This window comes from Anomalospiza imberbis, chromosome 9 (assembly GCF_031753505.1).
Source record: "Anomalospiza imberbis isolate Cuckoo-Finch-1a 21T00152 chromosome 9, ASM3175350v1, whole genome shotgun sequence".
Lineage (NCBI taxonomy): Eukaryota > Metazoa > Chordata > Aves > Passeriformes > Viduidae > Anomalospiza > Anomalospiza imberbis.
In genome coordinates, this window is record NC_089689.1 from 7,229,563 (window position 1) to 7,467,416 (window position 237,854).

General features: G+C 44.6%; 3 protein-coding genes and 1 long non-coding RNA gene across 10 annotated transcripts; 3 read left to right on the forward strand and 1 right to left on the reverse strand.

The window, feature by feature from the left end:
* The first annotated feature begins 262 nt into the window (after positions 1 to 262).
* NIBAN1 (niban apoptosis regulator 1) lies at positions 263 to 54,114 on the forward strand. Of its 2 annotated transcripts, XM_068199499.1 has the most exons (14): positions 263 to 406; positions 26,413 to 26,543; positions 27,602 to 27,733; positions 28,477 to 28,591; positions 30,004 to 30,168; positions 41,904 to 42,019; positions 44,222 to 44,326; positions 44,421 to 44,583; positions 45,387 to 45,574; positions 45,810 to 45,971; positions 47,954 to 48,064; positions 48,629 to 48,736; positions 49,625 to 49,736; positions 50,766 to 54,114. In XM_068199499.1, exons 1-14 carry the CDS (start codon positions 352 to 354, stop codon positions 52,430 to 52,432), a joined length of 3,330 nt encoding a protein of 1,109 aa, XP_068055600.1. In that variant the 5' UTR covers positions 263 to 351; the 3' UTR covers positions 52,433 to 54,114. The 2 variants fall into 2 exon arrangements, with proteins under 2 accessions (XP_068055600.1, XP_068055601.1); XM_068199500.1 differs by lacking the exons at positions 263 to 406; positions 26,413 to 26,543; positions 27,602 to 27,733; positions 28,477 to 28,591; positions 30,004 to 30,168 and adding an exon at positions 33,236 to 33,317.
* LOC137479196 (uncharacterized) lies at positions 5,926 to 17,696 on the forward strand. The gene is made up of 2 exons (XR_011002032.1): positions 5,926 to 6,048; positions 15,211 to 17,696. It is a non-coding gene; the product is annotated as an uncharacterized lncRNA (long non-coding RNA).
* Positions 54,115 to 55,610: 1,496 nt separating the features above from the next.
* EDEM3 (ER degradation enhancing alpha-mannosidase like protein 3) lies at positions 55,611 to 80,921 on the forward strand. 4 transcript variants are annotated; one of them, XR_011002034.1, is made up of 22 exons: positions 55,611 to 55,858; positions 57,501 to 57,546; positions 60,723 to 60,823; positions 63,137 to 63,176; positions 63,627 to 63,739; positions 64,371 to 64,524; positions 65,005 to 65,139; positions 65,531 to 65,636; positions 66,170 to 66,267; positions 67,507 to 67,632; positions 68,342 to 68,425; positions 69,386 to 69,469; positions 69,649 to 69,773; positions 70,291 to 70,456; positions 72,657 to 72,811; positions 73,553 to 73,706; positions 74,255 to 74,449; positions 75,181 to 75,346; positions 75,733 to 75,918; positions 76,723 to 76,770; positions 77,397 to 78,366; positions 78,422 to 80,921. XR_011002034.1 is itself a non-coding variant. In XM_068199501.1 (21 exons), the coding sequence occupies exons 1-21, from the start codon at positions 55,698 to 55,700 to the stop codon at positions 77,804 to 77,806; spliced, it is 2,853 nt and encodes a 950-aa protein (XP_068055602.1). In that variant the 5' UTR covers positions 55,611 to 55,697; the 3' UTR covers positions 77,807 to 80,921. The 4 variants fall into 4 exon arrangements, 3 of the variants coding, with proteins under 3 accessions (XP_068055602.1, XP_068055603.1, XP_068055604.1); XM_068199501.1 differs by having other exon boundaries at positions 77,397 to 80,921; XM_068199502.1 differs by lacking the exon at positions 76,723 to 76,770 and having other exon boundaries at positions 55,612 to 55,858; positions 77,397 to 80,921.
* C9H1orf21 (chromosome 9 C1orf21 homolog) lies at positions 79,410 to 194,540 on the reverse strand. 3 transcript variants are annotated; one of them, XM_068199504.1, is made up of 7 exons: positions 194,411 to 194,540; positions 149,758 to 149,963; positions 131,379 to 131,473; positions 100,329 to 100,405; positions 96,611 to 96,671; positions 83,459 to 87,904; positions 79,410 to 83,298 (listed from the first exon to the last, which is right to left on the reverse strand). In XM_068199504.1, the coding sequence occupies exons 2-6, from the start codon at positions 149,849 to 149,851 to the stop codon at positions 87,866 to 87,868; spliced, it is 366 nt and encodes a 121-aa protein (XP_068055605.1). In that variant the 5' UTR covers positions 149,852 to 149,963; positions 194,411 to 194,540; the 3' UTR covers positions 79,410 to 83,298; positions 83,459 to 87,865. The 3 variants fall into 3 exon arrangements, with proteins under 3 accessions (XP_068055605.1, XP_068055607.1, XP_068055606.1); XM_068199506.1 differs by lacking the exon at positions 194,411 to 194,540 and adding an exon at positions 193,651 to 193,734; XM_068199505.1 differs by lacking the exon at positions 194,411 to 194,540 and adding an exon at positions 178,710 to 178,840.
* Positions 194,541 to 237,854: the final 43,314 nt, after the last annotated feature.

Below are 237,854 nucleotides of genomic sequence, written 5' to 3' on the forward strand. Positions count from 1 at the left end.
CCGGAGGCTCTAACCGCGTCTCCAAGGGGATGTGGATTTTGCGGTGACGAGTGACAGTGGGGCAGAGCGGAGTGGGGGCACAAGGAGCAGCCGGGACAAGCGTGCCCGCAGCGCAGAGCCGCCGCAGGGCACCGCGGCTCCCCGCCGGCTCCCTGCCCGCTCCCTGCCGGCTCCCTGCCCGCTCCCTGCCGGCTCCCTGCCCGCTCCCTGCCCGCTCCCTGCCCGCTCCCTGCCGGGCCCGGCGGGGCGGGGCCGGGCCGGGCCGGGCCGGGGGCGGCGCCTGCGGAGGAAGCGGCGGGAGCGGTCCGGGCTCGGCGGGTCCGCGGTGCTGCCGCAGCTCCGCACCGAGCCATGGGCGCCTCTGCCTCCGCGCCGCTGGACGACAGCAAGTGCGCCTACATCCGAGGTACGGGGAGCCCCGGGGCTGGGGAAAGCCGCCGGCAGCGCTCCGGGAGCCCCGGGGCTGGGGAAAGCCGGCGGCAGCGCTCCGGGAGCCCCGGGGCTGGGGAAAGCCGCCGGCAGCGCTCCGGGAGCCCCGGGGCTGGGGAAAGCCGCCGGCAGCGCTCCGGGAGCCCCGGGGCTGGGGAAAGCCGCCGGCAGCGCTCCGGGAGCCCCGGGGCTGGGGAAAGCCGCCGGCAGCGCTCCGGGAGCCCCGGGGCTCGGGAAAGCCGCCGGCAGCGCTCCGGGAGCCCCGCGCATCCCGGGCAGCGCTCGGCAGCCGGCGGGACAGCGCGGGTTGAGCTGATTCTCAGCGTCCGATGGAGTTGGGAGCACTTTCTTAAGGGCGATGCTTTCGAAGTTTCCACTGCGGGAGTTAGTTATGGGTAGAGGGTGAAACTTGAGAGAGTGTGGAGCGCTGCGGCTGAGTCTGCCCGTGTGACAGATCCCGGGTCTCCAGACCAGGCGGCTCCTGAGGCACCGGGCTTTGCCGCTGTGACCCCAGCCAGCACCATACGGGCTGATGCCTTGCCAAGCCCCTTGGAGGCAGTGGCAACGCTGCTGGGTGGGTACCTCACACAGTCTGACTGTGTAAGGGCAGTTCTTTATCCCTGTAAAATGTTAGGAGAGAGAGAGCAAACAAAAAAAAATAGGCTTTAAGTTATGTATATTGCTATTAAACTATGAAGGAAAAGACTGTAATTCTGGGGTTTAGGGTGTCTTTTTGTTATCTGAGTACTTCACTATGAAACACAGCTGACTCTTACCTGTGCTGCTTATTGCTCAGCCAGCAGGTAGAGTATTTGCAAAGCAAATTTTAAGGCTGAATATTTACAAGTGCGATAAAAGTTTGCATGAGAAAAGGAAGCCCAGTTTTAGCACTTGATGTATGATGCATGTGGAGCCTGCGAGAGCCCTCTCTTGGAGATCAAACTCAGTGCTGAGGATTTGGCTGGAGGGGGACTCCTGGGTGATGCCCACAACCCAGCTTGTCCTTGGATTTCTTTGCTTTGGGATGTTTTTGTGGTGCAGAGGGAGTGCAAACACTGAGCCACTCCTCTGTTAGGACTCCTTTGAAATTACAGTGGGTCTTTCAAGAGATTCCCATATTGGGAAGGATGCCCAGTTATTAAATGTCTTTTACCCAGAAAGCAGTCAGCAGAGCTACTGGCCTCACACACCGAGATTTTTCAACAGAGTCCTGTTAGTACTGTCAGTTTTTCCTGCCCCATTGAGGGTGGCTTCAAGTCCCATCAGAGCCACGAGGGTGCAGTCTCCATGGATTTCTATTTTTGTTTACATTCATCCCTACACTGCAGCCAAAATTGCATTTTCATAGTTCAGCATTTAATTTGCCTGCAGCTCACAGGGAGGGTACCTTGGTCATGCTGAGAGCTCTGCAGACACAGTTCTTGTTTGTCCATCACATCTTTGCACAGGCAAGAACCAGAGGGAAGTCACTGTGGAAGAAGGAATTAAAATCCTTCATCCCCTGGCTCACGTCTGCTGTTCGTGGTGTCAGGATCCCCCATTCAAAGCTCTTGATTGGAAAAATAATTAATAAGACACTTTATACAGAGGCTTCCTGTGAATTAGCACTTCCAAGGAGGAAAAAGAATTGTGAAGAGCATCTGAAATGCAAACAGAGTGCGATCGAGCCAGCTCACCAAACCTACTGCTGATGTTAGGCTGGAGCCTGTGAGAGTCAGGCCTTGCTGTCTGCCCTGCACACCTGGGTGTGATTTATTTGCAGAGGAGCTCTGTGGTGGGCTCCCCTCATTCCAGGAAGGACCATGTGCAAGCACTGAGTCTGTAGCTTGATTAAGCAGTGTGGTTTTTAGCTGGCTTTGTGAAGCTTAGGTGGGTTTTTCTAGTGGGATGGCAGCTTTTGGGGTTCTTTTCCTCCACAGGTGATGCAGGGGTGTCCTCAGTAAAAAGGAAAGGGAAAGACTTGCTTTTTGTCAGCAGAATTGTCTGCTGGAATGGGACAGCACTGGTGAGGGAGGAGCTGGGGAGACAGCAAGCCAAAGGAACCAGCAACACTCTCCAAACTTTGTGCATTTTGGGATGCTCCCTCATATTGGCCCAAATACCAGTAGCCTCAAGACAGGAAATCCTGAGTATTAATTCAAGTGAGAGCTTGGTGTAGTTCATAGTTGTTTTCATGATGATGCAATTTAATTTCTTGTTGCTGTAATGATAATCTAATTTGTCTTTAGTTAAATGGATTGTAAAGCCTTCTGGTTTACTTAGACAACACTGAAGCTAAATGTAATGAATGGAAATGAGGGGCTGAGCATTAAAGGCAGTGGATGTCCTGTGCAGGGCAGGAGTTGAACTTGATGATTCTTGTGGGTCTGCTGCAACTCTGGATATTCCACAAGTCCGTGTTACAGCTTCTACATCAACACAGGTACAGTTCTGCAGGTTTTCTGACTTCTGAAGGTCTGTCTGCTCACGTAGTTTGTGGGATGAGAGGAGAACCAAATGAAGACAAGAATTATGTGAGATGTAAAATTATGTTGGAAATATGCAAACCCAGTCAGACAGGTGCCTCTATAAGAACCTGCCCTCAGCAGGGGCACCCCCGGGTAGAGCCTGGGAGCTGCTCTGCTGTCAGTGGTTTCCCGTGGTGAATGGGGGTGAGCCTTGTTAGACCAGCTGGAGAAATGAATTCCGGAGAAAAGCAGAAGGCATCCCACACAGCATCTCGGTTACTGAATGCAAAGCCTGGGATTTCCACCTAAAACTGCTTCCAGCTTCCATGCTCTTGGGGAAAATGGGGTAGGACTGAACCAGCCAACTCGCAGAGCTGTGTATGGTTGTACCTGGGGCAATACTTGGCCAACATCATGACCTGAAAGGCAGCAGTTGTAATTATTGACCTGGTAATGTGCAGCCCCTGCCTCAAACAATGCCTAAGAAGAGAACGGACAATGCCAGTGTGTGATCTTCACAGGGAAATTGAGGCTGTGTTTGAAACTCCAAAGGCAGGGATCTTCCTTGTGAAGTTTGAATCAACTGCCTAAATACTTAGTTGGGGGATGAAAATGCTTTGCAAAACAATTTTTACACTCAGAAAATCTCCGTATGTGTTTATATCTCGTGAAGTTACATTTTGCAAGCCATTGCAACATCTTTTGTCTTTGTTGAGTAGAAATTAATGAAAATTGGTCACTGTTGGGGGATGAAATCATGAATAAAAGATCAGGACTTGATATTCCTTACTCCTACCTGACGGAAATGAATGTCATAGTGAAATAATGGAAAAATGAGACAGCAGGGACTCCTGTGAGCAGTGGGGACAGTTTGTGTCCTCTGAGAGAAGGACTGGGGAGGATATTTAGAGGAAAGTGGGAGAAAGCCAGACCACATGCACGGCAGCATTACTAGTCTGGAAACCTTAGCAGTTTCAAAGGTGTCTTTCTGTGCTGTGCAGCACAAGTCTGTTTTTCTAACCAGACTTATTGAAAAATACATTTTTCCACCTATTTAAATCCATATGATATTTTAAATACACACACATTGTAAGCAGTAAAATGATTTAAAGCCCTTCAAAATGAAAATAAAATTTTATAGTAATTCCTCTAGGTTTTGGACTGGGGCCTTGAAAAAGACGACTTGTGGCAGAGATAATCCTGCTTTGTGGGCTTTTGGTGGGACTATGTGGGGATTATTCAGGATGTGAGTAAAATGGAGTTTAAAACATAGCAGTAATAATTAGGAGACTGGGACTTGGTCATGTGAAAAGAGTTTTTTAAAAAAATTGTGTTCTCAGTTTGCTGAGGCATGGGCTACATTATGATGGGAGTTGTTTGTTGGGTGAATTGTTTAATGATGCTTAAGGAGTGCTACACCCAAGAGGGAGCGGTCCAGGGCAGTGGTGGGGAGTTACGGGCTCGGGGTTCAATCATGAAATTCAGGAATCAGCTGAAAGTGCCTGCTAGAGCAGCTCAGTGGTATGTCCTGAGAGATTGTGCCGGAGGTATCATGGTTGCTGATGGAAAGGTGTTGCTTAGTGTCCCTACTAGCAGACAGGAAGCAATCAAGGATGATGATCTTACAGCTGGCAAAGATGGAAATGCCCTTAAAGTCTTGATGAGTTTTCATTTCTGCAATCTCAGCAGCAGAAGTAGTAGGTGACCAAGCTCTGCTCTGTCACAAATTGTGTGTCAGGACTAATTTTTTTTTAATTTGCAGAAGTGGAAAGATTTCAAGCACCTAACAGCAGTAATTTCAACAGGTGCATCTCCAAAACAGTCCAGCATATGAAAAATTGAACTTCCCTGAAGGCTGTTTTTTCTTATAGATATTTTGTATGCTTGACCATATCCTGGCTACCCATTTCTATAAACAGACATCTGTCCAGAGGCTTTGTAGTCATTTGCTTTGGATTTCTTTGTTTAAATGCAGTTTCTTCCTTCCCTTCTTTTCCATCTCTTTCCTCTCCCAGGCAGGTGGGACCCCCAGCGCAGGGCACCAGTGGCTGTGACCCTGTGGCACCCAGGATGCACCCTGTGGATTTCCTCATTAATTAGGAAGTTTTTCCAGGCAGATCTTCATTGTTCTTTTGAGGTGACAGTGAAAGCTATTACTTGATGTCTGTAAGAAACTTCTTTCTAGCCACTTGTTTTACTTAGGAATTTCAGTGTGGTGGTAATTAAGTCAGGATTTTGCACAACGATCACACGCTGTAGGTGTATTCCTACAAGATGCAGGGTACTTGAAAAAACAGAGAGACTCCTGTCCCAGTTTAGAGGCTGAAGAGGAGCCTGCTGTACCCTTTACTTGAAAGACAAGATAGGAAATGGGTTGTTAGCTTTCCAGGAAACCAGGTGAATAAATTCCAGCGGTGGTACGGAGACGAGTCCCACCAACTCCAGGGGCAGAACCCAAGAGCCTGATACAGCTCTGGAGTGAAAGTCTCAGCCAGCGTGCACAGAGCTGGCAGGAGGAGTGCTGCAGGATGGAGGAATGACTTGGAATTCATTGTGGAAAAGCTGGCCTTTTTTTTGGACAGGCACTCGGACTGGATGTTGGATTTTCTGCTTTAAACTGTCACTTATCCTTCTGGTTTTAATTTGGTGTGTGACTGCAAGTACAGCAGCCTTCTGTACAAGTCTTGCTGCACTCCCTGCCTTTGCTTCCAGCCTGTTCCAAGCTGGTTGCTCCGTGTCCCAGAAATTCTCTTTTCCATTTTCTGTAGGTGAGCATGGCTGTGACATCATGCAGAGCAGGAGTGCTCCATCCCTGGAAGTGTCCAAGGCCAAGTAGCACAGGGCCTGGAGCACCTTGGTCTAGTGGAAGAGGTGCCTGTTCCTGGCAGGGGGTGGAATGAGATGGGCTTTAAGGTCATTCCAAACAAATTCTACAAGTGTGGGGTCTCTCTGGACTTAACAACATCTAGTTTGTAGCTTTAGAGGCTGCTTTTCCTTTTCACCTGCTGAGGTTTATGGCAAAAGCTGATTGGATTTGTCTGCAACTCCCAAAACCTAAGGAAGAGGCAGAATAATATTTTCATTCAGAAGCATGTATTAAATCCAGAATTCACGATAGTACCATCTAGTCCAATCCAAACAGGGATAAATACCCACGGAAGGAAGAAGTGAGGTAAAGCACACAGGAAATTCAGATTTCAATAAGCATGTAAGATTCTATTATATGCACCTTGCAAAGTTTCCAAGTTCTTGAAGACTGTAAGAAATGAGATTTTTAAAGGAAAATGCTTTTGGCTTTACTTGTTTTCTGAGAAGTTTTAGTGCTCAGAGAGGTTGTTGCTTTTGGAACTAGTAGCAGATTTTCATCCCATAGTTTTGATAAATGGTACCTGCCTGTGCTGGAAAGGAGAGAAGCTTCTCTTTGGGTTTTATGGCCTTTAATTCAAGGGGCCGAGTGCTTTTTCTTACCTTTCAACAGAATGCAAGCAAAAGGCATCCAGGGATGTGATTGATGGAAAAGGTATTGTCACCCACACGAATGGAATTTACTGTCCTTGGTAACTTTCAGATTCAGCTTTGGGTGACTTAAGGAAGGATATACCTTCTCTGTTCCATTTCTCAAATTGTCCATTATTAACTTTTCTCAAAAGCTCCACAAGTGATTTTGGAAGTTTTCAGCCATGTTATCTTGCAATGGGCACGGTCAAGATTTCCCCAATCAAAGCAGAAGTTGAAATTTTTCAGTTTTCCTTCGTTAGTTTGTCAGTAGAAGTATTGTCTGTAATCACACCCCATTTGCCTTCTGTATATGGCTTGAGGTTTTCCTAAACCCAGAAATCCCAGTTACCCAGTTTGTGTCCCAGAGCTGCATTAGGCTCCCTGCCTGTTCAGCAGGATCATCTCAAGCCCCTACACCAAAGCAACCCATATACAGGAGCTACCCTCAAAGATGATGTGCTGCAGCACTGGGTCTGAAAAACAAAAGGTGGTTTTCTCTGGTCTTTTTCTGGGTTGTGTGAGGGAAGGGAAACCACAGGGTTGTAGGGGAAGGCATGTGGTATTTTTCATGCCTTTCTTGTCACTGTAGAAGAAATATGTAGAGTGTTGAATTAGGCACAGGGGTCAGTGGAAAGAATATCTCAATAGAAAAAGTGAGAAACAGGCTCATCCTGGCCCCAAATCTGTAATTGAGAGGCACACTTCAAGTGTGCTGTGCCTTTGTACTTGATGTTTTCCAAAATCTTGAATACTGGAAGTTCTTAAATTAGAGCAGCTTGGGCACAAATTGTAAGACAACCTTTGCATCTGATAGATGTTTTATTGATATGAAAGGGAGAAAAAGCAAGCTTTGAGATGATGAAAGCAGCTTTGTTAGTGGTGCCTTTGGGCAGTGGCAGCTGCAGAGCCAGTGTCTAGGTGGGGAAGGATGATATTCATAAGGAATGTGCTTTTAAAGCACAGCTTTTTCCTTTGCATGGAATAACCACGCTGTTCTCTTCACTCTTGGAGAACAATAAAAAGTTGTTTCAAGTTTTTGATCATACTTGCAAGCATTTTACTTGCTTTTGCAGTTAAACAGTAATGAAACAAGGCCAACTCTTACATCAAAGCAAGATTAAAGCTTGTGCAAATGGCTCAAACTTCTGTGAAAAAAGGGTTCTTCTGCCTGGGTCTCCTAAAATCTTTGTCCTGTGTCTTTCTAGTAGTCTTATATATATTAAAAAAAAAGGTTTGTTGCTGATTCTGCACTGAAATTTATTTTGGTATGGATAACTTGAGATTTTAGTGACTTTGTTTCTCTGAATATTTAATTAAATGTATATCTTGAATTCATAAGCCTTTAGTTTTCATGTTTCTGTGATAATTTTTAATAGGTATGACCAAGTAGTTGCTGTTACACTTTGGCTAGTACTGAAGCTTTAAGCCAAAATATTTAGGTCATTGTAGTACTACCAAAGTTGTTATGTATGTTTTTTATTGTTATGCATCATTTTTATTGCATGTTTTTTAAAGCTAGGGATTTGTCTTAGCTGCAGTGCAGGAAGCAGAAAACAAAAGTGAGGCTGACTCTTGGGCTTTTCTGAATACATGAGTAAGAGGTTAAAAGCAGTATACTTTTCAAAAGTATGTAGATCATTTTTGTATGGTTGAAATTCTTTTAGGAAACAAGTCAGAGTAGTTATTTTCTAAGTAAATATTTTAAGCCAAAACTAGCAATTCAAGTGACCTTTTGGGTGCTGTTTGTGATGAGATTGGTTCTAAGCCTGTAGCTGTGCCATGCCCTGCACGCTGTGGCTCCTGAGGAGTGGGCAGTGCCAGGGATGAGCCCAGGCTGTTGCACGACACCATCAGAGCTTTTGTGCACTCCTTGTTGGGAGCCTGCCCGCCCAGTGTCTCCCAGGTGGTTTTTGGGGTGTGACCAGGGCAGGCACCCCTACAGCCATCAGAGTGAGGTGGGTGCCTGGTCACCCTCCAGGGGCTCAGAGGGACCTGGGCTGTGCCACCCGTGGGTGGGAGCAGCGTGTGTGGCTGTAGGACACCTCAAGCCAAGCTGCTCCAGGGCTGTCACGGGCTGCAGCAGCCCACTCTGGTGGAAAAGAGCAGCAGGGTTTTGGCTTGCTGCACGCTTTCTGTACCTTCCCAGGAGCAAGCCGTGCTCTGTCCTCCAGGAGGAACTGTGCTTTGGAGCTTTTTGCAAAGTGAACGTATCAGCTGATCTCCAGGTTGGGCTTTTTGCACTGAAGGAGCGAGCGTGGAGCATCCTCCTGTGAGTGGTGTCTGCCGAGAAGAGCCTCCCACGGCAGTGCCTGGCAGGCTGTGGGCTCTCCCCAGCACCTCAGCACCAGTGATGCCTGTTCAAACCACAGAGAGCTTGTAAGGAGATCTTTGGTAATGCTCTAAGACGGTCTTCATAGCTCCCCAAAATGCTGATGTTTTCCCAGGTTCATTCCGTGTTGTGCTCCGAGGGTCAGGGCATGTTTTGGGTGTGGCTCTCATGCATTGCAACAGGTAACCTGCAGGAAAGGTCATTTGCAGCTCAGTTCCGTGTGGGCTGTTGTGTGGGGGTGTGTTGGTCCTCACAAGGAGTGTGGCACAGACATCATAAGGTAGTGCTTGTTCCTGGATCTTTACTGTGTGAGCAGGCAGAGCTAAAGCAGAGGTCCAGGGAACTGAAGACACAGGACCAGGTAGTGGCAGGATCAGGAGATCTGCCTGTGCCAGCCCTTGGAGCAGGGACAGCCCCTGCAGCAGCTCCAGCTGCACCCTCCTGATGGATCCCAGCAGGCAGTCGATGACTGACACACCACACGTGCTGGGGACCAGCTGGACCCTTAAGCACCCACGACCATGGGATCACAGAATCATGGAATGGCTTGGGTGGGAAGGGAATTTAAAGCCCAGTGTCACCCCCTGCCACGACAGGACACCTCCCACTAGCCCAGGTTGCTCCAAGCCCTGTCCAACCTGGCCTGCGACACTGCCAGGAATGTGGCAGCCACAGCTTCTCTGGGCACCCTGTGCCAGGGCCCCACCACCCTCACAAGGAAGAATTTATTCCAAACATCCTATCTAACCCTGACCTCTGGCAGTTTAAAATCACTCCTCCTTGTTCTGTCACTATCGACCCAGTCCTTCGTTTTTTATAAGTTCTGAAAGGCCTCAGCAAGGTCTCTCTGAAGCCTTCTCTTCTCCAGGCTGAACAATCCCAGTTCTCTCAGCCTGTCCCTAAAAGCAAATCACATCCAACCTTAGAAAGAAATACCTGCAGCTTCTGTATGTTATAAAACATCTGGGGTTTCCCCTGGAGAGCCACGTTCCTTGTGAAGGGAGCTGCAGGTTTTGCAGGGCTCAGAGGCCACCTCTGGCCATGCATACCAGATCCCGGTTCCTTTCCTGGGACAGCCCATTTACTACTGGTTTTTTGTTCGTTGTGCTTGCCACCTCAGCTAGAAAAATTACCCTCGTGCTGTATCTGGAAATTTGCTGTCTGCCAAGGAGCTTTTCCTTGCTCTTTAGAGACGTACACGGGTGTTGGTGCTCCACATTTACAGAAGATGCCAGCTCCATCCCACCACTCAGAATCCATCTCACTCAGCCCCTCTCATCTCCTTTCTCAGGAAGGCATTTCTAAAGCTTTACATGGTACTTCCCTTCCTCTGTATGAAACCACAGTTGCTGTTTGTGCTGTGATTCTCTGCAGGGCATTGTTGTGACGTTGGTAACCGGAGACACCAGGCTTGGGGCAGGATTTGGGATGTTAAATACCTTGGGTAAACATTGTCTAAAGACCAGCTTGCTTTACTGAGCATGATGCAGAGGATCTTTATGTATTTTCACTTGATATTCCAATATTGCAGTGGTCACATCAGAGGAAAGGCAAGTTTTCATCATCCCCAGGCAAGGATTTAATGGCCAGGTCTATGCAAAAGAAAGGACAAAAAGAAAGGGCAAAAAGGCTTTTTAAAGGATATTCTGTAAAGTAATATCACTGTAATGTAGTCTGCCAGACACTTTCCAGTGTTTGCCACCATTGCAGATGAGGCTTTGCCAGCCTTCAGCTGTCCAGACTGAAGTTTCCATGCTGAGCATCTGCCTCAAATTGCCATTTTGAGAAAACTGCAGCTTAAATGGATGGGGGTTTTTTTGTTTTTGTAGGTTTTTTTGGGTTTTTTGTTTGGTTTTTTTTTGTTTTGTTTTTTTGATTTTTTTGTTTGGTTTTTTTTTTGGCTTTGCTTTTGGTTTGTTGGGGTTTGGGGGTGGGTGTTGGTTTTTTTTTTTTGGGTTTTTTTTGGGTTTTTTTTTTTTTTTTTGTGACTTAAACTACAGAAAACATGCTTTCCTCGCTTTGGGTGCTCTTTTGAGCAGGTCAGGCATGGCCTGCAGGCAAGGGAAGGCTTTGGGGGCCATAGAGGTAGAATAAGGGAAACTGGAGTGAGTGGGAGAGGAGGTTTCCAGCCACTGCCCATGTTCTCCTGCTGGACTAAACCCTGCTGTTTCCACGTTTGCCCTCAGTGCAGGCTAGAAAAAGCTGCAAAGCCCACGGCTACCAGCAGCTCTTCACAGCCACGGGCAAAGGAAACACAGCTTTGTACCTTATAGGCTTAAGTGGGAGTGGAAAAGCTCCATGGTTCTGAAGCCCTGAACTCATTGCTGATGCTTGAAGGAGAGGGTGCAAAGACTTACCTTTGGTGTGTTTTTCTACTGCTTCATTCAGTAGGAAGCCCCAGATTCATTGCTTGGGTTTTTTTTCTTTCCTTCTGGGATTTCCTGAACACCTGCCAAGCTACAAAGTGCTGTGCAGCCATTGCTTGGTGCTGTTTGATTTCACGCACGAGGAGCTATGGCTGTTAATTTGGGGCTTTAGAAACCTAGTGCCTAATTTTTTGGGGAACTGATGATTTTGATGCTCTCCCCGAGTTTCCAGCCAGGTTCTTGCTGTGCTCAGGCACTCAGCACTTCTCTAAATCAGGAAAAGGTGGCAGGAGCCATGTATGAGCTCCTCCTGTAAGTGCCATGTGTTTTGTCCAGCTTTACATTCTGCAGTAGGCATAGATCTGCTTCTCTGGGGTGGTGGTTACCTGCTTTTAAATATCAATCAGGTTCCTGCTATTTCCACCTCACTGTGCCACAAACGTTCAGAGTTCTGCAATGAATAGGACAGGTACATATGAGGTAGAAGGTGGTGTTTTTAGGTGTGATTGTAAAGGAAAATAACTTTAATTACTGCTGCTTGTGCTCCATCTGTGTGGACATGTCTCACAGTGCTCTGGGCTGGTGACATGGTGGGCATTGGGCACAGGTTGGACTCAGTGGTCTGGGAGGGTTTTCCAACCTGAATGATTCTAGTATTCTGTGTTTCCATGATGTCCTACCAAACCCAAGGGAAGCAGTGGGGAGGAAGAGTGCCCAGAACAACACTGAGGCTGTATTTGGTGTGATACACACCCGAGCGACAAAAGAAGCTTCTGGGGAAGACTTTGGAGCCTGGGCTTGGTGTGTTTGTGGTGATCCCTTAGGAGCTGTGGCCACGTAGTGGTGACATCAAAAACTGAGGCAGCACTGGGTTTGTTCAAGGCAGGAGCTGAGTTCCGAGCGAATGAAGGAGGAAGGCCCCATCTGAAAACAGCACCAACTTCCCTTACAACTGGAAAAAACACGAAGCAGCTCAGCCTATCCCACACCAGAATAGGGGTGACTAAAGCTGATACTACACTAGGAGACAGAGGAGTTACCAGCATAAACAAACGTCCCACACCAATGTGTTGCTAAGAGTGTAAAATACTACGTGGTAATTTTGAGCAAGAGCTTGTGGTTTGTGAGTTACTCATCTCTTGCTACACAGCTTTTTCTTTGCGTGCCTTAAATATTCAGGCAGCAGGAAGTGTGGTCAACTGAAAAGTTGCTCTTTCTCTAGCATTTGGCATTGGCAGGTGTTACTTTTGTGACCATAAACCAAATTCACGCTAGCCTTGGGGGCTGCTCCTAAACCTGGATCTCACAGGGTGTTGGGGCTGAGCAGTGAAGGGAAGCAATGTCTGGGTTTGATTGTTACCATCTGCTAAAGAGCTGCTTTTAAATAAAATCCAACCTCTCTGACAGCTGAGTGTCTGGAGTGCTGCTGTTGGGCGGGATGAGGGGCTACCCCAAAACTCGGGCTGACGTTGAGGATGCTGCACAGTGCTGAGTTTCTGGCCGTTGTGTTTGGTCGCCTTGGCTGAATCGGTGCCAAGGGTGTGAGTGTGCACAGCCTTGGGAGGATGTGAGAGCTGCATTTCAGATGGGGCCCATCTCTCTATTCAGAGATTTAACTCTGTTTGGATGATGAGAATGGAGACATCTGTGAAAAGTAACAGTCCCCCTTCCTTCCAGAATAAGGCTATGAGCTTTCCAGCTGTTGGCTAAGACAGGTTTTCCTGTTGAAATAGCTTTTGTCTGAAGTAAGTCTAAAACAATATGGTTATACTAACTGAAAATATTTCTTTGTCAATTCTAGTTGTAAATCCAAGTGTTTTGATTCATTGCTGCTTCTTGTAGCAGCTGTTTGATACAGAAAACCTTACGGAATCTTCCAGTGCCCGCTGCTGGTAAAATGCAGTTTTGCTTATTTTGTGTATTTTCTTTACCATATTGTGTGTGACTAATTTTCTTTTATCTTCACAGTCTCACACTTCCAGAACACACTCTTGCTTTCCTTCAGAAGTCCTATCATCCTGAATAATGCAAAGACAAGCCCATAACATTCATTCATGTGGTTCTTGTTTGCAACCACAATAAAATGGGTTGTGCCATAGATTTGTCAGCTGATGCCATCCTATATTCATAAAATATGCTTGGGATCTTTTTTTAGTTCTGCAGAGTTTAAAGATGAGCTTATTAGGCATCTCTCTGATATGTAATTATTCTGGGCTGAATAATGTTAATCAGAATATATGCAATGTATATACAGTAGACAAGCAAAGAAGAGTGTATGTTTAAAAAATGAGTTTGCCAGAGCAGATTTGCAAAAAAAGTGGATCTAATGCACTTAAGAAATTTCTATTTTCTTTTGAATACCTTTTAAAAAAAAATAAGTCATGTTTGCTGGCTCAGGAAAGTTTTACTTCTGTATCATGGGTGTCTTGACTACATTTCTGTGTTTTATTTCAATTTCAAATATGCTATTTTGCAAATCAGAGGAACTCTCAGAGATTTGGAGTTTAAAAAGCATGTCAGGGTATCTGCTCAGTCTGGAAGCCAGGGCTGCATGATCTCCTCTGACTTTGTTGGTGTTGCTCTATACTAGTCATTCTTGAATGAGATAAGACCTGATGCTTTCGTGTTTCTCTCAGCAGGTTCTTCTTAAGCAAACTAAGCAGATATTTTTAATACACCCAAACAAAAATTGTGATTTTTAGAACGCCAGCTGGCATTTAGAGCTTCGGCTTTGCTTCAGAGGTGCTGAGCACCCCCCTGGCAACTGGTGGTTGGTGCCAGCTGTTCTGGAAACAGGAGGAGTTGTCTCACACTAGTGGCAGCAAAAGTAACTTTGGAAAGATGCCTTTGAATTTTCAGTGTGTGTATCTTCTTAGTGTCTGGGGTGCTTCTAAAGGGGAAGTAATTACAGCAGAAGGACCTGACCTCATTTCTTGTTCAGAAGGGGTTGTAAGAAGACTGTCATCTCCTGACCTAGGGACTTGTGGCTGTTGGCTAAGGCACATGCCCCTCAGAGGGACCTGCCTGCAAGCAGAATTGGAAACCAGGATGTTAAATCTGTGTTTTGTTGTCCTGACCTCGGCATTTCTGAGACTGGTGAAGAAAAAGTCCTGACTCCATTTATGCCCAAACCTTTGGAGCCAGAAGGTTCAGTCTGACTGATTTGTTTATGAAGGTTTGATGCACTTTTGCTAGTAAAGCTCAGAGTAGAGCAGAGACCATAAGGTCCATTTTTTCAATGCTGTCTATGTATTTTTTCCTGGAAATTACAAAAACCCAATGAATCATATTGGTGGGTTTTGTGAATACACTTTTCCAGAATTCTTGTTCTGTTGCACTTTTCACTGCTCTGCTTTTTCCTTGATCAAGAGCCTGCCTGTTTGTGTGAAGCTGCTGGGTTTATGCAAAAGCTGTGGTGAAACAGTTGGTGAAACGGTTGGCTCAGATGCTTGAAAGGGCAAATAGCAGAGAAACAGTGTCCAGGGTCGCAAAAGGTTCTGCTGCTGCATGGGTAGCATCTCATTGGCAGGGATGATTCATTGTGTAGTAAAGGTCTTTGGGAGTAGTAATATGGGGTGGAAAAGTCTCTGAAAGGTTGTTGTGGATTCAGGAGCTCTTTGGGGTGTTTTGAAGCCACACTGGATGCTGTTAAGTGAGAAAATATTTCATAGAATTCAGCTCTCATCTTTCACCTCATCAGGCTGGTGAAGTCCCATCAACCCAAATGGAGACAGAAAATGGATTTATGTGGTTTTCCCTGCATTTGTTTCTCAGAAAGCCACAGGCTACCTTTAAGGCACCCTTGAAGAATGCAAACATGGCTTGAAATGTAGCTCTAGCGAGGAAATGCAGGGAGCCTTTGGAGGAATTCAGGTTTGGATGAGACTCAGAATGAGCATTGTTAGACAGGGGCTAAATATGTTTAAAGTCACATTACTGGTGATTACTTCTGCTTTCACAAAGTGAAAACGTGATCTGATATACATAAATTTGCCAAATAAAACCCTTATCACACAGCTCTTGCATATTGCATTCTTAGGACTGCTTTTTTCTCGGTGTCATAAATAAAGCATTTTGCAAAACACAGAAAGATGAAGAATATAAGTTTTGATATAGACAAGTGAAACATACTCTTCTCCAGAAAGAGAGAATATATCAGCATCCACAGTGGCAGGAGCTCAGATTGGGTTGATGGGGAGAACTTCATAGAGACCTTTGATGGAAGAGCTTGAGACTTAGAAAACTGGAGCTGCATAACCAGTCATACAGAGGTATGAGAGATGAAAGCAAATTGTTGAATGCACTGACTGAAGCATTGCCACCATGGATATAAACCCAAGCCTTGAACATCTTCTGTTTGGTTATGTGTTGCCACAGGTCCTGGTGTACAGGCAGGTGAGTTTGGTGTGTTTGTACATGGAGGGCCATGAAGGCCTCCAGAGGCACAGGGTCACTGTGAACCAGCAGGAGAGCTCTGACCAACCCATTTCCCAATAAATTCTCAGGAACAAATTTCCTTTTCTTAATAATAACCTGCCCAGCTGCCTTTCTGAGCCCAGACCTCACGTGGTCCCACTGTACAAACACAGCACAGGGAGAAGGTGGTTTGGATTTGTTTTTTCTTTTCAAGTCATGTTGTCACAAGTCCTTTTGAGCGTGAAAGATAAATGGAGAGGAAATGAGGCAACTTATCTCCTTTTTTTTTTTTTTTCCCCAAGAAGGAAGGAGCATTGAAACATTGGGGCGGAAGAGCAGAGCAGCCAAGGAGCCTCAAGCACAGGCTTAGTGAGAGGGACAATAGCTGAGTGGAGCTTCTTCCTGGGAAGTCCTCTTAGAAATGGAGAAAACAAACACCAGTGGTAACTAATGTCCTCCCAGTGATGCTTTCATGACTGTTTGAGGATCTGAAAGTGGTCTAGGAGGAAGAAGAATAATGCACAGCACTTACCATGCCAGGTGGCTGGATGGAACCCCTCTGAGCTGATTTCACTGAATAAAAGTGGGCTTTGGTGAAAGCAGCCCCAGGGAGGAAACAAGGCAACTGGGACCTACTGAGCTGTGTCACCATGTTCCTGTCACAGCAAGTGACACTGTGGCTGTGCCTGTCTGGGAGCTGCAGTCAGACACTGGCCTTTCTCTGAGTTACGGTTAAAAATAGCCTGAAAAAGAAAATAAATACTTCTGAACACTGTGCCGGAACAAAGAGGCCTTAAACCTCTAAGAGGAGTGCTCCTTTGTGTGTGTCCTCTGTGGCATTTACATCAAGTTCTTTCTGGACTCAGTTTTTGGTTTCCTTTTTTCCTTAAATTCCCCTAAGCTATGCCCTTGTCACCTGGGAGTATTTCCGCCTCTGGTGATGTGTTGCTGGCACTGGTGGGTTGTAGGAACAGCAAACCTGGGGAATGTAAAGGTAATCCTTCATCTTTGATACTGCTGCAGCTGCAGAAAGTTAGGGATTGTTTGCATTTTTACTTGCCCTCTTTTCAGGATAAAATTTTGGGAATTATTCTCTATTTGGTAGCAGAAGGTGTATTTTTATTTGTAAGGTCCCATCTTTAATTTAGAAGGAATCAAAGGCATGAACTCTGTCAAGTAAAGAATGATTAATGAAGTTTAATGGGTCCTTTTAGCTTTGCCAAAGAAAAACCCCAAAATGTTTAGATCATTTTTTTATTGTTTTACAGTGCTTTGGAAATACTGAGATCTTGATTATGGCCTTGTTCAACTTTGAATGGGAAAAAAGAGGGAAAAGGAGGCCACTGCCAGGTCTCCAATGTTGAGAAGCCCCAGGCAGCCAGAGGGCCATCTCCCATCTTCTGTTTGTTCTTTCCTATTCATTTTGTTTTCATTTGCCTCATTTTCTCTGCCTCTTCCCTTGAATTGTCCCTGGACCAGATATAGTAGGGGTTTTTGGAGTGGTTTCATTGGTTTCACAGGGAAAGGGGCCAATTCTATTCCTTTTGCACCCATTTCACAGCTGGAAGAGAGCAAAAGGCTGTGACCTATCCTGAAGTGGGACTTTGGGGCGGCAGCAGCTGCTTTGTGAGTGTCAGAATAAAGTGGGAGCGAGAGAACCAGACCAAGATTGAGGAGTGAGAGGAGATGTGGTTAAGGTCCCTCTTTCCAGCAGCCTCAGTGCATCTTGCTCCATTCATGCCACCCTTTCTTGAAGGAGCCTGGATCAGGGGCTGATGCTCTGGTGCCACTTCCCAGTGTTTCTGCACTAATTTGAATTCTAAAGCTGATCTGTTGCATCACAGAGCTGTAGTTTCCCTTCCCCATCTGTAATAAGCACAGAAAGAACTGTCTTACACAGCGTTGGGTGAGCAGCTTCATGTAATAATTATACACTTGTCTTCTAAATTCTACCTTAATTGATGCTTTTTAGCATCAATTAGTCGTGTGAAGAAACCTTTCCCACAGGATGAGGTGCCAACGCTTCCTCCTGTCTCTCCTGCAGAGTGAAAAGTGAACAGTGTGATTTCCTGAGGGACATTACCATCCATGGAGAGGTAGAGAAGGGTTTGTTTGTGAAAGGGGAGACCTTCAGTCGCATGAGTATAGACCCTTTTAATGCCTGGCAGTATTCCTTGCAAAGGAACGAATGCAATCCTTTTTTAAAATCAATTTATTTCTAAAGATTTAGCAAACGCTTTTAGAGCTATTATGTTATTTTTCTGAACATGAGAACAGACTACCAGCAAGGAGAGTTTGTCTTAGCTAAGGCTTTGAGGGATTGACCATAGTGTAGTGCTGTGGAACATTTTTGTCTTGTAGGTTGTGTCAGCCTTGAACAATTCCTGCTGTAGCATCTACATGGCCGACAAAGTCCATGTGATGTCAGAAAGTGATCCCATTGTAGCACCCTGCTGTGTAACAATAAAATATACAACAGATCAAAGAATTTTATAAGCTTTGCAACAACAAAATATATGACACAATAAAGAGATTTTATAAGCTTCACTCGAACTTCTAAGTTTTATAAAGTAAGTTCTCCCATCCTCTGCCCAATTGTTTTGCTCTGACAAGTTACATTTTCTTGCAGTCATATTTCCAGTATTATAACCTGAAACTAGTGAGAGCCTGAACAAATGACTAAATATGCACTGCAAAGGAAAAACGTGTCCATTTTTGTTGTTCAAGCTGAATGTAAAGTGGGAAGTCAGGTAGAAAATTTAAAAATTCTTTGGAATGTGAATTGCATTTTGCATACTCCTCTTCCTGTATTATAAAGTTTTATCAGAAGCTTAATATTTATATATATATATATATATGTATGTATAGATGTTTGTCCTTTTTCAAAAAGGGGGAAGAGGAATAAAACCAACTATTGATTTTTACAACAAGTTGGCTCTTTGTCCCCCTCAGAATGCCCTTTCACAGTTGCTGCCCTAAAGAGGACCAAGGCGAGGAGGTGTTGGCACAAGCAAAGCAAACCAGGTGAAATTGGAAAATGGTCCCAATTGGCACAACTGTGACATGAGTATGGCCTTGGGCTTCAAAGATCTGAATGGTGCTTGTTTGGGTTAAAATCTGTGTATTCACCCCGGTGTTGTTGTGGGGTTCAGAGTAGCAAGAAGGGGCTCTGAGGCTGGAATTATTTCCTGTGATAAAATCAAGTGGTGTGGTTGTGTTGGGAGATCATCAAAGTAAATGTCCTTGCTTTGAGACCTCTCTTTAGTTCAGAGATTAGTCTTGGTTTTACCCTTCTTATGCATAGGCTTAGCTGAAAGTCCTTTCAAATACCAAAATCATGGTATTTACTCATTTTCAGTGTATACAGGAGCCAAAAGTGAAGCAAACGCCTTAGAATTACTGAGGAAAATTGTAAGAAATGAGGCTCCAATGTTACCATTATTTTCGTTTTGTTACTCTGTTTTGTACAGTTTCTGTGTTTGTTGAAGAGGAATGGAATAAAATCCTGCCATGGAATAATGGCCTTCTGCTACAGTGCTTAAAAAGTGATTACTTTGTGGGAAATAGGGTACTCTGAGGAGTCCATCTGGGCTGATGGTGACAGCATTTGGAACAGTGAGGGAATAAAGGGAATTCATGACTAAGGTAAGGAAACCTCAGCGTAAATGATGCCCCTCATGGAAAGATGTGTACTCATAGCTTTGGCCAATGTCATGTACTCCCTGGAGTAATTTTGTGATAGAGCCATGTACTGTGGTATAATTTGGCAAAGTAATGAAGAAAAAAGAAATTAGTAAAAATATCTCCTAGATTTGTGTGAGCATATGCCAAGCATTGCATGGAAATAATCTTTTGAAGGTGTGTGTGTGTCTGTATAAATATCAATATATATATATTCAGAAAAAAGCTTCAACTAATGTCATGAAGGTGGTTATTTTTGTTATCTATGTCTCTGTGTCTTTTTGTCATTTTGTCTTGTGGATGGCTGGGCAGTGAGGTAGCTGTCACCCAAAGGGGAGGGAAGGGGGAATACATCATCCTGATTTAAAGGGTGATGCAGCATTGGCTTACATTTTTGGAATGCTGTTTGAATGTTCCCAAGAAGCATTTTTGTGTGACCTCCAGTGACGTGTAATGGGGTGCTGAGATGTGGATTGGAGAAAGCTGCTCAAGACATGCCTGGTGTCTGTGTCACCAGGCTAAACTTGTGGCTCAAGGAGTTGAAAAACACCCCAAAACTTGAAAACCACTGACCTTCACCAAATTTATTTATCACAGATCATAGTTTAGTTTCATGTGACCGCCCACCGTCCCTGCCCCGGGAATTAGATTGGGTTCATTTGGTTATTAAATCCCAAGTCCTCCTGGTGCTGTGAAAGAAGCTTATAAATAAAGTCTTGTCAGGCCTTATTCTAGTTGAATCTGACCATGAGTAACTGTTTCTAGACAGAGCGTTGCTGCTTCTAACCCCATTACCAAGAATGAGTAGATTTTAGCAGCCTTTGAGATAAGCTTATCTGACACAGTGTTAATCAAACCCTTGGCTTGCTTCAGCCTAATCAAGCACAAGCACTGGCCTTTCTGTAATTCATGATTATTAGGATTTTTTAGCCTGACAGAAGTGCAAAGGCAATTTGTGAAATCTTCCTTCTCCCATAAATAAGGATTGGGCAGTGGGAGCAGGGGGAGGGAAAGCCAGCTGCAGGAATGAGTCTCTGGGTTTGACCCACGAGCCACTCCGTGTTTGTGCAGGATCTGTGCTCTGCTGTTTGTTCTTCATTTTTCATAATCAGACAGCATTCAGAATTAACTTAAACCAGCAAGCTCCTTTAGTTAGATCACAAGCTACTCTTCACAAAACAGGCATTTTTATAGAGTGCATGAGGTCTCACTGAGCTCAATCTGCCCCCTCTGAATGCAAGATGCTCCCAAAGCTGCCTGGGAACAACGTAAGTATGTAAACCTTTGGAAATCTGTGGGATAATTGTCTGAGTCAGTACAGAATTCAGCCTTGTGTAGCACAGCACTTGAGGAAGAGCAAAGTATAGGGGTAAAACTGTAGAAAGGGTGATCTGCAAGGTTGGAATGGAGCCTGTTACTTTTGGCACCTCTTTTGCCAGGGATCATGTCTGGATGAACTTACAAATGTCTTTGTTTAGCTTGCTGTGAAACAAAAGCTTTGCTTCTGATGGAGCACAAATTTCACACCCACAGTCTCAGCTGCCTAACTTGTGAAAAAAATCTGATTTTTTCACAAGACTGCATCAGTTTTTTCCTATAGAGAAGATGGACTAAGCACCCGAGGAGTGCTATACGCTGAGACTGGAGGAGAGGCTGGTCTGAAGTGCGATGGGTGTTGCCCACTCCTCTGCACTGAGTTTTGGGTGACTAACAGGGATTTTGCCAGCATGGCAAACAGGTGATTTGAGGGTGTGTGCCCACCACTGGAGTCACAGAATTGTAAGGTTTTATTGAGAGCAGTCTCCATTAATATAAACCAAGGCTGGGGTAAATAATTGGTTTCAGTATTTTACCAGGTGCAAACCACATGTTCCTGCGTGGGAAAGAGGAGTGGCTCCACCAGCCAGAGCTGCTGGGTTTGGCTGAGTGCAAACAAACCTGTGAGAGGTGATCCACCCAAATCAGAACCTGGGATTTGTGTCTGCCATCCCTTTTTGTCATAGCAGGTATTAAGTCCTGACTCAGATTAATTGAAATACTATTTCTACAAATAAAGATGAGTTCTGCTTTCAACATCAAGAGTAGTTTAGATTGCCTTCCTAGATAAAGCCTGGGAGCACTTGAACTTAAACACTTCTTGGGTGGTATTGTAAGTACTGCACAAGGAAGAAGACTGTAGGAAAGAGGGAATCACTTGTAAATCCCACTACGCTGTTCTATACCCCAGAGCACTGGAAGGTGGTGGGCACTGTCAGGATATGCCAAACAGAATCACTTTCACAGGTTTTCTAGCTACCAAATACATTTAGCAACTGATAATGACGTTTGCAGTGAATGGGTGATCTGAGGAAAAGCAGTTTTTATGGTGAATGACTGCTGCCTTCCCTTCCTGTTGAGCATCCAGCCCATTTCAGAGCTGCCAGTACTGACATCCAGCTTCAAGGGCTTACATAGAGCATCTGCAATTTCAGATGTTTACCTTAATCAGAGTTGTGCTTTTCTTGGACTTGGGATGAAGTTGGCCCAGGAGCTGAATACTGGAGTTATTTTGTTAACTCATTTTGCTGCTACCGTGATGGGCTGTGAGAATAAGACTGTGTTTATGGATAGAAAAGTGGATGGATGGATGGATGGATGGATGGACAGATGGACAGATGGACAGTAGTAATTTTAAAGCTCAATTTGCATGAAGTACATTTTATGTACTGTATGCATTTGCATAGAGTTTATAATTTAAAAGGATGCCCCCAGTTGTGGGTTACATCCTGGCTTGTGGAGCACTGTGTGGGTATGATCAGCTGAGCATTTTAGATTGTTTTCTGACAGCTTTGCTTATGGCCTGTTGGAGGAAATAAGACAAGGTTCCTGTTCAGTCTCACTGCTTCACTTGTTTGAAGTGCTGGGTGTACTGACATTCAGCACACACACTGCCTATTTCTTTTAGGTTTTATTTTGTCCAGGGTTTGTTTTAATGCAGCAAATAATCTACTTCCTTTACATCTATGTCCCCCGGGGCTTAAATGGTGTAAGAAGATACGTCAGCCCCCAGACCTCCAAAGAGATTCATATCACTGGTCGTGGTAAATTTGGAAAATCCTTTCCAAAAGGTGCTGAGAAAGGCAAGGCAATTGTGCTGTGAAGGGGAAGGATTGTGAACATTTTCCTACTCTTGGAAGGGTCACCTTACTGCCAAACACCAGTATTTAAGTGAAATAGCTTTTATGGCAAGTCCTTCCCTCTTTCCATTCTTAACTTCCAAATGGCTGAAGTTCTGGGAGTGTGAGCACTCTCTTGTATGCCAGCCAAGAAGTTATTGTTTTCTGACCTTTTTTCCAGAGTTTTCCTGACCTGCACTTGGACTGGCCATGTAGCAACGTTGTTGAGAGCAGGGAGATGTGGCAGGGTGAGCTGGATAGGCTGCACTGGGAGCCAGTGGCTAGACCAGTAGGAATTCAGTCCTGGGAGAACTTGCTGAAGAGTGTCCTTGTTTGAAAAAGCTGTATGTCAGTTATTTCAATAAAAGCAGTGAAACCCCTACTATAAAGTTGGGTATTTGAGGCCATTCTGTGGGCCCGATGACTTGGAGTTGCATACAAGTGTCCACCATGGGTGACAAAATTAAGGTCAAAGGCAGGGGAAAAGCAAGGAAAAAAAAATCTGGCGTTGATTACTGATTTCCAGGGGGGCAACAGGTAGATGTTTCTTGTTTCTCAGTGCAGTGACATTTGGTTTTAATCTTAAAAAAGGTATCATAACTCATGCTAAAGTTTTGTGGTCATGTGCAGGGGCAGTTCTGCAGAGCGGGAGGTGCATCATTAGCAAAATTTATTCTGGAGCAGGATCTAAACCCTCAGCAAAGGAGGAATAGACCCTTGCCATGTTAATTGGATGGAAATCCTTCCACCTCCATCTTGTTGTCTTTTCCTGTTAGCAATTTTGGTTCAGGGAATCACAGAATATCCCAAGTTGGAGGGAACCCACAGGGACCAATCATTGAGTCCAACTCCTGGCCCAGCACAGGAGCAGGAGGTTGCATGCTGGCTTCTCCTGGAGCTGGTCAGATTCCTCATTCTCCCAGGATAAACATACCAGCTGCTGGCCTTCAAGTCTCATTTATATGGGCTGGAGCTCTGCCATTGCCAGACCAGCCAAGTGGGAACGTTGGCCGTGCTCCATATAAACAGCTCTGACTAAGCCAGCCACACTAAATTTGGAAAAGAATTAGGGGAACTCATTTTTCAATTGCCCTGGAGTATTTTATCTCCAGTTGCCCCATGTTATCGTTTCATGGGAAGAGTTTCTGTTACTCTGGACTGTTTCCATCATGTTTATTTTCAGATAGCATATTTTTATTTTCTGTAAACCAAAAGAGTTGAGGAACAATGGATCAAGGGTCTGTCTGCTTCTCTTCCCACCTTTAGGTAGCACTGAAATTCCTGTTCAACCGAGCCGTGCAAGGTCAGGTCCTCGTATGGTGCCACTCACAATCTCTTTAAATAAACTTTTCTTCTAATTTTAAGAGGGAGGAGTATTTTTAATGCAAAGCTTCTTTGCAACATGTAGTGTGAAGATTGGAAGAAACAACCAGAAACATTTTCTTCTTGATTCTTGCTTTGGTTTGTCATAAATATTGTCTGCACATAAAAATTACATCATCAATGTCCTATTTCTGACGTATATGTTGTGAATTGCAGAGTTTCTTTCTCTTCAGTCATTGTGCTTTAAGCTGATCTAAGCAGTACTGACAGTGAAGAATGACACTTCTGAGGCCATTTAGCCTTAATTGAGAATCTTTGCCAAAATTACAGGTATTTCCTGTGATTGTTGCAAGTTTTTCCCCAACACCAGAATTTTATTCTTTGTCCCACTTCCTCTACAAACTTTTACTGCAGGATGCAGGCAGTAGCCAAGTGAGGTGCAGTGTCCCAGAGCCCTCTCTAACAAATTGAGAGGATGATGTGAGTTGGAAAAGAAAAAACCACAGTGCAAAACAGGGGCAAACCCTAAGCAGGAAACTCTGCCGGGGCTGGGGCCAACAACATCCTACTGCTGGCTGGGACCAGGAGGAAAAAAAATGCTGTAAAGAAAGTTTTGGGAAACTTTGTCCTTATTTGGAGAATAAGTCTATGCCTCTGCCCAAAGCAGGCTAGTTTTTATACGGTTGGGATATTCTGCTTTAGCAGCACCATATCCTGCTATTATACCCAAGCACATCCTATAATCAGTATGTCTCTAAAAATCCATCTCAAAGCTGGAGATTTGGAGTCCAGATTGTCACCGGGTGCTGTCCCACAAGTAACTCTGTGAAAGCCTTACATGAGTGATGAATTGACTCTGCTTCTGACATCCCTCCAGCTGAGTGGGATGGCTGTGCCAATGCTGAGCCGGCTTCTCCATGTGCCTGGAGAGGGTTCCAGGGTGTCAGATCTCCCAGTGCTGGTGTGGGATTGGAATGGGGCAGCAGTGGGGCAAAAGGGGCTTCCAGTTGAGTGGAAGGCAGCAATCACATTGGTGCTTATGAAGGAGAAGGCTCCAGCTCACCCCTCTGAGCTGGTGACACAGGGGTGGCTGGAATGAAAGGTGGTGTTATGGAATGGAAGCATCGGCATTGCCCCTGAACTTGAGGGGTGCATCTTGTTCTGCATCTCACTGGAAATTCACCTGCAGAAGCAGAGGAGCTGGTATGTAGGTTTGTCTTCTCATGCACATCCATGTTAGGAACTTAGGGAATAATTCCAAGAATCCCACAATGGTTTGAGTTGGGAAGGATCTTCAAACCCATTCAGTCCCACGCCCTGCCATGGGCAGTGACACCTTCCACTAAACCAGATTGCTCCTTTCTCCTGGCCTTGAACACTTCAATGAATTCCATTTCAGGAATGCTGTGTGCCAATCCTGGTCTAGGAGTCCATCTAAAGGCATTAATAAGTCTTAGTTTGAGAATTATCACTTTTTTTCTCATACAGAAAATATGATGTTTTTTTTCCCCCAAGCAGAACAAAATGAAATTTTGGAAGCATCAAAGTTGCTTGAGATGTGAAATTGCATTTCTTTGTTGTATGCTCAGAAATGTCCTTTGGCGTGGAGCTCCTTAATACCAACAAGAAAGGGATCTCTCCAGGATGTTTGGGATGCTCTGTAGGTCATAGGCCAGGTTCTGGTTCTTGCATTGCTACAGACTTTCAGTCACATATATGCATATGCCTTTAATTTTAGCTTCACTTCCCTGTCTGCAAAACACGATTATTTCTTTGGTAGGGTTAATAGTTAATTGCTTGTAAATTGTTTTAAGATTCTCAGAAGTGAGACCTCAGTGTGTTTATTGCTGTTGCTGTTACCCATGAGATCTTGATCACAGTGAGACAATACCAGATTAGTGTTTATTGCAGCATGACTGAGGATATGTTTACACTAAAACAAAGATGAGACTGTAGTGCCCAAGCCTAGAAAAATCCTTTGTAGAGCTTTGAGTCATCTTTAGAATCTCAGTAAGTGATAAAATTGGCTCCTATGGCTGAATGTTAGCCAGTGTCACTGGTTGTCTTTGAAAACCCTTTCACCCCTTGACCACCCTTGGCTCTGGGGCAGCATGTCCCAGGGAGAGGCAGAGAGCATCTTTCCTTAGAGAAAGGGATTTGGGGAGTCTTTTCTTGATCTTAGAAGAAAAAACAAAGTCCCAAACCCAGTATTTTCCTGGACAAATTCCCTCTGAATGCATCTCCAAGGATTTCCTGATCCATGCAGCAAGTGGCCCTTGGTACATTAAGGAAGTTTTCTCATGGAATCATGGAATGGTTTGGGTTAGATGGACCTTAAAGCCCATCCAGTTCCACTCGCTGCTCTGGGGAGGGACACCTTTCACTATCTCAGCTTGCTCCAAGCCCCCATCCAGCCTGGCCTTGGATACTTCCAGGGATCCAGGGGCAGCCACAGCTTCTCTGGGCACCCTGTGCCAGGGCCTCACCAGCCTCACAGGGAACAATTCTTTCCCAATATCCCATCTAAACCTACTGTCAGTGGGAAGCCATTCCTCCTCATCCTGTCACTCCATCCCTTGTCCAGAGTCTCTCTCCATCTTTCTTGTGGGCTCCCTTCAGGTCCTGGAAGATCATTGTTAGGTGACCCTGGAACTGCCTTTTCTCCAAAGAGAAGAATTCGGGGCACTGTTGAGAAGTGCCTTGGTTCTGTGTTGCAGGTTGTGAAGCCATGTACATTAAATACCTTTTAAATCTCTGTTCCACCTCAGGGAAAACCGAGGCCACCATCAAGAACTTCAGCCCCCACTACCGCCGCCAGTACGCCGTGGCTTTCTGCAGGCACGTGCAAGAGGAGCTGGAGCAGCACCGCCACTCCCAGTCCCGCTTCCTGAAAACCAGGGTAGGAGGACACTCATTTCCCTCTCTGTGACCCAAGTGCATGTGCAGATGTTGGATTTCGGTCATTCTGGTTTGGGATGGAAAAGTTGCATCTGGGTGCAGGTTTTACTTCTGAAAATTCATCTATATTTTGGTCTTGTTTAGTTGTTTATCATGGCATGAGGAGAACCATGACATGAGGTTCTGGTACAAGGAGTTGGACATTTGGACAAAACTGGTTCCTCCTTGCTGGTTGCAAGATTTTGCAAAATCTAGGGACAGATATCATACTTCCAGGGAAGAGATTATGTAGGAAATGTAATTAATCCTGTCATCTGTGGCTCAGGGTTCCTTAAAGAACATGGCAATAATTTCCTCTGTGGAGTGAACTATGGAAAGCTGGTTTTTATTAGAGGGGAGACAAATAGAGAGACACAAGTGTCTTTACAAGAGGAAAATGCAGAGAACTAGCCTTCAATATTAAGAAGATAAAAATTTAAATGTTCTGAACATACTGGAAATAATGGATTTCCAGTGCTCTTGAAATGTGTAGGTAAAGCAGTGCGGTGGGATAATATAAGATCTGTGTCTTTCAGAAAGGTGCATACCACTTGGTACAGCACAGATGCAAAAGAGTTACAAAGAAATGGGAAACAATTTACTATATTATAATAAAACCCTGCTTTTCATATCAATGAAATATTTATATTATGTAGTGGAAAATGGGAGGTGGTGAACTCCAAGTCATCCTGCAGGGGTTGGAATTAGATGATCTTTCAGGTCTCTTCCAACCCAAACCACTGTAGGATTCTCTGATCTTGCATTCAGCCTGTCAGCTGAAAGTAAATAAATGTCTCAGAAATCTGGCAATGTTTTGGAAGGCAGAGCTCTTCTGCTGCCTCCTCATCTTGGCTACAAGAATTTGCTTGTGTCTGTAGAACCTTCTGAAATCAGAGATGTTTATGACTCCAAATTGCATTTGAAGGCTCAAAAGCCCTCAGAGCAGCATTATGGAAATGTAGAAATAAAAGATGGTCAATGGTGCAGAGGGGTCTCAAATGTCACCAATTGTCCCTGTAGCCTGCGGGGGAAGCTGGGACAGTTCTGTATGAAGCAGAGCTGCTGCATTTCAGTGAGGACCTGAAGAAGTGGAAGGACAGATACGTCGTGATCAAAAATGACTACACTGTGGATTGCTTTGAGACCAAAGAGGTGAGTGCTGCTTCCGTGGATCTGCTTGTACACTCCAGAGAAACCAATGGCAAGTGGATTTGCTGCTGCTGCCTTGCCTTCAGCAATAGGAGGTGAAACTTTGTCCTTATCAGCGTGGCTCCAGTAGAAGCCTCACAGGGATGGCTGAAGGTACAGTCAAGTGCCCTGCCTTGGCCAGAACTAACATATGGGACATTCCTTGGCCAGATACGTCAGCAAGAACTAACAAATCCTTTTAACAGCACTTGAACCTTCCTGTGCCTGTCCCAGAGCACTTCTCTTCTCTACATCCCTGTAATACATCCCTGTGCTTCTGCAGTTGGATCTGAAGTAGCAGGGTTTGGGTGGCTCCAGGCTGGCTACAGTGGAGGTTTTTGCCTGGAAGCTGCCATAGTCAAGCTAGTCCAGGCTGAAAAATCCAACAGATTGGGCTCAGGAGAAAATCCCATCCTTTTTCCCTCCCTTCTATCCCTGACTCCTCACCACAGCAGATAAGCACTGAGAGATTAGATTTGTTTTAGATTTGACATGCCTAGGGAACATTTCCAAAATTTAGCCTGACAAAAAGATTCTCCCTTTGGGCAATATCCCCATGGATTAGAATCATAGAATAGCCTGAGCTGGAAGGGGACCCACAAGGATCATGAAGTCAGCTCCTGGCTTTGTCAGTGAATTGTGTATTTTATGTTTTCTCTCTCCTTAAATCTCTATTTGACAGTACTTCCTCTCTGTTGATTTTCCAGGCCTACCAGAAAGGAGCCAGCCCTAAATATCACATTATTCCTGCAGGAGGCAAAGTCCTGACTTCAGAAGAAGATTACAATTTGCTGTCTGATAAACATTTTCCAGACCCTATTGGTAAGTCCTGTTCAAAGCTGAACTGCCAAAGCCCAGGCTCTGATCCTTACTCTGTTCTGGAAAGGCTTTTAGGCTCCAGTTTAAAATGGGGTAGCAGAAGATGCCCACAGCCCTTTTCCCAAGTTCAAGCACAGCTCCAGAATGGATGAAGCAGATGCTGTAAGCTAACATTCAGAGAAATGCTGGCTCTCTTTCTTCCCAGCATACCGGCACAAAGCTGCTGGAAGCTGTGCAGAAGCAGGGCAGGAACCACAGCACCATTGTTCCTGGGCTTTGTTAATATTCCTGGTTTATTTGTTTCCATTTTTAGATGCCAGCTGTCTGTGTTGACTCACAGCTGATAATAAGTCCCACAGAGAGGGCGGGAAGGTGGCTGCTTCTGAGTTTGTTGTTGCTGGGTCGGGAACTGCTGTGGTCCTGCCTGCCCCCACTGCACCAAGATGGAGAAAATTCAGGCTTTATGGAAGAGGATCTCACATTGCAGTCAGATTTGGAGAATGGGATGCCACATAATGAAAGGGATAAAGGCAACTTGAAGACAAGGATTTATTTTTTGAGTCCTTTAAATCCCTAGGATTTAAAAGTTAGGTGCCCTCTCACACTCTTTCCCAAGGCACAGGGTGGTCAGAGGCGTCCTGTCTGTGTCAGCACAGCTCTGCAGCAGTTGGGGTTGAGCGATGTGGAACACCCCAAGGGCTCATGGGCTTCCCATGGCTGTCCCTTCAAAAAGATCATCACTTCATCTTTATGGCACTACTCTCTGTCTGTGTGGTGCTGAAGACCCTCCAAGGTGAACCTCATGTGTCTGGGCTCTCAGTCCATGTCAGTGACTCCAGACTGGGCTTGGTCATCCCTAAATGTGCTGTCCAGCATCCCCTGTGTGCAGGGACCCAGGGCAGGTGGGAGCTGGAGGTAGAAAGCTGGTGCTTTCTTTATATCACCTGCAAGGACTTGAAGTGACAATTTTTAAGGGTAGTTGTGTGTGGAAATTCTGGAACCAGGGAAAGCACTGCTGTTCCAACATGGTTTATTTAATGCAGCTTGTTTCTGTAGGAAAGTCCATATGCTCCTAAATGGTCATTATATGGAACAGACCAGGGCTCCCCACTAATTTACTTATCTGCCATGAAAAACATTTCCCTAGCAGCTGCAAGCCAGTGAAAGTTTCTTTGAAATTTTACCAAAACTAGATTTTTGCCACCTTGAAGACAAAGCAAGAGGCCATCAAGTTGCTGTGGTGTAACACAGAGAGGTGGTTGATGCCAGCTGAGTGTACCCATCCCAGTTGTGTCCCCCTGCCCTCTGTGCCCAATCTCCTGGACTGGGAAGGAGATTGACCTGCTGGCAAAGGTCTGGCACAGAGCCAACCCCCAGGAAATCTGCATCTCTCAAACGGAGGTGTTTTTGTGCAGGCTCAAGTGAGGAGGCAGCTGCAGCCTTCATCCCGCTCCCGAAGGAGTTCCCGGTCTACCTGTGGCAGCCCTTCTCCCGGCACAGCTCCTTCTGCTTCCCGGAGCCAGGGGCACAGCGGCGCTTCAGCGCCGTGCTGGGAGACTGCGTGAGGCATTCCAACCACGGTGAGTGCGGGAAGGGACCATGTGGGACATTCTAACCACGGTAAGTGCGGGAAGGGACCGTGTGGGACATTCCAACCACGGTGAGTGCGGGAAGGGACCGTGTGGGACATTCCAACCACGGTGAGTGAGGGAAGGGACCGTGTGGGACATTCCAACCACGGTGAGTGCGGGAAGGGACCGTGTGGGACATTCCAACCATGGTGAGTGCGGGAAGGGACCGTGTGGGACATTCCAACCACGGTGAGTGAGGGAAGGGACCGTGTGGGACATTCCAACCATGGTGAGTGAGGGAAGGGACCACGTGGGACATTCCAACCACGGTGAGTGCGGGAAGGGACCGTGTGGGACATTCCAACCACGGTGAGTGCGGGAAGGGACCGTGTGGGACATTCCAACCACGGTGAGTGCGGGAAGGGACCGTGTGGGACATTCCAACCACGGTGAGTGAGGGAAGGGACTACGTGAGGCATTCCAACCACGGTGAGTGTGGGAAGGGACCGTGTGGGACATTCCAACCATGGTGAGTGAGGGAAGGGACCACGTGGGACATTCCAACCACGGTGAGTGCAGGAAGGGCTCAGCCTGGGACAGGAATGCCTGAACGGCTGTGGGATAATGCAAGTCACTCACAAAAGTTGCTTGGCTTCAGCACCCTGAGGAATGAATCAACACATCCCTGCTTCTTGCAGTGCTGGGAACGCAGTTAGGTGGGGTTTGGGGTGCAGTAGGTGTGAGCTTGGGGACGAAACATGGGAATTGCTTTGGAAGTTGTGTAATGATCCAAAATCCCTAAGAGGTGTTTATTACTAAGACACAACAAATCCTCACCTGTGTTTGCAAGCTGGCTAATGCATCACATCTATCGAGTCAGCAATAATGGAATATACTGAATTAGAAGGGAGTCACAAGGATCATGGAGTCCAGCTCGTGGCCCTGCACAGACAATCTCAAGAATCCCACCCTATGCCGCACAGGAGACCAGGTGTGTACAACATGGATGGAGTGTATTCCCCCAGTACATTCCCATGTTGTTACACACACACACCTCTCCTGATCAAACATTTGACCTTTCTGCAGATGTTTCAATGGCACCCCAGCCATGGTTAAGCCTTGTAACTGGTCCATGAATGGTGTGTAGGACACAGTATTGATTGTCTGCACAAAGACAAATTATGAATATCACTTTCTGAGTTGGTTAGACTAGAGAACTTTAAAAAAACCCTAATTTGTGACTTGTTAGGGTTGTAAAAACAGCTTTGCTGCCAAGAAATTGGAAGATCATTTATGAATTGGACCCTTCAGAAAAATAAATGCTTTCCTGATTTTCAGATTACGTTTTTTCCATCAAGATGCCCTCAGTTCCCCGCTGGTCTCTAGGGTTTTCCATGCCTTTAGTGTCACTTTGGAGTCCCATCTGCTCCTGCTGCCCTTAGTGGGAGATGGGAACACTCAGCAACTTCTCCACTAAACTCAGCTGCTTGTCTGAAGCCCAGGCTTGTGGGTAAATGAATTGTGAGTGCAGGGTGTGAACAGTCCCTTTTATTTACAGAAGTGGCTCCTGGTGAATGTTTTTTTAGCTGTCACCTGGTCATCAGCTTCATCCCATTGCCCTCAGACAGCTTTCTCCTGCTGTCCTCCCTGGATCATTCTCGACTACCATCTCTTTTCCCTTGTCTCCACTGCTAAAGATATTCTTGGTTTCCTTTAGGACTCCATTCCCACGAGGAAAACACACACGACTGCATTTCTAGGCAGTTTCCTAAGATGTGCAGTTACTTGTGTGGGGGTCAGGACTGGTTGGTTTGAGGGGCCTTCTTCACAGGAAACATGGGATTCCCTATCTCAATGCTATCCAGGTGGTGTACACTCCCCATTCCTGATCCCAATGCCGTCCAGGTGCTGTACAATCCCTAATTGCATTCCCAGGTGGTGTACAGTGCCCTGACACTCTGGACTTGGCTCCTCACTGAGGTTTGGTAGGGAGATGAGGACACAATCAAGTTTTCCTGGCACTTCATGACTTGAAACCTGTTCATGAGGTTTGGGGATTTTAATTTCTCTCCTGGAACAAGTGTAATGGGTTTGACAAAGCTTTTGGCAGCCTGTTTTTTTCTTAAAGTTCAGCACATCACTCTAGGGGCCAGTCCTGAACTGGCTGAAGCTGGGTTTAGATGACCTAAGAGGTCTTTCCCGTCTCCAAAGCCTGTGAGTCTGCACTTCATTATATTTCATATGGCTTAGCTAGTGCTCATTTATGCATCTGTTCCAGGATTTATCCCTCTCAGCTTTTCCTGTGGTCCAGTTTTTATCTGACAGACAATGCCTCAAGGCTCATCCTTACTTCTGCCCAACAGGGTGAGAAGCAGATAAAGACAGTCTGGATTAGGATCTACTGTTGAACCAGGAACAGAGTTTCAACAGCTATCAAGGAAGCAGGAGCCCCTTTTGTGTGGATTTCCTGGAGTTATGTTACCCCATGGAGATCTAGGTGCTTCAAGTGGAAAAAGGATCACTGACAAGCACCTCAGTAAATTAAACTCTGCTCTTGGAGAGAATTTTTTTCCCAAGGGCTTCATATTGATTCCTATTCATTGACACATCACTGAAAAATATTAGTTTATTAATTCTTCTTAAGTCTTTTTTGCAAACAATTCTGCTGACAAAAACAGGTGTATGAGCAATCTTACAAAGTTACAGCTATGTGCAGCAAAACAATGGGTTAAGTAGGGACTGCAGTAGAAAATTTGACTGTGCTCTTTTATTAAAAAATAGTTGAAAAGGGAAAAGAACTGTGAAAAATCCTTCTTCTTTGATTGTGAAATATAATTTAGTGGGATAAGGAGCACGGACCAGGGCAATACTCACTCCACCTCTTCCCAAAGTGCCGAGTTCCCATTTACCAGGGCAGATTTGGCAAGAGCAGGACAAAGACGAATGTCATGTCTGATCAGAAGTAGCCTTTCTGTCCCTGATGTGATCTGCCACTCCTGGAAAGGAATGTATTGCACTGGGCTTTAGCCAAGGACTTGGAGGAGCTCATGGCTACAATGTGTTTCCTTTCTCCCAGGAAGCAGAGTTAAACATGGAAAGCTGGAGTGAATCAGCGCTGGGAGCCGCCCTGGCATTCAGCTGCTTCCTGTCTCCCTCTGGTATAAATACCAGCCCAGCCTGTGTTTCTGGGACTTTTGGGCAGAGCAAAAGCATTAGGATTTAGTGAGCACCACTGGGAAATGGCATTCAGATGTTTGGAGTGTGGGTTGTTGTGTTGTTCCCCTCTCAATTTTCCTCTTGTCTTTGCTCTTTATACTCATTTATGAGGGCTCGGTGGTTTGAGGAGACAATGATCTCCTTCACCAGCAATGGAACATGAAGATCAAATGCTTTTTGGGTTTTAATTTGTGAGGTGGTGTGATTAAGGCTAATCAGTGAGAAGACAAGTACCCAGGGAGCAGCAGAGGAACCCCAGCAGCCTGGTGGGGGCAGGGGGTCCCTGGAGAGGACTGCTGACTGTTGTCTGCTGCTTCTGGGGAGTCCGTGCTTCCCAAGTGTCTCTGCCGGTCAGACCTACAGCAGTGGAGGATTTTTAACACTCCTCAGCTTTTTAAAGAAGCTGTGCTTGAGTTCAGGTGGAGTGTGGAGGAAGCAGTTTAGCATTCTCCTCCAATTTTCCAAGCTGCTCCTGCCAGGTTAGATGGGGGTGGCAGCATGGGATCCTTTGGTTTGCCTTAGCCCCATGATCCACTTTGATCCACATCCTGGACTTACCTGGTTCCATCTTGTTCCCTGTTTCCTTAGTGAAATGTGACAAGTGCACACCTCAAATTTGGGGGAAATCTGCTGCTAAAATGGCCACCTAGCCCCTAATGGGGATGTTTTATCAGTCCCACAATGGTAACAGTGAGGGAAAGGCTCAGAATATTCACAGGGCTCTAATATTAGTTATTCCCCAGGTTTTAATCCTTTATGTTTGCATGCCTTGAAAATCAGACTGAAGTTTCTTCTGAGTACTTCTTAAATTACTTGGTTTTTTAAGTCTTCTTGCTTCCTATATGAGTTTCATTCAGTATTTGCTGTTGAAAGTGGGGAATCCTGACCACTTGATGCTGGGATAGAGGGAAGTCTGCATGAAGAGAAGGAAGTGACAACTAGCTCATTCTGGGAGACACAGAGTTTCACTTCGTGATTTTTTTTTTTTTTTGGTCTGGTTTGATTTCACATCCACATCTTGACAATCACCCTCCTGACACAGGAAGCTGAGGGACTTTCAAAACCATATCCTGTCATCTCCATTTCAACAGAAACAACAACAAAAATTATTTTGAGCAATAAATATATTAAAGAAGTATAATAAAGAAATATATTAAGCAAGAGAGAAAGGCAAAATCTTGTGGAGGGCAGGTTTTTTTTCTCCATCGCTGACTTTCAGGGTTGCCATTATCAGTGTCTGCATTTCCTTTTTCAGCTCTGAATTTATCTGACAGATGTTTTCCTCATAGTTATTTCTAAATTTCCTATGTTACATGTCTATAGTACTTGTATAGGACTTACCAACTCTTGGACCAGAATTCAGAATAATTCTGGGAGCACTGATAAAGGCTGAGAAGGTGACATGAAATCCTTGAGCCGAGGGATGAATGTGTCTATATATCTCTATATAGAGAGCAGCTGTCAGGAGTCCACATACCACTTTGGAAGGGTTTCTGAGACTTCACGCCACAAACAGGGTGGCCTTTCCTCCCCAGAGAGGGAGATGAAGGGAAGGATTTTCTTTTTGCCCGTTTCCAGTGGATGTGGAGGGAGCAATTAAAGGAGAACTGAGGAGGAAATTGCTTTTTATGACATTAAAGAAAAATGTCTTTGTGCAGTGGGATGAAAGTGAGGCCTTTTGGAAAGCTTGTGTGGTAAATTGGGGTGCGAAAAAGTACAAATGGAGATAATATTTACCCTTTAATCTACCAAGACTTGTGTCTTGGCTCCTCTCAAGCAGCTGCTGTGCTTGGGTTAATTAAACCCCTTTTTGGTTAATAAGAGAAGAACACCTGTGATCCACATGAGTGGCTGAGACCGTAGCTGTTCTTTCACCAGTCACATGAGTTCCAAATAGACTTTTCAAACTGATGTGTAAACATCCATAGGGATATTAATGTAGTCATAACAGACAAAGCCATTTCACTAGAAATACCTTTGATGAGGCTTGTGGGGTGATAAAAGAAACTCACTAAAACTTTTAGGACATGATATAGATAATATTTGTATAGAGTATTTTGCTTGAAATAAGACTATTTCTGCTCTTTCTAGGATGTTTTTGCTCTACAGCATGACATTCAGTCAGTGTGGCTTTTGCCTTTCCTGCCAGCCAGGTTTCCTACACTGTGGTGAGGATTTTCAGTCTGTAGGAGTGACATTCATTCTGAAACAGAAAGATGATTAATGTGCTAAAATCATAATTGCCATTACGTTCTTCATATCCCTCTCACCTCGGGCTGATTTTCATCTTCTTGCATACTGCCAAACGTGGGGTGGTGCAGGGGAGCCACTGCCCTGAGCCCTCCACCCCAGCCTGTTTTAGGAGCTGTGAAGACTCATTTGTGCAGAGTAAGGTGATGGTCAGGCTCCAGCTTCAAAGTTCTGCAGCAGAGAAATCACAGAATCATGGAATGGTTTGGGTGGGAAGGAACCTCCTACCATGGGCAGGGACACCTTCCACTAGCCCAAGTTACTCCATGCCCCATCCAGCCTGGCCTTGGACACTTCCAGGGATCCAGGGGCAGCCACAGCTTCTCTGGGCACCCTGTGCCAGGGCCTGCCCACCCTCACAGGGAAGAATTCCTTCCCAATATCCCATCTAATCCTGCCCTCTGGCACTGGGAAGCCATTCCCCCTTGTCTTGTCATTCCATCCCTTGTCCAGAGTCCCTCTCCATCTCTCTTGGAGCCACTGAAAGGCCACAATAAATAGAACATTTACTTCTCCAAATTCCCACCTGCTTCAGGAATACAGTAGCTGGTTTGGAAAGCACCTGGAAAATGTCAGAAATAAGTGATACTGTGATCCTTTGTGTGTTTATGCAGTGTTCATTAATTTTTTTAGAGTATGAATCCCACACCTGCTGGGCTTCCCACTGGAGGTTCATTGTGCCCTGTCTGGTGCTGCTTTGAACAGCTTCAGTCTGGGTGCTGTGTGCCGATGAGCAAACAGTTAACCCTGCTCAGTGTTGGTTTGGTGGCCATGGAAGGAAGCTCTATTTGCTATAAGTACAGCGTATTCTTTCAGAGCTGTATCATGTTTGGAAGTGACCTCATCTAGCTTCTGTTGGTGGTTAGCAGCTTCACACCACACGCTCTGTGGATAATGTGATAGCACACTGCTCGCAGGAAATCCCCAGAGCTGGGAGGTTGATGCCTCTCAGGCCCAGAGCACCATATATATTTCACTTTGTTCTCAGTTTGGATGCTAGCAACACAGGACAGCATTTTGTGAGGGTAAAATGTGTGTCCTTTTATTTTGAGGGTCATTTTCAGCTGTGCTTGAGCCATGTCCCAAGCCCCAGGTAACCTCCCTTTTCCTGAGGTGCACTTCCTGAGCTTTCCTCATCTCCCCAGGTTCAAAGCATGTTCCTTTTCCTACCTGCCATCCCGGTGGGTTGGGACCATTGCTTATTTTTTGGAGACAGAATTTCCACAGTTTAATTTTGTGGGGGTTGATGGCCATGTCTTTTTTACCAGCTGTCTTTGGTATCTAAATGCAGCAGCTCTTAAAACATGCTGAGCTCACGTGAGCTCTTAGAAAGGGAAATAATTTTTTATTGTGCTCATTTATTTTTATTTGAAGGGTGTTCCCTAATTGTGGTGCTGGAAGACTGGCAGAGTGATTCCTTCCCTGCAGGATTGTCTCTTCTTCCCTGATGGTCTCCAGCTGCCTCCACCCCAAATCCTTGGGGGCTGTCGGAGTGAGAGCACTGTCTTTGAACTGTCAGTACCACTATCTTGTCTCTTTAGTTGATTTGGGGCTGTGTATTTTCCTTTTTTTTTACCAGCTTTTGTTTTAAAATAACTAAATTTAAAAACCAGAAACTGATTATTTTTTAAATTACAGAGTGTGTATAGTGGAAAGCAGGGGAAAAGCAACTCTAAATATATACGAAATAAACAGATGCCATGGTGAGGGAGGAATGACTTGGAAGGATGAGAAAATTGGGAAAACATAATTTACACTTCTTAGCATGAAATCTATTCTCTTGAGGGCAGCAGTGTCTAGTGGAAATAAGAAGGGGTGGAATCACCAGTTTTTGAGACTGCACTTCAAATTCCAAATACTTCTTTATCTGCCTCTTACTGTCTATTTGTAACATCACAAGAAGGAAGGCCCTGCACTAATATCTATACTGAGATTTTTGTGTCCCAGGAAAAGGCTCTATAAAGTGACCAACAAGGAGGAGTTATGAGAGATGCTTTGGCACTGCCTTCACCAGAGTCATCTCTCCATCAAATGGATGAGGAAGCAAGGAAATAATATTGTGAGATCACCTAAAATCAAATGCAGTTTTTTACTCATTTATCATATTCCAAAAATTATTAGTAAGTGACATTCTCCTCCTCAGTGAAAGGTCATCAGACTGGGCTTCTTGGTCATTTTCATCTCCTTCCAGTGATTGTTCTCCTGCCTTCTCCAGTCTTTGTCCAAAGCCTATCACTTTGAATGATTTGAAAGCATATTCATGGGCCCTGCTGTCTTGTAGGAGGGAACTAAAAAGTCATGGGTTTTTTTTTTGGTTGTGAATGTCTTGTGTTGGGAAGAGTTAGCTGCAGTTCCTGAGGCTGCTGGGCCTGAGCCCAGCAAGGCCTGTGGGCCCTGACATGATAATCTCCTACAAAACAGCCATCACTGGGTGCCACATTGCTAATATCAAATAGTTACCTGCAGGAAGAATTCCAGGATCATATAAATGATATTCCCTGCATGCAGAATCTGGCTGGGATGCTGCAGGAAGCAGATGATGGCAGGGTGGATTGCTCCTGAGTTTTGGTGGTCAGATGAAGGGCGTTATGTCCAAGTCAGCATTTCTTTAATTAAAAGAGCTCTGTGAGCTCAGGCTTCTGGATTCTGGCTTAACACTTGTTCAGCTATGTATTTGGGCCTCAGCCTTGTGTGAAATGTCAGCCAAAAGGCTGAGGCTGTTCTTCATGGTGGAGCTCACTTTGGTAAAGCACTTTATCCACAGTCAGTAGACCCCTTCACTGTTACTGGATTGCAGCTGAGTTCAACCATTAACCCAGCCACGGTTTCACCACTAAACCATGTCCCCAAGTGCCATTAGTGACAGCTACTCTTCAGAGGGACAGTTTAAATGGGATGTTGAAATAATCACTTTATAACATGCCAGTGTTATAAAGGCATCTTCCTTTGCTTGTAATTAAGAAAAATCATCATTTGAGTGATTAAACCTCCTCACCAGCAGCCCCAAGGCAGAGGTGTGCAGTACAGGCAGATGCACAGTTTGAACTGAAATGTTCAAATGCAGATTTCATATTGTCTGGATTTGCTGGAAATCCAGTTTGAGCCAGAGGCAGCTGGAACACTCATCCTCTCTGGTAAGGAGGTCCATCTGCAGAAGTTCTTGCACAGACCTCTCCAGTGTTCTGACTGGTGTAAGACCAGCTGATCCGTGGCTGTGGATGAGACCAAATCCATGAGAGCAGTTAATTCCTGCTGCTGTTGTTGGATGCACAGGAAGTGTTATTGAGTCACAAATGGACACAGCCTGTCCTGAGGGGCTGTAGCCATGTCCGTATCCAAGGGTGCAGCTGTCCTGCCATGGATAGGGCTGGGAGAGCCCACAGGACCTTGGGAATGGGAATTGCTCATCACTCCCCAAACATTCACCTGCCAAGGGACAGAAGAGTAGCTCATAGCCCCGGGCACCCCGTTAGAAGGCTGCCATTCCCAGGACAGCCCAAGCACGGGAGACAGCTGAGACTGGGAACAGGACCCTCTGCACCACATGCAGGTGCTCTCAGAGGGTGTCCAGTAGCCTGGTCTTCTGGGTGTCATTTTGATGAGTTAAGGTTGGACATAATTATGTTTTTTAAAAGAGAAATTATTCACTGCATGGAAGCTACTTCCTTCCCAGAAAGCTTTCTGCAGTCCTGAACAAACTGAGCCATACCATTGAGACATGTGCAAGTTTGGGAAGATTTATAAAGTCGTGGTGCTTCCAGTTGTCCTTCCATCTCCCCAAGTCAAAGGGAGCTTTATAGCAGTTACTCTTGCACTTATAAAAGAAATCTGTTACTGAAATTGGGCTCTATGCTTGGATATGTAGAGTCTCTAGGCACGTTTTCTTTTTTTTTTTTTTAATTAAACAGAACAAGCAGAAATTTGTTTTAATCTCCACACATAAGGGATGTTATGTTAATTGGCAGTGAGAGAAGATGCTTGGGTGATTTTCCAAGTGCAAAGTATCCTGGATTAAGCACACAGTATCAGTCTGGGTACCTGTAAAGCCTCACTGGCCTTTTGCTGGAGAACACTCAGTAACCTTCCTGGCTTGGTGTGAGATTTGGGTAAGGAATACTGCAGCCAAGCACTGCACCAAGCTGTCCTCAGCTGCTCCCCTCCGTACGACCAGCAGGACACGTGGATCATTCAGGACAGGGGCCAGGATGGCCGAGGGGAAGCCCCTGTGAGGGCTTCAGGAGAGGGGAGCACCCATCGTGCTTCCCCCTGGTGAACACTCGTCCCTGGCACCACTGGGCTTTGCCAGCTGCCCCGTTTGCAGCTGCAGCTCTGCTGCCATGGCCCACGGCCCAGCTGCTCCCTCGCACACCAGCGGGGCTCCCCCAACAGCCCAGCCCTTGTTTCCCTGGCCTTGCTGTGGCTGCCAAGCCACCACCCTCCTGCGGCCTTTCCATGGACTGCTGGGTGGGATGGGCAGAACGCTGGCTCTGCCCCGCGGAGGTCGTGCAGAATGTGCGTGGCAGCTCCTTTCAGCTGGGTACAATTCCCTTTTCTTGAGTCCTGTCCATGAATGTACTTCTGTCTCGTGTGCCTCGCCAGCAGCTTCTGCACAGCCCAGCACTGGATGGATCTACTTGTTCAAAGCCTTATCACTGAGGCAATCTTTTCCTCCTATGGAAAGTGAGAATGAAATTGCCTAAATTAAGCAATTGTAGCAGCCTTGAAGGATAACGCTTTCTTTCTGCTTGGAGTTGTTTTTGTAGCGAGACTGCCATGACTGTGTTTGTGTCCTGTGTTTACTGGCATAGGAAAGAATGTGGGATTGGGATTTTATGGCACTTACAGTTTAATGTTTTTCCCATGAGCTATTCAAATGAATCACTCTTGGATTTTTAGCACCTTCTTCCCACTACAGTGCAGGCTTGGGGACAGTCAGAACAGAGAGAGAATACTCCCTTGAGCATGGATTTAAAACTTGATGATTGTAGAGGGCAGACTCCTGTCAGCACTGATGCGTCACTATCTCAGCAGCTCCAAGATCCAGCCTCTTGGATGGTCTGTTGTCCCTTTGGGTTAGGAGGGAGCGCAGCTGTGAAGGAGGAAAACATGTGAGTCATGATTGGAGGGCTGTGTGACCTGCAGTTTTCCCTCCCTGCTGCCAAACCTTTTGTTTTTGTTCAAGTGCATGGAGGAGATATTTCAGGTATTACTGTGGTGTTAATCTTCCATGTTTCCCATAATTTCTCTAATCCCTGCATTGCCCTTGGCATTTATGCAAGGCTCCTGTAAAGCTTCTCTCTTGAGCAGTTTCATGAGCAAGCCCAAAAAAGTGTTGCTTGACAAGCAAGGCTTGAGGACTTACTCCTGACTCTTCTCATCACAATTGTTTGTATGTATCAGTACCTTCTAAAGCAGCATAATTCCCTTTGAGAGAATCAGCATTCTTGTTCTTCCCTCCTTTGTTCTCAGAGTGCACAACAGGACTTCATCTGCTCAAGGCTGCAGTAGATAATCTTGGAGAGGGGACAGTGAACCATTGTGGCTTTGTTTTCCCACAAGATAGTAATCCTGATGGTCTGATAGTGAAGACACAGCACTTCAAGCACTGAAGTGTTTTTTCACTCAGCTTTGCCAAGCAGCCACTCTGCTTCACTCTGTTTTGAGGCCAAGGTGTCCCCAGGCCACCACACTGTTCTCAGGAAGAGCTCGCATCTGGCAGAAGTGGCCTTGCACAATAACCAGATATTCCAGAGCTGTGGTTGAACATTCCTGAAATATTTAGGGAAATCAGCATGATCTTGTCAGGAGTTTTTGTTCTTAACTGGTACAAGCATGTTGCTTTCTTTGTTGCGGTCTTTTTTGTTGTATATCCTTGAAAAACCATCTTGATCCTCAGTTTCTTAACAAAACAAAGGAACGAAAACTTTATTGGGGAGTGTTATCTCGGGATTTAGCAATTTATCCAATGAGCTGCCTGCCATTATTGTAAACTAAAGAGGAAGAATTCCCAACTGTTGGCCCTTCCGCACACAGTCAGAGTCTTCCTACGTGCCACCTTACATTGCTCGCAGGTGTAAAGGCAAGGAATGAGCTTTCCTATGTTAATGCACTTCTAAATCTTAGTGAACGCCCAAGGTCTCCAGGCATCCAGGCTTAGTAAATGATTTAAAAATATTACTGCTAGGTGCATGTGGAGTGGGAAATGGCTCAGAAAAGGACAGTTATTTTTAAATATTATTTCTGGGTAAATAGTTTATGTTACTTTTTGTTTTCTCCAGACTTCCTCAAACAGACCACGTATGAAGTGGAGGCGTTCTTAGAGGCCATTCAGTTCTTTCGTCAGGAGAAGGGCCACTATGGCACATGGGAAATGATTACTGGCAATGAAAAAGAGGTAAAAGAATATATCCCTGGTGGGGTTCTTGGCTTTGGGTATGGCAGCTGAGGGTAGTGGAGATTATAAATTCTTTTCGCTAAAAGGGCATCTTAAAAAAGAAAATTTCGTAGATAGAAGTACCTGAGATTTTAAGACATCTCTTACTCATAAGTAAGTGATAATCTTTTTTAATAAAAACTTCTGAAACAGAGTCTTGTAGAGTAACAGTTACACTTAAACACCAGAAACCTGTGTACTTCAGTTCTGCAGAAGAGAAATGCTAAGCCCAGGGTTGGAGTCCATACTTGGGCACCTGGCTTTGGAGCACTCATGGTAGCTGAGATTACCCCACAACCCCACTGGCATGACTCCACATGACTCCTAGGGCATTATTTGCACCCTGATTTATATTTTTTTTCCAAACACTGAGCACTCAGCAGCAAATGTTTACTTGTTTACTTTAGTGCCAACTGCCGGCTGTTTTCCTTGATGAAATCTGGCTTCCCTTTGGGAAAACGGAAAAAACCTTAAGGAGAGTGGTTTGTTTTAAGGAACCAGATTATTGTTTTAGAAGAAGCCTACCTTTGAAATGCGAGAAATGTGAAATCTGGAGAAAAATCTATAAACAGTGTATTTCCCACTGCCATCGTGTCAGTGATTGAAATTCCGTGCTAACATCTGATAATAAATTCTTACTTCAAGGAGTTACATGAGGGTTTTTCTCTTCTCCCCTCCTCCTTCATGTTATGGAGCTATTATAGTGCTAGTTTCATTTTATGTTTTATTTTTCCTATTGCTTGCCAACATCTTACTCATAACCTATATATCTCAAGAGAGCTGTAATCAGAAGACATCCAGCCTAGTTCCACTATTATCTTCTTAGCAATAATTCATTCTGTAAGTATAGTGTGTTCTCATGGCCTGCTTGGACCAAACATAATAATTGTTTTAGGCAAATAGCCAAGCTAAGTGAGTGGTTTGGAGCAAGCAGGCTGAAATTTGTTGCTGTAAAAGTCCTTGCAGAATGCAAAGAAATGTATTTGCTGACACTCCTTTGTGGTGGCAGGAGTCCCTGCAGTGTCAGCTCACACTGGGGCTGCAGCATGGCTGGAGTGGGAGCATGAGCCAGGGCACCTGAGGGAAGATCCACCAATGCCTTAAAAATGTTCCCAGAGAACTCAAGATTCTTCACAATATAAAGCTGTGGAATCACAGAATACCCTGAACTGAAAGGGACTCACAGGGACCATTCAGTCCAGTTCCTGGAGCTCTGTCAGCCTTGGGGTCATGCCCGTTCCCTGGGGAGCCTGGGCAGTGCCCAGCACCCTCTGGGGAAGAGCCTTTCCTTGACAGCCAACCTAACCCTCCCCTGACACAGCTTCATGCCTTTCCCTTGGCTTTTAAATCTGTCTGATCTGCTGTCACATTTATTATTTGTGATAGTTTGGGTTATTCACGAGATTTTTTTCAAGGGAGCCATTAGGACCTGAATTAGTGAATTGCTTTTGACAGATATTTGAGTCAGCAGTGCTGAAGTGCTGCTGTGGCATTATCTCTAAGTACTTAAATGAAACTACAATAAAAGTGTATTGCATATTTGAGGTATATTAGAGGTATATTACAGCAGGTATTAAGTGTTGTATTTCCATAGGGGCTGTTTATGCCCTGTTTTACACTGGGCTGCAGAGTCCTTTACTTGTGCTGCTTTAGTTCCTGCCTGTTCCCTCTGCTGGTGTTGGTGCATGCCTCAGATCCTTCTGGCAGTTGTAATACACGAAGTGCAGTGTCTGGGAGCACGGACATGAATAAAAAAGCCCTGGCATGATGAAAATGGAAAGTTGAGGGGTGTTTTTGCACTCTGTATTGGCTCAGCCAGCAGCTGGGTACAGCAGGGATGTGATCCTGAATGTGGACTGTGCTGGGCTGTTGGTGCAGCTTTCTCAGGCCAGAGACAGTGTCCATAAATAAAAACATGGAGAGGGAGGCCTAGACTCCCAAAATGCGATGTATATTAAGTCTTGCGTATTTATTTGGTGCATTTGAGTGGGACAGGTAAGGAAGGAGTTGCAGTTCAAATCTAGGCTCTGTGGGTAATTCCTGGCAGCTGGGAGGGAGGGACAGCTGAACCACTGCCTGCACACATCACTCTGTGCTGCAGTGCTGAGCCTTCAAGCAAAGAACAGCGTGTGAACTTGTCATTTTCATCTCCTGACCATACAGATCCTGAGCAACCTGGTGATGGAGGAACTGCTGCCTAACCTCCAGACAATGATCCTGCCTAAAATGAAGGGAAAGAGGAATGACAGGAAACGGGCCTGGTTTGGGGTAAGGACTGAGCCTTGCAGAGTAGCTGTTGCTCGTAGCAGCTCTCTGTGGATGCTGATTCTGATCTCTGCTTCTCAATTTGATTTGGGTCCAGATCGTAGAGGAAACCTATGGCTTAGTCCAGCAGCAGGTGGCAGAAGGATTAAGTACCTTGAAAGAAGAATGTAGAGAATTTGCAAAAACTCTTGAAGGGACCATTCGTTCAGACATGGATCAGATTCTGAACTCCAAGAACTTCTTAGCTGGAAAAATCAAAGGTTAGTGGAGGAACAGCTGTGCTTTGGAGCAATTCTCCAATGTTTCCCATTGTGTTGCTCAAAATACTATATGTGCTTATTTTGAAATCCTTGTGTGTTTTGAGAAATCCAACTGGAGACACCAATTTTCAGAACACAAATGAGCCTCTGCTGCCTTTGATGGGAACTGATACCTGCGGCCACTGTGTCTGTGAAAATATCAGGCCTTCTTAAATTGAAGCTGACAGGTTTTGAGTATCCTGATCAGAGTTGTTCCTTCTGCTTTCATTTTCACTTGCACAGTCTTAGGTAGTGAAGATACAGGTCACATGAGCATCATTAAAAGACCTGATCTCTAGGAATGTACCACAAAACCAGGTTCTGGTTATGTGACAAGTCCATGGGCTTTCAAAGAATATTTAAGCCAAAGGGCTCCTTAGGTGGATTTTATTTAATGTGAAGTAATCATAATTTTGTTATGAATATAAAAAGGAATGTAAAGATCAGGCAAAATGTTGTTGGTGTTGCTTAAGCTGGCAAATAAATAAATAAATAAATAAATAGCTGGTAATCATACTGAGAGCTGCCCTTTCCTCCCCACTCACAGTCCCCCCAGTTGCCAGTGTTTGCTTAGGTGAGGCTTGGGACAAGAGTTTTCAGTGTCACCCATAAAGCTGTGAACTCCTTTCACACCCTCATCCCCTCTGTGGTGGTGTGACTCCAGGGAAAAGTACAAAACCATTGAATTCACTGTAAAGAGGTAAGTTCCAGTTACTTCTTCCACTGTCTCTAAATGCAACTGTTGTCCTGTGTGACCCCCCCAGCCAGTGTTTCTGAGCCTGCCCAGAAGTGCTGCACAGAGAATATCCAGCCATTCCTCGCCTCCATCCTGGAGGAGCTCATGGGCCCCGTCAGCTCCGGATTCACGGAAGTGCGCGCGCTTTTTGATAAGGAAGTGAATGAAATCATCCAGGACTTTCAGAAGACCAATGACATGACCAGGCTAAAGGAGGTAAGACAAAACAAAGCTGGAGCCTTTGTATCAGCACAAGGATGTTCTTGGCTGGCAGCAGGATTTGCTTTCCCAGGTGGAAGCGCGTGAGCACCTGGTTTTGTCATTTAGAAAGTCTTGTGGTATTTGTGCAAATGGAGTGCAGATACCAGAATTTGGGTTAAAGCCAAATTGTTACATTCTCTATTAAAAATTCACCTCTGGTTACTTTCTCTCAACCTGCGTGGGAATGCAGAATGTGGATCAGCTCATGACCCTGCCCTTCAACTCGGTGAAAATGGAGCCCTGCTATCTGAAAGTGAACCTGCTCCAGGAGCTCCTGCAGGACCTCAAGAGTCGCTTCAAGGTCTATCACATCGATTTTGTGATTCAGAGGACACAGAACTTCATGCAAGAGGTACTGTAGGATCCAGTTTTTCCTCCTGCGAGAACAGGTCAGGTTTGTCCTGCTAATCGGCTTCAAAGTAATCTTGATAAAAGCTGTGAAAGAGCCCCGGAGTGTCTCTCAGGCAAGGTACAGGTAACAAAACCTGAGAAAACCAGCTAGGAGCTGCTTGACACTTATATTTGTGAGACTCTATGTGTGTGAGTCGTTCAGCAAGGCATGAAAATTTTGGATGGATCATCTGTTCCCCTGAACTTTCAGGTTCTGAATTCCCAGTGTCTCAGCACCCAAGAAAGTTGTGTGTGTAACTAGTGGGGTGGCTAAAATTCACCTGATTCCTTTTCTCAAGGCTCGATTTTTCAGGGAGGGTATTAAATGTGTTTTGCCAAAATGGAATGTCTCCTCCTTGGTAGTTGATTTTCTCACTAATATAAAGTAAAGCAATTAATGTTAGAAACTCGGAGACAGACAACCTTTCAAGGTGTAGGTGCTTTATCCAGCCTCACTTTTCAGGGCAGTGGTGGAGGTGACAGTATCATTCCAGATGAAAACTGAGCTCCCCCTCTTTGTCCCCTCTTATGTGTGTTGGTATAGTCTATAACTCTGCTTTGCCTGGATTCCTCCTGGATGCCTGGCCAGAGGTCTCTGAGGAGCTGGCCAGCAGACTGATTTCAGTTGCCGGATCACAAGGCAGATGTGGCCTTGGAGCTCTACATTGAACCCTTTGATTTTAATCTGTATTTGGGAAATTTACAAATCTGCTCAGTAATCTTGAGAAATGGAGCTGGTCCAGATCTATGGAGTGGAAGTTATGAATATGGAAAACAAGTGTCTAGGACAGGGCTAGGATAAAAGCAGCTCTTCTGAGTACAGCCAGAACCAGCAGCCAAGGAATTACTCAGAAATAAAATTCTGATTTCATGTCTGGGTTTTTCAGGGGGAACCATTCCAAAATGCTGCCAAATAAAGTGTCTTTCACTGAGTGAAGACCATGAGTCAAGACAAAGAAGTAGACAGAAAATAAATCCCATATAAACTAAGAGGTCGTTTTTTTCTGAACAGAACACGAGTCAAAATTAACAAGAAATAAATTATAGCAGGAATTGTTCTAAACATGCTGTTATTGCATCTTCCTCTTTAAGAGGATGGTATTTTCCTCATAAAAATATTATGTGGTTTCCCTTTTTGTCCGTGGACATTATTTATTTCATAAATAAGTGAAATCAGACATGTCTATGTTGGTGTAGTATTGGGCTAAAATGTACCTCGGGTGGAGGGTGTAGCAGGATTCCTTGCCTTAGGAGCTTGGCATCCTCTAGTGGCCAATTTCAGGAAATCTGGGAGCACGGTGCTCAACTGGCTGAAGGAAGGGCCCCCCTGCATATCTCCCTGTACTTCTCCAATAAGAAAATGTTAAAATTTGAATGGGAACAGCTAAAGAAAATGCAAAGCCTCATTAAATAGACTCAATTACCACTTGCAGAACTGTTTGTCTGAAATATCTTCAGAGTAGGGGCATAATATTCTTAATGATAAACTGAAAATACTGTAAATGCCAGCTTAGCGTAATTCTGAGAGAAATTATTGCACTCTATGTGATTTTTGCTGATTATTTATTTGTATTATAATGAAAGCTACTGAAAATGATGTGCAGTATGATTAAATACTGTTTATTAACGATAGAAGTCTATGGGAGTCTTCTTATTAGGGATAATGAGTTTTGACTTTGGTCTGTATACACAGATAATCAATTCTGCATTTTGGCTCTGCCACCATCAGTTTGGGTGGTGACATGAGATCACATCTGTACAAGAAAGCTGGGACAGCATGATAATGATACCACAGCTTTAATTTTATTTATTTATTGCAGCATTTCAGTGCTCTTCAGAGCACCTTCTCATAAACACAATTTAAGTTAACAGTTGCACTTACCATGTTTGCAGGAATTTGATGTTACTGATATTTAACAGATTTTTTCTAATTACTATTTTTAGCTGATGGAAAATGCAGTTTATACTTTTGAGCAGTTGTTTTCTCCAAGCCACCAGGCAGACTCGGCCAAAGTTGCAACAACCATTGAAAAAGTCAAGCTGAGAGTGCTGAAGGTAAATGTCATGTAGCACATTTGCAGGCTGCCTTTCTGGAAACAGAGAATATATTTTATATGAATGTACCTCAGTATTTGAAAGAGGATAAGCTTTTACCATCCAGCTGAAAATATTGATTTAGTGGCACTTAGCAAAGCTGCCCATTTGGGGGATAAAACCTAGTTCTGGGCAGACACTTATAAAAGTATTTGCATGTACAGTCCCTTTAATTGTAGGTAAATCAGATTATTAATATGCTGTGGATCTGCATAAATAATTTTTAATTAACTTTATAATTAGCCTGCCACTAGGATTCGTTACTCTCAGAAAGGGCAGTGCTGAAACACCTGGGGAGGGCAATCGGGGGCTGGTTTTAGCCTAAGAGTTAAAAGAAACAAAAGAGATCCCAGAACAGTAGATTTTAGAGTGATTTTGTAGAAGCTGGACTAACCTGTGTGGCCATTCCAACCCCTGTGCACCTGTGATGCAGCAGCTACAGGCTGACAGGAAGCAGTTCCCTGTGGGAGTGGTGAATAACCCCAGGCATGCGTGGGCTTGTTTCTTTCTGGTGTGTTTTGGCAGCAATATGACTACGACAGCAGCACCATCCGCAAGAAGATATTCCAGGAGGCACTGGTGCAGATCACCTTGCCCACAATGCAGAAGACACTGGCTTCAACATGCAAACCAGTAGGTGTCTGTGACTAAAAACCTCAAAAACCAAAAAGGGAAGGCAGGGGAGGAACAGCACCTTGGTAGTAATTCCTTAACACTGTCAGGCTGTTTGCTCTCAGAGAACTGTGCAGATCTCCTGCATGCTCAGTGCTTAGATTTGCCACGTCATGGGTTGGGTAGGTGTGGAGCACAGGGACGAGCATTTTATCACCTAGAATATGTGTGCAGACACCTCATGTCTGTCACAGAGGAAGCAGTGGTGGAGCAAACTTCCACAAGCCCTTTCTGTTTAGTTTCCCACCGGCCTTTTGTATTTGTGCCTCTGCAGAAATGAGCAGCCAGCTCTAGAAGCCAAAGTGTGGCACAGCTGAAAAGACCTGCCAAGTCCTGACCTTTAACTTGAAAACCTCCAGGTGATTTATGTAGGTGCCTGTTCTAGAAGTGGTCAGAGGTCACTTAATTTACTTTTTATAGACCACCAAGCAGCTGCTTGATGATAGTGATTCAGTTAGACAGCCTGATGTGTATAAATCAATGAGCTCAAAGTGTTACACACCTATTAGAAAAACAAAACCAACCCCACATCTCCCGTGCACTGTGGATTTTGCCTCCTTGGACAAACAAGTTGCGAGGCATTTCCTCAGCAGCTGTTTGTTTCAGCAGGCAGTGATGTGTAGTGCTTTTAACTGTGGTTGTACTGCAGGTAACTAATTGTGTTTGGTAAGTACATCATTGATTGTGGACACACGTAGCTCATGGAGTCATAGTTCAAACAGTGCACCTCAGGAGCTGTAACGGGGTGTTGCAAGACCTGCTCCATGGCATCTCTGAGCTGTCTGGCTGCAGTAGGACTCAGAATCCCTCGGTTTTCTCCATCTGTTCCTTTCTTCCCTACCTGCACAGGAGCTGCAGAGATACGAGCAGTACATTTTTGCTGATTACACAAGTGTGATCCAAGTAGAGAACGTGTACGAAGAGATTTTACATCAGACACTGCTTGAAGAGGCCCTGAAAGGTGAGAACATTTCTGAGGTGACAGGAATAACATTTTGCAGCCTGGGGCCCATGAGCTGTTCCTTCAGAGCTTCCCAGAGCCTCACCTGGCTGTTCCTGTCCTGCTTTCTCCAACACTGGTGGTTACATCCCTACAGTGTTTTTTCATTTGGCTCACTGAAGATGTGTTGCAAGCCTTAAAATCTGAGTTATGGGGCAGCTTTACTAAATCCATGGAAGTTAAGAGCGATGGCTTGGCACAAGCCTTTTTCTAACAAAATGTAATTATGGCAACTTCACTTGATCTCAATTCCCTGGGCCAAGGAGGGAAATTCTATCCTTACTTGTACATATTTGGTGATGACTAAATGGCAAGACTATGCCAATTGCAAGTCTAAGAGAATTTCAAAGACTAATGGTAACAGAGATTCATTTCCTCAAATGAAATGAACTGCTGGATGCAGTTTCCAGTTCTCACTGATGCCAGGGCAGTACTCCTTGCAGATCTCTCTGCTTCTGTGTCAGAAAATGAGACTATTCTTAATAAATGCGACATACATACATATATATATATATATATATACATATATATATATATATATATATATATATATATAAATACTTGTATCTCTCTATATGTGCTTGTCTGTCTATACCCTGGATAAAAGACAAGCAAATGTACTACACAGGATGTTTTCACAGACCACAGGCACTCCTCTTCCAAAACAGCAGTATAATAATTGTAACCAGCATACTTTTATTGGCATATTCAATGTAAATCCTTCTGCACTGAAGCATTAACCTTGTGCATTGTGAGTCCTCTGCTTCATAAATAATTGGGTCAATAATAAAGTGCCATTATTCAAAAAATAAAATCCCCATCCCCAGGAAAGAAATGTGAACTAAAAGGAAGCTGAAAATTAGGAAGCTAAACATTAGTGTTGTCTTTAATATCAAACTGTACAACATAAACTTGGGAAAGCACTGTTATGTTCTTCCCTGTGTCTCTGTCAGTGTCCCCAAAGCAGTTTGGTGTTTCTGTTTTATTCAGTGATCAACGAAGCTGCCGTCCTGAGGAAGCACAACCTGTTTGAGGATAACCTGAACGTGCCCTGCGAGAGCGTGTCCAGCCTGACGGAGCTGAGGACCCCCGTGGGATCAGCACAGGGTACTCCCGCCAAGGCACCCGCGGCTCCCCGAGCCGAGGGGTCGGACACCGAGAGCCACGGGGACGAAACACTCGTTGTGACAGGGAAAATCGTGTGGGAGAAGGATGCTGATGAGGGAAAGTCACCAGACAAAGAGGCAGGCACATCTGTTAGTGCAGCTGGTGATCAGGCCAGCAGGAGGGAAGCAGTGGCTGTTACAGACATTGGTGACAAACAGGAGTGCCCTTCGGCTGGCCTCACTAAACATGGAGTTGCAGAGGCAAAAAGTGCGTTGGAAAATGTATCAGAGTGTGTAGTGAGCACTGAGAGAGAACTCAAGACACAACAAACAGCTGTGGAGGAAAAAGAAGCTTCTGGGACTAACACTGCAGTAAAAAATTATGAAGCCAGCCCTAAAAAAGATCTGAAGGTACCTGAAGGAGCAGTGGAGGAAGAGGTGACTTCAGCGAGTCAAACAGTAACAGCTGCTGTGTCTGTCAGCGGCACTGAGAAAGCAAGCAGAGCACAGGAAAAAGTTTCTGAGATAAAGCTCACTTTCCCACCTAAGAGTGTAACAGATGCAGAGATTTTAGGGAGTGCGGAAAAGAAAAGCAAGGTAGAAAAAGAAGTTATGGGAAAATTATCTCAGAGTGAAAATGCGGTAGGAACAGGGTTGGAAGGGGATAGTAAAAAAGAAAGTGGTGAGAGTACTGAGAAAAAGATTGTTTCCCAGGATGAAAAGACAGGGAAAGCAGGGTTTGGGGATAGTCCTGAAAAAGAAAGCCAGTCAGAAGAAAAGAGTTGTAAATCCCCCGATGATGTGAATGAGATAAGGAGTTTGCTGATGCTGACAGTTGAGATCCCAGCAGATACTCCAGCTGAGAACATAAAGGAGGTCTGTGAGGGCGAGCTGCTGAAGTTGCAGGAGCACCATAATGGGAACTACGAGTTGAGCGAAGTGGCTGTGGCAGAAATTCAGGTGAGCCAGAAGATGAAGAGTGAAGATGCAGCAGAATGTGTGGAGTTCAAGGAGGAGCGACCGTCCTCAGCCAGCCTGGGGACAGATGGTACGAGGGTAGAGAGCATGCCCAGGGGGGCACAAGCTCCGTGGCTGGTGGAGAGCTGGGCTCTGCCTCAGGAGGCAAAGGCAGAGGTGGAGAGCAAACCAAGTGTGTGGTACGCAGGTGCGGAAGGTGAGAGGCTGCAGCCAGAGGAACACACGGGAATTGCGGTGGATGGGGAGGAAGGAACAGGGAACAGCCACGCTGTCCTGGAGGACGGTGGGACACAGAGCCCCTTTCCGAGCCCTGCTGCAGATGCAGCCACGAGGGACGTGCCCATCCTGGATCGAGCAAACCCGGGCCCAGGACTGCTGGAGCCGGTGTCCCTGGAGCCGCAGCAGCAGCGCCTGGGGCAGCCCAGGGCAGAGCGCCCGGCAGACACAGAGCCTGGGCGGCGAGAGGGGGAGCCAGGAGATCAGTCCTCTTCACACGCAGGAATTCCAAGCACCGCAGGAAAAGCGATTCTCACCCGAGGAGATGGTCCTGCACAGCAAAACTCTGAGGAGTAGAAAGCAGCTGTCAGGCAGCCCTGCAGGACCTGTTTACTCCAGTAATCCCTGTTCAGTTTTGAATACTTGTTCAGGTCGGGGCTGGAGGAAATGCGCTTTGTTGTGGTGTCCCCAGCTCCTGCAGGTTTCCCACGAATCCCTTCCTGAGGGATGGGTGATGGGTTTCCTTTTGGTTAAAACCAGGTTACTGCTGAGGAATCTCAGCTGTCACTTCAAATCTGCTCCCTTTTAAAGCTAGAGAAAAAGTCTGGAAATGTGACCACTGAATGCTTCAAACGCCCAACTTATTTTAACAACTTAGCTGTTCTTAGGGATCCTCTTGATTTTTAAATGCATGGTTTTGACAAGTACCTCTCTGATTCTGGTGATTGGTACATACATACCCGAGGATGCTTTTAGTATTTGCATGCAGTATACAGGAAATAAAACCACTTTTTAGTAGTAAACAGAACCAAATAGTTGATTTAGTCGATTGCTGAAAAGCCACACGGTGCAAACTCTGCATACTGATTACTTAATTATTTTCAAGTTTTGGCAGATATCAAAGACAAACAAATATTCTGTTGTTTTTTTTTTTTTTTTTTTTTTTTTTTCTTATTGCTGTATTTAAAAAGGGGAAGGTATGGGAGCAGGTTTCTCAGTCCCACTCTGCACTTCGGGGTTATTTAGCCTTCCAGAGCACTTTATGGCTATTTTGTTTTGTTTTGTTTTATGGAAGGGAGAGAAGAGAATGTTTACAATAACTATAACCATTAGGCAGCATTTCTCTGGTTGAAATCCCACCATAAAATAGATTCACTTACAGAATTTTCATACAGAATATTGAGTTCTGCCATTCCTATTCCCACTGAGTTACTCAGGTCTGTAGACCTTTTTGGGTGTGGAAATCATGTAATAAGTGGCAACAATTGTGAAATACCAGAATCATTGCATCTAATTTCTAATGCAGATATTAACTGGAGTGACAGGCAGCCAGAGGTTGTTTTTCATGTGCTTAGATTTCGGAATCACATTACAAAAGCAGTTATTAAAATGAGACAGTTGCTTTCATACACACGATCTGTATCAAGCCATGATCTTGGCGTAGAATTGTTTAAATGTGTTCTCTGCATCTCAGTTTGCACAGAAAAGCTTGGAGATGAAACCCAGTATTTTAGTAAATTGGCCTTTCAAATGTAAGACCTCACTTTAGAGGTCAGTTTAAGGCACCTTGAAATTCTGGCCCGGTGTTTTCAGCCTGTTTTTGAATGTCATACAGTGCAGGACAGCAAAGATTAATTATAATTGCAGCAAGGACTGCAGGATTTATGCCCATAAAGACACAGGAAGAAATAACAAAGTCCCAGGAGCATAATATGTGTTAGCATTTAACTTCAGCAAACTGTGCAAAGTCTTTTAATGTATCAAAATATCCTTTAATACTAACAGAAAATTGACACTAGAGGAACAGGCAAATATTACTGTGTGTGGAAGGAGCCTTGTTGAGTAACTGGATTAACTACTCTGTCACTGCAGTAAAATAAATGCAGTTCCTATTTCTTCTAGAAGCTGTACTGTGGTATGGAAACATGAAGGTCACAGACATTTTCCTTGCAGAAGTACTTTGACTCATTTCCTCCTTATATTTCATGCAAAAATACTAATTTGGAAACATACAAACCACTGCCAGCCAATTTTTTTTTTTTTACAAATCATTGGTTATTTCACTGTCAGCTGCTTCACTTTTACAAATCATTAACTATTTTTAATTGGTACTGAGTGTTAAATGACTTCAAATTTATAAAGTGCTCCAGAGTTAAGCAGCAAGCAGCCTTTTTAAGCTAAAATTAGGGGACATGATGGGGTTTTAGTACTTTTGGCATGAAAGACAATTAGCATGGCAGCAAAAAGGACTGCAGCCTCCTGCAAAAGGAAATTAATTCATTCTAATATGAATTAGATGCATCTGTACAGAGAGCATTTCGCATAAGTATTTCCAGAATGGTAATTTTGGAGTTATTTCTGTGGCGGGCCTAGATCTGGATAATATTTTCCTGTGATACGTGTTGCGTTGCTGAACGCAGGTGCTCAGACGTTTTTCACCAGAGAGATGGGTAAGGATGGGGAAGATTCCGCTTGTATAATTGAAATTGCAGCTCCTGGTGGCCATGGGCCTTTTTTCCCGGTTTGGGGCATTTTCTGCCCGTTTGCAAATGGATATAGTGCTTTTCTGGTCGTTGTTTAGAAGAGCTCAGCAATCTGCAGGGCTACGTGGGACCGCTGCTCAGAAATGGTAATAATGCACCCATTCCGTCGTTCTTGTTGCTTTCTCGCAGCTTCCTTCCCAAGCCGTGAGCTGTAATAAATCACCTCTCGCGGCCGCGAGCCGGCTGCCCTGAGGGGAGCGGGCTGGGGCAGGTCCGTGGGGTCTCCGCTGGCAAGGGCCAGGACACGAAACACATCGCATTGCTTGGCACTTTGTACAAACGCTTCTCATGGAAATAAAGACGCTCTGCTCTTCCGTTGCTGGCAGGCTGCTTTTGTGAGGGTCCGGTAATTTGGGGGATTTTACTAAAGAAACGTTCCTCAAGCAGCTGGGAGCGACGGCGGTGTTTCCAACACGGGGAGGGGAGTTTTCAGGGCAGCACGGAGTGACAGCGTGAGGGGGAACGGCCTCAAACTGAGTGTTAGACCGGGTATTTAGGAGGCAGTTCTTCGCCGTGGGGGTGGTGAGGCCCTGCCACAGGGAGCCCAGAGAAGCCGTGGCCGCCCCATCCCTGGGAGCGTGCAAGGCCAGGCTGCACAGAGCTCGGTAACCACGTCCCTGCCCACGATGAGCCGGTCCGTGCGGCCCCTTCCGTGCGAGCCACCCCGCGCCTTCCCGGTACACTGCGCGCTCGGGGCCGCAGCGGGCAGCGCCTCAGGGAGCGCGGGGCACGCCGGGAGCTGTGTGCGGGCGGGGCGCGGGGCACGCCGGGAGCTGTGTGCGGGCGGGGCGCGGGGCACGCCGGGAGCTGTGGTTCCCCGCCCTTTGTCCACGTCGACCCTCTCGTCACGCGTTCCCTGCCGGCTCACGTGGCCCCCGCGCCGCGCTCCCCCATTGGCCCGGCGGCGCGCGCTGGGGGGGGGCGGTGCCGGAAGCGGCGGCGGCGCGAGCCCGTTTCCTTGGCTACGCCCCCGCGGGCGCGCGCGGAGGGGCCGGGCCGGGCCGGGCCCTTCCTGCCCCGGGAGCCGCGGGAGCGGCGATGGGCCCGCAGCGGGACTAGCGGGCACCCGGCCGGCCGCCATGGCCGTCAGCGGAGCTCCGGGCTGCCGCGCCGGGGAGCGGGGGCCCCGCTGGAGGAGGCCCTGGAAGCTCCTGGCCCTTGGCCTGCTCTCCGCCTCCTCCGTGCTGGCGGCCGCCCCGGGCGCCGGGGCCATGAGCCGGGAGGAGAAGCGCCGGCTGGGGTGAGCGCAGGGACGGAGGGAGGGAAGGACGGCGGGCCGGGCCGGGCCGGGCCCCGCCGTGCTGGGCAGGGGGCGTGCGCTGCCCCCGGGCTTGGGGTGGGCTGGGTGGCCGCAGGCGCAGAGCTTCGGGACGGCGTCCCCTGTCCGGCCGTCCCGCTGCCCCCAGCACTCCGGGGACGCGTGGCATCGGCGCCCCGCCGCGCCGGGGCTGCGTGTGCCCGACCCTGGCGGGTCTTGGGCCAGGTCACCCGGCTGCTGGGGACGCGCGGCCCCTTCTCCCGTGTGCGATCGAGCCATGTGCTGTGTGAACTTGTAGCTCGCCTTGGAGGTTTCAGCCAGGGCTTGCCTGGAGCTCGGGGTGAAAGTGGGCAAAGGTAAGTGCAGATCCCCACTCGGTCGGTTTAATTATGGCCGTGCCTCTGTGAGAGTGCGGGAGTCATAAAAAAGGTGAATGTTTACGTGTATTCTGCCTAGTTCCTGTATGCAGCCTAACTGCTTCGGTCCCCCCTGCATGTACGTGGAAGAGGCTGATTCTTTTACTGTAATTTTTAGGTGAAGGGTAAATATTGCAACGTATGTGGAAATACATTTTCCTGCATGGAGTGGGACTTTTTAAACAAATCTGCAATAATGCAGAAAGTCTGCTGGAGAAGCAGTGTGGATACTCTCACATTTGTTAATCATGGAGTTATTAAGGTTGGAAAAGGCCTCCAAGATCATCAAGTCCAGCTGACATGTATAAGTTGATATTTAACTCCAGTGTTTACAGTTACTGGGGTTTTCCATCATGGGTTCTCAGGATAATTTGTGTGTGCAGTCTTTTACATGTTTTCTTCATGAGGCTACACAAGGAGTTGAAATTTCATTCCCCAATTTGTTTTAAAATTTTTGCATTGCACTTAAAATATCATCTGATGATCCAGGCATGTGCAAGGCCGTGTCCTGCTGTGGTTTGTGTTTGGCTGTAAGTTTGAAGCAATTTTCTGTGTGCTGCATCACCCAGCAGCTCTGTGTTTATCTGGGGTTTTGCCTGCTGCAACCTGAGAGGCACCTGGGGAAAGCACCATCCCCTGCTCTTTTGATGCCTTAATGCACTTGATGAGTTAAAACTACTTCTTGAATTTCCAAGTCATTGAACTAAATTGGATATTTACCATATAATTGTGGTGTTCCTGGCTCCTTTGTGTTCTGTCTTATCAGCAGAGATTGTGAATTATGTTGATGGTAGAAATTAGCATCCTTTTTTCCTTGGAGGGCTCCTTAGTGAAACAGTTAGGAATGATCAGAAGTAGTGCAGTATCTTAAAAAAACAATGCAGTTTTTGGGGAGTTTTTATATGTAGATGCATTTCTGTCCTTTCAAACTTATGAAACAAATGTAAGGGTTTTCTTTAGTATTTCCTTGCCAAGAGATCCCCAAATAATTTAATGTTTGGTGAAGAAAGAGTCTTTCCTTTCTGGAGTGGACAAGAGCAGTTGAATCAAGAAAAAATATTATTCTATATTTCATTGACTTGAGTAGAGTATGTTAGTAGAGGACCTGTGCCTGACATTCAGATATTAACGTGTGATACAGATAAGATGGTGTTTTAAAGGCTGTTGGGAGACAGACCACTAATGCTTTTTCTTTTTTCTTTTTTTAGAAATCAAGTGCTTGAAATGTTTGATCATGCATATAGCAATTATATGGTAAGTCAAATACTTGTTTGGAGTTTTTCAGAGGAGTTGTTGCTGACCTGGGGCAGAAAGCAACTTACAGTATATGACATTCTGTAGAAATATCTGGGAAGGAGGGGTGAAAATGGAGCTAAAATAAACAACAGCACCTATAAAGCCTTTAAAAAGACCACAAGTATTACTTTCAGGAGGGTTGTGATGACTTTTAGGGTGATAACTAAGAATTGCTTGTGGTAACTCCTAATCCATGCCTGACCTTTCCCAAACCAGTTTCTCTCATATCAGGCTGTCAACAGTAAAGTATTTGGTTGGAAATTCCAGGAAAAGGAAGTTTGGAAGAGCTGTCTGTAGACGTTAGATTCTGGACATCACAAATTGATCTTACTTATTTTGTAGGTAAAAATGGCATTTAATATTTCTTCAGTGGTAAGCCATGGCAGATGCAATTGGGGCGTTCTTCTACAAACTGTTTGTAGAAGAGAAAGGGAATCTGGTGCCATATCCAGGCATTCCAGGCTGTGCCCAGGGTGTGACTGTCATATGACCATGGGACATGCTGGCTGTGGTTTCTTTTGCTCTGACTTGTGGTTCCTGTGCAAGTGTCCTTCTGTTCTGGTTCTCTGAGCCATTCCACACACCCTGGTCTGACTCTGTTTACAAAAGCTTAACAATAAATAGTTTCTTGAAGTGGACTTCCTCAAGTAAAAATTGCTTTCAAATATTCTATAAGTAACGCACTTCTGAGGAGAAGGTGTGGATATGACTAAGATAAATATAAAAGATTAATTCTTACTGGCTTTCTGTGGACATTCTTGCACATTCTTCGTGGCTGTTACAGAAACCCCTCTCAAGTTGCATCAGTTCCTGCAGCACAAACTGCTGTTTCCTGGCAGCATCTTGCCACATGTCCCAGGTTGTGTGTTACGGTTTAAAGTTTAATAAGTAATTCAAACGTAAAATCTCAGGAGTCAAAACTTCATACAGCATGGGAGAGATACAGGACTGTAGAGTGGACAGAAAGCCAAACCAAGAGGATTTTCAAAGGGGTGCAGTTTCTCCTTTTAACTTAAGCTCTGCGCTTTTGAAACCTTTAGCAGTTAAACATCAAGGCTTTTTGGTCGTAATTTTTGTAATCTGGTTCCATGAGAAACGCTTGGCTTGGATTTCCTCAATGGAAAACCTATTTGTTTGGCAAAACTGTATAAAATATTACAAGGATCTGTGCTTATACTGTTAATTGTGTGATAAATTGGCAGCTGGTAGGGGTCTTGCCACATCTGAAGCAAGAAAATTCTGTTTGAAGGAGAGGGAAAACTTCAGCTGTCCTGGAAACTTTGAAGCCAAAAGGATATTTATTTGCCACGTATGCTGGAGCACTAAACAAACAGAGAAATGTGAAATGCTTGTTTAAAGTTGAAGAAAAGATTTGAGTATCAGACTTGATCCTGGCAACAGGAGAATGAAGTATTTTTGCAGGTGTTTTTGAAACAGCCAGCTGAAAAGTTTTGATTTTCTGTTTCTATTAATACATATTTTAGACATGCGTATTTAGAAGACTGAAAATTCATGTTTGATTGCAGGGGAAATTCCCTTGCCTTTTTTTTTTTTTTTAAGTTGTTAACAGAAGCTTTGAGAAAAAGCTGCTGATTTTTTTCACTCCTTCAACATTTGTAATAATGGGGATATTTTTCTTTTTGGCTGTCAGAACATGTGAAAATGTCAGTCACTTGAGGCCAGTGACAAGTTGGGAAATAATTCAATCCAATAGTTGCTTATTCTCACCTGCAGGCAGAGAATGAGTGAACTTTTATTTTTCAAAATGCTTCAAGTTCTTTATTTGTAAAGCTAAAAGTTTATTTTTCTAGATTTTTTTATCACTTCTCTTATCCAAAATTTAAGCCAGAGATCTCAGTTTTGACATTGCTTTTGTTGTGTACTTCTTTAATCTGTTTTCTGAATACTTTGCAGAGATATTCAGAAACATCTAAGCTGTATTAAAATGATCTAGATTCTGCCTTTTGTAGTTAAACTTGAGGAGAACAAAGACGAGCAAAGACCAAAACACTCAGGAGGGTGGTATACAGGGAAACAAACCATCAGTTTCAAAAGAAGTTGCTGTAAGAGCTGTTTATTTATAGAGGAACGTTCCTTTTTTATTTTTATTTTATGCTAGATTATTTTTGTGCCATATATTTGGAAAGATTTTGAATGTGTTTACTTGCAGATTCAGTGCAGCAATTGAAGTTTCTTATCCTGCCACATGTTAGTTCCCCACTAGAAGTCAAACTGGAGACCTCAGTACAGCAGCCAGTTTCCTGCTGAAATCAAGAGAAGAGGTCTATCCCAAACCACTTGTGTTAAGCTTCTAAAGGAGGCAGTTTCATGTTGGTTGGAATTAGACAAGTTTAAGATTCGTTGTCATTGATGTCAGTCTTACATTTGTTACATTTGTGTCAGTTATATTTGTAAAAGGCTCAGTCTTGTTAGGGATTTTTTTTTTGTGAATGTTATCTTTTGTCTTATGTAGTAATTCACCAATTTTTGTTTGAACTTCTGAGTTCTCTTACCTGTCACTGATTGTCACCCTCAGCCAGGTGAGCTCATTGTGCAGAGTCCAATGAAGGGCCATCAAGGTGATGGAGAGGCTGGAGCATCTTCCCTGTAAAGAAAGGCTGAGGGAGCTGGGGCTCTTCAGCCTGGAGAAGGGAAGGCTCCAGGGAATTTAACAAGGGAGAGATCTGGGGCTGTTCAGCCTGGGGAGGAGAAAGCTCCAGGGAATTTAACAAGGGAGGCTGTCAAGAAGACAGAGCCAGGCTCTTCTCAGCAGTGCTCAGAGGAAATGGGCATAAACTGAACCAAAGAAGGTTCCCTCTGAACAGGAGGAAACACTTTTACACTGTGGAGTTGACCAGGCACTGACACAGGGTGCCCAGAGAGGCCATGGAGTCTCCCTCCTTGGAGATGCTCAGGAGTTGTCTGGACCTGGTACTGGGCAGCTGGGTCCAGGTGGCCCTGCTCAGGCAGAGGGCTTGGACAAGATGAACTTTAGAGGTCTCTTCCCACTTGTAAGGCTCTGTGATGGCCATGCAGTTTTTCTGAAGAGCAGCATGATGAGGGTTCCTTTTATTACACGCTCCCAGGGGTGGCTGTGAGCACTGTAACTGATTCCCCTGTTTTGTTCCCAACAGGAGCATGCGTATCCAGCTGATGAACTCATGCCTTTAACTTGTCGTGGACGAGTGCGGGGTCAGGAGCCAAGTCGAGGGGATGTGGATGATGCCTTGGGAAAGTTAGTGTCTGAAATGGTCACTGTAAACATCTAGGAATAGAAGTACAATTGGCAGCCCATAAAACTTGTTTGTTCTGTTGATATGGCCAGAAACTTACTCTTGTAAGAAGTGTTTTTATTATTGTGAAGTTAACTGATGTGAAATTGTACCTTAATTAGAAGAATTGACCAGTGAATGAGATCCGAAGATAATTTTTTTAACCATTCTCCCAAGTATTTTCCATAGGAAAATCTTCCAAATGTGGGCTGACATTTATGGTATGAGTAGTACAGGTTATGAACAAAACAGTAAACTCTCATCCATGATGCTGGCCTAATGAGTGATATTTAAAGTGCTTTTTCAAAGTAGAAAGTTTTCTGAAAACAAGCAGTCAAATGATTATCATGTGTATGATAGCCTGAGGCCTTTGCTGAAGTATAAAACATTATTTCAGACATGGAAATATTTTCTGTTCTTTCTTTTAAGGGAGCTGGTAGTACAAAATACTGATCCTTTGGCTAGCAAAATGTAGATTTAAGGACTGTTTTTGTCCATGTGAAATGGAATAATCAAAGACAAAATTCACCTACTCTAAATACATGTGTAACTGATACCTTTGAATATGTGCAATTTATAGATCAAATTCTTTAATAACAGCTGATTTTTTAAAATATCACTGTTTCATGTCTGTAAGCTCAGTAGTGTTAATCAAACCTGAGATCCTTCTCTTAAATACTGCTTTTAATTGTCTCTAGGATATTGAGCATGTTATTTTGGCTGTGTTTTGTTATATACAAATGTTCTTTAGTCTAGAGATTTCCGTATAATCCTGCTGCCTTGGAGATATCCAAAGATACAGCAGGTGAAAAGTATCAAGAAAATGTATTTTTAATCCATTCTTTTTAATTACCTTTTTTTAAAGTAACATACTAGCATTTGAGTAAAAATACCTCCCCCCTACCATCTACCCTTAGATGCATTAAATTATTGTGTGTATTTATTGTTTTTCTCTATACAGGCTTTATTCTGTACTTTATAATTAGTTACATTATTATGTGGCAGATTTCTTATCTAATCCTTTTTCTTGCCAGCTGCCTCATCAGTTGTGTTCTCTGCCAGTCTTTGCAATCACAGAATGACAGGGTGAGGCAGCTGGGTCAGTTCCGTTTCCCTGGAGAACTTAGGAGCCTTCCATATAGATGTGAAATGCATCATTTCCCTCCTTTTGTACTGAAAAAGTTGTGAATTCGTTAGGCAGTTGTGCATAGTCATTAGTTAATTTCTGTCTCCTGTAAAACAGCACTCACAGAATGCCCTTATGTCTTTACAAATTAAAGAGAATTATAATATGGGAACACTTAGAATTTTGGTTGTCACATATTGCCTACAAGGTTTCAGACATTGGGCACTTACTGAAATCCTTGGTGTGTGCTCCTCACTAGGCAGTTTTAACTGTTCTGAAGTGTTCAGTTTTAACACCATCGTGTTCTGTAAGTTCTATTCTGTGTTGTGGGTGTGTCTTAGCATAGGAGCAGCAGTTAGAATTAGACATATTTAAGATACATTTATGGATATAATTCCTGGGATGGGGAAAGGCCCCCTCAGCTTGGGATGCACTAGAACAGCCCTGGAGAAAACCTCTGATCCTCTTTGGGATCTTCTTGTTTCAGACACTGTGGAGCTGACTTGATGCTCTCTTTTCATGGAATAATCACGGAATCCCAACCTGGTTTGGGTTGGAAGAGCCTTTAAAGCCCATCCAATGCCATAGGCAGGAACACCTTCCACTAGCCCAGGTTGCTCCAAGCCCTCTCCAGCCTGGCCTTGGACACTGCTAAAATGGTTCTTTACTTTAGAATAAATAAAGTCATTCTTTATTTTAAGCCTACCACTTGGTAGTGTTGGAACAGTTTCTGGTATGAGAAATTTAGCAAGGAATGGCTTTTGATCTCAACATTTTCCCTTTTTTTTTTGAAAAAACAAGTGAAACAGAGGCTGGAAAACGAATTAAACTTTTATGCTGGGTTTCTTAATAGATCTGATTGGAGACAAGAAATAAAAATTAAATTTGCTTACCAGAAGTTAGAAAGCTTAGCAGTAAATAAATGTATCTGTAATCATAGCTTCTTTGTCAGCTCCTATTCTGGTCAATAGCAAAGAGGAGAAACTTAGAAAGAGGTTTTGATACTAAACATGTTGAGTACAACTGAATGTTTTGCAGCTGGTGGTCTGTGAGAATTTAGTTTCTTCCCTGGTATCAGTTACTATTAAAAATCACTTAATTCCTACACATGCAGATCTACACTAAATCTGTTTTAAATTTTCTTTCATAGGTTTTCACTGACCTTAATTGATACCTTGGACACTCTTGTGGTAAGCTTAATCTGTTGATAAGCTTTGATAAAACAAAGAGATTGTCTTCTGATGCTCAGATTTATTTTTAGATTTGTTTTCATGACCGTTGATCTCTGGCTCTGTTTGAAGTGACTGTTGCTTGTGGGAACTTCGAAGTGCTGTGAGGATGGAGTTTGGAGTTGGCTGAAATAACTACAGCAGTTCCTTCACATTTCATTGATACTTTTTTATATTGGTTTTTTTTTGGCTCTAACTTAATACAAAAGGGTTTGCTTTCCCTTATAGTCTAGAGCAAGAGGCTCAGTTATTGGTGGGCACCTCTTAATAACCACTGATATATTTCTGGTTTAAATTGTATGTTCAAATTTCTTGGGTAACTTTGTGTACACTGAAATATCCTGTATGCAAATACACTGTGACTGCATTAGCTATACTGGAACTGAACACCTGCTCACTGTTGTATTCCAGGTGTTAAATAAAACCAAAGAGTTTGAAGAGGCTGTAAAAAAAGTAATAAAGGATGTTAATTTAGATAATGACATAGTTGTGTCTGTCTTTGAAACCAACATAAGAGTCCTTGGGTGAGTAACTTTGTTTTCAAAACTCCTAAAAATGTGGATTTTAGGCAGTGTCTTTAAGACACCTTTCTGTGCTGTTCCACCTATTGGAAATAGTTGTGCCTTTGTCAGTTTGCCTGAGAGTGGTTTTAAAATGCAAGGCAGGACTTGCTGCAGTGGTATTGGATCAAGCTGCCCCCATCTCACTGCTGCAGGCACAGCTTTGCTGATTAAGAGCCCCATGTGATGCTGAGGGAGCAGTGGGTTTGTTTAAGGGAAACAGGTTTGCAAATGGCTCTGTTCCATACTTGATTTACCAAGAGTTTGATACCTGGGGTCACAGATCATTTCAGCTTGGAAGGGACCTCTGGGGCTCAATGCAGGATCAGAGCATGTAATTTTAAGTTATTTTATGCCATTTTGGAGGTCTTGGTTGCTATTCCTGTCTAATATTGATGAATCTATGATGCCAGTGATAAACAAGAAGAATTGCTTCCAAAATACTGGTAGCTAACATTGATTATAATGGGAGTTGGATCAGCAGTCTAAAAACTAGGGCCACAGTTATGCACATGTCATCTAAACTGTAGAGAGTTGTCCTTGCTGTTCAGATGAATGTACCTTTTGAGATGTGGATAATTTCTCTTGTGTTTAGAGGTCTCCTAGGCGGGCACTCAGTGGCAATTATGCTGAAAGAAAAAGGTGAATATATGCAGTGGTACAATGGTGAACTCCTGCACATGGCAAAGGAACTGGGCTACAAGCTTTTACCTGCTTTTAACACCACTAGTGGTCTCCCTTATCCAAGAGTAAGTTCTGTTTCTGTAATGCAGGATTACAGTGGTAATCAAGACTTCTGTTGTTTTGATTTTATATCTGTTTCCAAAATCATTTCTAAGTGGCCAGAAAATAGAAAGCTGGTAAGTTGCAGGTACTCTCAGGAGCCAGGAGGAGTTAGATATTTACAAAATTAAATTTCCAGGAGTGCTTGTGATATTCTCAGTTTCTGATTTGTTGTTATAAAAATTGCTTGGATTAGATTTTTAGAGTGTATTCTCTCATTCAAATGTCTGGTGAACCAGGCAACAGGTTCTTATTGGGGAGGGTTGAGATTTTGAGTATTTGTGGATCGTTCTCTGTGCATGTCTAAGTTGGCAGAGCAAACCCAAAGAGATCTGTTTTTTCTTGTCTTTAGAAACAGCATAGATTATATAGTTGCTATACAATCCTAGGAGTTTAAATTCTTTCAGCTAGGAAAAATAAAGATGTTACTCTCTATTTTTCTCTAGGTTAACTTAAAATTTGGTGTAAGACATCCAGAGGCACGAACAGGAACAGAAACTGATACCTGTACAGCTTGTGCTGGTACCTTGATCCTTGAGTTTGCAGCTTTAAGCAGATTCACAGGAACATCTATCTTTGAGGTTTGCTTTCTACGATATCTTATTTTTTGCCTTAGGCCTTTAGCGTTGTGTCTACATTTTGTAATTTTGGAAAAACAATTCTGAGTTCATGAAACTGATATCTTAGCTGTGCTGCACAAAAAACATTTGTATATGTTGAGATTTGTAGTGTTTGTGGGCTTCTAAGGTTTGTTTTTTTAAATTAATTTTTTAAATCACAGGAAATCATTTTGATTGAAGGTAGTTAGAGTAATACAGAAGTAAACAAAACAAATAATCAGAAGATCAGAAGGAGTTCTGAAATTGTTAGACATGAAACATCCTATTCCTTTCCTAGCATCTTAATTGAAATAGCCAGAAGAATCAGAGAGTTTAGTGTCTGTGTTTCCCTAATTCCCTGTTGTTGTTGCAGGAATATGCCCGGAAGGCGCTGGATTTTATCTGGGAGAAGAGGCAGCGCAGCAGCAACTTAGTGGGGGTCACCATTAACATCCACACTGGAGACTGGGTCCGCAAAGGTGGGGCTGACCCCCAGCCAGGGGGATCTCACCCACCCCCAGCATGCTTACCTGGGCTGCTGAAAGATATTAATGGCATAGGCAGTGGAGAAACCTGCTGCCCCAAAGTCTGGCTCTGCTCTGAGAGAGCAAAGCCCTTTCTGGTAGAGAAACTGGTTTTATTCATGGCAAAATGTTCCCTGATCCTCTTTAACACCAAGAGGGAAATGCCTTGGGATGAATTTTAAGAGACTTGGCTATAAATACATGGGAAAAATATAAATAGGATAGGAGAAGTGATGTCCTGTGAAATAAGTGTCTTCAATGAGTGTCTGTCCATTTTATTATGTGCACTGGTAGTGCAAAGCCTTTGGAATAGACACACAGCATTGTGTGTCTGCTTCCATCTGTGCCTTAATTCCAGTGAAAAGAGGCTTTTCTTTCACTGGAAGAGCCTTCAAAATTAAAAGTGGGAAAATGTGGAAAATACCCATATCACTACATAAACCCATAATCACACATAAACCCACCTTTTTATTTTCGCCTGTTCCTAGATAGTGGAGTTGGAGCAGGAATAGATTCATACTATGAATATTTATTAAAAGCCTATGTCTTGCTGGGAGATGACAGTTTCCTGGAAAGATTTAACACGGTAAGTTAACACCTTGCTCAGGTTTGTGCCTTCTGCAATACAAATTTCAGAGTAATTGTGTTGTCAACTGTTAGCCTGAGAAGGGATCTTTAGCTGAATTTCTGTGAGTTCTGCTGTGTTTAGGGCCAGCTCTTTATACTGAGGGTTTTTGCTAATCTTGGGTGATTAGCTGTCACCTGAGCAGTTATTTTAACTCCATCCAGTAAAAGTCAGAACCTTCTAGGCCTTTATCCATGTTCCCAGTATGGGAGAAGCTGTATTTCCATTCCAGTACTGCAAATGTTTCTGTAAAATAATGTAAGGCCCTCTTCTTCCAAGCCATTGTACAATTTCATTCTGTCCTGGAGCAGCACAAGAAATTAACATGTGGATCTTGCTTTGCACTGCAGATCTTCAGGCCCAGGATGCATTTAAGTATACAAGCTGAAAACCACGCTTAAATTTTTTTAATTCATAAATTACTGAGCAACTTGGTCAGCATCATATTTCATTAAAGTATTATTTCTTTTGAAAATAGCAATATCCATGGAAAGCATCTTCAATCATAAAATGATTTTATATCATATAGCATGATTTTTTAAATTAGAAGTGGAATAATTCCATAGTTCAAGTTGTAATACTTTAGGTGTAAAGATGATTTCATGGTCCTAAGGGGCAGCCCCAGTGTTACATTTTCCTTGAGCAGGATCTGTTAAGTGTTTCCTGTAGGTTTGGCTCATGTGCTCAGGATTGCACCTTCTGAAAACAAAGTTTAGGATTGGAAGTCAGCAACGTAGCAAGTGACCTAGCGGGTTTAGAAGTTCTTCTGATCCATCTGGTTCAGCTGCTTTGGGTTTTTTAACCTCCTTTTCCTCCTGAGATCCATATGCTTTGGAATTCTGTTGTTCAGAGAAAGCAATTTCCGCTTTCTTTAGAGTGTGCTTTAAAATTCAGCCAAAACAAATGTGCCTTAACTGTGATAGTTCCTGGTTTATCACATAACTGCTGGATATACTTTGTGTGTGTGCATTCCTTGGAAATGTGCTAAGTTCTGCAAGTGTAATACTGTGGAGCTTTTCAGTATTTACTACACTTGGTTTTAGTTTGCAAAACTAGAGATTAGAGGCACTGCCAAACATAGCAATGATTGGGAATGTAGTAATGGCTTTTCCATTCAGATACAATGCCAGTCTGGTGATCTGTCTCTCTTTTGGGGAGTAAATTGATACACAAATTCCTGCTTTTCCTGATGTTTGACAGCACTATGATGCCATAATGAGATACATCAGCCAGCCACCTCTTCTCCTTGATGTTCACATTCATAAACCAATGCTAAATGCTCGGACCTGGATGGATTCTCTGCTTGCTTTCTTCCCTGGATTGCAGGTAAGTTGTAAAACCCGTGTAGAGATGGTTGTAATAACAAAGAAATTATTAACTGGGTTGGATATGTGATTTTCAAGGCAAGCGTAGTAATTTGATTTTCAGAAATACTGAGGGAGCATCCCTGGAAGTGCCCAAGGCCAGGCTGGTCAGGGCTTGGAGGGACCTGATCTAGTGGAAGGTGTCCCTGCCTATGGCAGGGGGTGGCACTGGATGGGCTTTAAGGTCCCTTCCAACCTAAACCGTTCTGGTTCATGATTTCTGTACTTAGTCTTCCAGTCACTTCAGTGCTATAATGCAAGTTAATGTGCTTTTCTGGCTGTGTTGAGTATCAGGACAAGTATGTTCCTGTAATTTGCTTCCTTCACTCCTAGTCATGAAAGTACTCCAATTAAGCTGCCTTTTTACTAGTGACTGGTTTTCTACTTTGTGTGCCATTGACATCTTTAAGATGAACTAGATGACATTTTCACCCCAGTTCTCTGTAAATGTCAGAGGTCCTTGTTCTACATAGGCAATAATTTTAATGAGTTCACTGATTTTGCTTAAAAAAGTCTTAAGGAGTAGCTGTGACTTGAACTGGTGGGGATTAATAATGACAATACGTAGTGAGTGCTCTGTAGCTTTACATGAACACACCATGACTGTTTTTAACCTTGAGTATTATTCCTATGCTTGGTGAATTAGTGTTACTTTTGTTATTTAATTTCAGGTGTTGAAGGGTGATATTAGACCTGCTATTGAAACACATGAGATGCTGTATCAGGTTATAAAAAAGCATAACTTTCTTCCAGAGGTAAGGTAGTAGTTTTTTGTTTTTGTAAATCAAAAATTTGTATTTTTGATTGTGTAAAATGTTTCTTACCTCAGTTTGAGCAGTTGCAGATGCCCATTTGAAAAACCAGCAGGTATATATATTATTATAATCAAAGGCTCATTTCCACAGCATTCTTACATGATTTGCAGTTCTGCTTGTGTGACAGCTGAGAGGATGTTCTGAAATTTTGTATAATGTCTTTGAAAGTCAGCACACAAACTTACTGCAGATGCTGCAAGTCTTTGAGCAAGTCCATTGTGCACAGAAAAGCTTGTTTACCTGCTGAAGTGTATGTCTTTAATCTGTGATGACTCAGATTATATTTGAAAGCTTCTGACTCTGGGTTTAATTTTGATTTTCCTCTAGTGTAAGCTTATTTCTGTTAGAGAACATTTTAATTTACATCACATTCACCTAGTGTGGTTATTGAGAGCAAAGAATGCTGAGCACTGGAATGACTTTTTTTTTTTTTTGAGGGCTGTTAAAATGGTGTAACTTGTCTCTTCGTTGGTTTTTTTTTTTTTTTTTTTTTTTTTTGTGTTTTGTACTTATGAAGGAAACTTTAAAAGGTCAGGTAGTTGTATTTAAGCCAACAGACCATCCCCTAAGCAAAGACTTGGTTTAAACCTTGGTATGAAATAGTAGTGAATATACGGCAGAAGTGGCTTTTCCCAGTGGACATTAAGAGTGAGTAGATAGACTAGGAAATTTTTAGATATCTGACTGCTAGCCTGTGGTATTAATTTAGAAACAGCTGCTTAACCATCTGTCAGTGTGCAGTGACACTTGACTGCACTGGAGGTGTCAGGTGGTAGGTATGTTTGCAAAAATGGTGTTTATTAAAGCTGGGCTGGTTATACAGTAAACATAGAATTCAAATAAACCTGTGTTTGGTTTGCAATTCTGCATTTCTTTTTGTCTGTTCTTTTTCATCCTCAGGCATTCACAACAGACTTCAGAGTTCACTGGGCTCAGCATCCTCTGAGGCCTGAATTTGCTGAAAGCACCTACTTCTTGTATAAGGTACATTCACTCCTCTGACCTTTGAGCACTTTTTCTTGCACCTAGAGTTTTGTTGCTGTTTTATTTCAATACAGAATTGAGTAGCATATCTCCAGCTTAACTTATCCACTGGAGCCACTTTGGGATATAAACAAGATGTAATTGGTATAAATTTTTTTTTGTTTTGTTTTGTTTCATAGGCTACAGGAGACCCTTACTACCTAGAAGTAGGAAAAACCCTCATTGAAAACTTGAACAAGTATGCCAGAGTTCCCTGTGGGTTTGCTGCAATGAAGGATGTTCGGACAGGAAGTCATGAAGACAGGTAAAGTTTGCACGATTATTTTTTAAAATAGAAAAATATAGAAAAAAATCGAATTTCCCTGTGTAATTGAATTCATTGAGATTTGAGGAGCTGTCTGTCTTCGGTCTGATAACCAAGTGTTGAATTTCCTGTTTGTATTTGTATTGAACTGTAAGTGCATTGAAACAATCTGTGCACTGTTTCAGTAGGGTTATAGGGTGCTCTAGAAGAATCATTTCAGTTTAATAACCTTGCATTTGTCTGAAAGCAATAGATGAATTACGTTCAAGCTAAATATGCTTCAAATCTGTAAGTTTATCAGGAGGTTCATTTGCTTTTTCTGTAATACTCTTTTGTACTGAATATGCTGAATCATTTCCCTCCAAACATAGCTTCTTCCAAGCAGAAGGAATGCTAATGGAATTATGTCCACCAGTAATAGTCATTAAGTCTTCAGAGATGGAGAACTAGCAGTATTTATTTTACTGTTGTTCTAGAAATGAGATCTCCCTAAAGGACAGCTCCTTTTTCTCCACAGGATGGACTCTTTCTTCCTGGCCGAGATGTTTAAATATCTGTACCTGCTGTTTGCTGATAAGGAGGACATGATTTTTGACATTGAAGATTATATCTTCACTACAGAAGCTCATCTGTTGCCACTCTGGCTCTCCACTACAAACCAAACCATCTCTAAAAAAAATTCAGTATGTAACAGCTGCAGTCTAAATCAGTTTCTGTGGTACACTTGCTTTTTTTGAGGGGAAATGGAAATAAAATCAGGAAAGATCATAGTTTGAGGAAGTGCACCAGTTGAACACATTGTTTAATAGACACTATTTCATCATATTAACAGTGCAGTCACAAGAGTAGGGATAATGACTTTATTCTGCACTGCTGAACCTTGAGATAAAAGATAGGAATTATTAGCAAGATTTAAAAAGAAAATCATTCTCCACTTTTGTATAAACTGGAAGATAACACAGTAGGATATTTTGTCCCCATCTTTATTTTTTATTATTTTTTCTAAAACCTAATTTGTTCTTGTGAACAAATTTTGAGAGGTTTTTTGAGACATCTGTGGAGTTAATTTGATAAGATACAGCTGCAGACAGATTAGGGATGTTCAATCACTTTAGTCCATGCAGTAGGCACCTATTGCATAAATATGAGAACAGTTGTAGGTTTATCTATTACTTAACTTTCCAGAATAACCTGGAGTAATGGAGCTCTGCCATGAAGCATCAGAAATGCTCACTTTTTTTTGATTTTTGTGGTCAATAAGGTGACATCATTTGTCTGTAAGGCAGTATGAAGAAGGAAGAAGAGAAAGAGAAAACATCAAGGACACAAATTCCCTTATTTGTGCCTCTATTTTTAACATTTTCTAAGAGTTTTAGAATAATGCCTGGATCAGAGGAAAAGGCTTCTATTGTGTGTCAAGCCATGTATCCTGAAAAAATCACTGTTTGATGGACTTTAGCGTAGGTAGTGACAAAATTTTAGTTATTTGATCTTAATGTCAAACACTGGTTATGTTTTAATGGGTCATGGGTTTGGTGTTAAATGTTCCTTCAGGGTGGAAATCCCACACCCTCTCTGAAATGTTCCTTCCCTGAGAATTTACCTTTCCTCTTTGAGTTTTGGAAACAGGCTGTTTTCTGAACTAAGCAAGAAGTTTTCTGAAGGGTCTGAAGGAGCATTTTATGTATCTTTTGTTCCCAATATAAGAATTTAACACCTTTGAGACAGGCAGGGTTCCCACAGCTGGTGCTGTTTTAAGTGCTGGCCTAACTTGGTTTGTTCTATTGAGAGCTGCAAATGTTAGTGAAAGGCCAGTAGAGAGGATAGAATAAATTGCTCAAATGCAGTTCTTTAAGATCTTTGAGTCAAAGCTGCAAATGGGCATAATCCAAGTTAGCAAAACCCATTGAAAATGGTGTCAGGTGGCTGAAAGGCTGTGACGTTGGGTGTTCCTCTTTTATGGAATTTTATCTGAACAGATGGAATGTGTAAATGATTTTTAACATAAATACAGTGCTGTTAAAACAAACTGTGAGAGAGATGCTTGGTACTATCAACCCAACATCCTGTTTGTGTTTGCTCTCATAAATGAGAAAGGTCATGTCTTAGTTACAGCCCTTTAGCCCTTGGGTTTTAGGGAGCCTTTAAATACTTGATTTTTCATTGGCCAATATGTTGCAAAAGGAGGGATGAGTCTTTTTAGGTGGATAAATACTACATTAATTTTTATGGGTTATGAAATGAGCTTGCCAGTTATCTATAGCCAGTTATTTGCTAAGCTAAGGACATGCTAAATGTGGCTCCAAACCACCAGACATGTTTCACATGTTACAAACCAGCAATTTGTGCAGATGTTCACTCTGCCATCTTTCCTGAAAATAGAAATTGTTTGAGTTATATAGAGATTCATCCTTGCTCGTCCAGACTTGCAAGTCTGTGTGGCTCCTGAGGAAGAGAATCTTTTGTTCACATGAAAAGATGTGAAATTTTTAGTAAGAATGACCTAAAGCCTGCAGCTGGTCTCTCGCTGTAAAGCCGATATCCGGTGAAACCAGAACTACTCCCTTTACTTGTCCAGCACATAAAATACAGGGCACTGGCTTTGTCATGAGCAGGCTTAAGAAGTACTGTCTGCCAGCAGAGGATTAGCTGTTTCTGAAAAAAAAAAAATCTAGAAACTGTATATAAATTTATTAAATGATAAATTAGAATGAGTTTTGTATTCATCTGTCCAAGGGGTTGCAGTGCACTGACTCCCCTCTTTTGCACTCAGCTGCCACATGTCCCCAGAACACAGATTACTTAAGTTAGGATTATCTGTTGATGTTCTTTATGTAAAAATAAAACCTGCATTTTCTTTTTACTCTGTGTCTTTGATTTTAGAGCACAGAGTACACCGAGTTGGACGACAGCAACTTTGACTGGACCTGTCCCAACACCCAGATCCTCTTCCCAAATGACCCCATGTTTGCCCAAAGCATCCGGGAGCCTCTGAAGAATGTGGTGGATAAGAGCTGTCCCCGGGGCATTTCCAGAACGTAAGATGGATATTTCCTCTTTTTGTTAGCACAGGGCTGACTGGAACTGGGTCTGCTCTGCAGGGAAGAAGCATGAGGTGTGCTGGAGCTGGCAGTCTTTTTGGGATGGGCCAAAGGGATAATTCCTGGTCACAGGAAAAATCGCTTTGGATTTCTCTCAGCAAGACTTAGTTTGTTTCCAGCTGGAATTTGCAAGTCTTTCAAAGCAAAAAGAGCTGAATGAGCTGCATAGCTTGGCTGCAGCTCCCACTTGGAGTTATTGTAGGAAGTGTGTGTCTCTGATTTGTAAAATTAATTTCTGCAGTCTCCTGAACAATTCTGAAAGTCTTCTTTGTAGTAAGGAAATCAGGCTGCCACACATAACTGCACCCATTTTGAGGAATTTAGGGCAGTGTTAAGGCTGAAGAAGTTTGTCCTCCTGACCACCTCTTCTATATTTGTATTTAATGAATAAAACTGAGTTGGAACTGTATGGGGCAAACTGGTCAGTGTTGCAATAATGCAGAGAAAGTATATGGCAGTTTTGTTATCAATACTTGGGAGGGAGGTTTTGCACTATAAAATTATTGATTATATAGACAACTTTTTTAAAAAGATAACTTGATTGGGAAGTTGCATTCCACTAAAGGTTGCACTCAGTGTACCAAGAATTCCAATCTTGTGATGGCAGGAATAACATCAGAGTTCTGTTTCAAAGATAATCTGATTTTTAAAGTTTTCATCTCTGATGTCTTTTGGCAGAGAAGAGAGTTTGGGAAGTGGACCAAAACCACCACTGAGAGCCAGAGATTTCATGGCCAGTAATCCTGAGCACTTGGAGATCCTGAAGAAGATGGGAGTCAGTTTGATCCATCTGAAAGATGGACGAGTACAACTAGTGCAGCACGCAGTGCAAGTAAGACAACCTGGCAGGATTTTGTTTTTTAGAGCTCTCAGTAAAGTCCTCCTAGCAATGATACTTGACACCTGGAGCTTCAGGAGGGACACCACCCTGTGGAAGGAGGCACATGAGCTGGATATTGTAGCTATATTTAGCAGGCTGATGCTTGTTAATCTTTTGCCTCAGCAACACTTCTAACTAATCTTCCACCAAATTAGGTAGAGGCTGCAACCTGCACATCAGGTTGAAGTGATGTAGCCAACAGCATCTTGGCTGAAAACACTGCTTTCAGTGTGAGATAGTTCCATCTCTTTATGAAGTGTATATATTTCTGTGAGATAGTTCCATCTCTTTATGAAGTGTATATATTTGTATATTTTCAGTTTCCTGGGTGGTGCAGGTGCTAAACCTTTTGTGAAATGATGCATGAGTGGAAGTGAGCATCCACCCTGTGTGTTAAAGTCTTTGTAGCAGTGGTCCAAGCAAACACAACTTGAGTTTCTTTTCCCCCAAATTCCTCAAACATTTAAGATAAAATTGCTTACTTATTCTTTTCTCTGCAGGCAGCAAGTTCCCTGGATGCTGAGGATGGCTTGCGGTTCATGCAGGAAATGATTGAACTCTCCAGCCAGCAGCAGAAGGAGCAGCAGCTCCCTCCTCGTGCTGTCCAGATTGTTTCCCATCCCTTCTTTGGCAGGGTAGTCTTGACTGCTGGGCCAGCACAGTTTGGGATGGACTTGTCCAAACACAAAGCAGGGGTATGTGAGATGTGGGTGTGTCTGTTCCTTTCCCTGTTGCACAAGCCTCAGCTTTACAGTACTGCTGTTGTTTGAGGGCATCCAGCTGATCCTCCAGGTGATCAGTTAATTACAGTGGTTAAAATGACAGGGCCCAGTGGTGACAGTGACAGTCGTGGGGATGAGTGACTTATCTGTCTGTGCTCCTGAGTCATCAGCCATGGTTTGGGATTTAAAACACATGCACAGCATGAGTTGCAAAGCAAGCTTATCCAGTCTGCAGTGCACAGCTAAGGAGATGGTGATTTAGGGGAAGTTTCCCTCCCATGTCATCCAGGAGCTGGCAGAAGCTTTTTAGAGTTAGAGCAAGTTGTTCTAACAAAAGCTTTTCTAGAAGGTTCTATGTAGATGGAAGAGGGCAGTCCTCAGAGGTGGGGGTCTCTATGGGAAGCATGAGGAAAACCCATGTTGCAGCCCCAAAGAGGAGTTCCAGACTAGCAGTTCACAGGAGAAAAATTTCCAGAAACATCACTTCCCAGGTGTAGACAAACCACACTGATCATGAGAATTAGGTTTTCATTCAGTCATTCTTTGCTTCTAGAGCTCCAGGTGCAGGGCACAGATTGTCTGCACTGACACAAGACCACACTAAATGCAGTAGAATGACTGAAGGAACAAAAATACGTGGGAATCTTTCACAAGCATGACCACAGTGCTCTAATTCTCTCTTTATTTTTGTTTTTTCCAAACAGACAAGAGGATTCGTTGCAACCATTAAGCCATATAATGGATGCTCAGAGATCACTAATCCTGAGGCAGTGAAAGAGAAAATTGCTTTGATGCAAAGAGGCCAGTGCATGTTTGCTGAAAAGGCACGAAACATTCAGAAAGCGGGAGCAATAGGAGGCATTGTCATTGGTAATTACAATTCCAAGTTCTTAATTTGTGTAAATGTAACCTAATTTTACAGATTTGAAGATACAGGAAAGCTGACAAGTTTTAAGCTGAGAAGCACAGCAAATGTGCTTTCAGAAGATGAAGAGATGTTTGGGGGTTGTCTGGTTCTGTGCAGACACAAATTGGGATGAGGGGTTGTCAGTGTTTTTGCAGACTACAAGTTGTTACTTTAAGGACTGCAGGGTGCTGTCAGTACTAAGTGCTGAGGAAGAATGGGGATAGAAATGAAAAGTGGAGGAAAACACACCAAGTTGGGGTTTGCTGTGAAGTGACTGGGCAGGGGAGGCTGTTCCGAGTTCAGCTGATCTAATGGGAAGTTTGCCCTTCCTCTGGTATGCTCTGCCTAGATGACAACGAGGGCAGCAGCAGTGACACAGCCCCTCTCTTCCAAATGGCTGGGGATGGCAAGAACACAGATGACATCACCATTCCCATGCTCTTCCTCTTCAACAAGGAAGGGAACATCATCCTGGATGCCATTCGGGAGTATGAGGCTGTGGAGGTGCTTCTTTCTGATAAAGCAAAAGACAGAGGTACGGTTTGAGGTGATTTATGTAAATCTAGCTCCCATCTATGCTATGGCACCGTGGAAAATGGACAGGAATGATTTGCACTGCAGCCCGGAGGTGCTGTGGTTTTCTGTTTGACACTGGAATTAGTTTTTTATTAAGCAAGACATTATCTGAGAGATATCATTGATTTTCACTCCCCCCACAAGGTAATATCCCGAAATGCTGTTCCTAAATGTCACTTTGGCTTATGAGAAAATCCAGTCTTTTGGATTCCTTTTGAACCCTTTTTGTCATCAGCTGCTTTGAAGTAGCATCAGGAACAGCGTGTTTCCAGTGCCCTACATTGTGAGCATCTCTCCCTCACCAAGATCCCCAGTGACATTCCTGGGACTCAAAAGGAGAGAGACAAGTGCTAGAACTGTTTTGCCTATCTAAGGAGAAGTGGTTAACATGAGAAATAAGGCTGCTGACCTCAGATGTTCCGTGGGTGTTCTTGTATAAAGCAAGAAAATTGCAAGCTAATACACTCCCAGTTGAAATGTTTGAATGCAGCAGAAAATTCCAGATTTTCCTCTTGTAAGCCTTCCTTGTAGCACTGCTGTGTCCAAGCAGAGTAGGTAAGAACAAGTATCTAAAAAATCAGCCTATTTGCAAAGGGAATATGCCAAAATCTTGTTTTGTTTGCTCCTAACTTATGAATCCCTCCTGTTTATAACCATGCTAAGTGCTCTGACAAAATGCTAGATACAGGATAGCTCTGCCTTTGAGAGTTTGTAATCCATATCTGCTTCTTCCCCCTCCTCATGCTTCCGTTTGGAATCCCAGCAACAATCTTTAAAGGTAAAATGATTCCAAACTACATTATTGATAGCAGTAAGTATCCCATGTCAACAGTGGCATGTGCAGTTAAATTCCCTAAAAACCCTGAAATATCAGTGTCCTGCTTATAGCTGTAAACATCAAACCCAGAGAAATCTGCATGATTAAATTGGGCAGTTGTTGGGAGCTAAGCCAGGACGTGGGAGACGGGTGTTACTTGCTTTGAGTGGGGAAGCTCTGGCTTTGGCTCTCTCAAATGCACAGTTCAGTAAACTTAGGAAACTCTGTCCAACTCCTGTGTGCTCAGATGTGGGATCCTGGTGGATCTGGGAGTGCTTTAAAATCCAGCATTGAAGTTCAGTGCACGCAGTGGATATTTGCTTAAGGCTGAAGGAGGGTAACTGGCACTGACCCACAAGTCACTCCTGAAGTTTGAGGAACCAAAATGAGCCTCAATTGTATTGTTTGCCCTCATTTAAAATGTGTTTAAAAGGCTTCCCTCCTATCCCTCTGTAAAATACATTCCTCAGTGCCATTAAGTTTTCATATCATTGGAAAGTCTGCTCTTCCTTGAAGAAATAAGGTCAAGGGAAGTGACCTTGATTTTAGAATACATAATAAAATGTTGCATTCCTGCAGTTGTTTTAACTTTTTTTTTCTTTTTTCCTTCCCTTTCAAAGACTTGGAAATGGAGAATATGGACCAGAAATCATCTGAAAATGATTCACACAAACCAAATTCAGAGGAAGCTCCTTCAGAATCTCAGGATGCTGGAGCAGTCAGTGAGGAGCCCGAAGGAGGAGGAGAGAGCTCTGCTGTTGGTGACCCTGACCCTTTGTCTCCTGCCAGTGCAGCCAGTGCCAGTGTTTCCATGGCAGATCAGGATCCCCACGCCTCTGGACCTGCAGAGGCCGGTGCTCCGGAGCCAGCATGTACACCAGGGGACAGCCAGCCTCAGGAACAAAACACCCAGACAGAGGCCAGTTCCAAAGCTCACTGGGATAGTAAAGTGCAGCCTATGGAATCCATATTAGCAGACTGGAATGAAGATATAGAAGCATTTGAAATGATGGAAAAGGATGAGCTATGACTTGTAATAATAACTTATTTGTTAATAAACAAGTGGAGACCTCTTTGGGTAGAAGTGAGGCCCTGATATCCAAGAAAACATATACAGTATTGGGATGAGAAACCAGGTGTCACCTGGAAAACAACACAGAATTCCAGCACAGGCTCTTTGTATGTTTTAATTTTTCCTGTTTAAAAATGGGAACGTGCAATCGAAGTATTTGTGTGGCCCCCTGGCTGGTGCTGTGCCTCAGGTAGGGACAAGCCTGACTCATGCCTTCCAGGCTCTGAGGGGCCTCCTGGGGCTCTGGGAAGCAGTTGAGTAGGGTGGGGTGACAGACCATGGACTGGTTCTTGATGGGGCACCCACCCCTCCCCAGCTGAAAGCCTTCCTTACAGCAGCAGGGGAATTGTTTCCAGGTGTTTGCACAGCTGGAAGCAGTCTGGTTTTGTCTGACATATCACAGTGCTGCTCATCACTCCTTGCACCCCTTACCAAGAGGAACCACAGGGGGATCTGCGAGTTCCCCTCCTGCTCTCCAGCTGGAGGAATTGTACAAACCAAAGGCAGAGTTTGAGCAGGTCCTGTCAGGGAGGCTGGGCCAGCCATGGGGCCACTAGGAGAAGGTGTGGGAAGGTCCTGCTGGAGGCTGAGGGGAAGCAGAAAAGGCAGGTGTTGAGTCCCAGGTGTTTCCCTTGGCCTCCCAGGTGGAAAAACTCCAGTCTGCCCAAAATCTGAAACAGTCTCTGAAAGGACACAGCTCCATCAGCTGTAACAAACCTATTTCAACGAGTTTGACTTCAACAGCTTGACTCCATTGTTCTTTTTATATACAGCTTGTGTATGTGGTGTTTCAGCAGGGAGGCCAGGGCCAGTGAGGAAGAGCAACAATTCTGGCTGTTGGGTTGATAGTTCAGAGTCCAGGGGTGTTAAGCCAGGCTCTGGAGTTTGTTACAGGTAAGTGGGAGTCCAGATTTGTTATCCACATTATATCTAAGTAAAAAATGAGGAAGTTTAAACAACATAGAGTTATTTTGACTGTGTCCAAAGAAACTGCCAAAAACCAATTAACTTGATTTATATAAACTGCTTTTAGTGAATTGTGGTTCCAAAAATGGTTTTATATTAAAGACTAAATGAACACTGCCTATATGCTGCACCAGGCTAAAAATGCAGGTTTATGTTCATCATTGCAATGGAGTAAATAAACAGGAAGCCCCACTCTGGACTGCACCTTTGATTTAGCTGGTAAAATGACACGTGCTGAATATGCAACTGTTAATTAGCACAGCCATACTCTGTATTTATACTCTGTACAGTGAGCAGAGCAATCCCAGGCATGTTGGATCCATGTACTCAGCCACACTTGCTTTCAAAAGTCTCAGAATGCACAGGCACCTTTTGAGAGCATGGCAGTCCATCTAAATGTCATCCAGAACTTTAAATCACCAGGGTAGGAGGGAATTTGAGGAGGAATAGTCAATAAGTGTCCTTTGAAAGAAATTAGCTTTTAAATGGAGTTGTCATTCCTTTGCACACGTAACTGTTTGGAGGCTTGGACTTGAAGCAGCTGAGAGTTTTCAGTTGGGAATGTTTTTATTCATGGGTTTTGTTACATGAGTTCACGTGAGTTCATAGAAGGCATTTGACCAGGGGAGCCTTGTAAGTGTCCTTGGTTCCTTGGAGCCCTGGGAGTGCCAGGACAGGGCCAAGTGCAGGATCAAACCATGAGGTGCAGATCAAACGGTTTCACTCAGAGAATTGCGTTGATCTGACAGTGCTCAGTGCCACAAAAGGAGCATCTTTGTTCCCATGCTTTTTGTCATGGACATAATCTTCCTTCTTGGTAGCTCTTTTGGTGGAAATAGAGTTATTTTTATATCCTAGAGGCCTCTGGTCATTACTATCTCAATATAGCAGCTAAAGGTTTTCTTTTTTTTTTTACTTGCCGATTTAGGTGTAGATGTCAAATTTTATTAAAAGGTTAACTTTCCTTGCCATCACCAGCTCATTTTTAGTAACTGCTTTCTCCACCTGTTATTAGAGCAGCAGGCATTACCTTTCAGGGATCCCAGAACTCCATATGGATTTAGGGGGCAGCATTTTGGTGGTGGCCTACCTCAGATTACTGTTTCCTCCTTCCTTTTGAAGTGGTTTTTGTTTCATTTAGTTCTGCTTCACCTTTGAAACCATCACCAGAGCCATAGCTTTGTTTACAGAATTGAATCAGGCAAGGTTGACCTTTTGGGCAAGAGGATTAAATTGGGGGGACGGTGTTATTCAGGTTATTTTCACTTTGTATTTCCTTATGAGGACATAGGCTTTAGTTTAACGTGTTTATATCATTCTGGAAAAAGTTAAGTTTTCTGTTACTATCATCTTAAAAAGCAAAAAGAATGTATTCATCAAAAAGAAAAACCCTTTTGGAAAGGGGAAAGAGTGTTCTTCCCAAATGTTTGGAAGTCTGCTCCCTGCATATGGAATATTGCTCATCATTAATCAGGAATCACCCTTAGTGTATAGCATTGTACATTTCTTTGTATGGTATTGAACACCGAAGAATTCAGGAATCCCAGCTGCAACTAGCACTTATTCCATGCCATGTAATTCAGATCAGCCAATTAATTTCTCATTTGATCTTAAAGGAATCTTAATTGTTTACATTTATTGTTTCTTAATGAAGTTTGAGAATGAGCCCAGCTCTGGTTCTCCTCTTCCTGCCAATGTCCCTGAGTAGGCACCAATGAGTGTGTGTTGAGAGTGAAAAACAGGACATCTTATGCAACAGGCATCAGTCAGAACATAGACAACAAACCATTCTGTGAATGAAAATTGTATGTTCAGATTTTATAAGACTTTTGGTTTTTTTGGTTTTTTTTTTTTTGGTTTTTTTTTTTTTTAGCCAGACCAATTTACAGCCGTATATTTTCTTATGGAAGATGTCTAATAACAGGTGCTGTAATACTATTGTTGGGTTTTACTCTCTGGTGACAAGTGTACCCAATATTTCTAAGGGCAACTATGTACTGTGATGTAAAAGTCTGGGCTAAAATGTACATAATCCATGTACATAATTGTGTACTTGATTATAACTGCTGATTGTAAAGATTTAATAAAATGTAAATATTCTGGTCAAGCTGTGCTGAACCGATGCTCATTTCTGCATTGCTGTTGGCTGTCACTTACAGCTAGGCAGTCACACCAGTCCTTCATTGGCAGCCTCGGTGCTGGAGCCACCCTGGAGAAGCCTGGAGTTTTTCCCTGGGAAGTTGGCTGAACCCAGAGGTATTGTAATAACCAAAACACCACCTTTTCAGTCTAGAACTGAAACTGGACAGGCTCTCAGCAACCAGATCTAATGGGACTATTTTAACCTCTCTTTTCTGACTTGGGCATTATTGTTTTACGTTTAAAATCCAGAAGCTAGACCCTCAAAAGTTCATTTTGACTGCTGCATCTGTTTTATTTAGAATGAAAAAACCAGGTCTCACTGGGGCCTGACGAGGTGGGTCTTAGAGGCGTGTATCCCTCATCCTCTGTTAGGAGCTCTCCTCCACCACCTCTATTCCTGTAAATTTTTCCTCTCTGAAAGTTAGGATTAAGATGCAGGAGTCCTAAATCCAAGTCCTTGTTCAAGTGCTGAGCAGTGTTTATGAAATGAAGTAGAAAGCACTGCCAGCCTTGCTAGGGAAGTGCTAAATTCCTTCAGCCTCCTGTTTCTGGGCTTAACATCAGGGCTTAGGGACTGGAGTATTTTGGAGCAAAGGCCCTTTCTGCCCCCTTTGAGAAACAAGGCACACCCAAGTCCTCACCCCTATTAAAACTATATTTATTAATTTATGCCAGTGGTTGTATTGAGGGCCTGTAGCTCAATTTTCACATTTCCATTTTCCATGCAGGTCACCCAGAGGTGTGACACCCTTCACCCAAAGGGTGAAGCTGCTCTGACTGAAATTCAGCCACAGCTGCTGCTCATCCCATCAGTCACACTGGCTCAAGGCTGCTGTGGCAGGAGTTCCATTTTCTCCCCAAGTGCTCCGTGAAAAGGTAACTGTTAACAAACATTTCAGCTGGAATGGAGCCTATAAAACACTACTGACCTGCAAAAGTTCACCCAGGCTATTCATGCCCAGCACAGGCAAATTCATCTTTCCTAATGCTTTGGGTGGAGAGTGCAGAGTGATGGGCTGGGGCTCCTGCAGAGGAATTTTAGCCAGATTGTGCCAAAAAAAAAGCCTGTGTGGCACCCACAGGTGTTTTTGGGGAGCAGCAGGGCCACCCCAGGATATCTCAGATGCTCCACTGACTGCCACTCCAGGACAGACCTGATGGCAGCAGTGCAGGGCAGAGAATGAGAAGCCATCCAGAAATCCAGATCCATCCTTAAAAACCCAGCCCAAACCCTACCCCAGCGCTTCTCTGCCCTTTGCCTGGGGCTGCCATCAGTCGGGAACACGGGGCTGGGAAGGAGCTGGTGGATTTTGGGCACAGGCCTTGGCCCAGGGGACGCTCAGGGGTTCAGGAAGGGACACAGAGCAGCAATGTGGGTGAGAAAAAGGATGAGCCGGTGATGCTGAATTCGATGCATTTCAAGATTTCCCTATGGACGTCCTGGCAGTAGGTTGATGGTTTGAGACGTGCTTGAGGCTCCTCCCTGCAGCAAAAGCCATTTCCTCATCATCCTCTGCCCCGTGCTCTTCATGATTGAAGAAAATGAGCAGAGAATGCTTAGAAAGACCTAAAAATGGGGGAAAATCTGGGGAAAAGATGCTCAGGTGAGGACAGAAAAGGCATCTCCGCCCCGTGCTGGCTCTCCGGTGCTTTTATGTAATGGAGCACGTGGCTCTCCACGTTCCTTGTGGGGCCGGACACGGGTTCTCTGCCTGCCAGGCTGGAGCATCTCCCTCAAATGATGTCAATCTTCACTGCGCTGGCATTACAGCATCATAAAAAATTACAGAGCTGCTATTTTGGGTAGCAGCTCTCTCCGAGTCAGTGAATAAATGCAGCTCCATATGACTCACTCCGGGGGATTATTAATAGACACAAAAGCAGAATGCCAAAACCCCAGGAATATGCTCTGTTCCCACACGGAGCTTTCTAGCTTCTCACAGCAACTGCTCTTGAGAACTTTTTGTCTCAAAATTTAATATACAGATTTATTAGAAGAATTAAATATATACATTTTCTGTTGAACTCGCACCTGGAAGGCTTTAGCAGGGGCTGTTCTGCAGGGATGAAGGACGGTTGTTCCAGGGCCAGGCTCCATCTGGGATGTCAGAGCAGTGGGATGGAGAAAGGGAGTCATTTCAAGAGGGAAGAATCACAGGCTTCTCCATTTGCTGCCATGGGTGTCCATGATGCTGGTGTTGGAGTTGGCTTCTATGAAGGAGATTCACAGTCCCACACGTGTTGATGACAAAGATGATGATCCTGAGGATGATGATGGTGACTCTCCCATCTTCAAACTCAAAGTGAGCATTTCCCTGGATGTTATGGGTAGATGTTAGCAGCTAAATTGAAAGAAAATAATATGATTTTTTTATAAAGCAAAGACATGAACATCTTTGAATTCTGTCAACTTTCTCATCCTGAAGTACCCTGAGCTTGGGGCTTCTTTCCCTTTGCCACAACAGCACAGTAACAATAATAGGAATTTCACTCGGGGCTTACCCAGCTTTTTGGATGTCTGATCTCCCCAACAACAAGCAAATAAGGTGCCCTTCCAAAGCCATCCCTGCATTTCTTGTCTCCTCTTCCCCGAACTCCTACAGAATTAAACTAAACAGAGAGAGATTTCAGCCTGAAAAAGGAGAGGTGCCCAGCAGCACCAGGACCCAAAGCAGGGTCTTGAAGTGTTCAGTTCTCCCAAAAGCATCTTCCATAAAACTACACTGGCGTAAGTGCCACAAATCTGTGCTTTCTCAGTGAACACCCTAAAAACTGCTGGTACCACACAGTGACCTTGGCTGAAATCAAAGCTTTTGATTTTCCAGAGTGCAAGTGCCATTACTTCAGTACTTACCCCCTGGGCTGGGGCTGCCCCAGACAGGTAAAAGCTTCTTTAGCACAGGGATGTTGCTTAGACTCCCTAGCAGCCAAAAAGGACCTGAGCCAGGGCACTGCTTTTATAGCCATGGAATCCCAGAATGGTTTGGACTGGAAAGGACCTTAAGAATCATCTTGTTCCATGGGCAACCTGGAACAATGTTCCCTCCTGCCATGGGCCTTCCACTAGCCCAGCTGGCTCCAAGCCCTGTCCAGCCTGGCCTTGGACACTTCCAGGGATCCAGGGGCAGTCACAGCTTCTCTGAGCACCCTGTGCCAGGGTCCCACCACCACGGTGGAACTGGAAACCACCCTTTTTGTGCAAAGCCCACATGACATTTGCTCTTTGACAGACACACACATCACCCAGCCTCTCCTATCCTGAAGGTCTGGAGTGTCAGCCAGGCTGATCTGGAGTTGAGTCATTGCTAACTCCAAATGAAAGTGACAGGAAATTACTGTTTTACAGACCTGGTAAAACTGAAATAGCTGAGAACAGGATATTTATCTCCAGGCCCGTTCCCATGCGATGACAGCGATGTCTTCCGAGCTCAAACACATCTCCCTGGTGCTTCATGGGCCCCTTCGCTCCCGTCCCATCACCCAGAGTTTAAATCCTCTTGTACTCTGGGGCCAGTCATCAGCCGGGGTGTTCTTACACCAAGAAAGAGGCACACCACAAAAAATCCTGGGATTGTTAAAGCACTGCTGCTCCTGCTGTTTACAAGAGCATGGAGAGGTGAGCCAGCCTGGAGCTGTGTGGCCCATCCGTGGCCACAAAGGCCTTGTGGCAGGGGAGGACACAGAGATCCTGCTGGATCCTGGCAGGGAGACCTAATTCAAAAGAACCAAACCTCTGACTGAATGCAAGGGAAGAAATCAATGTTAACTGGGGGGTGGAAGGGGCTGGGAGGGGGCACAGGTGAAGTAGAACTCCCAGTAAGTAAAGAGATACAACCCAGCCCAAGGCTGGGCCTGGGGTGGGCAGCAGCTCCCCAGTTCCCCTCCCAATGCTTGGGGCAGGCTCCAAGGAGGAAAACCAGCACCACTCAAAGGGCTCTGGACAAAGGAGAAAGCACTTCAAGGGAAGAAGGTTGATTACAAAACCCCTTCACCACAGTTTTCCCCAAGATCCCAGAATATGATGTGGAGCTCAGGAAATACTGAATCAGCTTCCTAAAGAGAAGCTTGGGCATCAAATCACTTCCCTGGCACTTTGAAATGAACCTTGAAAATCCCATTTACAGGCAAGCACAGCATACCAGATAGGAGCAAGTTCTCCTCTTCCCAGCCTCCTCTTTTCCACACTGCTGAATGTATTTGAGCAGAGCAAAGCAATGGGGAGGTAGAGCTCCAAGGAGAGATGCATTTTCAGCCAGAGTAATCTGCTTGTATTATTACAGACCTTCAGCTGCCATATATATTTAGACTTCTAACAAAATCTGCCAGGATTTTGCAAAGGTGGAAGAATCCCAGCAGGTTCCAAACCTCCTGCCCACCCTAGTGCCTCCCAGCCAGCAGCACCACAGCCTACCCAGGCCTTCACAGATATTGCCATCTACAGGTCCAGCAGGGAGGCTGGAACTCATCCAGAAGTCAAGCACCTGCTGCTGGTTGGAATACAAGCACAGGTAAGATGGGAATCGCTTCTCCTCTCTCACAAAAGGTCCACTGAAGCACAGGTCTCCAGTACCAACAGCAGCAGCAAGGAAAATATTAAATACAAGAATTATTAAAACTAAGAGGTAGCTGAAAGAAAGACCACCATGTGTCTAGCACAGTGTTAGCGTGGGACATTTACACACAAGATGCTCAGCACCTGGATAAGGAAGCATTTCAAAACAACAGACCCAACCCCATCACTCCTGCACTACTGTGAAAGCTTTCCAAAGTGCTTTGCAGAGAAGGGTTTGTGGGAACAAGCCCCAGGACTCTTTATTAATTAAAGTGTTTTAAATAATTGAAATGCACAGTCTCTCGACTCTCTTAAGCGTAGTCACCTGCTCAAGAGCTGGCATAAATTATGGAAAAAAATCATATCCAGGAGGAGAGAGACATCACCTTGAAGAATTCATCACAAAACCCAATGGCTCCGTAGCACTGAGAGGTGCCACAGCCCCAGGAGCAGCAATGTGATGGGAAGGAGGCAGAGAAACTTTGTCTCCAGGGAGGTCAGGATATTTGGGAGGGGCTGCCTGCCCAATGCAGCTGCTCAAATGAGCAAGGATTTAGGGAAATCAGAGATGGCTGGTGGGTTTTGACCATTAATAGGATACAGCTGAATATGCTGGACCCTGACACTGAGCTTTTAGAGGGGAAGCTGTTGAAGCTCTTGGCTTGTCTGAATCCTGCAACTCAGCAACCACTGGGCTCAGGCTGAGGCAGCCAGAGGCCTGGGCAGCCTGCAGAGCTCAGAAATAGCTTCTACCTTTAGGAAACAGGTTGATTTGCAGCCTCACAGCTGCTGCTTGGAAAGCTGCTCCTGCTGCATGGGCTCACACCCAGCCCTTCAGGAGCAACGGCCGGTTCTGTCCCCAGTGCTCATCCCCAAAAGCCAAAGGTAAATCCAGTGCAGGGATGGCGGCAGAGGGAGCTGGGGGTTTCTGGAGATATGCCAGGTACAGCGCAGTACTGACGGGGAATGAAATCTTCTGATGTGGACTGTCCAGCCCCACTCAGAGCCAACATTCAGGGAAACCTCTTTAGTCAAGAAATTCAGCAGTAACTTAGAGATTTGCAGAGCTGTGGTGATCTTTGAGGGGCTTAGATCCTTTAGAGGGATCTGATTTTCAGAAAGCCCAGTGAAAAAGGGCCAATATTTGGGCTGAGTGCCCCACTCAAGTGTCAGCCACATCCTAGGAGATGCTGTTAATGCACCCTCAGTCTGGTCCACACCCATCCCACAAATGAAATCAACACAGTGACAGCAAACTACACTGACATAGCATCTCCACTGGATGCAGTGCAAACCCTGCCCTCATATGGCATCAAAGCTGGAAGAAATATCAGCACAGGTAACAATCTTCTTTGAAATAATAAATACAAAAGCTGTATTTTTTCCTTTAACTCATGACAGCATTTGTTAAAAATATTACATCTGCTTTTGAGAAGGTAATATCCTCTCCATTTAATATGGAAAAATAAACTCTACAGGACACACAACACATCCCCCCAGTTGGCACAGAGCTGCTTTAAGAGATCAGATCCACAGGACATATCAAGGCAGAGGAGAGGTTTGGTCTTCCTTGTCCCCAGACTCTTAAAACACCGTGTTGTAGGAATGGTAAAAGACAAGAATACATAAAAACAGTAAAATGTTTATTTTCTTAGAAAAAAAGAGATTCAAAATGATTGTGATCACACTCCCATTCGTGCTCAGCAAAGCCAATACTGCAAGCTTAGTCCTTGATTAAGATACCTTTTAAATGAAACTTTTTTTCCTCTTAAAATACAAGTTCCTGCTCCTGTATCGCTTCCAGTATTTCAGTGATAACATGCTTTTAATGGATAATAGTTTCTCAGTTTCTTCTCAGCTGAGAAACAAGGCCTGCCATGGCAAAAACATCCCATCTCCAAAGCCTGGAATCACCAGCACTAACAAGCACTCTGGCCCCAACACGGACGGACACACAGCTCAGGGGTGTTTCTTAGATGCTTGGATGTTCACTTATGGAAGCTTGGTATTACACTACCTCATCTGATAGAAAACAGGCCAGAAGCCTCAATAAAATCAACAACGTCTTTTGGATTAACTTTTAAGGATTTGCTGCGTATCTGGACACAGAAAAAAGTGAGAAGTTGCAACAAGTTTTAACTAGCAGCAACAAAAACAGTTCCTTACGAGTTCTTAGCAATATTCCTCATGTGTTCATTAGGAAACACTGTAACTGAATGGAGCATATAATGTGGAAATGGTCTTCTTCTGTTATGGAGTGCTGTTCACTCGAGCAGACGTCCCAAAGGTTGTATCCAGAAGGCTGGGTTGGATCTATTTACACTGGAGGTGCTCCTGGGGCGAGCGCAGAGCTGGCACTATGTGACATCCTCCTCCTCTGAACAGTAGTCACGACCCTGCAGGGACAAAGGCCAGGCAGTTGGTATTTAGAGACAGCACACAGGAATAAATCCAGGCAACACTTACTGAGAGCAGTTCTCTGAACTTGGGGGGGTTTAGGTTCACAGTTGGGTAGGAACCTCACACACAGGGAATTTGCAGGAAACCAGGATAGGAGACACTTCCTTTTCTGTCACTATTAATCTCATAAACATCATCCCCCATATAGTGAATTCTGCGGGGGAGGTGTCCAACAAACTGATTTACAAACCTGCTTTATGTAAAGATCCACCTTGATGGACACAGCCCTGAGATTTGTTGTGAAAAGATAATCTCCGAGGCAAAAGCAACAAAGCATATAATCCTATGAGCAACACAAGGCAGCTGCTGTGAACAAGAATCCCTCATCTGATAACCCCAGCAAACGTTTAACCCCAGAGCAAAAGATGCCATTTGTATGGAAATTATACTTGTGCTACAGGGGGTTCAGCCTAAGCTTCACAAAACGTGGATTTCTTATCAGACCAGTCACGTAATGCCTTCTATCCCATCCCAAAGGTGTGGAGCAGCATCTCTCTGGGTATTTCCCTTGGGATGGCCTGGAGAAGGCACATCCCATCCCTCCCTACCCAGTTCTTGCAGAGCAGCAAGAAAGGACCTGCTGGGAGCCACTGTCCTTGCTTCCCTGCACAAAACCAGCTGAAGCTGAGCTGTTCAGCACAAGCCACCCCGGGGATCTTGCATCAAACAACTGCCTCAAGTGCAGGACCCAAAATCTCAACCTCTGGACTATTTCCCATTGTTCCTGTGTGCTGGGTGTATCGCCTGAGCACTTGGAGAAGGAGAGCCAGAAAGACAACAAAAAAAAAGGGGAGATATTTTGTAGGAGTAATCAGTTTATTTGGGACACACAGCTGGGCTGCACATCTGGAACAAAGGCTCCAAAACATCTCTGCAGTCCCAGTGCTGATGGTGGGACTGCAGAGCTGGCTTTGCTGGAGCCCAGACCCAGGAATGTGCAGTGCTCTGACAACTCCCTGTGGCCCAGCACTGAGAGCAGAAGGGTTTTCTAAGTACGTTAAAATAACCCCCAAGAGACTCATCAGCCCAAATTCCGACTCAGCAATCACTGACCCAGAAAGAAAGGGAAAAAAATTACATTTTTTGAACTAAAAGCTGTAACTCAAAAAGAAGGAACATTTAAATTCTTTGCAGTGAAGCACAAATCTGTCGGCTTTCTCCAGGCCAGGGACCACATTTGGACAAATCCAGGAGACTGAACTGGTGGTGACGAAGGCTTTGTCCAAAATGCTTCAGAGCTGTGAAAGGCAGCAGCAGAGACTGAGAGCTGAGCTCAGGGCATTTCCAGGACATCCCTTTACCTGCTCAAGAGGGAGCCCCATGGCCCAGCACTCCCCACTGATGGCCATCACTGCTATTAAAGCCCCAGGCAGACCCTAATCTGACAGAAGAAAAGCCATCCTGCACTTTTCCCCTCCTACTCCTCCTGCTGTTCTCCTGCTTCTGGGTTTGCTCCATGGCTGCCAAGTGCACCAGTCCCCAAATGGACGCCAAGGAAAAGCTCCAAACCAACGTGCTAAGTCTTAGCCATGGCACAGACACACCACCTCCCACCAAGGCCTGAAGGCCACCAGGAGCTGGGCTGGTCCTCCCAGACACGTCACTTCCATCTGCACACTGCTGGGGATGGGGACACATCTGTATCCTTCTGGTGACCTGGCCAGCTCAGGTGATGCCCAGGCTGCAGTGAGTCCCAATGGTGCCCAACAGAGCTTTGGTATATGTGTTACACCCCAAATTTTTGTCAGTAATAACAAGGTCATCATTGCTCAGGAAGATCAGAGAAGGAATAAAGTGCCCTGTTGTCACAGTCTTCCCCACTGCACCAGAAATCCAAGACAAGGGCTGTGCCCTTGGTGCTCCTTTGGAGGGCTGCACTCCCTGGTGGCAGAGGAAAGGCAGCTTCAGCCACAATCCAGTGAGATACTTTAAAATGTCCATTTTTGGCCTGTTGGTTGTTTCAGAGGATGTCTGCCAGATGCTGGAGGAGATGATCCCTTGATCACTGAGAGGCTGCTGTGCTTGAGATGGGCCTGGGAACACCTCATGGGAAATGGTCAGCTAAGAGCTAGCAGAAACCACACTGCTCTAGTGGAAGTGTCCCTGCTTGCTGCAGGGGCTGACCAGGTGGCCTTTAAAGATCCCTTCCAACCCAAACCACTCTCTGATTCTACAATTCCATGACTGGCAGTCAAATTCTGTCCAGGGGAGCAGGCTCCTGCATCCAGAGGAGCCAGAGGTTCAGAGCAGGTGGCTACTAACAGGAACGTATGGGCCAGCCATGGACTAAGTAAATTGTGGGTTCAATCTGCATGGGCTACTCACTTAAAAGTTGGACTCAATGATTCTTGTGGGTCCCTTCCAATTCTGTGATTTCTGAGAAGTTTTAATGATTGAAAGTGTAAATGAACTATGCTGAGGAAGATGAGAACTGTAATATGTGCCTCCAAGTCCAGCTAATCCCTGAGGAATCCCATCTCCCACCTCTGCAGTTTCAAAAGACAACTGTCAGCTTTTGTAGATGTCCACAGAACAACACGAGTGTTTCTAAATGAGTGAGTGAATTTAAGATAAATTAAAAAGCAGCCTGATGTTCTTTTCCTGCTGCCTGCACCCAAACCAGAAGGGCTCATCCCCCATCTCTCCCCTTGCTGCACCTCCAAAGTGCTCCCCTCATGATGCCCCTCCAGGGGATGCTCATGAGATCCTTTTAGGGAATAAAAAGAGAATGAAAAAACTCGCAGGAAAAAGGCCTTTTCCCCATTGTGTGGGTGACAGGCCAATAAACAACCTGGCTCAATGGCTCTTGTGCCAGAGGACTGGGCCAGGCAGGGGAGGGACAGGAGGACGAGGATGGAGGGGAAGCAGGGGAGGGAGAGAGGAGAGAAGAGGCAGAGGAGGGAGAGGTGGGAGGAGAGGAAAAGGAGGCAGGAGAGGCGGAGGATGGAGAGGGCCGGGAGCCGCAGCCAGCAGCCCTTTCTCCTGTGGGCTGACGGGGCTGGGGACACAGTGGCCCCTTTGAGGGGCCCGGCTGGGCAGCCCCCGCGCTGGGAACCCTTTTCATCGGGCTGGTTTTGTTTACAGCGCTCTCCGAAAGGACGGGAAGAAAATGCCGGGAGGCGGCACTAAATCATTGCATACCGCGCCGGTTTTTGTCCGTTTCTCATTTTGTTAGGGAAAAATCAATGGAGTCATTAAGAGCAATCCCCTTTGCTAATGAGTTCCAGCCTAACCAGCGTGCCCTGGCGTACGTGGGGCTGGCAGCCCGCTCCCGAGGGCACTCCCTCCCTCCATCCCATCCCATCCCATCCCATCCCATCCCATCCCATCCCATCCCATCCCATCCCATCCCATCCCATCCCATCCCAGGAGCCGCTGTGTGCCCCCTCCCTGCGGCCACGGCCAGCGGCACTACCGAGGGATGCAGGGAGCTGCTGCCGGGCATCCTTCCCACGGGCTGCCCGCTCTCCCTCCCAGCAGCTCCCGAGGCCAGGTGAGTGGACTGGTGGAGAAATCCCTGCGCACCCCCCAACACAAGTGCTGCTGCTCAAAAAGCTGACCCACAGCGGCATCCCCCATGGGCATGGCAACACCATGTCCCAGGCTCAGGACACCCAGCAGAGTTCACAGCAACACATCTCATTTTGTAATCTCATTTTTGTCCATGAGCACGTTTGCATTGTGATTCTTTTTTACAAACCACTGTAGCCATGTAGGAGACAGTTCATGATGATGGGACCAGCGATGGTTTTCCTCTGGCACAGCTGCCAGGATTGTTTTGCCATGGTCCCTTTTGAACCACAAAGCCAGAGGTGCTTCTCTTGTGGGTTTACAATCCCCAAATATAATCCCAGGAATTGCTGTCAATTGTTCCATTACCCCTCAGCCTTTTCCCTACAGGGAGGCAGTTGCCTATGCACTCTGCCACAGCCTCCAGTAACATCATACGCTTCAAGGAGATCATTCCTCCAGATCATTGTACTGCTCCATGCAGGATTCAGAGACAGCAGTTGTTTTTCCAACCATTTTCCAGGACAGCCATCATCAAGATATTTTTGCTAGCAAGCACTAAATGGGTAAATTCTTCACAGTCAGAACTTCGTATGTTATAGCTTTTAATTTTTATTTCTATTTATTTCATGCAAGCCCTGGTAGGACAGGGCCCCTTCAAGGCTATGGACTTGAGCTTGCAGGGCTCTGCTCAGGATCAACTCTGCTCTGAGCCACCCTGTGCAATTCATGGAGTCCCAGAAGGGTTTGGGTGGGATGGGACCTTAAAGCTCATCCCAGTGCCACCCCTGCCGTGGGCAGGGACACCTTCCACCAGCCCAGGTTGCTCCAAGCCCCATCCAACCTGGCCTTGGACACTTCCAGGGATCCAGGGACAGCCACAGCTTCTCTGGGCACCCTGTGCCAGGGCCTGCCCACCCTCACAGGGAACAATTCCTTCCCAATATCTCATCCAACCCCACCCTCTGGCAGTGGGAAGCCATTCCCCCTTTTCAAATGGTACTCCAGGCCCTTGTCCCAGGTCCCTCTTCAGCAACAGGTTTGTGTCCTTCCTGTGCTGCCATTTCTTTTCAGAGGGTAACGTGGAATTTGCATGGAGCCCTGTGGAATCAGGGTCCAAAAAATTTGAGATGTAGAAAGAAGATAAAAACAACTGAAATCTGGAGAAACTTTAGGAGAGACAGGTTAACTCTTCATCATGTGTTTCACTGCAAATCTTTTTCTGTCCAAATGCAACATCTGACTAAATTAGGCCTTGATGTATCAGATTGGAGAGAACCCAAGTCATTAATTTACTTGCCTGAATACCAACACAAATGGCCTGATACCAGGACATGTTTCTATCTTCTTAATCAGAGCTGATAGTTCAAAATCAGATTTATCCCACCACAGGAATGCAGTGATTGTCCCAGTCCCAGCTGCAGCCAGTGGAGCCCATCTCTCCTCTGCTGGGCACATCAGGTCTCAGATTTATCCAGCAGCAGCAGAGTTCCCTTTAGGAGGACTGTTCAGTCATTCTCTGCTTCCTCTCTGGTCTCCAAAGCTGTATTTCTGAGTATTTCTGCCTTCATCTCTCAGGTCAAGCAAATCACTTGTACTCCTGACCCACATCTTTCTAATTTACTCCAGGGAATGCTCTCCTCGAGCTTAATTGCTGCTATTACCTGTTGCTCATCCTCCACTGGAATATATTTCTGTGATTTCAGGCTAATTTTCAATAAATGATGATAATGCTGACAGCAGATGAGCTGCCTCCTTCCCACTGCCTGTCTCTGTTCCATTTCCCCCTGAACTCTGGAACACACGTGCTTTTTGTCTCCCAAAGCAGAGCCCGTGACTCTACTCCCAATAACCTCAGTGAGTGGGAAGCCCCACGAGGACTCGCTGCAGCTGCTGCCAGATGTTGGGAACATTTCTGAGCCTGCTCTGCCACCACTCAGGGCCTTGTGCTGCACACAGGCCCTTGGTCTTCCCCTTTGCTCTATTCTCCATGGTCTGCCACAGGTCAGAAAGTGTTTGGACAAGGCTTTCAGGCACGTGGTGGGATTCTTGGGGCTGTCCTGTGAGTTGGACTCCATGGTCCCTGTGGGTCTCTGCCAGCTCAGGATATTCTAACTACAGCTACAGTAGTACAGTAACTACAGCTTCTTGTGCCGTTGACTGCTCAGCTCTCTCCAGCTGCTCCCAGTCTCCCATCTAACCTCTAACTCTGGATTCTCATCGGTCTTGGGAGTATTTTTACCTCAGATTCTCCTGTTTCTGAAAGGACTGGGCTGACTCCAGCAGAACCAGCATCTAAGCCTACGTTGGAGGCTGACTTTCACATCCTCAGTCAGTCCTACCCCAGCCTTCATCCCAGTATTTCTTCCTTCCAGCAAACCCTTTGAATGGCATTACCACCACCACAGACAGTTCTGTACCTGCCAGTTCAGCTCCAGCTCCTGAAGCAGGGACAGACTCACTCAGAGACAGAGCAGATGTCCCCCTCTGAACAAATCACAGTGTTTTGACACTGAATTTTGGTAGACAGAAGCTCCATGCTTCAGGACATTCTGGTTTTTACCTCTGGGTGACATTTGCAGGAGTCAGTGGAGCTTTGCAGGGGCAGCCAGGAATGCACTACTCAGGGCAGGACTTCCAGAGAAACTCTCCAGACTGTTTCAATAAGGCTTTTTTTGATCTCCAGGACTCACAAACACTTCCTGTTTGCAGCTGACGAAACACCAGCCCGTGCTCTTTCCATTTCACACTGGCTGCAGGAGTTTTATTTCACAGAATGGCTGTGCCAGGTCCAAGCTCCCATGTAATGCTCCTGCCTAATGCTCTCATGTCAGAGCTGCTGTTGGGCACTTGGATTTGGTGACCCAGCACCCCTGGGGATCTCAGTGGAGCTGAGGGTGTTTTGCTCCTGACTGGAGTTTCTGCAGCACAGCCCACAGAGTCTCCATCACAAATCCAAAGCCACGGTAAACATGGAAACACCACAAGGTCTGGGACCTCCCCAGCCACAGGCAACACCCCCCACACGTCCACAGACTTTGTCAGCTGCCACTGATACAATGCTTCTAAATGTCTGACTGCTGTCCTCCATCTCCCTGGAGAAGGGACTGAAAATGCTATTTAAGGATCAGACAAAACCCCTTATATTTTCCAATCTTTTTTGGCATTTGTGACAACACTTAGAGAAAAAATGCGTTCTGAGGAAAGATGAATTAAAAACCCCCAAACTTCTCTAATGAAGACTATTTCCTCAGGCACAGGAGGTCCCCAGGGAACACAAACCCCACATTCAGCTGCACATTAACTCCTGCCAATCCCATCAGCTGTCAGCAACTTGGTCTCTTTGACAGATAAACTGTGGATTTCCTCTGAACAGATAATCTCCTGATCCCAAAGATAAATTATCCCCAAGATAAATTAGCCCTGGAGATCACCTGGAAACATCTCAAAGTGCATCCAAACAGCTCCAACCACAGGAGACAGGGTCAGCTGCACCTCAGCGTGGCAGCTGGGGAATGAGGGTATTAGTGCCCTGCCACAGACCTTGGGAACAAAAATTAACCAAAATTCATAATTAGATACAGCCTGATGGCATTGTCTGGTCTGCAGATAAGATACGTCTTTGGAAAATCCATTTTACTGGAGATTCTGTGCTCAACATTACGGAAGGTGATGATGTCCAGGAAAAGCATCTGCATATTCATAGAGTGAATACATTTACTCAAAGGAGATATAGCTGTATTATGGATATGTAGAAATTCTACCTTTAAATGCATTAGATTACATAAAATCTTACCCCAGTGAAACACTGGGTACTGAAATATTCTTTTCATGAATCTGTGAACTCCTCACTTTTACTCTTCCCCTTTATGTCTTCTTTTGTTTTCATAGTTTTTATTTTTAAGAAGAAAGTAACAAATGTGTTGCTTGGGAAAAATATGAGATGCACCCACTGCAGCACTCTAACTCCTAGGACCAGGAGTGCTGGCAAAAAAAACAGAAGTTCAGAGCCATGCAAGTAAAAATTTCCCTTCCACTCTGCAACCCAATAGGACAACTTAATAGAATAGAATAGAACAGAAAAGAACAGAAGAATAATCTCGACTAGACTAGAAGTATTTCATTTGGAGGGGACCTACAATCATCAACTGCCTGAGCACTTCAGGGCTGGTCAGAAATTACAGCATGTTGTTAAGGGCATTGTCCAAATGTCTCCTGAACACTGACAGGCCTGGGGCATCCACCACCTTTCTGGGAAAGCTGTTCCAATGTCTGACTTCCCTTTCCATAAAGGAATGCTTCCTCACATCCAGTCTGAAACTGGGAGTACAAATTGGTACTCAGTGTACTGCTGATTAGTAATCAGTACTCAGTACAAATTAGTTCCTCAGTGTACTGCTACTGAGGAAGCAAGTATTTAATATAAAGTATTTAAACAAGATGCACAACCCCATAATGGGCAGTGTAAAGAGTAAATTGGTGTGTGAACCTCAGCCCCCCCATCTCCCTCAGCCACTCGCAGTATGAGCTGCGCTCCAGCTCCTTCACTGTGTCTCACAAAGAAGCCAAAGCTGTCATTTAAAAGCTTTCTGAAACACACAAAAGCTGCTCTCAGGACAGATGAGATATGCAAAGAATTATTCATCCTCTTCTTCAAAACATCTCCAGCACCATTATTTCACTGGCACAGTCCTGGGGCAGGGTTACCCACACTTACAGCCACACCATTCCTTGGAGCCAGTGGCTATTTTTGAGGAGATTCAGCAAGAATTCCTGGGGTATCCCAGCATCTACAGCATTAACACTCCAGTTGTCTCCCAGTGAGATGCAAGATCAAATCAGCAATGATATAAAATCCCACTTTGCTCTTCACCTTTACCCAGCATGTATATCCTGAACATCTGAGTTAGCCTGCCATGAATCCTAGACTGGTGACATTCCCACAAAACAAAGGATTCTCTCAGCAAATTCTTCACCCTCCTGGTCTTCTTCTGAGCTGGAAGGGAAATCTTGGGCCAGACCCCTCCAAATCATGAAGAACACAGGGAGCTGCAGCAGGCAGGTCACTGTCCTCCCCATGAAGCTGTGCCCACCCCTGAGGGAGACTGGATGTTCACATTACTGTGTCTTACCTTTTCAATTTTTTCATCAAGCATTCTGAAGAATTCTTGTTGGCTTTCGGAGATGTGCATGCTGGAAGGCAAAGGAACAGTATCAATACCAACAGGATTTCTTCCATTATAAAACAGCCCAGGGTTGTTGAGGGGCCCAGCTGTCAGCTTCCACCACCATGAAAAATAAATCACTTTATGCTTTCATCTACAATTTCAATATTTAATTTTTTCCCCTATTTTTTTTTTGCCCACGAAAAATTACTGCATTTAGTTCTGTGTACACGTGCAACACTTGGGGTGGTAACTGGGATGGATCCACATACATCCAGAGGAGACTGTTCCCTTTTCCAGGCTGACTGCAGAAGTTGATAGCACAGTACCTCTCCCTCACAGGGAGAGTGAGAGCCCCCTCTCCTTCAGGACAGGAGGTTTTCCAGGACTGCCAACCTCACCACCACAGAATGAGACACCCACAACGTGAGGTTAAAGACTGTGTCCTCTTGTCCTGCCACTTGTTATGGGGGAGAAGAGACTGACAACTGCTACAACCTCCTGTCAGGAGTTGTGCAGAGCCAGAAGGTCCCCCCTGAGCCTCCTTTTCTCCAGGCTGAGCCCCTTTCCCAGCTCCCTCAGCCACTCCTGGGGCTCCAGCCCCTTCACTTCAACTAATTCTTCAGCACCAAGAGGCTCAGTGATATGATTTTGCATTAGTAAAGAGGGCTGGAAAATAATCATTTTTCATTGTCTATAAAACGCTGATGGTCACATGAGACTACAGGTCCTTCCCCATGGGGAATTTGCAAGCTAAAAACACAGAGAGGAGGAGGAGACAAGGGTGAGGAAGGATGGCAGGTGGCATTGGGGGGATGGTGAGAGCCTCCCTCCTGCAGGAGTAACACCCCTCCAGGAAGGTGAGGATGGAGCATCCTCTGGACCCGCAGCAGGGAGGAGCACTGGGCTCACAGGCAGCTGGGGAAATGTGCCAGGGACTCCATGTGCAACACAAAAAGATGCAAAAAGGGGAGGATGGGGACCGGAGCCAGCTGCGACAATGATGCCAAGCGGTCAGGAGGACACACAGCTCTTGGAGATTTTCTCCAGCACAGAAAGCTGGCTGGCTTGCTGAATTCCCACCCATCCCCTCTTCCTCAGAGTGATCCTTTCAGCTGTAATGAGTTAATGCTTTCCCTAAGTGCCCAACAACGGGCTGCACTTCCCCACAAAGCTCAGCATTGAGCCCTCCCTGCTATCGGCTGAACGTATACAAAGATCTGCTTATGTGGGACATAAATGAAGCTCAGTTCACACGAGGAGGGCTCAGAAATGGCATTAAAACCTAAAGCTGGTGATTCAGGAGCAGGAACAATTCACCTTTCAGTGGTTGGGGGAGTTCCTGTCCCCAGCTGTCTGCGTGTTCCTCAGCTTTCCACCTCCACCTCAGATGGGGAAGAGATGCTTTTTTTGGGACAGCTGACCCCATCACCTGCATATTCAGGTGCCTTGGAGAGGGATTTTAGAGCAGTGCAGCCCCTTTTGAGTAGGCAAGTGCTTGAAAAATAGTCTTGCCTTTACAACATCATAAATCCAGTTTCTAATAAAATGAGATAATACTGTAGTGGCTCACCCCAACCATAATTCATAACAGAACTAAACAAAGACAGGAAAAAAAAAAGGAGTATTGTGTAGTCATATCCCTGAAAATTCCCACAGGATAATCCTACAGATCTGGTTTAGTGGAAGGTGTCCCTGCCCATGGCAGGGAGGTTGGGTTAGCTGATTTTTCATGTGCCAACCCAAACCATTCTGAGAATTTGTGATTTGGCAGGGTAAAACTGGTCTGAAATAACCACTTTCATTTGATGCTTCAGGATGCTGTCACTCCCTGAGTTATGAACTTGTCCCAGGGTACTTGGTGGGTGTGTTTGATCATTCAAGGTGTCAGGGGGGTGAGTTTGGTGATGAACAGACAGAGCAAGTACCTGTGAGGTTGGGGCAGGGTGCAGGGAGAAGCCCTAAAGGTGTGGCAGGACTGGGTGTAAAGAGGAAGGACCAACCCTTTCTCCCTCTGCCAAAGACCCCCATAAAGCTACTGCTGGCTCCCTACATCCCCTGGTTATGAAGTCCAGGGCTCTGGATGGAAAAATCTAAATCCTCCTGCAGGAGGAAGAGCCCTCACAATCCTACTTTTCAGCTGACATCAAAATACTGCAGAATAATTGTAAAGCACCAAATTTATAATTTGGTTCTTAGTCCACGTTTTGTTTAGATGTAACATCCATGTACCGGAACAGTACTGTAAGATGCATCTAATGATGTATCTATTAATTTCTGCTCTTCCAGCTGAGTAGGCCTTTTCCACCCAATGCCACCCCACCCTGCAGTCAGAATTGATATGGTTTTTAGACAATAAACCCTAAAAAAATATTGTACATTGTAACAGCTGTTTGCTGACTTGGCAATTAGCAACTCAAACACAAGTGTCCACTTTATAAACAGAAATGCAGTGGTGGGCTGGGCAAACACTGGAGAATCTACCCAACAACCTTATGTTACATTCTGCACCTCTCTGGAAAGTTTCCTTATTTTTGCAGGTCTGTGACAGAAATATTTATCTCTGTCAATGCAATGTAAAAAAACAGGCTTTTTGGTCAGCTCTGATTTCTGCAGGGACTTTTCAAATTAGAGTTTTATGAAGGAATGGAAGCCCTGGCCCCATGCAATTCCTCTGCTGTGGATGTACCAGAAGATGACCCACCTAAAGAACAGCCCTTTTTTATCCCAAAGTAATTAGCCTCATGTTAGAGCATGTTAAATACATCACTGACCCTGGTGGGAAGGACTGAGCCACAATAACGACATACAGCTTTGCTGAAGAGTGCTTCTACCTCCACCTTCCTACCATGAATTTCTCTGCAATTACTTCCAAAGCACTTGGCTTTTCCCTTTGAAAAGAGGCTGAATTACACTGTCAGCTGATTAGGAAATAACTAAAGTTTCCAGACTTGAAATAGTGCTCAAGGCACTTGACAGGCAGCAAGTTTAAGTTAGTAAGTGCCCTGAGGGCAAGGCACAAGGAACAGCATTTCCCCTGGTGTTCAAAACCCAAACCACCAACCTTTATCACTTGCTGTTCATGAACCTGATATGTGGCCCTGTGTAATCAGTTATTCCTCAGCCAATTAGTGATTAAAATGTAACACTAAGTTAGAAAAGAAATGAGTAACTAATATCAATAACCAGCTCTGCCACAAGAGGCAAATGTAACACTGACTGACCCCAGGCAGAGCATGGGCACAGAACTGCCAAGCAAGCAGGGAAGAACAACCTCCATTTTAACAACCTGACCATTCCCAGTCTCAGGCAGAACAGCTGCTAATCTACACCAGGAGCTAGCAAAAACCTCCCTGGGACTGACCCACTTGTATTTAGGAACACCAGAGGATACAGAGAAGTTTGTTCTGTGTAAGTTGTATAGAAAGCTGAGAAATAGCACAGGGTCTTCTGTTGGGCGCAACAGGATGCATCTCACCTTTTTTCAAGTCCTGCATCTTTGCTGTACAAAGGAGAGAATGCTTCCCAGTCTTAGGACACGGGAGATCTTACCTCTAGTACTTAACACAGCATGACTTTAGGGCTGCAGGGTCATTTGTTCTTTGCCTAGGCAGTAATGGTGAACCCCACAGACACTGCTTGTGTTTATTTGTATTATGATTTAAACAACAGAAATTGAACTTACTTTGCTCTGGGTTGATGTACTAATCCTGGGATCTCTTTATTAGATTTAAGTCTTGTGTTTGAACTGGCACTTTTTTCCTGAAACACACAAAAAGCACACAACAGCATCAGTATTTATTAAGCACACAGAGGTGACAGGCATTTGTCATCAGGGTGTCACACTCGGCTGGGTCCAGGCTCAACTGAATGAGAAAAGCTCAGCAAAAATGAAATTAAAGGTAACACAGGAGATGAAATGACCCCAGGTGGGCAATTTTTAAACACCCTGGGCTCAGTGGCATGTGGAATTGCCTCTGGGTCCCTGGATGAAATCCAGGATTAAACTCCACGGTAGCCAGTAACTCTCCAGCGGTCCATGGAAAATGGGGGGTGCTCATATAAATCAATAACAACACCAGCCTCCACCTGCACCAGAGCAAGGCAAAGCACTGGGAAGGCAGTCCCAGTCACCCAGCACCCCCAGGCTGGCTCAGAACAGAGGGGGGACACATCAGCATGAAGTAACTGTCTGCAGGAGGAAGCACATGTCAGATGTGCCGGGAAAGAGCAGCAACTGCTCAGCCATAAAACTGGGCACAAGGGGCTCAAAGAAGCAAATCAGCTCTGAAGATCCCCAAAATTAGGATGCGGGGCTGCTGGAGAAGAGTCCAGAGAAGGCCTCAGAGATGTGCCAAGGGCTGGAGCCCCTCTCCTCTGAAGCCAGGCTGAGAGAGCTGGGGGTGTTCACCTGGAGAGGAGAAGGCTCTGGGGACACCTCAGAGCCCCTTCCCGTGCCTAAAGAAACTCCAGGAGAGCTGGAGAGGGACTTGGGACAAGGGATGGAGGGAAATGACATGGGGAATCGCTTCCCTCTGCCAGAGGGCAGGGTTAGATGGGATATTGGGAAGGAATTGTTCCCTGTGAGGGTGGGCAGGCCCTGGCACAGGGTGCCCAGAGAAGCTGTGGCTGCCCCTGGATCCCTGGAAGTGTCCAAGGCCAGGCTGGACAGGTCTTGGAGCAACCTGGGCTGGTGGAAGGTGTCCCTGCCCATGGCAGGGGTGGGACTGGATGGGCTTTAAGATTCCTTCCAAGACAAACCAGTCTGTGTTTATACACAAGAACACAACCCTGTCCTTTGCAGAGGACTAGAACCATTAAAACATCTTTAACAAGGCCTGGGAGGGGAGACTTGAGAGCCAGCACTGTTTGGTAAGACCGCCTCATCATGTCATGAGTTTCTGTAACCCAAAACTTAGTGCAAACACGTATCTATTGTCTCCAAAATCCTTCAGAGGAATACAGCCTCTTCCAGATCTTCCCAGTGCCATGTGTTAGGGAAAGCTGCCGGTGCAGATGGGAGAGGTCTGAGTCAAATCTTAGAGCTCACACACTCCACAAATCCCTCTGTATTTCTTAGGCACGTCACACCCATGGCAATTTAAGAAACATAAACCCAAGAATCAGTGTTTTTGTGGGTAATTTTGGTGGTTTTATTTAGCCTTATTTAGTCTTTGAATGTTTGAATCACACAAGATTTTGGAAAGGGCTACTAAATCACTGAATTAAAAAAAAAAAGAAAAGGAGGCTGTCTAGCAGTTAATATTTTAATGAATAATTCTACAAGGGCTGTAAACTTCAACTGTCTCAGCATATTTAACACTGTTTAATGCATATCTTCTAATCCTCCTAACCAGGGAACAGTGCCTTGCATGAAAATAGCAGTGAGAGAGAAACAAGCCCTTCTTCCAGCCTTAACAAGGGTGTCTGTGTTTGCTACACCCCACCAGCCACTGCCTGCTCAGGATCCTGTGATATCACGCCAGAGCAGCAGAACAAAAACCAAAATCACTTTTTTCAAAGCATCTTCCAGTCTTAACAGTGCTAGGAGGGTGTGACATGTACATGTTGAGTGTGATGAACACATGTGTACACAGACACACAACCCATGAGCTCATGTCTGACTCACATGGCTGTCAAAGCAAAACAAAAAGAGAGGGATGGGTCTCATGGAGAAGACAACAAAGCCATAAATCAGCTAAACCCCAGCCTCCTGAGCCTTTATCCTCAGATCTACTCCATGGGATGGGAAGGGGAAGGGAAGACTCTGATCTACAGCTCCTGTGTTGGAAGCTGTGATAAATCAAGGCAGCACAAACTCAGCTTTCCATCTCTGCTCATGGTTTGGTGTCAGTGCAGCTCTATCAAGAGCTGGAGTCAGTCCAAATCCCAGCCTAAAGAAATTTCTGGCACTTAGGGACAGAGAGACACAAAAAAAGTATGTTGCCTTCTCACTGTGGGTCCCAGAGCAATATTCAGAATATTAACTGACACGCATGAGAAAAGAGAAATAAAATTCCTGTTTAGTTGGCTTCAAGATTCCAGAGTTTACTCTTTCCCTCCTATTGCTCATGATAATTACCACACCTTAATTATCTATTACAATTCTCCTATTTAAGCAAAGAGTATGTTACCTTCTCCATCTGTTGCTCAGCAGGAACAGACAGAAAAGGAAGAGTTAAGAGAAAAATAAAACCCAACCAGGTCTCAAATTGGCTCATTGTTTTGTTTATAACTCTTATTTACAGCAGTGATATTTCATTGCACTGATCGAAATATTGGCTTGGATAAAAATAGATATTCAAAAATAATTCTTCCAAATGCAAACAAATAGAATATTTTTTCCTCATAGCTTTGAAGACAAACTGACTCATCAGAAATTAATGGCTTGGCTTCTAACACTAAGCTAACAAAAACACCTTGAAACGCTTTAATGCAGTCAGATTGTTCTTCCAGACTGACTTGACTTTGGCTGAAGGGTCACGTCTGCCAGTCCAACCTAATTTTCTCCCTTATTTAACATTAAGTAAGTTACCATGCACCAAAAGAACCACAACTGGTTTTAGAGACCTAATCTGTTGTAAATTTAAATGCATATATAGAAGTTTGGTTTTAACCTAGCTCTGCTTATAAGGATTATTTACAATAAATGCAGTAAATGCTGCCTCACACCACAGGCCTGAAAAGAAATCCCCCAGCATGCTGCACTTGTAGAGCAGCAGTAGCAAAAAAAGGAGAATAGTGGACATTTTATTCCACATTATTTTGCAATTAATCATTATCAAGGTAAGGCTGTCATCCAATCAAGGTGATTTCATGTGATAGATTTGTTAATTATTGTTAATTCCTCCAAAAAGGATGCGCCATCTCCAGGATTTCAGGGCACTAACAGATGGCAGTGACTCTGCTGCCAGATGCTATTAACACAGCAACAGCCACTACTGCCATTATAATTAAATATCTGTCAACATTTCCCTTGATGCCTCCCCTCTGACAAGCCCATTTCTAGAGACATGTGAACTTCATTTGAAGTGTTTTGCTTTTCTTCATAAGGCTGCCACAGATTGACTCAAGTAAGCTGCTAACAGTCCTTATAAAATAATATTCCTGATTTATATCAAGATGACACTTTTCTTCAAAGGAGCCAACAGCACCTTTAGCCGCTTTCTAGACCCAAGCAAATCATCATTAAAGTCAGTCAGAGGAAAAATGAAGTATTTGTTTCCTTTTTATACCATAAAATATTCTTAAAAATAATTGTATCTGAAAAGGAGGGACCAAATGCATCAGTTAGAAATGGACTGAACGATGAGATGTTAAATTTCAATATGGCTGCTCAGCACTTTTTGAGCTCACTCAGTCATGAGCACCAGCCTCAGGTAGTAATATCTCACATGGGCTGTCTGATCCATCAGGATGAACAAGAGAGAAGCAGTGACCCATGAGATTTACTCCAGTTTCTTTGCTTTCTATGTACATAAGGGCTCATTTTTTGTGCTATCCTTTGGCAGGAAGAAAGCCTCTCTCTTTTTCTCTACCTACCTGAAAGCAAAATCACCTGAAAACATCATTTAGGGTAACTTTATAACAAAGGGGTAAATCAAATATGGAAAAATCTCAGATACTAGTCAAAGGAGATTATTCTTGGATGCAATTTCATCAGAGGAATCACATTAGCCCTGCCAGAATGTGTACAGGCATCCAGTCCAGGAGGGTGTCCTGGGCATGGCATGGATGGTGCTGACACAGGAGTCTGTTCTCCTCCTCTCAGATCCCCACAGGGAATGAGGGATGATGAAAACCACGGACCCATCTGACCATGGGCTTTGGAAGCCAGGCTGGGAAGCAGCTCATTGTGCACACCCAAGCAGTGCCTCACAGGATCACAGAACATCCTGACTTGGAATGAACCCACGAGGATCCTGTCCTGCACAGGACACCCCCAGAACCACACCACGAGCCTGAGTGCTCCAGATGCACATCATCCCCACAATGTACACCAGACCCTAGAGCCAGGGCTTAGCAGTGAATTTAACCACCAGGGCACACGGGCAGGAATGGGTTCTTGTGGTCAGAAGACACCTAACAAAGACATTGTCACCACAGTCCCTTGGCTGTCCTGCTGCTGGAGCACCTTGATCCTCGCCGGGAGGACTTGAAAACATGGCTGGTATCTGTGCATTTGGAGAAGCTTGAGGTCACATTTCATAATAAAAACCTTGTTTAAATGGAATGTTTTAATAAGTACTCTTGCTGTGTCAGGTCAGTATCTCCTCAGCCCAGCATGAAGGAGTTGCCCATGAGGCCCCACCCCTGTCAGTATCTCCATCCCTGGAGATGTCTCAAAGCTGTCTGGACTTGACTCTGGGCAGGAGGTTCTAGACAGCCCTGCTTGAGTCATGGGGCTGGACTAGAAGACATCCAGAGGTCTCTTCCAACCTCATCCAGCCTTTAGTTCTGTGATAAAGTATAGTCAGAGCCTGGAAAAAACCCACTTTTGAGTAGGTTTGTTGAGTTTTATCCCCAGGCAGCAGTGGGAGAGACTGAGGCCATTCATGCATGCAAGGGGAAGGCAGCAGCAGACACAGGGCCTGGCATTCATTTTAGAAAAAAACCCGATTCTGCAAACCCAGCCAGCATCACGCAGTGAGTCTGCACTGTAACCCAGGCTTGGCAGGGAAAAATCCTGTGCTTTCATCAGGGATCCAAAACATGTTCCAGAGGGCAGACCTCATCCTGAAACCAGCCACTGAATGGAGCTCCTCCTTCCCAGGGAAACTACAGGGAAATTCTGCTGTAGGAACTCCAGCTCCTGGAATGCAATACGGAAGATTTGTAAAGCCCCCTCAAAAAAAAAAAAAACTCAAAATGGGATAAAAACAGGTAAAAAAAGAGAAACGTGTAAATCCTGAGCAGCTGTCTGCAGCCCACCAAAAGGTGTCCATTGCTGACAAGATAGGGAATGCTGCTTTCAGTGTTTATTTACCAGTAATGCAGAGGGGCACACACAGTGGTGCAGTAACACATTGATAACTCTTTTTAAATGCTTTTGAGATGTTAAAAACTATGAAGGGATTATTTTCAGAAGAACATCTACATGCCCTTTACACTCAACTCAAGCTGCAAGAGCTCAAAAATCAGAAAAATCCAGCCCAAAGTATAAAATCAGGGGAAAAATAAAGAAGAAAACATAAAGGAAGAGGCAGGAAAAACTCTCTCCAGAGTGAGTTACAGGACTTCTCCTGCAGTACTTAAATATAGTTCACCCTCAGCCCAAGTCAGTGGCCTTTGAGCTTTGGTGGAGGACATCATTGAAGAGTAGGGGATAAAAAAAGGAGGGCAATTCCCACCACTGAAGGGTTTTCACAGAGCTTCACAGAGTATTTACTAAGTCTAATGGCTACAACTTTCTAAACATCATCTTTTCCCCCAGTCTGGGCTAATTAGTTACAGTAATTCCAGTTAATTTTGTTGAGTAGAAGCCCAACTCCAGGGTTTTGTGTGAAAAGCAGACATGGAGCAGCAGCTGGCCTGACAACAGGAAATTAGGGCAGGTAAACAGATGAAATTACAAATAAGGCATATAAATGATAACTAAGTACTACCAATAACTCTTCCCTGCACATTGCCATCCTGCTCCCTTTCAGAGCTCTGAGCTTTTATCAACCCACATGGGTGAATCCTTGGGGTTCTTTATAGCTTGGGACACTAAGGTCCAGAAAAATAACATCTGGATTTCTACCTCAAAGTTCCTTTCTGTAGACAGACTGATAAACCTCCCTTTCTGCAGACAGACTGATAAACCTCAAGGTGTCCTCTACAGAAAACAAGAGGTGTAATCACTGGTGAAATGCCTCTGTTGTGAAATATGAGGATTATGCTGCCCTGACAATCAGGGTTTTCTGGTTCCTTCAGTGCTCCTCTGCAGCACTCCGAAAGGTCAGCCAGGATAAGAAAATGAGCATAGCAGAGACAAATAAAGCCAGAACACTTGTCTCCAAAGGTGCATGAAGTTTCAGGCCACATGGGAAATTGCCTTGCTCCTGCAGCGGGAGCCCTGCCCATCCGTGTAATAAACCCAGAGAGCACGGGCAGGAAGCAGGGGAAGGGACACGTCTGCAGGACTGCCAGCACAAGGGGATCGGCAGAAGGAAGATGGGGAACATCCCCTCTACCAACAACTTGGCAGGAGGCTGAAAACTGTCCCTCACAGCTGTATGGCCCAGAAATCCAGGTGGCAAGGTGCCTTAGAGCATGAAGAACAGTGGCATCAGAAGATATCCAAAATACTGCAAACAAAATGCTACGGGCAGGAAGACAACCTGCTCTCAGCTCTCAATAATACACCCGGATCTTCAGTGGCTTTGGTACATCAGACTGGTTGAAACTTTTACCTAGCAAATAAAAATCAGATAGAAAAAAGTTTAAAACTCCATTACTGATGACTTGGAAGACTAGGCTGACTCTTGAGGAAACTTCAGAGAACGTTTGGCAACAAAAAGCACTTGGCAACCTTGCACTTCTGCAGGTATGTTGCTCTTCTGGATTGTAGAGCCACCCTAGATAACAAAACCTGACTCAAAAATTAATTTCCTCCTTAATAAGCCTGTGTCATCAACTATTCTGTCTCTCTCACTCAACCAGCTTTTACAAAAATACACTTATTTATGGTAAATGTAGATATTACTCATGCTCCCAGTTCTTCATGTGTGTCTCCTGAAGGCAGTTTTCCACCAAGTGCAGTAAAACAGAAAGAGCTGGCAATGAGCATGAAACAACAGGACTGGGTAAAGTCTGTGAAACATTTACAGCCAGGGACAAATGGTGTGAGAGGGAGTCAGGGTGTCAGGGAATTCCTGCTCCATAAAGGCACCTTGCTGGAATGGCAGGAGGGTTACAGCACCACAGTTTTGCAGAACTTTTTACTGGGATGGTTTTGAAGAGTTTTACGCCCTTCAAACATATATGAGAGAACATAGTTAGAGAATGGGGTGTGCCCTGCTTAAATAGCTGGGTCTACATTTTCAGCAGCCGTAGCAAATTCTTAAGCTGCTTTTCTAGAGCCAAAACTGGTCTTTTTCAGCCTGTTTTTGGAACATGCTCTACTTTAACCCTTTGTAAAATCAATTTCCTGAGAGATGCCTTCACATGCAAGCAAAGGCTCCTGAGATCTTTCTGTGCTGTCAAAACCAAACAAGACTGCAGATGCACACAGATCCTCCCTCACTGCCTTAATACAACATTTGGGGTTACCATGTAGGATGGCCTCATGGAAATGATGGTGACCACGAAACAGCCACATTGAGAAGGTGTTAAAAATAGCAGTTGGTTCCCCCCATCTGCAAACAGCAGCATGGTGATGGTGCTTCCTCTGGAGTTATGGTGGTCACTGGCTTTGATCTGTCAACTGCACGTTTGGGCAGACTATGCTTATTACATTTTTCTTATTACATCCAAGCAGTTCCATAAAGTGCACTGACATCCTCCTAGACGTCAGGACAATGACAGTGTCCCATTAACCAAGTCTTAACAGGGAATTTAGCAGGATACACCTAAGACAGAGCAGCTCGGCTGTGAGGAAAGGCTGACAGAATTGGGATTGTTCGGCCTGGAGAAGAGAAGCTTCAGGGTGACTTAACTGTGGCCTTCCAGTGCCTGAAGGAGCCAAAAGGAAACATGGAGAGAGACTGTCTACAAGAACTGGAGGGCCAGGATAAGCTAAATGCTTCCCACTGCCAGAGGGCAGGGTTAGATGAGATATTGGGAAGGAATTGTCCCCTATGAGGGTGGGCAGGCCCTGGCACAGGGTGCCCAGAGAAGATGTGGCTGCCCCTGGATCCCTGGAAGTGTCCAAGGCCAGGATGGATGGGACTTGGAGCACCCTGGGCTGGTGGAAGGTGTCCCTGCCTATGGCAGGGGGTGGGATTAGATAAGCTTAAAGGTTCCTTCAAGCCAAACCACTCTATCATCCTATGAAGATACTTTCCCCCCTCTTGTTCTAACCTGGGATTTACAAAGGATGGAACAAGGGAAAACAAATTCCTTCTGGGTTTGTTGTTGTTGTTATTGTTAAGAGGAAAACTAGAACTAATTAAAGATGTGGTGCAAATGAAAAGATACTGTTATGATACAGATAAGCAGAGTGAAATGGCAGCAAGAAATTATGAATGATGTAACCCTGAGAAGTGAGGTAACAGAAAACCAAGAGTAGTGCTACTCAGCAATACACATACATTCACTTCAGGAAGGGTTTGTGTGTTCCAAACCAGCAAGAATTCCCTACAATAAGCTCTCATTCTCTCAGCACTGTCCAAGGCTCTAATTTTAAGATTTTCAGTAATTGCAATTATGTAAATGGCATTGCTGGAACATATTTTCAATGTCTGTGTTTTGCTCCTCTCAGCGTCTGTTTTATTTGCATTAATTCTCAAATTTGCACCAGGCATAAGATTTAAGACCCAAGAGAATGAATAACAGCTCTTGCTACATGGCAAATTCCAGCAAGCCTGGGTTAAACGTGCATTTTAAAGGACATAATAGTTGGAATATTATTAAGTATCACATATGTACTATGACACACACGAGAAACATTAGGACTGCAGGAGAAGCCCTGCATCTGATCTGTGCATTTTGTACCACCTTCTCCTTGTTTTAGTTAGCAGTTACCTTTGACCAGCAGAAAGAATCATTATTGTTTCACAGACTACAGTGGCCTGCTCACTTACTGTGTTTCCAGTCCTCAGCTGTATAAGGATTTTGCCTGAATTCTCCCAACACATTCATCTGAGAGTAATACTGAGAAGACAAACCATATACATCAGAATGGAAGACAATCATAAAAGGCTTAAAATTTTATAAGCCATTTAAATCAGTAATGGAGGCTGGGTTTTAAGTGTTTATCTCCTTTAAGTTTCCTTGGAAGAAGAGCAGATAAATAAATGTAACTCTTAAGTGCTGGCAAAATGAGGCACCAATATATTCCAATGAGGATGTAGAAATATAGCTCTGATGCTCAGGGTGGTGCAGGTTAGAAGATATCCAAACCAATACTGGGAGAAAAACTAGCCCAAAATTAAATTACAGACCTGGAAATACTCAAGTCCAACATTTAGGACATTAACAGTTAGATTCAATGATCTTAGAGGTCTTTTTCGACCTTAGCAATTCTATGATTCTATCAACCTAAGATGACCAGTATTTCAGAGTCCCAAAATTACTGTATGCCTGTTATAGCCTTTAATATCCACTCTGCTTTTCCATCCTCTCATCTTCTGCATCCCTTCTTCCCAAGACCACTCCTCGTAGGTGGGAGAGGACATGGAAGAGACTCCGAATGATCTCTGCCTTCATCTTCCAGAAGGCAGGAAATCTTTCCTCCAGGAAAAGCTCAGAGCCAGCTCGGGGTGGCTGTGTGCATCAGTCCCAGCAGTGCATGAGTCCAGCCAGGGCCGGGATTTGGTGTCAGCTCCCTTGGGAGTGACTGGCCATGGAAAAGGAGACACCATGCTGTGCAAGATCAGGCAAGCAGGGATGGATCCATCGTTCACCCACAAAATTTCAATGTCTCTCTCGATCAGAACATGAAATAGCTTAGTGAAACCCTACAAGACCCATGTCCTCAGATCTCCACCTGGTATCAACCATCACAAAAGTAAGATATTTCAAAATACCACCCAATTGCACCACCCCAGGGCATATACCCAAACCACTTCAACAGATTTCTGTCTAACCTGTTCTCCAAACTCCCATCCCACAGGTTTTCCCAACAGTCTGTCTTTCATCTTACCACTTCCCTGAAAGTTCAAACATTTAACCTACTACCCAAGCTTTAATCCTTGCCTGATGCCTTCCTGCTTCTCTCAGGAGTCATGATGAAAAAACTGTTGTCGTGCCTTTTAAAGCAACCTTTCCTATATCAGACGACTCATTTCCTTCTGTATTTTTAGGCTAAACAAATCAATTCCTTCCATCTTCCATTACAGCTCACGTTTGCTAAGTGTCCTATTCTTGTCACTCCCCTCTGGCTCTTCCCCATCTGCCCACATCTTTCCTACTGAGCACATTTCCAATTTCAGCCACAGTATTTAAAGCCCCTCTCAAGTCAGGATGGATCACATGCATTGCCATATATATTTTTTTTATTCCTGTTTTCAATTTATTACCTCAAACAAGCGAGGTTGCCCTACAACAAATACAGGGTGCACCTGTAAACTATGCATTCATACTCAAAAAAAACTAAAGTAAAAGATTGTTGAAGGAGAAATTAGCTAAACTCACCTTCTCTAATGGCTACAAAACATTTGTGGTACAGTGATCAAGATGTCTCTCACGTCAAAAAGTTGGTGGGGATGGTCTTTCTTCCTGTCTCAATGCTTGAAATATTAAACAAAACAATTTGGTGCTAACAGAAATATCAGGAAGTAAAAAATCCACATGTTCTATGACTCACAGTACATCAGGTCTCCTTAAAATTAACCAAAATCACATGCAACATGTAAAACAGGTGTTCTTAAATCATTTCAGTTTTGCTATCTAAGTAAAACTGGCTTTCAAGTCTCTAGCTGATTTCCAGCCATTTGCAGACACCGAGTTTTAACACAAGCTCTATTTTCTTTTCAAGTGAGGTGAGTGAAAAGATAAGCATCTCTAAAATTTAACATGGTTGTCCCATCACAGGAATGTTGAAAAATGATGGACCAGCATGTCCCAAAGAAGAAAGCTCTCTGCCTGAGTCAGAAGTGCACTCCAGTGCATGGTCATAGGCATAGTACTCACAAGGAGGAGAAAACTAGAGTTTAATATGGAGATAAGGCATCATTTTTCACTGCAATGTTGTATTATTAGCATTCAATTATTTCCCTACACTTAATTAACTCCTTGCTGAATCTTAATGTGATAATGAGAACTTTAATTCAAACAATATACCATGTCAATGCTATGATCCTAACAGCAAAAATAGATTTTATTTAAGTCACCCAAGCCCCATAATTCCTCTTCCTTTTTATAACACTGTGATTCATATAAAAGCACAGCAGATGCATCAGGACAAGAATCTTCCCTGATTGTCACTAAAAAGATTAACAAAATCTATTTTGAAATCAAAATCAGTTGGCTGTGATTAATAGTTCTCACTTGTTCATCTCTCTGCAAACTGAAGAGCAGCAGAGATGGTGATCGAGGCTCTCTGGAGATCCTGTACCTATGTTCAAGCACCTGGTTAGATCATTCATTCTGACAAAACTTCCACTGTTTTAACAACCCACAGCAGAGACCTCATGATATGAATCCCTCCTTTGGCCTTTCTATGCCTCATGCTTTATAAGTACTCAAAACCAGACTAGAGACCTACCAAACCCAGAACATTAAGACCCAGCAAGGAGCACACTTGACCTTCCAGCAAGCTCTTCAACTCTCTAAGATAAACAACAACAAACAGATCATGGAACTTAACAAAGAAAACCAGAAACATCACGCTTGGCACTTAGCAGCCAAATCTAACAATCTGACAAGCCCTAAACTTCCCAATCTGAAGGATTGCAAAAACAGTTTTGAAACAAATGGAGGCACCAAGTGTGTGTGAGGATCATGTGTTTCCCTCACCAATGAAATGCAGAACTGCTCTAATTCCCTGACTCCTCACGAAGGAGCACAGCCTTCCACACTACCGAGGCTTTGGGATGCAGTGGAGTATGTCCTTAACAAAACATGCCTAAATTCACTGCTAACAGTTTTCCTGATGTAAACTTCAACATTTTACTCCTGCATCTGCAAAGCACTTGAAGGACCAGAGGTCCTTAAACGTCCCTAAACACGGAGGTGTCTAAATCCCCTGTAGGTCAATGGTGCACAGGCCCACTCGCTGCTCTCCTGAATCACGGCCTGCACAAGTCTTCCAGCATGTGCTGAAGACTTATCTTGCAGTTAATAAACATGATGATAACAGGAATGACTCCATGCTGGAAGGACTTTGTTTAGAACAGCTGGGTAAGGCCTGCAGGGAGGGAAAGCTGACGGGGAAGATGGGCAAACAACCCGCCCCAGGAACAGAATCCTGGGCTATTGGCAAAATTGCTGAAATAACCTTCAGCAGAGAAGGGAAGGGCGAGCAGCAGATGGGGATCACAAGATGAGGGCACATTTTATGATGCTTAAACTTCACTTAAACAACAGTGATCATCTGAGTGTAATGAGCAGAAGGAAATAGATTCCTTTCAGCCAAGGCTCCTGTACTCCTTTCTTCTAAATGAAGAGTCACACATGGCCTAAACTTACAGCTATAAATAAGCAGGTGGTAACACTGCACTGTCCTAATTAAGTTCTAGGGTCATTAAATCCTTTCTGTTACTATGCGCAGGGCTTACTGCTTTGCCTCAGCCATTGCAAGGCCTTGCCATGTGCTGCTCACCTGAGTTCTTGCCTCAAACCTGAGCTCCTGCACCCATGGACTCACTTCTCCAGCCCTCCCATGGACTTTCCCGCTGCTGGCAGCAGCAAGTGAGCAAACTGTGACCATGCAGTCCCAGACTGGGATGGTTCCCAGCTCTCTTTCCCATCCCCTCACTTCTGAAAGGCCACATCACACAGCTCACTCAGCAGCTGGGGTGCAGGGAATGCTGAGGATGTTGTCAAGGCTTATCTGGGAAGACAAATGCTTAGATGATTAGCTAGTCTGTTCATAATCCTCAAATTCAGAGTTTAGTTTAAGACCCAAATTCCTGGGGCTTAAAAATGCTTTCAATTAATTTTAATGCTAGGCACGATGGGCCCTGGGGGAACTGCACAGCCACCACCATGGACACTCCAGGACACCACCAGGACATGTTCTCCTGAACTGACCAGAAACTCTGGCCAGCACTAATAACACAATATGTGCTCTGAGAAAATTTTTCAATATCTAAAGCTATTTATTTTCCTCTCTGCAGGTCCCTCTTTCATTAACAGCGCAACTTCACAGTCAATTTGGAATCATGGAGTGGTTTGGGTTGGAAGGGAACTTAAAGGTCATTCATTCCAACCCCTGCCATGGGCAGGGACACTTTCCACTGTCCAAAACTGCTCCAAGCCCCGTCCAGCCTGACCTTGGACACTTCCAGGGGTGGAGCAGCCACAATTCATGGCCATTTGACTGAGGTCTGACACTAAACAAAGAAGACTGCAGAAGAGAAATCACAGATGTATCAGGACTAAGTCCTTCATTCCAAGCATTCAATAAGCTGGACTTCCCAAATGGATTAGGAAAGCAAATTTCACAGCATAATTATCTTGCTGAAAGACAGAAGGATCTCTCAAAGTGTTGTTTAAAATTCTTTAACATTGAAGTATTGATTTAAACACTGTAGAGTTACTATTTATCACAAAAAAAAAACCCAGAGTACAGCGAATAATTTCAAGACAAGAAAACTAACAAAATAACTAGTAATATGATTTAATTCTACATGCAGTACTCTGCTTCTTGTTATATTTGGTCTCAGCTATCAGCCGAGTGTAAAAGCCAGCCAAGAATTCTTCAAGCCCTGCCAGAGCTACAAATACTGGCCAGAAATATTTGTCGTATCACAGCTCAGTTTCCAAAAAGTAAGATGCTGGACTTTTACAGCCAGAAAAATACAAGGCGCAAAGGACAATAAAAAATGAACTTACTTAATATTGTTGGAATGCATCAGATCAAACGAATCCAAGTACTCTTAATCCTGTAGGACTGCAGCACGACAAATACACTTCATTTAGATACTCAGCCCCCGTGAGTCAAACCAGTCTGGAAGATTCAGCCTCACAATTGCTGGATGTTACTCAATTAGCGTGAGGCAATGATTTCCAGCCCTCAGCAACGAGGCAGCCTCCACCTCTGGAGAGCCAGACAGCTTTACCTTGGATTAAATGGATCGATTTTTCCACTGTGTGCACAGAACAGCATCGTCAGGCAATTTGAGTTCACCGGCCACGTTATTAATGGACTTTGCTAATTTTTTCAAAGCACTCATAAAATACAAAAACATGGTGTCTTATAATGAGGTGTAATTGCAGCAGCAGCTTCTGCAACACGTGTGTCTCCAAGGAGAATGTGTTGACACAGACATGCCCTTAGGAAGGTTGGGCTTTATATTTCCTTACTGTCGGGTACAATATCTTCAGCCACAGGCAGTCCTATTCATTTCAGCCAGCCCACCTGCTGCAGTGAGCCCTGCTCCCAGGAGAAAGGCACCAGCAGGAAAGAGTATCTCCCAGGGAAACCTCTTTGCTGTGTAATTCAGAACCCATACATTCAGTAACACTAGTCAAGGTAAATCCCACGCACGAACCTAACAAATTAGGAAAACTTTAGGAACATTATTTCTTCAACTTGGATCAGGAAAAAATTAGGAGCAAACCCAAATTCTGCATCTTGGCTCAGTCACAGGTGTGCAGATGTCCAGCCTCCAAGCCAGGAAAGCTGCTCTAAGTTCCTGTTTTCACCCACCCTACTGTAAAGCACCAGCAATGCTCAGCTGTCCAACTAGAATATTTACCTACTTAAAGTGAAAAAAATGCCCTGAAAACTATCAATAACTGGAATCAGGAAAGTTCTTCAGATGAGTTCATGTGTAAACATATTGAAGGTACTGTCTCTGGAAGAAATGTAAAGCAGGATTTGTGTACTATTTTAAAGAGGATGAGAAAACCCTTCTCCAAGCTCATTTTGACATAATACAATGATGTCAAAAGTTCACTACTTACACGTCTGTGCTAATTGATCAGAGTGGCTGAATCTAAGCTTTGACTAATACCAAAGTGCAAAGCTGGCTGAGAAGAAGGTACTTTACAATGGAACATTGTTTAAATGGAGGAATACATCAAGCAGGATTTTGCTGGTATCTGTCCTGGAGAAGGATTTTCACTAGGGACTGGAATGATGAATAATAATGAACTGGAGACTACAACTGCTTTCCAAAACCCCAGAGAGCACCAAGCCAGGAAAGGCTCCATTTTGCAGGATTCAAAGTTATCTTGACAACTTGGAGAGATTTCCTGAAAAAGTCAGGAGATCACTCCAACAAGGTCCAAGTCCTAGGCAGTACACCTGCAGAAATAACCAACAGGATACAATAATACATTGATATATCAATAATAAAATAACCAACATGGAAGCACTAGCTTATGCAGTAGCTCTGCTGGACAGGATCTAGAAGCTTGCTGAACACCAGCCATCAGTATCCTGCTCTTGCAACCAAGCCAGGCCTCGTCCTGATGCATCTAGAAGCTGGGATGGCTGCAGAATGATTGACTTGGCTACAGGCACCAGGAAGGTGTCAAAGAACAAGAATGACAACGGCTCCACATGAAGTGGAGAAAACACTCCATGAACTAGAGCTCCTCAGCCTCCAAGGTGACAGCAGTGAGACACAATGTTCTCCTGCTCTCCATACCTACCACCACCCCAAGGACCAACAAATGGATCAGCAACATGGGGATCTGGGTGGCAAAGTGTTTAACTAATACTATGATGGCAGAGCTCCAGCCCTTGCACTGTATTCTTCACAATCCCAACATGCCTTCCCTACTCTATGAATCCTATTTCATGCATTCTCGATCCTTTTCCTAGTCCACTCCCACAACTTTGTTCCTGACAACTTCTTTATTCATGTAAGTCAATGAGCTTGAAGCAAGACCAGAATAATTATTTGGTATCTCCCACCCCAGTGTTAAGCTCCTCTAAACTCAACCACAAAGAATCGCTGGCAGCTCCCTATTTGTCAGCAAGATACACCAAAGTAATAAGTGATTTCACATTCTGCTTTTGGAGACAAGCTATTAAATTCGTATACTGTACTACTTTAATCAAGAATAGTTAATTAAGCTGTTCCCCTGATATGAATTTTTATCATTCTGCACCAGCCATACATCACATTTTTACGACTCAGACCGGGCCCATGCTGCATGTTTGCAATCTGTCTTTCCAAATTAATCTGTCACCACTTGTAAATTCAAAGTGGATCCAATACATTTGGTCTCAAAGGTAATTGGGCCAAGTTTGGGGACACTGGGGACTGGAGGGTGAGTGATGCTGAAGCACCACTTTTCAAAAGGGTTTCAATGAATTACAAACCACATGACACAAAACACATTGTTAATATTTTAGTCTGTTTGCCTTGTTTTATTTCCTTAAGTGAACTCAGCTTCATGCTCTATGCTACCATTCATAAAAGCAATTCAACAACTTACATGCTCATAGTAATCATCAGCATCCATAATGCAGGAATCGTAAGTGCAGGCCATAAAGCAAGGGAGATCTAGAGTGTCAGGTTATTAAAAACATTAACAAATTATATGAATCTAAGTCTAAATGTATTACAAGCAAAAACCCCCCAACAACTTTCTGTTCCCAGAGCTTAAGGACAGGCTAATAACACAATGTTTTTCTAGAAAAACAGACTTCAAACACAGCAGCCAAGGAGCCAGATATGGATCTCTTATCTTTTAAAAGTACTCACAGAAGTAGAATAGCAAAAAGAAAAATTACATCACTATTTGGCTATGTGACTTAATCATAAGAAAACAGGTTTATGAAGTAAAAAAGTGAACAAAATTAAAATTTGGACAAGATTTTCAAATATTAACTGGGAATATTCTGTTATTAGGCTGTGAGAAGTGGCTGGAATTTACCCCCAGGAAAAAAAGGAACATAGAGATGTGTCATACCATCTAGCCTTTTGTGAATCCATGCCATCAAGTCAAGCCAAGCCTTCCATAATCCCATCCAACCACTTTTATTTAGGTTTTCTAAAAGGCAGACTGATGAGGTTGATGTGAACTGGCTCTTTTCACACCTCACAATTTTACATATTTTTTTAAGGCAATACAAAAAAAGGAGGTGGTTTAACATGGGACTACTGGATCCCCAGCTCCATCAAGAACCCACTGAGCTGGCCCTGGCAAAGCCCCTGTCTATGGAGACAAAAGGAGAAGCACATCAGGGTACTGAGGTCATGTATCTTTTAATGAAGATAGAAAAAACTACTAAACTTTGTTTATTTTAGTGAGAAATCAAGTACAGCCAGAAAAACAGTTACCAAAACACAAACAGGCCCACAAGGAATATGTAAGTCCACTCCATGAGCCCTTGAATCGGCTCTTAGGCCTTCTATGTGTTTTCCCCATTTAAGAGACTTGTTTAGATAAACTCACAAATATGAGTGTTTACACAGCGTGACAGAATGGTGTATTTAGAGATTTTAAGTAGAGGAACATTCTTTCAGGCTCATCACAAAATGAAAGCATGCCAAACTTTAACTAAAGAAACATGTTCTAACACCAAGAAACTTTTATAATTAATCCTCTCTTTAAATCATCTCAGAGAGAGTTATGAGTCTAATTACCGTCAGTTGAGAAATTGCTCATGTTACCGAAATGGCTGAAACCAGACCCTGGGTAACAGACAATCTGAATCCCTCCCATCCCATGACCAATTTACAGCTAAGCCCTGACTCACTGCATTAAGTCTGAAAATATTTCTCGGCATTAGCGACAGCTCATTGCGGGAGGAACAACGGACACGGGCATGGGGGCAAAAATCCCCTCCGAACTCCACTGCTTCACAGAAGGGATGAAGATAATACATTGCTAAAATAGCCTTTTTTTTGATGTTGTGATTTTTTTTTTAAGATCACCAGGGCTATTCTTAGAGGAGTTACACGGTGTGCAGGTTGCAGCGAGCAAAGGCTTGGCCAGCAGCCAGCCCTGGCTGGGTTTGCTGCGAGGCTGAGCGATGCCTTAGCTCGGGAAAAGATTTCTGCTTGCTTTTCTAATGAAGAAAAGGAAAAGAGAATGCAGAGAACTCCATACACAACCAGCTAAGAACGAGCTGTACTCTGGAAAGATGTGCCACTGTCTCCTCGCCATCACCCAAGGCCTGTTTCAGTGCTGAATGTTTTCCCCAGGAAGGAAATGAGTGTAAGCACTTCAGAGGCAGCGTTCCCATGCGGATGTTATTCTTTGGAAAAGCTGGGCAGGATGCAGTGACTTAGAGAGCCGGGAGATCTCCAGCAGCAACAAATCCCACAAATATACAAGCTGCTAAACTTGTGAATGCAGCCAAGCCCTTACGAAAAAAAGTAAGGCACGTTTTGACCTTGACTCACTCTTAGACACTCTGAAGCAACTTGAAGCTGGTTATTTCAGAGCCCCACCAGTCAGCTGAAATGGCTGAGATTTCCTATGCCTAGCTCAGGTGATTGCTTGTCTAAGGAAATGAGCTCTCCAACTCTACGAAGAAGTTGCTGATGCCAGAGAAGTTGCTGACACCGCATCCCTGGAAGTGCCCAAGGCCAGGTTGGACAGGGCTTGGAGCAACCAGGGATAGTGGAAGGTGTCCCTGCCCAAGGCAGGGGTGGAACTATATGATCTTTAAGGCCCCTTTGCACCCAAACCTGTCTGTGATTCCATGGTTCCATGAAAAGGAAAGGGTAATCTGGCAAACTCAAAGCATTTCAGCAGAAGTGCCACACTACCAGCATTGCTCCAACCAAAACACCCTCTGTATTCCACCACACCTGAAAGCCAAATCTGTCCCTCCTCTCTCGCACAGCAGCTTTGTTTCTTTGAAAGGCTAAAGGAAAGGTTTAAACAAAGGGAAAAGGACAGCTTGATAGCACTCCCTCCCAAACTGCCCCTCCACACCATGGAGCCCAACATCCAAATGCTCACAGAATCGCAGAGTTTGGGTGGAAGGCACCTTAAAATCTATCTCATTCCACCCCCCGCCATGGGCAGGGACACTTTCCACTAGCCCAGGTTGCTCCAAGCCCTGTCCAATGGACAGGGATACTTCCAGGGATCCAGGGGCAGCCAAAGCTTTTCTGTGCAGCATATGCCAGGAAGAATTTCTTCCTAACATCCAGTCCAACCCTGCCCTCTGGCCGTTTAAGGCCCTTCCCCCTCAGTTTTGTCACTCCAGACCCTAGTGCCAGGTCCCTCTCTCTTGTAAGCCCATACTGGGGGAAGAGGACAGCACAACACCCCTGTGTCACAGAACTTTCCCCTCACCAGATTGTGCCTTTTTTGTAAACACCGTGGGCTTTGCAAACTCCCCCCAGCTCACTCTCCTGGAAGTACAAGGATTTTGGAATAAAAGCACCCATTTGGATAAAATTCTGAGGAAGCACTGGTAATATGTGAGCCCATTCTTGCTGTGTTTGCAGGCAGAGCAGCTGCTTCTGATTCCCAGCACTGGCCTTCAGGTGCTGCTGCAATACAAACTGCATTTAAATACATATACACACACACACAATTATAATATGATTACGTTATTAAGAAGCACTGGCTTTGTGTTCCCATGCAGAGAATATCTGTTGGCTTATTTTTTTTTTAAAGCTGCCTGTCTTTGATGGTATCGCATGGAAAGATTACATATTAGATAGAACACCGAGAGCTCTGTTTGAGCTCCAACACTGCTTCTTCCAGGAGTAAGGAACAAATAATTTAAAGAAAGAAAAAAAAAATTCTTCTCAGTGAGAACAAACATGAAGCTGCATATTACCTTAGGTCAGTATTACTTTGGTATCTGTATAAACCACTGCTTTCTATTAGAAATTATTCATGAATTATTCAGGAGATTTTTTTTTAACATACCTAGATGTAATTCCAAACTCTGTACGCACAAGAGTCTGAATTATCTGCTCAGCTTTCCAGAATATTGAAGTACTTGCCTTTACTGGCACGAACTTATTTCCATAGAGATTTTCCTTCCATCCCTGACTTCTTACTTAAAAAAAAATCCTGAACTCTTGAATGTTATACTCTTAAATTGTTTCCCCTCCTCCCAGTCCAATTTCTTACTCTTCTTTCCACCAGCTGAAATGCAGAAATCCCTTCCAACACACATTTGAGTCTCCCAGCTGCCTGCAGAGCAGCTGGTCTTGGCTATCCACAAAATCAAAGGGAAACAACCAAAGTCCAAAAGCTCAATTATAGTGAAAAACAGATGAGGCTGAGCTTCTTGCAGCCCTGGTGTAGGAATACACAATGCAGAAGGATGGATACACTCACTGCTTTACTCCTGGAGGTGGCTGAAGCACCTCTAGTTCAGCTAGAGGCAGCCCAGCTCCTTTTTCCTGGGGGGCTGTACACCCATCCTGCTTTAATCTGCCACCAGGGATAAATCCCCTCTCTTGGCTCACCCACCTGCTCCCTGAGGGTCACGCCATGGCTGCACAGCACAGAGCAGCACAGAGCCCTGGGCAGGCTGTGGGTGAGGCTGCTGTGCCCTTCCCAGAGCTCCCAGAACATGCACACAGCTGAGTGAGCGCACCTGAGTTCACACCAGGTCCTCGGGAAACCTGGATCTGCCAATCCTGTCACCCTGAGCACACAGCAATTAAGGCTAAAGAACCTGTTAATGCAGCTAATGAGCTTCCCCAGCAGCTCTTTCCCTCTCTCTACAGAAGACACCACTAAATCAAGATCTTTCTTGCTGATGTGTGCCCTCACATCCCAAAAAGCCCAAGCCTGGGTAGCCCAGCCTCTGCCCAGACCCTGCATTTCCCTGAAAGAATTAAGAAGAAAAGAAGTCCTCTCAAAAATGTTCACCACAGTTTCAAGTAATTTTGAGCAAAACACCATTTTCTCCATGACAAATGTGAAACACTTCCCACCTTCCCACATTAGTGGTGAAGTACAACCAAAATATGGAACGAGCAAACACGAAACTCCAGCTTGCAGTGGTGGGAATGCTCCTCCTCAAAGATGATGTGAGCATAAAGTTGCCTAATGGATAGAAAGCTAACCAAAGCAGCGACTATTGAAACAGGAAAGTAACATTTCATGCTCCTTTAGTACAACAGACATTTTCTACTTGAAGCTTAGTTAAATAACCAGTGCTACAACTTGTGCTACTGGGAGTACTCCTCACTCTTGGATCTTCTAGTTTATATTGCCTATAAAGGTATTTTTTAACATTTCTTACTAAATAACCAGGATGAATGGGGAAAAAACAAACTAAAAATAATTTATGTGATGAAAAAAGCCTCATGTGGATTGGAGAAAAATGGCATTTTTAGTGTAAAGCAGGAGACAAAACCCAAGTTATTTCAAAACAATAATGGTACAAAGTGGACTGGGAGCTCCCGATTTTCTAATCCCAGAACAGTGGAGCAACAGGGCTTTTAAAAAATAGTGGCAAATTCAAAGCTGAAAACATTCATTTGAAAAAATAAGTTAGAACACTGTCAAATAATGACAACTCTGGATTATGCAACACACTGCTATCATGTGCTGTTCATGGCAAGAAGAGAAGTTCAGTGCTGCAGAGAGCCCTCTGAGTCTCTTCCCACCTCTCCTAGTGGTGCTTCTGCTCCTTTTTACCTTTCTTGTCCCGTTTTTCCCTTCCTTCTTTAGCCCTCCAGCCTCTTCCTGGGATGGTCACTTAACTCCCACTAACACACATTCCTCTTGGGCTCTGGACTGCTTTATGGTCCCTTCCAACTCAAATCTTCTGAGATTTTATGGTTAAATCCCCCAAACTGGGTGCTGGAGATCTTCACATTTTTCATTTGACCAGCTTCAAGTTCACCTCCTTTAATTGCCCTTCAAAGACATCAGTTAGGAAAGCTTGCAAAAGCAAATACTTTCTACTGAAAAAAAATACCTGCAGTATAAACAAGTTCCAGCCAAAACAGCGACTGTACAAAGGATCTGCCTGAAACCAGCCCCGAAAATCACACCCCTCCAAGGGCTTCACCTCAGCTTCAAAACAACAAAATTAATAAATTCAGAGAACCAGGAAAATCCCTCTAAGATCAGTAGTCCAACCACTGACTCAGCACTACCAATGCCACCACCACCAACCTCCCCAGGCACCACATTTGTATTGGTTTGGGGTCTAAAATGGCACATCCGTCCCTCCCTCCCTTTTCCAGATGCAATACTGTATTCACACTGAAACTGAGAGATCACAAAGGCTCTACGGGTAAACATCTAATGAAGCACCTAAGGATGAATTTGTTGTAATCTCCATGCTCTACAACAGTCTGAAATTAGCACCTCACCAGATAGGGAAATCCCAGATCCCACATTTCCACCACAACCACTTTGACTCAAGGAGTCCCTGAAAAGAAAGTGTGAGCAGACCACATTATATCCATAATTAAATGTGAACAGATGAAAGGCTGAATTACTTTGCCACTATCACAAGGAGGTCAGGAGATCACAGCTCACCAGTGGTCAGGAGTGCTCCAAAGTGGGACTCTCAGGCCATAGCAGCTGCCTGGATTTACAGCTTTAGTCTCTATCAGTGACTTCTGATGATTTTAGGTATTTCTGCATGACCCATTCTGCCTGTATCTTGCCTCATCCTCTGTTCCAAAGCAGCAGAGTTAATTATTAACACCTACTAGGCAATTGCTGAATAGCAAGTACCAGAGGATACAGAGAGCTTCTCTTGCTGACAGCTTGCAAAATCCTACAGCTCATCTTTCTTGAAGCTTCAGTTCTTCAAGTGTGGAGACGCTCATGTTCTTTAAAAAAATAAAAATAATAAAAAAGAATCTGAAGGTTCCTGGTCCTCAAATTGTGGAAGAAACTCTTAAATCAAGAACTTGCCACCTTGCCATGACTGCTGACTCCTCTGTTTCACCAACAGCTCTGTGTCCATCCTCCTCAAAAGCATCAGCTTTCCCAGAGTGGGAAGGGGTGGGGGTGAACCCCAGGCAGAAACTCACCTGTTAAAATGATACAGGCATGGAAACAACACAACCTGTATGGAAAATTACCTGCTTCCACAAGTGACAGTGGGAATGTCTCTGCAGGTTTTGCAAGAATCCTTTCCACCAACAATGTGGGCTGGTCCTGAACCGTGTTCCTGAGAGCTGCCCATCACTGCTACATTTTCTCCACCATCAAGCCCGCAATTACATGTTGCTCCTGGACACTGTTATTTTAATACACTTTGAAGGAAATAGCATTATATATTTTTAATCTTTCTACTTCAAAATCACATTCATCAAGAACTTGAAAAATCGTATCATTCTACCTCTCCATAGGGCACTGTGCAGATTTATTCAACAAAGCAGAGAGAAGGAAACAAGGTCTGGTCTGAAGCAATGCACCTGGAGCACAACTTTTGTATGATTTTCTGACCTGCTAAAAATATATATTAATGATGTTAATTTATCTTCTAAATCTTCAAAATTAAATACTGAGGGAAAAAATGAATACTTCTTCACCAGAACCATTTTAATGGAATCCAGAAGAAGAATATTAATACCCAGTGCAATCGTTTACTTTGATGTCTCTATAATATGTAGTGACCCGTAAGTGGAATGAGCTAAAACTGTCATAAATTCATTATGAGAAACCATTCTTTGAAGAATATCAATGCAAATTTGAAATTAAATGAGCAATATGGAAATGAGCTAATTGCACAGTGTTTAAAATAACTGGCTCCAGTAGCAATGTCCTTTCTGTGCACTTCTATTTCAGCTGCAAAAAACACTGGAGAGGCCGTGTTATGAAAATTGAAATGCTGTAACTACTTAGTACTGATAGTGATAGGGCAGCATTCATTTAGGATCTCAGGCTCTGGGGAAAAAAAGAAATCCAAAGGATGATTCTATAATTCTCATTTCTCAGAGAAAGGGAATCTAAGATGGCATGCAGTGTAAAATGTGCCAACCCAGGTCCTGTCAACAAAGACTGGAGGAAAATACTGTATATTCCCAGGGAGTTTTCTAGGTGTCATCTTATAAAAGTAGAATGTCAAATTTCTCTTAGTATCCTACAAAGGTTTGGGTTGGAAGGGACCTTAAAGCTCATCCCAGTCCCACCCCCTGCCATGGGCAGGGACACCTTCCACTATCACCAGTTGCCCCAAGTCCCATCCGACCTGGCCTTGGACACTCTCAGGGATGGGGTACCAGGCACCCAGAACTGTAAAGGTGTTTTCCTCCATGGATCTGGAATGCACCTTCCCCCAGTGGGGGCCAGCCCCTGCTTTGCCCTCTCTGTCCCAGCACTGCTCAGAGCAGCTCTGCCTGGAGGAAGCCCCACCTTTGCCCTCGCAGGTGCCCGGGACAGGGGTGCCCAGCCCACCCACCTCCTTTATCCCAGTGTGAGCCCTGCCACCTCGGGCAGAAGGAGCTTGGTATTACACCCCTCCCTCCTTCACCTACTTACTTCTGCATTTTAATCCCTGGCTTCCCTTTACTCACTGATTCTGGAGCTGCACTTTCGTAGCAGCAGCTTTTGCTTTGTGGTTTGTTTCTTCAAGTGGAGGGAGGAGAGTCCAGATGTGGAGCAGCTCCATGCTGGGCTGTGAGGAACCTGTGGGACCTGTTCCCACAGAGCTGCCCCGGGCCCTGGGGTTTGGCTGACACAGCACCTGGGCAAAGTGGATGCCTGTCCCTGCGGGAAAACGTGTCGGGGAGCAGGCTGGCTTTGAAGCCCTCCATTCCCTGCTCTCTCCTAACTCTCAGCAGCACAGGAGCTGTATGGATGAACACCACAGGAACCTCTGCACATTATCCCATCTCCAGGTACATCTGCTGATGCTCACTTTGTCCTTTTAGCACTCCTACGCCCCAGGAACCAAAGAAAAAGGGCATCTCAATTTCTTTTTCCCCTCCCACAATGACCCAAGCTGCATTTTGCTGTGTGTTTTTGTGGGTTTCACCCTGCCTGGATTCCTACACAAGAACCAACTTCATCTCCAAGTATTTCACTAAGCTTAGGCTGTGTGTGTGTGTGTGTGTGTGTGTATATATATATATATATATATATATATATATATATATATATACAAAAAAACACAACTATACAGATATGCTACATCTATAGGTACTGGTATTCCATACCTAAAGAGGCACCAGGAGAGTTGGAGAGGGAATTTGGACAAGGGCCTGCAGTGAGAGGACAAGGGGAAATGCTTCAAACTCACAGAGGGCACGGTTAGGTGAGTTACTGAGCAGAAACTCCTCCCTGTGAGGGTGGGGAGGCCCTGGCACAGGTTGCTCCATCTCTGGAAGTGCCCAAGACCACTTGGACAGGGCTTGGAGAAACTTGGGATAGTGGAAGGTGTCCCTACCCACAGCAGGGGGTGGCACTGGATGGGTTTTAAGCTCCTTCCAACCTAAACCTACCTGAGATTCTGTGATCTGAAAGCAGAAGGAAAATGGGGGGGGGGGGGGGGGGGGCAAGACACAGAAAAAATTAATAGCCTCTTCTTTATGTATAGAAAACACATTTCTAGATATGCATCCTTTACAGTGGATAATGAACCAACAGGATGAAGTTTTCCCAACACTTGTACCGGAGCTGACCCTATGCTGGTGGAACAGGGCTCCTGGAGAATGTCACACAGGAAGGAAAGCAAACGAGGGGCCAGCGCAGGATTTAACACACCCAAACTCTTCAGCATAGACAAAACCCAGGAAAAACTCTTCTTTCTGAGGGCATGAAAGCTCTTGGGCATTTTTGGTTTCTTTCCCCTTATAAGCAGAGCATGAGCAAGTTCTATCCTGAAATGGTGTGTTCTGAAACACTGCCATGGCACAATGGTTTAAAATAAATAATTAGGACATTAGAGAGAGAAATCTTCACACTGGAATGTGCATTAATAGGTACTGGAAAATGCATTACTACGTGCTAACTTCAGTTTTTACAAAGCTCTTCACCAATGTACTGCACCAGTGCTGAAATAAAAATGCAGTTATGCATTTAAAACACTGCAATTCAAAGTTTACCTAGCAATAATAAGCAACACGGGCTTTAAGTATTTTAAAGTACCAAATTAATTATATTTCCATGCTTAAATTTGCCCTTGTAGTATTTTACATCTGTAGAAAGGAAAACACCACAAATACCTCTGATAAACTTAGCGGTGGCTACTCTATTTTTTTTAGCTGGCTGATTTCTTTTTTATTTATTTTTTTTAGCATCTAGATTGGGCAGGTTGGTAATAGAATTAAAATGTATTTTCCTAAATTGATGTGGAATTCAACATATACCAATCTTTGCACTGCACATCAAAAATATTTATGATTGATGTATCTATAACATGCATTTTACATCTTGTGTATAATATATATATTTAAATAGGGGTCTTCCCTTTCACATATTACATTTTTTACAGTTATTAAGGTGTTTCATTCTGCATTTTCTGCCAGGCTTTTAATTTCACACACTTCATCTATCAGATATTACTGCCTACTTTAAACAAATCACTACAGAAAATGATAACTGGTGTTGAATACAGAGTCAGGGAGGCATGGGGTTTGCAATTCCAAGTAATGTGGAGCTGGGTGACAAATGGAGAACAGCAGCTGGGCTGAGAAGCTCAAGAGAGACAAATACCACATTTGCAGGTAAGTGGAGTGGAAATTTGTGGAAATTGGGTAAAACAAAAAGCAAAATATTGTTATTAAAGGTGGAGTGAGAGGTAGCAAGAGTAACAGAGAGGCAATTTTCTCCCAGCTCCAGCAGGAATTCATCTCAAGCTCTAACATGCAATTTCACTGCAGAGCTCCAGGATGAAACACAGGATTATATCTAATTGTTTTGGAGGTTTGGATAACAAAGCATAAAAATCCCAGTAAGTGGCCTTTTGTGCCAGTGCAGCCCAGAAAATGATGAATAAAAGTTATAAAAACATCCAAAACCTGAACTGCAATAAATATCAAGATAACTACCCAACAGAAAAGAAATGCAGTTTTAGGGATTTGGTATTTTCAGGGATATCTATACTATGACAGCCCAGTTCAGAGCAAAATTGATCCAGCTCCTGAAGTTTGCCAAAGCAATGCTAAGCTGCAGGAATACCACACACCTTCTCATTTTACCCTTTCTGGCAGTAGTATTTTACAATGGCAAGCCAGGAGTGCTGAGAGAGTATGGAAAGGAGGACAATTAAATTTGCCCTATTACAAGTATTAAAAAGGCTGTTATGTAATTGTACTCTGCATATTTAACATGATGGTGTAGAGCTACACAGTCCCTTCCAAACAAGAAATTAATAGGTCTTTATTAATATGTTATTTATTTTGGTCATACCTGCTTGTAAAATGTTAATAGTGCCTGAGTTTTGGCATTTTAGCTTTCGCAGTGACAAATCCACCCTTAGCTTTGGCTAATCCTTAGGGTCAAAAAAACCCCATCCAGATCTGCTGAGTGGCAAACTCAACTCTGGCAAAACTCCCTCTGGTTCGGAGAAGGCTTAGCATAAAACCTTCCCCCAGGAAGATGGGGAAATGCAGGAGAGGTTTTGTGGAGCCACCGTGGAGTCATGGGGAGCTGAAGTTTGGTTTTAGCACAAGGTGGAGTTCAGCACCACATGTGGCACATTGGCACCATGCTGGGCATGGAGACAAAGCCCAGGATCCCAAAATACCATCCCAGACAGGCCTTCTGCTTCTGAACTCACAAATAACCATCCTAGAGCTCATTTACCTCCAGGAATAATAGCACACACATTACCTTCCATGCCTCATCTCACACGAAAATTAGCACAGTTCCCATGTTTTCTTACATGTGGGTAAATATATATATATATATACACACATGCACAAATGCACAAACCAATGCTTGTGATTTAAAAACATATATAATATGTAGTACAAATTACTTCCTGCTTTCACCTATCTACTAGTTCTTCACTGTTCTGACTCCAAACATTCCTGGTTTAGCTGAGCAGCCACCAGACCACGTGCTGCAGTGACAGCAACCAGTGTAGTCCCAGCTCTGCAGTGCCCAATCCTGCTACATCCCATTCCCACCCTGCAGGCTGGGATGTGGATGGGATGTGGGACTGCCAGCTCAAGTGCAATGACTCTGGCTTTGTTTTGAAGGTGGAGATGCTCTGGAAGGTGTCAGAGGTACTTGGAATGAAACCAGGAGCAGAGAGACCCCAGTGGCAGGTGAAGAACTGGAGAAACAACCTGACTAAAGAAGTGAATCAGGCCTATGGATACAAAGGAACAGCAGGAAAACAAGCTTAGTTTATCTTTCCTTATTTCTTTTCGCCCTTGTCAAAAGCCTACATTTTAATCCAAAGGGGCCCTTGATTCCAGCAGAAAATGTCTTCCCATGGAGCATCTCGTGTTTCCCCTGGCAGACAGCCCTAGCACAGCCATCCCTGCTGGCACTGTGTCTTAGGAGCATTTCTGCTTTACTGTGCCAGACCTGCTCAAGTTTGGAGGCCTGCTTAAGCCTCAGGTTGAAGCTGAGAAGATGGTGATTCACTGACAGAGCCTCATCTCTCCCACAGATACCCACATTTGTACCAGCCCTTCTCGGCCTCTTCCTCAAGCAGAATCAAAGCCTGGGCCTCTGACCTCAGCACCCAGTGTGAAATGACAGCTTCCCTGATGACTGCCATGTCCTCCCATTCTCTTCATCTACTCATGTGATCTTCTTTCCCCCTGACTCAGAAATACTGCAGCACCAAAGGCAGAGATGGCAGCACATCAAAGAGCTTAAGTTACAAGGGAAGCAGGTTTATTTTCACTTGAGCTGAGATTTTTTTTTTAGCAAGACTTCAGAATACCTTCAAAAAGAGTAACAGAGATGATAATGGGACTGAAAAATCCAGTGGCATCTGAATAACATAATTCAAGCGCCAGTATCAGGGGATAAGATAACCCACCCAGAGCAGTTCCCAGACACTGAGGTTACACATCTCATCTGGGCTGTGTTTCTGAAGGGGATGTGAATTTGCAGCCCTGTGACAATAAAGAAATTGGGGTTAAGAAACAAGAGAGGAGGAAAAAGGGCCAGTCAATTCTCCTACCGCCTTTTCTTGTTCCTAAAATTTCAGTTGCCTGGAAATTGGCTGATGAGAAGATGGGATTATGTAAGTGTTTGACAACTTCTCACACGCTAAGGAAATTAAAGCCTCAGTGATGGGTAGCTTAACCCATCTTCTAAGCAGTGAGCTAAAACATGTTTACTAAGGAGAACTCGAATAGTGAAACCCCTTTAAAAAAACCAAAAGTGATGAGGACTTGACAATTCCCAGGATTAAAAACCTGCATATATTACAGACAAGGTAATCTCCTTATAGTAAGATGAGAAAAAGGCAAATAAAGCCTCTTTGGTGGGCAAGACAGTTTTTGTTTTAAGGCATATCCATCCTGTCTGGCTGAAGACTTTCCTGTGTTATTGCCTTTTTTTTTCTCATGATAAACATGACAGAAAAGAGCTACACCAGCCTTCTAAATCCTTACTGTTACATTTTCCAACAAACTCACTGCTCCCATCAAACATGACCCACCAATAATAAAAGAAGCACTGTGCTCTTCCTACATTTAATCAGGTGAGCACTTGGGTGGTACAAGACAGCTAGCCCCAACCAAAGTGCAAAACAGCTGGAGCTAGATTTGAACAGACCTTCAGCAAGTGTGTCACCCCAGCAGACCTGAGCTTTCCCGAGCTCTTCCTTGCTGTCATTCCAGGGACATGGGACCTTCTGCAAATACTCTCATTTAACTACAGCTGAAGGCCAGTTGAAAATCTAACATAGAATCACAGTATATCCAGAGCTGGAAGGGACTCACAGGGATCACTGACTCCAACTCCTGGTCCTGCACAGGACTCCCCAACAATCTGTTAAAAACCTCTAAATCCTGCTCCAAGCTGCAGTTGCACGACCCATTGGAGGTGCAGGTAGCAAATGGTTGATCTAGAGGTTGAAGAAAAAAAATCATATTGCCTGCTGCTCAGCCACAGGATAGGGCAGCAAAATAAACTCCATTTGCTACAGGAATGCACCTATAGTTGTGTAATGGAAGTATGTGTGTCTAGGAGAGGAAATATAAAGTAGCCAAGTTGCTGGAGCTCACATATTCATCAAAAGTAAAAAATCCCAAACAGGGCTTTTTCTACAGCTGCCCAATAATGGCAAAAAGCATCCTCAGCTGATGATAATGGTTATGGTTCCACTGGAATCTGCTGCTGCTGTCTCCCCTCTGGACCTACAGATGGAAGGGGGAAAACCCAACCATTCTAAGTGAAGAAAAGCTGCACTGAATGAGTGGAACCAGACATGAAAACTTGCACCCAACTACAAGAATTGTGGGATGTCTTTGAAAACTTCGACTGGTCAAAGCCCCAGCCGGCCAGTAAGAAAACCTACAGTCCTTCAGCTTTAGAAGAGAAGAAACAACTTTTCAGAAATGCCAGAGGTGACTCAACCGTGATTTTTAAGCTGCTTCAACAGCATCTTAGTCATTTCAAGCAGTCCTAAGAGTTTACCCGTGATTGCCTTCCCTTAATGGAATGACGAGCTGGCAAAGTGCTCGAATCGGGGCAAAAGATACACACATGATTTCTGTGACTGCTGTGTTATGAATATATTCTTTTTTTTCTGTTCCAAACTGCCTTCCCTGGGAATTTTAAAATACAGAAAACCAGCAAGTATCTACATAAGTAGGTCATTTTCTTAATGGCAGAGAAGTGCTGTTTTACTCCAGCTCGTTTGTAACACAGACACACACATTTCCAAATAAAGAGTATTTTCGGATCTGCAAGGGAGGGGAGTGACTTATAATCATGGAGGCACTCACTCTAAGATCAAGTAGAGTCTAATTCAGAAAGAGAAGCAGGAAGAAGTTGTATTTTGCACCTTCCATGAGAGCTTTGCAGGGAGTTGTGACATTTTGGAGAAAATCCTCTTGCTGCGCATAAGCCGGAGCTGGAGGGTGCTGCACGCTGCATATTCCATTACAAAAGCAGAGCCACGTTAGTTCATTAGAGAAGTGATAAGTTCAATCCTTACCAAGTTTTCTTGGTTCCTGGCTGCTATTTTCTGATCATCTTCTCCCCCATTTTTCATGTATTTGACCTCTTCCACTGGTTTGATCCTATACTCATCTGAGCACCAAGAAAAAAAAAGAAAAAAAAAATTTGAACCAGTGTAGTTCAGCACCTGGGATAAAAACCAAACTAAAACCAAAACAGCTGACTAGAATAGACCCTAGTTAAGCAAAGCAACTAAAAATTACATGTATATCTTTTCAAAGGTTTACATGTGACTAACACAAAGGAAGTTTCTCCTGCCTAAAGCTTCAATAAGAATTTCAGTAGCTCTCTGGTCTAGTATAGCCATGGCACCAGGAAACAGGGATGTTTGGTGTGCAGTCTCTCCCAAATCCCTAGTTTTCTGTTTAATATGTTCAATATAAACAAGTTCTTTGCTCCTGCACCCTCCCTGGATATTCATTCTCAGTGGACCAACAAGCTATGGACAGTGGCTACTCAATAGAAGGCTGCTCATGGGTGCCCCCTGCACAGCCAAGCTGATGGAGGATACTGAAAATGTAGGTTAAAAACTGGAAAAAAGCCAACCCACACCATGATCCCTTTGGCTTTTTTTAAATTTAGTTTTTCCTAATGACACAACGCACAGTCATAGAATGATTTCTGGAGAAAAGGCCCCATGCTGACCATCTTCCTCCTCCCACTTCCCCCACCAGCGACTATTTATTCTTGCATACAAATGTTACCCAGACAGAAATGAAGCTTGAAAATAAGTGAGAAAAGTAAGATTCTTGGTTTATCCTCAATATTTATCAGCTCTTCAAATACTAGAATTCTCAGCTCTAATGCCAGTATGGAAATGTTACCTAAAATTCAGGTGCTACACCACAGTAAACCCAAAGGTCCAACAAGGGATTTTTTTCCTTGGTAGGACAAGATGGGATTTCAGGAAGAATGATTCTTCCCCAATGCCTGTGAATCCAGTTCTTGCAGGACCAACACTGCCCTTGCTCAGTCACTTTTTGCTCTGGTTATCTTTGCAGCCTCTGAATCTATTGGAAAAAACACCCAAAGCTGTGCATCCACCCCCCTCTAGCCAGGATGAACTATGCAGAAGAGAAACTCCATCCCACAAAAGTGGAAAATATTAATACAAAGTGAAATGAGGCACAGTACACTCGGAATAAAGGGCAAAACCATGACAAATTAGAAGACACTGCACACACTTTCCCCCTTTTCTTTGGGTTTTCAAGCAATTCCTCTCACTTATACTAAGGGAAAAACAAAGTACAAATAGATTTTTCTGGGTTACTGTATTGCTAAAAAAGTAATCAGTATTATTTAGACACAGTTGTTTTCAGGAAACTGTTAATCACAGTCTGGAAGTTAAATAAGCCTTGCTTTGAAAAATAAGACTTATTTTTAAAATAAACTTGTTTCAAAAAATAGTCTTATTTTAAAAAATACATCATGGTTTTGCATTTGGTCCACATCTATACATTTTCTTTATTACAGAGTTCAAATACACAATCTATCAAATAGAAGCATCTCAGACACAGAGCCTCAAATCAGATGGAAGAATTTAAGACAGTATTATCAGACTCGTAAATGTGAACAACTCTGAGGGTTTTTTTTTTCCTTTTTTTTTTCCAGTGTAATTCAGCTAGTCTGGAGATGACAATTCATAAGCCCAAAAGGGCTGAACACAATGAAGCCTGGGAATTAGAAATAGTTGACTGACTGTAATTATCTAAGTTACATTTTCCTCCCTGCCTCAGTGCTCTGTGTTGTGATTAGCAATAAAACCCACACGCAGAAAAAGCATCAAACTCCCACAGAGGCACACAGGGATCCGAAAGGGGAAACAGATGAGCAAGAGAAAGCAGCACAGAGGACATTTCCCAACCCACAGCCAGTCCATGGGCACTGGAGGAAAGACAAGTTCAGCCTAGCCTTGTGGAAAATGAGGAAGGTATGGAGGGGCTGACATTCCATGACAAAAGTAACCCTGAAATGTGTCTGCTGCTTATTCCAAGAGATTAATTGTGATCAAACACCACATCCAGGCAGCAGCTGATCCTGTGGGGATGGTATAGGAGGGATGCTTCATTGGACACATCATCCCTTGAAGCAAGTCAACCAGGGCACCGAGGAGTCCCTGACTGATAGCCAGGATAATCAGACTGACATGTGAAATTTTGATACACCTAGACAGGACAGAGTCTTCCTAGAGATCAAAAATTTTAAATTCACAATGGACATGGGCACAGATCCTTAAAATGCTGCATTGCTTGCCAGATACATCAAGTAGCTCTGAAGAGGTGGCAGAAAACTTTGCAGAGATTTCGTATGGTACTTCCAGAGCTACTTCCAACAGTGTTAGTTAATTTCAATACTTTCCTGATGATACAATAAGTATTCAATTATCTCTGCCACAGCTGGTGTTACTCTCCCCTCCATCCTACCAACTGCAGAAGTGCAGACAACTGGGTAATTTATGCCCAAGATATGCAGCAGCAAGAAAGTTTTGAAAAATAAGCCAGTCATTTTTCATAACATTTTCTGGACAAGATGAATCCACCACAGCAAACAGCAAGTCTTACTTTGGAGAAATACAACTTCTACTTAGGGGAATGGCTTCCCACTACCAGAGGGCAGGATTAGATGGGATATTGGGAAGGAGGGTGGGCAGGCCCTGGCACAGGATGCCCAGGGAAGCTGTGGCTGTCCCTGGATCCCCAGAAGTGTCCAAGGCCGTGCTGGATGGGGCTTGGAGCAACCTGGGCTAGTGGGAGTTGTCCCATGGCAGGGGGTGGCACTGGATGAGCTCTAAGATCCCTTCCAATCCAAACCATTCTGTGGATACAGATTAAAAAAAAATCAGGAAGCCCCTGCAGATGTTGGCAGAATCAGCCTAGTAATAGGAAGTGTCTTAGAAAATTAATATAAATGTCCTGGCTCTAATAGGTGATATCTGTTTGAGCAGAAGAAATCTCTGCTTGTATCTCAAAAAGCAATAAAGCTTTGACACAATCTAAAGCTGAGGATCTGCTTTAAAGGGCAAGAGATTATCTCCTGGGATGAGACCCACTGGGGAAGGGGTTGAGGGGCTGGCACTCAGGCCCCAGTGCCTCAAGGAGTGATGAACAGCCTGGAGCTCCAGGCAGGTCCCAGCTCCAGCAACCCCGGGGGCTCTGGGCAAGCCGTGCCTGCACCACAGTGAGACCAAAAAGCAAAGGCAGCACTGGCCTGTGGAAAGCCAGGGATCAACTTCATTTTGGTTATAGTAACTGAGCCATAACAACTGTTTTATCAGCTACACACAGAAATGAAGGGAGCAGATCAGAGATTCATTACATTTGAAGCAACATCATTACTCATAAGGTCTCCTAGTTCCCTATCACAGGCAAAATACTTTCCTTAAAACAAGGAGCACTGATAAAATATACTGGAAACATTTGTTAGTATTGAGTAGTCTCTTGCTGGAGGGAGGTATAAATAGATATGATTCCACTTTGCAAGGGAAAAGAACAACTAAGTAATTATACAGAATTATACAGCTAGAGAGGATACTGCTTGCTGGTGTAACAGAAAGCCTTATTCATAGGTAAGACAACATCCTTTATTTCAAATATATTAAATACAGGAATTTAGATAATTATTTTCAGAAGATGGGTCTTGTACTGCATGAGGTTATTTTTGGGAGGACACGATGATAATACAGACTTTTTTTTGACTAGGTGAAGAAAAAATTTGACTTCTATAGATACATTACACATATCCACAGACACCTTACACATAAACTCCTTACCTTACACATAAGGTAAGGAGTTCAGAAACTTCAGATTCTGAGCTATTCATGAGATTGCTCTTACTCTAAAGTTACTGTCAGGATGAAAGCACTGCAAGTGCAAAAGGGATGTTTATGCAACACACAGACCTTGAAGCAGATCGTGAGGTGTATGGTCATTAATAGTTTGAGGTGAATATGAAAATTAGATTAAAGACAGGTTGGATGATGAGCCCTAAATGCCTTTCCTGTAGGAATGTGCAAAAAAACACCAACTTGGTTTTGCTCACTAAGTTAAGAGTGACCTGGAGTTGAAGAAGCAAAGGACAATAAAAACTATCTTTTAAGTTTTACCTTCTGATTTCTACTGAAGTAAACACAGCATTTTGAGGTATTTTGGTCTGAGTGATCAGAAACAAATCCAGAGAAATCCTGAAATGTTGACTGAAATCCAGCAGGACCTCATTAAGTCTGGTAGCCAACAAGATCTCTAAAACTGTAAGAAGTTCAGGATAAAGGAAATTTGTACTCTATGCGTATTTACTTTGGTCTTTTTCTTAAATACAGTTTTATATCAAAAAGAAAAGTGAAACATGTTCATGCTTCTTTCTTGTATAGAACCAAAAATCAAGTAGTGAATAAGATAAAAAAAATTTAAAACTATTACTTAGAATGTGACATATCATATATAAAGAGAAATGCATCCTTATGCTCGTTTCAGGAGTAAAAACAAAATCAAGTCCTCTCTTCTATTGTGTGGTGTATTATATAAAATGAGAAAATTTCCAATAACTCACATGGGGGAGGAATGGCTTTACAGGACTGTCATAGCAAATCCTGAGCTGAAGAAAAGCAACTCAATTAAATTGAAAGAAAAACAACATAAATGAACCACAAAAGACAGAAATACTGCGAGCAAAACACCCACCACAAAATCACAGGATATAAACCAGAAAGCAGGAATGCTTCTAGCTCCAAACTGTGGAAAAGCACAGGGAGGAAGAATTTTGAAGTTGAATATGCTGCAAAAATTCTCAGCAGGCAAATCTTATGAATGAAGATCTCCATCTGGAAACAGATAATTCCACTCAAACATGTCACCCCGTTGCCATGGCAATGTGACAAAGAAAAACAGCACTCATTAATAACAATTTCAGTGATAAATGAGCATATCAACTTAGAATATTGAAGCAATTACTGGGTGGGGGGCACAAAACTGTGGTGGTTCCCATGAGAAAAATGTCTTCATCACTCTCAGACACGGCTGTAAGTGTCTTTACCACAGGAATATGGGCATTGACATTAATTCTAGCTGAGTTTAAAGGAAAGAGCAACACCAGAAAAAAGCATAACTTTGTCAAATATATCTAGAGTCACTGTGACTTTCAGAGAAATATTTGGTAAAACAGCAAGCCTTTAAATAGGTAAATAAATATATAATGCTGATTTTCATTGCATTCCCATTTCAGACATCTAAGGACAAACAGATTTGGTTCCACTGTCATCAAGAGGGACGATGGGTGAGCCTCTTCTCTATTTTTAGCAAGATATCAAGTATCAGGCAGGAGGTGAGTGGTACTTCAGTGATACCACCAAGAGGGAAGTTTCTAAACACACCTTCATTTTCCTGTGCCACATATTTTTCTGCAGTTTCTCCTGCCTTTCTATCACACGACATGCCAAGATTTATCCTCCATCCATACTAAACCACACATCAGTTATATAAAATAGGAGCTTTCTGTCTAACAAATTCCTCTGCACTGCACTTAGTTCTGCCAGGTGCAGAAAGTGCTCCTACTGCTGTGAATGCCATGGATCAAAGCTCCACGTGCTCCCCTCTCCCAAAGGCTTGAAAGCTCAAAGCTATATTTAGATAAAGGACTGAATCACTTTTTCTAAAAATATTTGTTAAGAACTGTAAGAGATTTTGATGCAATTTAACTGAAACACAGAGCAGCAGGTGAGCCACTTAGATGCTGAGCACAGAACATGCCAAACATCCCAGAATGGTTTGGGTGGGAAGGGATCTTAAAAATCATCCAATTCCACCCCCTGCCATGGGCAGGGACACCTTCCACTAGCCCAGGGTGTTCCAAGCCCCATCCAGCATGGCCTTGGACACTTGCAGGGATCCGGGGGCAGCCACAGCTTCTCTGGGCACCCTGTGCCAGGGCCTGCCCAACCTCCCAGGGAACAATTCCCAGTATCCCATCTAACCCTGCCCTCTGGCAGTGAGAAGCCATTCCCCCTTGTCCTGTCACCCCACCCTTTGTAAACAGTCACTCCATCTTTTTTGTCAGCTCCCTTCAGGTACTGGAAGGCTAATGGAAAGCCTGAAGCTCCTCTTCTCCAGGCTGAACAATCCTAATTCTCCCAGCCCTCCCTCACAGCAAAGCTGCTCCATCCCTCTGGTCATCTTGATGGCCTCCTCTGGACTGGCTCCAACAGCTCCATGTCCTGCCTGTGCTGGGATGCTGGAGCTGGATGCAGCTCTCCTGGAGCCCATCTCCAGTGCCACTGGCAAGGAGGAATGCTCCAAGATCCACAGCTGCACTGGGAGGACACGAGCAGCGGTGGGCTCAGCTCTAGAAAGAGCCAGGGTCAAAAACAAAATCACAGACCACCAGGACAGTCAAGAAGCAGAATTAGATTGCTTGGGTGGCTGCAGCTTCCAGCACCTGAGTCATCACCCTTGAGTGCCATGGGTTCACGGGTCTGGAGGGCTGGAAGGGTGAGATGAGCTACTCAGGTTATTCCAAACCTGTTATGTATGTGCTTATCAACTGCCTGGGTACCACAGAAGTTATGCCAAAAATCCCAAAAAAAAGGTCAACAGTCAGAGAAAGTAGTTGCAAAAATCCTGCAAATTAATATTTCTTGAACTAAATGTTAAGAAACGGAGGAAATCTAAGTTATCTTCTTAGGTCCAGCTTCAAGCACTCACAGAAAGCAGTGGCTCTATGGTTCATTTCAGTCTAAAGGGTTAAAGCATTTGCTCAGCCATCGGGGTGGGCTTCTGATCCACTTGGATGTGGGCTGGGAGTGAAATTTCATTGGAGGTCAACCAATATTGGGTGAGCAGCCTGTTGTTTTCCTCCATTACCAACCCTCAAAGCTATCAATTCACAGGCAATTCCTGATCCAAGTGATCATGGTTTTACTGACATGAATAGAATAACAAAAATAGCTTAGGAAATAAGCCAACCCATTTTTCTCAAAGGATTATCTGAAAATGCTCATTCAGATTTCCCAAATTAATTTACCTTACCCTAATCCAATCTAAAAATACAGCCACTGCTGGGAGTCGAGGCAGTGGACACCACTAGATACTAAACAGAGAACAGGTGCATGAGCAACACACCAGTTCTGCCAACAAAATCTAAATCCTCTGACAGAACAGCTCTTTAAAAATCAACACACCACACAGATTGCAGCACATCTGCAAAGACCACCCTCAAGCACTTTTCCTTCTTCCTACACAACCTTGACATGTACCCAAGAACGCCAACGGCTGCTTCTGCACAAGGCAGATGTGACCACTAGGGCTGGTTTTTTGGAGGAAAAAATGGGATCGAGACACTCAGGGGAAGAAAATCCAGTCCCTAAATGGAGGATTCCTGCAGAACTGGAAGGACATTCAGCGACACAGGGGTAGCTCTTTTCTGAGCTATCCAGCAGCCCTATGGCATATCCAGCGCTCCATGAAACATTAACTCCCTCAAGGGTGATGCCTACCTGAAAAGATTTAGCAACTTCCCTTCTATTCTGGCAAACCCCCCTCCTGCAGGCGCAAACCATCACATCTTTCAGCAGCAATCCCTAAGGCCAACAGGTCTGACAGAACACAACTCCATTAACTGTCCTGGACATGCTCTTGATGTTTGCTGCTGGAGAAGCACAAACCCTCATGTTTCTGTATTAGCCCACCCCTCAGCAGTGCTGTCAGCAGTTTCCAGAGCTGCTCACAGCTCTCCATCCCTTGGTAACTCCGTTCTCTCCCAGCCTCATGTCTGCCTGTGGCAGAAGGCCTCTCCCAACCCCTGCGCTGCTGCCGCTCCTCGGGTGCCTCAGTTTGTGTGTCCTGTGTTTCCTGATGACTTTCCCCCCAGTTTACAGGTGGCAGGTGATAATGAAGTCACAATTTAGCTCCCTTGTTTAAATCTATAGGTTTAATTTTCAGATTTGGCACATGACTCACAGAAACAAACCTGTACATCAGCTGTCACAGCAGGAGATGTGCAGCCGATTCAAGGAGGGGGTTACTTGCTTCCCACCTTCACTTGGTTCCTTCTTAATTCCCTCTACTTGTTTTTTCTTCTTGATTCCTTCCACTACTTGGTATCTTCTTGGTCAAAAAGTCCCCAAGGCTACTCTACATTTTGAGCTGTCATCTAGTCCAAGCCCTGTGAAAACTGGAGTTGTACATACAATTTTCTGTCACATTATGAGTTAAGGATTGTTTTAATTAACGTTACACCAGGGCCACAGGCCCACTGCTCTGTATCTGCCAGGTCTGCCTTAGCTGTAGGTAGGTCAGAGGAACCACAGCCTCAGAGGCCATTTCTTTATCTCAGGGAAGATTTTAAAATAAAACCTCAACATCCCCAAATCCAGTTAATGCTAAAAACACAAACTCTGCCTTGCTTCTACTGTCTTTGTGCTCAAGATCTGAGGAAACACCATATGTGAGATGGTATTGAAAAAAACTGCCATGTGATCATATAATTAAAGACTTTTGTGCACTCCTCTGTAATTACAAAGCCAAAGAAGAGTGCTGGTGGTGTGCACTCGTAACTATCTTTCAGCTATAACTATATAATTCATATATACATATATATACACACACACATATATATATATATATATATATACACACACACACTTTTTTTAACCTTTTTGCTTTCATTTAATTAACACATAACTTTGAGGCAGACACCAGGCTGTTTAAAGGAAACCATTTCTCAGGTAGAGGAGATTACAGCCACGGTGCTTGGCAGGAAGGACACCCAGTAAATGCAATTATCTAGCCCACTAAAAAGATGAAATTGAGAAATGAAAGCAGGAGAGGGAACAAGTCGTAGAGAGATTAATTAAAGGAATGGACAGAAGGAAAATAAAGGGTCTGTGCCTTGAAAATATGACTGTTCATATGAAGTCCCCAGGTGAGTGTCAGGATCCAGGCTGCCTTGAACACAACACAGCATGGTCAGTTTGGAAAAACTCCTTCAACTCCATTTCACTGTTCTGGTTTGAAATTCTCCCTCAGTAAGTTTTCAAAACCACCAAACACAAAGTATTTAATTCTTTTCAGGTTTTTCAATGTCATTAATGAAACTCCCAGTCCCTGCTGACCCTCCCTTCACCCCCCTCTGTCTATGTACTCCATTGAACATTCCTCACTTTGGCACAGAACCTGTCAGGGACTATTCAATTCCAGGAAAAATACCTAACTGACCATTTCTGTGAGCATCCCTCGTGCAGCACTGGAGGCTGTGCCTCTTACAGCCCCTCTAAGGCATCCATCCACCCAAAACCTGAGACGCCCCAGGCATTCCCTGGAAAATAAGTCATTACCACTCCACACCCTTGAAATTACACATCTCCTATTATTGCAAACACAGGATGAGGTGCCTTCAGTTTCCTTGTCAATAAAAAAGCCAATTCCTCTTTCCTTAACAAGCAATGCCATTCTCAATCAGTCAACTATTAAATGAGACTGTTGCCCCGCAACGTCTGACTTGAAATGGATTTTCATACCCTTTCTGGGATAGTAACTTCTTTCTATTAATATCAGGCTATCAAATTTTCCCTGCTCATGGACCTCAAAGGGGGTTTGTAAATCAGCAGCTATTTCATTTTTATTAATTCCAATATGGAAGGGACTGAATAAATACCCAGAACCAGTAACATTTCCTCACTGTCAGTATTTCTTTAAACCAAGAGGGGAGATCTAATGCAACTTGACTTACAAAATACAGCACACATTTCCAGATGCAAAAGATACAGAAGTTAATTACATTATTTTACTTACAGACCATCTATCAGCTCCAAAAATAACCTATTGGAAAGATAAATATTTTACTCTGGTTACAGATTTTCCTTGCCTTCTTCCCTTCTCTTTGGGCAACACTTTTTAAAAGAAAGCAAAATACCAATGTCTGAAAGAAAATAGTTTAGTAATAGCTAAAAAAAAAAAAAAAACAATCCCAAATGCTCCTGGAGCTCTGGCAGCCTTGGGGGCTGTGACCACTTGACAACAAAATACAGGGGATAACATGCATGCAATTGTAACAAATACAACCATTACACAATTCAGGAGACTTCAGTGGAAAAAAACAAACCACTACACCCCCTTTTTTCCCCTCTGAATAGCTCAAGATCATTCATGGAGCCATAACTCCTGAAACAAAGGTGACTGCATGCTCCTTCCTGGTACCACAGAACACGAAATGCTCTGCACCTGAGCTGCCTGAACAGCCCCAGCAGTGCTCCCGTGACAAAAGCACAAAGGAAAAACAGCATTTAAAAGCACCCTAACCCTGATCCTTTCTGCCAGAGCCCCCGCTCATACAGGTAAGAAGAAAAAGTGCACAGCAGGGCATAATGACACCCCCTCAGCAGAAGCCAGGCTTTGTTTTTCACAAGCACATCAGGCAGAAGTCTTAACATTTTCCATTTTGTTCTCTTTTTTTTCTGGTGCTGGCTCGAGACAGAGCACTGTCAGTCTTGGGCCTCTGACCAAGGAGAACATGAGACCACTTGGTTGTAATATTTATTTAAAATACCCATGATGGCACAGTGTTTTGGAGAATTACCTACTGGAAAAATGTTCACTTCCTCTACCCTATAAAAGCACCTCTGGCTGTGTATGCCAAAGATACACAAATACTTACTGGTCAGGTACCTTTTCTTTGTATTTAACAGCTACTTCTACCAGCAGGTATTTCCTAATATAAAATTAGAGCCTTAAAAATTTCAGTTTTGCGTTGCTGAAATGAATACTCACCCATGCAGCTACACAAGGGAATTACCTGGGGAATTGGGAATTATTCCCCAGAGTGAGTCTTTTCTGGCCAAATTTCAGGCTTTGGGGTTTTCTCTTGGTTTTTCAGTTCTCCAAATTTGTGGCCCAGTAATAAACCACTTGGAAAATGGCTAAAGGAACACTGCAGTAACTGAAACTATATGGCATTTTTACCACAATTTTTCCTTGCTTGCATGTACAGGTAGGCAATGAATGCCAGAGATTGTCTTTAAAAGATGAAGTGAAAAACTAAGTGTGTCTGTACCATAAAAGAAACGGATTTCCTTTAGCACCAAGGCTGCCAGAAAACACATCCTGGCTCCTTTCTAGCCAGCGCCAAAGGCGGATGTATGGCCCTATTTATAGCCCACTAATGCAATTGTGAAATGCACACCCCTTGCACTTCATTTGTGCATTCATGGGCTGGGACTGGACTCTCCATGGAGCTAAGCAGCTTGGAGGAAAGGTCACTCCCTAGAATAACCCCACGTTCCCTCTGCCCATACTCCAGGGACTGCAGAGACTCGCGGTCCTTTGGAGCCCTCTGGTCACTCTCTGGGTGCTCTGATGCCCATGGAGAGCTTGCAAAAGGGGAAAGCTCACATGAAAATAACCAGCAAGGAAGTGATGACCTGCCTGTGATTAATTTCTGCTCCTAAAAAAGGGATATCAACTGTTTCTCCACCTTGGCTCACCTTCTGTCTCTGTACTGTAAATCCCCGCTTGAAGTGCCGAGTCCAGCTGTGTGTGTATCATTCCAAACCCAGCACTGCAAAGATCTGGATAAAAACAGCTCCCTTCCTCTAAGGAGAATGACTGTGCAGAATAATTCCCTCATCTAATAGCATGACAAGGGGCTGTAAAAACAGTCCAAGAAGATTAACCACCAGAAGAAGGTCACTATAGAGTGTGAGGGCTCTCTAACTAATTTATGGATACCAGTTCTAAATCCAGCTTTCAGGTAGGAAAACCTCAGCAACCTTTCCATGGCAAAAATCTTCTATCCATTCAGGAAAGGCATTTCTTTTTGGGTCTTCCTGGTTATTTTTTTCAAATAGGCACCAAGAAGTATCTTCAAACACTGCTGCTCTACTGCCCGGACCATTTACAGCTAAGTAATTTTCCAGCACCCAGGTATCTAAAAAGCTACTCTCCCACTCCCATCACTTCTGAACTGGTTTTCTTCTCTGCTGGATTGGTGAAAATAGACACTGAAGACCAATCTTGCCAAAAGAGGCAAGGTACCTTCTTGGAGGTACCACCAGATCAGTGTTTCTGCACTTCCAAGGGGGAAAAAAATGGGCAAAAGAGCAGGAGAAGGGAGAACTATTTCAATGACCATCATTACATACAGAGCACAATTAATGGACAGCTGCTGTCAGTCCTGACTGCACTAAGAGGCCACAACCAGCCCCTTGAGACCCCACCTGCATCTCCTGCCCACGGATCCAGGAGCTCTGCTCCTGCTGAGACTTGGGCCTCCAGTCCCTGCCAGAGCAGGTCTGCCTGACTCTAGTCCTGCCTCTGGTCCCATCTCCTGGAGAGACCTCAGCCCCATGTTGTAGGTATCTTCTCTCCCATCTCTCCTCTTCCTGTCTCCAGCTTCATCTCCTGGTGCTCCTCACTGCATTCCCTGGATCTGGTTCACTGCCATGCCTGGGACTGCTCTTTTTGCAGTGTTTATATATCTATATATCTATATTTTTGTGCTGGAGAGGGAGAAGAGCTTGTTTTGTTACTACTCAGAGCAGCCTCTTCCCTCTTCTGCAAAAGCAGCACCTTTTCCAAGAGCTATGAAGATGAGCCACTTCCATATATAAAAGGTGAAAATACAGTTTTAATTCATGTAGAAAACACTTTCTTTGCACACATTGATCATGAATACGTAACTAGACAAAACCTGAGGGTGCAGTTTGGTTTTGTTTTGATTTTCTTTAAACTCTATTGCTTCCTTATGGCAATAAAATAGTAAATAATTGACTTACCAAGGGTGTTCCCAGAGTTACACAAATACATCATAAACCTAGATAACACATGCAATTTTGTTACATCTCCCACATAAACATAACCAGGGTAGGCAGGGTTTGGTTCTATTTGTTTCTCTCACTTCCTGAAGCACTTGTTTAGAACTGCCCTGTTTGCTTCGATAAGAAGCAGGCTATCAACAAATTCCTAAATAAGGCAAGGAAAGAGAAGCACAGAATGGTTTGGGTTGGAAGATTATCCCATCCCACCCCTGCCATGGGCAGGGACACCTTCCACTAATCCACGCTCCTACAAGCCCTGTCCAGCCTGGCCTTGGACACTGCCAGGGATCCAGGGGCAGCCACAGCTTCTCTGGGCACCCTGTGCCAGGGCCTGCCCACCCTCACAGGGAACAATTCCTTCCCAATCACTAATCTAAATCTGCCTTCTGGCAGTTAAAAAGCACAGAGTCCAGTACAATTCTGGAAGATGCTCGTGCACTTCAACCCTCTGCTGCAATGCACTCACTCACTCATCTGCTTTTCTTAAGCTTTCAAGCACTGGAACAAGATCTACTTTACAGCATGAGCTGCTGGAACCACGAACAACATGAAACCCTCCCTTCCAGGAGCTCTGGCAGAATCTGAATTTAAGCAATGAAAATCTCCTCCTTTGAAACTCACTGTGATATTTGGTTTTAGACCCCTGAGACTGAGTTTTCAGAGAGTGGGTGCCTACAGGCCGCTCACTTCCGTGGAGCTTGGATTAAGAACAAGCGCCTGGGATTGCACCTGAAATATTTTTCATGTTTGCCTTTAAAAAAAGTTGTAGCCTCAAAGTATGGAATTAGGACACATTATGGGGCTGGTCCCCTTATGCATCTGTCCCCAGAATGAGTAAGAGCTGATACTGCAGAACATACCAGGACAGCCACATGAGCTGGAGCAGTTCCTCCTGCGGTGTTCATCAGCTAACCACCACAGCCCATCAAATAAAGGCTGCCAGGCAAATAAAGGCAAAGGGAAATGTGTGCTTGGTGCAGTGAGACCTTCTGATCCCAGCACACATCCACACTTGACAGGACAAGTTCCATTGCTTAAGCTACAGCATTCCAGACAGCTTCAGTTCACTGACAGCCATGGTGTCTTCTAGAACAAAGAAATTGTTTTCAATTTTAGATTTTTTTTTCCACCACCTGACAATTGAGGGGAAGGGAGAGGGGTTAAAATGGTGTAACATCAGGAATGTGGTATTCACTGAAAACATTTCTCAGATATTTTTCTGACTGAAAATTTTAACTGAAAACTTCCCCACTTCAAGTGGCCAGATGACCTCCAGAATTTTGTGTACCACAACAAGACGGGTTTAGAAGTTACCTCCTATTCATTAAGGACATCTGAACAGTCTTCCTAGGCCTAGAGATATTTTGAATTGTCCTGAGCAACATCCCAAGCCTCAAATTTTCAGTAAAATGATACTCCTGGTCTGTTAAGGAAAGAGCCTGCAAAGCAAACGAACCTCTGCAAAGGAATGGACACACTATTTTTGGAGATGACAGTGCATATTTAGGAAAGGTAAATCATAGTCCAAATTCCCCCTTGTTATTCCCCTTTTGCATAGAGTGGACATATTTTAAGGGTTTCAATTATTTTAGCAATTTGGCATTTACTTCAAACTAAGTCAGGGTTCTGCTGTCTTTGACAGAGAAAAGGAAGGAAATACCTGTCACAAGACAGGGATGAACAGAAGGGAAACAATCCCATAAAACACACAGGGATAAAGAAAACATCAGTGTGAGAAAGAAAACTGCCCTAGGGTTGGTGAAGCAATCAGACACTACCACAGAATCCCAGGAGGACTGGGATTGGGTTGGGAAGGACCTTAGAGCCCATCTCTTAGAGCCCCTGCCGTGGGCAGGGACACCTCCCACTATCCCAGCTTGCTCCAAGCCCCATCCAAGCACAAGCCTGTCTTTGTGCATTAATCAATTTTTCAATCTCATTACAGTGCTTTACTGCTGAAGACTTCCTTTCCTAGCCTTCTCCCAGCTGTTCTGAGATAAACTGGTTTATAAACTATTTTGCTTTGCGTTCAGCTTTATTTAGACAGGTTGAGCAACTGGAGCTGCTCTTAGTAACAGAAATCCCACCATGATATTCCCATTTTGTCAGAAAATTCTGACCTGACATGTTAACTCCCCTTTTTGCAAAGCACCCAGGAGCTCCATGGAAACATCTGGATTAAGCCTCTTGACTAATGAAAACATTCTGATATGTTTTTTTCCCCCAAATCACATTACCACTTACTTTCTTACAGAAAGAATTACTTCAATAACCTCCTCCTCAAAGGAACATCCCATAATTTTTTTATAAAGGCACAAATAAAATTAATCTACAAGAGATGCTATATTATTAAAACATATGCTGAAATCAACAATGCTCAAGGCTCTAGCAGGGCATTTTGTTCTTCATTGGTATTTACATATTATAGTTCTTATGTATTGCCCTGGAAATCAGCTTTGAAGTGGAATGATGAATAAATGAAGATTTATTATTACTATCCTTATTAGAGAGATTTTAAAGTCATTAGAGACCAACAGACATAATAATCATATTATATTCAATCTTCTCTAGAACATCTCCTTTGATAGGCCTGCTAACTCAATTATTTAAATATATATTACAGCAAAATGCAGCATGACTTCTACAGCTTGGGACAGGGTGGAAATTTTTGTTTTGGTTTCATTTACCAGGATTTATCCTTACAGAATTCATGGGTTTCTTGGTTTTAAACACCAGGATTTCAAATTGACAGCAAGCACATGGCTCAATGTGTCTGCTCAGCTAAAATAAAAGGTTATAGCTGGGGAAGAAATAGGGTACCGGAGATCAATCTTAACCTGCAGTGTCTTTAAAAAGTTAAAGAAAAATCTCCCAGAAGCCATGATCTCCCGATAAGTCAATAGACTTGACTGTAACCAATCCCACCATGAAAGAAGAAAAAAAGATCCAGAGGTTCTGAGGAAGAGCCAAAGCAGAACTGCACCAATCTGAGAAGCTGAGAAAATTCTATCTGGATTCAATGTCAGTCACGTAAAAACTACTCATGGGGAAAAAAAATCCAAACACTGCTTAACTGGAAAGTACAATCCTTACTATTGGCTCTTTCTGCCTGCAGCTTGTCTGGGGCAGGTGCTGGAGGAAGGAAGGTGAACTGTTTCCAGTGGGGTGTAGTTACACAGCGAGGGGCAATTTCCTGTCAGCCACATCCTCCGACCCCACCGCCTGCCCAGGGAAGGCAGCACCAGCACTCTGCTCTTGTGCTTTAATCCTCTCATTGCTGTACCAAATCCCTCGGGATTTCCTCCCCTTGTGAATCATCTGAGGCAATGTGGCTGTCACAGCCATGAGGCTCATCCCTGCTAGCTCTGCACAGGCTCCTGATGTCCCATTAGTCCCCAGCTGCCAACACTGCCTGTGTTCCCTGTCTGTGCCCAGCATGGCTCGTGCTCACTGAGATTCTCAGGGTGGTACCGACACATCGGCCACCTTCCAGCCCCACCTGACTTCTGCTTCCTTTATTTGCAGCCTCCTCCTCAAGAATTAACCTCTAACTCCCTTTCCATCACCTCCTTTTCTCCTTGTTTCCCCACCACTCACCTTGGTTTAGCTCTGCCTGTTCTTACTGCAGGGAGCTTTCAATCCCTACAGGCAGCACAGATACTCTGCTCGTGGCCACTGGCTGGGTGAGACACTGCTGTCTCTTCCCAAAAATAAGAAAGGAAGCATCAGGGTGGGGAGGCCCTGGCACAGGGTGCCCAGAGAAGCTGTGGCTGCCCCTGGATCCCTGGCAGTGTCCAAGGCCAGGCTGGACAGGGCTTGGATCACCCTGGGACAGTGGAAGGTGTCTCTGCCCATGGCAGGGGTGGCACTGGGTGATCTGTAAAACTCCAGCTCAACCTCCTCCTGCACCCAGCTCCTGACCTTGAACCTGTCTTTCAACAGCAAGGGAAAAATGTGACTTCTATGGCTACCATTCAATGAGTTAAATCAGACTCCAACTCTGCTAAGAAGGAATCAGTCATGGACTCAGGTCTTTAGGAATGACAAATCCCACACCTAAACTAAAGCATGGGCCAGAAAATGGTTAACAGCAGCTAGTACTCCTGACAGTAAAATACAGAACGATTAACAGCCCTCAAATGGATCCCAGAATACCTAAATGATACTGCTGACACCAGTCCAGCTCTATAAGTGGGAGCCTTTTAAAATCCCTTCAATCTTCTTGATCCTCTAACTCCAGAAGCTACTTTGAGTTTCCTGTGTTAAAGTTATGATCTTTGGCCCACAGCAGGTGGTTAAACCACCACCAAAAAAAAAAAAAAAAAAAAAAAAAAAAAAAAAAAAAAAAAAAAAAAGAAGAGACTGAGTGTCACATTTTGCCAAAAATTGCTCCCTCACTAACTATAAGCTAAAATGTAAACTCAAATTCCTTTGAGCAACTGATAGAATATTCTGTTTATGACAGCACTTAAAATCTATTTTAAGCAAAAGCAATGTACTGAGCTCACAATTCCAAACCCAGCATCTCCCAGGGATGAGAAAGAGGACTGAACAGTCTTGAAGTCTGTTCAACAACTGCTTTCTATTCAGGTAACACAACACCTTTGGGAAGTCTTACTCTGGGATCCATTGGGAGAGCAAGCCAGCCCTCAGAAGGGCTGGAAAAAACACCAGGGAGGTTTGGTGTACTCAGTACCAAGGCATCTGTTTTAAGAATAACAATACCAAGGCAGCTTATTCACAGCTGACTTAACTTTCAGACAGATATCCAGGTATCCAGGTTCAGAAATTTCATTTCTGAACAGTCTTTCAGATAACTCCTGACATTTTAAAATCTGTACTTAAATATTTACATCTTTATCTAAAAAAAAAAAAAAAAAACCATTGTGTATACTAACAGAATCTGGGGCAAAAAACCCCATGAAGCTGACTATGATTTTATCTCCTATCATTTTACCTCTCCTGATGCACAAGACCTGGATCACAGACCAGTCTTCACAATGAACCAGATGTTTTCATCTCACGTTCCCAGCTTCCCAGCACCACTAAATCCCTCAGTTTCTAGTTTCATTGTACCTTCAAACCCTGTTTGCTCTAGGATTTCAGAACTAATGTTTTATTGCTTTACAGAAGTGAGGAATTACTTTTCCTACCAAACAGATTTTTATTTTTAGGAAATGCGTCAACTGTGTTGGTACCCAATGGCATACAAACATATAACAGAGACACATATATAAATACATGTATAAATACATGTATAAATACATGTATAAATACATGAGGGGGTCGTGCAACTCAATGTCTTTGAACTGTTCCAGGATTTGTGGAGGCAAAGACAGTGTAGTACCATACACCACTTAAAATGTTATTTTTTTCACTAAGGATTTCACTTGTTTCAAGCGTCCTGGTACCCTCCCCTGGATGGGCCAACTGCTCTGCCATTGTGCTGTATTTTAACAGGCATTTTTGCTTTGTATTTGGTGAAGAGTTAAGACTCCCTCGTACACCTCCCAGGACATTCATGGTGCTGGGAGAAAGACAATCCAGCAACACTCACCCCCAAACACATCTCCGTTCTGGTAGTTCTTGCCCTTCTGAGTTTCCTCTTCGTTTTGAACAGTAGACACATGCTTGGCGGAGGCACAGCCCATAGCTTCATTCAGACAGCTCCAGCTGCACCGAACCACAGATCATCTCTAGCAACGCCCGCTCATCCTCGCAGAAATAATCCACCTTCCTGCTCGGCTCTCGCGTGCCCTTCACCTAAACACGGCCAAAGAGAGAGGAAAACATTCACACAAGGTACCCTCGACACAGCGAGCTTCAAGGAGATAAAAAGTGGAGTTTGTGAGGAGGAGCACAAGGGCACAGCCTCCATGGCCTGAGGCTGCTAAAACCATATTCCATAAGAGCTGGTACAGGCAGGTCATGATAAAGGTACCTCCACCCTGCCCTGGGACAGAGCAGTTGAACTCAAAGCCTCTTCCAGCCTGATTCTTTAATCTGTGGCTTGAAGAAAGCAACATGCAGATCTGTTTCCCACCCAGCCAGCTATTCTCACAGAACGCAGAGGGTTTTGGGAGAGGAGATAAGAAACCATCAGTATCTGCTCCTCCTGCTCCTTTTACCAATCTACCCATCAAGCCAGATTTCTTAAAAGCATTTTACTGATTAAGAGCTGCTAATTGCAAGTGTTCGGACAAAATAACTCCTCTAAATCAATTAAAGATCTTATGTTCCCAGATGTGAAAGGCGATAGTCAGCTGCATTATCTTTTCTCTACGTGTTCATTATTCTACTCAATCCATAAAACCTCCATCGCTCAGAAAGACAACCACCCCCATTTTAAGATAGAATAACACTCCCTGAACAGTCCAGATGTCACATAAAACAAAAGGGAAAAGAAAAATCTAATACAGAACTGTAATATTTTAGGTTAAAAAGAAATTCAAATTCATGAACTGTATATTGCTAAATGGTTCTGCACTGGAACAAAAGCTACCTCAAAGTTTGGAGAGATGACCTGGTTTGCCTTTCCACCAGCCAAACTTTTCAGAAGAAAGAAAAGTGAGAAACTCCCCCTTTTGCCAAGTGTTTTAGCTTCAGCTATAGCATAAGATCATACACGCAATTTCTTAATTCATTACTTCTGAGCATGTACTTTACAAGGCTGTGGCTCATTTTGCTCCACGCTGACAATTTAATGTGTAACATCAGACAGGCGCTCTTACCTAGGATAGGGAGAGCTGGAGCGAGGTGATCTTTAAGGTCCTTTCCAACCCAAAGCATTCTATGACACAGCAGTATCCATTCCAGCAGAAATGTATAATCCCAAGGGAAGTGTTGACCTTCCTTTCCCTGAGCACTCAGCACTGGGCAGGTCAGTGACACACCAGCACATGGTCTAGGAGGGTTCTGCTCCTGCCTCCGCAGGGATTTTCCTGCCCATCCCCAAAGCCACAGACATGAGGATGTGGCAGCCAGGCTCAGAGCAATTCCGTTTAGCAGACCATGGCTTTCACCAAGCAAGGGGAAGGACTCTGGATGCAGAACCACCTCTAACTCTTACTCACAGCCAGCTTCCCCCTTCTCTGCACAGAGCAGTGCTTCTCCTCCACTTGGCAAGGGCATCCCAGAACATGCAATGTGTATCTGCTAGTCCCTGTTCCCAGCAGCCACCCCTCCGTAGTTTTGTTTCAGTACATCCCCCAACATGCTCTACTTTCTTCCTTCTCTTATACGTGCACACCTGAGCCTGAATTTCTCATTGCTCCATCCTCCTCTTCCCCCTTAGACAAAGCTAATTATTCACTCCAAAACACAGATTTTATAGGATCACAGAAAAGCTTGGGATGGGAGGGACTATGAACTCATCTCGTTGCAACCTCTGCCATGGGCAGTGACACCATCCTCTAGCCCAGGCTGCTCCAAGCCCCATCCAACCTGGCCTTGGACACTTCCAGGGCCAATGTTTGGGGCAATTAACACCAGGCATTGTTGCTGTTAGTGGAAGGGAGTGAGCACACCCCTCTGGAGCGATTTTTTTAACCCTACATGGTTGCATAACTTCACCCCATCCCGGAAAACCTAGATTTTACAGGAAAAGTCACTATAAAGCCAGGGAAGTTCCTCAGTTTTTGCAGTTCAGGGAGGGTCACAGCTGACAGTTCATCCTCTCCTCTGTTCAAGTAGCAGCCTGCACTAAGGTGTTCATCTCACTGTTGGGGGGAAACAAGGATCCAAAGGGATTTAAAGCATCAGCCATGCAGTGTTTGGAGACAGGTAAAGACACACAGGGGCGTGGGATGGAGGAGAAATACCTGGACTGGAAATGAAATGGGGACTTATCTTCCCAGAGGACATAAATTTGGGTGAAGACAAAAGCTTTTAATGGACCAGCTGAAAAAAATGAGGGGGTAAACATGATCAACAGAGTCTTTGCTTCAGATTTCAGAGAAAAGCAGGAGCCTCCGGGCTCCAGACAGAGCCTGAAAACACTGATTTCTAGTTTAAAATACAAGCAGTAGTGTTATTCCAGAGAAAAGGGTGTGGCCAACTATAGGAAAAGGAGCAAGGGAAGGCTTGATTCAACCCTGGAAAGGATGTGAAGGTGTTTGGGTGAGACCTGGGTAGGAGGGTGTCGTGGGGAGCCTACCACAGCTCAGCACCTCTGAGCAGAACTGCAGGCACAGAAGTACCTGTTGAATGAATTATGCTCCTGCCATATTCAATTATTTTTCCCGTTTCCTTTTCTGTCTCTCAGCAGGGACCGTTTACAAAAGGGAAAACAGCTGCTTAGTAATAAAACCCAAATGTATTTCACAAAGGAGCAGTGGGTTGGGTTTAGGAAGGAGATTTTTTTCTGAAGCCTTATACAGCCAGCATGCAGCACAACAAATTGCAAAATACTTAATTATTGATTAGTGCCCAGGATGGTGATGGTCCCAGGACCACTGAGCTGCATGAACAATCAGGAGCAAGGAGATACAGAACAGGAATGCAGAAGGATAAAGCTCTTTGGGGGAGAAAAGGAAGAAATATCCACTGTCAAATCTCTCCTGCAGCATTTTGGTAGCACACATCAACCTCTAAAAATATGGTCACGATTGAAAGCATGCTGTGATTAAAGGAAACAGATGGGGATACAAGAACTGGAAGTTTCACTTTTTACATTAAAGCACAGCAATCAGAGCAGCACCTGAAAAAGCCATACAATTAATAGTTGGGTTATGGAGGCAAACTTCTCCTGCTGCCAATAAACTGGGCTGAGAAAGCTACTGAAAAATGACCTCCAAGGTGAGTCTAACACACACTTCCAGGCATGTTCCTTGGACTGCTGTTAACACAGCACTGTGAACACAGGTAATGAACACAACCCAGGGATAGTAGAGGATTTAATACCAAGAACAGAGTTGGAGGAAAGCAGCATTAATTTCACAGGGGATGAAACCTGGTACAGGGCAGCACGATGCTCTCCAGCCTTGGGAGACCTCCCCTGTCTGAGGACCAGAGCCCCTCAGGGATGAGGTTTGGGAATCACTCAGAAGAGAGGGGCTGGTCCTCACTCAGTGGGATGCCTGGCAAAGCTTTGGGGATGTGAAACACAGCACTTCACCCAGCAGCAGAACAACACATCCGTTCCTCCTCCTCCTCCCCCACTTCTGCACAAATGTAATCCTCCCTTTTGTCTTCCACAGCATTTTGGGGGCACACATATTTTCAGAAGCCAAAAAGAAAAAGAAGAAGAAAACCTCAAACCATTTGCAGTTCATGTTCACCACCCACCATCACTAATTATCAGGATTTGAGAGGCAATTTGCAGGCTCCTATCTGCAAAATGCTGGTGAGAAAAATCTCTCAGGCAGATCAAAAGTGTCTACACCACCCCCAAATGAAATGCAGCAGGTTGAGGATTAACATCTTACAGCAGGTCAGAAGACTAGAGGCACTCTCAGATGCTGTGCTTTGTACCCCAAGTTTCTTCTGAGCTAAAAACAGGGGAGCTCAACTCTTAAAATAGAAAATACCCTTGGAAACCTTCAGCACTTCCTTTTTTCTTTCTCCTGAGCAATGTCTATGATGTGTTTTTTCTTTTACCAACTCTTTCAACACTTCATTAATCCACTCATTACACCCTCACCTTTATTTCTGATGGTCAAAGGCTGCATCCTTGACAAAACACATTTTGCTTCCACAGGCGCTTCATACAAATGGAGGACTTCCAGTGTTTTACAACAAATGCATAATAATTCTTCTGCTACAACAGGTGTATTTGTTTTCATCTTTATTGCATTGAGATAACTGATCTTGCATCATCTTCAGGCTGCAGATTCATCCACAAGTTTCTTTCCGTGCTGACCACACAGGAAATCAGGTTAAAATTTCACAATGCTCAAGAGATCAAAGCAACAATTTTCATGCAACCATGAAAAACCCCTAAGCTAAAAAAGCCACACTGGCTTTTCCTGTGAAACAACCTGTTCGAGGCAGACCTTGAGAATTTAACTTACTGCTACTAATTACATTTATTTCCTATCAGAAATAGGCCTGTTTGATTTCCATTTCATTTTTTTTCCCAAAAAGAAGAAAGCAGAAATGAATTCCAAATTTGTCCTGCACTTCTCCACTGCGACATCTCTCTTTCTCAGCTACCCTCCACCACAAAAGATGGATTTTTGGGTTTTATTCAACAGCCAAAAGACATTTTTGGAGCCAAAAAGATAGCACTTTTGCCTTTGAAGTGCACCAATGGCCAGGAGGGAAAGAGAAAAATATTTTTTAAAAAAAGTTCATATAAGGTCTCTTTCTCCTTCTTCAAATTATTCAAATTGGCATGAATAGTGCAGTTATACTGAAAATTAACCCACTGACTTGCTAAATAAGCAGGGCTAAATTAACAGCAGAATGAGTGATGCAAACACTCTAGAGCATCATCTTCCAGTGGCACTAGGGGGAAAAGACAAGTCAAGGTGAGTGGTGACTTCTGTTCCTTGGGAGCCATGGACAAACCATGCTGCCCTCACCCACTGGTACAAACAGCCAGGAAATGAAGCATTTTCTGCCCTTCTATGAATTGTTTGCCCCAGTGATGCTCAAGCCCTGTGTTTATTATGCATTTCAGCCTCCTGCTGGAAGCAGGCTGTCCCAGAGAGCCAGGCGAGCAGAGCAGTGACTGCCTGGAAGGGAAGGGAATCAGCTGCATGCTGTAAAGCCAGGAGCCCAGGGAAGCACACCATGGCTTTACACTAAACCAGCTTTACACTAAACCAGCCAGGAGCCCAGGGAAGCACACCATGGCTTTACACTAAACCAGCTTTACACGAAACCAGCCAGGAGCCCAGGGAAGCACACCATGGCTTTACACTAAACCAGCTTTACACGAAACCAGCCAGGAGCCCAGGGAAGCACACCATGGCTTTACACTAAACCAGCTTTACACGAAACCAGCCAGGAGCCCAGGGAAGCACACCATGGCTTTACACTAAACCAGCTTTACACGAAACCAGCCAGGAGCCCAGGGAAGCACACCATGGCTTTACACTAAACCAGCTTTACACGAAACCAGCCAGGAGCCCAGGGAAGCACACCATGGCTTTACACTAAACCAGCTTTACACTAAACCAGCCAGGAGCCCAGGGAAGCACACCATGGCTTTACACTAAACCAGCTTTACACTAAACCAGCCAGGAGCCCAGGGAAGCACACCATGGCTTTACACTAAACCAGCTTTACACTAAACCAGCCAGGAGCCCAGGGAAGCACACCATGGCTTTACACTAAACCAGCATTGACACACGAAACCAGCCCAGCTGCCAGACCAATGGGCTGCCCTGCGTCCTCCCCTGGGAAGCTGCACTCAGCACAAATCCCTTTTCCAAGAGAAAACAGGGATACTGCAAGTTGACAGCTAAAACCATCCGGCATTACAGAGAAGATAATCTACCTAGTTTTTCTCAGCAGGGAGAGCCTGATTTGAATTAATTCTACTAATTCATATCATCAGCTGAAAACAGGACAGCCTTTGCTCCCCTGGGGCTTAGATCACCTTTTTCATCAGCAAAATTTGCTGATCTTATTTTCTTTTGCTTGCAATCAGGATTTCTGCTGATCCAGTACATGGGGTTTTGATATATTAAAGCAACAAGTGATTTCCAAATAGAAAAGCTCTCAACAGCATCATGATACTTCCTGGGAGCATCTTCTCCTTGCTCAGACTCTTAAGGAGAAATACCACCAGTAAATCCATGGAAAAAGACTTCAAACATCATGGAGTAAAATACAAATATGGAAGGGAAAGGGAATTGCATTGCAATCATCCTCTTCATTCACACAAGGTGGAGTTAAAGTAAAATCAGTGTGAAAAGCACAGCAGCACATGAGATGTCAATCATACAACTTACCATTTTTCCCAAGAAAATTAATTACATTTCAGTCTGAATTTCTTTTACCCTCAAATACTTTAGGAGTAGCGATACAAATATTACCACCACATTACAGAATGCAATTCTAATATTTAATAACTTCCCCTCCCCATGAGAATTATTTGACAAAATTTTGAAGATAGCTGACATTTAATTGGCTGGCAAGACTGTAGAATATTTGTTTTATCTTGCACACAGAGATGGCCTGTTTCAGGTGAGAACCCAAACTTTTCAAACATATTTCATCTGCACAACCTCTGCCAAACCAGTAGCAGTACCAGAGCTGGCCTTTAACATAGAAGCAGGTACTACTCAACCAGATTTCTGAAGATTCAGGACACTTATCCAAAATATTTTCAGGAAAAAAACAAGAACTTTTCATAAAAAATAAGATTATATGACAATATGTACAGAACACCTAAATATTTCCTGCTTCTACAGCAGAGATTGCTGTGGCTGTTAGAAGGACATGACAGAGATATTCACAAAATCACAGGATGGTTTGGGTGGGAAGGACCTTAAAGCCCACACCATCCTATCCCTGCCATGACAGGAATCTTTCACTGTCCCAGGTTGCTCCAAGCCCTGTCCAGCCTGGCCTTGGACACTGCCAGGGATCCAGGGGCAGCCACAGCTTCTCTGGGCACCCTGTGCCAGGACCTGCCCACCCGCGCAGGGAGGAATTTCTCCCCAGTATCTCATCTAACCCTGCCCTCTGGCAGTTTGTAGCCATTACCTTGCCCCACACTAAAAATGACTACAGTCAACACCAGACAACTAAAAACCCACCAGCAACCACCATGAGGGATCTGGTTAAAGCAACGAGACCTTTCCACTGACTTGAGGTGCCTTGAGGTCACTTCCTGAACCTCGAGTTTCATGAAACAAAGACTGTTTTGTGATTTATTTCCAAAGGGATTTTGAAAATGCAGTGCTGGTGGTGGCACCTCGGGCTGATGTGACGTAAGACACTAGACAGGACTACAGAAAAGCCAGGCTCCATTTTCAGTACATGACTTTCTTGTGTATCTAAGAATAATCTCCAGCATTTACTGTAATGGGGAGGTAGCTCAAGCACCTCTAAAGTATAAAAAAAGCAAGCAATAAGCTCTCCTATTTAATTTTATTTCTTTAAGAGTAAGATGTGATTTACTGAGCAGGACACAGTAAAAGGCCCTGAGGTACAGGAACAGTGATTTATACAATATTTAATACACTCCAAGCACAGGTCTGAGCATCATCTCCCTTTTGAAGACTCACTCCCCTTGCTCTGCCTTAATAAAATAATTTAAAGATGCAACCATTACATCTAGGCAGTCACCATCATCATGTCAAATCACACTAAAATAATTGATGTAGAAACTACAGCCACTTCATCAACAAGACCCTCTGCTTTGGAGGAAGACATTGAGGGATAATTACCACACTGAAAACACAGCTTTGCTCTCCTGAGTTCCTCTCACCTTCCCACCAGGGCTGAGGGATCAATCTCCACATGTCAAAACTGACTCTGGCTGGAGCTGAGCTTTTTTAAGGACTACCCCTCTCCCAGAAAAGGCAGTGGTTTAACAAGTCTCTCCTAAAAATGTGAAGCACATACTTCCTTATTTCAACAGGAAAAGCATCAAGGACCTAATACCACCCACTAGTGTGGTAGCGAAGACCTGGGATTTTACGACTTGAATGTCTAATCTTCATTTTTTGTTCTTTCACACTTCGATTTCCTTCCCAAACTTCTTCTTAATCTTTCCTGTGTGCCATCATGAAGGTAGAAATAACCACACTGAGATGGGCCCTAATGCAATTATCTGTAATTGCACATGTGCAGGGTCTCACCTCCCTTTAGACCCACGGATTTATCATTAACAGCTCTACAACAAAAAGCCCCACAGTCAGCTGACTGGTTATTCTCTAGAAAATTCTCAAAAATATCCACAAATGAGATGACAGACCCTGGCATCTGCCTCCACCTCCAGCTCCATCAGTGAATGATGAATACATACACAGCAGCATTTCTCCTCCCTGCTCAAAAATCCAGCACAGAATTACCCCACCTCAGGGAACTGCTTTGACTCTGCCTTGAATATACACTCTCCAGTTATGCTGTGAGCTTCCAGCTTCCACCTGGAGACCTTTCCTTGCATCCTGGTAAGCTTGGCCAAACAGCATGTCAGGGCCAAATTCCTGGCCACAGAGGAAGGGGAAAGCAGCTGCAAGCTGGAGAGGGTGGCTGGATGTCCCTGGATGTCTCTGCACCCACGCAGAGCCCACAACCCGCCCCCCACCTCGCTTCCACGGCATTTTTCATCCAAAGAGCTACAGCAGGAGCTACTTTATGCACCACTGAGGATAAACATAACACAGAACAACTGAGCTATGCAGAAGCCAAGGGGCTGAGATGCTGGGGACCTGCTGCTAATGTGCCAGCAAGGAAACATTTGCCATATGCACTGCTGCTGCTGTGCAATTAGGGGATAGAGCAGTTTCAAGGGGCCTCCTCTTTTAGCAGATGAGCTACAGAAATAAGAAATCTTTCTTCACTAACCTGATAACACTTAAATGACAGAATAAGTGCAGGGATGCTGCTCAAAAACCACAGGAGGTGACTCATCCAGGCTGCTGAGGAGCGATCCCAGCACGGGCACCCATTCCACGCACGTCTGCCTCCTCCATGGCTCAACCAGCAGCTGCAATCTTGCTAAAAATCAGCAGGTAAAATTCAGGATAAGACCTAACAAAGCAGCTCTCTTCACTCTTAGCTCTTCTGAACAACTGCATAGTATTTCTACTGTTATTTTTTTTAATGATTTCCTAACTGTAGTCCCATGGAAATGGCACAAGCAGGAATGAAAGGGATGCACATTGCCATCTGCATTCCCAAAATGACACTACTGACTGCTCCTTCCTGCTTTGCAGGATAACTCCTCAGCATCAAGGAGGAGAATACAGGATTTTTGGTGCTGAAGGCCACAGTACCTGAATGTGTGTACTGGTATGGTTTGACCCAAGAGCCCTATGCCATATGCTATTCAATCTCATACCCTATCCCACAGGTTATCCCTGAGAATCCCCAGCTGGGAGGGGAGCTGAGAAAGCAAGCTGTGCTCTGAAAGCAGCAGAGCTTCAGAAACCTCCAGCCCAGAACAGGGAGCTGGAAAAACAAAGGTGAGAGAGGAACCGGGTTCTGCTCCTGTAAAACCTGTTTTGATCCATTCCCTACTTTCATCCACCCAACAACCATGCAGTACTCAGGCAGAGGAGCTTCTGGACATCCCCGATGGAGGAAAAACATTTCCTTCAACACAGATTTAGGAGTTTACTCCAGTCCCAGCTTTGGGTACTGGCTTTCTCCTTTTTTTTTTTTTTTAATTTAACAAAATATCTTAGAACATCATCAGTTACAGTTCCATGGTGAGATGCTGAATGGATACATCCATAACCAAGCCTAGACATTCACAAAATAACATCTAAACCATGTTTCAGCCTATGATATAAATAAATGAGCAGCAGACTAGCCAAAACCAATTGCAGTATTTTCAGTTCATGCTAACACAGTTATAACTCAAACGCAACCAGCCAGGGCAGAACTGGATCAATGGCACAGGAGAGGGAGGGCTGCAGATCTCCCCTCCCACTGATGAAAAGGAGCAGCCAAGACAGCAACAGACCTCACAAGGATTTAAAACACAGAAACCAGCTTCTGTATTTTTTTAGCTACCTACATCTTATTCCAGCTGGTAGCATCCTGTTTCTGTATTTTGACTTAATGTTACATTTCCCAAAAGTGACCACGATAATTTTCTGTGTATAGGCAGCTGGGCCCCCTTCTGCATTTCCTACACCTGTATGGTGCTCTTCAGCTTTGAGCCACAGTTTAAGCACCTGTTTGAACTCAAAACCCACCCTTTAAAACCAACTGTGTATAAAGCACAACTTTATGTTTGATGGTGTGAACTTTTCCTGGATACCACCTGAATTTATTTAAACCAAATACCATGAAGAATAGCAATGATGAAGCAATTTTTGGAACATAAAGACGTTTAAGAACTGCCCTGAGAGCATTTACACCTCACCCACGAGTCCCAGCTCAGCAAAACCCATGCAGCAAAGGGACACAGCATCCTTTTGTAAAGGTCCGTTAGATATTGGTTAGACAGTGAGTTAGATTCAGCAGCAATGCATGCAAACACCATGCCAGAGCTTCCTGCATGCACAGCATGGCTGCAGGGGCTGCAGAAGGCATTAAATAATGTAAGTCATCCTTGCAAAGTGTGTGTGTGCCTTCACATCTATGCAAGAACAGTGAAGGGTATAAACTTATCTGTGCTGCTCACCACCAAAAACTGAAACTGGAGCTGACCTGGCAAGCAGGGACCACCCAAAACTATTTTGAGTCCTGCTTCCAGCTCCCTGTAGGCAGCACACGGACCATAACCCTTCGAGGAGGGAGCAGGGGGTCCCATGTCAGCCCAGCTGTGGGACTGGGAAGCTTCTGGATGCAGGGAGATGAACTGCTGGCTCGTGGTCCTGCAGTTGTGAAAGGTCTATCACTGAGCAGGGTCAGGCTGGAGGAAATAATCCTGAAAGCACAGGAAAACAGAGTGTTCTCCCACACCCCCTCACAGCCACACGGCCAGACAACAGTGGCATTCTCCTGCCAAATGGACACATGAATAGAAGGGGGGGAAAAGCCCAGCTGGAAACAGCCTCACAGCAGTCAAAGCAAGGAGAAAACCCATACAGAGCAGGGAAAAAATACAAATTCTGCTCAGCTGTAAGAGAGGAGAAAAAAATGTATTATAAATAATTGAAAAGGCTTCCAAAGACCATTGAATACAATCAGTAGGAATTGAAATGTAATAGGATTTTTTTAAGAATTGTAGTGTCAGAACAATACAAATGGCTACACGATCATAATTCATGTGGAAAACCCAGGTCAAAATAGGCCAGAGCAGGCATCCAAACACACTAAAGCTCTGCAGATGATCATGCAGTTTTCTCATGAAGAGAAAACTGATGGGGAGAAGTTCACCTCACCACCACTTCACACCACTTCTCACTGTTCAGTTTGTGAGAGTGGGGCAAAATAATACAAGGCCCCTGAAGAAATCAGAAATATGGATTGCAAAAGACTGAGGCAACTTTGAAAAGCAAGGACAACATGAGTGCACAGTCTGTTTGGCTTGAGGAGGGACAGAGCAAGGACTGGCTCTGAGAGTGTAAAGGCATCCCCCAGGCTGGCCCTCACTCACTGGGACCCTCACTCACACCTGTGAGCAGAGGACAACATCCATAGGCAAGTGAAAATTTGACCCACCATCCTGCTTTCATCATCCTGAAGACAACACTGTCTCAAAAGTAGTTCCCAAGTTCTTCCACTGTACTCCAAGCAGATCTCCCTTTTCATGAGGATCAACTGAGCTGACCCTCTAGGAGTTGAGTCCTTCCCCTTCTGCCCCAAAGGATTCTCCTTACAACTACTTTATTATTCAAATGTTTAAATACTGCTCCTTTTCCAATTCAATCAGGGCCTTAGTTATTATACAGTGTCAGTAATTACATAATGTCACTAGGTAAGGGGCCAGGGAACATGGACTTCTCTGAACTACCCACACAGCCATAAAGAATTCACCTTCAGCAGCCTTCAAGCTTCACATACTTTGGCCTGCTGATAATTTGGGCAGAAACTACATGAAAACCATCACATTTCAAAGGTGCTTATACTCAAGTGTCCAAGGCCATGCTGGATGGGGTTCTGAGCAACGTGGTCTAGTGGAAAGTGTCCCTGCACATGGCAGGGCATGGAATGAGATGAGCCTTAAGGTCCCTTCCAACACAAACCATTCTGGGATTCTGTGATTCAGCAGCACAGCATCAGCTCAGAACTTTTGAAAGCCTCTCTAAAAGGTTGTCAAGGTTTTATGATCTTCCCCAGGGACTTATCTCTAAAGTTTTTTTAACCCTCTCTCGCTTATTAATTTGGGAATTGATGCAGTGTTGCTTAAATTCCATTTATATTTTGTCCTTTGTTGTTATTTCCCTCCTTGTGTCCAGCAAGGACTAGGTGCAGTAACCTGAGGTCTCCATGCCCAGCTCTGCAGGTCCAGCAGGTCCATTACACTGTCCAGGGTCCGTGATTCCCCATGACAGAGACACTTGGACACAGCTGCACCCCATGTTAAAAGGCAGCTGGACACTGTCAAGCTCAAAGGTCCCTTTACTCCCACATTTAGCTTTCTGCACATGAAAACAGCAGCTGCTTTCCTGAGAGTCAATTCTGCAAACCCCTTATGGGCTTTCTCTCCCTCTTCTAGGGTCAAGTGTGAGGAGAATTCCTTTTTAAAATTAGAAAAAGAGATACGCTTATGAAGGCTGAATCAGGCTGGCTGTCTTAGATACACTTTTATTATGTTAGGAAAGCAATACTGAGATTAAATTCAAAAAGCACTGAATTGGATATTAAAAAGAAGGAGACGGAAAATAAAGGAAAATGGGAGAGCCAATTGTGCAACGTGCAAGGTCCTCCAGACTGAGCATCTCCCTCCCAAACCCATGCCTGGGATGGTCATGGCTGTGCAAGGAGCTGTAGCTGGAAGTTGATTCAATGTTATTTGCAAGAAAAAACATTTAACTGAGTCCAGTTCCCTGGAACAGCATTTAACTCAAAACAACACAACTGTAAATGCTGGTGTCATTTATAGCACCTGTAAATCATCCACTGCCAGACAACTGATAAACCCAGGCTCAGGAAAATCAGCGTCCAGAGCAATATGCACCAAAACACCATCAATCCTTCTCACTATTACTGTGTTTTTCCATTCCCATGTCATAAGTGAATTCCGTGCAACTGAATTATAATACTGTAGCTGAGCACTTACCAATTTTATTTTAAACAGACTATTTAAAGGTGCCTTTATCCCACTGCAAAAAACATCAAGACAGCAACAGCAGAGAAGCATCCACCCCAGAAATAATAACTGGATTCTTCTGTCTTGACTTTGTTTCTCTTCAGTTGTATGTTTTGTAACTAAAAATTACATGACAGAGAGCCACTATTTTCTCATCTCCAGTGAATCATTTAATACATATGTCAATGCTCATAAAAAAACCCTTACTACATCCAGGTGAAGTTGACAGCCTCAAAACTCCAAAGGCTAAATCCAGAATGTCACTGTGAGAGCTTGAAGCTAAAATCAGCAAGGACAGAAACATTGTCTCTGGTTCATCAAGAGCAACCAGTTTCTGTTCAAGGCCAGCCTGGACAGGGCTTGGAGCAACCTGGGCTAATGGAAGATGCACCCCATAGGAGTGGGTAGAATGAGATGGGATCCTTCCCAACTCAAACTATTCTAGGATTCTATGACAGGTTTTAAAGATGCCGAAATAAAAACTAAAAACTTTATGTTTTCCCTGATTTTTTCCCTCACTTCACCATGGCTAAAAGAGAAGCAAAGCCTAAGTGCTCAGGTTTACAAAAAATGCTGTTAAGTTTAAAAGCAAAAATAAAACAACTCAGGACATTCTGTCCAAAAATCATTGCACTTTGCCTGATAGGCAGCTTTCTGTAATGCACCACTCCCTCATCTCCTTACTTTGCTGTGTGGTAACACCCGAGCCCTCCCTATTTATGAGGGACGTGGTTTTACACCAGCACCACCACCCCTGGAAGGGCTTTCTCAACACAGCCAGACCCAGTGCTTGGTCTCCTCTGGAGACCTGCCACAGCAGCTCACAAGGAGTCCGAGCAGCACGAGAAGCAGTTTTGATAAGGAATTAGGTGAAATCAGCTTTGTGTTGCACCAGTATCATCCTGCCTCCTCACAGTGGGATTATGGGAAGTGACTGCTTACTGAGGTGGAAGAGACCTTCTAAAGTCCACCAAAACACCAGGGAAGGAGACACATGCCATAGGAAGAAGGGAAGAAGTTGCATAGCAACTCTTATTCTGACGGCCAGTTGGATGAAAGAAGTTGAAAAGATAAAGGTAAAGGAATTAAACATAGAAACTTTGTCTTCTCCAAGGTCCTCAGCTGACCTGAGTCACATTACTCAGATGGTTTTGATGGGCTAAATCAGCCTGTGCCAACTGCAGATGCAGGACAAAAATAACAGAAATCAGCAGCTACCCCATGAAGAAATAAAGCAGCAGAAACCTTGGGAAGGCAGTCTTGATCACCATCAGGATCTACACAAAGCAGCCACTTGAATTTCCATACACAAATGCCAACAACTTCCTCCCAGGCAGGCCAAAAAGTGAGTTTCTGAGCAAGCACCAGAGATCAAACTTTAAATACAGCCAAGATGCCAAATCAGGCCCAGCAGCTCCTGGGGCATTTGCCAGCCAGCACCAGCTGGAATGGAGGCTATGACCCAAACAGCTCAGTTAATCCTCTCTTTTTAGGCCATAAAAAGATCTTGTAGAGGCCTCTGAATTCCAAGAACAAATTAGCACGTTAAGTTAAAATGTGACAGGAGGAATGATGTGGGTGCTAACGGATCCCAGGGCTTAAATCTGGGCTTTCCAGCAGCTTCAGCCTGGGCAAGATACAGATCCCCCAGCTGAGATCCAACAGAACAAGGGAGTTACTTGATGCAAATGAGTGTTTCTGTAGATACAGTGGTTTAAAAATAAAAATAAAAGTATTGATTTTTGCTATTATTGACACAGAAGATCCATCTGCATGTAACTAGTGCATCTCAGTCTATAACATAACTGATAAAAGTGTAATGGAACATTAATCTTAATTTAGGGTTAAGTGCCTTATGGGGGGGAGGAGGGAAGGATCTGATTTTATATAAGCCAAAGTACAGCCTCAGAGAGAGACATTAACAGATTTTTTATCAGTGTATAAAAACCAAGACCGGTATTTCAGAACACAGCAGACTTATTCATAAGGAGAGGAGTAGGTAATCCAATTTTACATGATAAAATCCCAAACTTTTGTATTTTCACCATGGTACTTAGCTTCCCTCAATGGTTTGAGAGTGAAAAGCCAGCCCAGGCTGGCAATTTCCCCCTGAGCCCCCAGGACTTCTTTCTCTCCCTGCAAGCCACCACACACCCTCACAGAATACCAATGACATGGGATGGGACAACTGGGAACCAAACCCAGGGGCTCCTGGGGAACAGGCCAGCACAGTGCAGCAATAAAATCTGTTCATTTTAGCAAATTAAACTAAAGACATGAGGTAAATACACCACCCTGGTCCCTTCTCACTGCACAGGGAGGAATTAATGGGTGCATTACAGGGAGAGCTCAAGGTGCATGGTGACACTGACACTTCCCTGCTCCCCACTTAGCAAGAACATGGTTGACTGGTTGATATAAAGCCATAAATGATTGATTTTACTCACAATTTACCTGGGAAAAATATTCCATTTCCCATCCAAGCCAGCTAGAGTGGGAAACACTCTGGAAAGATCTTGAAAATTATAGATTGATCAGAAATAATCAATGATAGTGTTTGAAAGCAACTAGAGGAAGATGTTAAACCAAGAAATTTTAAGCTTCAGTCAGAGAAGTCAGTGTGCTTGGTTTTTTAGGATAAAGAAAATGTCATGTTACTTGAATGTTCAAAAGCCAAGGACAGTGACTTGAAGGAGCTTTATTGGAGACATCTGGGAAGTGGCTTGGAAGGAACCTCAGAATGTTACCTGGCCTGCCAGAGGGAAAAGAAGAGGGAAATCTTCACAGGAGCAAGTTCACCCTCAAGAGGATGTCAGCATAATGAATGGCAGCATAAGCAAAGCACTCCTCTGGGAACACTCCAGAGCCAGAGCCTAACCTGGGCCTGGTGACTGGTCCTATGACCTCCCTAGTCCTCACTAATCCCACTCCAGTCACACAGCAATCAACTTCAGTGACCAGAAAAACACCCCAAAACCCCACAGCAGCATTCATCCTTGAATCCAGATACGGGCTAAAACACATTTCCTGCAAGGAGTGGCCAAGGAAGAGCTATACCTGATGGGTGGTACTAAAGTGCAAATTCATCAAGACTAGAGAAAATGGCAAAATCCCAAGGGGCCAGAGAACAGCCAGATAATTAAGCTGCCTGAACTTGAAATAAACTTATCTTGACAAGCACAAGGTAACACAGATTAGAAGGAATAATGTACAACTGTGATGCGGGCTTTACTGTAGACAACTAATGACAATGTATCATTGGGATTCAGAAAACACGGTGAAAACCTGCCAAAAAACAAGACATACAGCTAGATCAGCACTGTGATATTTTATTTCTTGCCTTCATTTCATTATTAACCATAGGATATTCTGACTACTGAGTTAAAATACTTTTTAAAAACTACATCAAAACATTTGTACTGATTTGTATAGCAAGATGAGCTGTAACAGATACATTTTATTTTGGTGATCAGGATTATATCTCACAATCATCCTCACACAGACTTTGTTTATGCACATCAACAGTCAACTGGTCTCACCAGCAGAAGGCTTCACCCTGATAGACTGCAATTCAGTAGATCTCCCACAAATTCTGAAAAGCCCTCTTGAAGGCACAGCACCATTTCACAGCAAGTTCTAGTCACGGAAAACACTCTGGAGAGGTGTCAGGATGCGGCATCGTAACACGCCAGGCAGCTCTTGCAGATTATGCCTGTCTCATACAATCTCTGGTGAAAGCCCCATGAGCCCCTCGCTGCTGGGACTCTATTAGCAGACCCATGAGCCGCAGCTCCTCTTCCCTAAATTCCACCAGCCAGGGGATGCTGTTTACCCAGATTAAATTTTCATGCTCAGCATGAGAGACTCCATATGCACCCCCCGATGCCTTCCCTAAGAGGGAGGCATTTGTATTCCTGAGCAGCATCACAGTCAGCTTATGCTCCCAGACAGCTCCTTGCCAACAGCCCTTCATTAAGTCTTCAACTCAACCCTAAGCATCCCCTTCCATGAGCTGCCCTGTCAATGGATGCTTTCCCTGTAAAGAAGCATCGTATTTTGTACAAGGAGGCTCAGTCAAAATAGCAGAGCAAGGAGAGCTGAAAAACAATCCTGACTGGCACATTTCCTCCCACTTCCCCAGACTGAGGGCAATACACTCTTCCCACTTGGATCATTTCCTGTTGGTCCCACACACCGAATCCGTACATTTTCACTCATCTCACAGTACGAGTTACGTGAATTTCCTTTTTTCAATGAGTATTTTTGTTACAGTGCAGCTGGGGCTGCCATAATATATTTTTGGACTGCTTTTTTAGCCTAGAAAACCTCTGGAGTAAAAACCCTACATGAGCTTTTTTTTTTTTTTCCCCCTCTCCTTAGACATTTTATGAAAGTTCATTAGATGTTTCAAACAAATTACTGCTGGGAAGTAAAAAGGGAAAAGCCCAGCCACCTTCAGCTCCTCCAGATACCCTCTTAGTTCAGAGAGCAAAATTTGTATCTTCCAACTGCCCAAGGTAAACGAGGCAAATCTAGGACAAGTCATGAATGAGCAAGTGAGCAGAAGCTGTGGGCACCTCTGAATATGTGTTCCTGTTCTCCCCTACATCTTCCCCTCTGGCATGAAAATGTCACAAAGGTGTATCTGCCCATACAAATATATATATATAAGGTATGTGTACACACATACATATATATAAAAAAATATGTGTGTGTGTATCCTATAAAGGCAAACAAAGCATCTAGAAGCCACCAAGATGCACATCTTTGCATTTCAAAACCAGGATTCCTAAAAATGCCAGTCCTTACCTCCTCCTCCTCCCATGGTGCCAGGCTCTCTCAGCTCAAACAGATTTAAGAGCACTTTGTGCCAGAACTTCTGCCAACTGGTTTCCAGGACAGAAAACATCTATCATTCTCTTAAACATCAAAATTCCTTTCCAGAGGGGCTGCAAGGCAAGCTTTAAAACAACTTTCTGGTTAATTATCCCAACACTGGATTTTAAAACATTTCCCAAAACCATTGCAAATACGTCCCCTGATTATAAAAGCTGCATTTATTTATTGCCTTTAACCTAAACCTGAAGTGGTGTTGATTAATATTAATGCAAATGAGATCTCCCCCTCTAAATAACAACACTGTATAGACCTCCTAAATTAAAGCAGTATATTCTGTGACTGAGCAGCTCTCCTCCAAGAAGCTGGGAAGAACTGCCTGCAGGAGAGGAAGGATGGGGTGGGGAGGAAGGGCCCACAACCCTTGTGACACGTGCACGTCAAGCTCCCCAAGCCAAGGCACTCCCAACGACTCCAGATGAATTTCCAGTAATCCTGGGAACTTCATTTCTGACAGAAACAGCCCCAGCCTTCAGATTTATGTAATATCTCCTCGATGCCAAGCAACAGCCAGCAGCCTCTGCTGAGCTGTGTTCTGATGGTTCAGGTTAAGAATAAGCCGTGAAATCACAGCACAATTCCAGATGCCAAGCAAAGAAATGGCTGCACCCTACTGGGGTTCTGCTCTCCATGGCTTCCCAAACATGAGATGACAAATATAAAGGATTGTTAAGACTCTCAGTGCCTGGCTGAGCAGCAGATTCACAGGACAAAGCAAAGTGTCTTGAAACAGAGCAAACATCTTTGGTTGCAACAAATAATAATAATAATAATACAGGCTTTAATTAAAACACAGCTCTCCAGGAGTATCAGTTTGGTAGCTGCTATGAAAGTACATCACTTGGAAATTGTTTTGTTCAGGATGGGTTTGGGGTTTTTCACTAAAAACAATGCAATTGTTATGCACTGACAATATTCTTATTACACAAAACAAAGCTTTTCACACTGTACACTACTAAAAACTTGAAAGCAGGAGATAAGAACGAAGTATAAATGTTGACAAGCCTACAGTAAAGAACAGTGTCAGAAAAAACCTTTGGATACTAATAATATCCTTTCCTAATTGTAGGCTTCTATCATTAGAGCTTCACACTATGGTGATGAGAAACAAAACACATGAAAAATAAAATAATTTTTTTAATTGCTCATGCCATTCATAAGCATGATCTATCCTATCCCCTGCAGAAGATAAACCAAGAAACAGATAATTCTATCAAAACAGCAGGAGAATGGCACAACTTTAAATTATAAAAAAAAAAAGTATTAAAATCTCCTGCTTGTTTTACCCCTGCTTTAAATTTTACTCTCATCTGCTGAGCAGAATCTTGTTTTCTTGCTTTAGATAACGAAAGTATACTTGGGGTTTGATAGGATGCTGTTACATGACCTCTCTCTACACCCAAAAATATTTGTCTCCTCTCCCTATACCCAAAAATATTTGTCTCTGAGTACACATATTTTACAACCTTGAATTCCTTTGCTTTAGTCCCTGCCAGAGACGGCCCTTCCAAAAAATGATGAAATATTCACCAAGGTCCTCCTCGATCCGTACCTGCAGCTGCTCAGGCTGCAAGGCCCTGCTACAGGTGAATTATTTACAAAATTGGGTTTTAACAACCACAGCTGTCAAAGGAACTTGTCTCATTTCACCAGGTACAGCATCAGTGAGTGTCTGACAAAGGATGCTGGTCTGAGGGTGAGCAGTAAAGATGAAGAGTGACTGCACCACTGAATGAGACCAAATTAAAACTCCTGTGTAACCAAACCTACCTGGCTTATCCCTCACACAGTCCCCCAGGAGGAAGGAGTCAGCCTGGCATGGCAGCCCTGCCACAGCTGACCACATCCATGCTGCTCCTGAAGCTCCTGCAGGACTTAGGAAAACACCACATGATGGGTTTGATAACCCTTTGAGACTGCTCCCATTCTTTATTTGAGCATTTCTTCAGCCTGATGCTATTTCGTTGTTAAGGTTTAAATTTATAACATTCTGGCCTGAGAGAAGCCACAGTTCACCCAGACAGCTGAACCCTGACTCCATTAAACAGGATTCCTGTATTGCTCAGGACTGTCACCAGAAGAGATGCTACAAGCACATTACAGCATTTATACTGTAAATACTGATTTTAGACTGTAAATGGATGATACAAATCAGTCCTTCTTTTACATACAGATGTTGCTGGCCTACAGAACATCTATCTTCTTCTAAATATCATTAATATCTCTTATTATGTCACCTTAGAGCTTTCTCCCTGCACCTGAAAATCCCCTTCTGGTGTCTCTGCAACCTTTCTCACTGTAGCTTTCCTCATGAACAGCCTGTTCTAGAAACATCCTCACAGGCGAGACCAACCAGCATGAGTTATCAGGTGGTTATTATTGCATGGGCAAGAGAATCATTCCACCAGGACTTAAACATTTGCCGTGTATCGTCTTATATTATCCAAAAAAACTGCAAATGTTCCACCCTAGGTGAAGAAAAACTTTGTCTTTCTCAGAGAGCCTCTGCTCTAAGCCTGTGACATGAGGCTGGTGTGGCAATGCCATCTGAATGTGTCTGACTGTCACTGACCCCATCAACAGCTGCAGCATAAATCCTTGGCTTTAACAAAGTACAAGTGGAATGTTCCAACCCATCTGCAGCTGCTCTACCAACCCCTGGAGGAGGACTGGGAGCAATATTGATCCTACCCGACTCATCTCCCTGGAAAACACGGATCCTCTGGGCATCTCTAACAGCCCAAAAATTTGCCATGCAAAAGTAGAAACCTCCACTAACCCCTGGGATCAAAGAGAAGCTTAAAGCTTTAGGGATTTGGCTATCCTTGGAATGGTGTTCTTACAGAATTGTATGTTAGACACCTTCACTTATGGCTTTTTTAATGACATTTGGAAAACCAGTACCTGAGGTTTATCCTTCAAAACGGAGATATGCTGCATATGAAGTCTGAGGGCTTTCTACAAATCATGTAATTAGTACTTGGACAAAAAGATCAAGAAAAATTTGTTGCTTTTTTTCCACTGCTTAAGTGCAGATATACTTTTTAAGAAAAAGCTGTCTGTCTGCCAATAAAAAAGCTTGTAGCAGAAATTTTTCAGGGAAAAAGCATCATGTCCTATTCAGTCTGCAAAATCCTGAGTATTCCTGAAGGCAAGCAAAGAGTCGAGGAGCATTAGTTAAAGGTTTTAATGCTATTGCAATTCAAATACTAAACCCATACAAAAATAAATTGCAGCAGACACAGTAAAATGCATTTTAACATAGCACCTTAAAAAACTTATACTTGTCAGGCATCATGATAGCTTCATGAATAATCTCTCATAAGCCAAAAGGTATGAGCTTATGCAGTCAACAATTGCCACAAGTGCAATGACCAAAAGGGTGATCACTGCTGACACGTAAGGGGCACAACCTCTAAATGGAATAAAAAAGCACTTTTACAGGAAATAACAATGATTTCAGAGCTAAGGTACTAAGCTGTTATTCTGCAAAGAATACTAACCTGCCCTATATACAGATAAAATTGTACACGAGGCATACAAGCACTTATCAGTACAGATAAAATTGTACACGAGGCATACAAGCACTTTTCAGTACATTAGCCACTTTTTAAAATAATTTGTATTTTAGGAAAAAAGCCAAAAAAAAAAAAAAACCAACTCCCCCCTCCTTTACCAAACAGCCTTAACTTCAACTGCAGAGCCAGAGGTGTTCAAGTTGTAAAAAGTAAGCATTTAACAGCTAGACAGACTAGAGAATAAAAGCTCTGTGAAGATATTAATAACTGGAATAGCAAATTTAACATCTCAGATTCCTGGAGCCACCTCCAAGTCTGGGGTAGGAACTGGCAGCATTTGGATTCCAGGCACAAGCCAGAGGTACCCACTGCCAGCACGAACAGGGTTTGAGAAACAAAGGACAGGGACAAAATGCTAATGACTTTCTAACTTGCTTTTAAAAAAAGAAAAAAAAAAAAATTTGGTGTTCAGTATTTCCTGTATCCCAAATGCTCAGAGAAGCAAAAGCAAGAAAACAGGAAGCTCAGTGGAAAAGATGCTTCCAAGTGCCTAAAGGGGCCACAGGGGAACTGGAGAGGGGCTTTGGGCCTGAACCAAGGATTACCTTCATTTTCTGCCTCATCCAGAACTTCATTGTGACAGCAAATCCATATCCAAAAAATTCAAATACTCACCCTGTTCAACATCCCCTCTCAACACGACATCCCACAGGGCTTCCCTTCTGATGCAAGTGGTTTAGTACTTACAAGTCAACCAACATGCTCACTGAAGTGGCATTCCCTCAGGAAAACATTCAAATGAGCTCCTCTATTAAATTACAAAATAGATCAGCCTACAGTTGTTTAACATGCACTCGAGTTTCTCTTACAACAGGGCATCCTTCAGTGTTTAGCAGGAGCATGTTCCTGTGCTACTCAATTATCTTGCTGAAGAAACATCAGACCTCTGAAATGAAGGTTAACCATTTTTAACATGCAAACACCATGTATGAAGATATTTAGGACACCACTCATATCATTAATGACAATATTGCATTTATATGTAGTCTACCTGCATGAAATTCAATGAAAAAATTCGGCTGCAGGCTGCAAAAGCAGGTTTAAAAATGGATACCATTATCATTCAGCAACATTAAAATCCAAGGGAGGAGAAAACCCCACCAGCCTTAACTCTGTGGTCTGCCTTTTATGAACTTCAAATCTACAGAAGGATTTTATTGCAGGGTACTCCTGTTGATAAATAACAATAACAATCCAGAATCCTGATGATCTGGATTAGAAGAAAGTTTCTGCATCCTCAGCAGGAATTTTTCTCTAGAAACACAAGTCAGCTTTGAACAAGACCTCTTCCATGTCTGTGAAGATGCCTTCCCTGCAGAGAGGTGGATCCCTTACCAACTCCTCACTCCATATATATACATATATATTTGAAACAAATGAGTTCAGTTTCATGAGCTGTGACTCCAGGTGAACATGCAGAGATCCAGGTCACAATGACACATTTCTCACTCTGCACTGGGAAGTCTTAATACCAGAATAGCTGGGAACATGGATTCATGCTCCAAGCATCCTGACCCTGGTATAAACAGGAACAGTTACCACAAACTACCTGTACTGCACAGCTGGAACCAGGACCCCTAAAGAAACCAAGGACCAGGAAAACTGTACCAAGGCTGGGACAGAGCAAGGCAGGACAGACCAGGGAAAACATCCAGCAACAGAGATATCTGCTGTGCAATGGGTCAGGAAGAAAAAGGTCATGTAACGTTCACAGAGCACAATATGAACATAGGGGACAAAAAGAAAATCATCTTGTTTCCAATCAATTGAAAGGAAGTCAATAAGGGAAATTATCACTGCTTTGGTAGGATTCCAGCCCCAAAAAGCCAATGAAATCTTCCCCTTCCATGTGCATGTGTTTTCTTTATACATAAAGGAAGGAAGACAATTCCATTAAAAGAGAAAATTAACTGATGTAGTTCTCAGTACCAGGTTTCATTTTCAGCCACTCACAAACCCCAAATTCTTGTATTTTGTACAACAGGAATGCACTGGCAATAAGGGATTTCATCTCAAGCCTACAGACAAGAAGCTCTGCCAGGCAGGTCAGTGAGACCCGAAACAGGAGGAGCTCTTTGCCAAGGCTCTCTGCAGATGTGCAGGACAAGATGCTCCATCCACAGCACCAGGAGGACCAACACTCACACAGTTCTTCACACTCACAATTATTCACAAGGAACTCTGTGCACTTCTTCTGCCCTCTAATGCTCTCAAGGCTGCATCCACAACCTCAGCACAAACAGGAGCTCCAGCGTTCCCTTGATTCCTGTACTTGAAAGGAAGTGTTTCACATGACAGCAGAAGAGAAGAGACCAATAATGGGAAGCAAAAATTTGGTGGAGAGTAATTCAAATGTGAAACTGTTAATTAAATATGCAAAATACTTGCAGAAGCAGCAAGGGATAGGAAAAAGACAAAACAAAACCAAATGCTGCATCTGCTGTAAACAAGTGTGAACACAGAGAATAAATATATCTGCCTTCAAACTGGGATTTGACTTTCTAATCTCTTGTCTACAAATTTCAGATTTGCTTCTTTTTTAAACACATGTTCTGTGAAGGATGTCTCTGCAAGATTAAGACAAGAAGTAAATATTTCAGCACTTAGAAAAGAAACAGGAAAAACTGTTTGTTGTTCAAGATTTCTTGAATTCCTCAGAACACGGCAAACAGCTTCTGCTCCTGTTTAACATAAAGGGTTTACCACTATGTAAGTAAAGTGTGTCCCTTGTTACCAAACAGGCAGGAAGGAGCTGTGACAAGCTCAGAACAATTCTAGGCACAATTCACAGAGCTGCAGATAAGAAAGGAGTTGAACAATTTAAAGCGGTTTGTGGAGGAGATAATAACTTTATTATTACTGCAACTTCTGTAGTACTTAGGAGCAGCATGAGAAAGAATCCCTCTGGATTCTTTCTGGAATCTGTAAACTGGATTTTTTAAGCTGGACACTGTAAACATGGAACAAGTTGCCCCAAAAAGTCTGTGATTAAAGCATAAAACAGAAGATAAACAAACACTAGCACAAGGTCACACAGAAGACAATCTGCAATTCCTACTCAAACTAATTTTACTTCTATATACACAAAAAACTCAAACTGGGTTTAACAATAAACACTGTAACTACTATCATCCAGCCCTATAAAATGCTGCTCATTCTAGCCACCAGGCTGAGTTTTCAGAATATGGTGGGTACCACACAGAAGATGGAGGGTACCACAATTCCCATCTTACACAGGTGCAAAGAGACATCTAAACATAATTGCAGTGGGTTCCAGATTAAAATAGATCAGCCCTCAGCCTGTGAACACAATGAATCACCTTCAGCTTAAAAGATGGTGTCCTGGTTTAGGCTGGGAGAGAGTTAATTCTCTCCCTAGTAGCTGGTACAGTGCTGAGGTTTGGATTCAGCCCGGGAATAATGTTGATGCTCAGCTGCTGCTGAGCAGAGCTCACCCCAAGTCAAGGACTCTGCAGTGTCCCAGGCTCTGCCGGTGAGGAGCTGCAGCAAAGCTGGGATGGAGCATGGCCAGGAGAGCTGATCCCCCTGGGCAGAGGACATTCCACACCACGGGATGCCATGCCCAGGTGTGAACTGGGGCAGTTGGCCAGGAGGGGCTGAAGGCTGCTGAGGGGCAGGCTGGGCATCAGTGGGTGGGTGGTGAGGGACTGCACTGTGATCACTCATCTGTCTGGATTGTGCTCCCTTCTTTAATGGTTTCCTTTCTCACTGTAAAACAACAACAGTAATACTAATAGTATCCTTATTGCTTAATTCAAGTGTTAAACCGTTCTTATCTCAACCCACAGGTTTTACCATTTGCTGATTCTTCTCTCATTCCCCCAACATCTGCTCAACCAGGCCAGATTGTTTCGAGAAGCAGACCCAGTCTGCTGAGGTGTCTGCAGCCAGCCTGAAGCATCAGCTAGAACATTCCATGCTCATAGACTGAACCAATGCTCAGGACACTGCTGGGCTCCTGACAGGAGCAGTTTTATGGGAAAAGAAGAGTAAGCCTTTTGGGGGGAGTTTTATGGGGAAAAGGGAGATGAAGGCAGACCAGGATGAATCTCATAGACACAAACTGACGCGGAGAGACGTGCAGTGATTGACGCTGTACATAATAAACACAACTGGCAAGAGTCTAGACAGGCTTCCAGTGTGTAAATATCAAATTATATGAAACATGCTGGAGGGACTTGTAGCAACCTCTAATTTTAAGGTTCTACCTGAAATTTAAAAGAAAGGCAGCAATACCCTTCCTGGCTCCTTGCCTAAGCAGATTCTGCTGATTTGCTTAACCAGACAAATCACATAAACCCTGTGGTTTATAAACACCTGTACAAGTTTATTCTCAATGAGTAAATTGAGAAAACCTCTGGGTCTGGGATTTTTCCCTGAAGAAAAAGTGGGTGAGGGAGAAAAGTCCCCTTTCCCTTCATTCTTCTTCATTTTCACAGTGAGCTACAAAACTGCATTGTGCCCAGCACTGTCACTGTCCTGCCCAATGCTCACAGGATGGATTCTATTTTCCCTCTGAGAACAACATGAAAATATTTTCCCACTGCTTTCTTCCCAAACACTTTGCCTAAATTATTAAAAGGCAATGTTAACTGCTCCTGCCACAACCCTTGTGCTCTGGAAAAGCTTCCCACAAAGCACATCTGAACTACCAATCAGCCCTCCAATTTCAGAAATGCATCAGTCTTGCAGTTAAAACTCCTCACACGCTCTTGCGATGGGCAGCAAAACCAGAAATCAGTGGTACACTATGTAACCTGTTAAGTTAAATGAAAGATATGGGGGGTCTGAAAAGGGGGTTTGATCTTTCACTCAATAAATAAACAAATAAATAAACAAATAAATAAGTGACCCACAAGATGCATGCAGCTCACCCTGAACACAGGGAAGAAAACTCCAGAGGGATGACCAGAATTGTATCAAAAAGCCTCAAGTTCTAAGAGCAACAGATGTTTCCTCTCAAATCATTCCTTTTGGGACCAAAGACAAATGACTGGGTTTCTGCTGGATGCAAAGCCATCAGGTGTAACTCACCTGTCTCACAACAGCTACACGTCAGTGCCTGCACATCTGGGAATCTCTATCATGGAGCATCACATAATGTGGAATAAATTGGATCCTCCCCAGACAGCCTGCTCTTTATCTTGATTCCCTCTGAAAATTCACTTTTTTCTCTCTTCTCTTTACTTTCTGTCCTTCTTAAAAGAAAAGCTGGACAAGGAAGGTTTTAGCAGACCAATCTCCAAATGCTGAAATTGCTTCAAAGGCTTTCTGATGGAGACATACCAGCACAATAGTGAGTTTTTAACAGAAAACTGGAATCCCATGAGAAAAATTAGTATTTTAAGCAATTTGATACTTCCCATCTCCTTATCAGAATAGTACTGATTTTCTTTTCAGCCAAAGCACTTCAAACACACACATACTTCAATCACAGCAAGCTTGAGGGCTCAAAGTTACACATATGCCAAGAGGGTCTGATGAAAGAAAACCAGAATTACCAGCAAAGACTTTTGGCCCGGTAGTGAAGTGACCAGCTTGCCACAAGTACTTCCACGGCCCACAGTGTGCCAGAAGCAGCACTGTGTGTTTATTTTATTAACAGCAAGTTCACTTATCTTAAATATGCCTGACATCACCATTGCTCCACATCAGATGCCATTCTCCAGCTCTGTCTCCTCCTCTCCTCCAGGCTTCCAGTAAAATTAGACCTTGCATTAAACTTCCAGTAAAATAATTACAGTTGGCAGGTATTTTTCAACACTGATTTGGAAGCCAAGAAACCAAAGCAAAACAAAACAACATCAAGTCAAGCATTACTCAACTTCCCTCAGAAATAGCTTGTTCTGTAGATCAAATACTGTCACTGGCAGATGGTTTTGCTCTCCGCTATTTCATGTGCTCTATGAACTTCACAAAAGCACTGGCTGTATACCTTACAAAATTTCCCTATGATAAAATATCTCAAAAATGTCTCAAGGCCTTCAAAACAACAACAGAAAATGATGACAGAGAGAAAAAGTCCTCCTCAAATGCAGTGGACATTTTTATTGTGGAGAAAACAATGGAAAGAAAAAGGAAAGTAAGAAGGAGCTAGAATCCTTCACAAGATTTCTAAGCAGCATGCATCACCACCATCACTTTCTTCTGCATGCAGATGATATGCTAACAAGCCCTTTAGATAATTTAGTCCACATATATGCTGTGTAGGTGTTTGCAAAAACACTAATGCCAGCATCCAGTCACTACAACGGGTGTGCTTTCTACTTTATTGCATTAAAAACTGTTAGAAGAAGTCACAGAAAAATCTGACAAGAAAGAGAACTCCATTTGCAGAAATATTTTAAGTCAGTTCACCTCCATTTATTTTTCACCAGCAGCATGGTTGTCGTTAGAGCTGTTTCCTCCTGGCATTGCTAACTCAGCATTCCCTTGATTCCCACACTTTATCATTCCTCTTTCCTGTTTTTGCACTCACTGCTGCCTTTTGAGGATGCTGAGTAGGGGCAGGATGAAAAATCGAGTCTAGAGCCCTCAGCTTTCTGAACAGCAACCTCAGGAAGCAAAGCATTTAACAAACACATTGGAATGCTGATCTTTAATTTTCAGGTCATTTAGCCAAAAATGTGATGTACAGAAAGGAAAAAAGTGATGTTCTAACAATCCCTGAGGCTTTAAAAACAACAATTCTGTCCATTCAGAGAATCATACCTAACACTTTTTCAAACCTCTGTCTATACTTACCACTTCTGTCTCATTCAACACTCTTACAAAAATTCAGGATGTTTAACAAAAAGTGAACCAGGTTTGACTGCAAATATCTTTTGCCAGGATAACTCTCAAAATTGCCTAAGGGCTTGAGACACTCCGATGCTTTAACTAATAATTGAACAGGACACTGCATTTTGTATAGCTCTGAGATGGCTCTGAGACCTTTGTCAGTGTTTTTTTTCCCCCCACATACACATTGCGAAGAGGATGGATCATTCTGGAGATGAGTCACTACTGAAACAACAGAATAAACTCCTGTGAAATGCTGTGGGGTTTCTGCTTAACATTCTCTAGCTCCTTTCTGGGATAATTTGGCAAGGTTCTGGCAAACGCTCCTCCCACAGAAATCAAGCAGCGATTTTGTCAGTGAAATTAATCTAGAAATGCTTAGTATTCATTTCAGTCTCCACTTACCTTCTCCTCCTGCTTCAAGTTTGCTTCTTCACAAAGCTGACAAAGGAGAATGGAAAGCCACCAGGAGCAAGGTGACTGCTGACACCAAACCCACAGCCAGGACAGATTTCTACACCTCCAGAAAAAGCTCCAGCACATTTGCTACTGCCTGAATATGTACAATGCTACAACGTGGTCTAGGTTGGCTTCCACTTGTAACACGTTCAGCAGGAACATCTTTTGGCTAAAGCCAATTAACACATGTAAAATGGGAGGAGAGTGAAAGGTAGGGGTAAGTGAGGCTTTGGTGCCAAGCAGTCAGCAGAAAAGCTAAACCCAGAGCTTCCTGCTGCCATGGTCTGTCTGCACATCCACCCACCCTCCCGAAATCCTGACCTGTACACTCTCCTTGGGCACAGGCACCCCAGTAATTACTGCCACCCAATTCAATCTGCACCCAAATCACTAATTAACTCAGAACACACAAAAGGTACCCAACCCAGAATCACAGATAATGTCCCTGTCTGTCACCAGCGCTCATCTCAGGGTCATCAGGGGACACTGGGTGCTTACCTGGACACCTGTCCTATGCTGCAATCTGCCCTATTGTGCCTGCATGTTTATTACCTATTACCTCCTTATTTATCCCTATTACCTCCTTATTTATCCCTATTACCTTGTGGCTCTGCACAGCTCCCTGACACCAGAGTGCAGCTGGAGGGGTCAGGCTCTGCTCCCAGGGAACAGGGATGGGACAAGAGGGAACGGCCTCAAGCTGTGCAGGGGAAGGTTTCAATTGGGAATACTGCATTGAATATCAGGGGAAATTCCTTAATTCGAAGGGCAGTCAGGCACTGGACAGGCGGCTCAGGGCAGGGATGGAGTCACCATCCCTGGGGGCATTCACAAGACATGCAGACGTGGTACTTGGGGACACGGATTAGTGGTGGGCTTGGTAGTGCTGGGGGAGCAGCAGGACTCGATCTTAGAGGTCTTTTTAAACTTCAGTGACTCTAAAATTGTACTTAAAAGCTATGATAAAGATTATTATTATCAATGTTACAAATATACCTTCAGTTATGGACACTTGCACCTTTTATTAGAGTCCCTTTGGAGGAACAGGTGCATTCCTACCACCCCTGCTCCCACATCTGCACAGAGGCACTTCATGAGACTGGACATGGAAAACCCCTTGTTCTTAGAGTCACTGCCCAATCACTTCAGTCATTTTATACTAGAATCTGATGGAGAATAGAATAAACTGCTTATTTACCATACAAATTATAGTAGGACTAAAAACATTCTGATTGGCTGTGCATAGTTGAGTAGGCAGAAAACATGAGGAAAAATGCAATCTCAAAAAAAGTGACCAACTCTGAAAGTAAATTTATTTTGCTACAGGCTTCAAAGAGACTAAATTAAGGGAGTTTTACCAAAACAAATCATTAAGTCTATAAACATGAAAGTGAGTTTTGTCACTAGCAAACATTCGTACACCACAGACACTGAGTAACAGCACACAAGGAACAAGTGCACTCACAGTGTGCTCAAAATTCACCACTTTGATTAGACTGTCAGTCCCTTAACAGATGATAATCCATCATTGCTCAGAGACTGCAGGAATACCAGCACTTCCTACAGCACTCATCAGAGAGGAAGATGAGAAAACAATGTAAAAGAAATTAAAGACAGGCAAGCCACCCCCTCCCCATCCTCCAAAGCCAACAGAACAGTTGTCCCTTTTGTGAATGGGGAAAGCACTTTACACCTTCATGCCCCCGTGCTGAGCAGAGGTGGTTGGCATTTTTACAGCACTTCACAGACAGGAAAGCAAAGGACAAGTAGCACAGCAGGGGCAAAAGAAAGTTCCACCTTTCCATCCCTCTGCTCTTATATCCATGGAAGAAACAGGCCGTCTTCATTTTCAAATTTGATGGCAAACTTTTGTTATATTCCTTTGCTTTCCCAAACCGTTGCTATCCCAAAAGCTTAGCTGGGGATATACAGAAGCAAAAAAGAAGCAATTCCTTCTTTAGGAAGCCTTCAGTGGAATCCCCCAATCCCCCCAGCCATCCTACACAGACCCCACAAGCTCACCCAAGACTTTAAATGTGAGTTGACAATACAGTTATTCCCAACAACATCCACTCCATGAAGTCCATTTCATCCTGCACCCAAGAGAATCCAAAAGCAGATACATGGGAAATGGTGTAGGAATACAGAAACCATCATGTGGTAACACTCCCTCTTACCCCAACTCTTCTCCTCAAAGATTAACTAAAGTTGTAGGAAGTGCAACACAGCAAGTCAGCATGGACTGACCATCATGGCTGTCGGGTCTCCTGTCCATTTCCTCCTTCCTTCCCTCTTCCCCACCTTGTGAGCTTTGGAAAACCAAACTCCTTGCTGAAAGGCATAACTGCACTTCCCAGAAGAACACCTGATCTCATCTGGGGTTTCCCTGCACCAACATAACACAACTGGTAATGTGGTGAGGGGAAATTTAAGAAGAGGAAATGGGAAATGGAGCCAGTGCTGGAGAGAGGAAAATCCTTAAGAACAGCTTTTTGACTTGAAAGCAAAATTAGCCAAGGAATTTCTTAAGAGCTTTTTAGAAACACCTTAAAATTTTAAGCCAGTAAAGAAGACCCCCATGGAACAACTTTATGTTGCCTAAGACTTTGCAGACACCACACACATGAGGTTCCCTGCCCCAAACCAGCACTGGAGCTCTTTGTCCTGGACACGAGGTCCTGTTGCACCAGCTCTGTGCCTTCCCTCCACTACCTCTGCTGACAAGCCAGCTCTTGCTCCTTGGTGTCCTGCCAGGACCTCTCCTGTCAAACATCCCGTGTGCCAGCACAAGAGGCAACATGAAACTGCATGGAAATTGGTGCTGCTCTGGCTTTTGCAGGTCACTGCAACACCACACAGCATGGGTGGGGACATAAAACAGAAATACCAACAAGCCTCCATCTACAGAGCAGGGCCTTTAACCAGTCAAAGCTACTGGAATCACAAATCACTGTACTCCCAGAGCCAGCACTAGAGCTCCCTCTTTCCCAACAGTGTGTCTATGTCTATGCCACAGTGAGACTGATTTCTTCCATCAAGCCCCATCCCAAGTTTAACAAGTGAAGGCTCATCCATTAAATTTCACCTGTACCCTCACTTCTCCCCCAAAACACACACTAATTAGCTACAGTTAAGGTACCACAGTAAAATGGATTTTAATCAAATACAATTTCTTTATTTTCTTGTTGCTGTTGCTTTGCCTTTTACTTACTTATCCCTTTGCCTATTACTTACTTATCTACTTGTCTGTCTTGCAATCAAATCCCAGAATACAAACCAGCACCACTGAGAATCAGGGAACTAACACAAGTGGTGATTATTTTGCTGTAACACCAGTTATCTAAGTGGTTTGTGGTAGAAAGAGAGAAGGTTTAGGGAACAAACAAGGGGTGCAGCCAGAGATCTAAAGAAATACGGCTCCTAAGTGGAATATTAACATTTCCCTGTGGAAGAGTTGACAGGAAGATCAGTAAAGCACATTAAGCAGAATCACTGCAGTTCACAACTGGAATATTTACAAGCTTTTTAGCTGATCTTTAGTATTTCAGAATTGAAGAAAAACCCTGACTGAGTCTTTCCTCTTTTGCCTTGCCCATACCTAGTGGTGCTGTTCAGCATGATTGGAGTGAAATATTTTCTGTCTGGGTCCAGCCCAACTCTATCACCCATTAGAAGAGAAGGGTGCACAATGAAGAAACACAACACAAAGCCTACAGAAATCAGCTCTGGCCCTGAGCACTCACTCAGAAAGTTTTTATTCATAACACACCGCATGGAGGATGGGAGAAAGAAGCATTTGATCATTTCTGCCCCTGACCACACACCTTGAGACAGCAATGCAAAGCACACGTGTGCCCTTACACAATTCCCTTTCCAACACCAAGTGCCTCCTTCTGGTTTTGCTAGGCCGTGCCTCAGTTTCTCCTGCTCACGTTTCCAGCCTCATGCCATCAGCTGTTTAGCTCTTCACATTCCATGTCAGCGCTCCACCTTGCCACCTCCTTGTTCATTACATTTATGAACATTATACTCCCACTCTCCTTGTCATTTTTCTGATTACTGACACCAGCTCTGGATGGTGACAACCCAAACACAACATGCTCAGGCTCTGCCTTTACCCCAAAATGAAAAGTCAGCCAAAATGAAATACCCAAGGCCAGGCTGGATGAGGCTTGGAGCAACCTGGTCTAGTGGAAGGTGTCCCTGCCATTCCAGAGGTTGGAATGATAAAATCTTCAAGGTGCCTTCCAACCCAGGCCATGCTATGAACATCTGTGAAATCTCCTTAGCTGGGCATCATGGTGGCCAACCATTACTCTGAACTTCTTCCTAGAAGTTAATTTTTAATGCATGCTAAGCCCAAGGTACTTAAAGACTCCAGTCTGTATGAGGTAGGTAGGGACTGCAGAAAGGCGGTGGGAGCTGAAGTTGGGGGACAATCAAACACCAGATGTGCAGGGGAGCCATACACCTTCTAAAGAGGCAACCAGAAAGACATGTGCTAAACCTCATCTGTACAAATTTTCCTATTTGTAAACAAATTAACATAGCCACAATATATGACTGTACTTCTGTCTTCCATGACCAGTGAGTCAGAATTGTTGTTTACAGTTATTAGCAATGCAACCCTGCAGTCCATCAGCACTGCCTTCGCCCTGCGGAGGCAGGTGAAGCTTCAAACAACACCAGGAAATAAGGACGCACACCCCAGCCCCAGGACTGCACGCTGAGCATTAGTACTTGTCATAGACAGCAAGAGGAAACACTCTCTGCTGTAATTCTGAACTTAAAAATAGTATTTGACAAGCAAATCTACTATGAGAACAGAATTACAGAGAACTCCCACCACAGCAGCTCCACAGCCCCCTGGGAAAAAGAGCTGTGGTCCTCCAGCTCCCACCCCAGTGCACCATTCCCTACCCCATGTCCTTTTTCTCCTATTCCAACAATATCTGGAAGCACATACATTTTCTCCTCTTTATCACAGGCTTTGAAGCTGTTTTACCAGTGCATGCTTGTTCTCATTTTTCCCCAGTATTCCCTAAAACAAAGCAGCAAACAGGAGAGAAACCAGGGGAACTGCAGAAGACAGATGCACACAGCACTCCTACATTTCCAGATAAGTACAAACAACTGAAGGTCTAAAGATGCTTCCCCTAAGCCCACTGTAATTTCCATCAGTTTTAAACTTAGTCCTAGAGCACCCTGAATCCTTCAACCTACTCAGTCTGGTGGCTAATGACCAGATAGGGATGAGGAACAGGAGACTGGAGACAGCTTCCAACCCCTACCACCAACAGGCATACTCTGCCTTAAGGGCCAAAGTCACTCCCATCTTCTGCTTTCCATGACTCCTTTGACATTTAAATCAAGGCCCAAAACCAGTCCTGCAGTCTGATGATACAGAAAGGTCCCTGCACTCCTCCAGTGCTGGGGGCTCTTCTCCCTCAACACTGGTCAGCATTTCCACAGTCAGCACCACACCTCAGTCTGCACTTGGAAAAAACCCTGTGGATATAGATGCTAGCACACAGAGTTTGATGGCACTGGCACTGAAGCAGCAGGCTGAAGCTACTTTCATTTTTACATCCAGTCACACTTAGTATTTTGAAAGCAATAAAACCATTTCAACACAAAAATTCAGGCATGTTCATGACCATGTCAGGGAAGATGGCAGCAGGTAAGGAATGGAAAATCACAGACAAGGAAAAGAAGAATGGGAAATTAAACACTAAAAAAAAGTAGAGAGGTCACCAATTTACCAATTAAAAGAATCCATCAGCAAACCAGACAACACCATTCAGCAGGTAGCAACCATGAAACAGAAATCCAGAAATCATAGCTGCCTCCACTCTTGCAGTTTTTATTCCTGAGGATATTCAGTCACAACCAAATGCAGAGCTGACCCCACATGCTAGGAAAGATCACAGATTTTGGGGGATAATTTCCTTATCCTTATGGCATGGTTAATTCACCTGGGATCTTCCCTCCCACCTCTGCCTCTGACCAGGACTGCGTCAAAACGTGACTCCTGCTTGGCCAGAGACACCTCGGGAAGCAGCTGATGCTGATTATGGCCAACAACAGACTGTTTGTGCCTTTTCAAAGCACAGGATGATGCAAAAATGCCCCAGAAAAGAGTTGTTTCTTCTGCATTTGGCTTAGGGCATAAAACATACAGGAACACAACAAATACCCCAGTTATTTACACTCCACTAAAGAGATAAGGGCTGTGAGGACAAGAGCGAGCAAGTGGGTTCTTCACGTGCTTTCCCAGGATAGCAGCAGCTCCTGGGAGAGCAGGGTGGAAGAGAAGAGAAGAGAGGCTTTGCCATCAGTCTCCATCACAGCCAGATCATTCTTGCACCTGAAATGAAGTGTTTTATTTCAAAATCAGGTCTTTAGACGGGTGGGAGTTTGCACCTTGGGCTTTCTTTTGGAGGGCAGGCAGTAGGGAAAAGGCAGCAGTAAAACAACTATTTGCCTTACTCATCACAACAGGAGCATCAGGAGCAAAGAAATCTGTCCTCATGCACTGAAGGCATTGCAAACCCCAGAAAAACAGGAGCCCTCAACATGGCACACCTAATGAACATCTTCAGTGAACTCCCCCTTGTTTTGTGTAGTCTCCTGAGTCCTATGCTGCCGCCCAACCTGTTCTACCCACAAAGGAAAACCAGGGCAGGGCCTGGAAGGGTTTGGACCAATTCCTCACCAAGCAGCACCATCACTATGTGCTGGTTCTGCCACATTTGCTATTGCTTCAACCTCAGCACCTTCAGAAGCCCAAAGCCCTAAGGCTTTGTCCCGCCGATCTTCCCTGACTCGGCAAGAGTCATCCCAATCCCAATCCACGTTTGCACGAGGACAGGATTCAGGGCTGGCGCTCGGACAGGGGGCAGGAAGGGCGATGGTCCCGTTTCCACCCCGGCAGCTGCTGGGTGGGAAGGAGCCGGGGCACAGCCCTAACTCCCAGCTAAGCTGGGCGGCTGAATCAGCGCGGGTGGACAGCGATTCACTGCTGACAGAGCTGCAGTAAATCACCACCTTTCTGGAGCAACCAGGAAGTTGCAGGGATGACTTAGTCATCCTCCATCCTGACGCCATTCCAGAGGCAGAGCCACAAACGTCCCCCGGCTTTGGGCTGTGCCCGTGGCCCAAAAATAGCTTTTAAGCCAAATCCTGCAGTCATCATTCAAAGCTGAAACTCTTTTATTTACACTCAACAAGAACTCATGTATGTTTTTGACAATGCCGAGAGTAACCGGTGCTTAAATTATTTGCTTAGCAAAGGAGTCTATTTAACTACAAGAGTTACACCAAGTATGCAATGTTTTCTGACCCACATAGAAGCTAATAATTTGCATTTTATGGAACCACTTTGCATAGACAACCCATCTTAATGGCCACAGCTTACTGTACAAGAATTAATAATTGAAAAGAAACTCGTCAGCACTGTTATTTGCGTTACAGGTAACTCACAAACCTCATTACACTGTAGCATTAAATTTCCAATGACCTTCTGGAAATCTGCTCACTGTAAGAGTCTTTTTTTAACGCATGATCTTTCAGAATGCCAAGCAATTGCAGAGAAAGTGTGTGACGGCTACCCAGAGTCCGTGGGAGAGGCCAGGCAAAACACCCTGTCAGAAATGTATCAGCCTGATCCCCCTTTGGCTGAAGAAGTGACTTTGACTTCATGAATCCCCCTTCTCTCCAGTCAGCCACTCGACCGAGCTTCTCTCACAAATTTCTGCCTTAATGCCAGATTAATCCTACTTCATCCAGTCCCCAGACATCTAAGAAGCTCCAGCCCTTTTTCTCTCAAATCATTGGCTTTCAAACTATTTCTGTTGCAGCACCCAAGCATTTGCTGTGGATGAAAGAAGGCTCAGAGACTAGTACAGAAGTGTAAAGGCAAACAAAAATTAAATGGCAAAGCCTGGGATTTTCATAGTCTTAGGGAAATTAGGTCCCCTGAATCCCACGGCAACTCTGAGAAAGAGTCGAATGCATAATTTTCCATTATGCTTGTGAAAAAAAATCCCCAAATAAATGTACAACTAAATGCAGCTTCACAAGGCTGAGCGTTTCTTATTCTCCTAAACGTTGTTACTAAGCCTGAGGTCTCTTATTCCACGTTTTAAGGTCTGATTTTTCAGAAAACAGCGCAGAACAGCAGTTAGAGGAAAAGCCAGCTCAGGGCCCTGTTGATGGGGAAGAAGAGCAGCGCAGCCCCAAGTTTGGAGCTGCGCACCCCGACGCGCTGTCCCGCTGGCAGAGCCTCTCTGTGCTGCCATCGCAGTCGCTCCTCGCTGTGACATCTCTGCTCAGGGCTGTGCCCCTACGCAATCTGCTCCAGAACATGCTCGCTGACTCCTGCCATCCCCAAAGCTTCTCTGGCATATTTCTGCAGACTCAAGCAGGAAGATTTGGGGCAGCCAGGGGCTGATTTATCTCTGCGTGAACGCCTGCAGGTGTAATTTGCACAGCTCTCCCAAACAAAACATTTTCACTGCCATAGCAAAGGCAAACTTGCCCAAATCCAATTTGTTTGGTTCTTAATTAGCATCTCTGCTGCAATGCTGGAGACAAAAGAAAGCAGCACTCCCCTCCTCCCATGAGCATCAGGACTTTTTAATCTCAAAGATACACCTCATCCAACATGACCAAAGAATACAGCTCCCTGTTACTATTAAACAGAGATCGTCTCAGGAGCTTGTTCATCATGAGGTTCTGATTTTAATTTCAACAGCCCTGACTGATAAACTCCCATACCTGAAAACTAGGGAGTAATTGAAAAACATAAATCATAAGAAAAAACAATTATATCCATTAGACCTTTGAGTGGTAAAAAGAATAGAGATGGGATTAGAAAACCTTGGCTGGCTTTCCTTTCACCCACTAATCAAACAATTCCCTGAAGTACTCGCAGGAGTTTTTTCTCTCCACGTTTCTGTGGCAGATGAAGGGGGGAGCCAGATCTGCTCCCCTGGATTCAGTCTGGCTTATTCAGCCGCTTCAGCTCTGCTATTTCAGATTTCCTGCAAAAAGAAAGGCTCGGAAGGGAAAGCTGAGCCTCTGGGCATCCACCAGACCACAACTACTGCACACACAGAGGAGGCACAGCTGCACTGCGAGGAGAGGAGCAGCATCCTGTCCTTCAGCATCACATGGCTGGCCATGCTCAGCAGCCACACCACAGCCTGAAACAGCCCAGGCCAGAGAACCCCTGGAGCCGGGCACAGCCATCGGTAACAGCAGAGCAGCTGCTGCACACTCTGTCAGTGCAGTTACTGCAGGCAGCCTGTCCGCGCATTTACTGCGCCTCGGCTGTGCTCCCTTCAAGATGCAGCTGGGGTGAGCAGGCCTGTAGATGAAATTAAGCAGCAGGATCCAAAGTGCATATTGCCAGAACAGAGAAACATCTTAGTCATCCCTCAAAGCTGAAGCAGAAATGGGCTTACAGCCCATTACCTGCCCTTAGAAAGACAGCATTTGTTTTGGTTTGCCAGTCGATTCTTCCCTCAGACTGTTTTCCACTGGGAAAGTGCAAATGTCTGCTACTCAGAGCTTTACTGAACAGCAGTTTTAAAAGGAATTCTCCAAACCCTCAACAAGCCTGCTTCCCCAGGAACAGCACACCAACATCATGAACATGCACAGGGCATGGAAAATGCTGCTGTAAGAAAGGGAATACGAGCAACCGTGTTCCTTCCTCTGTGTCTTCCTGCAAAAACAATCTCCCTGCCCAATATCCAAAATTGCACAGGATCCACAAATCTAATTAGCCATGACTCCAAAACGCAGAGCTCTGTCTGTCTAAATGCATAAACATTAAAGTTGTTTTGCTTTTATTAATAAAATCTTGGGACAGGATGAGATAAAAATCCTAAGGAGAAAAGTCTACAAGGTAAGTACCTCCCCCTCCCCGAGAAAAGAGCTGTCTTTGTGTGAATAAACTGGGCAACCTAGATAAACTTTTCCTTGTTTATTATAAAAGCACAAGTTCACCAAGGTCCTTTTATGTCCTGATGTATGAAATTATTCCAGCTACATATAATTTCACAGAACCAAAGGGGTGAGGCGATGGTATTTATAGATATATTCAGGGCTAGAATTTAGGTTAGCAGCAACATTTGTATGGCCTCAACACCTAACATACTGTTGGGAAAATGCCCACCTGTATATATAGATCCTGGGAAATGTTCCCTATTAAATACATATTTCAAGAGAACTTGCTCTTTATCTTTTTCCAAACATGACAGATAAAGTCTGTGCTTTTCTCTTAGAGATACAGAGACAGAAGGAGAAGAAACTGAGGCTGCTTTCATAGCAAGAGGAAAGCCTCCGATGCCATCCTGATGCTTTCAGACATGTTCACAGGTTTGTTGTTTTCATTCTCCAAAACGGGGTCTCAGATTTCCTAAGTACATGCTACACATTAAGACATGAATCTCTGTAAATAGCTAAAATCACAAATAGACAGACCGGAAGGATGGACGGAAGGATGGACGGAAGGACGGACAAGAATGGTTTTCTCTTATTCAGGTAACAAATTAGGAGCTCACAATGGTTTAAAAACCTGTTTCTCCTACCTTCTAACCCAGAGCCCTGCCTGAAGTCTGCTCAGGACTGGGTCAATACTCCAGTTAAATCACTCAGCACTGGCATCTCTTCACTCCAGAATTACCTTCCTTTGAAGCAAGCAACAGTAGACATGCAGGCAAGGGATGCTGTTGGATTAACCCTGCTCCAGAGATCTTATCCATATACATATACTGTTGTTGTGTATAGCATCATTATGTAAGCCTCTCTATTTTTAAAACAAGATGCTTGTCTGGTCAGTGTCTACTATTATCCCACCCGTAAACCATCAGGCTGAAATTCCAGCCACTGTAATCATAAGTTTACAGGCTTAAGGGTAGAAAAGTAGTAGAAATTACAAGATCAAGAATTTCTATTTGCTTTAGAAACATGAAAATTCTACCCATTTTTATCAACAGGATTTCAGAAGCTGCCACAATAAGGGCACTGCCCAGGCTTCCCAGGGAATGGGCATGGCCCCAAGGCTGCCAGAGCTCCAGGAGTGATGGGACAATGCTTCCAGGGATGCACAGGGTGGAACTGGTGGAGCATCTGTGCAGGGAGAGGGCTGGACTCAATGATCCTGGTGGGTCCCTTCCAGCTGAGGATACTCTTTGATTGTATGATTCTGAATAAATTACCAACCTTTGAAGAGCTTATTTTAATAAACCAAACACAGCTTTACCACCAGCATCCAGAAGTCTGTGACCCAGAGGGCTCCTGCAACCCAGACAGACTCCTGAACCACCAGCACAAAAGCAAATACTGTAGGTCAACTCACAGCCAAAAGATCCTGCTTCCCTGCCACACAAAGAAAAAGTGGAATTTAAACCACAACTTTGTTACCACCCATCTATTCTTGAAATGGTCGAGGATGGCATGGTGGAAGCCAACCAACGGAACAGTTCAGGGACTGAGTTACTGCTTTTTCTGCATCAGGCAGCACTTACTGAGATCTGTATTACTTAACTTCAAACTCTTTAATAGAACTTTTAAATTCTATTCTCTGCATTCTTACGCGTGCCCTAAAATGATGCACCAGATCCCTTGCTAAGATTTACTTTGGCAAATCTTCCAACAACATTGCTGAAGCTGGTCCTTGGCTTGCAGCAACTCTTTTGTCATCTGAGTGTTTCTGAATCAAGACTCACCCATCCTATGTCAAGGATGCACAGCTGCAGAAAACACTTATTGTATTTGAAGATTTTTTTTGCATACAGTCACCTATATATGACAGCCATAGTGGTACCTATGCATGAAACATGACTGCAAACAGGGCTGGGATTATACCTCACTGCAAATATAAAGCAGTTATCTTCATTTACCTTCTGAGATCACTTAGCATCCTCACATATAGTAAATTTCTGTGTGAAAATCTAAAAAGAAATATATTCTTCTAGAATTCAGATAGAATCACAAGGACTTCAAATGGCAAACTGTAAAATGAAAATATAAAATCCTTTTCAGACTGGACAATTATACCAGAAGTTCACCAGCACAGGAGGTTGTGAACACTAATGTCATGAAGTTTTTCAAAACTAATTAAAACATTTTTTTAAAGAAGACAATCCATCAGCAGCTATTAAACACAGTTTAATTCCTCCCTGGAACTGCCAGCCCACAGGTCTCCTAGACTGGTGACTGCTATGAGGGTTTACCAGGAAGAGAACTTCACTGTTCCAGTTTTTCTATGCACCTGGGAGTGGTCCCATCAGAAGAGCTACCGAGCTAGACAGACCTCTAGTCTGACACAGAATAACTGCTCTTACTTCATTCACAAGATTGAAGATGACACGAGACCAACCTGTTAATAAATCAGAGCTGAAGTAAACTCGTACCAGCAAATGAAATAGTCTTAACATGACTGACTGCATATCACATTCCACACTGCCTCCTCTGAACAGCCTACAACACAGCCTTAATAATATTACCTATTCCCTGAAGCACCTCTTCGGATTCCAGTGTACCCAAAATGTGCTTGTGTACATTTATCACAAATGTAATACAGCACAGAGTAGACAGTAGCACAGTGATAGACATTTGCAAGTGCCTGTGAAATCCCTTTGCAATTATGTACCTGCTTATATAGAATTAAACATAGCCAGCAAGGAAATAAATAACAACAATAATAATAAACTCTTTCCAGAGTATTTTTGAGCATGTATTCAAAATGTAGTCCTGTTCCATCCCCTGCTACAGGATGGAAAAGCAGCACCCTTGAAGGTCCCTTACCTTTCCCTGAATGAGGGGAAGATTGGAAGGCTCAGGCTCCACACCAACACAGAGGCCTCTGGAAAACTGACTGCAGGAGTTGCTTACTCCTCCTTTTCCCCAAACACTTGATGCCATCACATCCTGTATTTTCGGAACAAGATGCCCTCCTAGAGCAGTAGAGCCCAGCGCAGTGCAGCTGCAGACAGGGGTCCCAGTGAGGCACCGCACACACCTATGGAGAAGTCCATGCTGACCAACAGCTCCCTCTCCTCCCCACACTCCAGGTACTTGCCCCACATCCCAGCCTGCCCCTTCCCCTCTGAGCTCCTCTCACCTCCAGCACGGTGGCGATGCCTGCGCCAATCCGCCCGCGCGTCATCGCCTCCTCGCTGAGCAGATTCAGGGAGACAAGCCCTGAGAGCCCCTCCTGCAGCAATGCTATCTCCACGACAGCGACAAGAAACGGCCAACGAATAATGGACTGGTTGAGGGGCTGCCAGCTTCAGCAAACGTGGCTGGAATTGTGTTTTGTGTTTAATTCAGGAAGCTTCCAGTTGAGCGTCGGTCATCTTGCTTGACCCAACCCCTGGACTGCAGTAGCCCAGAGCCCACACAGCACCCCAGGCACCAGCAGCTGTGCACAAAGACTTTCCACGAGGCCTTGGATTGTCAACTAAATGAAGCCGAAAGTAAGTTTGCCCATGCGTGCAGGCAGCACCTAAGGCACTGCAGAAGCTCCTGGAGCACAGCCAATCGATAGTAAGTACATCATAATCCCAAAGAGACTGCTAAAATTTGTTTAGTACATTACTGTGTCCACTCATTGTGTTTCCATCCAGTATTTGCAACATGCCAAGTGCAGCAGATCTGCCCTAATCCACGCTGATCTATAGATCATGTTTACCCAAAGCTGAATGATCATTTCAACCTTTGTTAATCTGATTGCATAACCACAGCAGCCTGAAATAACCAAGCTGCTCTCTCGGCACACATTAGTTGAAATCAGTCATTTCAGCACCCCGCTTATTCTAGAAAACAGAACAGACCAGCTCACGGAGAAAGAAGAACATAAACAAAGTACCTGGCCACTGCTTTCGCAGCCAACCACCACACACATCGCAGCACGCAGATGCCACGGGGCACATTCGCACCTGGAGCGGGCTGCAAGCACAAGGCAAAGCAAAATGTTCTCAACCCCTGAGCTCCACTGCGCAAGTGGAGCGCATTCTGCTGGATCGCACTCACAGCTCGGGCGCAGGCTCGCAAGCAAACGATACAGCGCGGATTTCCAAAACATGAAATTGCACGTATATAAACAAAGGCCGTAATTTACACAGCAGATCCTATGAAAGCTTTTCTAGCACATGACATCACACCCATAAATTACAACTTAAAGCACCTGTGCCCAACTGCTCCCACCCCAAAATGAAGATGATTAATATCATCTGCTCATCCATGCCCATGCCTCTTGGGAATAAACACACATGAAGTAACTCCCAAGACAGAGCAGTATTTAAAGATACTTTGGACAATGAGAAGATGTATAATTATTATTGCATTGCATCATCACAAAGCCTTAAACAAATCAAGCTGCCTCATCATATGACACCTAAGATAATACAAGGTTAAACAGCATCAAGCAGTATCGGTTAACTTCACTTGTACAGAAGGGCAAATACCCCCAGCCCCTGGGCACGGGGATCTTCAGCCTCACAGCTATTATTAAACAGCAAGTTAGACAAGCAAAATCAAAACACACAGATTTCTTTGAACAGGCCCAGAATCAGAATTTTTCCTTTGAAATCCAACCAACCAGGGCATAGGGAAAGTGAAGGGCAGGCGAGTAAGGTGAGGGACATGTTTCAGCATCTCTCAGCTTTAGTTCACTGGTCCATGATCAGCCTGGGAGAAATCAAGAGGCGGTATCAGGAGCTAACATTACACTGCCTATTGATCACAGCCAGCTTTCCACAGCACACAACAGAATTCCTCCTCCGGACTGCTGATGCCGGAGGAGGTTGCCTTATGGCACAACTGGCAGACAAGACAGGCATCAGCCGACTCTATCCAAAACACGCCTGAATACCTTTGTAAGGCAAAACCAGCCAAGTATCTCTGCTCCAGGCATAAATATCTGCTCCTCCGAGTCCGCAGCTCCCCACAAATAATTGCCAATGATGGCAGTGCCCCCACGCTCCGCCCGCGCCGGGGCACTGCCCCCGCAGCAGGCCCCGCACCGGGAACGGAGCGGCTCCGCCGGGTCTGTCCGCGCCAGCTGGGTCTGTGCCGTCTCCATCACGCTCTGCCCGCACCGAATTCCCATTTCTGCGCGTTATTACCAATCTGACATCACCCAGAGCAAGCACAGTCTGACATCTACAGTTAACTCGGTGATGGTGTAAGTGCCGCCCGGCGCACGAGCGGTCGGTGTTGCAATACGCTGCTGCCGAACATCGAAAAAGAACGTAGAATAAACAGACACGGATATCGACACACAGCTGTAACACAAAACCCGCCGGAGAGCGGCTCGCAGCCTTCGCTCCCGCCGCGGCCGTGGAGCCGCAGCCGAGCCCCCGGGCGCGATGGCCCCGGCCCGGCAGCGCCGGGGGGGCTCCGAGCCGCCCACCCGCAGCCATTTCCCCGCCGCGGCCGCGGGTCCGGCGCTCCCGGCGAGCCCGCTCCGCACAAAGCCCGCCGGGCCATGAATAAAACATCGCCCGGAGGCGGCGGCGAGGGGGGTCGGCATACGAGAAATAAGGGAATGGAAGGGGGAGCGGCCCCGCGGTGGATGGGGGGGGTCTCCCCCCGGCCCCTGACCCGCGCTCTGCCCCGGCCCCGGCGCTCACCTCGGCAGCCGCGCTCGGAGCGGCTCCCCCGGGCCGGCGCGGGCGGCTGCGGCTCCCGGGCGGTGTGCGGCGGCGGGGAGCGGAGCCGAGCCGAGCCGAGCGGCCTCTCGGGGAGCGGGCGGGGCGGAGCGGGGCGGGGCGGGGCGGGCGCGGGGCCGTCACCGCGGGGAGGAGCCGCCCGCCCGCCCGCCGGGTCCCCGCGGGGTGCGGGGGTACCGGGAGTGCGCATCCCGCACACGGACCCCGCGGGTACCGGGAGTGCGCATCCCGCACACGGACCCCGCGGGTACCGGGAGTGCTCATCCCGCACACGGACCCCGGCGGTACCGGCACAGCTCATCCCGCACACGGACCCCGCGGGTACCGGGAGTGCTCATCCCGCACACGGACCCCGCGGGTACCGGGAGTGCTCGTCCCGCACACGGACCCCGCGGGTACCGGGAGTGTTCGTCCCGCACACGGACCCCGCGAGTACCGGGAGTGCGCATCCCGCACACGGACCCCGCGGGTACCGGGAGTGCTCATCCCGCACACGGACCCCGGGGTAACAGCACCACTCATCCCGCACACGGACCCCGGGGGTACCGCACCGCTCATCCAGCACTCGGATCTACGGAGTACCGCACCGGATCCGCGGTATCGCAGGGCAGGGAGGCACCAGGCGCTCGGTGAGGTCACAGATGCACAAAACATCTCATGGAATCGGTGGGGGTAGGAGGGACCTCTGGAGATGATGCAGTCCAACCCCTCACCAAGGCAGTGTCACTCGGAGCAGGTGACACGGGTGGGTTTGGTATATTTCAGAGTTGGAGGCTCCACACCTTCCCTGGGCAGCTGTTCCAGGGTTCTGCTACCCTTCAGGGAAAGTTCTTCCCTATGGAAGTGGAGGATCAGCTCCAATCTCTGCTCCCTGTGCCCAGGGACAGGACCCAGGGAATGGCTGGAGCTGGGCCAGGGCAGGGTCAGGCTGGAGATCAGGGAAAGGTTCTTCCCCAGAGGGTGCTGGGCACTGCCCAGGCTGCCCAGGGAATGGGCACGGCCCCAAGGCTGCCAGAGCTCCAGGAGGGTTTGGACAACGCTCCCAGGGATGCACAGGGTGGGATTGTTGGGGTGTTTGGGCAGGGCCAGGGGCTGGACTGGATGACTGTATGGATCCTTCCAACTCTGGATATTCCATGGTTCCATCTTTTCAAACTTCTTGTGTTTTACTTTTTGTCCATTGCTCCTCATCCTGTCACTGAGCACCACTGAAAAAAGTCTGGCACCATCCTCTTGGCACCTGCCTCTGGGATATTTATGTGGATCTCAAACACAGCCCCCTGTGCCTTTGGTGCCCACTCAGCTGGGGGACAGCAGAGTGCTTCTCTTCCTCAGCATGTAAGTCGTTTTCCCAGGAATGCAATGCCTATCAGCTCTATGGCACCATGCAGCCAAACTTTCACTGGAAGCCTGTGTTTTTCTGTTCATAGAGGCAGAGTTTTTCATGAAAACAACTGAAAAACTGGAGATGGAGGTGAGGCCTCTTTGAAGATTGGGTTATAAAAGCTGTCTCAGACTGTTCCTGCCAGGAGGTGCTACCCCGTGAACTAGGAAGACTCCAGCAAGCCTACATCCTTTTCATCACTTACAGTTTTAGTATCATCCAATAAACCAGGCAGATAAGTTTTCATCTAAGAACATTTTTCCTTCACCATGATGAAAATGTTGAAATAAATAATAGTTTGTTTGCCAAATCCTTGGCAAGATCCCGTTTGAAGTAATTTCTACCTTCAACTTTCTAGCAATTAATTATTTTTCGCTGCACTGGAAATCACTACCAGAAAAGTGCACATAAACAACATCAAGACATTCCAGAAAAGGGAATATTTTCAACTCTAGGTTGATAACTGTGAAGTTTGGCCGACTTTGTTTTCTGCAGAGAGCCTGTTTCCAAAGAAACATGGTGCTTTTACAGTGAAACATATATGATTGCTATGCCTCTATAAACTGTGCTTCTAATAAAAATGCCCATAAAAAAACAGAAGGAAGCAAACATATTTTGTTTAGCCTCCACAAACAAACCTTCTTGATGTTTTCCTGCTGATGTGTGCAGCTAGTTAACATTCATAATTATTAATTACATGAAAATCCATTTCCTTATGCACAAATTTGTTGATGGAGTCTTTGTCTGCCACTCTCATGTTGTCAACAATATGTTTAAAAGCAGAAAATAGTTATTTCCCTGATTTCTGGTGTTTGTTTTACTCATTTCTGAGATGAGACAGTGCATATTGGAGAGTTATTTTTAGAAGCTGAAAAATGATAAACAGTGTAAACAATTTCTGATATCTAGGACAATTTTGGTACTAAGAGTACCATCAGCTGGGCCTTGTGCTCTGTCCCTGCCTAGTGATGCTCAAACCAGATACTAGTTTATTAACTCACAAATAAATTACGGGTTTCATATCAAAACCAAGTGCTGGGGGTTGTTCCTGCAAGAGGAGGACAAATTTCATCCTGACTTTTTCGTACATGAGAACAGCAATTGGTTTTCCTTCTTCAGTTCTCCTGCTGCTGTGGGAATGAATTGACTTGGATTTGGGAGAGTCATGGACTGAAAGTAGCCAGAGACAAATATTTGCAAAGATGAAATTATCATTATTTTTATAATAATAAGCCACTCAAAACTGTTGGAAAGAGGAAAGATGAGGATATATTTGAGTATGGAAAGTCAATGGCTTGTACCTGGTTGTCTTCTTTCGAAACTAGCTCCACCTCTGTGCCAAAAGAAAAGAAAAAGCCTCTTAAGATAGCAGGTAAAACAGTGGGGTAGAAACATCAGTTGGGCCTATTTATGAGGGAAAAAGGATTTGGCTTTCATCACAGTACTGCAGTGTAATCAGTGTGTGCATGCCTCGCATGTTGCCTCAGTCATATCAATACAGCAATGCTAATGAGACTCTGTCTTCCCCTAAAAATGGGAATGCAGTTCATTGTTTATGCCAAAACTAGGTATATTGTACTTGTGTCCTACTTGTTATGGGTGAAAAATAGACCGCTACTTGGATCAGGTAGCTGCTATCAGCACAACCATCTATGTTTCAAGCTGAAAACTGTTTCAAATGCCTAAGTTACCCTGTTTTATTTTCTGAAAGGCACTGATGATTGCCTGATACTTCAGTGAAGCTCTTCACTTCAGAAATGGAAAAAATGAGAGCAGTCATGGCTCACCTTATAGAGGAATAACTGAAATTGCTGCACATTTTTCCCAGTTAACAGGAGTTCAGAAGAAAAACTAAAATGCTGCACAAGCTGCTGCCAGAAACAGTTTAAGGATTTTTATTAATTGTTATCACCTCGACCCTGGCTAAAGTAAACTCCACAAAGAGAAATACATTTTCCCTTCAAGTATTGTAGCCCCAAGACATTGAACTATTTCCTAACTGTGCTGATATTCAAAGATTTTTGTAAACACAGTCCCTGGGGTTGGAACGTAGGGTCACTGTGCATGGACTCTGACTGCCAGGGTGATGTGGCTATTCCTCCATCCCCAAGGACTGTGGAGAAGCTAAGTCAGGCTCACGTGGACAACATTGCTGTTGCTGCTGGAGAGAGAATAAAGGGCACAGAAAGGCACGAGCCCTGCAGATGCAGCTTCCTCCCGTGGATTTTGCATGTTCTATAAAATTTTAAGATGTCAGGTACCAAAATTTTTTATAGGATGCCAAAGTTGTTGAGGTGAGTTTGATGCTGCAAACCAGCAAGCTGCTCTTTGAGCTGTTCTGCTGCTTGACAGGCGACACAGGAACAGACATGTGAACTTTCCAGCTCCTTTTTAATGGTGTGTTAACATCAAAGACTAGCTTTACATATTTAAAAGACTACAAATTAGCAGACGTTTGTTTTGCACAGTCTGGCCCTGCTTGTTGCATTCACTGTCATTATTAAAATGGAAATGGATGTTAATCTGCAATACAGAAAAACATGGATTGCAAATCCTGGGCATATCAGAGAAAGCATTTTAACCATTAAATAATTATCTCTGAATAAATAATGCCCTTGAAAGTAGGAACTGCTCTCATTCACTTCAGCCAGCACTACACCTGTTCAGAGGGCAAAAAGGAGAATTAAATTTTTAAAAGAGTCAAAGATTATTCTGCGTCACTTAACGCTGCATAATTCTCCAGAGTTTTCTGTTTCACAATTTCATCATCACACAGCAGGGCCTACATCAAAACCCTGGGACACAAAGCAAGCCCAGCTGTAGGAGAAACCTACAGAAACACCTGGGAATTTTCAGGCAATCTTTACTGATCCCAGTTCTATGTGCAGTGCTTGTTTATTTACTCTGCAGATTCAAGTATTCTGTTTATACCTGAGCTTGCAATTAGGAAAGATAAGACAAAATAGGTAGATAAACCCTCCAATAAACCACCCACATTTTGGAAGCTGTATAAACAAGAAGAAAAGGTCGGTGGCAGAGCATCCAGTGCTGAGGTCCTAATTCCAGATTAACAGTTTAGCAAAACTGTCTGTTAATTTCAGGCAAGGGCTGAGAGAGGAAAGACTAAGCAGGAACTTTAACTGTCAAATGTTGAACATTTGGATGCAGCACAGGTACTGCCAAAGTCACTACACTGGGGTTTTAGCCTGAAGAATGAGTCATGCTGGGACTGGAATCATAGGCCATGTACCTGTGCTAGAATAAGATAAATCAGTGAAGATCATAGAATCACAGAATCATGCAATACCCTGAGATGGAAGGGGCCCACAAGGATCATCAAATCCAAGTCCCAAGATTGACTTTTATTTGTGTGCTTGAAGGTCCAGTTCACCAGAACCCGTCCCCCTTTTATTATGCCACTTGTCTAAATAGACAATGTATGGTCTGAAAACCCAGGGAAGGAGTGGAAAGTGAGGATTGGGTGCTGTGGTCTTGCTCAGGTCACCAGCAGAAGGCCCCTCTGGCTTTCAAGGTGCAGAATTGGATCCAAAGCACAGGCTGAGTTCTGCTCATTACTGAGTTAGCACCATGAAAGCCGAGAACATTTTCTTCTAGGCTGCGTGTTTGTTTCTCAGTACCAGTTAGGCTTGCACGACTTTCTCTTTAAGCCTCTTATGCTTTAACACAGCTCATTCTGACACTAAATTATACAGAGAACACTTGTGTGAGCTGTTCTACCTGCTCCTGGGGAAAGGTGCACGTCTCCTTTTGGGAGGAATGCTGCTCACTGGTGACTTCTTCTCTGGCACAGATGTTTGCGAAGCACAGAACCACTCCCACTCCTCACCTCCCTCAGGAATATACACAGTTTTAAGTTAAAGCCTAGTTTTAAGTTAGAGTTTTAAGTGACAAAAAGAGAACCTGTCCCAATAACAACAGCAGTTTACTTGTGATAATATTTCAACTGTATCTCCTATATTAGGAGATAAACACTGTTAAATTTTATGTAAATCAGTCTTTCAGGGACCCATAAAAACACTGCTTGCAAGAACATAAAGCAAAAACAGGTGACTATAACAGTAATGAAGAATTTGGGGATTTTCAAATGTATGTTATGCACAAAAAAACCCAAACAAACAAAAAAAACCCAACAAACAACATTCTAAGTTCATAACTAGTTGAAGAATGGCTTCAAGCAGTAGAACTAACATGGATGAAATCATCATTTGTGCTCTACCCTGGGCATTTATCAGCATCACAGCAAGGGACTCTGAGCCATGTGCAAACTTAAACCTGTACACAGCTTTTATCAGATCAAGTCTCAGGTCTCAACATCTCAGGTTGGCAAACAGGGATTCAATAAGTAGCCTAAAGCCCAGAATGGGCTGAGAAGAAAAGCTATGAGCCATGGCTGAGTCCATGTTCTAACTGCTGGCACAACTTCCTCCTTTTCCTGCACAGGAAGTGGGCATTAAAAAGAAATATATAATTGGGTTTTCCTGCATCCCTTTCCATATCAGAAAGGAGAACACACTGACTTGAGAATACTGCTGTCTGTATGGAATTGAAAGTCTGTTTCCTTGTGCACCAATGTGTGTTACTCCCTTTTAATTTCCAAGCTGAGGAAATAAAGAAAAAATATTCTTGTCATTATGCTGCTATTATGGCAAAGAATTTAATTGCATTCAAATCAAGGCAAAGTTATGATTCCCTTAGAAACTGTAACTTGGTCCAAAACACTGAGCTCTTCTGGAGCAATTGTTGCTGTACACCTTTAGAGAAAACATTAAGCTGACAGGAAGTGTGTGTTATGGTTCATAAGGGAACTATTACATGGAATTTCCCGACTTGTTAGGATATGTGATTAATCACAAATGCACTTTCATCATAGCTTTTACATATAGGTGATGATACAGAGCTGTGGGCTAGGATTTGCCTGCCTTCTCCTGACATCTCAGAGTGAGATACCTGTGCTGCAGAAACTCCACCATGGATCCCTTTAGAGTCAGTCAAGGGAAATAAGGACCTCCAAAGGCTGGTTGGTGTTGAAATGAAGTGAATGACCTTCCAGAGGCTTGTGTTTTGCTGGGATAACTGGCACGAGCACAGGCACCTACGTCCTGATGTCTAAGCCATGTAAGGTGAATCCACCCTTGGGCAATTTGATGGTCTTTAGGAAGACAATAATTTCCTCATCATTTTTGGGAGCTTCCTCTCAATAAACATATCAAAAGCCTTGCCTGTCTTTCTTTCCTATGTTTTCAGTGTCTATCTATCCTTCTTCCTTGTCATTTTCAACTTGTGGATCTGTGAAAATGCTCCCACTTCAGCAGTACCTACTGCAAAAAGGGTTTTCAGTTCATTATCAAAACAAACTCCCTTGATCCCCAGGCTGCTCAAAAGGTTGTGTCTGTGAGGAAGAAGTTAGTAGAAAGAAGGATGTTCCTTACAAAAAGGCAGGGACAGTATTGCCAGCAGTTTTGTCTAAATCATCTCTGTAGGTTAGACACAGAGAGGGGAACTGGGACGGCAATAGGAGACATTAAAAGGCAAGTTTTCCACAAAGTCATAATAGGAAACTCAAGGTGATTTAAAGTTGCAAATCACTTAGGACTTGATTCCAGGTAAGTTTAGTTGGTTTGGGGACAAGTCAGAATAAGTGAACAAGAGAAATGTGTTAATATATGACACATTGTTTGGGTGTTATTTATGCATGTTTAAGCAGAATGAAAAAGTGCACTTTCCATTATAATGTCTGGGCAATGGAGACCATTATGGACCTAGAAATTGAGATTCAATGTCCAGTTCAAAGATTTATACATCCCAGTGAGAGGCTGTAGAGAGGCTGTTTGGTTAAAAATGATATGAAAACATTCTGGCCACTCTCAAACCAGTGAAGGGCAGTAGCAATATGCAGTTCTGTGCTGATATCACAAGATTCAACTGTATTTCTTTCTTTGAAGTCCAAAGACCTCTGTGAAGTGGGGTCTTCTCACCAGCTTCTTCTGTTGCTGAACAATAAGAAGAGAGGAGGGTAAAGCCAGGACAAGCTCACAGGATGATGTGGAGAAGGCTGAACGTTTTGCCAACCCTCCCTGAGACTGCTTTGGTACAGCCTGCTGCACTGGTGTTCCTTATCCCTGAGCAGGGTCCCAAGTGCATTGAGTGAGGTGCCAGTCTCCTGTCACCCCTTCAGAAAACATCTCTGCAAGGAGGAGAGATGCAAGTCTGCCTGTGGGGCAAAGGGTGCTTTTCATGGCAAACAGACAATGGATACCCAGGGCAATATCAGTCACCAGTGACCATGGGGACTGGAAGGGAATCTGGCTTTAGGAATAAAAGAGAGAGACGTTTCCTCCACAGTCTGAGCCTGTGACAGTCCATGTTAATTGTAGTTTTACAAAACCAGCTGAGGGTCACTAACAAATTCCCTACATTGCTGAGCCACAGCAGAGGCAGGAGTTGGGCACATGACTATGTATGAATGCCCACCCAGGTGATCCAGCTAAATACAGAGATAATGCAGGGTGGGAGTAAGAGATGAAAGTCTCACCGACAGTGCTGCAGGAGAAGAAAGGAAAGCTGCAGCCTTTCTGCATCAGCTCCAACAGCATCTGCAGTGTGCTGCTGCTGGGATGGGGTGCTTCAGGCTCCAAAAATTATGGAGGCATCTGCCCTAAGGTTACTCTTGCCCTGGGAATCTGAAGAAACTGTAAGCCAAACTAAATGTTAACCTGCCTCCAAGGACTGTGGCAGTGTAATTTTTTATGGGTATGCTACATCTGAGACCATGCAAACTGGTCTGTTGTTTGTTTTGAGTCTGTGTGTGTGTGTGTGTGTGCTTTTAGAGAGGGAAAGAATTGCCAGTCTCTGGAGCTCTCTGTGACTCAGAGGCCCAGGTGCCATGCTAAAGAAAAGTGGGATTGAACCACATTAAAAGAAAACACTTTAAAGATCCTTAAACAAGTCTCTGCCAATGTTCAGAGGTGGACCACTTCATCTGGCTTCTAGAAACCCTTGATTTTCATCATCCGTGCAATGGTAGAGTTCCCGACTTTGCACAACTATGGTAAGGAAATGCAAAGTGTTATTTCCTCCCTTGGTGGCCTTGGGGCTGTGCTTGCCTCTGTGACCTGCTGTTGGCATTGCAGAGGTGTGGGGTAAGCCTGAACCAACAGCTCATGCTATTTGTGACTTCTGTTCTCAACCAAAAAGGGGTAGGCAGGTCTCAGTACCCAGTGGCCGTCCAGCAAAGCTTTTCACAAATGGAACAACACTGTCCCATCAGCTTTGTTGGAAACCTTTCTCACAGTAACTTGTGCATCTCTTTTCCCCAGATATGTCTGAGTCGTGTGCAAAGCCTGATTAAATCTGAAGTGTAAAGATTAGCTGAAAACACGGGGTCTAAAGGCATCTGTCAGCAGTGGCCATGGCATTTGATAGGTGCCAGTCTGCCCTCAAACATCTTCCTTAGGCTGGCCTACTCCATGTCAGGCTTTGAGGTGTCTGGATGAGCAGGACCTCATATTTGATTAGTTCATTTAATGTGCAGAAGGTGGAGGAAGAAACCTTACCTATTTGTACTCTTTTAGCAGACGCCCATGCTTGTGACTTTAGCTGGTGGTGGAGCAGTTAAATGAAGGAAAAAACAGAGTAACTAAAAGATCGAGCACATCCCAGTTATCAAAAAGCAGAGGATGACTGTTTTTCTGCTTTTCCTAACACACATCCCAGTAGCTGGGGAACGAGACTACTTGATTCACCTCTGCAACCACCTGCACTGCTGTACTTCCTTTTGGAAAATAACTCCCCCCATTAATCTTCCTCCATTTAACTGGATTAAGTGTTATCTACATTTTGTATACGGTGACCAGACAGGAGCCTTCACACTATGCATAATCTTGTTATGTATTTGTGTGCACAACCAAAGAAGCACTGGAGGAGGTTCAGCCTCACCCAACTCCGTGGTGTTGGACAGGGAGGAAATGAGCCCAAGGACTTCTGACACTGCATGGAAATACACCAAAGGTCATGTTTCTATGGTTCAAAATAGCATTAGGTCTCCTTTGAATGGGACTAACCATTTCCAAAATAAAAGGAGCCTGTTCTTCCCTCGGCGTGGGGGGGCCAGCACTGATGTCCCACCTGGGCACGTATTGGGTCTGTGAGGACACAGTGTCACTTTAGCCGCTCAATTTCCATTGAAACAGCATTAAACTCCTCTTGGTTCCCTACCCCAATGGTGCAAAACTGTATTTGGCTGTCTTTGAAGAGGACTTTAAGGGTACAAATCCCAAGCATTACGATTTGTTTCAACATGCATGTCCTGCTAGTAAAGAGCTGTGTAAAACCCAGTGCTGCTCTCAGCCAAAAGGGTATGAGGAACAATGCAAATGATTCAGAAATCATTTGTGAGTGGTGCAGAGCCCATAAAACACAGCAGATGTAAATAAGGCCAACAAAAGAAAGTCTGCATTCTACAAAGCTGTATTACAAAAGACTCTCATAACAATAGTTGCAGAATATAAGTTGTATTATAGCAGAAGGCCCCAGTATCCTCTCTGGCAAAAAAAAAAAAAATCATATGTAAATCACAAAGATATTTTCCAAGATATTCTAAAAATACATAAATCTTGCAGGCAAGGAGATGAGTTAGAGACTGGTACACAATTTGCCCTGCAGCAGGCCAGAGAAGTCGATCTGCTGCTGAAAGAGAAACGATTTTCCTAGATTTATAGACTGCAAATATTTTATTTACTCTCCAAAGAAGGAGTCCAAAGAATGTATATAAAGGGTGTGCAAGGCTGTGTCCTCTTTGGTTTGGTGTGGCTGTGAAAATAAATTGAAGCATTACTGGAAACCAAGGGAGTTCAGGTGTCCTTTGGTCCCATTCTCCACAGGAAGGGACAGGGAGATTCCTCAGGCACATCCATTCTGTGTGAGTGTCCCTCACACACCTCTGACTGCAGGAGGAGTTGTTCAGGCCTTACTCTGAGCTGAGAAAATACAGATGAAACATGAATACAGAGCATTCTGGAATAATTTCCAATGCATGAGCTTGTGTCCAGCATAAGCTGAGAGCTCGTTCTGCTTTTAGCTTTCTTCCAGCTGGCTCTAAGTTAGCTGTGACAGAGCACATCCTCTCCATTGCTCTGTACCCTCCAGGCCGTGCCTGGGGGTAATGAACAGGGGTTGCTCTGTGCGTTCTCCAAGTCTCATTAGAGGTAGCACTAATATTTACCTGTTTGCATTTCAAATGAGAGGGAGTCTATTTAACACCATCAGCAATTTGGTCAATATTGACAGGTGGAGAGCTGGATGATGTTTTCATTAGCTTCAGCACTCTACAGCTCTGTGGATTTCCCCAGGAGATTGTTTTCTGTCACCAGAGCGTGACCAAGGCTGTGGAGGAAGGGCACTTATAGGGCTGTCTACTAAAATCTCAGGTTGTTTCCTGAATGATGCTAAAAGGCCCTCCAAGCTTTATTCTCCATCACTGTTGCTTCTGTCCCAAAAACCAGATGTCTGTGCTTGGTCCATTAAGTATCTTCTCTTCCTCCTCCTTCTTTATGGGCTCAGGTTGAGCCCCACAAATCCTCAGTTCCACATGGAGAACTCCATTTTTGTCCTTTTCCTGCCACACCGCCCCTGTCTGTGGTGCAGTTGATGCTTATCCTTCAGCATGTGTGTTATAATATTGATGTGACTGTAATTCTCCATTCCTAGGGTGTGGTTAGCTGGGAAGAGGAATACAGTGGATTTCTTTATTCATGGATACCCTTGTGAAAGCACATTATAGATGATGCTGATTGTGCTGCAGTTTTCAGTGGCAGTCATCACAGTATTCTGTAGACAGAAGTGGATTTGTTCTCAGAATTGGTCCATGGAAGGAAAGTGTCCTGATTCCCATGCTAGAGATGGAAAAGCTAAGGCAGAAAAGCGAGATGACTTGCTCAAGGAGTCGTCTGTGGAGGAAGAGTGGGAGTGGAAATCCCATCTGCCAAAGAAGGAATTAATCCAGACTACAGGAAATGTGGGAGATGACTCAGCTGCAGATGATAAGAAGGTTGAAATGCAAGTGAAAGCTGGCCTGAAATCTGGATCAATGTGAGAGAGAGGAGCTGCATTTTTGAAATGATGTAGAAAGAAAGCCCCTGTACATGTGCAGCTGAAGGGGAAACCAGTGCCTGGGCTGGGCCTGGGTTTATCAGTCAGAAAACAGACTGTGAACTGCAAGGTCATCTCCACTTGGCTGGAGCCCTGCTGGGCAGCAGGCTAGGAGCAAAGCTGCTTGCACACAGAGAGGCTGAATTCCAGCCTCTGAGCAAAACACCCACCCTGGATCAATAGTTCTGTTCACAGCAGAGGTTGCTAGACAGGGTCACAAGAAAGAAGTTGGTGTTCTACTACTGAAAATTCTCCATTTCTAGCCAGTAACCATTGCCATTGTCTGTCTGTTGTATGTTACTGGGCTTAAGTTCATGTTACTTCACTTATTTTAATATTTTCTATCTTTAAAAGTCATGGCAAAATAGTTCTCTGTCATGCTCCTAAGCATTTTTATCATTCAGGTTTTTTGCATAGTGGCAGAGATTTAGGTGAAATCTAAAATTACAGAAACAAAGTATTCATATGAATTTCAGAAAGTTAATCTACACTGGACCACGTCTATCAGTCATCTATGGTAGTTTTTCACTTTTCAAATATTCCCCAGGCAAACAATTCCCAGGAAGATTATTTGAACTCTTAATTGCAATCTTTGTATTCAACAACCAAAAAACCAAAACCACTTTGATCTCTGCATCATCTGGTGCTCCTACTCAGTTCTTTGACAATTCACAGAATTCACAGAATGACTGGGTTGGAAGAGACCTCAAAGATCATCGAGTCCAACCCAACACCTCAACTAAACCATGGCACCGAGTGCCACATCCAGTCTTTTCTTAAACACATCCAGGGATGGTGACTCCACCACCTCCCCAGGCAGACCATTCCAGAACTTTATCACCTTTTCTGTAAAAAACTTCTTCCTAATATCCAACCTATATTTCCCTTGATGCAGCTTGAGACTGTCCCCTCTGCTTCTGCAATCCACACTGATGCCATGAAAGACATCATAGTGAACAACATAGTGAAAAAACTAGTGAAAACCACAACGTAGTGAAAAAACTTTATTCCTAAAGTAAAGGAAAACTGTGTCTTAAGCACAGGATGAAATTTTCCTGTCAGAATGACTTAGTTCAGCAACTGTTATCTCACTGGCATCAGGATTTCACAGTGCTCTCAATGAAGAAATATTGCACGGTGTGAGGAAAACTCCAGGCTTGGATCACCCAGCACTGGAAAAATTTACCTGTGCCTTCCTTCCAGCTGCTGGCAGAGCAAACACCTTGGTGCAGAGCAGTGCCCAAAGGAGCAGGGACTCCACAGGAATGAGTAGAGCCCGGTGAAATGCAAGCAGGTGCGTTTTCCCTGCGGACACTTCTGACAGCTCCTGTCCCCACGTGGGCTACTGGCTGAGAGCAGAGATGCTTTCACAGCAGCTCTTCTGAGTTGCAGAGAGCAGAACACAAGGCAAATGTAAATGCTCAGGACAGGGCACCTCAGGCAGCAGAGTCTGGAAAGCAGCTACAGCTCACTTGCAGGGAAGGTTGGTGGGTTGGCTCGAGCAGTTCCATTGCCAGCCTTGCAGCAGATGGACTCTTGGTTGTGTCCGTGGTGTGATTTCTGCAGCTCCTGTTTGTGCACCCTTGGGGCTGCAATGTGCTACTGCTTCTTTATCTTCAGCTGAAAGGGAAAACAAGAAAGTCTTGCCTCCCATGGCCCCAAGATGCTGCATCTCTGAGCCAAACCAGAAGTGTCCTGAGCTCTCTCCATTATTGTCCACTGGCATCTCTTGTGACCACTGCCCAAGGATTAAAATGTGCTAAGGAAACATAGTATTCCTGCTTGATGTGAAGCAACTGTCCTTCCTGGGATCCACACCTTCCTGACAGAGCCATTTGCTGATTTCATTAGCAGAAGTAACCCTTCCCTTCTGGTAGTTAGTTTTAATTTACCTCATCTCTGCCACAAAATTTCTTCTGGACACCAATGAGGGGTGAAAGAAACTTCTAGAAATAAAGACCCAATAAAATATAAATAAAATGTACTTCTAAAGGATGTAGTATTTTAGAAGAAAGGCATCCTTCAAAGCAGTCCAGTGGGTAGTTGAACATGATGTTTTTGAAGCTGGCAAGTGCCCAAGCCAGCTTCAGTGTTTAGATAACTGAACATCCTCCTTTGGAACCTGACTGTGGGAGAAATTGATGCAAAGATAAAAATTTCATTTGCAAAGAAGAGAAGAACTGGCAGAGTCATACACATATTGAGACCTGAAGAGAGAATTTCTTCATAAAATTACACTGAGCTGGCTTTACTGCTGCAGCATTGGAAGTCTTGAATGATGTTGTAAATGCCCTGGTATATTTGCAGTCCCTCAGTGGTCAGGCACTGCCCAGGCTCCCCAGGGAATGGGCACGGCCCCAAGGCTGCCAGAGCTCCAGGAGGGTTTGGACAACGCTCCCAGGGATGCACAGGGTGGGATTGTTGGGGTGACTGGGCAGGGCCAGGGGTTGGACTCTGTTGATCCCTGTGGGTCCCTTCCAGCTGGGGATATTCAATGATTCTATTACTAAACCACCCATTGGGTTGGTGCCAAGTCTGTCACCAAAATTAAACATTTTAATACAATTTAGTTCCTTTAGTCCTTAGGGCCACAATACCACTTTTATCCTGAGTCCTTGCTAGCAAGAGCCTGCCCTAGTTTTAAGGGCTATTGCAATCAATTTTTGACTGGATCAAGTCAAAATCCTGTCCTTTCCTGAGGTGAGCTGAGGTGTAATTCCCACCTCTTTGCAGTGACCAAGGCTGAACAGCCAGCTTGGGATGAGTGCTGGGCAGGTGATGGACCCTCATCAGAGGGACAGTGCTGGTGATGATCTCCCTGCCTGGTTTGAGCAGCCACACTAGAAAGCTTTGCCTTGTCTCTGCTTGCAGTCAGTGGAGCCCAGTTCATGTTTGACCCAGCCCAGCCCAGCTGTGCTGTCTGCGGAAGAGGGGTTTTTTAGCATTCTCCTGAGGCCCTGGAGCTGGATGCATGGAAGCATAAACCCCCCAAGGGACACAGTCACCTTGCATCAGGAGAAAAGCTGGTGGCAGCAGCCTCCCTGTGAGGATGGGACAGGAGCTCTGCTCTCCAGACAGGCACAGTCCCACAGGAGTGAGCCATGGAAGGATGGAGAAGTCAGTGAAAACTGAGGAAAATTTTTAGGTGTCGCATGGAATGAAGTAAGGGAGATGAGGATTAGCTTAATAATTGGTTATTTATTCATTTTCAAAACAAAAACCCTGTTGATTCAGTCCTCAGCTCTCGCTGTGTTTCCATACAGAACCAGAAGTTTCAGTGACAGTCTGGGGAAGCCTGTACAGCCACACACCTGTGGTGAGGTGGCCTCCCAAGGGACCCACCAGCTATCGCTTTTTAGTCCAATGCTACAGCAATTCCTTGCCAGGAAGAGGAGAGAATGCTCATTTGAGTGTGCAAAATGCACATTTGCTAGTAATTTCATGTTCTGAAGCTCAGCTTATTCATAGAAGGATCATCTGAGGGTTGAAGGGAAAATGCAACTGGTAGCCTGCAATGGCAATGGCACCTCTCTGAAACTCCAGGTGGGATTTTTGCTTTCTGAGAGCAAAACCACACCAGAGTTATGACCTTGTGAGAAGCTGAGTGAAAGCAGACCCAGCCATCAACTGTGATCTGAGAAGGAAGTGTGTGGAAGGTCACAGCAGGAAAACACTAGACAAATTCAAAATACACACAGTCTAACTTTAAAGGTAAAGGAGAAAACTCCTTTGGGGCAAATGAGAGGAGATTTCTTCTCCAGAAGGAAATCTCTTGAAGAAAATCTTTTCTTCGCAGGAAACAGCTGGTATATTAGGGGGAATATATTTAAAGTAGCTTTATGTTACTTAAGGGTGTGCAAGCTTAATCTTATTCATAACATCTCTTCTTAAAAGGCAAAGTCACATAGATAGAGAACCAGGGAAGTGATCAGATTTTATGATCAGCCCTGAAAAAAGGCAGAGAATAATAAAAGAACTGTGGAAAGAGAAGGAACAGTTTGCCACATTGGACATAGGCAGAGCCTTGTACCGTGGACACAGGATGTTCATCTTTGGTCTGGGTTGTGTGTATTTTATTGTTCCATTTCCAAACTTCCTATCTGATAGCATGGGAAGAAATATGTATTCTAGACAGATACCTCAACGAAGTACAGATTTGTTTCGTGGAAAGCCGGATGTTTTCAATGACATGTAGGAATGCTGAAGCTAAAAACCATTAAAATAGCTACAGCTTGTGGCGCATGTTAACACAGAGGGAGCCTGCTTGAGAACACCGTGCAAAGAGCTGCACTTCTTCCACTGGGATGGAAATTATTGCCTGGTTTTTCTTGTTAAATGAAAAATGTGCTACATTAGAGATTTCCTTTAGCATAGTATTTTATTTTCTCCATTTAAAAAAGTGAAGAATAAAATCTTTCATTTTCAAGGACAATTTCAGATTTTTGAAATCTGAATCATCCTTATTACTCCACGTCACGTTTGGAAGATGCGATTGGGATTTGGAGTGGGGAAGGGATTGTTCAAAGCTCCTCCACAATGCCATGATTAACTAAAAAAAGTATTTTAAAAATCTCATTGAAATAATATGTATTCCTGATTTAACTCTCAAATTTATATGCATTTACCCATGAGAAGACAGCCCTGTATGTGTTCCTGCTGCAGTGTTTAACTCCTGCCAAAGGAGCCTTCTGGAAGGCAGCTGGAACGGTGTCGTTTTCTGTAATTGATTATTTTAAATATACTGGACTTCCATACAATGGCAACTGGCCTTTGAGCAAGGCCATCAAGAAATTGAAATGAGACACAACCTTGGCAGTTTCCAGGACACAAATGGGGAGTATGGACAATGGAGATGTTTAGAGAAATGTAATTTTGTTAGCACTGGGAAAATGCTAAGGAGGAAGCAGAAATTTTGAGGGGTTTACAAATCACACCAGAAATTAGTGTAGCTTCTAGTTGCAGCTTGAGCTGATGTTTTTTCCTCTTGCTGTACATGTCAGCTTAAAATTCCAGCTCTATAGAAGAAAAGAATTTTCTACCATGAAGATAGAGAAAAACTGACATCAGTTGCTCAGAGAGGCTGTAAAAGCTCCATCTTTGGAGATACCCAAAATTTAAATGGACATGGTTCGAAGCAGCTCACTGTAGCTACACTGATGAAGAAGTGGGAGTGAAGAGAGGTCCTCTGGAGGCCCTTCACAACCTGTGTGGTTCTGTGCCAACAGCAACGTGGTCTCTTTCATTTGCACATCAAATATCACTAGAGGTGGATCTGTACCGTGTTCAGTGATAGCACCTGTAATTATAAAAGTGCTCAGCAACATCCCTTTCCATTTTGTGTTTAATTTAGATTTAAAATAAGAGAAATTGCCACCATTCCTGTTCAGTAGCAGCTTGGTGAGCGAGTACACGAGCAGGTATGTGCCCAGCTGGAAATGTTGGAATACAGCTGCAGCCGAGGAGGATTAACTGGAATGGCAACAGTGACTGCAGCTCCAGTCCCCAGCTAAAACCTGGAACAGAGACCTGCCAGGAAATGGCATTAATTTGTTTCAGGGATGTCCTTGCATCACAGAGAGCAAACACAGCGAGGCAGAGTGTCACAGGGACCCTGAGGGCACCGGGGGTGACGTGCACCTACGACGTGTGGTGGCCTCACGCTGGAGGAGGGGGAGCTTTCAGCCTCGCTCAGCAATGCCTTGCAGGACAGGATGTGAAGAAGGATGTGTCCCTCATTCAAAACAATGTGAGGCTTATTTTTTTAATCTAGTCAAAATACAGAGATTGAAATTTGGCTGCAAGACCTGGGCCAGCCTGTCTGCAACAGCAGAGTGAACCAAGTTATTGAGCCTTGGTCCTTGGAAGTGTCTTTGGATTTTTACAGCGTGAGATTCTGAAGCTGTCTACTCCATTTTTTTTAGGGATACCTTTATGGTTAAGCTGAAAAATTATATGAATTTCTTAAAGCTTTGTCTAGTTATGCCTACATTCCTGTTAAGCTCAAAGTCAAACTGCTTCCATAGGAGTGACAGCTCAGATGTGAGTGAAGGGCCAAATGAAAATTATGTGGAGATCTCATTTGACAAGGCCACTTCAGACAAAAGAAATGTTAGACAAATAGCCTTACACAATGGGAAATGGTGAACTTGGGCTGACCCTCGCTGGTGGCTGGGTGCCAAAGGAAAGTTTGAAGCTACCCACATGTTCCCTCTGGAAAGCTCTCTGGGTTTAATGTCCGGCGTTTGTATATCATTTAAAATGGAAAATGAAGAGTGTTTAATTATCTTCCCAGGGTATGACAGCTGATGGAAATTAAAATGTCTGCCCAGAACTCCTCTGCTTCACAGAGCAAATCCTGGTAATTACTCAGACGACATAAACCTGGGCCATGTTAAGCCCTAGACCACAAATAGACAAGACTGGATAATTTTGCAATGCAAAGATAGTACCAAAGAAAATGAAATTATTCAGGTGCATTTCCCTGGATGAGTGTTGCTTTTGGGCTGCCATCTGCTGCCACAGGCAGTTACAAAGATCATGGTCTGGGTAACTTCAGATTTGTCTGCTTGGGCAGGGAACACAAAACACTTATCTTTTCTCAGGGTAGATGGAGTTAGAAGAAACTTTTCAGCTTTCAGGACCACAGGTCCTTCAAATTTTAAATTAAAACTTCATTTTCCCTGCCTAAGATAAACCAAATCATGGCCAGGAATATGAACTCTGCCTACCACAAAAATGCCCTAATAATCCGTCACCTTGCTATTACCTTGTGGTATTCCAGATTTACTTTTTGTTGGCCATTACAGAAAAACTGCAGTCTAATATTTTAAATATTCTGATCATTGCTGTCTGGAGTAATGGCAGAAAACAAAGTACTGAAAGGATTGATCTCATAAAGCAAAATTAACTATTTGAAATGGAGAGCTGCCACCACGATCTGATGGCACCTGTCACAGTTGCAGGAAAATGCAGCTCGGGCTTTGAGGGAAGAAGAGCGCAGAGACCTCTGGCCAAGCTGTTTTAAGGTTTGTGCTGGGCATTCTCCTTTTAACTCAAGATGAATCTGAGGTTCAAATGCAAGTGTCCTGAGAGGTTCAAATGCAAGCGTCCTGAGAGGCTAGAAGGTGATTAGGGGTGGGCTTGGAGTTGTTGATCTCTCCTCCTAAGTAACAAGCAATAGGACAAAAGAAAATAAATCATGTTGCACCAGGAATGTTGTAGGTTGAATATTGGAAAATTTTCTTTGTCCAAAGATTGTCAAGCACTGGTACAATCTGCCCAGGGCAGTTATTGAGTGAGTCCCCATCCCTGGAGAGATTTCAAAGCCATGTGGACGTGGCACTTGTGGACATGTCTTAGTTGTGGCCGTGGTGGTGCTGGGGCATCTGTTGGATTCCATGGGCTCAGAGGTCTTTTCCAACCTAAGTGAGTCTAAGATTTTGTGATTCTATGCACCTCACCCCAGCCCCCATTTTTAGCAAGAACATTTCTTTCTCCTGATAGAAAAAGGAGAGATAACTCCAGATGCTTGGAGCTTTGAGTCAAAGATGCTCCTATCTGTAGTTGACTGGAGAAGTTCATGGACCTGCTGGAATTACAGCCTGTTTCTCCCCATCCTTTCTGTGATGGCTGAAAAGTTCTTGGCTGTAAGAGCCATGGAGCCCTCAGACTGAGGCTTAGGGCACTGGTGAAATCAGACTGACACTACCTGCATGTTCTCACTCCTCCCAGGATTTTGGATGATTGGGTTTCAGAGTGAATTGTCTTGTGGGGATCCTGAGGAGCTGCCAAAAACCCAGCTGCTGGCAAACCTTTACCTGGTGAACTTGCTGGATTGGACATGTTTTGCTGGGAGAAATGTTTCTGCTCTCCCCTCCTGCCACAGGCTCCTCGGGCAGAGAAGAGTGGCTGATGGCCCAGCTGCACTGATGCCATGACATTATGGGACAAGGCTGGCTAGTCAGGGAACACAAGTGCCGGGCAAATCCTTCTCCTTGAGAGGCCTTTGAAACCCTCAGGGGTACCATGGCCATCTCATGGAAATACCCATTATACAAAATGGGCCTGACGAGTGGTTTGTCTTCTGAGGAGAAGACAAGCTGGGTAAAATGTCATTGTTGAATAGCAGGAGGAGCAAAACGGGTCAGTCCTTCTCATTAAATCCTTTCTTTGCAGAGATGATTTGACCCCAAGGAGCTGTAAAAATAGAATGCAAAGCAGCTGAGCCTTTCACATGGGCCAGACTGCAGCGGTGGTGGGTGTTTTAATACCTGAATCCACAGACTCCTTGCAAGATAATTGCCCATCTCCCTTAATTCAGCTGACACCAGCTGAACACTTTCCAGCGTGATGACATGCTCAGTGCAGTTTTCAGGGACAAATTATAAATATTGAAACAAATTATAAACATTTCTAGCTAAACACAACTTGGTTTGCCAAGTGGGGCTGAATGTGAGATGTATTTCTGCTGATGCAGGAAGACCCATGAACAAGTCACCCAGCTTTCAGATCCTTTTCTCTGCAAAAAACATTAATCCATGGCACTAAAGTTACTGTGGAAGCTATCAAAATGATAAGAAAGAACTCTTGTAGCCTGGTTTCTTGCAGACAGTCACACACTGCTGCACCTCCTGCACTGCTACAGCCCCAGGTCCAGCAAACCTCCTACAATACACAATCATAGAGCTCTGCTCTCTTCAAAACAGCTTCAGTTCTGCTCTCCTCCTCTCCTGGATCTTTTCTTTCATCAGTTCCTCTCTCACGTCACCCATGACCACCACAGAAAATGTACTCTCTTCACCCAGCCAGAGGACTGCACAAACAGTTTCCTTGAGTTTCATTCCTGTGGATTAGTTGGTGAGTACATCCATGGCCAGCAGCATCTGCTGAAGGCGATGTCTAGGAGGAAAGTTCTCCCTGCCGTTCCCTCTGTGGCAGCACCAATAACATCACTTTTCTCTATGTGCTTCTCTATTCTTACGATGTTTAGAGGACTTTGTTTTTTTTTAAGCTCTTTACTGCAGCCTGGTTTCTGCCTTGGATTAAGATGATCACAGTCTGGTGGTAACAGCCTCATTTCCACAGGAAACCAGGCTAAACGCCTTCTCCTCACCTGCACTTGGAAGCTGCCAGTTTGACAATCTGCCAGAGCCTGCTTGACAAAAGCAGACCTTCCCATTCTTCCTCCTGAAATTAATTTCCCATGGAGCCTAAAGGTGAACTGCCAGGTCATTGATCTCACTGCAAACAAGGTATTGGCAGGAGATCTCCATGGGGATGAAGTGTCTGGGAATGACACAGGCTGGCTGCTCCTTCAATTGATCTGTTGCTAACTGGTCCCAAAATGAAGAGCAGTCACCAAAAGTGAGCCACAGGCCATTGGACTTATTTTCTTTAGTAACTCCTACAACAGTCACCCACTCAAAAGTTAGACAAGGGCATGGCTTATCATAACTCTATTTCTGCTTCAGTTCCCTTGCAAATTCATCCAGTTTTTGAGTGGAACCCTTGCTTTAATCTTTAGAGGAGTACTTAATGCCAAGTCAACAAAGTAAGCCGCTTATTCCTCGCTATGCATTTTTAAACCTGGTAATGTCCACAACTGATCTGATAGCCTGGCCTCACAAAGAGTTTTCCTGGCACCACTTGGGGACAAGACACTGTGGTCCAGAGGAAGTCCTTGACTAGCTGGTGATAGCAGTTTTGGGGCCCATTACCCACTTCTGCAGCAGAAGGCAGTGTCATGTCACGTTAACCACACGTTCCTGTGCTCTGTCTGCTCCAGGGAAAAGCGCCTGTGAGCCAGCAAACAACAGCTGAGAGAACTGATTTAAGTGGGATATGAAACTTTAATGTTGGCACTTCTGAAGTGCTTGTACTTGCAAATCTAACAGCCCCTGTTTAACACCGATGTTTGCAAGTGGTCGGGCTTTTTAAAAGGAAGATGAGCTCCTGACTGTATCCAGAAATCCCACCCTGAGCTCATCAGAACCAACCTGGGCCACCAAGATGGCTGAAATCCTTCCATGTGCTGCCCAGACCTCTGCCTTAATGACCTGAGTGATGGATGATGGGGCAGAGAGCACCCTCAGCAAGTTTACAGGTGACACAAAACCAGGAGGAATGGCTGATGGACTTGGATGGATGTGCCACCCATGGGCACCTGGGCAGCCTGGAGAAATGGGTTGGCCGGAGCCACACAAATTTCAACAAGAAGTACAAGGTCCTGCCCCTCTGGAGCAACAACTCCAGGCACAAGAAGGTCCTGGGGGTCAACCAGTTGGCAAACAGCCTGGCAGAAATCCTTCCTTGGCTTCCCCATATCCTGGCTGGGGTGCCCTGCTTGGGTCCCAGTGAGGGGAGCAGGTGGTACCTGCCTGCCCGCAGCTCTGACTGCCTGGATTTGTGCAGATCACCATGGAAAGATGTTAAAACAGTCATTTTAAAAGCTTGGCATGAAGTTTTTTGCGCTGTGGAAAGGACTCAAGCTTCTGCTAAAGGGTGCAAATGGAAACCAGCAGAACTTGTGCATGATCTGATTCACAGCCTTCTGCTCCTACCTTGGCCCTCCAAGTCTATTTTAATGCATTAAGAGATGGGACGTGCCCTGTTTTTTCCATGATGTCTGTCTGGGACAGTGAAATCACAAAGAAATTTTTTAACATTAGAAAGAGAACAAATTAATTACAGTGCCCAGAGCCCTGGGGAGATCGATTTCTCAATGCCTACAGATGTCTGAAAAGAGACAGGGTTTCAATATTTTCTTATTGGAAGCTGTGACAGTGTGAGAGAGTAGGATGAATGTCTGAAAAACCTGACTGTTGTCAGGCACCAGTACAAAATGTGAATGAGGATATTTCAGTACATCCCAATATTCTCTTGCAACTCTGTTTGCAGAAAACTTCTTTGTCACAAGAGGTGCTCAAGGAGCAGCATGGAGCAGGAGAGTGTCCCATTATTGATTTGCATCTGTGGGAATGCAGATTTTTGTAATTTGTCTAGTTAACCACAACCTCACTCAGTAGGAGATATTTGTAACCGCAGCAATGAATCTATTAAAGCTACATGTGGCACTAACCAACAGTTTATTCGTAACATGATGAAGAAGAGCTGGATTTCCCCTTTTTCCTTTATCATGTGGAAGTGTCTAACCAATGCAGCAGACAGAAATCTCATTCTTACACCCTGCCCAGGGTAGGCAGTGTCTGCCAGAAGAGTGAAGAGTTGGGCTGTGCACACTGAAGGGGCTGGAGATGCTGTCTGCAGCAGTAATTGGCAGGAGAGAAAGACTTTCTCCTGAATTATTCAGAGCTGTTAGCTAGAAGCCAGTCTAGGGTGAGATGAGGCCATGGCATTAATTTTGACTTAGTTTAGACCAAGACAAAATAAGTGGTAAACCTATTTTCACTGTCCATGCACAAAGACGGGTCCTCTGATGTATCAAGGCTTTCAGCTTTATCATCCACTGATATTCTCTCATCAGAAAACCCCTTGGCAAATTTAATCACACCACAACACGGGTATCACTGGTCACCAAAGCCGGAGTGCACAAAGATGCTTTGCAATTCACATCCTATTCCTTCCTGCTTCACTAGGTTTTGAGTTTGTTCAGGGAGGATGAATTACATGGGCAAAAATTGGTGGGTTTCATGGCTACCAGCCAGAAGAGTCTGCACTCCAAACATGGCACTTAGTCCCTGTGGCTAAGCCTGGTAAGCAGTAATCACAAAAAAAAACCTCTGGGGTAAGCAGCTGGCTTGACTTTTATCTTGGTTTTCTAAATTATGCATCTAAGTCATGTTTCTAAGTTTACCCTCCATAGAAAAAGGCCAAAGTTTAACTGGCTTTTCCCCCTCTAACTTCTTCAGCCACAAAAGTTTCCAGTGGTGGAACAAATTCCTTCCAAATGCCAATAAGCAGCCTCAAACTCAGCATCCTCATCTGCAGCCCCATGGGGGAATCTCACCCTACAGTGGGGCCTTCGGATGATGCGTTTTAGCCCAGTAGTATCCAGGGGAAGGAATATTTTATTTCCCATTCCCCCGGGTGCCTCAGGGCCGTTTACAGGCTGAAAGAGCTCAGCACAACACGTTTTTTCCACTGGAGCTGGGTGCCTGAGGCACTGCAGTGATGTTGTACATCTGCCCAGCACAGCAAGCGTTAGTGGATAAGCAAGAGAGAGGGACAAAAAAAGCAGTGTCCTCGAGTTTCTCCATCCTTGGGACAGATCCAAGCAGTGTGGCTGTATCTTCAGCAATTAAAACTGTGCTAACCATGGCAAAGGTGATCAAAGAATGCAGTTGATGCTCCGTGTTCATCAGACAATCCTCAGTGTTCTCAGCTTCCCCTTGCTGTGGTGCTGCTGAGCTCAGCAGGTGAGAGGGCCTGGCCAATGGCTCATGTCTGGGTTCTCATGGGCCTCACGTGGCTGCAGGCAGAGCAGGATGACCACAGGCTCCTGCAGGCAGGAAGACTAACCTGGGATGCTTCTGGAAAAATCCTGCCATGCAACTTTCCATCAACGGATGTGAGACTTGTGTTCGGGGGCCCTGCTGCTCCCTGGCTCCTCTCAGGAATGAGACTGTCAAAGTCACTGTCTTCTATGTTTGCCTTCACTTGTGTTTGTAATTAGTGTCAAAGACCCCTCAGTCCACATCCATCCTCTCTTCCCCTGTTTTACCAGTGACCCTTATGACCTGCTACCTTGGATTTGCAACTGAGGTTGAGTTAAAGGTTACAGGTGAAGAATTATTTTAACACCAAAATGAGGTTTATCAAAACAGGATCTACTTTCTAATAATTTCTTTGTCAGTTGCTCTAGCATTTAGGACACTTCAGTGCCCAAATGTCATAAAATCATGAAATGGTTTGGGTTGGAAGAAACCTTAAAGCCCATCCTACCCCTGCCTTGAGCAGGGACACTTTCCACTATCCCGGGTTGCTCCAAGCCCTGTCCAGCCTGGCCTTGGACACTTTCAGGGATGAGGCAGCAATAGCTTCCCTGGGTACCTGTGCCACGGCCTCACCACCCCATTAGAGAGACAAGAATAGCCTTTTTTGGAGGCCTAGGTTCCTAATTTAGAAATCCAAGACAAAGCATTGCCTTGGAATGGCATTTGAGCCACCAGCAGCTCAGGGTAGGCTCAGCTCAGCATCCCCGTGTATTGGCAGGTTCTGTGCCAGTTTGCCTGTGGAGATGGTCCATCATCAGCCGGGCTAGAGCCAAGCAGGGCCACAGGAAGAGCAGAGGATAACAGGGACACCAAGAGAGCCTGAGGGTCTCCGTTCCCTTCAGCCCAAGGACAGCTCCCACCATGGCCAGGCACGGCAGTGGTGCCTGCAGAGAGAGGAGAGAACAGACACCCCGACACAGCTCAGGGCTGAGGCGGTGCCTGTCCCTTCACCAGCAGCAGCTCCTGGGGTCTGGGGAATATCTGGCTGTGTGACAAGGGACATTTTCTACGAGTGCCTCTGAGCCACTCCCATGTTTCACATCTTCGTTCCCCAGGGCTTCTGGAAACAAATGGAAAGCATTTTTCTCCTGATGTTTTTAGCAATCACATGCCAGGAAGTGGCAGGAAAGACTGAGCATACTATTTTTTTTTAGCATATCGTGGGTGTAAAATCTCAGGGCAGTGACTCAGGACACAAGGGGAATACATTTCCTGGTGGATGCAGCATGTTGAGCCCAGGGCATCCATGGTGATGATTGAGCTGCCAGACTCCCCCAGCCCTGCCCATGCCACTTGCCATCCTGACCTTATGTTCCAGTCCAAGGGCAAAGGGGCTTATTTCTTCCTTTCTGATAATTTTAAAGAGATAAATACAGAGTAAAGCGACCTCCAACCCCCTTGGAAGCCTTTGAGTTTAAAGCCAAACATGTGAAATTTAGCAGCAGCTCTTTTTTATTTATAGGCTGCTCATTGTTTAGCTTAGCATTGAGGTTGTGCTGTGTGCCTACCAGCATGGTTAATTAGCACAAGGTCAGCAAGCTTTGCAGAACAATGACATGTTTTTTGCTAAAAAATTATTTTCTAAGAAAAAATATATAGTGTCATATAAATATAAATAATATAAATATAAATATAAATAAATGTAAAAAATAAATAGCGTCCAGTGTTGAAACATGATGGATTGTAGTCTTGAATAAAATTTCCCAAATACATATTTTTGTTTGAACAGCCACCTAAGTAGCTCTGGCCCCATTGAATTCACCAAGGCTCAGGTCTGGATTCCACCCTGACTCTGATACCACTCCCTGCAGTTTTATCCCCCAGAGCATGAGCTACAGTCAACGAGAGTTGGTCATCTTTAAGGAAGAAATTCTGTTTCCGTAACTGCAGCTCTGAGGAGGACCCAAGTGAGCAGCACTGACCAAAAATAGGCTGTGATATAAAATTGACTTGAAATTGAGACCCTTCCTGGAACTGTCCAAAGCTTTTTATTTTACCCACACTGACTGCAGGACTAATAGGACACATGTCCATTAGTCTGCAGGAGGTTACTGTAATGAATAATAATGGATTTGACAGCAACCCCGAGGTAACTCAGTGGCTCTGACGCTGCTTCCCAGTTCTCCCATGTATGGCTTTCATCCTCCCTGATTTCTGCCTTCTGCCACATGCAGGAAATAAAAAAAAATGATTGGGACATTACTTTATGAAAAAAAAAAAAGAAAATTAAACTATGGCCTAGATTTCTGTTTAGAGAAGACTTTACTCAAGGGTCAGAGAAAGGGGCACAGCTACAGTGTCTCCTTGGAGAGCCAAGCTTTTTCCCCAACATGCTACAGAAAGCTGCTGGCAACGCCTGTCAATCAAGTTACAATGATGGGTGAGAACAGTTGAGGTTGGAGATCTCTCCAGGTGTTTCTAGAGATGTCTTATCCAGCCCCCCACAAAGCTGGACCAGCTGGAATAGCTTGCCCAGGACTGCATCCAGGCAGTGCTCCAGGGTTGGATAGCTCACAGCCTCTCCTGGTAACCTGCTGCTTTGTCCATCCACTCGCACAACAAACAAGTTCTCATTATGTTTGGGTGGAATTTCATACATTTCACTTTGTGCCTGTTGCCTCTTGTCCTGGCGCCACTGAGAAGACCCAAAATCATCTTTACCACTTTCTATCTATTTCTAGGTAGGACAGAGACAAGTGAAGCTTCCTCATGGAAGACAAACATGAAGGTTGGACCTGAGGATTTGTGTGGAGAACCATAGTTAAGTTTGCTAAAACTGAAGCTGTAACTGTAGTTAGGATCATCTGTGACTCCAAAAGAGTCACAGCCACCATCTTTTATGTCAGAGGGAAGCACCAGATCTTTCTCCTGGAAAAGGCAAGGACACTTTTCCAAGTTTGCATTCACTCCAAAGCTGCTGCAGATGGAGGAGATCCCAGCCTATGGCTGGGGACAGGAGGCTACTGACACCCTCCAAGGGCAGGAGGGTGTTCTTTTCCGCCAGGAAAAGGTGGCTTTTGGGGAGTGGCTGCTCTCAGGGCCATGTGGACTGGCCAGCGTGGCCTCGGGGAGGTGCAGAGGAGGGAGAGCAAAAAGCAGAACTCCCAAGGACTCCTGCCAGAATAGATGGATGCTCTTCCCAGGCTGAGCCCATGGAGGGGTGGCAGAGCTTGATAAGTGCCTGCAGAGACACCACGAGTGTGAGCCATGGTGTGAGAGGGGAACCAGTGTCTTTTTGAGGGTACCAGAGAGCTGCCTATATCTGGCCAGGCAGACCTCAGAGCAAATGCCTGCTTGTAGAGTGTCCTGCTGCCTCCAGAGAGGGATAGTGTCTCCAGCCATCACTTTCCAAGCTCTGCAGAATGAAGGGAGGTTCCTGGTGAAGGGGCTGGACCAGCTGGGTGCTGCTTACTGTGCTTTGATGCTTTTGTACAAGGTGTCTGAATGAGAAGGAAGAAAGGAACCCAGGAAACCAAATTTGTATGAATTCTGCATGGAGCTCTGTGTTCAGGCTGGCAGTCCTAATCATGCTGCATTTTCGTTTCACTGAGAAGAAAAACATTTGGTTCTGAGATCACTCTGAGTAGCACTTTATCTCCTGGGTGGTTGTTTTCTCTTTGACATGGGGGGAAGTGCTGTACTCTTAAGTGACATGCCTTGTTATAAACACTGCTTGGAGCTCCGTATGTTATGGGAAACGTTTCCTCAGCTAGGACACACAGAGAGCACAGTGTGCAGCTCCTGCTAGACCACAGGCAGAAATGCTCATTTCAGTCATCACAACATCCAGCTCTGAGCAAAGGCTGGGGCTGTTGGTCCCCAGCTGAAGCGCAGGGACCCTGTCTCCCAGCTGGGTGTAACAAGGGACACCCTCCCAGGTGCCTTGTGCCTCCAGATCCACCTTCTTAGCAGGCTTCCCTTTGGAGCTCAGGGCCCTGGGACAGCCACCCAGCTTTGAACTGTGTTTCTGTGGGATCACTGAGTGCCACAAGTGTGAGCAAACTAGCTACAGAACCTGGGAATTAACTGGATTTGAATCACTTTCATTTCCATGATGGGAAAAGATTTCAGAGCTGCACCCATTTTTGTGTAGCTTTTGAAACGTATATAAATTCTAAGTGTGAATTTGGATTTGTTCAGCTTCTTCATTTGAGTCAAATTCCAGATCAACTGTAGTCAAGAACATCTTTCCCCTCCACCTCTATTAAAGGCTGAATGTACAAATAATTTCTAAAAACATTTGGCATTTTCACATAAATCGTTTAACTTCTGCATTAACAGTCCAAACCCGTGAAGCAGCATCACTGTCTGGTACAACCACTCACCCCCCGCCATTCCAATCTGTTTCCTGGAGATGGATACCACAGGTCCTTTGAAAACACCCAGCATGCTGCAACATCCTCAAAGTTCCCATAGGTTCGAGATGGCTGTTCTTGTCCTCTGGAGACACAAACAAAGCACGGAATGTACCAGTTGGGATGTACCAGAGTAGATCTGTACCAGAAAATATGTTGCTTGCTTCTATGACAACACTGGAAACATGAGGGAAATAAGACACTGCACATCCCACACATGAAAGAGCTGAAGCTGCCTGCAATCCTGCAGTGACCACAAAGCCCTCTCACCAATTAGCATTTGTGTTTATTTGCATGTTTGCATGAGTCAGGTGTCTTGGTGCACAGCACCTTAGTCTGACATCTTCCTCCAAGACCCCCAACAGCAAGTCTTGAGATGACTGTAGCTGTGGTGCCTCTGACCCAAATTTTAGGACCCTGAGGTGAAGGGAGCCTGTGAGAAATGAGCTGGTGGCAGCCCTGTCTTCTGCTCTCCTGATTATAACGGGGAAGAAGACAACCTCCCACTCTGCAAACAAGATTATCTGTCAGTGGTCTGGTACTGCAGAATTCAAGTACTTTCTCTACCAAGGGTGGTCCTAAAAGCAAAGTCCAAGTGCTGGACATCCCTCCCTGGAAAGCAGGGTCGGGAGTCTGGGGTTTTTCTCTTCCCCCTCCACCAGGGTGCTTGGAAGGTAAGATGTCTTGCTTGAACCTTATATGCTGTAAAAGCAGCATGAAAGTGAGGACAACACGTGGTGCCCATGGAAAGCTTTCTGGGCCTGCCTTTGTGCGGGGCAGAGAGTTGTGGGTTCCAGTCAAGAGTGGTCAGGGCAGTCACAGCCCATTAATGTCCCCAGTCGCACCTGCAGAGGAATGAGGGAATGATAACTCCAGAAGTGACTCCAGGCCTAAATGGAGCCCTCACCTGCACCCCACTCCCAGAATGTGTCAGTAGGGATCTAGAATGGATTCGCACTGTGCTCTCCAGACTGGGACGTGTCTTGTTAGCTCGAGGGACCAGGAGCAGCCTGCAGCCCTGAGGGAGGCTGTGAGTGAGGGGTCACTTGGGCTGACTCCTCATCCCCTCTGCAGCTGCCCTCCAGGAGCTCCTGAGATGGGGAGGTTTGAAGGTGACATGGAGAGTTAGTTTGCTGTCATTGTGCACCTTCCCCTTAGTTCTCTGCTTCTAACTTCACACAAGCCAGTGGGACAATTTTCCTGAATAATGTCAGCTTGTAGCTAAGAGCTTGGCATCTGGTGGATCAGAGGCTGAAATCATTTGTGCTGCTGTCTGCACAAGGCTGGGAGTGATGCAGAGGAGGCAGCTTTAATTAAAACCAGCATCCATAGATCATGAAGCAGCCTTATCAATTTGCAGGGCTCTGGAGAGTGCTGGGCAGTGGGGATGGAGCAGGACCTGGAAAAACAGCAGGGCAAGGAGCAGAGATACCTGGGGCAAAGCAAACCTATCAGCCCTGATTCTGGCCTGCTCTGCCCAGAGAGAGACCCCTAAAGCCAGCCTACTGAACCATGTGTGACAGGGGTGAGCCAGTGCTCCTGGGAACACGCTGAGAGGCTGCTCTGTCCTGCTGACCAGCCTGTGTGGTCAAGGCTTTGGGTAGGGGACATCCTGGGGACCCAGCCACCCCCACCCAGTACCTACATAACTCTGAAACTCCTCTAGACTCCCGTTGCTAAACCACTGAATGGCCTCGAGTATTTGACGTGGGGCAGCAGTGGAGATGAAAAATATGTTGTATATGTATAAAAAAAAATTTACATCCCATCCCTGGAAGTGTTCAAAGGCCAGGCTGGACAGGGCTTGGAGCAACCAGATAATGGAAGGTGTCCCTGCCCATGGCAGGGAGTGGAACAAGATGATCTCTAAGGTCCCTTCCAACCCAAACCAGTCTGTGATCCTATAATTATATAATTATATGCATTAAAAATGCATTTTAAAAATCTTGCTTAAAAAATCTTTATGCAGCAGTGCATACAAAAAAAAAAAATCTCTGTGCTGATTGTGCTGGAGTGAATGTCCAGTAGTATAAGCCAATATCTATAAATCCCTGTTCTAAAAGGTGAAGCAGCACATTTAAAGAGAAGCCTTTGGCTGTGTGCTCCAGGTTAAGGCAGGCTGAAGGTCTGCATTCTGCCCCTGGCCGTGGATTTGCATCGCCAGGGTCTGATCGGGTGCTCAGTGGAGCGCAAACTGGGAATATGCCTTTGCTTTTCATTCGAGGTTTGGATTTGCTGAAAGCAGCTAGATGTATTATTCATGAGCATCTCCTGTGGAAGTCACAGACCAGTTTTCCTGGACTGCATTCAATGGAACAGATTTCCATGGGGCACGGCAATGGGGTTGAAAGTCTTGTGTGAAACTTCTGTCAGCTACGCACAGGGAAACTCATGAACATCCCAATCCACAAGAGACTACAGAAAACTGAGTTTGCTGCCTGTTAGAATTTGAAAATTACAAGTCAGGCCTCAGTGTTTTTTTGTTTTTTTTTTTTTTTGTGTGTGTCTTTTTAATTCAAAGAAACCTCAGGGTCTTTATTTGCTTACTGATGTGTAAACGTTGAATTCTTGTTCTCAAACACTCAAACGCTCATATTTGTGGAAATAAATCTATTTCTAAAGGAAAAGCCAGATTCTCTGGCAATAGCAACTCTAGAGAAGCTGACTGTATGTTTCATAACTCTTCCAGGGTGAACTGAACACTGCTGCAGGTTATTGCTACCACCTGAGGTGGATCTTCTCCATCTGGATTTGTGTGTAGTGCAGGTTATCACCCCTGAGCTTAGAAACTGGTAGCTAGTTTTAAAAATCTCCCAAACTGAGCCTTCCCAACCAAGCAAAGCACATCTGAGGGAAGAGCTTGAATCTGTGGATTTGATGAAGTGTTCAAGGCCAGGCTGGACAGGGCTTGGAGCAACCTGGGATAGTGGAAGGTGTCCCTGCCCATGTTGGGGTGGAACTGAAGGAACTTTAAGGTTCCTTCCAACCCAAACCATTCTGGATTCTCTGATTCTATGCATATCTCCAAATAATGGCTATGAAAAAGGAACTTTCTTGGCTCCTGCTTGTCCAAGGGGAGCTGAAGCCTGCACAGTCTGTGCTGGCAGCAGGGGCAGAAAGCTGGCAAAGCATAGAGGTGCCCTCTGCTCTTGCTTTAGGATGACACAAAGAGATTGTTTTAATCTTAGGCCTGAACTGTTGCCAAGTTTTATTATACACACATACACACACACACATATATATAAAGGAAGGCAAGAATGGGAACTTAAGGGTACATTTTAGCCATGTGGATTATGCTGCATCTGTTCCCATTCACTCTTCCCTCCTCCAGTTCCCACATCTGACTCCTTGGACTGGTCCCGTCGTTCTGCCAGGAGGGTGGTGGCAAGCACAGCAGCACCCAGGGACGGTGTTTAGCTCAGATGTTGAGGTGTTGGATCAGCTGCAGCAGGGAAAAGCCAGCACACACAGAGGACTCAAAACTTCAGATGTAGTAAAGTTTCAAATGGAAACCAACAGCTATCCAGCTTGTGTCCTTCCCCCTTGGAAGACAGCATAAGCAGAAGAAGTCTTTCAAAAGTCATCCATTTCTGTGAAATGCTGCCCTTATACTCTCTTAATTGTGGAAACTTTGGGGTTGCAAAGTGGCTTCTGAAGAAGGTATGCAGCACTTGCCTAGATGTGATGTTGGATCAAGTTCATCAGCTGCATTAACCATCCAACACTGCCTGTTCTAACATGAATCTCACTTGCTGTTGAGCATTTTATTTCAAAGCTGATCTCTTGAAACCAAGTCCCTGTTTGTGAGGAAATGGTGCATCTCCAAACCAAACTGGGCCGTGCTTCCTCCTGTGCTCACCTGGGCTTGTAGGGCAGTGTCTGAGGCTCAGGTTGCACTGAAAACTTTCAGCACAGCTCTGCTGACAACCTTTTCACCTGAGCAGTTAATCTCTCCTGCTAGCAACTGTTACTGTTTACCCATCCAAACTGAATGTCCCTTCCTGGAGCGTGTCCCTGCCAGCAGAACCTGGTGGGATGGAGGCAGCTGACTCTGATAAACTGAGTCACAGCTAAACCTCTGCTCCAAGAGACCTGAAACACCCACTGAAACACCTGAAACACCCATGATGCCACATTCATGTCGCCGAAGACCAGGAGCTGCCTTTACCTTCTCCCAGAGGAAAAGCTCCCCAGCATTCAGCTGTGGTGCTCCTCAATGCTTTAGGAAGAGGATCAGGCTGGGAGGATCAGCTGTGCCACCTCGTTCAGAGCTGCCCTGAGTGTTGCAACCCAGGGCTTGTAAAAACTCACAGTGGTGGCAGGTTCCTCCTCTCATAAATTTCTGAAGCTTCTGGGGAGGATTGAGCCTTGCTGGGCTGTGAGGTTCTAAGGAGCTGGGCCAAAGAGAGTGGAATTGGAGCCTGTGGGAAGCTTTCATCTAGAAAGCCAAGCTCTGACTCAAGCAGCTGTACTGACTTTGTGCAGTGGCCTCCCATTGCTGCTGAGTGTGGGTGTTCAAAGTGGCTGGAAATGCTCTCTGGCATGGGAGGTGTTCCCATTCTGTCAGGGGAGACAAAGAAAAGACATGGAAGGGAGGTAAAATAATGGATGCTCTGTTAGCCTGTCCTAAAGTGTGAAAAAGCTTAGAATAAAATTGCATGGGCTTTTTGAGAACTCAGGAGATTGCAGAGGGCACATCTGAGTGAACCATCTGGGATGAGAGCTCTCCCAGCTCTCATTTGGTGCTGTGGAGGTTGGACTGCTGGATATCAGAGAATTTGGCTGCTGCCATGTCACAGCAGGCTGAGTCATTGACTGTTGAGTCCTAAAAGTGCTCTGCTTGTCCTCCTGCCCTCTGCTCCTGTGCTGCTTCACAGGTGCCCTCAGGTATCAATCAGGCTGCAGGGTGAGCAGGGAAGTGCAGACCCTTGGCTCTCTCCAGCACAGAGTTACTGGAGATTTCTGACTCAAAGCTGGGTTTTGGCTTTTGTTCTCTGGGTTTTGGGGAGTTTTTATCTGTTTATTTTACCTTAGCAAAGCAGTCAAACTCCTTATTTCTTAAGGAAAACAAAGTCATCAAGAAGATGGCAATCCTTTGGAAGGCTTCAGAGATGCTGAGGTTCCGTGCTCATTTCTGATGGCCCGTCTGGCCAAGGTTTGACTCTGGTGCCTGAGACCCCCTGCTCGAGCATCAACAGGATTGGCTTTTGTGCAACTTGCTAAAAATAATAATTTTGGTACTACTCAAGAGGAGGGTGGGATTTTTTTTCTCTCAGCGCTTGTACAACACCAAGTCTTGTGGGGGCACCTAGAAGGGATCTGTGTTTCCTAAAACACGAGAGCTCTGAGCTCTGATGGTCAACAAGTGAGAGTGCTTTTATTCAGGCTTTCAAAACATCTACGTAACTCTAGGTTTGGTGTGCAAAGTTTTCTGTGTCCATGTATTTTTATTGTCTCCTTGCAATCTCTTTGCCTTTGACCTTTGAAGGACAGTAAAATGAATCTGTTTATGAGTGCTGAGCCAATGTGGAGACACCTGGGTTTTCTTGCCTCTTCTTATTTTTTTAGGGACCTTCAGCAAGTTGCTTAGTTTCTTTTGACCTTCCCTTCTTCCCTGGTTTAAATGCTTGGGGAGCTTAAGAAAAATGCACTGTAAGAGACTCAGTAGTACTGTAACTTGTGAAAGAAAAATGAGAATTACTTAGAGATAAAAGATTATTAACATAGTGAGAATGTCTCCTGGAAACTTAATGCAGGATATCAAACGTACAGTGTATTTAAAATGTTCATAAAATAATTTTTATTCTTGCAGAACTTTTAAATGGCTCCTAAGATTGATGAGTACTGGCTGCATATGGGGGTGCGTGGAGACTTGCCTGGAATTAATTTAAATTTCCTTGGAGATCATGTGACTTTCTTGAGGCCAAAAGTCCCAAATCAAATATTTCTTGTGACAATCAGCACGTTTGCTCGATGCATTTGTGACAGATGCAAGCATGCTATTCTTTTGCTAAAGAAGAGTAGGTCAAAGCAGTGATATCACCCTCCAGTTAAGGCTGTGGGTAAGAGGCTGGGAAGGGCAGAGGACAGCCTGTCCTGCTCTTGGACAGGGCTCACATAGCCTGGTGACACAATTATTAATGTCCCAACAGGTCTGCCCAGGCTGCTGGGTTTGCTCACTGTAAACAAGTCTCCAAGCCCATGTCACATGAGCTTGGGTGTCCTGTAAGCAGATCTCACTCTGGGAAATGGAACGTGTCCCAGGACCCTGCAGCTCTGCTCGCAGGGGGACACTGAGGGGACGAGGACCCCAGTCCTGATGAGGCCTGTCTGAAGCTAAATTTTAAGGAAAACCCGCAAAGGGTTTTCAGGCACAGCTACAAAAAGAGTTGTTTCCCCTGTTTGCTGTGAGTGGAGGCAGGTCGACACCCTCAGATGCTGAGCATTCATTACTGGGGCTTTGCTGGCGTAGCAATTGGAGACACCCAGGAGCAACCTCAGCCTGGTGGGCACAGAGCAGTGCAGGAAGAGCTCAGCCCGTGTTTGTGCAGTGGAATGCTGTCCTGCCCCAGTCGGGTGGGAAACCACGCTGGGGGTCTCACCTGCACAGCCCCCAGGGCATGCAAAACAGGGGGTGGCCACTCATCACCTCAGCTGCCAGAATTTGGGGGGAAGAGACAATTACAAGCGCTAAAGATGCCAGTTAGACCTCTAGATAAATTGTCTTCTGTGGCTGGGAGAAGCACCACTACTTACCAATACATGGGAAGCTGTGTGGGTGTCAACAGAGACTTCAAGCAGCCCGTTGAGGCTGATGTTTTATTCCTGGTGGAATTTGTTCATTTATTATTTCCCCTGTAGACATTTGGAGTAAGGTGCCTGCTTGTTCAGAAGCTCCCATTGAGGTTTTTAATGCCAGCATTGATTAGGAACATGGAAGGTGGACTTTATGATGAGGTGCTCTAATTGATATCCTCTGAATAATTATTTCCCACCTGTGGTCAAACAAAACATTAAAGCAACACAATACTAAAATCTTCATATGAACTCAGTGCTTAATTACATTTTCTTCAAATGGATGATAAATGAGAATAAATGAGAAAGATACCTTTTCATGGACCAGAATTCATCACTATTGCCTTATTTTATTGAAACTTATCGATACCTGTCTTGTGGTCTGTTACTTTCTGTGCAAAAATTATCTCTTCTGGTGCAAAATTCTCTCTTGCAAGGGCCATTAGCAGCAAATCATCCTATGGGTATTTAGTTAAAGAACATTTGAAAATTTTCAGCTGAAAAAGGGAAATGGATTGGAAAACCCTCTGAAAACTGGATGACTCTAGTGGTATCAGTCAGCTCTTGGGTTGATAAATCCAAGCTTTGCCAGCTTTGTGTCTCATCAGGAGTGCCAGTAAGTAAGGTACAAGGTTGTTCTTTGTCAGAGCCTTGATGTATGTGTGCGGTAGGAATGGAGCTTTGGACTTGTTAGGCATCAGAAATCCCCTCTGGAGAGCAAGATCCATCTGTTTTCCCGATCTCTGTCTGGGTTCTGTACTTGGTTACATGACTTCCCCTTGAGAACATTTCCTCTGAATATTGTTCATAAATATTTCCAAGAAACCAACAAACTATTGTTTGGCTTCTGTCTTTATTTTGTTCTTTTTTTTTTTCTGGATAGCTTTTCAGCAGGGAATATTACTGCTGTGGGTCTTTTCAGCAGGTTGGGGAGGGAGGGGGTTATTGTTCCTGGGTTTGGGCAGTTTGTTTGGATGGCTGTTGACTTTGTTGTTGTCTTTCCCCTCCATTTCTGACAGTATGGGGAAGTAGGTGGTTCCCTGTTTTGTTTTCTTGACCATTTGTGAATTATTTATACAGGCAGGCTTTTCTGGGGGTGAGGTTTCCTTTGGGTTTTGCTGTTTGCTTGTAGGGTTTGTTATATCTTGGGGCACTTTTTGTTGTTGTTCAGCTTTTGTTACCCTGAAGTTCAGTTTGCTCTTTGTAACTTCCAAGTGGCTCCTCTGGCTGGGAGCTTCTGACAGTTTCAGAGCTGATTCTGAACCTCAAGGTTCAGAGCCTGATTTAGAACCTAAAAGTACTTTTCCCTTTAATCCCAGGCTGCCCACTGCTCAGGGAGAGTGCAGGGCCAGGAGCTGGGCTTCGATGATCCTTGTGGGTCCCTTCCAGCTCTGGATATTCCGTGACTGAATCTGTGGATGGGGGAAAGCAGTGGATGCCACTTGCCTTGTCTTTAGTCAGGCTTTGATGCTGTGTCCCTCAATTTCATGGTGTCCAGTTTGGGGTGTTACTGCCTGGATGGGTGGACAGCTAAAAGAGTGGGGAAACTGCCAGGATCACTGGGTCAGTGGTTTGTGCTCTGTCTGGAGGATCTTACAAGGGAGGTTACTCAGGGATTCCCCCAGGCCCTGTCCTGCTCCTGCTTTGGGAAGGAGGGTGACTGGAGGCATCTGACTTTGAAGAAAGTGGTTTGGGAAGGATAAGCAGTGAGCCCACTGTCAGGTCATCCAGGACTTCCACTGAAGCTATTCCTTGATTTTCAGGCTTAGAAAAATGTTTTTGCTTTGCCCTACAGTACCCAAATAGCCCCTCTGAGGTTTATTTCCTCAAGTGCTGATCCTTTAAGGCATTAAAAAAAACCCAAACCAAACAAAACCCTCCCCCCCAAAAAAATTACAAACAAACAAAGCCACACACAAACAAAACCCAAAAAAAAAACCCCAAAAAAACACAGACACAAAAACCCCAAACACACAAAAACCAGTCCAAATAATCAAACACATTCATCCATTTGCTTTACCACTCTACAGGTCACACTGGGTATTTTATCTGCCTGCCTTAGCCAATTCCCAAAAAAGGCCACCCCCAGAACATGTTTTATCCCTAAGGCATCCCTTTGAATGGGTTTCTTCCTTGTCTCTCAGCCTGCCCTCCTGAATGTAATTGGGCATCTCTAGTGTAACAGGTCAGCTTTAAAAGATTCAAGAAAATTTACAACTGTTTGCACAAATGGCGAAAACTTGAATTTTCTGTATTTCTAGTTGAACAAATTAAAATTTGGAAGCTAAAATATTAGGTTGGGGTGGTTTTCCTCATTCCTTTTCATTACTCCTGCATTCACTAAGACTTATGAGATGGAGGGTGCTTCTTCCTGCCTTGCTTTCTTCCCCTCACCTTATCCACCCTGAAGGTTGGTAGGTGAACATCTGGGAGGTGAAGATCTGGACTAGCCACAGAGGAGGGCTCCTGCAAGCCTGAAAGAGGCAGTACCACCTCTCTTGCCATGCCTTCCTACTTGAACTTCCACGCACAAGAAAACTGATCCCCAGCCTTCTCACCAACCCCCTGACCTGGGAGCACCAGGATGCTTTTAAACCCAAGCTGCCCTGAAGCTGTTTCATCAACCCTGTCAAAGGCCACAGCTCCCCACTGAACTCTCCTGCCAGGTGGAGCCTGTTTTGGAGAAGTGGCCACGGATTCAGACCTGGACCCCCTTTCCCCCTTTTCCTGGGCTCCTTCCCTTACCCACACTGAAATCTCCCAGCTGGGAAGGAACTCTGAATTTTCATTCCTTTGGCATTTATCAATTCCCTTTTTCTGCAGCCCTAAAAAAGTAAAAATGAGCAGGCAGTTCCTTCAACACCTTCATGAAAAGATGTAGAAATATTATAAGCTGATTTCACTCCTGTCTCATTAAAGGGAATGAAATAGCCGGTGGTATAAATATGCAATTAAAAATAGTAGCAATTAGAGTGTCTCAAGAATGAAACAGGAGCTTGCTGTGAGGTAGAGCTGCTTTCCCTTTTGCCTGTGCTTCTAATTCCAAACTCTTTGACGCTGGGATCTAATCTTAACAGCTGATGCTCAACTTCTGTTTTTGCCACGCATGTTAAATGTCACGATGTAAACTCAGCTCTGCCTCAGACCTTTGCTGCCTGTCTGTGGTGACAGGATAGCCACACCTGGAAGTCCCTGCATGCTTTTGCATGGATCAGCTTCATTTTTTGGTGGACAAAGGAAAAAGATGCCTTCTGGGCTGAGCCCGGGGCTCCTGCTCTCTCATGTGCTGCTTGGAAAAGCGATCTTCGGTGCAAGCTGAGACCTCAGCATCACTAAAGATCAAACCTATTTCATAGAATCCTGCAATGGCTTGGCTTGGAAGGGACCTTAAAGATCATTTAATTCCAACCCCCTGCCATGGGCAGGGACACTTTCCACTAGACCAGGTTGCTCAGAGCTACTTCAGCAGGGCTAATTGGTCTAGGACAGACTGGGAGCCTCTGGAGCCCCAGCTGCAATTCTGCAGCATTCTTGAGGCTGTTTTGAACTCTGAGACACTTCAGTGAATGCAAATACTTTTCAAATGAATTCCCCAATCCAGATACCCACCTGCACCCTAGTTGCTTAGGGCTGGCAGTCGTGGCTGACCCACTGTTTGCCCACCACTACCTCCATATTGTGCTTCTCTAGTTGATATTTCAGAGCTTGCCAGCACAGAGGTCACCACAAAGGATATATTTCCATTAATCCTTCTCATGCCATGCAGGAGGAGCCAGCTGCTCCTCCTGCACCAGCCCATGTCCCGAGGTGAAGACATTAGGACAGGCAGAAGCGATGGCAAATGGACATTTTAAGTCTCTGTGTTGCTCAGCATCCAATCCCTTGTGCCCACAGCTGCCTTCAGTCAGGAAAACAGAATACTTAAAACCCAGCACATTTTTCCCTCCTCTCCATTCTTTTTGACATATCCTAGCTGTATTTCTAGTCTATTCTTGACATATTGTTCGTAAAACCTAGATGGTTACAGGCTGGACAGGGAGGCAGCAGCAGCAAGGCTCTGTTTCAAGGAGCGCTTTCCATTTGGGCATCAAAGCTCTGTGCAAAGCATGGAGGTGCCCTGAATTTTTCAGGCACTGTCTCCCACCTGCAGTAAGGAATTACACGGGCACAAAGCAGCATCTTGTGCTCCTGACACATTACGTCCCCTCCACAGCAGTCTTGAGCACAACAAAGAGCTGCTGTTACCAGACCTGTGTCTAGACACTATTGGTTTTTTGTCATCAGTTGTTGTACACTCAGACCCTTGCTAGGAATAACAGCATTCGATGTGTTCCTCAGCCACTGGGCTGTGTGTGGCTGGCCCTGGACATGTGCATAACTCTGCTCACAAGTGGGTGGATGAAGAGGACCCTCATAGCCCCGGTCCCTCTCCACCTCCCCCTCCCTGTGTGGATGCACTCACCTGGGAGCAGTGCGGATGAAGTGGAGTTTTGCAGGGATTAGGCACTGGAGGGCTGCTGGCCTCACAAAGAGCTATTTCAGCATTCCTTTCCCCTGTGCTGCGGGCAAACGGATGCTGACTCAACCCTCTGAGCAGCCCTTGTGTCCCTGTCTGTTATCATCATCTCTTAGTTTTTGCTGTAACATCTGTGTTTGTCCCTGATGAGATGGCAATTTCCTTGGGGCAGGGAGCACAACTCAAACAGAGGAGTTTAATTACCCCAAACACTCTTTTCATTGCTCTCACAGGGATTTTGGCTTCCATGGCTCCTGTTTGGATGAAGCCATGGCTCAGGGAAATGTCTCTACCAACAGACACCCTGTGTCTGGGCTGGAGACAGTGCTTGCAGCAGTGCCAAGCTCTGAGGTTCTCCTCGCTGCTGAGACCTGCAGGGATGTCCTGCACCCTCTTGGAAGGAGGAGTGGATGATGGATGGGGAGGACATAGCAGGGTGAGCCAACAGCAAACAGGTCACCACAGTGCTCCTGGCTGCCAGCAGAGCTGAGGAGGGCTCGGCGCACCTTGGCCATCAGGTCTGGGTGGGTGTTGACAATGCCATGCTGCAGTTCCTCCTGTGCACATGGGGAACAAGCATGGCCTCAGTGCTCCTGCTCTCCCTGGCTGTCCTTATTTCTGCTCGTAGGGTGGCTGCTCTTTGCAAACAAACACAGGCTGCAGGCCCCCAGGCTGGGTCACACAGGGTGGTCACAAGCACGGGAGTGACCCTGCAAGAGAAGTCTGTCCTGGCTGCTGCAGGCACTGGAACGAGCTTGTTCCCAGGCTGCATCCTGGAAGGGGGTGACCCAACACAGCACAAAGCCTCTGCCCCAAGCAAACCCCAAGGCACCACGCTGACTGATCCTGCTGGCATCCCGGGACAGACCCAGTCCAACCAGGACTTCTGGGCACCTCAGTGCTTCCTTCAGTCAGATCTTTCCTCACCTGAGCCCTGGCCCTTCTCTGGCCCTCCTGGCGACTTTGCTCACAGCCTTGGTGCTATCAGAAGATGCAGACTCTTGTCTAAATGCTTAGATTAAGCGTCTACCTCTTTTGTTGTTTTGTTCTCTAGAGAGTTGTGCTTTACTGGCCATGCAGGGGGGTGTTTTTCCAAAAGGCAATTGGGAAGAACTGGATTTTTTATTTAAAGCAGGGACCTGCCTCCTGTGTGGCATCAGACCAGCAAGTATGGAAAAGCAGCATCTGTCTGAGATGTGAAAGAAACCCAGAAACAGGGACCCAGCCCTTGATGCTAACACCCATCTGCTTTTTACTAGATGCCTCCTTCATCTCCACTCGGCAGCCTGGGAAGTGCAGAACTGCCCCAAACACAGCTTTTACTCATGCTGTCACAGTCCTCAGCTCTACTTGCTCCAAGAGCACTTAGAATGTTTTCCCTGACTCCTTGCAATCCCCACGCTCTGTATGCTTCCCCTCCAGACCTTTAGCTGAAAGCACAGCAACATCTCCTGGAGCCGGGTGGCTACTGCAGGTTCAGTTGTCAAAGTGCCACCATCAAATCCCCAACTGAGTTCCCTCAACTCGAGAAACTCTGGATTTGCTCCCATGGTGCAGGTGGAGGGATGCCTCAGGGGTAGTGTGTGTCCTGCACATTTCCTTTGTGAGGAGAAGGAAGGACCTGCCCTTGGAAACTGCCTGTTCATTGTTCAGATGTCCCTCAGGAAAGTTTTTCAGACACACCAGGTGGTGTGAAGCATTTAGAGGGAAACCAGGAAAAAGGAACTGGATTGGTGGCACCACACTAAAGGAGACAGGAGGGATTCACCCCATCAACAAGAGGTGCCAAATGGCTGGATTTTATTACCAAACAAATAAATTTATTTCCTGTAAAGAAAAGCAACTGGGCGCGTACACTGGGGGTATCCCTGGCCCAAGGATAAGGAAATTGGAAGAAGGAGCCACCAAACAAGGTCCTCTGCATGGAAATAAGGCAAAGTGCTGTCCTTGCTGACCTCCTCTATGAGAAAGAGGCAAATGCAGACGGGCAGCGATTGGCACCTGAGAGGAAACACAGCAGCAGTGGGGCCAGGTAGGATTTGTGTCTCAAGTGCATCTTCCCTGTTTGCAGTGACCCCACATCCTGATGCCACCTCAGGGTACACAACCTCTGGGGGCACAGCCCAGCTGGATGCCAGCCCAAGCCCACCTGCAGCTTCCCTCCCCTTTCTCCATCTTGCATAAAAAGCTGGAAAATCCTGGAAGCAAACAGTTGCTCCCATGGCTTAGAGGAAACTGGAAGGAGAGCGACATGAATGTAGATTTCTTGTCTGGTGCCATGAAAAGGCACTGCTTGTACTACAACAAGCCCTGAAGCATCAGCAGCCAAATTATTTGTTTAATTATAACTGCCATCCTTGATGCATCTTGACTTGCTAATTAGTATTTTAAGTGCTTGTGAAGTAGCTTGGATGTATTCCTTCAGCTTTCAGACACATCTCTATCACCATTGCTATTCGTCCCTCCTGCCCCATGCCATCACCTAAGTAACATAACTTCTGCTTCCAGACGTGCTGAATTCTCTAAAGCAGGAGGGAAACACAAACTTCTTTGCTTATTCATGCACAGGGACCTCTTATTTGCATGAGAAGAGATGAGGCTGTGGAGCAGCACGCCCTAAAATCTGGGGAGAAGGGAATCTTTGCACTAGGCAGGGAATAATGAGGCACAAAAGTGGATAAACTGATTTTTTTGTTGTTGCTCTGCAGCATTTCTGGGTTTTTATACCCTGTTTTCATCACTCAGACCATTCCACTCAGCTGATCCACGGCAATGGTGGGCTGGGAGCACCACTGGCAATCCCAGTGGTACTGCAGAGGGCAACTGCTTTGGCAGGCGATGCAGAGGGGACGTCCTACATGACTGGATTCCAAAAACAGGCACGGGTTTCTCAATGGGCACCACGGCTGCTGTGTCAGACTGCTAAATTGGGTTCAGCAGGAATGCTGGCAGGCATGGACAAAGGTGTAGCCATAGGGGACTTGTTGGATCTGGACATTAGCTGAGGAATTTGTTAAATTGCCCCCACAAGCAGATGAACTTTGAATTACCCTTACAGGGAACCTCAAATGATGGTTTTTTTTGGTTTTTTTTTTTTAATACATAGTATCTGGCAGCTGTACAAAGCACCCAAAAATCCCTTCTTTCACAGATTTCCTCTTAGTTTTTGGAATGTTTCTTTCTGTAACTATGAAGATAGGAACTATTAAAAACCATTTACAGCAGTTCTCAAAGCACACGGTCATGGCAGCTGCTATTTATGAATGATGTTTGGGAGGTTCTGTCAATGGAAGAACAAATAGATTTTTGTACGTGCACAATTCTGGATATTTAGCACACAGAGGCACTTCCCAAATGTTTTGTGAGAACAAAAAGCCCTTTCCCTGGCTGTTTACAGATGGCTTGCAAAGAATAAGTGAGAGGTTCAAGCGTGGCTGAACTGAGCAGCTGCTGAGAATTCAGATAAATGGTTTCCAGCCCTGTTCTTCCACAGCTCTGCTTTGGAGGCTGCAGAAACGGGACACGTTGCAGGGTAATGCTGTCCATCACATCAGGGGTTAGAAGGAAATCTTGTCTCATTTCTATTCTCCCCACCTGCTCTTTGGAAGCTTATTCTTTAAGCATTATCTGAAAGCTTTTTAGTGTTTACGTTCCAGCCATGATCTCATGGGCTTTGATGAGCTTTTTGGAGCTGAAAGAAGCTTGTGTGAACAAGGAGATGAAGACAACCCCTTGC

Coding starts and splice junctions, on each gene's coding strand:
- NIBAN1 (XM_068199499.1), top strand. CDS start 352: ATGGGCGCCTCTGCCTCCGCGCCGCTGGACGACAGCAAGTGCGCCTAC. Junction 26,544..27,601: donor CCCGCTTCCTGAAAACCAGG/GTAGGAGGACAC, acceptor TTGTCCCTGTAG/CCTGCGGGGGAAGCTGGGAC. Junction 48,065..48,628: donor TCAAGCTGAGAGTGCTGAAG/GTAAATGTCATG, acceptor GTGTTTTGGCAG/CAATATGACTACGACAGCAG.
- EDEM3 (XM_068199501.1), top strand. CDS start 55,698: ATGGCCGTCAGCGGAGCTCCGGGCTGCCGCGCCGGGGAGCGGGGGCCC. Junction 63,177..63,626: donor ATACCTTGGACACTCTTGTG/GTAAGCTTAATC, acceptor GTTGTATTCCAG/GTGTTAAATAAAACCAAAGA. Junction 64,525..65,004: donor GTGGTCTCCCTTATCCAAGA/GTAAGTTCTGTT, acceptor ATTTTTCTCTAG/GTTAACTTAAAATTTGGTGT.
- C9H1orf21 (XM_068199504.1), bottom strand. CDS start 149,851: ATGGGCTGTGCCTCCGCCAAGCATGTGTCTACTGTTCAAAACGAAGAG. Junction 100,406..131,378: donor CCAGGAACCAAGAAAACTTG/GTAAGGATTGAA, acceptor TGTGTGTTTCAG/GAAAAAAGTGCCAGTTCAAA. Junction 96,672..100,328: donor GTACATCAACCCAGAGCAAA/GTAAGTTCAATT, acceptor TTTGCCTTCCAG/CATGCACATCTCCGAAAGCC.